This window comes from Syngnathus acus, chromosome 14 (assembly GCF_901709675.1).
Source record: "Syngnathus acus chromosome 14, fSynAcu1.2, whole genome shotgun sequence".
Lineage (NCBI taxonomy): Eukaryota > Metazoa > Chordata > Actinopteri > Syngnathiformes > Syngnathidae > Syngnathus > Syngnathus acus.
Window position 1 is genome coordinate 3,050,988 of NC_051099.1, and position 231,933 is coordinate 3,282,920.

At 48.0% G+C, this 231,933-nt stretch overlaps 32 protein-coding genes and 3 long non-coding RNA genes across 57 annotated transcripts; 18 read left to right on the forward strand and 17 right to left on the reverse strand.

Moving 5' to 3' along the window:
* Positions 1-2,041: 2,041 nt before the first annotated feature.
* On the reverse strand, positions 2,042-8,637 carry hunk (hormonally up-regulated Neu-associated kinase). Its single transcript, XM_037268882.1, has 9 exons — positions 8,110-8,637; positions 5,199-5,491; positions 5,074-5,129; positions 4,866-5,001; positions 4,662-4,789; positions 4,323-4,449; positions 4,068-4,236; positions 3,830-3,992; positions 2,042-3,720 (listed from the first exon to the last, which is right to left on the reverse strand). The coding sequence occupies exons 1-9, from the start codon at positions 8,329-8,331 to the stop codon at positions 2,960-2,962; spliced, it is 2,055 nt and encodes a 684-aa protein (XP_037124777.1). The 5' UTR covers positions 8,332-8,637; the 3' UTR covers positions 2,042-2,959.
* A 521-nt stretch (positions 8,638-9,158) lies between these two features.
* On the reverse strand, positions 9,159-14,127 carry uspl1 (ubiquitin specific peptidase like 1). Its single transcript, XM_037268872.1, has 10 exons — positions 13,973-14,127; positions 13,452-13,609; positions 12,854-12,976; positions 12,052-12,748; positions 11,867-11,965; positions 11,664-11,793; positions 11,417-11,542; positions 11,192-11,352; positions 10,742-11,046; positions 9,159-10,628 (listed from the first exon to the last, which is right to left on the reverse strand). Exons 2-10 carry the CDS (start codon positions 13,581-13,583, stop codon positions 9,582-9,584), a joined length of 2,820 nt encoding a protein of 939 aa, XP_037124767.1. The 5' UTR covers positions 13,584-13,609; positions 13,973-14,127; the 3' UTR covers positions 9,159-9,581.
* Positions 14,128-15,202: 1,075 nt separating this feature from the next.
* On the forward strand, positions 15,203-19,013 carry hmgb1a (high mobility group box 1a). 2 transcript variants are annotated; one of them, XM_037268905.1, is made up of 5 exons: positions 15,203-15,330; positions 16,919-17,104; positions 17,782-17,927; positions 18,011-18,185; positions 18,354-19,010. In XM_037268905.1, the coding sequence occupies exons 2-5, from the start codon at positions 16,958-16,960 to the stop codon at positions 18,498-18,500; spliced, it is 615 nt and encodes a 204-aa protein (XP_037124800.1). In that variant the 5' UTR covers positions 15,203-15,330; positions 16,919-16,957; the 3' UTR covers positions 18,501-19,010. The 2 variants fall into 2 exon arrangements, with proteins under 2 accessions (XP_037124800.1, XP_037124801.1); XM_037268906.1 differs by lacking the exons at positions 15,203-15,330; positions 16,919-17,104 and adding an exon at positions 17,656-17,711 and having other exon boundaries at positions 17,751-17,927; positions 18,354-19,013.
* Positions 19,014-19,530: 517 nt separating this feature from the next.
* Positions 19,531-24,391, forward strand: ubl3a (ubiquitin-like 3a). Its single transcript, XM_037268913.1, has 5 exons — positions 19,531-20,175; positions 22,423-22,531; positions 22,666-22,752; positions 23,479-23,556; positions 23,640-24,391. The coding sequence occupies exons 1-5, from the start codon at positions 20,149-20,151 to the stop codon at positions 23,690-23,692; spliced, it is 354 nt and encodes a 117-aa protein (XP_037124808.1). The 5' UTR covers positions 19,531-20,148; the 3' UTR covers positions 23,693-24,391.
* A 283-nt stretch (positions 24,392-24,674) lies between these two features.
* Positions 24,675-28,208, forward strand: LOC119133266 (olfactory receptor 146-like). The gene is made up of 3 exons (XM_037268900.1): positions 24,675-25,565; positions 25,629-26,500; positions 26,589-28,208. The coding sequence occupies exons 2-3, from the start codon at positions 26,081-26,083 to the stop codon at positions 27,165-27,167; spliced, it is 999 nt and encodes a 332-aa protein (XP_037124795.1). The 5' UTR covers positions 24,675-25,565; positions 25,629-26,080; the 3' UTR covers positions 27,168-28,208.
* Positions 27,214-27,637, reverse strand: LOC119133278 (cytochrome c oxidase assembly factor 4 homolog, mitochondrial). The gene has a single exon (XM_037268914.1). The coding sequence runs from the start codon at positions 27,635-27,637 to the stop codon at positions 27,365-27,367; it is 273 nt and encodes a 90-aa protein (XP_037124809.1). The 3' UTR covers positions 27,214-27,364.
* Positions 28,209-29,203: 995 nt separating the features above from the next.
* LOC119133282 lies at positions 29,204-37,557 on the forward strand. Of its 4 annotated transcripts, XR_005100103.1 has the most exons (6): positions 29,204-29,339; positions 29,520-29,643; positions 34,506-34,605; positions 34,770-34,910; positions 35,402-35,526; positions 35,666-37,557. It is a non-coding gene; the product is annotated as an uncharacterized LOC119133282 (long non-coding RNA). The 4 variants fall into 4 exon arrangements; XR_005100100.1 differs by having other exon boundaries at positions 35,402-37,557; XR_005100102.1 differs by having other exon boundaries at positions 29,220-29,339; positions 29,493-29,643; positions 35,402-37,557.
* Positions 30,675-32,207, reverse strand: waif2 (Wnt-activated inhibitory factor 2). Its single transcript, XM_037268899.1, has one exon. It carries the CDS (start codon positions 32,175-32,177, stop codon positions 31,062-31,064), a length of 1,116 nt encoding a protein of 371 aa, XP_037124794.1. The 5' UTR covers positions 32,178-32,207; the 3' UTR covers positions 30,675-31,061.
* Positions 34,494-37,923, reverse strand: smyd4 (SET and MYND domain containing 4). The gene is made up of 10 exons (XM_037268884.1): positions 37,575-37,923; positions 37,171-37,321; positions 36,995-37,084; positions 36,133-36,919; positions 35,850-36,035; positions 35,587-35,747; positions 35,383-35,515; positions 35,197-35,322; positions 34,966-35,089; positions 34,494-34,889 (listed from the first exon to the last, which is right to left on the reverse strand). Exons 1-10 carry the CDS (start codon positions 37,706-37,708, stop codon positions 34,766-34,768), a joined length of 2,016 nt encoding a protein of 671 aa, XP_037124779.1. The 5' UTR covers positions 37,709-37,923; the 3' UTR covers positions 34,494-34,765.
* A 181-nt stretch (positions 37,924-38,104) lies between these two features.
* On the forward strand, positions 38,105-39,630 carry LOC119133279 (dynein light chain 2, cytoplasmic-like). Of its 4 annotated transcripts, none has more exons than XM_037268919.1 (4): positions 38,123-38,248; positions 38,598-38,637; positions 38,733-38,877; positions 39,078-39,630. In XM_037268919.1, the coding sequence occupies exons 3-4, from the start codon at positions 38,746-38,748 to the stop codon at positions 39,213-39,215; spliced, it is 270 nt and encodes an 89-aa protein (XP_037124814.1). In that variant the 5' UTR covers positions 38,123-38,248; positions 38,598-38,637; positions 38,733-38,745; the 3' UTR covers positions 39,216-39,630. The 4 variants fall into 4 exon arrangements, with proteins under 4 accessions (XP_037124811.1, XP_037124813.1, XP_037124814.1 ...); XM_037268915.1 differs by having other exon boundaries at positions 38,127-38,248; positions 38,553-38,637; XM_037268916.1 differs by lacking the exon at positions 38,598-38,637 and having other exon boundaries at positions 38,105-38,248.
* Positions 39,631-39,845: 215 nt separating this feature from the next.
* heatr6 (HEAT repeat containing 6) lies at positions 39,846-45,542 on the forward strand. Its single transcript, XM_037268871.1, has 19 exons — positions 39,846-40,162; positions 40,261-40,368; positions 40,510-40,650; positions 40,727-40,842; positions 41,034-41,148; positions 41,285-41,386; positions 41,452-41,613; positions 41,684-41,886; positions 41,957-42,137; positions 42,228-42,434; positions 42,507-42,606; positions 42,842-43,305; positions 43,415-43,501; positions 43,610-43,744; positions 43,827-43,949; positions 44,020-44,144; positions 44,211-44,307; positions 44,400-44,604; positions 44,739-45,542. The coding sequence occupies exons 1-19, from the start codon at positions 39,857-39,859 to the stop codon at positions 45,293-45,295; spliced, it is 3,534 nt and encodes a 1,177-aa protein (XP_037124766.1). The 5' UTR covers positions 39,846-39,856; the 3' UTR covers positions 45,296-45,542.
* A 166-nt stretch (positions 45,543-45,708) lies between these two features.
* Positions 45,709-49,138, forward strand: ddx52 (DEAD (Asp-Glu-Ala-Asp) box polypeptide 52). Its single transcript, XM_037268885.1, has 15 exons — positions 45,709-45,842; positions 46,050-46,272; positions 46,462-46,601; positions 46,684-46,869; positions 46,946-47,089; positions 47,177-47,288; positions 47,366-47,438; positions 47,549-47,752; positions 47,835-47,925; positions 48,002-48,124; positions 48,188-48,338; positions 48,478-48,553; positions 48,636-48,707; positions 48,778-48,948; positions 49,029-49,138. Exons 1-15 carry the CDS (start codon positions 45,720-45,722, stop codon positions 49,057-49,059), a joined length of 1,920 nt encoding a protein of 639 aa, XP_037124780.1. The 5' UTR covers positions 45,709-45,719; the 3' UTR covers positions 49,060-49,138.
* A 1,575-nt stretch (positions 49,139-50,713) lies between these two features.
* On the forward strand, positions 50,714-53,302 carry bud13 (BUD13 homolog). 2 transcript variants are annotated; one of them, XM_037268894.1, is made up of 10 exons: positions 50,714-50,883; positions 51,046-51,133; positions 51,228-51,312; positions 51,390-51,453; positions 51,493-51,886; positions 52,122-52,230; positions 52,329-52,467; positions 52,549-52,727; positions 52,805-52,886; positions 53,065-53,302. In XM_037268894.1, exons 1-10 carry the CDS (start codon positions 50,744-50,746, stop codon positions 53,156-53,158), a joined length of 1,374 nt encoding a protein of 457 aa, XP_037124789.1. In that variant the 5' UTR covers positions 50,714-50,743; the 3' UTR covers positions 53,159-53,302. The 2 variants fall into 2 exon arrangements, with proteins under 2 accessions (XP_037124789.1, XP_037124788.1); XM_037268893.1 differs by having other exon boundaries at positions 51,390-51,886.
* A 47-nt stretch (positions 53,303-53,349) lies between these two features.
* On the forward strand, positions 53,350-54,311 carry snrnp35 (small nuclear ribonucleoprotein 35 (U11/U12)). Its single transcript, XM_037268904.1, has one exon. It carries the CDS (start codon positions 53,472-53,474, stop codon positions 54,177-54,179), a length of 708 nt encoding a protein of 235 aa, XP_037124799.1. The 5' UTR covers positions 53,350-53,471; the 3' UTR covers positions 54,180-54,311.
* Positions 54,312-54,400: 89 nt separating this feature from the next.
* On the reverse strand, positions 54,401-56,123 carry si:dkeyp-69c1.9. 2 transcript variants are annotated; one of them, XM_037268910.1, is made up of 3 exons: positions 56,019-56,123; positions 54,588-54,930; positions 54,401-54,508 (listed from the first exon to the last, which is right to left on the reverse strand). In XM_037268910.1, exons 1-3 carry the CDS (start codon positions 56,095-56,097, stop codon positions 54,454-54,456), a joined length of 477 nt encoding a protein of 158 aa, XP_037124805.1. In that variant the 5' UTR covers positions 56,098-56,123; the 3' UTR covers positions 54,401-54,453. The 2 variants fall into 2 exon arrangements, with proteins under 2 accessions (XP_037124805.1, XP_037124804.1); XM_037268909.1 differs by lacking the exon at positions 56,019-56,123 and adding an exon at positions 55,089-55,864.
* On the forward strand, positions 56,111-63,907 carry arhgap42a (Rho GTPase activating protein 42a). The gene is made up of 24 exons (XM_037268873.1): positions 56,111-56,264; positions 56,697-56,792; positions 56,970-57,031; positions 58,118-58,189; positions 59,271-59,372; positions 59,435-59,545; positions 59,989-60,093; positions 60,150-60,279; positions 60,353-60,453; positions 60,517-60,626; positions 60,695-60,773; positions 60,849-60,888; positions 60,974-61,036; positions 61,106-61,180; positions 61,281-61,365; positions 61,443-61,501; positions 61,560-61,665; positions 61,744-61,903; positions 61,973-62,123; positions 62,238-62,783; positions 62,851-63,004; positions 63,103-63,180; positions 63,266-63,345; positions 63,505-63,907. The coding sequence occupies exons 1-24, from the start codon at positions 56,111-56,113 to the stop codon at positions 63,591-63,593; spliced, it is 2,808 nt and encodes a 935-aa protein (XP_037124768.1). The 3' UTR covers positions 63,594-63,907.
* Positions 63,908-64,279: 372 nt separating this feature from the next.
* On the forward strand, positions 64,280-66,731 carry LOC119133258 (E3 SUMO-protein ligase ZBED1-like). Its single transcript, XM_037268888.1, has 2 exons — positions 64,280-65,219; positions 65,386-66,731. Exons 1-2 carry the CDS (start codon positions 64,340-64,342, stop codon positions 66,384-66,386), a joined length of 1,881 nt encoding a protein of 626 aa, XP_037124783.1. The 5' UTR covers positions 64,280-64,339; the 3' UTR covers positions 66,387-66,731.
* A 272-nt stretch (positions 66,732-67,003) lies between these two features.
* On the reverse strand, positions 67,004-71,383 carry trpc6a (transient receptor potential cation channel, subfamily C, member 6a). 3 transcript variants are annotated; one of them, XM_037268876.1, is made up of 14 exons: positions 71,037-71,383; positions 70,643-70,959; positions 70,438-70,570; positions 70,062-70,362; positions 69,675-69,860; positions 69,448-69,612; positions 69,142-69,370; positions 68,851-69,078; positions 68,510-68,774; positions 68,239-68,434; positions 67,823-68,023; positions 67,560-67,755; positions 67,330-67,498; positions 67,004-67,277 (listed from the first exon to the last, which is right to left on the reverse strand). In XM_037268876.1, the coding sequence occupies exons 1-13, from the start codon at positions 71,138-71,140 to the stop codon at positions 67,371-67,373; spliced, it is 2,649 nt and encodes an 882-aa protein (XP_037124771.1). In that variant the 5' UTR covers positions 71,141-71,383; the 3' UTR covers positions 67,004-67,277; positions 67,330-67,370. The 3 variants fall into 3 exon arrangements, with proteins under 3 accessions (XP_037124771.1, XP_037124772.1, XP_037124770.1); XM_037268877.1 differs by having other exon boundaries at positions 67,004-67,498; positions 67,560-67,635; positions 67,699-67,755; positions 71,037-71,372; XM_037268875.1 differs by having other exon boundaries at positions 67,004-67,498.
* Positions 71,384-73,480: 2,097 nt separating this feature from the next.
* LOC119133264 (transcriptional coactivator YAP1-like) lies at positions 73,481-78,026 on the forward strand. 2 transcript variants are annotated; one of them, XM_037268897.1, is made up of 9 exons: positions 73,481-73,694; positions 73,983-74,240; positions 74,397-74,602; positions 75,025-75,176; positions 75,691-75,792; positions 75,989-76,068; positions 76,479-76,597; positions 76,657-76,760; positions 76,824-78,026. In XM_037268897.1, the coding sequence occupies exons 2-9, from the start codon at positions 74,028-74,030 to the stop codon at positions 76,991-76,993; spliced, it is 1,146 nt and encodes a 381-aa protein (XP_037124792.1). In that variant the 5' UTR covers positions 73,481-73,694; positions 73,983-74,027; the 3' UTR covers positions 76,994-78,026. The 2 variants fall into 2 exon arrangements, with proteins under 2 accessions (XP_037124792.1, XP_037124793.1); XM_037268898.1 differs by lacking the exon at positions 75,691-75,792 and having other exon boundaries at positions 73,483-73,694.
* A 350-nt stretch (positions 78,027-78,376) lies between these two features.
* On the forward strand, positions 78,377-83,275 carry birc2 (baculoviral IAP repeat containing 2). Of its 2 annotated transcripts, none has more exons than XM_037268887.1 (12): positions 78,377-78,522; positions 79,295-79,672; positions 79,822-80,102; positions 80,248-80,547; positions 80,638-80,917; positions 81,011-81,110; positions 81,179-81,257; positions 81,344-81,389; positions 81,501-81,743; positions 81,812-81,910; positions 81,988-82,143; positions 82,301-83,275. In XM_037268887.1, the coding sequence occupies exons 2-12, from the start codon at positions 79,579-79,581 to the stop codon at positions 82,534-82,536; spliced, it is 1,914 nt and encodes a 637-aa protein (XP_037124782.1). In that variant the 5' UTR covers positions 78,377-78,522; positions 79,295-79,578; the 3' UTR covers positions 82,537-83,275. The 2 variants fall into 2 exon arrangements, with proteins under 2 accessions (XP_037124782.1, XP_037124781.1); XM_037268886.1 differs by lacking the exon at positions 78,377-78,522 and adding an exon at positions 78,539-78,681.
* A 32-nt stretch (positions 83,276-83,307) lies between these two features.
* Positions 83,308-84,844, reverse strand: rpl23a (ribosomal protein L23a). Its single transcript, XM_037268911.1, has 5 exons — positions 84,719-84,844; positions 84,071-84,251; positions 83,715-83,891; positions 83,570-83,639; positions 83,308-83,375 (listed from the first exon to the last, which is right to left on the reverse strand). The coding sequence occupies exons 1-5, from the start codon at positions 84,741-84,743 to the stop codon at positions 83,361-83,363; spliced, it is 468 nt and encodes a 155-aa protein (XP_037124806.1). The 5' UTR covers positions 84,744-84,844; the 3' UTR covers positions 83,308-83,360.
* Positions 84,845-85,187: 343 nt separating this feature from the next.
* On the forward strand, positions 85,188-89,236 carry LOC119133281. The gene is made up of 3 exons (XR_005100099.1): positions 85,188-85,272; positions 85,362-85,456; positions 89,123-89,236. It is a non-coding gene; the product is annotated as an uncharacterized LOC119133281 (long non-coding RNA).
* Positions 85,781-89,432, reverse strand: LOC119133259 (integrin-linked protein kinase-like). The gene is made up of 13 exons (XM_037268889.1): positions 89,330-89,432; positions 89,085-89,224; positions 88,079-88,244; positions 87,910-88,005; positions 87,626-87,722; positions 87,464-87,547; positions 87,295-87,380; positions 87,106-87,215; positions 86,850-86,977; positions 86,647-86,768; positions 86,404-86,503; positions 86,201-86,331; positions 85,781-86,132 (listed from the first exon to the last, which is right to left on the reverse strand). The coding sequence occupies exons 1-13, from the start codon at positions 89,381-89,383 to the stop codon at positions 85,983-85,985; spliced, it is 1,464 nt and encodes a 487-aa protein (XP_037124784.1). The 5' UTR covers positions 89,384-89,432; the 3' UTR covers positions 85,781-85,982.
* Positions 89,433-89,994: 562 nt separating this feature from the next.
* Positions 89,995-95,850, reverse strand: LOC119133882 (trichohyalin-like). The gene has a single exon (XM_037270077.1). The coding sequence runs from the start codon at positions 95,544-95,546 to the stop codon at positions 90,024-90,026; it is 5,523 nt and encodes a 1,840-aa protein (XP_037125972.1). The 5' UTR covers positions 95,547-95,850; the 3' UTR covers positions 89,995-90,023.
* An 8,328-nt stretch (positions 95,851-104,178) lies between these two features.
* LOC119133263 (melatonin receptor type 1B-B-like) lies at positions 104,179-126,222 on the reverse strand. Its single transcript, XM_037268896.1, has 4 exons — positions 125,525-126,222; positions 107,011-107,129; positions 106,577-106,921; positions 104,179-106,156 (listed from the first exon to the last, which is right to left on the reverse strand). The coding sequence occupies exons 1-4, from the start codon at positions 125,916-125,918 to the stop codon at positions 105,731-105,733; spliced, it is 1,284 nt and encodes a 427-aa protein (XP_037124791.1). The 5' UTR covers positions 125,919-126,222; the 3' UTR covers positions 104,179-105,730.
* Positions 112,585-134,521, forward strand: LOC119133280. Of its 2 annotated transcripts, none has more exons than XR_005100097.1 (7): positions 112,585-112,922; positions 124,904-125,039; positions 127,299-127,351; positions 130,319-130,475; positions 131,892-132,032; positions 132,723-132,995; positions 133,139-134,521. It is a non-coding gene; the product is annotated as an uncharacterized LOC119133280 (long non-coding RNA). The 2 variants fall into 2 exon arrangements; XR_005100098.1 differs by having other exon boundaries at positions 112,585-112,911.
* On the reverse strand, positions 128,918-173,771 carry LOC119133245 (protocadherin Fat 3). Of its 2 annotated transcripts, XM_037268853.1 has the most exons (51): positions 173,425-173,771; positions 169,157-172,093; positions 168,887-169,021; positions 168,618-168,819; positions 164,022-164,140; positions 162,966-163,164; positions 161,377-161,438; positions 159,532-159,846; positions 158,954-159,164; positions 158,118-158,189; positions 157,102-157,238; positions 156,754-157,029; positions 156,473-156,683; positions 156,157-156,371; positions 155,927-156,085; positions 155,661-155,782; positions 155,410-155,592; positions 155,219-155,333; positions 154,885-155,151; positions 154,445-154,795; positions 154,155-154,328; positions 153,522-154,052; positions 152,487-152,851; positions 152,154-152,307; positions 151,586-151,693; positions 151,335-151,518; positions 150,970-151,190; positions 150,307-150,759; positions 150,057-150,191; positions 149,637-149,982; positions 148,626-148,822; positions 147,904-148,057; positions 147,316-147,728; positions 141,783-141,996; positions 141,480-141,694; positions 141,269-141,406; positions 140,784-140,927; positions 140,488-140,685; positions 137,284-137,561; positions 136,653-137,215; positions 136,426-136,557; positions 136,081-136,238; positions 135,479-135,944; positions 135,116-135,275; positions 133,729-133,885; positions 133,101-133,481; positions 132,729-132,975; positions 131,343-131,444; positions 130,931-130,990; positions 130,822-130,860; positions 128,918-129,871 (listed from the first exon to the last, which is right to left on the reverse strand). In XM_037268853.1, the coding sequence occupies exons 2-51, from the start codon at positions 172,070-172,072 to the stop codon at positions 129,225-129,227; spliced, it is 14,001 nt and encodes a 4,666-aa protein (XP_037124748.1). In that variant the 5' UTR covers positions 172,073-172,093; positions 173,425-173,771; the 3' UTR covers positions 128,918-129,224. The 2 variants fall into 2 exon arrangements, 1 of the variants encoding a protein (XP_037124748.1); XR_005100096.1 differs by lacking the exons at positions 128,918-129,871; positions 130,822-130,860; positions 130,931-130,990; ... (6 more) ...; positions 136,081-136,238; positions 136,426-136,557 and having other exon boundaries at positions 137,105-137,215; positions 137,284-137,429; positions 137,495-137,561.
* A 476-nt stretch (positions 173,772-174,247) lies between these two features.
* On the forward strand, positions 174,248-178,192 carry chordc1b (cysteine and histidine-rich domain (CHORD) containing 1b). Its single transcript, XM_037269869.1, has 10 exons — positions 174,248-174,472; positions 175,873-175,922; positions 175,988-176,044; positions 176,113-176,264; positions 176,544-176,647; positions 176,809-176,867; positions 176,975-177,045; positions 177,118-177,223; positions 177,352-177,534; positions 177,614-178,192. The coding sequence occupies exons 1-10, from the start codon at positions 174,409-174,411 to the stop codon at positions 177,785-177,787; spliced, it is 1,020 nt and encodes a 339-aa protein (XP_037125764.1). The 5' UTR covers positions 174,248-174,408; the 3' UTR covers positions 177,788-178,192.
* Positions 178,193-178,318: 126 nt separating this feature from the next.
* Positions 178,319-181,234, reverse strand: LOC119133742 (tyrosinase-like). Of its 2 annotated transcripts, none has more exons than XM_037269868.1 (5): positions 180,219-181,234; positions 179,861-180,077; positions 179,638-179,785; positions 179,241-179,393; positions 178,319-179,062 (listed from the first exon to the last, which is right to left on the reverse strand). In XM_037269868.1, exons 1-5 carry the CDS (start codon positions 181,038-181,040, stop codon positions 178,855-178,857), a joined length of 1,548 nt encoding a protein of 515 aa, XP_037125763.1. In that variant the 5' UTR covers positions 181,041-181,234; the 3' UTR covers positions 178,319-178,854. The 2 variants fall into 2 exon arrangements, with proteins under 2 accessions (XP_037125763.1, XP_037125761.1); XM_037269866.1 differs by having other exon boundaries at positions 179,212-179,393; positions 180,219-181,231.
* Positions 181,235-181,983: 749 nt separating this feature from the next.
* grm5a (glutamate receptor, metabotropic 5a) lies at positions 181,984-189,105 on the forward strand. Its single transcript, XM_037269862.1, has 19 exons — positions 181,984-182,145; positions 182,890-183,151; positions 183,210-183,343; positions 183,431-183,695; positions 183,792-183,906; positions 184,005-184,254; positions 185,561-185,796; positions 185,871-185,992; positions 186,073-186,197; positions 186,255-186,423; positions 186,514-186,640; positions 186,708-186,825; positions 186,954-187,140; positions 187,275-187,433; positions 187,495-187,620; positions 187,690-187,872; positions 187,931-188,100; positions 188,365-189,025; positions 189,069-189,105. Exons 2-18 carry the CDS (start codon positions 182,924-182,926, stop codon positions 188,930-188,932), a joined length of 3,282 nt encoding a protein of 1,093 aa, XP_037125757.1. The 5' UTR covers positions 181,984-182,145; positions 182,890-182,923; the 3' UTR covers positions 188,933-189,025; positions 189,069-189,105.
* Positions 189,106-190,354: 1,249 nt separating this feature from the next.
* On the forward strand, positions 190,355-192,765 carry rab38b (RAB38b, member of RAS oncogene family). The gene is made up of 3 exons (XM_037269870.1): positions 190,355-190,772; positions 191,833-192,110; positions 192,193-192,765. The coding sequence occupies exons 1-3, from the start codon at positions 190,571-190,573 to the stop codon at positions 192,349-192,351; spliced, it is 639 nt and encodes a 212-aa protein (XP_037125765.1). The 5' UTR covers positions 190,355-190,570; the 3' UTR covers positions 192,352-192,765.
* Positions 192,766-193,717: 952 nt separating this feature from the next.
* LOC119133741 (transcription regulator protein BACH1-like) lies at positions 193,718-197,753 on the reverse strand. Its single transcript, XM_037269865.1, has 5 exons — positions 197,167-197,753; positions 196,872-197,090; positions 194,986-196,416; positions 194,388-194,594; positions 193,718-194,313 (listed from the first exon to the last, which is right to left on the reverse strand). The coding sequence occupies exons 2-5, from the start codon at positions 197,088-197,090 to the stop codon at positions 194,068-194,070; spliced, it is 2,103 nt and encodes a 700-aa protein (XP_037125760.1). The 5' UTR covers positions 197,167-197,753; the 3' UTR covers positions 193,718-194,067.
* A 145-nt stretch (positions 197,754-197,898) lies between these two features.
* map3k7cl (map3k7 C-terminal like) lies at positions 197,899-201,084 on the reverse strand. 3 transcript variants are annotated; one of them, XM_037269872.1, is made up of 6 exons: positions 200,892-201,082; positions 200,516-200,610; positions 199,819-199,877; positions 199,585-199,700; positions 198,592-198,779; positions 197,899-198,440 (listed from the first exon to the last, which is right to left on the reverse strand). In XM_037269872.1, exons 2-5 carry the CDS (start codon positions 200,589-200,591, stop codon positions 198,614-198,616), a joined length of 417 nt encoding a protein of 138 aa, XP_037125767.1. In that variant the 5' UTR covers positions 200,592-200,610; positions 200,892-201,082; the 3' UTR covers positions 197,899-198,440; positions 198,592-198,613. The 3 variants fall into 3 exon arrangements, with proteins under 3 accessions (XP_037125767.1, XP_037125768.1, XP_037125766.1); XM_037269873.1 differs by having other exon boundaries at positions 197,899-198,779; positions 200,516-200,597; positions 200,892-201,084; XM_037269871.1 differs by having other exon boundaries at positions 197,899-198,779; positions 200,892-201,081.
* Positions 201,085-201,514: 430 nt separating this feature from the next.
* Positions 201,515-207,995, reverse strand: grik1a (glutamate receptor, ionotropic, kainate 1a). Of its 2 annotated transcripts, XM_037269863.1 has the most exons (18): positions 207,277-207,863; positions 206,866-207,033; positions 206,428-206,685; positions 206,186-206,367; positions 206,048-206,101; positions 205,783-205,953; positions 205,571-205,714; positions 205,355-205,462; positions 205,228-205,272; positions 204,772-204,885; positions 204,513-204,716; positions 204,213-204,436; positions 204,021-204,139; positions 203,715-203,932; positions 203,244-203,469; positions 202,927-203,177; positions 202,717-202,857; positions 201,515-202,525 (listed from the first exon to the last, which is right to left on the reverse strand). In XM_037269863.1, exons 1-17 carry the CDS (start codon positions 207,359-207,361, stop codon positions 202,732-202,734), a joined length of 2,697 nt encoding a protein of 898 aa, XP_037125758.1. In that variant the 5' UTR covers positions 207,362-207,863; the 3' UTR covers positions 201,515-202,525; positions 202,717-202,731. The 2 variants fall into 2 exon arrangements, with proteins under 2 accessions (XP_037125758.1, XP_037125759.1); XM_037269864.1 differs by lacking the exons at positions 201,515-202,525; positions 202,717-202,857; positions 202,927-203,177; ... (1 more) ...; positions 203,715-203,932; positions 204,021-204,139 and adding an exon at positions 207,890-207,995 and having other exon boundaries at positions 204,209-204,436; positions 207,277-207,472.
* A 119-nt stretch (positions 207,996-208,114) lies between these two features.
* Positions 208,115-231,056, reverse strand: LOC119133737 (T-lymphoma invasion and metastasis-inducing protein 1-like). 4 transcript variants are annotated; one of them, XM_037269861.1, is made up of 29 exons: positions 230,950-231,056; positions 224,521-224,566; positions 224,279-224,402; positions 223,632-224,176; positions 223,203-223,480; positions 222,222-222,494; positions 221,924-222,158; positions 221,291-221,463; positions 220,748-220,972; positions 220,314-220,499; positions 219,543-219,671; positions 219,357-219,431; positions 217,896-218,063; positions 217,709-217,813; positions 217,117-217,198; positions 216,888-216,974; positions 216,004-216,228; positions 215,492-215,598; positions 212,501-212,716; positions 212,353-212,421; positions 212,152-212,277; positions 211,967-212,075; positions 211,717-211,896; positions 211,417-211,632; positions 211,286-211,344; positions 211,103-211,199; positions 210,883-210,970; positions 210,500-210,675; positions 208,115-210,425 (listed from the first exon to the last, which is right to left on the reverse strand). In XM_037269861.1, the coding sequence occupies exons 4-29, from the start codon at positions 224,167-224,169 to the stop codon at positions 209,980-209,982; spliced, it is 4,668 nt and encodes a 1,555-aa protein (XP_037125756.1). In that variant the 5' UTR covers positions 224,170-224,176; positions 224,279-224,402; positions 224,521-224,566; positions 230,950-231,056; the 3' UTR covers positions 208,115-209,979. The 4 variants fall into 4 exon arrangements, with proteins under 4 accessions (XP_037125756.1, XP_037125755.1, XP_037125754.1 ...); XM_037269860.1 differs by having other exon boundaries at positions 217,896-218,066; XM_037269859.1 differs by having other exon boundaries at positions 219,519-219,671.
* Between the last annotated feature and the right edge of the window lie 877 nt (positions 231,057-231,933).

Genomic DNA, 231,933 nt, shown 5'->3' on the forward strand with positions numbered 1-231,933 from the left:
CAGGGGAAAAAAAACATCTCAAGGGGTTTGGCACCTGTTTGACAAGTAGTCTAATAAAATCCCTTAAATTCTGACTGCACACGAAGAAAGGAAAAGGTGATGGTGGCACTTTTAGTCCCATTCAAGTCAACAACATGCTGTGTGCAGAAAAAACAACAACAGCAGCAGCCACACCCAAAAGCCGGCAGAAGCGCTACATTGCTTGACAGGGATGCTTTTGACGAAGCAAACAAAAACAGATGGTTTCATCAAAATTAATACAATGGTTTATTGCATTTCTATTTAACAATAACCGAGGGTTTGTTTTACAACAAAGTTCAATAGCTGAGGCATCAAATACAAATATTAGTTGTGATCAATATTGTCGTACAATCGAAGTCAAAGCTTTTTGAAAACATCTGTCGGCTTTGTTTTTGTTTTTGTTGAAAAGAAGAAAGTGTCCATCCCCTGATAAGCCCAAATACGGTTTACACTAATCACCATCTCATAGTGCGTATGTGCATGCGTGTGTGCACGCATTAATTGCAAATAAGCTTAACTTCTTTCCGACCGCTCCAAGGCGTCATTTGCAAACATCGGCTTGTTTGTCCAACCGAGCCCGCCTTGTGCATACCTGTGTGTGTCTGCGTTTGAATCTGTCTTTGTTTGTGCGCGTGTGTATAAAATATATGCGTGTATCTACATCTCTGTGTGTGAATAAAATCATTTGGGATCATATGTGGGTAGAGCTACATTATGTTTATCATTGATTGTATCTATGCGTCAGTGTTTTTACGTGTGTCAATCCGATCTTTGGTTCAGCAGTGATCTAAAGTATAAAACAAAAACAACCTATTAACCTAAACTATGAAATGTATAATATAAGACAATAGCTTTAAATGATAATAATGAACCAAATACTTAAAAATGTAGCATAAAATGTAAGGGTAAGAAGGAGGCTGGGCTGTCCACAAAAGACTGCACTTAATTGAAGTTGAAAAGAATAAATTTAGCCGCCTCTCAAAACGTTGCGATTTTCTCCTCCTCAAGTCAAAGTGCTGCGCTTTTCAAAGAACTACAAAAATGGCGGCGGAACTACGGGAAATCGAAAGGACAAAACGTCGCACTGAATCTGGCAGGTGAAACCGATGGAAAGTAATAATTAGCAGCAAACGGGAAGACGCCTCGTCGTCGTCAAGTTGAAAACTTCTCCTAAGAGCGGACAAACAGCCGGTAGGACACCCGACTTCTTTCACGGTCTCCCATTAATCGTTTGGGTTTTGCATAATGCTAGCTGCTAGCTTAGCAGCGGGCCGGTTGCCTAGCTACGCGTGCCTTGCTTGTTGTCTTCGCCGTTTGCGCGTCTTGTCACTCAACACTTGCAATGTGGATCTCGAAGAGTCAGCACATCGCTTTTTATCTTATCTTTTCACATTTAGTCTCATTTTTAACCGCTGAATCCAAACTTTTTTTCTCTCTCTTTGTTGGCACTTCCACACAAACAAAAGCCCCCAGCCGGAGCCTGTCGCGCTTTATCCGCTTAAAAACAAACCGACTGTTTGTGTCATCTGTGCCATGTGTTGACTGGTGGGTTACATCCCACGCCCCTTGCCCTTACCCCCCTCATGTGTCTGGTTTGGCCCGTGTTGACCCAAAGAGGTTTACGGGGAACACAGCTGAATGGATTAATGTCTACAGTTTGTGTTTATGACACCAAAGCCAAGAGGGGGACTTCGGGGGGCATTGTGAAGTAGGGGCGACCCCCCGGAGAGCCCCTTGTTTTGCAAAGGAAAAATGCCACAATTGCAATTGAATAGAAATATTTGAAACAACTTTATACAGCATAAAAATCTCTTGACAAACCAACAAAAGTTACAAAATCTTACAAAAGTCTTCGCCCAAGTCGGCATCGACTTGGACATAAACACAATTTGAAAATTAAAAAAAGTACAAAGACTGCCGACAGACTGACAAGATTGCATGCAATGTTTCCTTTGGGTGCTTAACAGTGCCGAGCCCCCAAAAAACAATCCGGCAAGTGAAGGAGGACAAAGTTAACTTATTTACAGGTTTTTCCCCATCTTGGCAAATACTGGTTTTTGGTCATCGCCGTAAACGCTTCAGACTATTGCACACAAAAAGGACTTTTGACAGTATTTTAGTTTGCCAATTTAAATTGCCAACACGACTTCCTTTGCACATCCGCTTGGCTACAAACTCTCTTCAAATTGCGTAACAGTTAGTAAATTCGTGTGGAAAACGACGGACGTAAACTAGTACAAAAAGCCGGGACGGAATCGCCGTCTCCATAAAAACGAATAAAACTTGGCACCTACGGAGCTCGTCTAGGGGAGCGTGAGGTCAGCGGCATTCGGTTGCGCTTCACCGTTTTGGTTTTCCCGTCAATGACGTCACGAAAACAAGTAGCGGACGTCAAATCAAGCAGGGACGGACGGACAGGGGAAGAGGCGGGTTAGCTGGTGCGAATGGGTCGGTGGCGGCTCACTTTGTAAGCGCGTCGTTTATTGGCTGGATACATGTGTGGAGGTAGAGTCGTCCCAAGTCCCCCCCCCCCCCACGAGTCGTGCGCTTCCTAAGAAATGCTGCTTTAGCTACTGGAAGACGAGCAGCGTAATGTTAATTCAAAGAAAATGAGACGCTGCTTTCGATACCCCCAAAAAAGTGACGGATAATGTTGAAGACTGATAAATCCAAATAGCAGATTTCCTTAAAAGTGCATAAAGTGAATGGCCATTTTGTGTTATTCGACTTCCTGATCATAAAAGAAGGCGCTATTAAAAACCTTGACAAATCGGTGCGGTTCTCGGCTTTGAGACTCGTGTTCCGTTTGTGTTGCTGCTCCGTGGATTCGGACCGATGAGCGCCAAACTCGGAAGTCATTGCTAAGGGAGCCATATGTCACATTTGAGTTCCATTTTTAAGTCCGTTATTTATAGTTCACAGTTGGTTGTCCAGGGTCTCAGCAAAGGGTCTTGAGCGCTCCCGACGCGCAGAGCAGAGTCTGCATGGGGTAGGGCGGTGGCGACACCACCTCCTCCACCACTTGCTCGGGCCGGAAGCTGAAGGGCTGCAGCTGCGTCTTCTTTTTGAAACCCAGGCCCGCGCCCACGCAGGGGATCTTGGCGCGCTGCGTGGGGCTGTCTGTCTCGCTGCCGCTTCCGCTGGGGTTGGACGGCGGGTTGAGCGGGCTGAAGGCCGACTTGGGCGGGCTGAAAGCCGAGCCCGGAGGGCTTCCCATCGCGCTGGGCGGGCTTCCGCTGGCGTCGGACAAGAAGCCGCCGCCGCCCCAGTCGGCGGAGACGCTCTTTTTGGGTTGGGGGTGGACGATGAGCACGGGCGGACTGGGGACGGTGGCCTTCTTCAGGTAGGACGAGTCGGGCTGGAAGGCCGAGACGTGGCGGGGCGGTGACAGGGTGCCGTTGGTCAGCTTGTACCAGGGCGAGGCGGGCGCGTCGTCCAGGGCCTCGGCCTTGGAGAGCGAGCCGAACGAGTGCATGCCGATGGGCGAGGGCGCGGGCGGGGCCGGCACGCCGTGCTCGGGGCTGGCGCCGCCGCCGGCGTTATTGACGGGCGGCATGGTGGCCAGGCGGCGGCGTTGTTGCGGCGTGTGCGACGAGAACAGGGGCTGGATCTCCAGGTACTCCATGGATGACGACGCCACCGTGCCCGGCGGCGCCAGCGGCGAGTTACGGTGCCCACCGGTCAGAGCGCGTAACAGACCTGCACGGCGACATTAACACTTAGCTCCGAGCGTGGGAAGGAAAGAAAAAGTACAGAGAACATGCGCCGAGATGAGACCCAAATAAAAATAGAGGGCGGAGCCTCTCACCGGTGCGGTGCTTCTTCTCCTTGCTGGGCCCTTTGCTCACGGCTAAGTAGACGGGCGCCTGCTTGGGCGGGATGGTCAGTTTGTCCACGTGCTTGCGCCACTGCGTCTGGAAGTACTCGTTCTTGGGCTTGTCGCCCTTCTTCTTCTCCTGGAACTGCATCTCCTGAGGACGGACGCAATATATTCCTTCAAATTGTCTCAAAGGCCACCGTTGAGAATGCTTCTCCAGCTGACCTACCCGGTACTCTTTGGAGAGCCTCTTCATCTTCTTGTTGAGCAGGAAGTAAACAGCCAGGGTGTGGCAGGCGCGGTTGGTGAGCACGGCGCTGAGCACCTCGCTGTGCTTGTAGGCCATCTTCTCCGTCATGTGCAGGAGCACCGTGTGGTTGATCTCCTCAATGTGGATCCTTTATCAAAGAGTTGACGCTCAGAAAGAAGCACTGGAGAAATACACAGGAGGGGGGCGGCTCCTCCTCCTCGGCGGCGGCTGTACCTGTTGAGGTAGGGCGCCCCCGTGTTTCTGTTAGCCAGCTGCAGCCACGAGTCGGCCATCACTTGGTGGATGTTGGGACGCTTGTTGGGGTCGGGCTCCAGAAGCTTCTTCAGCAGGCAGATGGCGGCTGGGAACACAACGGCAAATCAACCACTTTATTTGGACTCCTGCCATGAAACAGAAGACTTAAGGCCATTTTGATTAAAAGGATGGGCAGATAACCCGGCGACGCAAAACGTCTTACGGGTCAAGCCATCCTTACCCTTGTCGGTGTTGCGCAAGAGCGAGCGCACGCAGGCGTAAGCTTTTATTAATTACGGCTTAAGCCCCAAGGGTTACCTGTGGAGAGCGAGGGAGGCAGAGGGTTCATCTCCTTGTCCACCATCTTCTGGTGCAGGGCGCGCAGGCTGAAGGGCTCCACGGTGAACGGTAGCGTGCCCGTTAGCATGGCGTACATGTTGACGCCGCTGCGGGTGGCCGCAAAAACGTCAGTTTAAACGTCGCTCGCTCTCATTGAAATGGAGCCCGAGTCGTGAAACTCACATGGACCAGACGTCCACTTTGGGTCCGTACTTCTTCCTGGAGAGCAGTTCCGGCGCAGCGTAGGCGGGGCTTCCGCACTGGGTGCTGAAGGGATCCGAATAGCCCAAGATGCCGGCGCAGTTGCTTAGCCCGAAATCTGAAAAGGGTCGCTCGTTATTTCTCAGCTTTCTTGCCAAGTCCGAAAGGAAACGTGATTTCCTTTTTTTACCGATGAGCTTGATGTTGTCCTGCTCGTCCAATAGAAGGTTTTCAATCTTCAGGTCTCTGCGACACAAGAGCCATATGACGTAAATGGCAATTCCAAGCTGAGAGGCGAGAATTCCAAAGCCTCACCTGTGCACCACGCCGGCCCTGTGCAAGTGCTCGACGGCCAGCACCAGCTGGCGTATGTACTTCTGCGTGCGGCGCTCGTCCAGCCGCTTCTTGTCGTAGATGCGGTTCATGAGGTTGCCGCCGGGGCAGAGCTCCATCACCAAGTAGTAACTGTTCTCCGTCTCCAGGATGTCCAGCAGCTGCGTGATGTTGGGGTGGCGGATCATTTGCTGGATGTGGCCCTCGCGCCGCAGGTTCTTGGTCACGTACGAGTCCTTCTTGGCCTTGCGCTTGTCGATCACCTTCACCGCCACCTGTCGGACGCGCCAAGACGTTAACGTAACTCAAAACTGTCAGCAAGCTGAGAGAAAAAAATAACCTCAAATGCCTTCCATTGGATTCGTTGAAAAGAAAAAAAGATCAATAAAATCAACCTTAGTTTCAGTCCTAATTAGAATCGAGAATTAACTTGGGTCTTTTATTAGTCGCGCTTGTTTCGTTGGTATTTTTTCCACTGTTGGCATCTCGCCGTGGAATTCGCACTTGAACAGCTGATGAGGACGTTGCTTTGGGTTTCTTTGCAGCTGCCACTGAAAGCCATCGAGGACTCGGGGGGGTCAACAGGCACGTTTCAGTACAGAACGTCCCGGAGGACATCGTCGCAAACCGTCGTTAACATTCCGCCCGCCGTCGTTCCTCCTCGTCTAGACGCGGGTTCAAGAACACGACTCGGGTCCCGACCGCTCGCAAATCATCCTTCGTTAATGACGTCGGCGAGCGGACGCGCCGCCCTTCGGCTGTTTGTCCTTTCTGTCTTTGCGCGCCTCCAAACGGAATTTGAGTCGCGCAGTTCTTGGCGTTCTTCCACTTCCGTTTGATTGGCAAAAGACGTAGAAAAGCACCTCGCACGATTTGGGGGATTGTTCCTTAAATGTCTTTTTTGTTTCCGTTGTGCACGCAAGCGGTTAATTGCATCAATTGAATACTAGAGGCTGATTTGGTGGATTAGTTCTTGTTGTTGGGTCTTTGTGTTGTGCAAGATGGCCTTTATCAAGAACAACTGGCATTTTAAACACCAGATTTTTTTTAATCTGGACTATTTCCAGTTGTTAGATTTATTTTTGTCGAGCCAAGTGGTGGTTGTGATAAATCGGTGGTGACAGGTGATCCCACCAAATCATGAAGCGTCAATTTAGCCCACATGTCGTGGATTTTTCTTTTTTCATTTGATGGATTGTATTCCTAGTTGTGTTCATTTGTAAATTGCAAGGTGGTGCGTATTACAATAGCAATGCGTTGAATGGATAGCGGGGGGCTTATTTTTAGTCGTGTGGGTGGGTGGGGGTGAGCGAGCGGGGGGTTCCCAGCCTGCCGACCAGGGGGCTTTTGAGGGGTGGGGTTCACTTGTTTACTGGGCTCCCCTCAGACAGAAAAAAAAGGGGTGGGGGTGGGGGCAAAACACGAAAGTGGGTTACACGACAGACCTCCAAAACGTGAACGCCTCGCCTCACTTTTCTCCACACGTGGTGTTAAATGTGCACTTTCCAGGGATGCTACCAGCGACAATAAACCCTCTGCCCCGCCCTCCCCTCCCAGCTTGTCTCGCCTCGCCATTGCATCCGTTTGCATCATCCGAGACAAAGAGAGCAGCAAGCTCCACGAGGTGAGCAAGCGGCTCTTCGACAACGCGCTCCCCTGACGTTGATGGATTGCGTAGCCGCGCACAATAGAGAAAGAATAGAAATGCCGTAGGACCGTCATAATCGCGCTGAAATAGGAATTTCAAATCGTCTTGCAAGATGACTTGTCCTGAAAAAAGTATCATTTACATTTGGGGGAGAAAAATAAATGAATAACTAAACACATAAATAAAAATAATAATAAACTAAATAAATAAATAAAAATAATGACAAATAAATGATTCAAAACCCATTTTTATAAATTTGTTGGGGTGTTAAAAAAGAAATTTTAACATAGGGAACACAATTTCTAATAAATTTTTAATTATTTTTTAAAAATTTTAACTTAACTTTTTTTCTACCAAAATATTGGCATAATACCACTTTATGTCAAGACGACAAATCTAGAATGTTAAGATTTTGATCAGAGTTGGGTCATTCTTGTGCGATTCCAAGTTTCTTTTCCTCTCAAAAAGGACATTTTATCTCTTTGTGAAGAAAAAACAAACACCAACTTGTAGCATTCCTAAATTCCAATGATTTGAACAATAATACAATCAGGTAATTGCCAATAAATCAGTTTAAGTGTTGAGGTCACCGACAAAGGCAAGTGAAGGACTGTCCTTCACGCCTGTTGACGTGTCCACGCGTCCCAGACAAAGGAAAGTCAGCGAGTGGCCTTCAGCAGAATCTTGATCAGGTCCATTAATCACACATACACGCACATCTCACCGCCCCTCCCCTCCCGTTTGCCATGCGACGCACGCGCACACAAAGGAGCGAGAAGAAACACGCAATGTTGTCAAAACAACAAACGTCAGCGGCCGTGAGGTCATCAGCCGGTATAAGACTAACAAGAATAGAATAGTGTCATCTAGGAATAGCTATCGTAGCAAAACATGAGTTATGCTTACTCTAGTGAGCTCAATTACAATTCTGAGAATTGGCTGTTCTTTTTTAGGGTGGACAAAAAGTGATGTCATCAAGTCAGATTTCATTTAATTTCCCCACAATGAAATCCGTTTAAAAAATTCGGCTTGTTTCTTTTCTTCAAGAAAAAAGTTTCCCCAAAATCTCAAGCGCAATACCGTAAGATTGAAGTCAGAATCTTAGGAAGAAATCGAAACTTTTTGGCGAGAGAATTTGGTCATAATGACATTCGTCATCTTTTTTTCTTTTATTCTTACTATTCCGAATCAGTCTATCAAGTTCTATCGGGTGTCGGTGCGGTCGAAATGGGAGACGTGTGTTACCTTTTCCCCGGTGAGCGCGTGCAGCCCCTCTCTGACTTTGGCGAAGGAACCCTCGCCAAGCTTCCTGCCGATCAGGTAGTTGCCCACCCGCTTGGTGTGGTAGAACTTCTTGAGGATGTCGGCGGCGGGGCTGCTGCACAGCGTGGCCGCCGCCGCCGGCAGCAGGTCGCCCTCGTCAGGCTCGCCCTCCGGCGGCAGCACCTCACACTCGGCCACCGGCATGACTGTTTGCCGCTCACTCGTCCCCGGCTACTTCCTGGGCTCCTCGTTAGGCAATTAGACGGTTCCCGAATGTGGCGTGTAGTTACAAGTGAATGCCACCTGTTCCATCCATAGGCATCCTACCAGCACATGAAGGCGTCGATCCGCAAAAAAACAACAACCTGCCTCACTTAGTATAATCACAAAGGATTAATTCCTTAGCTAAAAAGTGGAGAGATCAAAACGGCCTTTGTCTTTGTTTGTGCTTGTGAGCGTGGTGGACGCTGGACAGCTCACGCTTGTTTGCGTTTGCCACTTTAAAGAACAAATGACTTTCCCGGTTCGGGTGAAGGAGGAAAGGGCGTTCCGACAGTGGGCGGGGCTTGCCTTTGCCAGCCAACCGGCGTCGATGTAGGAGAGTGTTGAGGAACAGAGCCAATCAGCGCTGACGTAGGCGTGGCATTTGGGAGAAATACAAAAACACACTCTGGTAAACAAAACAAAAAAAAAGCACAAACAACGAACACGTTGCAAGGCAATCGAAAATACACGCGCAACACAGTTACTAGACTGGACAGTTACTACACTAACATTTGGGAAATATTGAAATGTTTTCACAAAAAGAAAATTGGTTGAATTTGCAGTTTTATTTGGAGGTGGTGGTTGCATGTGTGTGTGTGTGTGTGTGTGGGGGGGGTCTTAATTTATAAAAAACAGAATTGTAGTTTTGTTTTTGAAAGTAACAATGATACCTCTTAACCAACAGGTGGAACAGCTGCCTCCAAAGAAAAGCGACGTGCTGCCAACACTGCTCTGATTGAGGTGAGTTGTTGACATATTACGGAGTATAAACGTTACTGTACTTTATTCAGCAAAATTACATCAGGATTGAGCTGCTTTTATAGACACGAATTAACCATTTCAAATTGCAATCATAATTTCCTCACCTATGAAAGAAATACTCGGAAGTGCTTCACAAAATAAATTAACATTTAATACACTAACCAGCCGCAAGCTATTTTGGCAGAATATGAATAAATTGTCAAATGCTGGAGCAAGACACATGGATGAATATTTGTTATCCTCTACAAATAATGACTAATACCCGTGGCTTACTAGTCGTTACGTCACCATAAATCTGCCTTATACTGCCCCCAAGTGGTCGTACAAAGCAGCACAATGTATAGCAAACGAGTAGCCTAAATAATTGTATTCCTTAGTTTCTATGAAGTAGAAAGGATCCAGAGCATTTTCGGGTCAGGTGTGTGTTCCTATGAGAGTAAAAGTTCCAGTTCTCTGAGGGTCTCATCCTCCATCGCTTGCTGAGCCTCCGTTGCCACCGGCGTCATCGACAGCAGCTCGTCCAGGAAATTTTCAGCTTGCACCGGCGGCTGTGGGGTATTGGGAGTCCCATCTTGGCAGCAGGCCAGCACGTCCAGAAAGCCCGAACTGTCAGGCGAGGGGTGCGGCAGGTCGGCCGGCAAGGCGGTGGTGCGCGTGCCGGACGAGCTGATGCTGAAAGGCGCCGCGCTGTCGGGCGCGCGCGCCAGCAGCTGATTGAGCTTGGCCAGTTTCTTCTTCTTGGCCTTCAGCTTCTTCAGCAGCTTGTACCGCAGCGCTTCCGTGTCGCTCAGGATGGCGAGCGGACGAGGGGTCGGAGACCCCGTCTGGCTTTGACTATGCCAACTTTTCTTTGGAGACGATGGCGGCGGGGATCGGACGGCGGCGCCGAAAGCGCCAAACGTCTCGGCGGCCTTCAGGGGATGCCCGTCGCTGTCCTCTGTACGTAGCGGCTGAGGTTTGGGAGCGGGCGGCCTCCTGGCGGGAGTGGGTGTGGAATGACTGGGAAGGGATTTCACACGAGGGACAGGTGCAGGAAGGGGCTTGCTGGTGCTTGGCTTCTGATTGGCAAGATGTTGGCTGATCAGGAAGGACCAGCGGGAGTTGTAGTTCAAAGGTGGTGACGGTGGCCCAGTGGAGGATTCGGGCGACGCCCTCTGGACAATTTGATGCGGCGGGTCGGAGGCTTCGGCGGGTGCGCGGCTGGCTTGGATCAGCGTGCCATCTTGAGCTGGGCAGCTATCTCGATCGTTGGCTTCCTGTGGTGGCGCCGTGTTGGTCTTAGCGTTCTTTTTGTCGCGTTTAGGTTTGATTTTGGAGATCCTGCTGCTTCTCCTCGGAGCTTCTTTCAAAGCGGGGTCATAATCGGGATCTTTGTCTGTGGGGTCGCTGGACTGGATCAATTGCGGAGGGTCTTCGGAGCTATCCGGCATGCAGTCCAGAAGTGCTTGGTGATCCGTCAGTGTGTCGGCTCCGACCTGCAAGCGGAAATGTTGTAAGCACTCGGTTCAGTCGATTGGAGGAAAGAGAGTTCCCATACTGTGGCTCAGAATAAGAACTGTATTCTGCAGTCACGAGTTTTCCAACACACCTCTGTCAGGGTGAGCGTGACGATGTCATCGTGGGACAGCCCGTTGAAGGCACTTAGCAGCGTGGCGGAGCCGATGGACACGTCGCTGCAATCTCCCACCATCGAGGCGTTCTCGTCTCGATCCAGGACTACGCTTTGGGAAGGCGGGGAATCCGGCCGCGTACTGGACGGCGAGCACGCTTCCGAGCCGGCAGAATCCTCCTCCGCTTCCCAAAAGAGAATGTGCATTTCTTGAGCGGGAACGGGCAGCTTGGCATGGAGCGCGCTCTGCGGGTGCTTCAAGTCATCAAACTCGAGCCAGGAGCCTGAAGGCCGGGTGGACAAGAAGAACAAGAGAAAGAAGGGGCCAAGTTCAAACGAGAGCAAGCTCAACTTTAGATACAAGGAGGGTGACTCCAAGAGGACACAAAAGAAGACCTGCGTCATACAGAAATGGGCTTGTCTGCTTACCGTCGGGTGTGCGCGTCCAGGCCACAAAATGCTTGGCCCGCTGATCATACTGGATGAGCGCCGTGACGGTGTGCGTGCGGCCCTCCAGGTTAAAGGTGAGCGCGTCCACGTCGCTGTGCGGCACGCCCTCCACAAAGTGCAGCGCCAACACTGCAGCCACCCTGCGGCAGCGCAACATGACTCCAGGTCAGCAAAAAAAAAACTTGCGCAGATTTAAGCACTTACCGTTCCAGCTTCATGCTCCTGCGCTGATGGCGGGCGCCGCAGGCGTTGCACGGCCCCAAGTGGGTGGCGCGCAACGGGTGCCAATCCGGCACCAACTCGGTGAATGTGGTGAGCGTTTTGGTGACTCTAAAACGAGTGACATGCTGTTGAATGTTCATTTTTTTCAATCTTCAACTGACAGATTAAGAAAATGGCATGAACATAACGATGACGCCGCTCGGGGGGTTGGGAGGGAACATGAACTGACCTTTCCCTAGTCACCGTCTTGCACTCTGCGCACTCAAACTCCCAGCGAAAGGTGGTCCGAAAGAGAGGCTCCGCCCACGAGTCGGCCGCCAGCAGGAGGGGCAGAGCGAACACGGGACTTTCCTCCTGGCCTGTGCAAAACAGCAGGTGAGGATGTAGTGACATTTCCTGACGGCAAAGCTCCAAAACGAAGGCGGCGCTTACCGAGTTGGCAGTGCAGCCGCGGCTGCAACGACTCAAAGACAGCCGCCCTGAGGCTCTGCAGACGCTCGTCGGCACGGCACCGCGCTCTCGCTTCACCATCTACGCGCAGAGAGAGATGTGAGTCGAGTCCCTTTGGGCAAAAAGTTCCATTCTCAGCTGACGCATCTTCTGGCGCCATCACTCACCGCTTTCTGCTGGGAGGGCGCGGCACACGCTGTCATAGCCGTTCATGAGGCGCCAGATGGCGGCACGCTGAGGCTCGTGCTGGGCTTTGCGCCTCCTCAGGCTCTGGCAGTTGACCAGTAGCACAAGCAGGACGTCCAGCCAGCACAGGTTGTGAGCATTCTTCCAGAAGAGATGCCCCGGCGTGCCGCTTTGGGCCTTCCCCGCCGCACCGACAAGTTCGTCGACGGATTCTTCGCCAGTTTCCGCCGTTATGTCGACACATCCTCCGGGAGAGCTGACGGCTTCCACGCGGGCGTCGACAGGTTCCCCCGGAGAGGCAATTGATTCTTTGGGAGCGTCACCCGGTCCCTCGGGAGCCCGGTCGGACGATTCCAAGTCGCCATTGTCCTCATCTGTCGGTGGCGTCAAGTTCAACGAAGAAGAAGGCTCTTCCTCTGGCGGCCGGCATTCACGTCCAGAGGCGGGTGCCTGATAAGGAAGGCAGCCTTGGGGCAGATGAGACAGCTCGCTACAGTGGCCATTTTGAAGCGAGCTTCGTGCATACGACTGGCGGGAGCGCAGACGCTTGGCTTTGACTTCCTCGCAGTCGTCTTTGTTTGACAAAGTCTTTCTCGTCCTGTTGCCGGCTGCCGTCTCCGACGGTATCAAACTCGACAAAACATCCTCCAGAGGACGGCCGACCAGAGGAAAGAGGCACTGTGGAGAGGAGCCCAAACAGGATTAGCAGCTAACATGTTGCCACCTTGGCAGACGCGGTGTAATTGTGCGAGCAAAGCGTCGACGGAGCGGCCGGCGGCTGACCTGAGGCTCAACGCACAGCGTGACCGATTCGTGCAGGTTGAGGCGGTACAGCCGCAGGGACGAGCGCCGACCTTTGGACGCGCACCACGGGCATTGGTCTAGAGACGCTGCCCTCTCCTGGACCTTGCAACACAGCATTTCGGGACTTAATGACACATGCAAAGGTATTCAAAGTCTTCTCTTTGTAAAAATGTAACAGCTCGAGTCTTTTGAAGAGGTCTCATTCAGAAAACATGAGTATCAAGACACAATATGGGGCAAAAATGTGCTGTTTTGGTTGCTAGCGTGTTATTCATAAGACCTTTGAGTGGTACCTTTTTGGAAATTCTAGAATAATCATAATCTTAGGAAAATAGTTATGCTTTACACACTTTTCATATTCCGCTAAAATTGAACCTTTCGCCTTTTACCAAAGATTTCCATATTGTCTTTTTCATTTGTCTTCTTTAAACGTGTTTGATAAACCACGCCAAAGTCCAAGATTTCTCAGACTATAATTGAGAATGGCACTGTTGATCACAGTGGTGGTCAACCACAATTCAGCTTTGCGCAGGTGACAAGCAAGTTGAGAGGAGAGCAACCAAGGGCTCACACTGACTTTTCCCAAATACCCCACCGGTGGGGAGGCAAGAGCCCCCGAACCGGTGTCTTCACCAGGCATTGCTACGGCGCCGCTCCTCCCAAGGTCCGCCGCTGCTGCTGCCCGCTGCCATTCCAGCAGTATCACCATGACAACCTGGCTCACCTCCCAGGTAACTAGAGGACAGTAAGTAATGGAAAAGGCAATGAAACATTCAATAGTTGGACATTCAAAAGTCACATTAACTTTACAGGTAAACATAGAACGAATGAGGTGTCCAGTGTGTTCCTTTAAGTAGGTTTATGATTGACAGCTACTCTACAACCAACTAAAAACTTTCCTTGTGTTCTTATCATCTACCATAGCACGCGACTAATAGAGACCCTAAAATGTTATTAACCAAAATATACCGCACTTTTGTCTAAATAAGACAGAGTGCGTGCGGCACCTGCCGGTTAGCATGCTAGCACGCTAGCACGCACGCGGCAGTACGAGTCGAAGCCTAGTAATAAACAAAAGCGACTTCAAATAATACATACCGTTCTCGCGTTTAAATTAAAAGTCGCCAAGCTCATCCTCAAAGTAATGAAAATAAGCCGGCGTGTGAAAACGTGCCGAAAGCAGTGTTGACCGATTAAGTCGTGCTGGAAACGTCGTGCTTCCTGTCGCGTGTGCTGCACTATTTATATTCCCTGTCAAACCACGATCAACGACGGTTGGTTCCGCAGTGATGACTTTGACGTCGCTCCAAAACGAGCATAGAAGATTGTCATGGCAGCAGGGATCTCAAACTTGCGTTCATTTGCGGGCTGCAGTATAAAACTAGATATCAAACTTGAATTAGTGCGACACGAGTTTTTTTTTTTTTTTTGCTATGTAGTTGCTCTGTGTGTGTGTGCATGGCTTTTAGGAAGTTTTCCCAAAGTGACACCAAGCGGAAGGAACATATTTTGCTGTGAAGAGAGAACTTAGTGACAACGACCAATTTCAAGAAAAACAGGAGACGGAATGTTTTTTGTTGAGCACAGGGGCGATGCATCACGGAATCAGACAACGCCCCCATCGCCTATCCCAGATGAGACCCTTTTTTTCCTCATCATGACGAATCAAAAAAATGGCATATATTACAATTCAGGCGAGCGCATTAGCATGCACAAACATCAGCCCGCATCTTTCTATCTATCTATCTATCTATCTATCTATCTATCTATCTATCTATCTATCTATCTATCTATCTATCTATCTATCTATCTATCTATCTATCTGACTCAGGGCAAATGGTGGGGTACACGATGGAGTCTGGACTGGTCGCCATTCAATCACAGGACACAGTAAACCTTCAAATCAATTCATTTTTTATTGCAGAGTCATACCTTCCTTTTATTCTTTTCTTTTTTTACACAAGTATCTGTCCTCCTGCTCAAGTACGGAATGACAATACTTTAGCCACCTCAGGTCTTTTGTGGAAGGAAGAGATGGTAGCAGGGGTCTCTGTGACTAGGGTGCGCCCCCACGGCGGGCTCAACTCTCGGCCCTATCGCTTCGCCTCTTCCACTCGGTCACAGTGGAGTGAAGAGCCGGGCAAACCCTCACATTGAGTACACAGTAGCAGCAGTGCGAGCAGCTCCGGCGTGCTCTGCTCCCACACAAATATTTTCATATCCACGCGCCCCCGGAAAGCTCCGTGACGTCGCAACACCACCTACCAATGACTGGTCGTCTTCTATTAGGACAATGAAAAGTCCGCGGCCAATCAGCGGAGCGTCAACCCGCGCGCCGACCAATGGCGTGGGACCTCCGTCGAGAGTAATGTTAGAGAACGGAGGAGTGAAGATACTGCGTATAGCCTCACACAACAGCCATTGCCGTGCATTGAGAGCCCAGTCACAGTCGTTCGGTAAGTACCGCACGCGGCAGCATTTTGAGGCTTTTAACACCGGGACGAACGGGGCGATCGAGAATAGCTGGCCTCCCACTCGGCTTTGATAGTTGCTCGACGTCTTGTCGTGTCAAAATCGCAGAAAAATAGACGACAAATACAGGCAGAAGGTTAAAGAGTGGCTGGGACCAGCCGCGGTGGTAAATGTGAACAAATCGAAATATTCGCGTCGGGCAAACTCGACGGTAAACTGCAGATTTGACCAAGGCGAAAAATTTTAACAATTTTTCCGATGTCGCGTGTACAAAATGGAGTTTGGATGTCTTGCGGTTGTCGTCTCCAAAAATCCGGGAAGAAGATCTCGTCATTGGCGACAATGGTAGTAGAATCGCCGTTAACGTTATCCAGCGCCGCAAGTCACGGAATAAAAACATGACGAAAATGTAGGAAAAGTGAAGAAAAGAAAGAAAGGCGTGAAAAAGACACCCGTTTGTGTGTTTTTCGACTCCCTTGGCCTTCAAAATGGTGTTTAGGGGAAAAAAAAGAAAAGAAAAAAGGACGAGGCTCCTCGCAAGCTGCGCTTTACTGTAATGGCTGACTGTATTCGCGTAGGAAACAAGGCGAGCGTCGCGCACAACGGCGACAAGCAACTTTTTCCAAGCGGCTTTTTCCGCCCGCGGAACACGCAAGCGATGCGCCCGACAGCGGCGAACACTAGACGGGACCCTCGCGGTGCCGACAGTGCCTCACAGAGCTCCGTACGGCGCGGCGGGACCGCGCTGCGGGCGTCCGAAGCGAGCCGAGTCTCGGGCTGCCCCCGCCGCCACTGACACAAAGAGAAGGGAGCCAGCCAGCCATATTCCCTCCATGAAGACGAGAGCGGCCATTAGGAGCCGTTCAAACGCAAGCCAATGCAAACCAATGGAAGAGGCTGCCGGTGAAGGAAGAGCACCGGGACAGCGGGCAGCGCAACGAAGCCATCGTCGGGACCCCAAGAGCTCGATGCGGGGCGGAAGGAGACATTTGAGGGGCACTTTCTTTCATCGCGAGGCCATTTTCACAAAATGGAAGAAGAAATAACGCTGTCGTCGTTGTTGTCTGACCTCTTTTTCCGACCTGCCCGAGCGTCACGACCACCAAACTCGCCGACCACTCCTCCTTTCACGCAACTTTCCGCCGCTTTTTACGGCGACATTTTAACGAATAATAATAATTAAAAATTAAATTGAAATAAAAACAAAAAGTCCTTTTTTTTTTTTTTTTTTCGAAAGACGAAGAATTGCTGGGACAAGGCTTTCATAAAGAGTTTTATAATAAATTCAGCCCTTTATGTGTGGTTTGTTTTCTTTTCAAGTGTGTGGTGTGAGCGGAGTCGGATTTGTTGATGCTTTTGATCGTAGCTTAGCACGTCAACGCAAAGGAATACCCGCATCACAAAGTGTTTATGTGTGCGCGCTTTGTTCCGCGCTTTAATGAATACGTCGCCTTCATTAATTAATGCATATTTCCATTATCAGACCAGTTGCGCACCACCTTTCCCCACCCCGCAATCCATTCATTTTCGTCCACATTAGACGCACTTCTAATTGCCATTTTCGGCTTGCAGATTTAGTGTTTGGCTTCAGGTGTTTTCCCGCGCACCAGGATGAGGAAAGACCGGACCAAGCCCAGGGGCAAGATGTCCTCGTACGCCTACTTCGTGCAGACGTGCCGGGAGGAGCACAAGAAGAAGCATCCCGACGCTTCTGTCAACTTCTCCGAGTTTTCCAAGAAGTGCTCAGAGAGATGGAAGGTACCAGAGCGACCGCGCCGCTGGGTCCATTTGACATACGCTCGCTGAATGACCCATTTTTTTTTTTTTTTTTCTCCTGCTTACTATTTAACAAATTGGCTTGGCTTTGGATGACAACATTTAGGATTTGGAATTTGGCAAAGACTGCTGCACTTAAAATATTCCGTGCACCTATTCTCTTGGCTAACTTTTTTAGGGTCAGTGTGATCTTCCCAGAACATATCAGGGATGGGTAACTGGTATGGATGGCTCTGATTCATAAATACATTTAAATTGGGAGCAGGCTTATTATAAATTCGGTGCGGCAGTGGGCCCCACATGTAACTTGCCACCTGTTAGTTTAAATGTTGGGGGAGTGTCGGTTCACCCAAAAAAATCTCAATTTTTTTAATGGGTTTAATAGAAATCACTTCATGGCAGGTTTAAAATTGTTTTTGTCGTCCATCTGGTAAGAGCATTAATGTTGACCATTCCTCATCAACAGTGACAAGTGACACAATTTTGTATGCATAATTTAAAAGTTTTGAATTGCTCCGATCATTTTGACTTAGGGCCGTATGCGAGAAATGTATTCTGCGGCTTGTTTGTTTCAAACTCTACTACAAAGGTTGTCGCCACAGTGTTTGCTAAAGCAGTGTGGCCAAAGCTTTTCTCTTTGCTCTACTCCCACGTGGCAGACCATGTCGGCCAAGGAGAAGGGCAAGTTTGAGGACCTGGCCAAGTTAGACAAGGCGCGTTACGAGCAGGAGATGATGAGCTACGTGCCGGCCCACGGAGGGAAGAAGAAGAAGTTCAAGGACCCCAATGCCCCCAAGAGGCCCCCGTAAGTGAGACCGCTCCGCCCAAGATAGAGGAGATAGACCCTCGGGGAAAAAATTGCAAGCTGACGGACCGCTTTTGTCACAGGTCCGCCTTCTTCATCTTCTGCTCCGAGTTTCGCCCCAAGGTGAAGGGCGAGACTCCCGGCTTGACCATCGGCGATGTAGCCAAGAAGCTGGGCGAGATGTGGAACAGAACCTCAGCTGAGAATAAGCAGCCCTTTGAGAAGAAGGCGGCCAAGCTGAAGGAGAAGTACGAGAAGGTGAGACCGCACCCGTGTCCCCAAAATGAATACTAAGAATTTTTGTTCTTTAAAAAAAAAAAAAAATCTGACAACCCACTTTTTTCCTATAAATGCAATTTATCAACGATGCCCCAAAAGTGGTCTAAAAGCATAATTGGTGACCAATTATTGTCACGTATGTTTTAGGACGTGGCGGCGTACCGCGCCAAGGGCAAGCCTGGCAGCACCGCCCCGGCGCCCAAACCAGCAGCCAAGGTGGTGGAGAAAGACGATGACGACGACGATGACGACGACGAGGAAGATGACGAGGATGAGGACGAGGATGACGAGTAGTTGCGGGCGGCGATGGTGATGATGTCGTTTGTAAAGCATTTAAGATGCCCCGTGTACACACATCACTTACAAAAAAGCAAATCCATTAGTTGCATCTGAGGGGCGAGCGAAGGGGTTGAGGGGAGGGGCAAGCTAAAAAATGCAGAAAGAGGCTGTGTATATCACTTGTTTTTATGCTGTACAGTTTGTTTCTCCTTTTTGTAAAGTTAACACTACACGTCTGGTGTCTGTGTCCTATTGCTTTTCTTTCTCCTCTGAATCCTCGTCCGGCCGGTCGGGGCTTACAGTATTTAGCTTAGCTAGATGTGCACAGCACATAAAAAAAAAAGACAAATGTTAGATCTGAGTGTTTCTGGGTTTTTTTTCTGTGTTTTGATTTTATCGCCGTTGACGTATCACTTACTGATCTTGCGTACGTACCACTGTCATAGCAACATGAGAAGATATGGGGGGAGCCTCGTTTATTGTTAGTTTAAATTGCTTCTGATGTCAATAAACATTTTTTTTAATGTGGTTTTTTTTTTTTTTTATTTCTGTAACCTGTGTTCAAAAACTATGTAGCAGATTGACAATGAAATGAAAGAGTTTTTGGACACTATATAAATGGTAGACAAATTTAAAAAGCTTAAGTTACAATGTATGTGAAATATGCAACTTGTATATTTAACATATACATTCTTTTAATAAAGTTTATTCTATCATTTAATAAACCACCCATTCTTGTCCTTCCATCAAGTTTAGTCAAGTATATGTAAAGTTGGTTATCTGAGTTATTTACACAAATGGAATTATTACTTCGTTGTCCGGCAGAAGACCCGAATCGTCATAATTATTCATGGACAGCAGAATCCATGTCAGTACACTCTTTATTTGTATTTGTGTCGATCCCTCGACCGACCACTAGATGCTGCAATTGTAAAGCAAGAACGTCTGGCAGGTTTTACGTGTAAGTCGGATGAGACCTTTATTCTGAAAAACCAACCCGGATATGGAGCGCGTTTTAGCGTCTGTATGACAGCTTGCAAGCTAGCAAGCTAACTCGTCAATCAAGTATTGCTGTGGGTCGGTCCGGGCAGGCGGTGACGTCGTCGCTCAGTCCGTGACGACGCCGACGAGCGAGCCCGTCAAACGCCGAACACCTTATTTGTTTGCTTTTCACGTTCTTTTTGTCATCTTTTTCTCCAATCCTCACACGTCGTTCGACTTTTTCATCGGCGAGCGAGCGATTGAAAGAATGCGCGTAAGCTGGTTCCTCTTCCGCATGGCGTAGCTTTCTCCTTTTTCTCCCTCCGTCGTTTTCTTGCTTCTTGCGGCGGAACCGTGTTTGAGTTTCGGGGTTCCACCACCAGGACGACGGCGGCGGAATCCGAAGAAGGTTGCCTCCAGAGCGGACCCGGTGGTAGACACAGACATGTCGAGGCTTGCCTTTCGAGCTAGTTAGCAGACATGTCGGCGCAGTAGAGGACTGATCTGGACGGACCGAGTGTGACTCGGGTGCTGGTCCTGCCTGAGAGTCGGACAACCGAAGATTTGCAGCCTCCCCCCCCTTCCGACCGTCATAACTGAAAATAAAAACATTCACTGGCGGACATTGTCTGACAGTGGCAGCTACCTGAAGTTGGATCACTGGGTTTGAACGAACCGCAAGATGACGTCCAGCACGCCAGAAGATATGGTGAGCTTTAACCCTCCCCACTTACAAAATAATTCCAATATCGAAAGGAGAAATTCTCAAAGTGTTGTGTGTGGTAGCGAAAGTACAACTTGACGTCAAATTGATTTCCCCCCCTAATAGCTCGAGAACAGTTTGTTCTGGAAAAAAAGAGGATTTAAACTTGTACAGTCATCCATTGCTTTGTCATAAAGAAGATGTCTTGAAATGTTTTCCCTCCCTTCTCTGAAGAGTCTTATGATCTCCTAAAACCAATTGGTAGGTATGTCTAGGTAAACTTGACACGGGTGGGTTAAGCATGGATCCATTCACACCTGTAATTTGCCAGTGTTGCCCTAATGGAAGTAGTTTCGACTGTGTTATTGAAACGTGACAGCAGCAAAAGTCATTAGAATTTTGAGAGAAAGCGTTCTGAGGTGGCTGTTGAAGCAGACCCCCATATTGTCCTCCGTCAAAGGCTCTTCATTTAGTTGATACGCATCTTCTGTGGGCATTTGCGTGTCTTTGAGCTCAAGTTAGAAGGGAATTCCGTGTTCGTTTTTTAATTTTTTTGTCTTACGAAGGACAACCCACCTTGTCACACGGGTTAAGTCAATTCCCTTTCCATTGAGTCCAACCACGCAAGTTCCATGGCCCGCACAGCGGCGCCAACCTTCTATGAACGCCTTTGAGGATCCATCTTGAACTGAAGAGGTCAGAAATAAGACTCGTGATTATCGCCATAATCCATGCCGGCGAGCTATTTTTAGACACTTGAGCCGTGAGTGGACAACGCTGTGTGTGAGCGCGACCGCGGCAGCCGCCCGGCCACTTAGCTTCCCCCGCACGTCATCCCGGCGACATAATGGACTCGCTGTCTTTCCCGAGGACCGGCTTCACCCTGCACGAGGGTGAGAGTCGCCGCTCAACGAGGTCGCCGGGAACGGTCGTACGAGGGCAGAAGGAGGAACCTGGCCGTTCGATCGTCAAAGACACAGCTCCCTTGTGACATGATTTTGTTGTAACTCTTGACTTGCGTGTCTTTGACTCAACGCTTGTCGGGAAAGTGCAAAGAAGTGTGACATCATTCAGCAGCTGGGTGGAGTGGCTCGACGACTCCCTGTCTCGACGGCCTCGCTCGACATGTGCTTGACATCACGTTGACCCCGCCCAAGGGATGGTGCGCTGTCACGTGTGCGACTGCACGTTGTCGGACACGATTGATTGATTGTCATGTGATGGCGATTGCGTGAGTTGAATAACAACTCGGTGTTGACTTCCTCCCGGCTCCCACTGCGCTTTTGAGCAACACAACCGGCGCTCGTTGCGTGTGTGTCTTTAAGTGGAAAATCCGCGAGTGAGCATTGGCAGGTGTGACCTCACTCGTGTGTGTGTGTTTTGTGCCCTTTAGTTTGTCTTGCTGTGTAAACATGTAGCTCTAGGGGCAGGTGAGGCTATTTGCATCACGGTTTACGCAACTAGGAGTGATTATTGCTTCAAGCTTCCGTTCATATTTCACAACAAAGTTTGCCTTTCACACGTAGTTTGGTGTTTTCAAAGTGCAGTCCACACCGAAAATGTGCCCGTACGTCTCCGGCCCCCCAAGAACAGGAAGTCATTAGCGTCTCGCTCCTCAGGAAGCGGTCACGGACGATCCCGCCAGCCCACCCATCTCACTGTTAATGGTTGTCAAGGTCCGGCCGAGTACAGGAAGTGCGCTCGAAATTGATCCGGGGGCTGGCGTCCGGATTTTCCAGAAGCAAATATCGATATTACCCTTAGCGCACTGAGCACCGGTCACATTGTCAAAGGACACACACACACACACACACACACACAGTAAAGCAGCAACGAGGGTCAAAGTTCTGTGTTTTATATTTGTGTTGCATCAGCTGCTTGATGATGTCACCATCGGCCCCCCGGGGTGCGCAGGCGGGCTTGCATGCGCCGCCGCACATTTGCCTTCACGCGTGAATGCGTGACACCCGCCAGTAGTTACCCATTGACTGCAATGCATGTGGAACATGATGATTAACTAGCTAACAAGCGTCAAGCCTTTTAGGCGCTAACAATTTGCTCATAGAAGCTAACCCACGCTAACGGTAGCTCATAGAAGCAAAGACAACCGAAAAGAACCCCCGCTCAGCACAGGTGTGCCTCAGGGCTCAATCCCGTGGCCCTTCTGATTCTTCATCATCCATTATTCGCAATGACGTCTTACACGACTGCAACATCAAAAATGATTGTTTGTTTGCGGTTGTGTCGTCTTAGATTAACCTGCGACTGATCCTGGTCAGCGGCAAGACCAAAGAATTCCTCTTCTCTCCTGACGACTCCGCCGCCGACATCGCCAAACATGTTTATGACAACTGGCCAATGGGTGAGCCGTCTTCCTTCCAGGTGTTGTCCTTCGGCTGTCCTCACCGCAAACGACCGCATCGTTTTAGCAGCCCCGTGTGCAAATGTGTCCGCACGGCATTGTAAAGAAAATCAAATGAAGCTTGATCTTTGCAGACTGGGAGCAAGAGCAAGTCAGCAGTCCCAACATCCTCAGGCTCATCTACCAGGGACGCTTCCTGCACGGCAACGTCACGCTAGGAGGTACGCGCGTGCGTGCACCTTCATACTCATGAATCACACGCACACTGTGTTTCTGGAAAGCTCTTGGCTATGTGGTGTGTGTGTGTGTGTGGGGGGGGGGGGGGGTTATGCCCCCCCCACCCCCCATGCAGCAGAACAGAGGAAGCTCAGTGCTCATAACAAGCGTCCTTTGAGCCAGACCGGAAGTTGAGAGGGAAAAGCAAGCGAGAGAACTCAGTCGGCTTGACTTTGAGTTTTGGGGCAGACGCTTCCTTTCTCACGTTTGGCCGGATCTGCACTGAGAAGTTGTTTTTGTGCAATGGCCTACAAAGAGCTTTAGGGCTTCTGGAACCTTCTTCATTCAGCCACATTTTGGCCAACCAAAATATACAGCAATTGTGTTTCAACGTGTTTTCTTTGCCATGGAAATTGGCTGGAATTTGCATTATAAGAAGATCAAAGTGGCCTAATCGGGCAGTTTTTCGTTCAATAGAGCCACAAACTGTTCTATTTTGTCTTCCAATGGAATATGTTGACACTAAAACACAATCATTTTTCATTTTTGATCACAGATTCCATAATTCATTCACAATTGCGACCCCAAGTGGACAAAAATAGTCCTGCATCTCATACGTGGTGTTGCTGTTGTGCAAAATCAATTGCACAATTGCAGAGCAACAGATTATAATACGGACCTGATGGCCGGGCTTGTTTTCCCACCAAAGCGTTTGACTTTTTGCCTGGCAGGACTGAAGCTTCCCGTGGGCAGGACCACCGTCATGCACTTGGTGGCCCGAGAGACGCTGCCCGAGCCCAACTCGCAAGGTGAGCAACTCTGCATCGTGTGCAAAGAGGAGATGTTTGCGCTTATGCTGACCAATGTTGTTGTTTTTTTTTTCTGTCCTCAGGTCAGAGGAACCGTGAGAAGAGCGGGGAGCGCAACTGCTGTGTCATCCTGTGAACGCGTCCCTCAAACATCTCCAACCTCCCATGACAACAATCGATCCACATTGGACCACTCGGCTGGATTGACATCTTGATTTTAATTTGTTCCCTCCTTTTCTCAACACTGTAAGCCTCCACACACACGCAAACACAGTTTATAACCGGCTGTGAGCTGGTTGCCATGGTAACCCTGCCTTGTTTTTCTCTTGGCATTCAAACAAGTGCGCTATTAGTACAATACACACACACACACATGCTTGCCGGTAGCCATCATGTTGCCAAAAGAAAAAGCGGACGAGCCGCTCCGCAGCAGTGTTGCCCGCACAGAAACAGTTTGTTCTTTTCTCGGCGTGTTCAAGTGATCAGCAATTATTGACGACGTCCATTTTGCACAACAGGAGCATGTGCTACTCGTGCGCATTCATTAACAAACGTGCGCGCGTCAGTACGAGTCTATGATTCTAAGTGTATGTATGCTATTTGTATGGAAGACTCGCTATGTCACTACGTGTACAGTGTGTACGAATTTGCTTCTGGCCTCAGCATGATTAACAGATTAGTTTTGATATGCGCTAATCGTTTTGTTTGGTTGTTGTTTTTTTGTCGCCGTTAATCGACGTTTATTGCAATCAAACGTGTACAGGAAATCAATATTTTCAGTTGTAAATAGCTACGCACACATCTGTAAACTCAATAAAGCTTATTGAAGTGTCAAGTGACTCCAATGTTGATGAATTGCTGATGTTGGGTCGAAATCTCGATTATGCTGTCACCTTCTGGTCAAAACACGTAACTGCAATTATCAGCGTTTTTCTTTTTGTCCGTCAAGTCATTCAATTATTTCAGTATCCTGAGCGCCGTGCAGCTAATCAGACGCTTGTTGTTAGCATTTTTATAGGCCACATCAGTGGAATTACTCGTTTTCATTTATTTTGATGTATAACGTTAAAGACGTACGCCACTGAATTTTTGTTTGAAAAACAATCAGCGTGACTGGATCTTTAAATAAAGAAACTTTCATACGAGTTGAAAGTTTGCCACTCAAGTATGACGAGCAAATGTTTCAAAACAAACAAAGTGTGACGACATGCGCCACCAGAGGATCAATTACTGAGTTGGCAAAAGCCGGAGGGAGCACAGGTGGAAAAACAATTCCGTCCCACAAGGATGGGTTGACATCTTTGTTTTTTATTTGTCTTTAATGACTCGCTTCATCTTTATTACTGTCATCAAGTGGAAAAAAATATAGTGAATTTATTTAAAATAATTCCCCGAAGTTCAAAAGCCTTGGAGTTACATTTAGAATTTATTTAAGTGCACGATAAATAAACTTTTTTATCACAGTCTTAATGTACAAATATATTATTAATTTGCCAATTTTGGGGGTAGTGTGAGTGCTAAGTAAAAGCAACAAATATGACTATATAATGCTCTTAATAAAGTCAGATGTACTATATGATGTAAGAGATATTCATATTTCAAAGGAAATAACATCAGAAGGAAGATGACCATACAAAAAAAAAAACAATTTTCAAAACCATTTGATGGCCACTTTATTAAATACACCATGTGATGCCTTAGATTTTTTGTTGTTGCGAATGTCACAATTTTACAAAGAGCTTTTGGTACATTCTAAATCTCTGCGGGAATGCTAATTATTCGCATTAGCTCCTAATAATAAATCCCATGGCGGCTCAGATCGAGCGGTGTCTCGGGTGACTCTTCAGTAAATTGAATTACAAGAAACATTCCTTTGTGAGAAAATGTGCGAGATATCACAATATTATGAATATTAACTTGATTTGATTGCTGTTTGGACAATTTCAAGAGTTTGTTTAAGCTAAGGTAAAAATTACGCTTTCTATCATACTGCTTCAAAAACGACATCCGTATATAACTACGGGCAAGAAGATACTTAGTTTATAAAAAAAACATTTGATACAAAATCAGAGCCGCGTTGACATCAGTTACGGTGTACCACAAGGATCAATTCTTGGGACTCAAACTATTTTGATGGTACATTAATCATCATTAAAGCTACTCTGTCCACCTATCTAATCTATCCATCCAACTAGTTCTACCATTTTCTGTCTGTCTATCTCACCTATCCATCCATCCATCCATCTATCTGCTGGTTGAAATTTGGTGGCTCAGTTTAGAGTTAGTGCTCGAGTAAAGTTTTGGAATATGCTTTGTCTTTCTTGGTCAAAACAACTGAACAGATTTGTTGTCAAATGTTTGCCAAGGTTACGGCAAACCAGCCTCCTTGTGGGATTAAGAACTTGTTGTTGTTTTCTTCGAAAGTTGCTTTTGTGCCAAGTGGGAGTGTCTGTAGGGGGGGGGGGCATCCTCTTATTGGCCACACTCCAGAGTCAAGAACCAGCGGGTCTCGGCGTTCCAGACCATGAACCTGTTCAATCCGGCCGAGGATGAGAACGTGTCCATGGTGCACCCCGAGTACTTCATCATTAGCGGCTTGTCGGGGGTCCCTCACATCAAGCTGTACTACGTCTTCTTGTTTGCGGTCTACGTGCTGTCTGTGCTAGCCAACAGCGCCGTGATGGCCGTCATCTGTCTGGACCGCCGGCTGCAGACCCCCAAGTACGTGGCGGTCTTCAACCTGGCCTTTGTGGACCTGTTCGGGAGCTCGGCCCTGGTCCCCAAACTCCTCGATGTGTTCCTGTTGGGCAATCGGCGCATTCCCTTCCGCAACTGCCTGGCTTATATGTTCTTCTGCTACACCTGCTTGTCCATGCAGTCCTTCAACTTGGTGGCTCTGGCCTATGACCGGCTCCTGGCCATCATTTTCCCACTGCACTACCAGGTGAGGACCAGATGTCATTGCTTTATCTTCTCCTATTTCTATTTTCATGGAGCTGAGTTCAAATGAAATGGCACCACTGTGCCCGCAGGTGAAGATGACGCAGCGCTTCATGTTGCGGCTGATCTGCGGCTTTTGGCTACTGGTGGTGGTTCTGGTGGCGGTGGCGGCGGGCCTGCTGAGCCGCCTGTCTTTCTGCCGCTCTGTGGTGATCAACAGCTACTTCTGCGACCACGGCCAAATCTACCGGCTCTCCTGCAACAGCCACTACCCCAACTATATGGTGAGCTGCATCTACCCGGTGGTGATCTTCTGGCTGCCACTGGCTTTCATCCTGCTCAGCTACGCCGCCATCGGCTGCACCCTGGCCAAGGTGGCCGCCGTCCAGGAGCGCCTCAAGGCCCTGCGCACCTGCGCTGCCCACCTCTCACTGGTGGCCATCTACTTCATCCCGCTGCTCATCACCTTCACACTGATGGAGAACATTCACCCCAACGGTCGTATCATTAACCTGTCGCTCACCTCCGTCTTCCCGCCCTTGCTCAACCCTGTTATCTACACGCTGCAGACGCAGGAGATCAAAGAGTCGTTCGGCAGGCTCATCAGAAGCGCACGCCGCCGCCACGGCAAACACAGCGCCCGCGCTAAAGTATGGACGGCGCTCCACTAGGAGCACACTGAGGACGCAAGTCCGAGATGATGGCGGCCAACACTCCTTCAGTCTTTTGTAAATAATTATTTATTCACAGTACAAGTTTCAACATTAATATCAAATAATTTTTGGGGGGGGGAGTCTGTTTGTCGGGTCAGAATCCAACGTGAGGTCCAGGCTCTGCTTTAGCAAATCAAGACACCTTGAGTGTAATCTCAGGTGGAGGTACTGTCGGCCATCCGCTGGCGCTGGCTCAAGTGTTCCTGCCGTGTCTTGTGGTGGTCGCTCATGCATTTTTTAAAGGCGCCCACGTAGCTCTGGCACACTCGCCAGTCCCGATGCTCGGCCATGCAGTCCTGCAGCGCCTCGTGCTGCTCGGTGCAGCCCGTGCGAGAGATCATTTGCTCCACGGGGTCTTCTTCTTCGCCGTCGCCGCTGGTTTTCCACGTCGTCTTTGCGCTTCGGTCGTGAGGAGAAGGGGATGTCATTCTGTGCACCAATGTTGTCATTAGTTTAAGAATTTGATTCAATGATGCTATTCATCTCAACTGAGTTATCAATTCAATTATGGACAGAACAACAAACGCTATTAACAATTTACCCTCATTGCAGTATAGTAAATGCGTCTAATTCTCATCCACAATTCCATATTTATGATAAATACGTGATGAGTAATGTTGGTGATATTTATCACAAAATGGCCCAAATGTGTTGAACTGTAATGGTAAGGTCAACGACACTTGAGGTGCTTGACATGACTTGGCCAAGTAAGTCATCTTGGGTGTTCTTTAAAAGCATATTTTCCATACCTGTTATCTTTTCCCCGATTGGCTGCGTGTATCTCGTAGTTAATGTCCTAAAGGCACAATAGCACAATTTTAAACATTTTTTTTTTTTTAAGTAACAACACTGGAGTCAAAATAGGTTGCTGGTGTACTGATCGAGGAGGAAGCATTTAAATGTAGGACCGAGTGCAACAGCCAAAACGTTCCCTTTTTTATATGACGTCATTAAAATGCTCTTAATGCCAGTGGTGTCTTTTATCTGTACACAATAATTCAAAATGTATTTTGCATGATGATAGAGGAGTAGAGACTTATTTTTGCTGTATTTTTTAAGCAATGAGATCAAGCCCTGGGGTAGCAGTCAAATAGGTCCCCTCCAAACACACTCATTGGTTCCAACGCAATTAAACATTTTACACGTGCTATCAAAAGACAATTATATGACGGTATAAATCTGTTTTTCATCCAACCTTTCAAAATATTAAAATGATCTGTACACGTTTGTACCGGCGAAATGACGCGTTATTTAAGTAAAGCAACAAGACTAAAACTAGGCTTGCAACAAGTTTTATTTGGGGAAAAAAGAGCAAAAAGAACGAGATTTTCACCAACAAAATATTCATGACGTTAATCAAAAAAATGCTCATTAAAATAAAGATGGTGTGCCTAATGCAATATCTCGTAGAATGTTGTATTGTACCCAAGTGTCCACCTGGGGGCAGCACGCAGTTATGGGAGAGACAGTGGAAAGAATGACAGTAAGAGGTGCATGCAAAACTTTCTCCTAAAACACAAACTTATCCGACTGTATCTGATTTAAAAATGTTTACAATGATCGTTTCTGAGTGTTCGGACCAGCACATGTGTGGCTTTGATTTAAACAGATGCGCTTAAAAAGTCAGAACAGGAAACGTTCCGTCTGTTTCGAGTCATATTTTGGAGATTTACTGCGGCTACTTTCTTCTCGCCATGTTCTTTAGCGAGCGGACGCGTGCGTCTCGACTCTCATAGGCGCGCACATAAGGAAAATGACGCTAAACACGAGACACGCAACCGTGGCGCACTTGACCACTTTGACGGCAAAGACATTATCTTCCAACTCCGATTTGGGTTGTCTTCTGCTCTCCTGCTGCAGCACCCGCTTGGACATTTCGAACTGGAAGTTGTAATTGCCGCTGTCGGTGGACCGCACGTTCTTCAACTTCAGGTTGCCGGTGTGGTAGTCCAATTCGATGCGGTCAATGTAGGCATCTTCCCGGGTTTCGGTGCCGCCGCTGTAGGTGACGATTGTGTTGCCATTGAAGGTCCACTCGATGTAGGGCAGCTTATTGGGACTGGCGGGGCGCTGGGTACTGAAGATGATGTTGTCACCCGGGTTGACCTCTGTCTTCCGTTCCTTGTTCGGGTAAGCACCTGCCAAAAAGCACAAGCAAATCCACATATTTGTTTGGAGACTTTGATTTATGTATTAATTTTCTATATGGCATTTCACTCAAGTTTCTGCCCTCAAAGCGGGTTTTTATTTGGCTTTGATATTTCATTTTAAATCCTTATTCAGGCCTAAAATACTGACATTACGTTACAGGAGAAGCAGCCGACGACATTTACCGGGTAGGAGGAACGCAAGAGCCGTCCACAGCAGAGGGTTCATGAGCTTCTTCATCGTCGTCGTCTTCTTGTGGAACCAAGCGCCAGCTGCTCAACCAAAGGTACGAGCCGGAGCTGACGGCGGTTCTTAACTTGAGCCGGACGTGACATCACAAACGCCGTGCCTTCAAAGCTTTACACCGATGTCACAAACACACTCTAAAGATGTCTTTGACATTCTCAGTTGCTTTGTTGAAATGTTTTTTTTTTCAGTGTGGCCCATGTGCCCCTTTGAGTTTGCTAGAACATGATGAAAGTTTAAGACAGACTTTGCAATTTTTCTTGGCGCGTACGTATCTTTAGCTGCTTTTGAATCCTACTATGAACCCCAAAGTACAGGAAACTCTTCGTAGCGACATCAGATGTCCCGCCGAGGAGCTTTGTCACAGTAGTCGCTCACATTGAAAGCCAATTTCAATCAGTCATCAGAGCTCGTTGTCATCTTTTGTCAAATAGACGAAATGTTCGTTTGGGCCCAACGAGCATGCCGGTGTCTGACCTTGCGTCTAAGACAAACAAACAAACTAAAGCTGCTTCTTGCCTAATCTCCTAATCTCCCCTTTTGTTTTGTAATTAGCAGCAGAAGTGCTGATGAAAACGTCGTCGCTGTCAAGAACAGCAATGGAGGTGACCCAACCGATTATTTTTTTGGTCATACGAGCCTCTCGGGAACTTCTTTTGTCTCTGTAATCCTTCCCGCGTTTTCCCCCGTCGACGGACATAATTAAGTCTTCAAAGTCGGGAGCGGTGTACCTAATGAAGCGTCCGTTGGCGCTCGTTAGCCGGCTGATTAGCTTCACGTCAACGTCCATTGATTTTGCGAGCCAACGCCTTTCCTTGTTAATCACAGTCTGTAAATCTCGGGATCGATCGGCGACGATGTCGAGCGGTGGGAACGGACGGCCGACCGAGTCTTTCACGTGGATTTGTTTTGGTCTGTGCACCGGTGTCAGCGTCAATGTCACCCTGGCCGACCCGCCACGCCGCCGCCGCCTTGTGAGCAGCAGCTGCGCTCCGGTTCAACCGGAAAATGACTTTTGCGTGCGTGTGTGTATGTGTGTGTTTGCCCTGAGAGAGAAAGGTCACGCCAGCATCATGAGAGTCGAGTCAGCTTTAATGAGGACAGATTGCATACAAACGCTACAAACATCTCAGGCCTTTCTGCGAGCGAGCGAGCGAGCGAGGAGTCCGACCGTCGAGGAATCTGTGAGAGCAATTTGGCGGTGGCTCTGTTTCTCTGGAGAGAATATAAGTTGATGATAGTCACAATGTCCATCGTATACAAATGTAGTAATCATTCCTTCTTTCGAGTGAAGGTGCACTCAAGCCACACGGCTCCTAAGAACTATTTTGTGGTCACAAACGAGTATTTGGTGGTCGCAAGCATTTCATGCGCACCCATTTGATGATGACAAGAGTTGTGAGGAGTAGATACGTTGTCACTCTTTGGCGCCCCCCCCAACCCCCCTTTTGTTGGCGCTCAGACGGCCACGTTGGCGAGCCGCGGGTCCGAGTCCTGCTCGTAGCGGTAGTGGTAGACCTCCATCTGGTCCCGGCAGGCCTCGCGGATGTTGTTAAGCCAACGCTTGATCCCGCCACGGTTCAAGTAGAGCACCATGAGGAACACCAGTCCGATCAGGGCCAGCACGATGCCCAGGAACACGTAGGAGACGGCCTCCAGGTTCTCGTTCAGGCAGTCTACGTCCTCGGGGCGCAGCTGCTCCACCTGCAGCCCACGCCGGGCCTCAGGTTCGGCGCAGCGCAGCAGCGCGGCGTCAGGACACTGTGAGGCGTTCTTCAGCCACCAGTATAGGGCCTCCAGTTCGCATGCGCAGCGGAAGGGGTTGCGTGCCAGGTAGACGCGGGTGCGCCTCTGCCGCTCCAAGCCGCCCACGTCCTCCCGGCCCAGACTCCGGATGGAGTTGTTGACCAGAACCAGCTGGTGCAGCAGTTGGAAGGCGTCCAGGCCGGCGGGGGTCAGGGGCGGGCTCCGGAGCCGGTTGCCAGCCAGCTCCAGCCGGTGGAGGTCGCGCAGGTCGCCGGCGCCCAGCGCGGCCGCCAACTGCGCGGCCGCCTCCGGGACGATGGACTCGTTGAGGCACAGCGTGCGCAGTTCCCGCAGGCCCTTGAAGGCGCCGTCGGACACACGCTCCAGCTGGTTGTGGCTCAGGTCGAGCACGTGTAGGTGCGGGAGCCCCGCAAAGGCGTCCGCCTCCACCGCTCGGATCAGATTGCCGGACAGCGACAGCGTGGCCGCCTCGTCCAAGGCGCTGCCGTTGGGCGCTGCAAACGCCCCCCGCTGCAGCGTCGTCACGTTCCTCCCGCGTAGGATCAGCGTGGAGGTCCACGCTGGGACGCGAGTCGGCACCCCCGACGCGCCACCGGCGTGGCAGCTCACCGTGCCGGAGTCCTGGGAGCACGCGCACGCCGGCGGGCACGCGTTGTTCGCGCGGGCGCACGCCAGCAGCGCAGCCCAGCTCGCGAGCACGCACAGCGGCTGCGAGCAGGCGCGTGTCCGCATCTCGGCTCTCGTGTGAGCGTTCGCGCGCCGAGCGCAGACACTTATCTTCTCACTCCCTCCCTCGTGCATGCGCATCCCGCCGCCGCATCTGCGCGTGCTTGCCGGGCGTTCGCGGCGCCTGCCAGGAGGAGAGAACTCATTTGCCGGTTCGGTTGGCAAGCCTGTTTTTGCTGAGAAGGCGGGACTCAAATTGGCCGTTACGCACACGTCGGTAATTACGTGCTACAATTGCTCTGCACGCCTTTGGCAAATAGTTGGATTCATTGGACGTACATGGCACGGTTGCAATATTTTCCGCAAAACTTTTCAGTGAATGAGTTGTTCACGGCTTTTTCATGCATTTCAGTCATGCAGGTCTTTTTTGTGTGCATTGTTCCTCCGATATGTGTGACGAGGCGCTTCTGGGTGCTTGCGATAAGCGTCCTTAAACACCATAAAGCTCCGCCAAGATCGTGGCGTGACAGCGGCCCGTTGTGCCGTGTCCAAACATGCCAGGCGCCTTTCGGGACCGCGCGTGATTTACAAGACGCCCCCACCCCCCAGCCACCGCCGTCACGGTGGCCTGCAACTTGACTCTCAGCCGCTGAATTGATTTCCACGGCAAAAGGCTGCATCGCGGCGAACAGCCATGACCTTGGCCTTGGCGTCTGGAAGCTTTGCTCCAGATTCTCCCTGTTGTTGTTTTTTACGCGCAATCACCTACCTGGACTTGTGATTTCTTGACATGGTTTCTTGAGCCTGCCTTAGCCTCAAATCATTATCATGCCTCATGTGATAATTTTACCTCCCATCATTATCCTTAATAGCTTCAGTCACTTGACCTTTAATCTCCAGCCTTGTATTTTACATCCTTTTACATTTGAAATATTCCATCTGTTATTTTATTTATTGGGGAGCACTGATGATCATGATGAAGTTAATTTTAGCTCCACATTAAAAAAAAAGGAAAAAAAAGTGTCAAGCTAATAAATTGCAGATCATCTGCGCGTCCTCCGACTCGTCCATCTCCGCAAACGTTTCCCCGCTAATGGCGGAGTATTTTCAGCAACGTGAACGATGCGCCGCCGTCGTACTTTATCACACTTTAGCGACATTGCCGGAGGCGGCGCGGGGCGTTCAAGGACGCCCTCCGCGCGGCCGATGGCGCTAAATTTGACCGTCGGTGGCATCATAACGTTTTGTCCGGCAGAGTTCAATTTTGCAGGTTTCCACTTTTTGTGGGTGAGTGCGCAATGGGGCGTTGGTGGGAAATCAGTCAACGCGTGTAAATAAAACAAAGCGTTTTGTGCCATGCGTTCGTCGTGGAAGGAAAAATCCTCACTTAATCTGCATTTAGGAACTCGATCCGGTTGCGGGCGGCGTCTAAAAGCTCTCGGCCGCCTTCTCCGATCTCGCGCTGACTCGGTCGCGTGTCACCGATACGTCGGCGCGCCGCCGCTGACCACGCAGCAACGTTTTGTCATACGATCCGCTGAGAGAAACGCAAAGTGTGTTGCGTTTGAAATCTTCAAGTCTTCTGAACTTTCTAGAATGCAGAACGCTTGGGGGTGATTTAAAAGAACCCCGCCTCGCCCAGAAATGACTTATGAAGCCTCAGTGTGACGCGCGATTCTTCATAAACATTCTTCATCTCGCCGTGTGAGATGGGATTTTAACTTTTTATGCCATTCGGAATATTTTCAGGCAAGAGAGAGAGATGGAAATGGAATATTAGATGACCCGTCATGACTAAATATTAGATGACACTAAAGGATAGGACAAGACAATCGAGACGTGCATGAAGCTTCTCGAGTTTTTGCCAGTGTTTCCGCTTGCCGATGCTAAGAAACGAGTCATGCTTTGCAGAGGATCAAGAATATGCGCATGTTGGTGTTTGTCCCGGCGTCCACCCCTCGCCCAAATGACTAATTGATGGCGGACGGACAGGCGACACCGTCCCTCGCGGATGCCTTTCCAGTCCCCGCCACCGACCGGCCTCCTTCCCCCGCCGGGCGCCGACAGGTCGTTGGTCCGCTCATGTCTTATTCATGCGCGTGTTAAGCAGGAGAAGAAAGCGCATTAGCCGCAATCATTGAAATAGCAAATGGGCAGCATTGTGGTAACAGCGGTTTACAAATTCCAAATCGGACGTCCAATCAATTGTCTATTAGGTTGTCGTGACGTGCACGCTATTGTTGTGATGACAAACGTGCAGTTGAGACATCAATTCAATTTTTGTTTGGCTGCCCATTGACAACATTTCTCATTTCCCCCAGCAGAGGACTGCCGATGCGGCAGATTTTGTAAACAAACTAACAAAAAAAACCCTGGGGGATTTTCTTCATATTTTTCTCAGATGATTTCTTTCTTTGTCAGTGTGTCATCTTTTGTGATTGTCTTTTTTTTTTTTTTTTGTCCCCGCAGGGAGTCAAAGAGGCAATTTCCTGCCTGGTGTGGAGCCAAGTGATATGCAGAAACGGCGGCAGCGGCAACTGCACATGTGTCAAAATGAAATAAAGCCAAGGTGAGCGTACATAGCATTAGCACACTTAGCGTCTGAGTGTTTCCTCCGATTTTTATCACGATGACAGACGAGCCTGTCAGTTTGTCCCCGGCGCATCCGTCACGCGCACGACATCCAAGACATTTTGACTTCATCTTTTTGGTGAGTCAAATCCATTTTATTAGTGGCGTAAGCAGTCTTCCATGGCCTGCAGTTCCTGCACTTCAGGGCAGAGGGCGCCGCAGTGCAAGCTGAGGATCCGGCGGGCCTCGGGGATGACGGTCAGGGCCAACGTTCTTGACCCGCTGCGGGCACGGCGCCGCCAGGTTAGCGCAGGAAGCAAAGTTGTTCGATATTTTTTGGGAGGGAGGCGCCACTCACGCGTTGAAGTGCAGCTGCGCCAGTTTGGCGACCTGTCGGCCCATCTCCAGGCTGTCCGCTCCGAAGCGAGCGGCCACGGCGGCGCCGCTGTGCTCCAAGTGCTGGGCCGCGCGCGACCAATCACCTGCGCCCCATAGAACAGTGCGAATGTGGCTGTCAATCCGACAAAGTTTGAATGCATCAAATTAGAAAAAAAAAAACTTCTTCATGGAAGCAGATGCCTTTAGTGACCTTTGTGGGCATGCGCCCTGGCCCAAGTGTCCTCGGTGCGGCCGCGCAGCTCGTGTGTGCTTGCCAGCGTCACGCCCGCCCGCCGCCACCGCGTCTGCAACCGCAACAGCAGGGCTTCCGCCTCGCCTGCGGCAGTGGAAATTAACAAACGGATCGGCAGAAGGGAGCCGGCGACCGCTCACCCACCGGGTTCATCTCTCTCCAGGAGACAGGCCGCCTCGTCCAAGTCGCACCCGACATCCCGCAGCATTTGGCTCAGCTCGCCGCCGGACCAAGCGCCGCCGCACGAAGCGCACAAATGGCCGTCTTCGCCAGAAAGCTGATTGACAGGTGATATGCAACGGGACGAAACAGCTAAAACTGGACGCTACAAATGAGGGAATCTCTTACCGAGAGGGAAAGGTCGCACCGGGCACACAAAAATCCAAATTGTCTGTCTGGCGACCGCTCCTGGTCACCATCCTCGCAGGCCTCACAGCGACATTGGAAGAAGTACTGCTCCTGTAGCAGGCGCTGCCGCTCCCCGGCGACCATTCGACTGCTGTGGGGACCTGAGTGAAAACCGGCGAGACAAAAACATCGGCCGCTCTCAGTCGAGTTAAGTAAATGCAAACATTTTTGGAAAATCCCAAATGATCAAAACCCGGTTTGACCATAGCAGTGGGCGACTTCCTGTCCGGGCCGGATGCTTCGGGCCGCTCGCAGCGTGACGGCGCCGCCTGCACCGAAGCTCAAGCTGGTGTTGGGCCGGCACGAATGGTTGAGGAGACTCAGCGTCGGGAAGACGGCCGTGGCGAGCCGTCGTTCCTCAATGGACTGCACGGGATCGTCTGACAAACCTGAAGCCAAACAATCTTGATTAGGAGAGGTCTGAAGTTCCTCATCGCAAAATACTCTGCAGACAGGTACGGGAAGCGACTGGTCGCCGGGCGTCACCTGGTTGCTGCAGCACGGTTACGGCCTGCGCGTTGCAGCGCAGCTGCAGCAGATGCCTCAGCGCCGCACCGGCCAGCAGCCGCCACGCTGCGTCCTTCTTGCCGCCCTCCGTTTGCCCCCTCGCCGGCGGCGCTCCCGTCCCGCCGAGCTCTGTGTGCAGCGTCGCCACGGTGACGGCGCACAGAAAGCACATGCTGGCGCCCTGCTGATCCGCATGGTGCAGCAGGCGGAAGACACCTGCGTAGGCCGTGTCGGCCGGGCCCCCAGTGACGGCGGCGCGGATGTTGACCGTGCCCGCCTTGAGCGCCACCCTCAGTGCCAAGTGTGACAGGACGCCGGTGGACGTCAAACAAGCGCCCAGCGGGCACTCCCAACGATGGTGCTCCTCCCAGGCGGCATCCCTGCAGCGGGCGTCGCAGTAGCGGGCATAGGAGCACCCGTCGCACGGGACCGGTCGCCACGTGGCCTTCAGGCACGCGTGGCAGCGACGGCGCTGTGACCCGAAGACGCCGCCGCTTGCCACCAGGACCAAGCCGTACGGCCTCTCGCTCAAGATCACCTCCCCGGCCGCGATGGCCTCTGACGCCACCGCGTGGCGTCCTTTCTCCGGGCTGAAGCCAACAGTCACTTTCGGAGACATGCCCGGGTGGCGCTCGTCTAGGTCCGCGCGGGCGGCCTCTGAGGATGGAAGGCGCGCCAGGCATTGCGCACGGCGTTTCTCCAGCTTGTGCGCTAGAGCCGGCGGGTAGCCGCTCTTCTCGGCTTCCGACACGTCGTCCAGAGCGTCCTGAGGGGCACAAACACTAATTGGCCACCAGTCTAGTCTTAGCCTCTCTATTAGCGGCAGTTGAACTGCTCTTACTTGGTAGCGCCGCAGGTGGTAAAGTGCCGCAGAGCGATTGGCGTAGCACAGCGACAGCTGCTCCGAACTTCGGGGGGCCAAGCAAATGCCCTGCGGTGGCGGGAGACAATTCACGGACAGTCATTAAGACGGAAAAGACAAATAATGAAGACATAGTGATGGTATAAATGAGCAACCTGTGAGTAGTGTAGGGCCGCATCAGTGTACTTCCCGCTCTTGAAGTCAGCATTTCCGTTCTCTCTGCACGAGGACGCCTCTTCGGGGTCCTTTCGTGTGTGACCATGTCCTTCCGCCGAGATGCGACGCAGACACTCCACATCGTCCTCCCTGAAAACAAAGTGGCGCATGGAGACGGTAAAACACAAGTCATGGGCTTTACACTGAAAGGTCTTGACAAATATGTACTATAAACGCAGAATGGTGTGTTATACTGCCCCCTGGTGTGCACAACGGAAAGAGCAGCACCATGAATTTGAACATGACGCGCAAGCAAAATTTGTCTGAATCTCCAATGGTTATATATTTTGTCTCAAAAATCAAAATAAAATAAATCCACTGGATCCGCCGACAAGCAACTCACGTTGTCACACTCAAAGCGCTCTCAAATATATCTTCAATTTCAAGCAGGGACTTAAAACGCTCCTTGAACTCGGGTTCGAGTCCGGCCCATTTGCGAGCAACGTGATCTTGCCACGGGACGCACGGGAGATCCATTTAGGAGATAGTCCGTGAAACTACAAGTGTGTTTACATGCTGCAAAGCATGCGAGCGGCCGCCATAACAGCAGTGTCACGTGACAAGTTCCAACTGGCGTGCCTACGGTAAACGAGAAAGCTCAATTCAAATAGAACCAAGCGCGTTCTTGCCAAGGGTCCTTGTTTTTACTTTTCACTGACGCAGCAGATATTGAGTTTCAAACTTTAATATTTTTCTCAATTTTGCCCACGTTTACAAATGCAATGGCCCGTTATTAGGTGTAGGTGTCGGTAATGCGCATTAAAGCTGGTGCCACCTCGCCGTAAAACCAAACGAAGAAGAAAAATGACGTCAAGAGGAGGCGCGGTGCATTGTGGGAGGAAACAAGATGCGGCCGTCATACCCGGAAAAAGCCCGTGGACAGCATCCAATCAGCTAGCAGGCAGGAAGGAAAGGGCGGCACTTCGGAAGAGAACGCACATTGTCGTTCAATAAGACAGCCCGACGTACTGCTCATCTGCGTGTGACATTTCTACACTACAATTTTGGAAAAAAAAGGTACGTTTGCTGGGGTAGATATTTTTGGTCAAGACCAGGAAGCCACACAGATTGCTCTTTTGGGGGAAAAAAAAAGTGTTCTCACGTGACACCTCTCACCTGTGATAGCGGAGCGATTTCAATTGTTTCGTGTAAATATCGTTGTGCACTCAAGCACAACACTATCGTCATTAAGCCCTCACATACATAGCGAATTAATGAGTGATATTTGTTGATTCATGAATAAACCCTAGCTACGTGCCTAAATAGATTGCACTTTTGAATTGAGTGTGGCACAATTATTTTATTCCAAATGTTTTGTCAGGCATAATGATTTAACCCATCTGTCTCGTGGGGTTCTTGATTCCAGTCTCGACTTCGGCCTTGTGTGGAGTTTGCATTTTCTCTGGGTGGGTTTTCTGCACCTACTCCTCACCAAAACGAGGACAAGTCCTATCAAAGATGGATTCATGTAGTCATTGTCTTGTCTTTTAAATTTTTGCAGTCTACCTGCCAGTATGTCTGACAAGAAGGCCGTGATCAAGAACGCGGACATGTCCGAAGAAATGCAGCAGGATGCCGTGGACTGTGCCATGCAAGCCATGGAAAAGTACAACATAGAAAAGGACATCGCTGCCTATGTCAAAAAGGTGCGAATAAATCTCTTTAAATGTGTGAGACTCCAGCAAAGTGTTTTTCTTGATATTTTATGTGGTGTATTTTGCCTGACTGAAACAGCACACCATCTATACAAGAAACCTCACTCGTAGGATAATCATTTGGGATATTGTAAATGCAGGCCAAGAAAATAAAAAACAATGCTTAAAGTGTCTGTTTTGGTCTCCTGCAGGAGTTTGATAAGAAGTACAACCCCACGTGGCACTGCATCGTGGGCCGGAACTTCGGCAGCTACGTGACGCATGAGACCAAGCACTTCATCTACTTCTACCTCGGCCAAGTGGCCATCCTGCTCTTCAAGTCGGGCTGAAACATTTCTTCCCCCCCATCCCCAACCATTTAAACAACTCCATGCTGTCCGTCAGCCACTCTGCAGACAGGACTCCCTCAGGAGGTCCTTGCTCTGACTTTTTGTTCCTAAATGAAGGAGAAGATGGTGCTGTGTTGACCATATTATGGGAGGTATTTGTTTAGCTGTTCTGCGACAGATGCTTGTATGTACATTTCATCTGGATGTTTCATTTTTCACGGAATTCAAAGAAGTGACAATTTTTGTTACATAAGCATTCATTTTGTGTGCCGGGCTGTTGCACCCATGCCAAATAAGGCAAGTTTAGTAAGTGTTTGAACTTAACTGTTTGTTTCATGTCTGTGCATGTTGTAATTTTGCTATCATTCTGCACAACACTATTAGAATTAAATATATTTAACATGTTTACTGGAAATTGTTTGGGGTTTTTCCTTACAATTAATTAACAAATCAGAATTTCGTATAAAGAACTCTAACTGATTGCTTATGCTTACTGAGTGGAAATGCAGTGATTTTATTTTTTTTCTCCATTGTCGTCGCTGCATTTACTCGCCAAGCCTTTAGATGGCAGTACAACAACGTGTTTCGCCAACTCAACACATTAAAACCAACGAACAAAAAATACCGGAAGATAAACCAAAATGGCAACTCCGAGCGCGTTACCGGCGTCGTCTGCGCCCTTCACCCGCCGCGATGTACCCGTTTTCCCTTCGGTTCCTCTGTCTGCTGATGCCGCTCCGTTCACGCCTCAGGGGGCTGACGTTTGGCAGCGTGGCACATGGCCACAGACGGAGGCAGAGCGCCTCTTTTGTCGCTGCGCCGGTAAACTCCGAGGGCTGCGGGCGGACTCGAGCCACCTACGGGAGGAGCTCAACCTCCTTTTCGACCAGCTCATCTCCGAGAACTTCAATCGCAACTTGGAGCCCAGCGTAAACATTCGGCCGGAGGTAAAGGGAGAACATTTGGTTTTATCCGTGATGAGCGATGAGGTACTAATGTAAGTTTCATAATTAAAATGGTGGGAGGGTGTCACTTTTAATTCCAGGATGTTTGCATCCTGCTCGTGAATGCCAGCCGTCTGGTACCGATGAGTCAAGAACATTTGATTGTCAAGCTGTGCAAGCTCGTGCATCACCTCCTCAACCAGCTCAAAGTAAATGACATTTCCTCAAATAATTAGAAATAATCGCCTCAACCCAAATTGATCCTCAGAAAAACCGTGAAGGCTTTTCTGAAGGCAGTCTAAATTAGTATTCCCATGGAGAAATACACTGACAGTGATTTTTTTTTTAAGGTAATCATGGATGAGCAGACACTGGACATCCTGCTGAAGTACATAACGGCGGGATTGGAAACGTGCAGCACGTGGACACATCTCGGAATCCTGCAGGCACTAGCCACCGTTGTCTATGGCAACGGACCACAGTGCCACCAGGTGCCACCTGACTCTCACATATGCTCCATGACCACCAGTCCCCCCCCCCACACCAACATTAATTTACCTTTTTTAGCACCTCGACAACCTACTGGGCATTGGTGGAATCCTCCTGCGCTACAGTTCCCCCTCTCAGCCAGATATGGATCTACGCCATGTGGCCCTCACTTGTATGGCCAACATTTGTGTCAGGTGGGCCTGACATCCACACGCACATGCAATAGTCAGAATCAAAGACAAAATGGCTGTCAATTGACATATATCCAGAATCCATGAGCAAAAATAATAGATATGTACAATTATTATTTTAATATTTACTTAATCTGTTGATTATTTTTTATTTATTTCCCTTTATTCAAAAACGGTTGTTTAACCCCTCCCAGAATTTCCGGTCAGCCGCCGCTGGATGACAGGCACAAAAGCGTGTGCTTCTCAGTCTTCCTGCAAACGCTGCAGGAGGACCGACCGGACGACTCTGACGAACTCTTTTACTGCATTGTAAGGATCATTTGTTTATTTATTTGTAACCTTTTATGGTGAGGTTGATTTGTTTTGAGTCTTGGAAGCCAGGACTTGCATAAATGATTCACCTTCAAGCTCTTCAACTAGCTGAGAATGCTTGTTGCATGTCCAGGTGATCCAGGCTGCCCTGAAAGGACTCCACTGTTGTCTATTGGGTGGCAAGTGGAAGTTTGGCGGCGACGAAGTGGTCGGATCGGTGCTGGCCGCTCTCAAGGTGATAAATGGAATTTAACAATGCGGTTTGCAGCTCTTCTATAAACGCAGCCCGTCTTCCCTCAGAGGCTCATGTTCCAGGGAGCGCCGGGCGTGAGCGTGGAGTGGCCCGCCGTGCTTTACCCAGCACCTCTCCCGCACTACGAGTCCCCCTCTGCGCCCAAACCCGACCACGAAGCCCCAAAACCGACAGAAGCGGCGAAGGACGGCGGCGGGAAAGCGTCCGGGGTGAGGACGCCGTGCTGGACCTCCAGTGCGGTACTTCGGACGTGATGACTGACCATGTTGATTCTCGTAGAACAAGAAGAGGCGGTCCAGAGGGAAGGTTAAGAAGGCCAGCGCGGAGGAGAGCAGACGTGACGACGAGGACGACAGCGAAACGGCGGCGTTAGCGCCTCACAAAAAAGGAAGCGCCACGGTTTCTCTCTACCCCTCCTGGAAGCGGAACACTTCTGATTCGGAGTTTTCTGACCCGGAAGGCAGCGCGCAGAGCAAGCTAAGGTAGTGAGAACTAGAAGCTTACTTTGAAAGTGTGCCCACTTGTGATCATGCCTTTGCTTCCCCCGGTCAGGCTTAGTCACGCTCGTGTACGCCAGGGGGCGCTGCACTGCCTGCTGGCCGTGGTCAAGTGGGTGGAAAAGCGGACCCTGTACGGTTACTGGTCCTCGTTCATTCCGGAAGCTCCTGTCGGAAACGGAGCGGCACCTCCGCTCACTCTGCTCACCATCATACTGAAAGACCCTTCGCCCAAGGTGGGGACATCACTTCTTTGACACCTTGTTTTTAGTGGCTGTGATTGCCTTCTTGTGAAACCGCTTTCACTCCCATGGTGTGTTTCTTAGGTCCGTACTTGCGCGCTCCAGGCGCTGTCTGCCATGCTGGACGGTTCCCGGCAGTTCCTGGCCGTGGCGGAGGACACGGCATCGCCGCGCACCTCCTTTACGCCCTTCTCTTTCACCCTGGCCGCCGCCGTTCGAGAACTGCACCGCTCCCTCAGCTTGGCGCTCATGGCCGAGACGTCGCCGCATACCCTCACGCAGGTCATAAAGGTAAGAGTCGACAAATTGCCAGATGTATTTTTCGCTTCTTACGGTCACAGCGGCATTTTGTTGCGTTGTCAGTGTTTGGCCCATCTGGTGTCCAACGCACCGTACCACCGTCTGAGGCCCGGCCTGCTCAGCTCACTATGGAAGCAGATACGACCGTATGTGCGCCACAGAGGTAAAGATTCCATTTCTGAAGTCTCCACGCTCCAAAGTGGCCAATTTAGCCTCCTTTTGGCCATTGTCCAGCCATTGCCCCCAAATCGAAACCATGTACACGAGACGGATAAATCGTGGAGAATTTTGATGACTAAAAATAAAAGATGAAAACTGATTCAATAAATTTGATATGCCGTTTTGGCACAAATGCACACTTTGAGCGAATGACACCATTTTCTTTCCCGCGGCCTCAGATGCCAACGTGCGCGTGTCGGCCCTGACGCTCTACGGCGCCCTGGTGACGACTCAGGCGCCGCTTCCCGAGGTGCAGCTGCTTCTCCAGCAGCCAGAGGGCAGCAGCGCAAGCGGCGGCTCCTTCACGCCGCAGGACTCCCGCTCCCTAAACTGGCGACAGCCGAGCGAAACCTCCTCGCCTCGGGCACCTCGCACACCTAAGGAGGCGGAGGGCGGCCCGCCGTGGCTGCTGAAGCTTTGCGCCGCGCTGGTGACGCAGCCCAGGGAGGAACAGTCGGACGGCGAGGGCGTCGGAGGCCTGGCCTTGGAGCCGTCGCCCGTGCGACTGGAGGCCCTGCAGGTGCTTTCCCACCTGGTGCGAGGTTACATCTCGCTGACCCAAGCTTGCCTGTGCGAAATCGGGCGGCTCACTGCTCGCTGCTTAGCCGAGAGCGACCCTTCCATACAGCTACACGGCGCTAAGGTACCACTCGCTCATTTCATTCAGTTTGGCAAAGATTTACATTCGCAATACACAGGACAGGTCATAAATAATAACAAAGTGTCTCAAGAGTGGTGTACCCTTTGCGCAGCTGCTAGAGGAGCTCGGAACCGGAATCATTCAACAGCACCAGGCGGACAGCAACGTTCCAGAGGCCACGCGGGTCCCCCTGAACCAAGTACGTTGGCGTTGAGGCACAAAAAGTTGGCATTTCAGAATGAACCTAAAATAAAAATGAGCTTTTTATGGGTGTTTTTAACGACTTTTAATTAACTCACATGGAAAGGTGGTGCAGTTCTGGACGGAGGTGCTGAGTGGGCCACTGAACGGTGCGCTGCAGAACCAGCAGCATCCCACGCTGCAGACCAGCGCGTGCGATACGCTCGCCTCGATCCTGCCGCAGGCCTTCGCTCAGCTGCCTGTGAGTTACATTGGTTTTGTTTTTCCATTTGATTGGAGTTCATTTGTCAACTTGACTCAAATGACTCAAACTTGTGTCCCAGGACAAGATGCAGCTGATGTGCATCACCGTCCTGCTGGGCCTCACCTACAGCGACAGCGACCTAGTCAAGATGGCGGCCGTCAGGGCTCTGGGCGTCTATGTGCTCTTCCCTTGCCTAAGAGAGGTACTGACAGCCTTTAACGATCCTGCGTGATTGACGGAACTCGAAACAATTATTTTTGTCTCAATCGGAGGACTTGATGTTTGTGGCGGACACGGCCAACGTCATCCTGGCCGCCCTGGACGACCGATCCTCCAACATCCGCGCCAAGGCCGCCTGGTCTCTTGGTAACCTGACGGACACGCTCCTCGTCAACATGTAAGACCTTCTCAGAGTTGGTGTGCGAGTGCGTGTAAGTGATGCCTTCTTTCCCGTCTGCCGCAGGGACTGCGTGGAAGTGGACTTTCACGCCGAGATGTCGGACATGTTGCTGCTGAAGATGCTCCAAGCAGCCACGCGAGCGGCGGCTGATAAAGACAAGGTGACACCAATTCATTTCCAGATTCAAGGCAGTTCAGATGTTCTAGCGGATGCGCTTGGTTTCAACAAAGAACCCAAAAACTTTTTGCCCAGGTGAAGTGCAATGCTGTGCGAGCCCTCGGGAACCTGCTGCATTTCCTGCATGAGGGTCAGCTAAGCCGTGCGGCCTTCCGGCAGCCTCTGGAGGACGCAGTCAGAGCCCTGGTCAAGACGGTGCAGTCTGTGGCCACCATGAAGGTGCGCTGGAATGCCTGCTATGCTCTGGGCAAAGCCTTCAAGAATCCAGACCTGCCACTTGGTAAGTGGACCATGAGTAACACTCCCTAAGGGTAAAAAAAAAAAACATACAATTAATATAAGCGATTGTAAGTCCATAATGTGTGAATAGAGACATATGTCAACGTTGCCTAAACCGCTGACCCTTCCACATAGAGTCCGCTTGCTGGTCCGGTGACGCCTTGGCCGCCCTCTGCAACGTGGTGGCCTCTTGCAAGAATTTCAAGGTCCGCATCAAGTCGGCCGCCGCCCTAGCCGTGCCCGCCCACCGTCGTTGTTACGGCGACGTTGAGCGCTTCAGCCGCGTATGGTGCTCGCTGGCTGCGGCGCTCCGGAGCAGTGAGGACACCAGCAACTTCCTGGAGTTTCGGTATAGCGCCAGCCTGCGCCACACGCTCTCGCGGGCCCTGCTGCACCTGCTGCGTCTCGGGCTGGCGCCGGACCTACCCGCGATCGCCGCCTCGCTGGCTGGCGAGGAGGGCAGCGGAGTCAGGGAGCACCTGCTCAAGTACCTGCGTGCCGAGGGGACGACGGGGGAGGAGAAGGACGCGGCGGTGGGGGATGCTTTGGATCCGCAGCAAAGAGTCGATAGCCTGCAGCAGACGGTTCAACGATTGAAGGCTATGGAGGCCGATACAGAGGAGCAGAAGAGTGGGAAAGAGGTGGTGATTTGCTTCTTGGAAGATTTGCTGAAAGACTGCGAGAAACCCTGAAGAACTCACAAAATGGACACCCACGTGCCTTAACAGCAGCATTTCATCATACGCTATGAACAGAATGCCTTCTATTTTTTTTTTTAAATGTAATTTCAATTGAAAACTCATGTCACCGAAACCATTTGACGTTTGAAGCACTTTCTCATTTTTCTTTATTATTCAGTTATTCACTGTATATGTTCCACAATGTAAGCAATAATGCAATCAGACTAATGAAATAAAGAATAACTGCATCAGACTTTAAGAAGAGAAAAGCTTGAGACCGCTTATTTTACTCAAAGAACATAGATTAACAAACACGATATATAGTGTGATATAACTTAGTGAGTATAACCTCCAATCCAGTTTTGGCAGTAATGAACCAGTAAACTGTGTGGCCGACCTTCAATACCACAGAAGAAGAGGAGGCGGAAGCACGCATATGAACCGCGCATGCGCACTCGGACTACAAACGAAGATGGACTCCTACGAGTTGTTTCGGAAACTCGGAGCTGGGGCTAAATTCGACCTGAAAAGGTTCGGTCAAGACGCTTCTCGCTTTAAGGTACGCCTACTGTGTATATGTGATGACTTGTTGGACGAAAAAAAAAAAAAATCGTGGACGAACAGAGCTACTAATCGTTCCATTTGTGGCTACTCGTGTCAACGCGGTGTGATCATCATCCACAGTTCTCGTTTGTAATAATGGTTTACGAATGGTATAATGTCACAATTGACTCAGTGTAACACCCAATTTTTATTTTTTATTAAGATTGCCAGGTCGCATGCGGGAGACGCGTCGCTCGAGCGGCTCTCTGCGATCAATTACTTTGGCGCAGACATGACGAGTGGAGTGAAGAGTACAGACAAGGATCGAGCAGAGGAGGATGAAGAGGATGAGAAGTCAGATGAGAGCGACGCGGGGGCCAAAAAAAGAAAGCGACAAGATGAAGAGACTACGGCGAAGAAGAAAAAGATGAACAAAAAGACAAAAGGTAACATTTGCTTTTAGTGTCTTCCAGAACCACTTACAGTAAGTACAATGTGTTTATAGGTTATGTTGACAAATAAAACTCCATAATATTGTACTAATAAATAGGTAAGTGGGGTCACTCAAAAGTCTTATCACTGTACTTTTTTAAAAAAAAAAAATGTTTTTAATGGTTATTGTCAATGTTTTCCAGGTAATGTCAATGGAGAGAACAACTCAAAGCAAGACGGGATCACCTGGACGTCCTCACTGGAAGGGAAGATCCGGAACCTTCCAGGCGATGGGAAGGAGAAGTCATTGCTGAAAAGGCAGAAGCAGCTTCATCGGGAGAAGGTCCGATTCTTTAATTGATGGATAAGCAAAACAGCCTTATAGTGTGTATGTATAATCTATTATCCAATGTTTTGTGGTTCAGGTGAACCGTCTGCGTTCTCGTCACCGCATCAACGTACACGGCAGTGACACGCCGGACCCCGTGTGCACTTTTGAAGAGCTCCAGTCCGAGTACCAGCTCAACCCGCAGTTCCTTCAGAACATGCGCGACGCCGGCCTCAGCGTGCCCACGCCAATTCAGATGCAGGCCATCCCGCTCATGATGCATGTGAGTAGCAACTCACACACGTGTGCACCATGTGTTTTGAGTGAGGTCTGTGACATCACGACGGTGCTTCCATCAGGGTCGCGAGCTCCTGGCCTGCGCTCCGACTGGATCGGGCAAGACTCTAGCCTTCTGCCTCCCGCTGCTCGCTCACCTCAAGCAGCCCGCCAAGCTCGGCTTCAGGGCCATCATCATCTCCCCCACACGGGAACTCGCCAGCCAGGTATCTTGGCAGAATCATCTTCATCACATCTATCAATAAATACCATAGTACCAAAATGTCTAAAAAGCAACAAAAAAAATGTGTCAGACCCACAGAGAGATGCTGCGCCTGTCTGATGGTGCCGGCTTCCGGATCCACATCTTAAACAAAGCGGCGGTGGCGACCAACAAATTCGGACCTCGGTCCAACAAAAAATTCGGTAATGTACTGAAAGGCAAAAAAAGCAGGAACGTGCAAAGTCGATTTTCTCACGCACTCGTGTTTCGCCCTGCACAGACGTCCTCATCAGTACCCCCAATCGACTCGTCTTCCTGCTCAAGCAGGAACCCCCTGGCATCGACCTCAGCAGGTAATGTGTAGCCTCTCACCGGGAGCCTTTTTTTTTTTGAGCTATTTTTTTTTTCCATCTTTTGATTCTTTTTCTTTTAAACGGCTTGTATTGTTTATGTGTGTGCTTAGCGTGGAGTGGTTGGTAGTGGACGAGTCGGACAAGCTGTTTGAGGACGGCAAGACGGGCTTTAGGGAGCAGCTGGCCGCCATTTTCCTGGCGTGCTCCAACGCTAAGGTGCGCCGGGCGTTCTTCAGCGCCACCTGCACGCAGGAGGTGGAACAATGGTGCCGTCTCAACCTGGATAATCTCGTCTCTGTCAACATCGGACACAGGTTAGGTTGCACAACTTTGAAAAAGAATAATCCTGTCTGACACAAAATGCGTTGTAATTGAAAATGGATGAATGTTACTTAGGAACACGGCGGTGAATTCCGTGGAACAGGAGTTGCTCTTTGTCGGCACAGAGAATGGCAAGCTGGTGGCCGTGCGTGACATCATCAAGAAGGTTTGAGCGCCACGTCCTGCCGTCAAAATAATTGTCAAAAACATCAAATCACTGAAGCTCCAACGTTGCGTTTCAGGGCTTCCTGCCTCCCGTACTGGTGTTCGTACAGTCCATCGAGCGAGCGCGGGAGCTTTTCCACGAGCTCGTCTACGAGGGCATCAACGTGGACGTCATCCATGCCGAGCGCACGCAACAGCAGGTATGGTAAAAGCAAACATGTCACCGACATGCCATCATGGCCCTAACCATCCTCACCTTGTAGCGGGACAACGTGGTGGAGAGTTTCCGCTGCGGAAAGATCTGGGTGCTGATCTGCACGGCGTTGATGGCGCGAGGAATCGACTTCAAAGGCGTCAACCTGGTGCTCAACTACGATTTCCCCTCCAGCGCCGTCGAATACATTCACAGGATAGGTCAGCCATGCAAGGATTTCAATTCGTCTTATACAAAAGATAAGATGCCTGTAGTGTCAACATATTGCAATGAGAGTTTGTCTATATTAAGACTTTAAAAAAATCATTTATCTAATCCCTCAAATCCTGTTGCCCTTAGGTCGCACGGGCCGAGCGGGACATCGAGGGAAAGCCATCACTTTCTTCACAGAGAACGATAAACCTCTCCTGCGAAAGTACGACTGCCGCAAGATAAATGATGGAAACAAAACTGTCACAGGTTGCTCATCCATAATAAATGTCATATTTCACCGCTAGCATCGCAATCGTTATCAAACAGGCCGGCTGTCCGGTACCGGACTACATGGTCGGCTTCAAGAAGATACACAGGTACAAACCATACGCTGATATTTTTTTCTTTGACATGTTCACAGTTTTTGTTGTTTTTGCTTTTGTTTAGCAAATTGAGGAGGAAGCTCGAGAAGAAACCTCCCAGTAGGACCACCATTTGCACCACGCCACGTTTCCTCATGAAGAAACCGCCCAAAAAAGTACAGAAAAAACAGCAAAGTCAAGGAAAGGCAGAAAAACGTGAGAAGAAAACGGCAAATTCCTTGAAAAAACAAGTCAGGTGAGACAAACATTTGACTCAGGTTTTTTTTTTTTTGTCCCTAATTTATTTGCATTATCAATGTTTTGTCATCTGTGCAGAAAAAAGAAGAACAAGCCACAGGAAGAGTAGAAGATGGAATTTGGAAACATTTTTATTTTATTTGTTCTTTGTACATCTGAATAAAAAAAAAAAATCATGACCAAGATAACTCATTTCAGTCCCGTTTTTGCTGATTTTGGTGTTATTTGAAAGCTGGCAAAATGAAGAATTTAACACGGGTGAGGACATCATTTTGTCTTTTCAGCAATAAGAGAACTTCAATTCTGTGTTTTTTGAAAGCTGTGGATAAGTTAGAAAAACAGCGTCGTCACTCATGCAAAATCGTGGAAAACATTGCCACCTATAGGCGAGGAAACGCAACTGCGTAACCATCCATCCTCATCCCTCTCTTGGTCTCCCTCCGCCCGCCTCCTTTCCAGCCCTCCCCATCCAATGTTTTGCTCTGCAGTGCTGAGACTTGCTTCATCATCCTGCATCGAAACGCAGGTAAGGCTCCCAAAAATGTTAGATTTGACTGTTGTAATAGGAAATTACAGAGGTCTGAGGAAATAAAGAATAACATTTTAAGAAAAATATGTATTAGCAGCGATGTGTCAGTTTTGAGATTATTTTGATGATTTGCCATCATAACTTTTTCCTGTTTATTTAGTTGGATGGCTGCTTTCCATCATGCTCCAGCATCTGTTTGTGATCAGCGTGCTAGGAGGTGAGGGAAATATTAAACAGGAGTGTCTGCAACTCTACAAGGTTAAAGTGCCTTTTTTCTTTTTTTGCACCAGTGTTGCTGACACCGGCACGCTGCGACCTTATCACTGTGTGTAAGGAAGATGACGGTGACCTGCGGGTGGACTGCCTGGTCCAGGCCAAGCCCAATAAGATCAACAGCTATGAGTTCTCCTGGTCATCAGGTTCCAAGCAATCACTCATCAACGCCAACGTGTCCGGCCTGGCGGCGGAGGCCGAGTTCAAGCAAGTGAGTCACGTGACGCAGGTGGATCCGCATGGCTACAGGCTGACATTGAGCGGCTACCAGGACAAGCTGCCACACAACACCACCTATATGTGCAAGATAACCGGGGAGGGAGCCAGCATTAACTTGGAGAGAGGTGAGTACAGGCAGGGAGGACATTTGGAGTCAAATTTCTTCATCTTTGTCTCCTTCGGTAGATCATCTCATCCCATGCGGTGCTGTCAACGTATTTCTGCAGAGCTCCTGGATTGTCACCGTCTTGTGGTGCGTGGGTTACTTGTAGGGGTACTAGAAGAAATCACTGACTTAAATGTTCAAACTGTGCATAACGTTGCAGAGCTTAAACTGTGTGTGTGTTTATTTTCCAAATCCAGTGCAGTACAAGTGTTAGTTTGAACCCTGTTACCACACACCTAAAGCATCCATGCAATAATACTGTACAGGCTGCTGCATGCGTTTATTGTCGTAGGCAAGAGAGAATCCATACGAATGTAGTTATTTATAGAACTGTTATTTGTGCTACATGGCTGCTTTAGGAGCATGACTTTAGAAGAATGACATTGTTTGAATTCAAATGAATAAAAACTTGAAAATATCAAAAAGGGACCTGTTTTCATATTTAATATATTTATCGAGTTTTGTGAAATATAAAAAGTCCATCCTTAAAATGTGAGATTTCAGTGTTAAATATGTTTTATGTATTTAATAATTATAATGACGTTCTCGTAATAGCGCCGTCGCTCGTATGACCCTCCGCAGTCTCCGTAGTTGTTGCTTTTCAAAATGGCTACCTCCGCTGCTAGCATCCAAGGAGCAGAATTATCCAAAGCGGAGTACCTAAAGCGCTATTTGTCCAACGATGATGACGCCAAGAAATCTAAGGGGAAACTTAAAAAGAAGCGGCATAAAGTTCCAGGGAAAGGGTGAGTTTTTACGTCGAGCTGTTACTCTCCCGATAGGTGTATGTAATTAGCAGCTAGTTGCTACCATACATTAGCTATGCATCACGTCACCCTTTTCTCTATGAATGAGGTATGGAGGTAAGTTTCTAAGTCCTTTTTTCTTCATTCTCTGTCTTATTCAAGACTTAAAATAGTCGACGATGACATAGATTGGAGACAGACGACGGAAGAGAAAAATGAGGTGGAAGAGGACGACGAGGAAGCGCCCATGGTAAGAAGGGATTCAATTGACACGCATTTAATTTCGAATCCAGTTATATGAACATTTGAATTGACCCACCCAACACCTATTATCCTTCAATCAGATTGCTGAAGTGATTGATGAGCGCCCCGACGATGTGAGGATGATGGAACTCTATCGAAGCAGCTCCAGGTGGAGAGTCATTGGAGGTCAGCCATTTTGATTTGCAGGAGGAAATACAAATATATTTGTAATTATACTGAATGTGAGTTGTGTTACTTTATAGAAGATGAAAAGGAAGAGGAGGCCAGCCAATCAGGAGACTTACCCAAGCAGTCATCGGACAGAAAAACCCGACATGACTTTTCGGATGCTTCCCCGCCTCGAAGAGGTCGCCACGATTCCCCCGACATCTCACCACCAAGAAAGAAACGCCACGATTCTCCCGACATGTCACCACCAAAGAAGAAACGCCACGATTCCCCTGACATGTCACCACCAAGGAAGAAACGCCACGATTCCCCTGACAGGTCTCCACCCAGGAGGAAACGCCACGATTCCCCCGACATGTCGCCACCAAGGCAGCGTTCAGGAAAGTCAGGCAAAGCACAAAGCGCACCTGCCACCAGACGAGGTTCAGATTCTGATCAGTCGCCACCAAGGAAGAAGCAGCAGAAGGGACGACGGGATTCTGACGCCGACCAGTCACCGCCCAGACGGGGGCGGCGTGGCGAGAAAGTGTCAGATGACGACCTGTCGCCTCCTCGCAGGACGGGACAGGAGGTGAAACCAACAACCCTATCTTGAAACCCAAATTCCTGTGACAAGTATTTTCTTTGCATTTGTATATCTCTCTTTTAATCATTTGTACAACACTGATCAATTTATTTTAATTGGGGCCCGACCGATGAATCGGCATTCCTACTTTGGAACATTCACTTTTACTTACCATGCTAAAGTCTTGTGTGGCTTGTTACGTGGTGGGCGCTTTGAATTGGGTTTTTTTGTTTTTTACCAGGGCAACAGTATGCTCTCTGGCGGAAAGGCGGGTCTGGTTTCCTCGGATGTTCTACGTAAGGAGAAAGAAGAGGCACGGCGCAGGGAGGGAAACAACAAAGAGCTTGAAAGTCAGCATTATGTTACTTCTATTTATGACTTATTAGTTTCCAGAAAAAAAAAAAAAAAGTATGATGATGACATGATGTTTACACGCACTCATTCCCAGATGCATCCCGCCACGCTCAGACTGTGTTTCGGGACAAGGGCGGCAAAAAGCGCGATCTGGAGTCAGAGCGTGAAGAACAGAAACGAAAAGCTGAAGAAAAAGCGGCAAAGGATGAGAAATACGCTCAATGGGGAAAAGGGTGAGTGAGCGGCCCTGGAAAGACTCATTTGAAGAAAAGTGTCAACGAAATGTGCTGAATTTGAGTGAAACCGACCGGTAGGCTGGCTCAGGGTCAGATGCAGCAGCAGCGTCTGGACGACGCCGTGCGCGAGGCCCAGAAGCCGCTGGCGCGCAACTATGACGACGAGGACCTAGATCGCATGCTGCGGGAGCAGGAGAGGGAGGGCGATCCCATGGCAGCCATGTTGCGGCGCAAGAAGGAGCGCAAGACGGTTAAAGGTAGCAATGGAGATTTATAATGGTGCTTTCCCATGCATGTTTTTTTTTTTTAAATTCAAATTTCAATTATTTTCCAGAGAAACCCAAGTATAGAGGCCCTCCACCACCTCTCAACAGGTTCAACCTTTTACCAGGATATCGCTGGGATGGGGTCAACAGGTACAATGTGTGAAACATAAACAGCAGTTGGAGATGGTGCATTTAGACAGGCTATATTACAATGCTCACGTCTGTATTATACTGCCCCCAGGTGGCCAAGGCGAGAAACCATCAAGTGCAGCCATTCATCTAATCAGTATGAGTTGTTGCTAATTGTTTTTGTCTCTGCGTTCGGCAGGTCCAATGGTTTCGAGCAGAAGCGCTACACGAGGATTGCGGACAAAAAAGCACTCCAGGAGGAAGCCTATAAATGGAGTGTGGAGGACATGTAGACAAAACAATACCGTAAAGTTGAACAAAAGACACGGCCTGTACATAGAAGTGAACTGAGAATCATTTAGTGATTGTGTAAATAATTATAACAAAATGTGGAGTTGTTATTTTTCAATGGTTTTATTAATAAATAAATCATTTCATTTGTAATGGGTCATTATAATAAGAGGAACCGTAGACGGAACATTGTTTCCCTATCGGAGTGTTTTTATGGATGCACGGTCAAGCGGAACCCCTGTAGAAAAAGCAATGCGGATGTTTTCCGTTCTGTTTTAGTTGTAACGAGCCACAAGTAAATATAGCAGCCGCGAAATGGGGGACTGGACCCCCATCGCTAAGGTGTACGATCCACTGAAAGCCGGGAGTATTGACGGCACCGATGTGGAGCCCCACGACCGGGCCGTGTGGAGGGCGATGTGCGCCCGCTACAAGCCCAACAAAGGCGTTGTGGGAGATCCGCTTCTCACTCTCTTTGTAGCTCGACTCAACCCGAGCACCACCGAGGATAAACTACACCAGGTCTTCTCTAAATTCGGCGACATAAAGCGGCTCCGGTTGGTTCGTGATGTGGTCACGGGCTTCTCCAAGCGCTACGCCTTTGTCGAGTACAAGGAGGAGCGGGCCGTGGTGCGAGCTCGTCGGGACGCCAACAAGCTGGTGGTGGACCAGCAAGAGTTGTTCGTGGATTTCGAGCTAGAGCGAACCCTTACAGGCTGGATCCCCAGGCGGCTCGGCGGCGGGCTAGGAGGAAAGAAAGAGTCCGGGCAGCTGCGCTTCGGCGGCAGGGATCGACCTTTCCGGAAGCCCATCAACCTGGGAGCTGGACAATCGCTGCAAGAGTGGCAGGGCGGCGGGCGCAAGGAGTGGGAAAGATCCGGACGGCGAGACCGGGACAACAGAGACAACCGGGACAATAGAGACAACCAAAATAACTGGGACCGAGACAGGGACGAGAAGGGGAGCAGAGGAAGGGAGGACAACCGCTACCGAGACAGGAGCAGGCACCGAGAAAGGAGATGAAACTTAAAAAGTGAACCTGGATAACTTTATTTTTCGTTGTTTTTTTTACGGCCACCTCATTTTTATTACAGCACAAAAATCTTTGCAAAATGTTGTGTTCTTTGTCATATTAAAACTTTATTATGAAAGGTGTTTAGTCACTCATCTTGGCGTTCCATTCTGGAAAATGCACCAGGTCATAGCTCGTATTTGATCCCAATACGCCCCCTAGTGGCTACGGGCAGCATATCTTACTGGAAGGTCATTCAGCAATGGTGGACAGGGCGGCTCCAGTTCAAGGGTCATGCCAGTTGGGGTAAGTCTCCCTGTTGATTGTCCCGAACTCGATCCTACATCACTCAAAATGTTTGGAGACACAAATTAGCAAGCATAGGCAAGTGTCTCCAAACTTATGACCATAGTCCTCACCTGAAAGCCGGGTTGATGCCAATGTTGTCCGGCTGCGGCAGGGCAGGGGTTCTCCTCCTGCACCAGGAAGACGGAGGCGGAAAGTCCTTCTGGTACTGAGACAGCATCTTTGGATCTTGGTTTGGCTCACAGATGTCTGCTTGCTCATCTATCTCCAGATGCTCGCTCTTTCCACTTTGTGTTTGTTTCAAGGGTACTGGACGGCAATGGCGAGTCTGCTGGGACGTCTGGGCAGCTGGAAGGGAACTTTTCACGCCGTCTCGTGGTGGCACGGTCCTGAAGCAGAAAGCCTCCCGAGACGTGGTCTCCATCTTGGCGGGGGTGTCCGGGTAGAGGAGAAACCCTGCCGGGTCAGAAGGGCTTTGACCGATGCAAGATAGCTCAACTGCTTCTGAATACAAATCCATCAATTGCATGAATCGATGCCTGACAAAAGAATTTTCCACTCCAGACGTTAGTTTTCCATAGTAGAAAAAGAATCTTTGGACCTGCCAATCTCACCTGCCATTGTGGGAAGTTCTCCCCTGTATGGTCGAGCCCGCAGGAAAAAGTGCCGGCGGTGTTTGGCATGTTGCAGGTTTTCAATGAACACTTTTTCCGATTGATCCATACCGTATCATCAGTGAGTTAATAAAACGATTGAGCTCCAAAGTGTCTTGGATTAGTTGCGCTCCTTAAATCCAGTTTACTGCTGTCGTCATGGCATTGCAGGTACAGTAAGACAACAAAGCATCTTTGACATGGCGAGCCAAGAAAACATTCAGTGGTTTCCTCGGTGCCTCTGGCCATCTGTCAGTAATGCGTCTTTCTTTGCCACTGAGCAGCTGGCATTGATCCCAACTCGCTCTATTTATTTACCAGTCCTGCAGTATTATAATAGTTTTTTTTGGTTCTGGTCAGAACCCAAGCTGCAATGTTCTGAATGAGCTGCTGCTGTTTGATATTCTTTTGAGGGAGTTCAGTCAGAGGAGCTTTGCAATAATAGGCAGTAAAAGTAGTTTTCGAGTAGTTCATGTTTCATGAGGCGCCAGCAGGAGTCTCCCGTCCCCATAGTAACGAGCCTTCCGCCAGACCCTATTTAGCTAGCAGCGTCGCATTCATTGCCAAGCGCTTCTTTGATTTATTTGAAACCAAACTTGCATCCTGCTTCTCTCGCACTCATCCTGCTCCCTCACACATTCAGCATCTACTGGTAGCACGGAAATCTCCGAGAACTCCCCCTCAACGCAGTTTATCGTTTATGTTCGTCTTCTTTTATACCCCCACTCCAAAAAAAAAAAAAAAAAAAAAAAAAAAAAAAAAAAAAGTAGCTTCCAGTCTGTCAACGCCGCTCCAGTGTCCGGAAGTGGCGAGTGGAACGAGCGAAGGGGGGGAGAGAAAAAACGCGGAGAAAGGCATGAAAAAAGAGGTCGAGCGGAGCAAACTTCTCACCCGGATATTCCCAGCGAGCCTCGGCGCCGTCCTGACCGGAATCTTGGCGTCTTTTTTCGGCGTAATTTGTCCTCGCCATCCGTTGAGCTAGGATGGGTCTCCCGACGCTGGAGTTCAGCGACTCGTTCGTAGACAGCCCCGAGTTCCGAGATAGGCTTCAATGCCACGAGATCGAGCTGGAAAGAACCAATAGATTTATCAAAGATCTCATCAAGGATGGAAGCATGCTCATATCGGCACTCAGCAGTAAGATCTTTTGACAATAAGATGCTATTTATTGCCAAGTGGTTTCTTTCCAGGCTTCATCACCAGCCATGCTGACTTTAACTGCTTCTCCCTCGGAGTGTTTTATAGACTGAAAGACATTTATAGTCTTATAAAACGTGATTATTACATTGTTGTTTTTATTGGAATAATTAACATCACACCATTTTTATTTGAAGCTGAAGTCATTTATCAACTTGTGGAAGGCGGGCCACTGGTGGTCCCCAGAGAAAGCACCAGAGAGGTCTGCAAAAGGATTTTTGCAACATAAATGCTAATGCTCAAATGATACTGCGTGTTTTTCGGACTAGTTTTGCGATAAATACTTTCATTTATAGTACTTTGTTATTCATGGCCGCCTAACTCTGGGAGCCGTTGCTGAAATTGTGGTCACGTTTGTTCTGCTGCTGTCAGGCCTTTCGCAGGCGGTGCAGCGTTTCTCTCAGTCGCTGCAGGAGTTCCAATTCGAGTGCATCGGAGACGCCGAGACAGACGATGAGATTAACATCGGTGGGTTTGATTCCAGCGCACACCTTTATTTTATTTTTTTTACATGTGGTAAAATGATCCTAACTTAGTCCTAAAATCCTACTCTGAGAGTTCTGTAAGCCAGCAGAACAGGCTTTTTAAGCAACGCTGTTTCCATAGCAACAGCCCGACTGACTTGTATTTGCACTCTGGTTGCAGCTCAGTCTCTGAAGGAGTTCTCTCAGCTGCTGAGCACCATGGAGGAGGAGCGAAAGCGTTTGGTGAGTAAGCAACTCCCTTCATGAGTATTTGGGTCCACCTGTTGTGTCTGAACCAAGACTTCCTGTACGGCGTGAACCTTTTTCTGCGGAACCGGGACTTTTGGCTCGAGTTCCCCTTCTGCACACAAGTCTGACTCAAACACACTTCATCAACCTTTGTGTCAGAATCAGTTTGTGCTTAAGTGTGTGACCTTCTCTACAGGGCCCCCTTTGTGTGCGTGTGTATGTGTGCCTTTTGTGAAAGTGTGCACGGTCTACTGGTTGAGGAACCATGTGGAACCTATTCGGACTATTCCCCAGTGAGAGCCGAGCCCCTCGCTGCCTGGGAAAGTCCATAAAAGACTCCTGTGTGTGTGTGTCTGTGCGTGCGCTTGTGCGTTGTTTTAATTTTGTGCGCCGAGCACAGCACCACTTTCCTATTCCACCGCTAATGTTAGCTCCAGGCATCCTGATGGGCTTGCGGTTAGCACAGTTCTGGGTTTGAATCCGGGCTTAGGCCTTTCTGTGTGGATTCTGCAGTGTCAGTAGTGGCCATAAGGCAGGCCAGTAATCAGAGTTTGTCTCGTGGTATCCAATTTCATGGTGACTGTCGCAGTTTAGCGGCGAAAGCAACACAAATAGAGTGCTCCCTTTCAATACGGGTGACCTCATGACACGAAAGTAAAGTCGCCGCATGTGACCGCAGAATCGTGTGTTCACTAAAGTGAGCTAGCTGCCTTATCACAGATCAAGATCTTCTCGGGCTTTTTTTATTGCTTTCACAACAACATCATTTGACAGATTGAATGCCATCCATGGAACAGAAAAAAACTTGTGACCTTTGTTCAGTTCGGCGTCTCTACCAAAGCAATTTGCTACGTTGAATAGCGTGACATCATCCAGTGGTGACAAGATGTTGACAACAAAGAAGCGTTTGTGTCTAATTCTGACTATGACGATCATTTTTTTATTTGTTTTAGCCTGGAAATCGCCAAAGAGTTGGCCGAATAACGGGATTGAGATGTGTATCAGCAATGATTGTGACATTCATTGCCATTGCAACACGCTCATCTGAAGGCTGCCGCCTTTTGTTTTTGACTCCCACAGATCCAAAACGCTGACGACGTACTAATCTCGCCCCTGGAGAGGTTTCGCAAGGAGCAGATCGGTGCGGTAAAGGTACAAAATGCCCCCCCTCCCCTTTTTTTTATTATTATTTTTTTTTTATGAATGAACAAAAGTCACTCAGTGCCCCTTGGAAACTTTAAAAAAAAAGAAAATGGACAGATAACCCAAAGTTGCGAAACATTTTTTGTCATTGTGCATGGGTGGAGCACGGTGGCCAAATTTGATGACTTGCCATAAAACACTAAAAAAGTGTGTGTGGGGAGGGGTTATCTTTCAAGGCTAGTTTGACGTAGCAGTAAGAATTCTGGTCGGCATGCCTCATAAATTGAACCACCCAAAAGTCTCAAGGACACAATTCTGCCATTTTGTTTGGGTTTTTTAAGATCTCTTTGTTTGAGTTACATGTGAAGACCTTATGAAATGGAACAGGAAGTCGGCCATTTTGGTTTTGATTCCATATGGGATTTTTTTTTTTCTGTCATTAATTAATCTAATTGAACATTCTTGGCCAAGTGATAATGTTTGACGAGTTATTTAGTGCAGTGGTCGATCCCGCGGTGGCCCCCGGCCGCTCTTGAGCATTATTCCGATAAACTGCAAGACGTGTCAGGACGGAGGTCGTGGGAACGGACGCTGGGAGACACGTCACAGACATGCAGTGAGGCGATGTGAAGGAGGCCGGTGTCTGGTTTCAGCAGCCCACCTCTCATTCACGTTATCTTACTCTAAACTAGCACACAAGCAAGACTGTATATGACTTATGAGACCTTTCTTAGATACCCTATCAGAATTGAAATAAACTCTCACCAGAAACAGCCACTAAAAAAAAAAGAAAATGAAACATTCCGTGCTTAGTCTCTGCCCCCACAATTCCCTCGGCCATCTCCTGTTACGCACCAATTAAAAATCAAGACGAACAACCCTGATGATGTTGTCCTGCGGGCACGTGTGGCCGAGTCCAGGGGAGAAAAAAAAAAAAAAGTCTTGGCAGCTGCTTGTCGAATGTCGCAGCAGCGTGCGAGTCGCAGCTAGACTCCAAAACAGTTTTTTGGGCGAATTCCGTTTCAGCAGGACGGTTAAACCCTGACAGGCAATTTTATCTTTATTTTAATCACGCGTCAATCTCACTCAGGAGGGCAAGAAGCAGTTTGACAAGGAGACGGAACGTTACTACTCCGTGTTGGAGAAACACCTCAGCCTGTCCTCCAAGAAGAAGGAGTCGCAGCTTCATGAGGTAACATACACACACGCACACACACACACACACACACTGATCTGTGATGGTTGTTGTCGCAGGCTGACTCGCAGATGAGCAAAGACCGGCAGGTGTTCAACGACGCCTCGCTGCAATACGTCTTCAAGATCCAGGAGGTGCAGGAGAGGAAGAAGTTTGAGTTTGTAGAGCCGGTGAGGACACGCTAAACGCACACACGATGTGAAGGTTTGAGAACGTGGAAGGAGAACACCTCCTGTCCAAAGGAGCCCCTTTTTGTTTGTTGACTGTGTGAAAGTCGCATGAAGATTGAATGTTCCCTCTGGGGGACAATTCTAAATGTTCTTGATCTTTCCAAACGAATCCTTTTTTTTTTTTTTTCACTGTGTCATTGCTTGTGAACTTGAGCGTCATTACCATCACCGCAGAAAAAAACCCAAACGCTCTGTTTTTGCTGCCGATAATCATATTTTAATGATACAGATCAGTGAAGGCTACTTCCTGTTTCGGCCGCACCACTTCCTGCGTGGAGATCTTTTCCACCGGGAGCAGAAAAAGTCTTTGTTGTGAACGTAAACAAGAAGAGTAACGCAATCTGCGTTTTTTTGACAATGACTCTGTTTTTGTTGCTTTTCAGCTGCTGGCCTTCCTGCAAGGCTTGCTGACGTTCTACCACGAAGGCTACGAGCTGGCCAGCGAGTTTGAGCCTTACAAACAGCAACTGCAGTTCAACTTGCAGAATGTAAGTGAAACATTTCATCGTAAAAGATGAACCCCTGTTCATTCGGCGCCTTTCAGGCCCGCAACAACTTTGAAAGCACTCGGGCCGAAGTGGAGCGGCTGATGAAGAGGATCCGCTCGGCCGAGGAGGACTTCAAAGCTCCCGGTTGCTTCACCATGGAGGGTTACCTGTACATACAGGAGAAACGTGAGCCCGACTGGACGGTCCGCTCCCCCCTTTGCAGACGGCATCCAAAATGTCCGCCGGTGTCTTCTCTCAGGTCCGCTGGGTAGCGTGTGGACCAGATACTACTGTACATATGAGAAGAGCTCCAAGATGTTCACCATGAGCAATACCGAGGCCCGGCCGGCCAGCCGACAGGTGAGCCCCTCCCCCTAGTTGTGATGATGAAACGATCGGATGACAAGACAGCTACGCTGACAGAACGGCGCGGTGAACGGGACGCCGGAGATGTTCAGGCTTCGTTCGTGCGTGCGGAGGAAGACGGACTCCATCGACAAGCGCTTCTGCTTCGACATCGAAGTGGCCGAGAGGTGACGGCAAAGCGGCCGTTTAGCGCCGCTGTGTTTTGGGTTCCATCCTCCTTTTTGCTTTTGTGCAGACACGGCGTCATCACTCTGCAAGCGCTCTCAGAGGCCAATCGGCGACTTTGGATGGAGGCCATGGATGGCAAGGAACCAGTACGAGTCATACTTTCACCTGCTTCTTCTCCTTCTATTGAGTGACTTTGCGCTGACCTGTTTGTGGCTCCTCAGATCTACACTCTGCCGTCTCTGCTCAGCAAGAAGGAAGAGAGTAAGAAGCCAGATTTCATTTCAATTCAAGAGCCGCCACTTTGCAGCATTTTTGTTTGCTTTATTCGATGGCTCTTGCTTTCCAGCGTTCCTCAACGAGACCGGCTTCAGCTTTGTAAGGAACTGCATCGCGCTAGTGGAAACCAGAGGTAGATATAATACACTTGGGGGGGGGAGGGGGACCTTCACAGTAACAGCAGCAATAAATGTGAACGTAGGCCTCAACAGTCTGGGCCTGTACCGGACCGGGGGCGTCAACTCCAAAGTCCAGCGGCTGATGACGAGCGTGTTTGGTAAGAAGGCAGGGCTCCAACTGACGTGATTTCCTGCTTTGCTGACGATGACGTCAACAGAGGATGACTCGTGCTGAAATCATGTCTGCTTTCCCCGCAGCCTCCACTTCTGCTTCGGGCGCTCAGCTAGACGCAGACGCTTGGGACAACAAGACCATCACCAGCGGATTGAAGAATTATTTCAGGTGGCTGGATTTCCCACCAAATTTGAAAATGAATGCCTTGAATCATGCATATTTTATACGACATCATACGTTTGCAGGTGCTTAGCAGAACCTGTGCTGACCTACAGACTGCACAAGGAATTCATCAAGGCTGCAAGTAAGAAGGCTGCCTCTGTATATCTGTGTAGAAAAATCTCTTAAAACGCTTTTCACAGAATACGATGATCAGAACCATCGCGTGAGGGCCATCCACGCGTTGGTCCACAAGCTACCTGAGAAGAACCGAACCATGCTAGACCTCCTGACCAATCACCTCCTCAAGTTAGTACACAGGAATAAAGTTGCATTTCAGTTTTATTCAGTTGTTATGAAAAGGAGTTTTTTTTTTTTTGTATGCAGGGTGTCGTCACACTGCGCCCAGAACATGATGACGGTGTCCAACCTGGGCATGATCTTTGGTCCGACACTGATGCGGTCGCAGGAGGAGACGGTGGCCGCCATGATGAACATCAAGTTCCAGAATATTGTGGTGGAGATTATCATTGAGAACCACGACAAGGTCCGCACACACAGTGAGCTAAACTCACACTCGTACATGTTAACACTTTGCGCTGTGTTTGCCTGGCAGATATTCAACGAGGCTCCCGACCTGTCGCTACCGTTGCCCCCAGCGCCATCCTCTCGGGCGACCCCTCGAAGGAGCAAGGCCATCTGTCTGTCGTCGGGGAAGAGAAAGGCCCGCCTCTACCCGCCCACTCTCTGCTTGGCGGACAACGACAGTGAGTGCTTGACAGCGTTGGGTCTCGCTTGAACGAGTTTATCAAAACAGAGGAGACACTTCTGAACATGACGTAAAATTGTCACACACATTTGTGTTCTTGCCTCCCCTCCAGGCGACACTTTCAGCAGCAGCAGCCCCGGCACTACCCCGATGGGCAGCCAGGAGTCGCTGTCCTCACACTCCTCAGAGAAGAACGGGGCGTCGCAGACGTCGCCTCCTGCCGAGCCCAACTCCTCCACTCAACTCCATCCGCCTCCTTCCTGTTCCTCCAATGGAGACGATAGAAAATGGCCGACAGAAAAGGAGACACCGCCCGTGGCGTTATCCGCGTCGTCGTCCGTGGCGTCTCTGCGCTCCGCGGCCGAGCGGACGGACTCCACCATCTCCCTGTCCTCCGCTAAGGAGTCCAAATCCTCCTCATCCACCGTGCAGCTTTCCTCCTCGGGGTCTCCGGCCCGGCAGGTTCGCTCTGTCCCCAGGGCATCGTCTGTCTCGTCGCTGAAAAGCACCCAAGAAAAGACGAAGGACTCTTCGCCACCTCAGCTTCACAGGACGGCAGCGTATAGGAGGGCATCTTCATCCTCGTCCTCCTCCTCGTCCTTGTTCCCTTACCCGCTTTCCACATCGTCCTCACTCACCTCCTTGCACATCTCGGAAGGTACGCAACATCCTCCACTTAGACTTTAATAAGTACCTTTGACTCGTGTCTTTGTTTCCTGTTTCAGACTACCGAAGCTGTCACGGCTCAGTGCAGAGTTTAGCGTCACTAGATCCGCGAGAGGCCGCACGAATGCGGAAAGCGCCTCACCTACGACGAGACTTAGACGTCTTGACGCCAAAGTCCATGTCCACCAATGGCTACCAGAGGCCAGGATCAGTGTAGGTGTCCAGTTATTATGAAGAACTGTCAAGTTATGCCTGAAGTGGTGTTACCATGGCAACTTGTCTCACGTTGCCAGTGTTTGTGTGTGTTCCAGGTTATCCACCCGGGCACAAAAACAACAACGGGAAAGCTCTGTGTTCTCCTCAGCTTTGGACATTTGTGCTCCCGGAAGGTTTGTGGATTCATGAATTGAATGTATCTCTTTGTTGATAAATTCAAAAAAATATATATTTTCAATCATTTTACTGGTCTCGCAGGGATGCAAAAGCTCTGTACTCCTGTGAGGCCGAACACAGCCACGAGCTCAGCTTCCCACAGGGGGCGCTCTTTTCAAACGGTAAGAAATGACAGCCCTCTGTTTTGGTTAGCAACTGCAGTCAGTGACATATTGCTTTACCTCTGCCAAGGAAGCTTTCATCACCATTCGTGAATTAGCAGGAGTATTCAACAACCTCTGATCAAATTTCTCATTTTTGTTTGGTTGTTGTCTCGGCAGTGCACCCATCGGTGGAACCGGGCTGGCTCCAGGCAACCTACCAGGGCAGGACGGGCCTCATCCCCGAGAACTACATCGTGTACACCTGAACGTCTGTGATGTCGTCACCCCACTGCCAGACTTGAAGACATCCATAAAGCATATACTGTTTATATTTAAACATGTAGCTGAAATCACTGAACAGTGCGTCTCGAATGATTCTCATCCATTTACTGTATTCGTCTCACAGCAGTGTTTTTATTTTTTGATGAATCGTAATAATTTATGTGTTGCTATTGGTCAGATCAACAACCGTCATTGTCCACACATTTGGGATATGTGGAACTCAACTGTTGTGTTGTCTTTCTACTGCTGCCTGATGTGCCTTTGTGTCCTAATAAAGGACTCGTGCATTCTCTAGTAAGACTTTGTGGATTATTTTTTATATTCTGTGACTGGCAGATGTCCAGCCCAGGGTGTACCCTGCCTCTGACCCAATTTCGGCAAAATGTGCCCTACCTCACCCCTCAGTCTGAACAAGATAGGACCATTCCACCGAATCGGTGCCATTTGCTTGTAAACTTCAATTTCTCTCTTTTTAATTTTGAATCGAATAATACACAATATGAACTACTCAAAGTGTGTATTGGCCCTTCTCATGCAACTTGTTTTTTTCAGGTTGTTTTAAAGTCATTTAGGGTTACCTGAGGAGCTAGTTTGTGGTATACAATTTTAAAATTGACGATCGCCATATCGTGCGGAATGTGCACCGCGCGTCGCTGTTTCACATCGGACCCTTTTGAATGTGAAGCACGGTGTGACTGCGAGGCGCGGTGTATGTAAACAATACTGCTGAATGGCTAAGATGGATAAGAAAAACAATGAACATTTTGAAATGGAAATTTCAGAAGTCGAACCAAATGAGGGGGAAGACGAACTTGTGACGAAAAGAGGAGCCGTGTCTGTGGTTTGGAGGTATTTTGGTTTCAAAAAATACGACTACGACCAAAAAAACATTTTATGCAAGATTTGCTTTATTAAAGTTGCTGCCACTGGGGGGAACACGAGCAATTTGCTCCACCATCTTTGCCGTAGACACGTTTCGGAATATGAAGAATGTATGAAGTTAAAAACGGCGCCCTTTACATCGGCTGGCAATCAAAGAACAATTCAAGAGACGACTACCAGAGGGGCTCCATACGATAGGAAAAGCAAACGCTGGACCGACATAACTAACGCAATCACCATCCACCTCGCAAAAGACCTGGTTGCTCTGAATACAGTCGAAAAAGAAGGCTTCAAGCACATGATCAAGACATTGGATCCCCGCTATGAAGTACCGAACAGAAAGTACTTTAGCCAAGTTGCAATCCCGAACTTGTACGAGAAGCGCCGAACGAAGCTGGAAACAGACATGGCGGCCGTGCGCCACTACGCCTTGACCACTGATATGTGGTTTAGTCGCACCATGGAGCCCTATTTCGGCGTGACAGTTCACTTTATCAGTGACGACTGGTCGTTGCAAAGTCACTGTCTGCAGACCAGCTACTTTCCTGAGGACCACACTGGAGAACTACTTGCAGCAGGCCTGCAGGAGGCGCTTGAGTCCTGGGGGCTTTCTGAGGAGAAACTCGTAGCCATCACTACCGACGATGGCGAGAAGGTCACGAAAGCTGTGGAACTGAACAGGTGGACTCGACTCCAGTGCTTTGGTCACAGACTTCACCATGCCATAGGTAAGCAACAGTTGATTATTTTAATAATCCATTTATCTGATGAATGTTTTAACCCGGTGAATATTTGATACCTCATATCTTTAATTTAGGCTGATACCAAGACTTGGTACTTTCCCAAATGAGTATAAGTTAAGTAAGACGATTAACGTATTTGTTGTTTTTATAGAGAAAGGTGTGAGAGACGACCGCATACAGCACGCCATTGGCGTGTGCAAAAAGGTTGTGTCCACCTTCTCGTACTCAAGTAAAAAAAGGAGGGATCTGGCCATTGTTCAGAACTATCTGGGTCTTCCAAACCACATGCTCACGACAGAGACGCCGACCAGGTGGGGCTCGCGTCAAACCATGATCCAAAGAGTGCTTGAGCAAGAGCGGGCCATTAATCACGTTCTAAAAGACGACAAGAAATGCAGACACTTAGTCCCGAGTTGGCAAGATTTGGACGTTCTAGAGGCCGTCAACAAGGCGCTGAGCCCACTCCAGGACTTCACAGACGCTTTGTCAGGAGAGCAATACATCAGCGTATCCTACCTCAAGCCGGTGCTCAAGCTCTTCAACACATCCATCCTGGCCGAGGACGGGAAGGACACCCAGCTGACAAAGGACGTGAAGAACAACATCTTAGCCGATTTGAACGAGAAATATTCGGACCCGGTCGCTGACGATCTGCTCGACATGGCGTCGCTTCTCGACCCGCGCTTTCGAACCAAGTACATTGATGAAGAAAAGGTGGAGAGGGTTCTGTCCAGAGCCGTCAAGGAGATTGTGTCACTAATGAAGACTGAGCGGGACAGGTTCCCCGGGGCTGCAGGTTCAGAAGCGGAACCCGATCCACCCACCAAGGTAAAACGAAGGAAGACTTTGGCCAGCTTTTTCAAAAGGCAGGGCGGCGCAATGACGGAAGAGGAAAGCATCAGAAATGAGCTGACAATCTACTTGCAGATTACAGAGGTGGACAGTGATGTGGACCCTTTCGAGTGGTGGAGATGCCACCAGACGAATTTCCCTCGCGTTGCTCAGCTAGCGCGGCAGTATTTATGCATCCCCGCCACCAGCGCGCCATCAGAGAGAGCGTTTAGCACCGACGGCAACGTGGTCCCGTGTCACAGGGACGCGCTCAAACCGGATGCTGTGGACCGTCTGGTTTTCCTGGCTCAAAATTTGTAAATATCGAAATGACGTTTTAACAGATCTGATAGGAAATCAGGGTCGATTGCGTTATTAAAAGATTTTATTTTTAATGTTTTTTATTGGGATAAAATGACCAGTTGAATGAGTGAATATATAGACATTAACATATTACAACAAAGATGATCACATTTAACGCCCCACCCCAAAAAAATATTCTAAATAGTCCATATTGCAAAACAGTCAAATGTTCTGCCTGTAATTCATATATTAATTGTTGTAAGCTAAAAAAAAAAAAAAGTATAGTGAGACAAACGCTATTTGTTAGTGGTGCATTTGGATGATTGCGTTTTGTGTCGTTTGTTATTAAGCATGAAGCTAATTGGGCGTAACAGACAAATTTAGGAGCTTCTTTTAAACGGATGTTGCCGTCAAGCCACACTTAGGCAAGTGACTCCTGCCTGAATCGATTAGATATGCCTGGGCAGTATTATATTTCACTCAGAAATATATAAAGGTACAAATCATGCTATTTTCCTTCCATATCATCCATGTTTCGCTGCTTACTTGTGAGTTGAGTTCAATAAATGAGGTCTGTGCTGTTTACATGCAATCCAAGAACAAGTATGTCGAGTTTTTGTGCGACGAGAGGAATTTTAGACGCATGTCCTCAGGTTTTCAGTGGGCTGCGGTGAGAAGTCGCTCTTTGCGGAGGATAAAGAAAATATACCAGTGAGTATTTCATTGTCAACTATGTGGATTAACATAATGTTTTTTTTTTCTCTTGACACTGAGCCATTTCAAACACTCTTTTTCCAGACTTTCTTTCCGGAGTCATTCTGACGATGCTCAAGAAAATTGGGTAAGTTTTTATATAATATTGGTGGATGATATAATACATATAAAATACACACTCGGAACCTTTTACATATGATTCTAACGTAGCCGCTGTACTGCAAAGTTGTTTGTAGTCTTTACAAGCTGCATAAATATATTAAAAAAAAAAAATCTTAGAAAATATCATCAGGAAGATGTAGTGATGTCCCCAAGTCTCCTCATCAGCTCATCCAGCGTCTCTGTGTTCTGCGACTTCTCTTCCAAAAGCTCATAACGGAGGCTGGAGATGTCTTGCTTGATTTCCTTCAACTCGCCTAAGCAAAAGAATATTTTTGTCAAACATTTTTGTCCACTCTTTGCTAGCTGCTAGCTCACCTTCCGTGATTTCATCACTCTCCCGGTCGGCTCGAGCTTTGATGATGTAACGCTTGATCAGACGCTTCATGATTTTCTGCATACAGGAATGTTGACTATGAGCCTTGTAAAATAACAGAAACTTTTGTGGTGCCGATACCTGGTATCTGGAGGGGCGTGCGGAATCACTGAATGCTGAATCTTTCCCTCCTCCCATCTAAAATATAAAGAAGACATATTGTGACATCTCCAGGAAGTAGGATTATTGAATAGGAAGCAATCACCTTGTCAAGTTGCGTCTCAAGTTTGTCCTCCTTTTGTCCTCTCACATACTGCAGCACCAGAGACTTAACGCCTTTAGACAGGCCCAGCAATGACTTGGGACTCGGAACCAGATTGAAAGGCACAGGTAAGGTCCGTCCCTCCTCAAAGTAAGAGAACCACAGTTTGGCCCGAGCAAACTTCCACTCCACGTCGGCGTCGTCCTGGTGGAGAGAGAAATGACACTTTACTCTACTGCCACCCTCCTTATTGGGTTTAGTTTGACATATTTGCACTTGTTTTAGCTTCAATGCCATAACAAGTTTGACGAACGGCACTATTATGCGTTTAGTCGTCGTTTTCCCCCTCCCTTTAAAATCTACAATTTCTCCCCAACATAAATATTAGTGAAAGTGACTTGGCGTGTGATCCGTCAAACCTCGATCTCCTGGAAGGAGCTGTTGATCATGGCGATGAGCATGTTGAGCAGCACGATGACCATAGTGACGTTGTAAATGCCGTACAGGACGTAGCCAATGTTCTCGATGAATTTGTGTCCGTTGTTGATGACTACCGAGCGGACCTCAGACAGTCCGAATATGGCCCAGAAAAGCGTCTTGAAGCTCTCCTCCAAGCTGTTGCGTAAAAAAACCCACCACATGAATAGTTTTTAAGCAGTTTCTCAGTGGCTTGTCGAATATTCGTCTCACGTGGTGAAGGCGTCGTTCTGCTTGATGCCCAGATAGTAGGAATATAGGTTGAACATGCCGATCATGAAAGCCAGAAATACCAGCAGGAAGATGACCATGAACTTCAAAATGTCCTTAACCGTCCTGCCCAGAGAGATCTGCAGAGGCCCGAAGCTCTCGTTGGCTGGGAGGATGTAGGCGATCCTGGAGAAGCTCAGAACCACAGCCACTGCGTACAGACCCTCAGAGACTAGTTGGGGGTCTGACGGCAACCAGTGGATCCGTGCTGCAAGAAAAATCAGGGCGGGATACTGGGTTGGAATACTGGAAGTCTACATACGGAGCTGGCGAGAAAAAGTCACCAAGGGTAAAGTAGAGAATCTCTGGAGGCAACGTGGCGTTTGTCAGGTTGGTGAAATGCGCGTCTACGTAAGTCTGAGCAAAGCTGGCGTGTCTCAGGGCAGAGAAGCGACAACCGAAGGAGGCCAGGAAGATTGCCAGCATCCCAAAGTCCAGAAAGTTCCACGGTTCCACCAGGTACTCCCCTGGCCCTAGACTCCAGAGCTCCTTTACCTCGGTCCAGATCATACCTGCAGCAGGACACAAGTCGAATGTCCGGCTCCATCCAGCCATCAATTTACTTTATTGCCTACCCATGACCCATGAGATGATAAGGATCTCCATCCAGGTGAAGGGTGTTGTGGTCATGCGGTAGAGCAGCATTGGGTCCGTGTTGGGCATATTTCGGTGGGTCATGTTGGGCAACAGCGCCGTTCCTGCAAAACGGTCTGCGGCATTCAAAATCAGCAGGCCCAGGAAGATAGTGAAAGATGAAGCATGGGCCACGAACTTCATGAAGGGGCTTCTCATCACCCGCCCAACCTGGTCCGCAAAGACGGTATGATCAGAGGGAGCAAATTTGGCTTGATGGGAGTTTTGAGATGATTGGCAGAACCTACTCTACTGCACGGTGCGATCCAGTAGGCCAAAGCCAACCCCGGTAGCCCCAATGCCACGGCCAGGACCACCAGTAGTTTAATAGCGGTGGTCTGTTGCCTGAGCCCGGGCATGTTCTCGTACCAGATACTTAGCAGCTGCTGCTGACAGTTGGGATGGGCCACAAACTGAAAAAAAGGATGAGTTAGTATTACTGCGACCGATCCCTCCTAGCAGGTTCCGACCCGACCTTTTTCAATTCGTATTTGATGGCTAACTTGAGGCGTGCGAGGGACGGGCGCCCGGGCGGGTCGTAGCTGTCTTCGTCGTCCGTTCCTCCGTTCAGTATGGCCTCCACCTCCTGGGTGCTGCGGCACAGGTCCAGGAGGCCCACCACAAAGTCCTTACACTGGCTGGATAAGCGGCAATAGTCGTTCTTTGCGAGAAACCATGTGGGTTGTATCAAAACATGAGCGAGTTAAACACTTGTAGAAACTCTTATACGCACGTTAAAACAAACGTCACTCCCGAGATAAGATCGAGGCCTTTGTTGACGTTTCGGCCTCGTCAAAAGTCGTGCGTTTACTCGCTCGACTGGTGATATAGCAGAGGTTGACCGGATTATCTATGAAGGTACCTTAAACTCCTTTTCGATGTTGGCCAGCATGGCCAGCTCGTTGCTGAGCTCCAGGGCAGCCAGCACCGGATCCTCATTGGACAGGGAGAGGTAAGCCGGACTGGCCAGTCCGCGGTAGGCGTTGATTCGAGAGCGTGAGTGGCTGAAGGAGTCAAACTGTTGCTGATAGTTGCACGAGTTGCAGCCGCAGAAGTAGTCGTGCGGCGGGTCGATGCGAGCCCCTTTATTCAGAAGGGTGTGGACGATCTCAAATTCTTGGCAGTGCGCCGCCAGGATCACAGGAGTCACGTCGTGAGAGAATCTGCAGATTATTTTCCAGGTCCAAGAGCAATGACAACACCCACCAGGATCCCCCCCCCCCTCCTGTATGTCTTACCTCGTCCCGTCCTCATCATAAGCGTAGAAGTCATCCAGCATGTCCACCTGAGCGGGGCTGGCCGTCAGACGATGGTCGTCTCGGAACGAAGGGTGCGCCAGCAATGCCTCGGTGATGCGGATGTAACCCTTACCTGCAATATCCACAATGTTATTTGTCTCCTTCATGTGGTTGGATCTTGTTATTGCATTTTTTGTTGTCTTACTGATGGCCAACAGGAGGGCGTCGCCCACCCGAGCCAAGTCCGGCCACCCCAACAGCAGCTCCGTCACCTCGAGGTGCTCGTTGGCCACGGCCAACTGCAGGGCGTTCTGGCCCATGTAGTTGACCGTGTTGACGTTCAGGTGCGGCACCTGCAGCAGCATCCGCCGCACCTCGGGGATGTTGCCGTACTCGGCCGCCTCCAAGAAGCGCTGCTCCACCTCGGACGGCCCCACGGACGGTGCGGTGAACATGTGGGACGGGCCCCTCAGGGCCTGCCGGCGCTTGACGGCGCTGAGCCGAGCCAGCAGTTGGCTGTGGCTGCTCCAAAGTCATGACAAAACTATTGGTCATGTTTTACACCTTCAAGCTGCAGTCCCGAAGTTTGTGAAACTCACCCAAACGATCGGTTATCCTCGGGGAAGTCATCGGATGTCAGCAGGTTGTCGCGACTCCTGGCCCGCGGGGTGTCGGTGGCTGACGCCGCCTGCCTGTGGTTCATCCCGGGAGGAGATCAGACAAAGTGAGCTGTGAGAGTGTAGTTGGACTTTTTCCCCCCCCTCCCTTCCTTCATCGCTCCCTCCCTCTGTCCTGTTGGACTCCTTGAGAAAGAATGCATCCTTCAGGGTCCTGCTTCACTTTTATGTAGATTGGATAGGACATTTTAGTCAACTTTATTTGTGTGATGTGGGGTAACTTTTTCTTATTCAGCATCACAAAAATAAATATAATTTTAACATTTGGAATCGTCACATTCAATATGTTAACAAAAGAACATTTCATATTTGAACCTACACTGTATATGTATTATTTTAGTGTTTATTTCATCGACAGTCTCATCATTTTGAATTGTTGAAAACGTGTCGATTAGCGAAAACAACCCCCGAAATGTTCTTTTTACGTTGAGACATTGTGCAGCTATTTAAAACTGCTCTGCTGTGTGTGTGCGTGCACCGACTGACTGATAGATGATGAACAGCAGATGAGATTCCTCGGGGTCCAAATTCCCAGCAGACTTTGCTTCCTGTGTCCTCCCACCCTGCACAGATCCTTGTCCACTGTGGGAAAACGGCTTCCCATTTTTGCACATCCACAAATGCGTAGATCTGCAACGTTTAAACTGCACTTCGTTTTCTTCTGGTTACGGAGTTAATTTATGTTACAAGAGCGCCTCGTTGAGGACATAGCACCTCATGACGTCAACATGAGCGTATCTGATAAGGCCTCTGATGTGCAGATTGTGGCCCCCAGTTTCCTTTTAAGGGCCCAATGGGTGAAGATTACTCACTTTAGACTTCTTATGGCATCAAGCTTTATTAGAGGAGAGGTGTGCATGAGAATGGTGCAGGGAGGGAAGGTGTGAGAAGAACGTATGCCCATTGTCAATGTAAACACTGTAAAAGACAAGTGTATACATTGTTAATGTGCAGGCAACCACCTGGTGAGTCGGGTGCAATTTATTCAATCTCATATAGCCTAACTTCATGGAACCTAATTTAATTTAACGGAAACTAACAAGGCATTGTAATAGTTACACCAGTTGTGTGAAAACAGTTTTTTTTTTGTTGTAATACATTTCAAACTGAAATATTTACACATTATGACCCAATGATACTCACTTAAAACCCTAACGTCAAACACAAGGACGGTAAACAGCACCACCTGCTGGAGAAGAGTTGCCATAAACCAAATTGTGTTTCAATCTACAAATGACCCCAAATGGAGCACTACACGAGTTTGGGTTTAGGGGTTTCGATTATTGTGAGTTCAGAAGTTTGGGTCGCATTTGTTTTGGGTTATGGCTTAGGGTTGCAACTGCAGTTAGAATTTTTGGGGTTACGGGTATTGTGTGTTAGGGGTGATGGCATTCTCTAGAAAGACTCCTCACTCTGGAGAATAAGCTGCGCAGACGATATGTGTTTATGTGCCGGGAGCGAGACGTGATTTCCGATCATGGAAACCAGATGTGAAAGGGGAAACATGGCCGCTTGGATTTTACCCCACGACATCCACGCGTCACGTTTCCTCATTATGACAGAAAAGACGCCTCCTGCAGGGTCAGAGCAATTTCTTCCCTAAACTGGGCTGTTAAAACGGGAAGCAGGGAGAACATTCCGGAGTCCAGATGGAGACGCTCACCTCCTTGGAAAAGAAAACAAGTGAATGAAAGATGGCGAATGCTGTGGAATGTGCACCAAGTGCAAGTCGACAGGGGCCACAGATTAGGGGGCCCCACAAACACGGGGCGGGGGACAGGGGTGCACAACTACATGTGTCCTTTGTTATACGGTGGATGAGCCCCAGCTGTTAGCTTAGCATTAGCCCATGGACTAATGGCAATGGCAAACACGGAGTCAAACTCTAGCTAATTATAAGATTACTGTAAAAAAAATCCTCCCATCCGTCGTAATTATAGGCAGTTGGAGCAAAATGTTTAACAAGAATAAAATGGTGCGCGAGGTTTTTTTCTTTTTCTTCCCCCCCCATAACCCACAGTGTGCAGTACGCGTGCGCTCCACGAGGAGGCGCACACCGTCTGTGTGGTTCACTCATACCGGGCAGATGTTTCCTTTTAGTGCAACTTAAATCAAAATAAAATATTGAATTAAAAACGTTCCGTTTTGACTTGAATGTTGCAAGTCTTTAGGATGACATCAGGGGGGTTTGTTTGTCGGGTTCCAAAGCTATTTCTTACTTGTGTTTCTGTTTTCGCCTAAAAATGGCACTATATTATATCATTTGTTGTGTGTATTAGGTGCAACTGTGGTGAAATTTGATATTTTTAGTGCGAATGGCCGCACAGGTTTGGTGCAGCGGCGACTTTAAAGGCTGCAACCCCGCCCATGCGCACTATCGCAGGAACGTGGATGTGCACGCGCGCGCACACGCACAAAAGTTTGGATTTGTCGTCGTGATTTGTTCCACGCACTTTGTTCCACTTCAAGCTGCGTGGATTTCTTTCTCGAGGAGTCGTGGGATTCTGTTGTAGTTTTATTCTCGCCACTGAGCGTGGATTTTGACGAAAGGAGTGGGGGAGACGGTCTGTCTGCGTGAAGGTATGTGGAAGGCATGTTGTGTGCACTTTTCCCTATTTTTTTTCCCCCCACGCACCCGCGCGCTTTCTCGCGTGTTGATTGCGTGTTTCTAAATAACTTTCAGAAGTTCTGGTGAAGTTAAGCTGGGGTGTGGGGGGACAAGAGGAAAGTGGGGGAGTAGTGTAAACAATCCGAGCACCACGTCACGCATTGTCTTGGAAGTTTTGCACCCCCCCACACACACAACCCACACACACACACACCACAACGGCGTCCACGCGTATTCTTAATGTCAGATGTGGTTTGCAGCTTTTTGTTATTGTCAATCGTGTGAACCACAAAAAAGGCCCCCACATGGACGGGCACCGCGTCGGCGGCAGCGCGCCCCCGGCCGGCCAGCAAGTGGTGCACGTCCGCGGCGACTCCCAGAGCGAGTTGGAGGCCCTGTTCAGCGCCGTCATGAACCCGGCCAAGGCCGCCCAGCAGCCTGCCTCGCTGCCCATGAGGATGCGGAAGCTCCCTGACTCCTTCTTCAAACCGCCCGACCCCCGGACGCACTCCAGACAGGTATGGAAGTGTTCCAAAACTTTCTTGAAACCCGGATGACGTCTTTCTTGTCATTCAAGTGTAAAAATAAGTTGTCTAAACTCTAGACAATTTTACATTGGCTGTTCTGCTTCTTTCAAAACAAGCATCTGATGTATTGCCCGTTTTTCCCGTCAGGCCAGCTCGGACGGTGGCGCGTGCGCGTCCCTCACGCCTCACCACGTGCGTGCCCATTCCTCACCCGCCTCACTACCCGTCAACATGCCCGACGCAGCGACCGTGGCCGCAGCCGTGGCGGCAGCGGCCGTCATCCCCGATGACATGCCGCTCCCGCACGGCTGGGAGATGGCCAAGACGCCGACCGGGCAACGATACTTTCTCAAGTAAGAGCAGCTTTACGCTCCCTGAAGCCCTGATCTAGTCTTCCTAGGCAACCTCATTGTTAACCCTAAACCCCAACACAGTTTCGAAACTGTACTCTGAAACCCAAATCCTGTCTTGAAACCCAATTTTAAACCCTAGGCCTGTTTTGGAACCATTACCTGGCCCCTTAATGCGGTCTTGAAACCCCACATTTGAAGCACGAAACATTTTTGAAACACTGTCCCGAAAAAGGACCATCATCCGCAACAAAGTAAAACAACTTAAAGGTGCAAAATGGAAAGTTGTTGTTGTGACTTGTGAGTTTCTTACACGTGTGCGCATGCACCTACACTTTTGTTGTCGTACTGGTCAATCCAGTCCCGCTCCTTCTAGTCATTGTTCTAACTTGCTGTGTACGTGCGTATTTGTGTTGTGTCTCCAGCCACCTGGACAAGACCACCACCTGGCATGACCCCCGCCTGACACAACTCCAGTCTGCCGCCCCGCCGCACCCCGGCCCGTCCCCGGTCCACGCCCACTCCCTTAGCAACCCGGCCACGGCCAACACGCCGCCGAGCTGCAATCCAGATGCAGGTATTATTTATAAATACTTGCATTAAGTGCTTAATTCGGTGCCAGCCATTTTCAGGTCTTCCTTCACCCCACCCCCGCCACTTGAAGAAAAACAACAAAACAAAATAACATCAATCAGTAGAGCCTACCAAAGAAAATAAATGTGTATGGAATGCTAGCGAGCTAGCTCCAGCCATAACGAATCGAATCGCAATCCCACTGCAATCATTGCATTTTAAAATGGTTGATACGAGAATTATATTGAATAGTCTTCAACACAAGTTGATATAATTCTCGATAATGCTCTTTTGGGGTGGGGGGGGGGGGTTGTTGGCTATTAGCCAAACGGTCTCTTTTTGTGAAGTGAGTTCACTGTCCCCATCTCCGCTCGTATGTCAAGGTTAGCCTGACTCCTATCTTGTCGTTTAGCTGGGTCTTTTTTATTTTTACCCACAATCCTTTGCTCAGAGGACATAAAAAAGGGGCTCCGATTGTGCGTCTTCTCCTGCTCATGTGTGCTCTCGCTGCTGTTCAGGTGGGCTGCCTGAAGGCTGGGAGCGGGCCGCCACTGCCGAAGGGGACGTGTACTACATCGATCACGTAAATAAGAGCACCACGTGGCTCCACCCGCGTCTAGGTAGCGCCGCCACAGTCCAGTATTATTTGGGGGAGGGTGTGGGCTTCTGCACAGGTGCTTGTTTGTCCACTAACATCACCGCAACCGGGAAGATCGCAAAAAAACAAATCAAAGAAAACTGTCGACTTGGACCTCAAGGACATCAATGAAAATGTTTTTAGTTATTTTGTTGCATGTTTTTTTGTGTGTGTTACAGGCCTCCTAAGCTTGGTCATGCAGCAGCGGAAGGAGAAAGAAAGACTGCGATGCAAGCAACAAATGCAGCTCAAGACGCAGGTGATTATAACTGACAGGCAAGACTCTGCAAACGTTTATTTATCCATGAGGAGCCATTCAGCATGGCGCAGTTATCGGCACATGTTTACAACATAAGTACATAATGGTGTCATGAAAAAGTGCAAAAGTGTGTGCATTCGTGGAATCTTTCCATTGATTTACAGGATGTATTGACATGAATGCACTGATATGCTCATTACATGTCATTTACCACTTGTGTTGCACGAGCTCCCTCTAGTGGTATGTAAAAGAAACACTGCCCAAGTACCGTTCAGTTGATGAATTTGACCTCTGTACAGTTTATTAGTATTGAATCGTTATGTGTGATCTCCCACAGGCTGTTTCAAAACCTAAGACACACCAAATATAAGGCTAGATTGTGTCAAATGTGACATGCATGTGTTGTGTAGGACATATCTGGAGGAGGAAGCAACCAGATGTCGGCAGCCGTTGATCTTGACAGGAACACGCTTGCCCCACCTGTGGATGTCAGGATTCGAGCGCCCACCTATGAACCCACGCTGAACGGGTGAGTGTCAACATCATCATTATCATGTGATGTTTTGTTTATTATTTGTTCCGTCGCAGCGGCGCTCACTCTCGCAATGAAAGCACCGACAGCGGCCTGAGCGTCAGCAGCCTGCCACGCTCATCCGACCTGGCACTCGCTTCTGTGGACCACATGGACACCGGTAATGCTCAGTGCTCAATAGAATCAAAACGGCTCAAATGCTAACATGCAAACCGTGTCGTAGGTGAGTGCGTCGAGTCGCCGACTTTACAGGACTCGATGCCCGTGATGAACGAGAACGAAGAGCTGATGCCCTGCATCCCAGAGGGTCTGAGTTCAGACCTCCTGATGGACATGGAGACGGTCCTGTCCGGCTCACACATGGACAGGGACAGCCTGCTCACCTGGCTATAGAGACACCATTTTGTGTCCTCTTCGAGAAGACTTTGTGTGGATTGTTGACACTAACACGACAGAGGACTTCATTTGCCAACACGTGACCAACGCCCAATGCTACCCTCCTTGGCACCCTTGAAGTAATCTCGCCTCAGGTGGTAAGATGCCGGAATTCTTCCTTTTTTGGGGGCTTTTGGAAGAATCCACATGGTCAACGGCCATATGTATTATGCTGAAGCCCATTTGAAAGTCAGTTTTTCACAATGAAAATCGACAAAATGACCAGAAGTAATCCACAAGGTCAGAAATGATACACAGTCACAATACTTGAGTCATATTCTTCATGCAATGGCTCTTCATACCTGTTATCCATAATAGTCACCACATTGCACAGTCGAAATAAAACAGCCAGAAATAATCCACAAAAGATTCATAACTGCCACCTTGCACAAAATAGCAGAATGCAGAAACACTAATAATACACAGTAAAAAAAAAAAAAAAAATCTTGAAATGAAGGGAAGGTGTTAAAGCATTTATCTAGTGAAGTAATAGTAAGCATTTAACGTAAAATATGTTGACTATTGTGGTTTCTCATACTGAGAGCCGTTCCTGATGTTTCCTTCACCCAATGAGCCACACCAGAGGGTTGAAAGATTAGGAACGGCTAAGGAAGCAAATGCACTGTTCTTAATATTATGGTTTAGCCTTCTTGTGTGGGATTTTAGGAGACGGCCATTTTAAAGTTACAATTAAAGGTACTACAGTACAACCTTTTATCTTGCCAATAAGCAGCAAATGAAGACTTTTTTTAAGGTTGCTTAATGGAGCATCAAAATTATAAATGTTGCGGTGTGTGTGATTTAAAAAAAAATATATGTATATTTACATGTATCGCTCATACCCTTTCTGTCCAACACAAGTTTATTTATCTTAGGATGATGCATGACACTCCCTGTTCTATGAATTTATGTGTAACATAAGCTTTATCTATTTACAGAGTTTTGTACCTTTTTATGCATGCGCTTTATGTATACATTTATTCTCACTAATTGTTTGAAATACATAATAAACATTTAATAAATAAAAACCATGGAGGTATTTCTTCAAAATAGTTTTATAATATTTTAAAAAAAAACACGAAGTAGATTGTGCACGAGTGTGTGTGTGTGTGTGGTTTTTTAACCTTTGCCTCAGCTGGCTATTGTAGAACTGAAAGGGGATTTTGTATTTTTCATGTACACCCGACTTGAAATGAATAATAACGCTGAATAATAAGTTTCGATGACTCGTAGCATTCACGTGTTTTTGAGTTACTTTTCGTCTTTTTTTTGTTAAATTAGCCTTTTACTCTTATTGTACAAAATAAAACGACTGTACAATCTGGGGGTGAATTTAATTGGCACTCGTTTTTTGGGATAGTGTATTTGAAAAACATGATCGTTGAGTTCACTTTCGCTCGAACCCGGAAGTGGCCTAGCTAGATTGTCAGTTAGCAGCTCGATGCTATCGGGACTTTCCGCAGCCTGACTCATAGACGTAACCCGCGGTGAGTGTCCCGACAGCCGTGGGACTTTTCATAGTTTGACGTATTTTTTTACCACCCCCATAACATATTACAACATTCGTTGTACTCTTATCGGTAAACCCACCCCTGAGCTCGCGGTAGCTAGTAGCGTTAGCAGGGTATTTTCTCGTTACAGCGAACGTGAGTGTTGTACTTTTATTTTTACGTGTTATTAAATTGTACAATCAGTCAATTTCTCCCATGAAATACTGAAAATGATTATTCAGCAAATATTTTTGAACGGTTGGATACAAATGGAAACGTTTCTACACGTCAAAGAGGAACCGATTTGAGCATTTTGTTAGGAAAATCTCACACAATTCCCCTTTAATTTGACATTTTTTCCACTCAAACGTATGTATTGACAGGGTATATGGTCTTTAAACGATGTTAATGTGGCACATTGATCAAACAATATCAGGCTGGTTTGATATTAACTTTAGTGTATGATAGACTCCCACAATTCAATTTGAAGTTCCTGTTTCATTTTGGACGAAACATTAACAACTCCACTATCTCGTGATACCATGTATTTTCACTCAAAGGCAGCAATTTATTTTTCACTGAACTTTGTGTAGATTTCCTGTTTTATTGCAATATAAGCTCTAACTTCTTTGTAGAGGCGTGGCATCTCCATTAACGGTCACTTGTCCTTTCGTAATGACAGGAGTCACAGGACATATTTAAAACTGATAATGTGAGTCTTGATCACATGAATTCACATGATTTGACACTTGATCTTGTATTTCCCCAGGTGCTGAAGGAGGGGGGAGAGGTTTGAAATATAATTTTTTTAATACATATATATCTATATATATAGATATATAGCTATATCTATATATGTAGATATATAGTTTTTTTTTTCTTTGATCATCGGAACCATTTTGTTTAATTGAGGATGGAAAGACGCACTGCACCGGCTTTTGGCTCATCAGTTAAATTTTTACTGTCTGCTCTTTCTGAGTGAGCCATTTCAAACATCTTCCTCTCACGAGGGGCACCTCCAACGGCCTACTTGTCTTGTTCATCCCAAAAACCATGGACACTCTGGTTCAACTGAAGAACAATCAATTTTTGATGAGCCTCTGTCGCAGCGGACCCCCGCCTGACCTGCAGTATGACAACTCCTCAGGTAGCTCACCTCAAAAAGCCTTTCGCTAAATCCTTGATATTGAACAAATGCTCTTCAGATGTTTCCTTATGGGTTTTTTTTCTGAAAGAAAATGGTGTATTCTCTTGAATGAAATGAATTGTTGACTTAAAAAAGGTCCCGTCCCGCAGAACTCTTCCGCATCTCCACCTTCGCCCGCTTCCCGGCGTCGGCCGTCAGTGAGCGCAGCCTTGCGCGCGCCGGCTGGTTCTACACGGGCGTGGGGGACCGCGTGCAGTGCTTCCGCTGCAACGTGACGGCCGAGGGCTGGCTGGCGGGCGATTGTCCCGCCGAGAAGCACCGGCAGCTGTCGCCGTCCTGCCCCTTTGTGCAGAGTCTGCCGTCCGCCGCCAACCTGCTCTCCTCCTCGCACTCGGCCTTCTCGCCTCTCCGTGTCGCCACCATCGTACCGGTAAGGTACCCGCTCACCTACAGTTTTGTTATGATATTTTATTCTAACATTTTACTTGCCAGATATTTTAAAACATTCGTTTTGATTTCAACATTATCTTAAATATAGTTTCTCTAGGATATTTATTTGTTTCTTTTGCTTTTAGCTTCCTGGTCCAGCTGCACCGAACCCAGCGGCAGGTCCAGGCGAGGAGCCGGCGGGATACCTGAACATGGGCTTCTCGGGGCCGCCGCCGCCTTCTAGCCCGCTGAGCTCCCGCGGCGTGGAGGACATGTCGCACCAGCGGCCCGCCTGCCACAACCCGGCCATGCGGCGTGAGCAGGATCGCCTGGACTCGTTCCACACATGGACGCTGTCCACCATCACGCCGGCTGAGCTGGCCAAGGCCGGCTTCTACTTCCTCGGGCTAGGCGACCACGTGGCCTGTTTCAGCTGTGGCGGGCAGGTGCGCTCACACAGAGACCAAACCGTGTGATTTATTTCTTTTTTGCTTCAATGAGTTGCAAGTTGTTGCCAACCGCGCGTCATCTTACAGCTGAGCAACTGGGAGCCGGGCGATCGCGCCTCGTCGGAGCACCAGCGCCACTACCCCAACTGCCGCTTTGTGCGAGGCGACCGCACTGACAACGTGTCACTGGCAGGGCCGGCGCCGCCCTTGTCGTCGTCATCCTCGCAGTTGTCGTCCGCCGCCCTCAACAACGTGTCCAACCCGTCCATGCGGCAGAGTGACGAGCGGCTGCTCACCTTTGTCAACTGGCCCACGCGCATCCCCGTCAGGCCCGAACAGCTGGCCAAAGCCGGATTCTACTATGTCGGTGAGTCAACAGCGATTAGTTTACTATTTTTTTTCCCCCAAGAAAATTTCCGAAATACTTTCCTCTGGAAAAAAAATAAAATTATGCGCTAAGGTCGCAACGATGACGTGAAGTGCTTCTGCTGTGATGGAGGTTTGCGCTGCTGGGAGTCAGGAGACGATCCCTGGGTGGAACACGCAAAATGGTTTCCACGGTAATGGAAATAACTCACGATAATTGTGAATGTTGAGCCAGCAAATAAATGTTGTGGTTGCTGTTCAGGTGTGAATATTTGCTGCAGGAGAAAGGTCAAGAATTTGTGCATCAGATTCAGGCGCGCTTCCCTCGACTTTTTGAGCAGGTTTTATTGCCAAAGCACCAATATCTCTTTTTTTTCAAATTTAAATCTACAAATCGCTCATGGTCCGTGTTTGTTTCCCCCAAAAGCTTCTGACAAACGGAGACAGCAGCAGAGAGTTTGTGGATCCACCAGGTGAGTTTGAACTGTCCTTCAACAAAGCGAAGAATCTTTTGTCATTTTTAAGTTTATTTTTGGAGACTTAAGCCAGCTTTTATCAATAATTGCTTTTATTTTCTGTGTCAGTTGTGCATCTGGGCCCGGGCGACGAGCGTTGCGAGGACGCGGTGATGATGAACACGCCGGTCATCAAGTCGGCCCTGGAAATGGGCTTCGAGCGTAGCCTGGTCAAGCAGACGGTGCAGAGCAAGATCCTCAGCAGCGGTGAGAACTACCGCACCGTCCAAGAACTGGTCTCGGACCTGCTCAGCGCCGAGGATCAGAAGAGGGAGGAGGAGCGAGAGATGATGGCCGAGGCTATGGCGTCGGGTACGTCGCCCGGAACACTGTTCTGAGTCCTCTCAGTTGAACGTACATCATTGTACGTTTTCCTCCAGACGGTTTCACGTTTGTCAAGCGACACCAGGCGGCTCTGGTGCAGCGGCTCAAGAGCGTGGAGCCTGTCTCGGAACATCTCAGAGAGCAAAATGTGCTAAGTACGTAAATGTGACGCTAAGACCAATGACCATCTGGGAAATTACGCCCATGATTATTATGTTCGTCGTATGCGCAGGCGCCGAGGAATACAGCGGGCTTCAGGCGCAGACGTCGCCGCAGCAGCAGACGGCTCGTCTCATCGAGCTGGTCCTCACGAAAGGCAACGCGGCCGCAGAGGTTTTTCGCAACTGGATCCAAAAGAACGACGTGCATCTGCTAAGAGAGCTCATGGGTACAAAAATACCATCGGTGGATAGAATAAGTTAACACACCCAAATGTCTGTCCAACTTTTTTTTTTTCTTTTAACAACACAAAAACAGGGGTGGCTAAAATGTCTCTATCCACTGTGCATGTTCTCTGCTACACTATAGTGATATTTGTTTTTTAGCTCAGTCCAACGAAGCAGCATCTCCTAGCCAAGACCTGTCGGGTCTTCCCATGGAGGAGCAACTGCGGCGTCTCCAGGAGGAGCGAACGTGCAAAGTGTGCATGGACAAGGAGGTCAACATCGTCTTCATCCCGTGCGGACACCTGGTGGTGTGCAAGGACTGCGCCCCGTCCCTACGCAAGTGTCCCATCTGTCGAGGCTTGGTCAAAGGCACGGTGCGCACCTTTCTCTCATAAAACCGCCGTGGTCTTGAGTTATGTCATTGATGAATGTAACACACAGCTTGCTAGTTGCTACAAAAGCTCCTCACACACCACATCTATAAATATGATAATCACTACTCATGCCTTGTGTTGAAAGTGACTGTCTTTAAGAATCACTCGGCTTAAGCAAATTAACGCATTCATGGTTTCAGTTTAGACCAGGCATGTCCAAAGTCTAGCCTGACAACTTTGCATTACTTATATATCCTGTTTAAAATGTTCATGAGGCAAAAATTATTTGATATTCATATAAATTAAAGGTATTTCATAGTTTGTTCAATGTTATCTGACTCTTCAGATATGAATGAAAGGCAGAATTTGCGTTTTTAGGGTTGTTCACGTCTGCCTGAGTGGCTTGTATTTGGTTATTTTGTCATAAAGACATTTGTGACAATGAAAATGGTTTTATAACAGTGTGTATTTGCACAACATTTTTGTAGTTAAAAAATGTCCGAAAAAACGATTGGCCCCCGGGTCCCTTCACTTTATCAATTCTGGCCCTTGTTGCAAAAGGTTTCGACACCCCTGGCTTAAGACAGTCACTTTCAGACACTTTGAGTAAGCCTCGACACCAGCGCAACTAACTGCTTTCAAGCAACAAAACTTAATCCAAAATCACCCAGGTGAAAGGTTAAATGAAATAGAAGGGTTGTCTGAGAATGAGAATAGATGGAAACTGATTTCTATCAACAAAATAAACAATGATTTTGAATAATGTGTTATGAATACAAAGAGCAGACCATATTCATGTTTGGTTTATACAAATATTTATTAGCCCACAAGTCTCTTCCACCATTTTAGATGATTCCAATCTGTAAAATATAAAGAAAAAAGGTCGCATTAGATGAGGAAACAAAATGGTTACTGGTTGCAATGGCAAAGATTTGTCCTGGCATCAGTGGTTCCTTTGAAATGCAATCACTAACATTCAGAATTGGTTTAGCATCATATGCATGGGACTGATTCTCATAATTGAACCTTTTTCAAAGAATTGACTCAAACTTGCCTTGTTTGCAACGTCCAACGCGTCATAGTCTGGCGCCAGGCGGACGTACGCCTTCTTCTCGCCGTCCGGCCTGCAAGGAAACCGCTATGATTTAAAAATCTGTCTTGCGGCACCCTTTCATAAAACGCAGTGTGAACGTACGCACCTGATGAGCGTGTTGACTTTGGAGACGTCGATGTCGTAGAGTTTTCTGACGGCGTGTTTGATCTGGTGCTTGTTGGCCTTGACGGCTACAATGAACACCAGCGTGTTGTTGTCCTCGATCTTCTTCATGGCTGACTCGGTGGTCAGTGGGTACTTGATGATGGCATAATGATCCAACCTGGACAATATTGGACATTTCTTAGTGCTGCAAATCTCTCGAGCAACATGTTGAGCATGACTTTGGTCATCTTATCATTGGTGCATCAGTCGTTATAAAAGCTGGACACATGGCATGTTCATACTTTGATCGCTATTCAGCATCACTTGCACCTTTGTCACCATAAGGGAGAGTCTTACTTGTTTCTGCGGGGGGCGCTCTTGCGGGGGTACTTGGGCTGCCGGCGCAGACGGAGGGTCTTGGGACGATGGAAGGTGGGAGAAGTCCTGATTTTCTTTTTCTTATGGCTGTGGACGCCTTTGAGAACGGCTTTCTTGGCCTTCAGAGCCTTCGATTTGACCTCCGTCTTGACGGGAACCGCTAGAATGTTAAAGGAACGGCATGCGATATTAAATAACCTGTTGAAAGTCACATGAACATTTTATTTACTGGTGCTCGTCAGCAAACGATTTTGTTCAGATAGCATGCTTAGTCTTGTGAAGCTAATATGATAATCTTAATGATAAACAACCATTACTACGCCTAAAATCGACAACTAGAATAAACGCGATGCAAATACTGACCATAAGATAATCGGGGAAATCTTTCGACATAATGACTAAATAGTCAGATCGGTACTATTAGCTTAGCCTTGGAGTAGCCGAGCATGTCCCGGCAGACGCAGAGCGGTAAACTCGCACGCGTTAACAAGGTTGCGGGCCTTTAGTTGGCATACGTGGGAAGTAATCATGAAGACTTTTGTTTTCTTGTTGTCTTTGGTATGTCGATGTGCCCTAAAAGCCACATGTTTGCCGAAATTTGACACATTAAAGTGTTCAGACACGAACCTGCCTTCTTCACCTTCGGTGCCATGTTGGGGAAAGGAAGTTAAAGTGGGGTTTCCAGCGCTATAATGCAAGGGCGAGATAAAGTGCCGCGATATTTGGGCTGTGGTGAGACTTACACGTCATCGCTATCGCGTGCAGGCGGTGGCTTTGACTTGCTGTGGAACTTTATATACTCGCACGTTGATTTTTATCTTTTCCGAACACTTCTAGTTTTAACGTTGTTTTATGTTGTTCTCTTAGCTGTCCATCGCGTTCGATAATGATGATGGATAACACCACCACTAACAAGACAATTAATAACAAGATATGAACGACGTAAGTAATTTATTTATTTATTTAGCAAAACACAAATCATTAAATCATCATTAAATACATTTAAATTCGCAAAAATAAATAATAATAAACGATGTGCGCCTCCCGCCGAAGTTTTAAAATGTCCGGTTGAACCCGGAAGTAGTTTACTCTCCAGAAGTAGTCAATCACTAAACGAACGTCGTACCAGAAGGGAACCAGCCCGATATTTGTTTGTACCAAATATTCAAACTATAGTGAAGGTCGTCAACATTTTGAAATACACCTTAAAACGTATACAATGTATCACTGAAAGTTAACAAATTTAATAATTTAGCGGCAAACTTTGTAGGTACTATTTCAGACAGAACAACGAACATGGAGGACAGACCGGGGCAAGTTGGAGCATTTCTCCACTGGCTGAACGACGACGGAACGTTGGTTAAGGTAACGACTTTATAATTTTAATTAGATTCTCTATAACTTGTTTGAGTTTATGAATGAAGTCATATTTAATTCAGGCTACATTTAAAAGTTTCCAAAGTTGTTGTGTGTTGCCGGAAGTATTTGGGTGAACTCGTCTTACACTTGTCAAATGCTTCCCTGTGTCAGCTGTGTGCGAGGCGTTATTATTTAACTAATGGCACTTTTTATGAGTGTTATGAATGATTCTATGACACATATCCGTTTTTACCGTTCTTTGGCTTATCTGTCGTTCTTTCGGAGGCGCATTTGTCATGGTTGCACCGTAAAAGAAGACAGAATGCAAAGTAAACATTTTGTCATAAATATAAAACTTTTATTGCAATGGTTTTCTTACGGCGTTGGCTTTACATACATTTCTTCTATGTTCGCTATGTAGGCCATTCAATTCTCCAACCATGAATTAAAAAAGCAAAAGCTAAGACTGTAACAGATATATTTTTACTGTCAAATGTGTGTTTGAAGTGACTGTACAGCAGCTGAGCACGGGTTATTTGTCTTGCATTTTTTCCAAGATGGGCACAATCATGTCAAACTTGGGCCTCTTGGCGGGGTCCTCGTTCATGCACAGCTTCATCAGCTTGCAAATGTGAGGCGAGATCCCTGGTGGGATGGTCGGGCGCAGGCCCTCCAAGGCCACCTGCAAATAGGTTGCGCGGTTACCGCAAGTATGGCAAACGAGGTGATTTTTGGACTAAACCTGCTTACCTTCATGCCAATCTCCATGGGCGAGAGGTGGGCAAATGGTACCTCCCTGGTAACCAGCTCCCACAGGAGTACGGAGAAACTCCACATGTCGGCCGATCTCCTGTTGATGTCTTCCGAGCGCTTCTGGAGAGCTGAAATGTCACAAGATGTGTGTCTTAGCTTATGGAAGGTTTGATTGTATTCGTAGAGAAGGGAAGCGATACCTTCTGGGGCCATCCAGGCCGGAGAGTACATGCGCCCGGCACACTGGAAGGAGAATTTGGCATCCGCCATGCTTATCCTAGCAGTCATGTCTTCATCAATCTGCAAGTTGATGAACATGTTTAATTTAGCCTACCAGAATCCTATCTAGATATTCTTTTTTGTACAGATCAATGCATCCTAATTGTCCGTGGGTGCCTTGAAATCCAAGTCATAGGAAAGTGAAGTATAATCGGCAGCCTCACCATGACGTGTCTGCTGTTGAGGTACAGCCTTGCCACCAATGGCTCTAGCGTGTGGAGAAAGGTCATGGCGCTGGCGATGTCCAACGCAAACTTGACCGCTTGGCTTTGGTCTACCACCAGAGCTGAAGACCACACGGGATAGAAAACAAAATACTCATTGCTGCGTTGTTTTGTTTGTAACATGTGAGAGGAGGAAGACTCACTGGTGCCCTGGTGGAGAAGGTTGTAGAGAGATCCGTACGGCATGTGAGGGCTGATGATGATGGGGTGAGGGGCCGGGGGGGACTGACACGCTCCCAGAACTGGCAGGATGTTGGGGTGGGAGAAGATCCTGCACAACAAAACAAAACATTTTGTCCCTTCTGGCCACCGTACAGTGACTTGTTGTCGGGCCATGCGGTTTGTTTTGATTTTTAATTTCAATATTGTACTTTCTTTGAGTTGAGTGCAATATTTTACCGTAATTTGGGATGCTCCTCGCTGAAGTCTCGGCTCTTCCTTGTGCTCCAATCCCTCACCTGCAGCACCTTCACCACCACCTCGTCACCCTGCCAGCGACCCTGCCAACTCTGTGACGTACACGTAAACCTTACAATGCAGCATAAATACAAACAACGCACACACGAATAGGCGGAGTGAGACGCAAACCTCTCCTGAGTGGTTTTCATTGATTTTGGCCAGCAGTGAAAGTTGTTTGTAATCAATGCCCGCCTGCTTGTTGAGGGTGCCGTTACCTGAAGGCAAAAAAATATGAAATAAAATATATTAATTTACTTGTCAAGAAAAAAGTGTTCATATCAATTGTGCGCTGACTGACGAGGCCTGGTCCTCATGGTGCCCTTCCAGAAGGTTTCCTTGTAAGGAACCTTGGTCAAACTCTGTCCCAGTTTTTCTGCCTTTTCTGAATCAATCAAACAGAGCGACACATTGTCAGTGCTTCCTTAAAATCTGAATAATTTATGAATGATTCCGATTTGACCTTGAAGCAGTTGCCTGAGGTGAGGCTTGGCCTTATCCAGTGGCGTCTGCCCGTATCGGTTGCACATACACACCTGAGCGCCGCTCACCACCAGATCCTATACACGTGATATAATATAATAAAAAAAGTAATACATAGCTACCATACAATAAAACTGAAAAGTTAATTCAAAACTCTTTTAAATTTTTTTAGATATGCTACAAAGGTAGTCATATAAATAGATTGTGATTATTGTTTCCATTTTTCTACAGTAGGGGGCGTACTCAGTGTGTAATGTAGTGTACCTGTGCTACTGCCTCTTGTCCCCAGAAGCATGCGTAGTGCAGCGGCGTGTTGCCGTGCTCGTTGACCGTGTTGGGGTCCGCCTTGCACTGAATTAACTGCGCGCCACATGAAGACAATGATGTCACGCCACACTGACATCATCGAATTGTACACGTGACGATGGCCTACCTTGGCCACAATGTCTGCGTGGCCGTGGCTGGATGCCAGATGCAAAGGGGTGTCATCGCCACGGTTCATGACGTTGATGCGGGCGCCCCTCATGATGAGCATGTCCACTAGGCCACTGCGCCCCTCCCGGCACGCCCAGTGCAGCGGGCTGAAGCCGTGGTCATCCCTGGCGAGAGCAAAGTTGTTGTTACGTGTCGGACATGTGTGGTCAAGATCCTTTTGCAGTCTTTTGAAGTCGGTGTGTGTTGCTCTTGCGTGAAAGGTAACGGCATAAAATGTGTGAAAGGGGCACAATAACTTGAGGTCAGATGTTCTTCACCCCTAATCTTTATTTAGACTCCAGTGCATGCTCTCTCACGCTGCGGGTGGTCTGAGGCTCACCACACGCCTGGCGCACTGATAAACATGCCTGTCAGTCTTTTTAAGCATGCTTGACAACTGCCAGGCAGGCGGCCTGTTGAAATCATCATCACACACACACACATCCTGGGTCTGCGTACTGTTTCGACTGTGGATTATTTCTAGTTGTTGTGTGTTGATTGGTCAGTTGACGGTGTTTATTTCCGTTGTCTTGAAGGACTAATAAGAGGAGTTATAGTACATTTTGCATGTGCATGCAGTTTGGGAATCACTGCCGTCAAGTGATGTCACACTCTGAGGATTCCTGAGCTATAAAAAGAATCCAGGAGCGGCTGAGGGGCCGAAATATTCCCAAGCTGCTCATCATGAGTGCATTCCAGATGCAGTGATGGAAAACATGAAGAGTGACCAGTCCTTCCGTACTGGCTTGGCCCCGCCCACACAGGAAACGAGGGCTGTCAAAATACATATATGGTCTGGACTGAAAATGAGCTTCCTTTTCAGGGAATGCTGCTAGTATAATGACCTCTCGATTGTGTGGCGATGACATCATTAAAACGACCAAACTGCACGCTCAATATGGAAACTATTTAATGGCACGCAGACACTTCAGTTTTTTTCTTCCAGTTTAATTTTGTCTACTCACCCTAAATTGAGGTCATTTTCTGTGTTGTCCAACCACAGGCGAACCGCCACCGAGTTGCCCTCTCGACATAGTGTGAAGATATCATCCATGTTTACACTGGGCTGTTCCTTGAAATCCCGTTTGGAGTCTGGGACGTGCAGCTTTAAATGCGGTGAGTAAAAATCAACTCAACAAGCACAGCCAAAGTTGTGGGGGAGACAAGCAAACAAACGAACGGAACAAGGCAATGAATTAAAGGAGCTTACCGTGAGTGCTCCTTTTCCGTTTTCCCAGCCAGTCTTTAAAAAGTTCTTCCCCATAAGCGAGGAAGCGCGGCGGGTGCGAGAGTTCGCCCCGCCCCGGGGGTCGTTATCCAGACGGCTGCGGTTGAATGGGCCGGTCCGTATCGTGGAGCTCGGGCGCCCCCTGGCGGACCATTTTTAGCAGCGCAGCTTTCTTGCCGCCATGACGTCACTATTATCTCGTCAAACATACCCGCGCCAGCATCATGCGACTCTCCTTATATGGAATTGTAATGAGAGACTTTTTGCTCTGAACGTTCATAATTTGGTGAAGTGGATTTATTGCTTATTTGATGACGTGACACGATAAATGATTCAAATGTGCAAACAAGGTGATATAAACATGGCAAGTCAAGTCATTTGTCATACTCTGGTAATATTTACACTCATGTTAGGCAATGTTGTTTGCCTCGTTGTAAGGCTGCCTACCCCCTTTTCGTCCTCCTTTTTTGTCCTCTGTCTTTTCTTCCACTTTGTTTTCCCACCTTCTTGTCGTTGTTCCTACTTCTGCTCTTCATCTTGTTGCTTTTCTAGCTTTCACCTCCTCTTTGCTCCTCTCATGTTCCTCTGCCACCTCTATTTGCTATTTCTCTTCCACATCCTGCTCACCCGTGAGTCTCTTTCTCCTCTCTCCTTATCCACGACCACCTCCTCATGCTCACTTCCCTGGTTCTCCTCCCTGCCACTCTGATCTCCCCGCCTGACTGATCTCTGGGGTCTCCATCACTCGATTAGCCCTCCTCCTCATCGCGACCAAACTCCGCTTGGCCTTCTTCCTCCTCCTGGTGGTCATCCAGCGCCTTCTCATTGCTCTGTACCTCCTCCCCCTCATGACCACCCATCGCCTCCCGTTCTCTCTCCTTGCCCTCAACCAGCGTTCCACCCAAAGCCTCCTCAGCGCATCGTTCCATTGGCCCACGGACGCCTCCTCAAAGTCGCTCTCCTTGTCGTGGTCGCCCATTGCCTTGGTGTTGCTTTCCCTCCCCATCTCCTCCTCAACGTAGTTCTCATCGACCTCCATGGCCTCCTCCTCTTGCACTGCCCCAGTGTTTGTCTCCCTTTCCTTGCGGTCGTCCTCCTGCTGCTCCTTCTCTTTCTCCTCCTTTTTCTCCTGGCCACCATCTTTCTCCTCCTCATGATTGCAGCCCTCCTCACTGCCACTGTCGCCCTCGCTGTCACTTTCCTCCTCAGTGTCACTCTCGTCATCGTCCTCCGCCTGGTCCGTCTCCTCCTCTTCCTCCTCGCTGTCCGTGTCATCCTCCTCCTCATCGTTATCGGTGTCCTCCTCCTCTTCGTCATCCCGGTCACTTTCCTGTCCGTTGTCGCTTTCTTTCTCCTCCTCGTCGCTGCCCCTGCCTTCCTGGTTTTCACTCCCTTCGGTTGCCTGCTCCGCCTCCCCCGCCTCCCCCGCCTGGTGGCGCTCTTCCCCGTCTGGGTCATTTTCTCTCTCGTTCTCCTTCTCCTCCTCTGGGCCACTGTCCTCCGAGTCACTCTTGTCTTCTTCCTCTTCCTGGTCCTTCTGCTCATTCATGTTCTCCTTCTGGTAGCTCATTTCCTCCTCCTCCTCCTCCTCCTCCTCTGGGCCACTGTCCTCCGAGTCACTCTTGTCTTCTTCCTCTTCCTGGTCCTTCTGCTCATTCATGTTCTCCTTCTGGTAGCTCATTTCCTCCTCCTCCTCCTCTCCATGCTCGTTCACATGCGGACTCCTGTTCACCTCCTCCTCCTTTTCTCGATCATTCTTTTCTGCCTCCTCATGGTACCAAATCGTCTCGTCATCCAGGTTATCGTTTTGCTCTTCCTCCTCCACCTGCTCACAGTCCTTCCCACAAGACATTTTCTCTTCCTCCAGGAGAACGATCTCGGTTTCCTCCCTCACCCAGTCAATGTCTTCCTCTTGCTCGTTGTCTTTCTTCTGCCTTGCCTCCTCCTCCTCCCCCTCATCTTTCTCCTTGCAACTCTTCTCCTCCCGGTCATTGTCTTTCTCCTCACCCTGGTCTCTCCCCTCGCTCTCCTCCTCTCCACTCTTTTTCTCCTCATCTCCGTGGTCACTCTCCTCCCGCTTTTCTTCTTGGCAAACCATTTTCTCCTCTTCGACATCTTCAGCCCCTTTCTCCTCTTCCTTCATCTCCTCTTGGATGGTCCTTCTTTCCTCCCCCTTTTCGTAACTCCTGTCCTCCTCCTGGGTCCTCTTCTCCTTCTCCTCGGTGGGATCATTGCTTTTGCTCTCCTCCTCCTCTTGGCTGCTCCTTTTCTCCTCCTCTTCCTTCTGGTCCTGATCACCCACTTTGTCTGTTTCAGTCTTTTTCTCCTCTTCTTCATTATCACTCCTCTCCTCCTCCTGCTGTTCATTCATCCCCTCCTGCTCCTCCTCTTCCTGACTACTCTGCTTATCCTCGTGCTCCTCGTCATCCTGAGCACTGGCCTTCTCAAGCCCCTCTTCTTGGTGGTTCCTCTCGTCCCCATCCTCCCGGTTGCTCTTGTTCTCGTCCTCTTCACAATTGCCTTCTCTTTGCGCTTGCTCCCACTCCTGATCAACGCAACATTTCTCGGTCCCTTTCTCCATCCAGTCGGGTTTCTCCTCTTGGTCGTCACGCCTTTTCTCCTCCACCTCAGGCGTGCTCTGTTTCTCCTCTCCAATGTAACAGATGACTTTTGTCTCCCACTCTTCTTCCTGCTCGTGGCTTTTCTCCGCATCTTTGTCATCGCCTCTGTTCTCCTTCAGCCAGTCAATCATCTCCTCTTGGTCCTCCCTTCTCTCCGTTTGCTCCTGCTCGCTTTTCTTCTCCCCCTCTGCATGAGCACTCCCTTTCTCCTCCTTCATCCAGTCCATCTCTTCCTGTTGTTGCTTCTCCTTCTCCTGGTCACCCTTTTTCTCCTCCTCACCGTGATCACGCCTTAACTCCTCTTCCTTTTTGTCTTCTTCCTGACTGCTCTCTTTCTGGTCTTCAAGAGCACCGTCTTTGTCTTGCTCTTCCTCCAGCTTTCCATCCTTCTCCTCCTCCTTCACCTCCTCACCTCTTTCTTCTGCACTCCCCACATCCTCTTCCTGCTTGTCATTCTTCGGCTCATCTCCATGACCACTCTCCCTTTCCTCCTGCTCCTTCTTCTTCTCAATATGATCACCTTCTTTGTCCCCAGTCACCCAGCCAATCTCCTCCTCGCTTTGGTTCTTGCTTTTCTCTTCTCTGTCAGTCCCGTTGTCCGCTTCCTTCTGTTCATCCTTGTCCTCCTCAGAAGGATCTTTCCCTTTCTTCTCCTCACTGTCTTTCCCTTTCTCCTCCTGCTGGACTCTTCTGTCTTCTACATGATCCTCCTGCTCCTCCTTCTTCTTCTCAATATGATCGCCTTCTTTGTCCCCAGTCACCCAGCCAATCTCCTCCTCGCTTTGGTTCTTGCTTTTCTCTTCTCTGTCAGTCCCGTTGTCCGCTTCCTTCTGTTCTTCCTTGTCCTCCTCAGAAGGATCTTTCCCTTTCTTCTCCTCACTGTCTTTCCTTTCCTCCTCCTGCTGGACTCTTCTGTCTTCTACATGATCCTGCTGCTCCTCCTTCTTCTTCTCAATATGATCACCTTCTTTGTCCCCAGTCACCCAGCCAATCTCCTCCTCGCTTTGGTTCTTGCTTTTCTCTTCTCTGTCAGTCCCGTTGTCCGCTTCCTTCTGTTCATCCTTGTCCTCCTCAGAAGGATCTTTCCCTTTCTTCTCCTCACTGTCTTTCCTTTCCTCCTCCTGCTGGACTCTTCTGTCTTCTACATGATCCTGCTGCTCCTCCTTCTTCTTCTCAATATGATCACCTTCTTTGTCCCCAGTCACCCAGCCAATCTCCTCCTCGCTTTGGCTCTTGCTTTTCTCTTCTCTGTCAGTCCCGTTGTCCGCTTCCTTCTGTTCTTCCTTGTCCTCCTCAGAAGGATCTTTCCCTTTCTTCTCCTCACTGTCTTTCCTTTCCTCCTCCTGCTGGACTCTTCTGTCTTCTACATGATCCTGCTGCTCCTCCTTCTTCTTCTCAATATGATCACCTTCTTTGTCCCCAGTCACCCAGCCAATCTCCTCCTCGCTTTGGTTCTTGCTTTTCTCTTCTCTGTCAGTCCCGTTGTCCGCTTCCTTCTGTTCATCCTTGTCCTCCTCAGAAGGATCTTTCCCTTTCTTCTCCTCACTGTCTTTCCTTTTCTCCTCCTGCTGGACTCTTCTGTCTTCTACATGATCCTCCTGCTCCTTCTTCTTCTCAATATGATCACCTTCTTTGTCCCCAGTCACCCAGCCAATCTCCTCCTCGCTTTGGTTCTTGCTTTTCTCTTCTCTGTCAGTCCCGTTGTCCGCTTCCTTCTGTTTATCCTTGTCCTCCTCAGAAGGATCTTTCCCTTTCTTCTCCTCACTGTCTTTCCTTTCCTCCTCCTGCTGGACTCTTCTGTCTTCTACATGATCCTGCTGCTCCTCCTTCTTCTTCTTCTCAATATGATCACCTTCTTTGTCCCCAGTCACCCAGCCAATCTCCTCCTCGCTTTGGCTCTTGCTTTTCTCTTCTCTGTCAGTCCCGTTGTCCGCTTCCTTCTGTTCATCCTTGTCCTCCTCAGAAGGATCTTTCCCTTTCTTCTCCTCACTGTCTTTCCTTTTCTCCTCCTGCTGGACTCTTCTGCCTTCGACATGATCCCCCTGCTCCTCTTCTTCTTCACCCTTGTCCTCCTCCTTCCCCTTATTTAGCTCCCTTCCTTTCTCTTCTTTCATCCAGTCCATGTCTTCTTCGTCTCGGTCATTTCTCTTCTCCTCCTGGGCACTCTTTTTCTCCTCTTTGTGATCTTTCTCTGGCGCCTCCTCCACTCGCTCCTGGTCATGTGTTTTCTCGTGTTGTTGCTCACTTCCTTTGTCCTTCTGGTCCCTCTTGTTCTCTGCTTGATGATCACTCTCTTTCTTCAGCTCCTGCTCACCTTTGTCCTCCTTCACCGGGTCAAGCTCCTCCTCCCGGTTGTTTATCTTCTGTTGATTGTCAAGATTTTCGGCCTCCTCCTCCGTCTCATGATCATGCTGTCTCTTCTCCTTCCAACAGTCTGTCACCTCCTCGTCATGCCTTTTCTCTTCTTTGTGATCTTTGTCTTTCTCCTCCACTTCCTCTCGGTCACTCTCTTTAACGTCTTGGCAATCACGCGCTTCCTTCTCATCCTCCTGGTTTCCCATTTTCTCCTCACGATCACTCTCTTTCCTCATCTGCTTTTCCTCTTGATCGCCTTTTAGCTTATCTCTGTGATCATCAACCTCCTCCTCTTGCTCGATGATCTTCTCATCTTCACGCTCGCTCTCTTTATCCTTCCCCAAGTCGGTGTACTCCTCCTGTTGGTCATTCCTTTTCCCTACCTTGTCCTCTTCATCAAGGCAATCTTTCTGCTCCTTGGTTTCCTCCTCTTCCTCCTGGTTGATCATGTTCTCCTCCTCCTCCTGCCGGTCAGCATTTTTCTTCCCCTCAACTTGCTCACTCTCATTTTCCTCCTTCATCCGGTCTCCCCGGACTTCCTCCTCATTGTAAGCCCTGATTTCCTCCTCTTCCTGCTCACCCGCTTTCTCCTCCTCGCTGCTTTTCTCCTCCACTTGGTCGTTCTTCTTGTCCTGGTGACTCTCCTGCTCCTGGTGCCCCTTCTGCTCCTTTTTCTCCTCCTTCTGCCAATCAATTTCCACCCCTAGGTGATTCTCCATTTCCTCACTGTCACTAATGTTTGCCTCCCCTGCCTCATGATCACAACCTTTGTTCTCCTCGCGGTCGTTGGCTTTCTCCTCCGCCTCGCCAGTTCCTCTCTCCTCCCAATGTCTCTCTTGTGTTTTTCTGTCGTTCACCTCCTCCTGGCCTCCGTCTAGCAAGACCTTTGCCTCGCTTCCAGACATTCCCGGTGCTTTTGAGCGTCTCACTGAAGTCTTGGAATTAGTGGCAAATATTTTACGTTGCACCTCCTCCACACATATCAGGTGGAACTCCAGCCAGCCGTCACGGATGCAAATCGCGTGATGGCGGCGTTCTCCCACTCGGTAATTCTCCCGGAAGCGTCGCACTTGCAGACTCGACAGGCAGGAGGGTATTGGCAGCTTAATTTTACTCTCCATTTGGCGTGACTCTGCGTCACGCTGTTGCTCGCCGTAACGAGACTTGGTCTTCTTTGACGCGATCGGGTCAGCGCATTGCTTACTGGCGGGTTCTGTGTGCATGTGTGTGTGTTTTTTTTCTTCTCTTGCTCTCTCTCTCTCTCTCTCTGATCTGGCCAAATTTCAGACTTTCCTGCCTCTGTCGATGGCAACTTTCCTGTCTCATAAAGGACGACAGGGCCATGATGTTTAGCGATGATCATTATGACACGTGGGAGTAAACAAGTATCGTGATTGTCAACAATTGTATGTTTGTTATTCCCGAGGCAATTTAACGTTCTGCTACTTAGACTTGGCAAATCAGCGTGTGACCCATTGAGGGTATTTTGAATGCTCCCGGTTTCAAGTAAGCGAGCCCTTGTACGTTTGTGATGATTATGCGGCTGCTCCATGTGTAGTATAAATTGTTGCACACTATATTCCCACTTGCAGCATTGCTAATAAGAGCTAGCTCAGCTTATTTCCCAGTTGTTTGTATTCTTAAAAGAAGTTCATTTATGTGTGTGTGGCTTCTGTGAATGTTGGCAGTGGAATCCAAACAGGCTCAAAGCCAGCAGAGGATCCATACAGAAGCCAATTTTAGCTATTGATTAGCTCTCGGTCTGCACTGGCTAGGTTTGTTACTTCGACGAAAAAGGTTCAAAACGTCTTAAACAACAAAGACGAAAAAAGTCAAAAAAGCGACAAAAAAATAAAAAGAGCAACAAAAAAAAGTGGGGCACAATTGTAACCTGATCTGAACCACGAGTTTACACGTGAGCCAAATCTGGACCAGATCTGGATTCAGATCATGTATGGGGAAAATATCATGGAAGAATATCGCTATATCTTAGACACAAAAAAATGTTGGTAAACGCTCAGTCTGGATCAGACGTAAATTAAGAGCAAGTGGAAAATACATCAGACGTGTCGGTGTATGTTTGTGCTTATTGTAATGATCCTGTTCAAAACGCATTGGCATCATCCTACCACCAGAGGGCAGACAACCCGCATATCCCCAATCCCTTCCCTGGACATCATCATGGTCTGGGGTGGAGAATCATTTTAACATTGTAGTACAATTCATTTGCATTTAAGTTTTAAGAAATGTTCAACTTAAATCGAGCCACACCTTTTAATATTTTTATTGAAATATTATTTAAGTACATTTTATTTAGAATTTTCTGATCATAATACTACAAGTGGATTACAATGCTTTTTAGAGAGGTGAAGTAAAGATCAAACTTGATTATAGATGCTAAATCGAAATTGTGCATTTTGAGCAGCTGACCACCTCCGGCTTCAACTCCCCAATCCTCAATTTCACCTTTTCTGCAGGCTGGCTCTTGCCTGACACTCATCACTGATGAATCTGGACCGCCGAGACGCGCAATTACTCAGGAAGCCCAATTTCTATATTTTCATTGTTTGGACTATGTTCCCTTGAGAGGATTTAAAAAAGTGGAATAAATTTATGAAGGTGGATTATTCCATCACGGGGACATTTGTACCAAAGGACCTCTTAAGCCTTGCTGTTTTTATTAATTAGCGCAGAAGGAAATGGAAAGCGGTTGTGAAAATATGAGCTGCTGTGCGTAATAATGCAATTATTATTCAACCAGCACTATCAACGCAAACTGATTAAAAATACTATACTGGATAAACGTCATTTTCAGTTTCATGCATACGCTGTAAGAACAAAAGGGTCTTTCCCACATATTCAACAACAAAAAAACGGTTTCCCAAACTAAATGTCCCTTGTCTCCCGACATAAAGATAGAAGTAAAAGCTGCTTAACAAATTGTGTTCAAGCAAACAACTTGCTTCCTTTGTTGTGCTAACATTGTCGTTCTAAATGTCAGTCATTTATATTTTCCAATCTAAATGACGATTTTAGAACCCAAAAAGTTATTTTTACAGTGTAGTCTTATGAAAAAAATCTAAGCAATTTTTAATTTAAAAAAAAAAAAAAAAAAATTGTCATCTTATCACATTCATATTGCAATTAGAGTAAAATATCTTTGGAAAAATTGAAACAATACGATACAATTTGAGCTATTGGCAATTTTCTCATGGGAACAAAGGGTGTAATATTTAAAGAAAAAGAAGAAAACAAGTGGTGAGGCAGCTAATATCGTTCCCAAGTGCCAAGTCATGTTTCCGGCCTCCCGCCAACGTCTGCCAATTAGCATGCGTGCTAAAGGTTAGCATTAGAAGCTTTGACCTACTTGTGTGCTTGTGTGCTGTTATTCAACGTATGTTTTTCAACCCCTCCAACCTAATGGAGGCGAGTATTGTTCCGCCACGTCAGTTCGCACTTGGTGTTAGCTTGGCGCTCATTAGCTGCTGATGTGTCCTACTTTGTCTTTGCCATGTAGCCACGTTAGCGCTAGCATGTGCAGTGTGATTCAAGGGATGTAACCGTGTGGGGACAATAACTTTTCACTTCAACAGATTTTCAAGCACCAAATATTGCTTCTATTACGTCAATGAAATGGGATATTTAAAATTGTTCTTAATCAAGAAAAACATTTGTTGGAATTCAATGATTAAAAGTTGCAACAGTGTATTTTTTTTTTGCAAAGAACACAATCTTATGAGACTTTTTCTTTAATAAAAAAATAATAATTGTGTTCTCAAATAATTTTGGCAAACTTTATGCGTTAACTCTTATTAGGTGGTCAACCCAGACAATGCGTCCAATTAAATCAAAGCTTTGTATCCCAAAATCCTTGACTCGACCGACCTCCACATTAGTATTACTTCCTTCCTATGTCGTTTATCGTGTTTGCGGTGGGCGACAAAAAGGAAGTCGTTAGCGTTGCGTACTTATATAACTGCACACACGTGCACGCGCGCGCGCGCACGCACACATACGCAGCATCCACACAGCAACGTCAAAGGCGATTACACATGTCGTTGATGATTCTTCTGCCCACATCGCGGCGAGCGTTGCGTAACCCAATCAAAGCAACATCGCTTGTGCCATTTATGTTTTCATATATGCACGTACAGTATGTTTGGATGTATTGTGTGCACATTTCTCCTGGATGCAGAATTTATAGCATCATCTCATACAAGTGGAGCCAAGATTTGAGGTTTTCTTACAACAGTAAAAGCATGTTTTTGGGGGAGAAAAAAAAATATTTTTTCTCTCAACAAAAATAAATGAAACTCTTGCATGTTCATAGTTTCAAGAAGAATTTCTTGGCTTTACAGTTTCATGGGTCGCCACATGCCAAGGTTAAGGAGCATTACAGCATCCTCAGTGTTATGTTTTTGTAAACAAATCAAGGCGTGAAAACACAAGCATGTGTCGGAACTTTACAATCATACTTGCCAAACACGTCGTCATCAGAACCCCCGGCGTGGAAAAGATTGTCTCTTCTTTCCCATTCCCCGTGTGGGAGCCAGCCTGAAAGAGAAAGAGGGGCGGAAAAAGGGGATAAAAGTCTCCCTGTGGTAGACGTGAGGTCAAAGCAAAGTTAGTTTGGAAGAGTCAATGTGGACTGACTGTTGGATTTTTTGACTTTGTCTTACAGGAAGCATCTCTTTCTTATTTGTTCAAAGACTCCGCATCGACTGTTCTCGCTATCGACCGCGCACGCGGCAGACGGAGTCGTCCTAATTGGATCCCGCGTTTGTGGAAGAGCTTTCACGCGTTTGGGAGGTGAGAGACACTTCTTTGAGGTTTTAATTGCAGAAATATAAAAAAAAATATTTTTTTACAACGTTAAATTACATTCATCCATTCTGATGTTTCCCCCCTTCCTGTTTCCATACATAAATTGTGCCAAAAAAGTGAATCTCCATAATGCAGCACAGGTAATTCATAAACAATAAAAGCCACAAGGAAAATATTAAGAGGACATCTACATATTTTTTTTATGTCCGATTTTTTTTTTTAAAAGTAATATCTTCATCCACTGGATGCAAATAACAGAAGCAAAACGTTGCCATTTTTCTTTCACATACTGCAATTTGTCCAAAGCGTAGTTATCTGTATTTATATGGAAAACACATTATTTTACGTGTACAGGCCCAGGATGCATCTGTTTCTAAACCCAGCCAGATAGGTTCTCTGTAGTCGTGTATGTTTCCAACAATAATAATACACATAACAATGATAGTAGTAATTGTAACAGCAAGCACATTTTGACACCCTCAATTGTGCCTTTCATATTGGTAGCACAAAACGAATGCTGATTCAATCATCGGAAGAAAATTGTGTTCTTTAAGAAAAAAAAATTAGTTTCGAAATGGCCATTTTATACTCATCCTTCAAGGACAAACTTATTCTGAAGATTTTGATCCAGTGCAACCGAGTGACCTTTCGGGGCTCCCTGGACAAAACTTGTTGTCATCTTGACACGCATACAAAACACATCAGTACTAATCTAATTTATAATACAAAATATGTGACGTGTGCAAAATCAATGGCGGACGACCTTTGCATGTGCGCCATTCTGTGAAGGTCTACAAATAATAACTCGCGCCAAGGACTGTTCAATCACACAATGTGCTGTTGTTATTCTACTGTATAATCATACGTACCTCGTTCAAGAAAATATACACTATGAACAGAACACACAGTGAGTACTCGATCGATTTTAATGGCCAAGAGGCTGTGATGTTCCGTAAACTACTTATATTATCTAAACTCGTAATATTTTTTCCCCCCCATTTTTTTTCAATATGATTAAATCGAAGCAATCTTCCTCATTGGAAATAATGGATACTAAACCTAATTAACCCCTACAGACAGTAAAAAATGTTTACAAAATAGAGAGTAGCTATATCTAGATAAAAAAATAAAATGAATACAAATAAGTAACTAATGAAGTGGGTGAGAACACATTGTCATTATACCCAATATTTTATTCATGATTAGAAAAACTACAGTTTGGGACTCTGTGGTCCTTCTACCAAACAACTTTTGCCCACACAATCTCACTTCTTTTCAAACGTTTTCACTTTCACATTGGGTAAAAGTCGCTTTTAAATAATCTAACGCAGGCAAAGAAAAAAAAAAAGTAACAATGACGCATTGGAAATGAAAAGTTTTGAGGGGCGCCGACATCAACCCTTGCCTTTTTTTTGATCGTCCCCATACACAATTTGTCATATTTGATATGCCGTGTGCACCCCGCTCCTGCAGTCACACAATCCTCCTTTGACGTAAATTGCCAGTTTCATTTTTAATTTTCTTTTCAATGCCCAGACGGCCCTCAGAGTTTTACCTGCAAGCAAACTGAAATTACATTCGACCATTTTACTTCATGCGACAATGTATTTTACTATTGTAGTTAGTTTCACGGTTGGCCTAGCAACAGGAGTTTTGATAGGCAGCACTATCATATCAAACATAAAAACATTTTGGGGAAATTCAGCCCCTGAAGCTAGTTAGACTTGGCAGTGTGACATTGGCTAGGCATGTCTATCATGAGAGCATACATTTGAAAACATTTGCACTATTGATCTGTCATCCTGTGCCACATCGTCCAAATTCAATCGGATTCTTCCCTCCACATGGGATTTGAACTCCTAAATATTTGACGATTAGCAATCATAGCTTTGCATATCATTCAACATGACTCCAAACTTTGCTCAGAAGCTCCCTCCTAATGAATTGGAAGCCACACAAAAAGAGGTGAGAGGACTCTTTATTTCCACACAATAAACCGTCAAAAGATTATGCAGTGAAAAGGTGGCCGTCATTGGGTCCGCGTCAGAGGAGCGTGGCGGTGCCAACGCTAAGGGCCTTTCAGGGGGCCGCTTTTCAAAAGTTCATCCATATTTCACGTGAAAAGCTCGCGCGGGACAAAAGGCCGGCGTATTAATTCAATGCACGCGGCGCTAATTAATTCTCTTAAGGGTTTTAAAGATGCCCACGTGTCGATTCACCCACTGTGAGAAAAACACAGTCAGCAGAGCTACGCCAAATTGAGCCCAAAGTAAAAAGCTAATGACTTAAAAACTTCTACAGCTGGATCAAATGTCAATACAGTGGCGCCTTTTACTTTCTTTGCATTCTAATCACGCCACGACTGTATGTTCTTCAAAAGATTTAAAAAAAAAAAAAAGTAGCGTGCTGATCACCATGAATAAATATGATCCTGTTGTGAATCACATCAAATTCCTGTCCTAACTTCGTGAAGTCCTCTCTCTCGCCATTACACTCCCTCAAACTCTGCTTGAACTTTGCGATGACTCATGAAATAGTCATAGCTCGTACTGCGTCATTCACTCAAGTTGCAGCCAGAGTGGACAATGTCGGAATGTTAAAAAAAACAAAAAACGTCACTGTAGTTGGAAGGGTGAGAACTTCAGGTGTACCTAATCAAGTGTCCAACAAGTCCAATCACTACAAGTAAATCCAACATTGGGTGAATGTTAATCCGCCTGGCATTTATCTCATCATATTTGCAGTTACATAAAGCAGACTCGGTCACCATCGTGAACGTGTGTCCTTTCCCTCAAATGAAACGCTGCCGTATTGTTTGGACCAAATGAACTCACGAATTCAAACCGGCTCTTCTAATTCGCCCTATAAATCGTTAATCTGCGCATTAGATGTAATTAAAGTAGAAGATAGGAATTTATTCATCCACCCACGTCCTCTGTCACGCTCTTGACCAAGCTCGAGATCATTTCTTGGCGCTCCCGACATAATCACTGTCGGGCGCTAGAAATGTGCTCTTACTCACAGAAAATTATCAAAGACATTAAATATTCCCATACGTAGTTAAGCGAGTAGGAATATCTATCACAATATCATAAAATCATTGGGGGGGGGGGGGCTGCCTGTTTTACTGTGATTCTATTTCAATGTCTCCAGATGAACCACAAAAGCAGATGAAATATTCCATATGAAGTCCAGGGCAGGCTTGGATGGGTTTTTATTTGATCGAATCTTTTTCCAGGCGGCGGCCCGTAACGAGACTCGCATTAACAGGCGAGCCTTTGAACCCGTCACATCACGTCCGAGCGCATCACGTTCCACACCCCTGGTCCGTGTTTTCACTCGGAGTGTCCTGCGGGCATCCGGGCGCCGCACCTGTCGGAGAATTCGTGTCAGTGAACATCAACCGAGAGCGGCGGCAGTCAAGCGTGATGTAAGTACTTCAACACCCCTCCCCCCAAAAAACATCCCTCACCCAGCCTTTCCAGTGGGAACGCAACAAACATTTACCTCCTCCTCAAAAATGAATAAAAAGCAGAGGCTGAGAATGCTGATAAGGTTGTCAGACGTGCAGCAGGTGGCGCTGTAAGTGCCCCAACCAGTTTATCCAATCAAAAGCTGGAAACTACTTTCGAGGGAAATTACATGGCGAAATTGAAGTTCGATGTTTAATAGCAGCATTGTTGTGTATGACCTCAATCAGCCAAGACAATCAGATAAAAATAAATTAATTCTAAACTTCAACAAAATTTTAATTTGATTAAATTACAAAGAAAGTAACAAACGACTAAAAATATAACAGAACAGATTAGATAGAAAAATGAAACACAAAGTAAAATAAAGCATAAAATAAAAATAAAGAAATAAAATAAATACAATTACAAAATTAAATAAAAGCAAAAAAAAAAAAACAACCAAAGAAAATGGATTGTCATTTACTTATCCGGATTCATTTCCCACTAACCCATTTCCGTTTTCCGTTTCTATATGACCTAAATATATCGACTTGAACTAAATATTCTTGCTCCATAGCTAGAGGGCAATCAATAATAACTCATTTTCTGTGACCACTTCATAAATTCCACTGTGTGGCTTTAATAATTCATCTCTAATTATAAAGTAGGCGTGTTGTGCCGCTCGTCATAAGCAACATTTGACTCGCGGCGTGCAAATTGAAGGCATCCGCCGCACCCTATTTGTCTTAGCTGCAAACAAGCCATCAATGAGCATTGTTACATCACTTTGGCCCTGGGCGAGCTGCATTAACAGCAGCAGAGAGAGCGAGCTCATGTCGGTTCATCCTCCTCCAGTGTAAATCGTCCACAACATGTCAACGAGGACACGTGCAGCCCGAGTGGATGCGTCAAAATGTGACAGCGTTGCGTTGAGTGTCAGCTATTGCCTCTCCGTAGGAGAAGAAAACAAAAGACCTCAGGTGTTTGCAAAGTTTGCTCCATGAAATGCTAATCCCCTTAGCCAAAAGTCTCTACTTTGGCTTCCAAAAATAAAATACACCTCAGAGGTATTGCACATGCTCGTAGGAACGCCCTTTTTTTTTTGAGTTGATCGTATTTAGCACGCTAGCATGTTTGCATTTACTGTTAATATTTTGATATCAAAAATTGTGTCTGCATTTGTATGCGTAAACTACTACTATGCTACTCATTAGCACTTTATCAATGAAAAATGTAAAATGGTACCCAGTCATAGGTTGGTGATCAGCTTTGTTTTTTTTTTTTTTGTCCTCAGGTTGCTATTTTGCTATACTAGCTGTTTTTCATTATTCAGTTTCATCATGTTAACTCCATTTCCCAGCATTTCTCCCTCCCCCACTGAAGCTATGCGACTCTTTTAAACACCCTGCTTTTAATGTGACCCTGTCCATTTCACGCATGAACGTCAGATGTTGTGACGTGACTTGTGATGACTTGTTAAATGCGCCAGGCGCTGCGATCAAAGTGCAGTGCGCTCAGGCGGTGGTGACACTTGGTCAGCGGCCGGGACGGCTCTCAGGCAGCACAGGTCAAGCAGAAGCCAATATCAAACTTTTAATGGCGTGACATGAACTCCCGTCAGCGTGGGAGAGCATTTTAAAAACATTTCCATAAAAACATCCATTGACATCAATTAAAAGTCCACAGTGACACTAATTTACAAAATATTCTCGTTACATTTTTGAAATAAAAAACAAAAAGGGCGCCCTGAGATGGCGAGAAGAAGCGGCAATGAATGTCATTGAATAACAACAAGAACAAGAGACGCTATAAATTCCACAGAATATTTCCTTCATATGAAAATAAACTACCCACAAAAAATATAGATATGAGTGAACTGCGTGTGATGAAGAAGAGAAAGCATTACCAATTTCAATATGGGATTGCATAGCGTTGATGTCCAATTAAAAGCCGATTCAGTGCTATGTATAGTATCTGATTTTAATCTAGTTATTAATGTACATAAAACATAAATTAATGGACTACAGTCAAAACTAAAGTACTGATTTATTTTAAAACAGAAAATTGTCATGTAATTTAATTTAGTTGGTTACTTTGTATCGTTTCTTCATTTAAAAAATTAACTAGATTACATGAAGGTATTATTTATGATTACAATACAGTCCAGTTAAAATGCAATCAAATAATCTACAATTCTCATCTTCAATTGACAGATTGTCCATTGGGAGGCGTCCTTAAGATGCTACATCACACGCAGCACGCGAGGAGCCAGCCATGTTTGCTAACACGAGGTGAGTGGAGAACAACTTTACTAAGTTTGTCTACATTTTGGCTTCGTATACGGCAGTATACATCAGAACAGGCCATGTCATTTTCCCACTTTTGCCAGAATTGGATTTTGAGGCTCATATCAGGTAGTACCAACTCAGAGTTGACTATTGTTGTTGTGTTTCCTGCTTAAATTCTGGTAAGAGTACATGACGACACCCTGATTATCATCTCTGGTTTGATTTTTAAATGATATACAGTTGCAGGTAGTTAGCATTCTATGTTAGCATACCCACTCCAGGTAAGCTTTCAATTTACAGTCCCATTAGGCAGGTAATCCAGAGGCACAGGATATTTCCTAAATGAAAATGAGGATTCCAGTGCAGATTGACAGCATGCTAACTATTAGCATGTTAGTTTTTTCATCAATTTCCCTTTGAAAAATTACCCGACCAAAGGGCACGATAGAAAATATCGATTCACATTAACACTTTTGGACTTGTTGCTGTTTTTTCAAAGAAAACCACAATGATGTTCGCATGCCGGCTGTTAGCCTCTTGTTAATTCTCACGTTTTTTGTATTGTGCTATCCTGCTATATGCTAGCAGAACAGCTGTTAACATTTTTAAATTTTCCATTAAAAAAATACTGTGAACAGGGCAAGCCTCTGTCACAAATGTTGGGCAAGGAAATAGCAAGAACTAAAAGTTCCTGGAATATTTTTTTTTCTACTAAATACCCTGATTATCAGTTCTGTTTTTACTAAGTTGGCTTTCAAGTGATGCAAGTCGGACGTATTTGAGGCTTTGGAAGTTTAGGCCGTTCATGACCGATGGGATTGTTCTGTTATGACGCTAACGCGTTCAGTCTTTGTTGTTGACTCGATCCCTTATCGACTCGTTGTTGTTGAGTGGCGGCGGCGGAGACTGCTTGCTGCGCAGGCTGCGGCCGTCAGTGGCGGCCCGCGACGTCTCGGTGACGAAGAGGCGCGTCACCCACACCGAGGTGACGATGCGCTTGTACTCGTTGCGGAAGTTGCGGTTGAGCAGTCCGTAGATGACGGCGTTGAGACAGCTGTTGAAGTAGGCCATGAAGTAGCTGACCACGAAGAGCCATTCGGGGATCAGCGGCACCACGCGCGACGGGTCCAGCGCCACCGCCAGCCCGATCAGGTTGAGCGGCGCCCAGCAGATGGCGAACAGCACAAACACCACGAACATGGTGATGAAGTTGCGCAGGTCGCTCGGGCGTAGGCGAGGGCTCTCTTCCGTCTTCACTTTGCGACGCACCTAAAAGCACCAACCGGGAAAACCTTCAACATTTTTTTTTTATTTGTGAGATTAACATTACAATTTATTGCATCCCACATGCCAGTCAATATTATCCAAGTGTAATCATGGATGATTTGTATATGTTATATATATCAATCAAATCAAAACCAATCATATTTCCACTTGACCAACGGTACAATTGTAGAAAATGTCTTTGTTTTTTTACCCCCTTACACACGTGCGCTGACATTTGCGCACGTGCTCAAAGACGCTCGTAAAGGAAGGCTTTACATTTTGGCTCGTTACGGATCATCATGGTCAAGTTAAAATGTTAATATGTCAGGCAGGATTGTTGTGGCATTTAAGGAATTATGCTGACTGCTGCGACAGAAGGGTCACAAATTAAAAGGTCGTCATGTCCACATTGCGACAACAGACCTGAATCACGAGTATCCAGATGCGCAGGTAGCAGAAGGTGACCACGGCAATGGGCACCAGGAAGTGCACCACCACCACGGCCACCGTGTAGGAGCTGCTGACGTTCTGGGCGAAGGTGCAGGAGTAGACACGCGGGTCATAGCGCAGCGAGCCCACGAAGAAGTTGGGCACGATGGCCGCCACGGTCAACACCCATATTAAGGCCACGAAGAGCAGCGTGTTGCGGTAGCTGTACAGGCGGCTGTAGGAGAAGGAGTGGCAGATGTAGCAGTAGCGGTTGACGGCGATGCCCGTGATGTTGAAGATGGAGCCGATCACACTCAGGCCCATCAGGAAGCCGCTCACCTGCACGCAAAACCACACCGACGAGTTGAGACCACGCTGAAGCGCACCGGTCAGATTTTGCTCCAGCAAACACTCGCTTGGGGCCTCACCATGCATTGCGTGTTGCCTAGCGCCCATCCGTCATGGAAGAGAGCGTAGAGGACCAGAGGGTACGGGTAGAACGCCACCACCAGGTCAGCGAAGGCCAAACTCACCACAAAAACGTTACCTGACAGAAAAGAGGTGTTTTTTATTTTAGTCTTTTGAAATGACTAACCCCGCTCCCCTCCCTCCTCCCCTGCTGTTGGTTTTGGCACATTCATCCGCAGCAGTGATATTTTTGAACCGAGGCACTGCTTACTTTGCATTATCGCACGCTCAGCCAGTCTCATTCTACGGAAGAGCGCCGCCGCTCTCCACGTGTGGCGGGCACATGTCCAGTGTGAGCCAGCGCGTCGGCGGATGAGGACAACAAAAAAAAAAAAAAACGGCCCCTGCGACGCAGGCAACACTTTTATCAGGAAATGGCAGATTTGCTGCGGGAGCGTGGGCACAGTGGGGTGTCGCCATCCTGGGCTTTTTTCAAATCACCTTTTAACCTTAGTCAGTATGGGCTCCTTGTAGGCCCCGGAAGCGGACCAATCGTATTGCCAGGATTAAGTTGTATGTATTTCATTCAAGAATGGGGTAGGAACAATCTGAGGGGGGGGGGGGGGGGGGAAACATAATTTAGCAGGATAAATGCTTAGCTTAAGAGAATGAAAGTATATATTTTTCAGCAAGCAAAAATTTTGATCCTTTATTTTTTTACCCACTGTTATGAGACTTTTGGTGCTTTGGCCAACACCCTGTCTAATATAAAAGTATTGCTTTGGCATCATCTTGCTATTCTTAATAGGATGGCCGAATCTTTGAACTCTTGCTTACACTGTCTGTTGTTATTGAGTAGACTGCTCCACGCAGCTGACATTATGAATTGTTCATCATATTTTCACAGGTCCGCGTGACAGCGCTTGCCCGCCTTTCTGGTTGCCTGCATGGAAAATGCTTTCATGGCACGTTTTCCAAAGTTTTACAGAGGTAGGTGTAAAGCCAGAAAAGATACAACCATAAAAATAAGTTGACGTGCTGCTGCAGCACTTGTAACCAATCGGGAAATTTGCTGAGAAAGGAAAAAAACAACAACACGCCGGTCAATACAGGAGAGGGGAAATGCATGGATGAGCATTTCTAATGTTGGAGCACTACATTTAAACGTTATTTCGGGACAAATCTGTCAAAGTGAGGACGGCCAACTTTCTCAGGAGCTAATGTGAGATGGATGATATTTTTAGTGGGGTTTGCAGCCGTCCGGTCCCCGGAGGCACCCCGACGATCGATAAGCAGCGATAGCTCGCATATATCAGCTCTGAAATCATCCGCACGGCTGAAGGGAGATAAGGAAAGAACGGGAGGTGCCTCGGGAGGGTACCGTGGTGGACACCGAGCTGCCCGACGTGATAATAGATGTTTTTCTAACACTAAACCTTGTTTGAAACCTTAAATCTCAGTCTTCCCGCCCTACCTGAAACCTTAATTTGAGCCCTAACCTTGATTTGAAACCTGAATCCCAAAGTCTAATCGGAAATCTGCAAAGTATTAACTGGCCTCTCAACTCTTGACAACTCCTTTGTCTAATTTTCTTGCAGCCTTCCGCCAACTTTGAATCCACGTCGAAAAGGAACTTTTTTTTTTTGTGTGTGCACAGCTCGACTGTAGCGCGGTCTTCTTTTCAAATCGGAACAGTAGCTGTCGGGTTCCTCGTTTGAACAGAGCCAGCGAGAGTGCGTAACGGTTAATAAGACTACAAGGACGACGATGAAAAGGGACATTTTATTCTGTATGGACAAAAAAAAAAAAAGGCAGTCTTTTTTTAATTATCGTGTTGGGCTAAAAGGCACAATTGCGCCGGCTTCCTGTTCATTAACTTTGCTTTGCGAGCAGAGAGAAAAACGTCACCTCGAGGCCAGATGAGATTAGCGGCAAACATCACTTGAAGTCAACCTGGCGGTTAAAGTTCACCCAAGTCATTCTGCTTTTATCTTCCTCTCACTCCAGAAGTCATTTTGGCGCTTATTGAGAAAATAATGATGATGCAATTATGTGCTGGCCAAACAACCGGTCAAATGACGTTTTATTTTTGTTCGATCGTTGTTGCAATTGTCCTTTGCATCACTGTATTTTTACTCCACTAACTCTAATGATTCAAGCTAAGTCATATCGTGAGGAGCTGGAGACTCCACTATGCACAAAAAAGCGAAATCACATTTTCCACCTGAGGCAAATCCAGTGCCTCAGTGTTAAAGTTTAAACTCTTAATCTGGCGTGTGTGGCAAGGACCAATATCGCCTACGGTGCGGAACACTTCTACTCGCGCACAGAAATATAATCACAAAAGCTGCATTTGCTTTGCACCCAAAGAAGGCCAAACTATGCAGAAGGCCGTCGGACAACAACAGCCACTCGCCCGCCGCTTAATTGCTGGCAACAAGTTGAGGTTTTAATTAGAAGAAGTGTTGATCCAGGAAGTGCTGACTTGAAAAAAAGATGAATCTCTAGGCGGTGGTGGAAAGTGGATTAGACGAGAGCATCCGAGTAAAGCTTGACATTTGCAATACTGGGGGGGAAAAAAAACTAATGAGATTTTGTCGTGCTCGTCTGCCGGTCTTGCTCATCACTTTTCCGACGATGAGTCCAACGCCTCGCAATACGATCGGTTCCACACTGGCTCGCCAAGCCAGGCATGAAACCTGAATTCAACTCCCCATCCTCAGCTTACAACACTACTTTGAAAGTTCCCTGTGTTGTATTTAACCGTCGCTAGTGTTGTTGGCCGCTGTGAGTTCCGGCGCTGACAAATGTGTTTTCATGTGCATACAGATTTTTTTTTTTTTTAAGCCATGTGTGGACATAAAGCTTTTCCTGTGTTTGCCAAAGCCCACCTGGGTGAAAGCCGTGACAAAATACAGTTGATTAGATCTTTTGAGCAAACGTGTGTTTTCCTACATCATTTACATATTCAACTCTAAAGTCAACACAGTTGCAAGGTCGCGTCGCATCAACTATTCACTGGCGCCGCTGTTTGTAAGCATCAGCATAATTCAGCGTGCGTGCTCAATGCCATACGTATGCTAACAATGCACCCAAGTAAGTCAAACTATTTGGATATGTTGAGTCACAACGAAGCGGCCCCAGAACACAATTGAGCCTGCTTGTTCACCGATTTCATTTAACTGAACTGATGTCATTCTACCCAGCACAGATTCGAGACAAGAGGTGTTGGATGGAACCGATGATGAACTGAGTCACCTCCTTATTCTTCAGCGAGCTCTACGACAATGAGTCATTTCATCTACTACTGAGGAATTTCAATTCCTCCCTGTCACACCTCAAGGTACATACACACCCTGTAAAACGTCCGCTCTCGATGTGAAATGAGCTCTCCCGTCATGAAGAACATCTCTCTCGCAAACGGCATCGGACTGCCAAATGATTCCTTGCGACGCGCCAAAGACAATGAGAAATTGGCTGGATAAGAAAGTGGCGGGTAAGAGAGCGGCATCTTGCGTAACGCGGCTGGAGCGAGACCAAGCCACCGACGTGCCAGCCATCGACATTAGCGCCGTTCCCTGCCAAGGATGTGGCGGAATTGGAGCGGCAACTTTAATGCGAAATAAATCCGTCCAGGTGTTACATAAATCTTTCTTACTATAAATGCTAAATATTTCAGACAGCGGATGCAAAGATGCCAGTGTGAGCATTCATAAGTAGTCACACTGTTAGTTTTTGTCAAAACAGTCAATTTGCTCTAATAGGCGCGGGGTTCCGTTCCACATAAGACTACACAGTTAATATGATGCCATTCGTTAGCATAAATCATTCCTAAAAACCCATCCATGAAGGCCGCAGAGGTTTGCAAAATCAGCCTTTCATTCAGGGACATCGTTAAAAAACAAAAAAGTTTCAAGGACGGACGGCTCTGCGAAGCACAGCCCTTCTTCTTTCCCGCTACGTCGGGCTGCGGGGCGGGTGGGCGGTGCAAAGATGTAATCAAAGAGTCCAAGATTAAAGCGGATCTTGGGGGCTCAGCAGGTCAGCCGATGATACAATAACGGCGTCATGTTTAAGAGCGGCGTACCCAGCGCCGCTCATCAAAAAGGCTTCTTAAGTAAGCTCCTTAGCGGCGTTACGCACACAAGCGGCGCAATGCCTGACTCTTTTCTGAGCATCAAAACACAAGTTTGACCAAAAGTTTGACGGTCATTTTGAAACATCCTTCATATTAAAAGAAAAAAAAAAAAAAAAGGTGTAGCTAGCTAACTGTTGTGCCTGATATTTCCTGACTTGACTTAGTCCTCATCGCTAAAACTCCAAAACTGCTTTTTTAAAATGAAAATGGCATCATTCAATGCCTCCATTATGCGTCTCGTTAAGAAGCAAAGACACGAAATTAGTCTCGTCTCCAAAATTGATGAAATGCTCAACTCACCTTGAATAGATTCATTTTTTAAGTGCTTTCATTTGAATAGACTACTTATGGCCAGGCTGACACCGTCTTCTTGTCACCGACTGAAGCACCTGTTTTTTGTTTTGTTTTTGTTTTTAAATCCGGCGTGATTTATTGACCCGACATGCACGGGTGGCGATGCAGGCGTCTCGTTGCCTCCTGACAGATAAGGACTACACGTGAGCGGCTGTCGGGTTAGGTTGAGGATATTTGGATGCACCGCGGGGGTCACGGGCAAACAAATGTGTGCGCTCACTCGCCCGTTTATTTGCTTGGCTTGAATGCAACTCGAGCAGAATAATCTTACTGCCCTGCAGTCCGAAATGTTCCTAATATTTTGTGGCCCAAATGGGAGTGCAAAGTCAATAATCATCTTTGTAGCTCCAATAAACAACTGCTAAAATCGTATTGGTAAACAAATCGAGGACTGCAGTCGCGTAATACGTCTTCTTGAGTTCTGTCCAACATGTGGACTCCTGTCACCTATCAATTTCAATCTGAATAATTGATTAGAATTTTACACTATTTTTTTTTCTTTTTTCAAATGGTCGCCGACTGCTACCCGCCGATGCGTAGTTTCGCTCGCGTAAACGCTGATGTCATCAATTTGCCATGCTTTCGCCTCAAGTTGTGATTTAGCGCAAGTGTAAATATTTTAAACACGGCATTTTTAAGCGAGCGACAGACGTGGCTGCCGGGAGGCCGTTAAGATGGCTTTTAGTTCCCTCTGGAGGCTTCACTTGGTCTCTGCCAGTCTGCTAAAGTAAGTGAAGCAAATTATTGGTGAGCCGGGGGGGGGGAGGGGGTGTACGAGCATATAGTGCCAACTGCATGGCCCCCTCGAGCCAGATGGCATTTTTCCGAATGTGTTGCGCCGCGTCGCTCCAACCGCTAATTGTGTGCTTTCCACAGTTAAATAAAAGCTCGTCTTTGGCTCAGAGGGCAAAGACGATGTCGGGCGGGTCAGGGCAGCGCTCGTGCCGCATGCACTTTGCCCCAGGCGGGTAGGCGGGACGCCGCTTTGGCCCCCATCTACCTACCTGCACAGCACTTAAGATGCACAAGAACAATCTCTTGAATTGTGCAAAATGCTGCCACATTTGAGCTGAGGCATTTTTTTAACGCTCTAGAATTTTTAATTTTATGGATTTTTTTTTTTTTTTAGTCCTAATAAGAGAATTTAATACCAAATAGCCTTTACTATCATTGTTTTGTGATGAAGCAATCACGCTGAGGACATTACCAGGCGTAGGTCCTTGAAACTTTTTCCGTGCTTTCTATCATGCTGAGCATTTTGGACGCACAAGAAGAACGTCAGAGACTGTCGCATTGTTCGAAACGCTGCCAAATCCAACTGGCGGCGAGTTTGAAGAGCAGAGATGCTCTCGGCGCGGCTGTTTGCTGAAGCTTTCAGATGCCAGCTGCTGCCACCGTCTCTGCTATGGTCTCAACACGGCATCCTCCGGTATGGAGAACGTACCTTCAGGTCTTTGTTGTACTTTTTATTGATTTTCTTTATTTATGGGCCTCCATCTGCACTGGACTGGCTTTAATGTCGACGCCAGCAGACCAGACGCCCTTTGAACTTTGAGAACTAAGCAGAGGATAGAGTTGGAAGGCTGTCGTGGCTCGTGGTGTGAGCGTCTGAGATGATAATCTGGATTAAAGGGGCACGCTGATGAGCGGGCCTTCGGGCTTGTTGTGATGACTTGTTCGCTAGAAGAAATCTCCCTTTCTTGCTGTACTTCAGATTTTTTTTTTTTTTTTTGAAAACCCTTTATTTCATTTTCCTTTATCTTCAAGGGAAGACATCCGGGGATTGATTTAAATACTTGCTTGGCTTTCTGCGCATCGCCACAGTGTGCTTGCAGTCTTTTACATTCCGCACGCATCTGAGGAAGCATCGGAAAGCAAACATTGCGTTCGCCTTGTTTACCGATTCAGACGGAACGCGGAAGAGGTGGCGCACCATCCTCGCCCTCCCCTGGTTTCTTTTTTTTTTTGGCTCTCCCTCCCTCCTTCGCCTTCCCACCTCCTCACCCACGTCTGCCTGGAGGTTGGCAGGAGCCGTTACGTAACTCACTTCAAATTACAGCCGCGCATCTATTATGGATACGTGTTCGCATGCAACAAACAACTTTGACGGATTTCATTGAGGAGGATGACGAGAACCCATACAGGGTCAGTCGTCCACGCTGGTGGAGATTCGGGGGCCGTGGGGCACCACTCTGCATCGGGATGGACTGACTCATCCACCCTCCGAGTCGGCGGCAGAGTGCACACGAGTGGCGCGTGATTGTGATGTTACATGACAGCGTCGGTAGGGAAGGCACTTACGTCATGCTGCGGACCTCAGCCGGTGTTTCCCAACCTTTATTGACCCGAGGCGTACATTTTACAGATCTTAAGAACGCTAAATGCTGACCGTGACCTCAAGTCAACTCATTTTACAACCTGCAGCAAATTATCCAACAATTCTTCCTCTTCTTCTTCCAAAAAAAGAAGTTGTTTATTGTTATTCTTCTGTTAGCTTCATGCTAACACACAATTAAAAATGTCATCGACCGGCTTAACATTGATAGCCACGGTGTTAAAACCCTTGAAGCAGCAGATATGTGGTGCATCAAAATATGCAGGTAGACAATTTAACAATACTTAGAGGCACATATTCTTGATCCTCTGTGATGAACTCGAGTAACATTACCGCCTCTAAAGCCTGGCGCGCTCTCTGAAGCATGCATAATAGATAAACGGCAGCCCACGACGGGATGTATAATGGCGGTGTCGCGTGCAATTTTCACATGCGTCTCCAAATCATTCAATATCAACTGCAATGAATTCATTCTCATCAGGCCCTGCGGCGACTCAGCCACTCTCCCCACCCTTCTTAAAAGCCCCCATTTCCATTGCGCCCCGCTCTTCCTCATCTCATTCAAGAAGAGCTTCCAATCGGGTCCCTGCTTTCAGCTGTCATGAGAAACCATTTTCACACTCGGCCAAATCTCCCCCGGATTAAACGGATCCCATTGATCTCACAACCTGCTCGCTCGGCTGATTTGCGTTTTTTAAGATCCCGACGGATTCAAATCACCCCCCTTCCCCCCGGTCTCCCCGAGGCGGCGAAAACGGCCCCTGGTGGGGAGAACGCATTAGCCGAGGAGGAGCCCGGTCCTTCTTCAACGGTGCCCGCCGAGTTGTAAAAAAAAAAAAAAAAAAAAAAAAAAAACTGGAATGCAATGAAGGGCATAAGTAGGTTTTTAAAAACTGATGAGGAGAATATTAAAAAGCACTAAAAGCAAAGAGCGGCGAAGCGAGGCTGGGAAACGGGGTCGTGGGATGCCTCTTTTATAGCCAGTGCACTTAGCGGTCCCACCTCCCACTGACATTTCAGCTCCCCTAGTGCATTTGGCCTTCCAGTGCATGCCCCGCCGCGGCCTTCACGTTGAAACAGTCGAGGATGCCGGTCGAACTTTTCAATCACAAACTTTCATTTGCAATACAGTTGAGATCAAGCCCAATGATTGGCACTGTATGATTCATTTATTATGTCTTAAACTTTGTGGAGCTTTTCAAGATTTTAAAGCAAGCAGGTATTTTTTTGCCCTCCTCTGAATTTAGTGTCCTGTGTTTAGAGAAAAATGCGATTTTTCTTGAACCTTTTGCTTTTCAAATCTCCAATGCCTTATTCCCTTTTGTATCGTAACCGTAAACAGCTCGAAGCAAACACACTTTACTTTTCTCGACCTCGTTAGATTGGCAATATGGCCGCTGAGGAATTCTGTTACGGTTGCTGCCGTGGAAACGGCACAGCTTCTCTGTCTTCTGAAAGTCTTTCATTTGACTTCATTAAAGCAGCTGATATGGTGTCATAAAAACGCGTAGGAATGTATTCTGTGCAGTGCAATGCTAAAGCAACCCCCTTTGAGATAAAACACACCTTCAAGAGAAAGGTGGCTTGCTTTCATGTTGAAATAAATTGATTTGAGCTTTTTTTTTTTTTTGTTAGACGCGCGCGACTTTTTTTTTTTCATTTCCTTTTTGATTATTTGAAACGCTACCTGCCTCTCATCTGTTGTTTGTGCCCCAAGGCCTGATAGCGACGGCGTGCTCTCCCCTGTCTCAGCGCTCTCGCTTACAAGCCGTCGAGCGCCGCATGACAAACGATGTACATAATTGGTATGGACGTGAGGAAGCGTGAGAGGATTCCTCACAAGCGTGTCTTTGAACAACATGCCCCCCCCCCCCAATTGGACCAGAGAGACACAGTGGATTAAGCGGCTCCGCTGTCAAATTAACCGAAATTGCGTTGCCTTAAGTCAACTTCCCTGCCTCGCTCTGGTTTTTGATGTGAATTTATGGAATACGTCGACGCGTTGAATCGGGCGAACGCTTCCCTGCCGCACGTCAGACATCAGCGCCGCACATAGCCATTCGTAAACACGCCGTCAAGCCGAGCCATTCGGCAGCACAAAAACTCTGGTGGGTGGGGGGGAACCTATTTGTGAAGAGACCATGTGGGATTTTGGGTTCTTGTCCTCCTTAAATGATTTTTGGGCACGGTAGGAACCATCTGAATTTAAGACAAAGATTAAAGGATTGCCAATCGATACCACTTTGTTTTGGTGAGCTTCCTTCTGGATTACAAAAGTTTGAGTAAATTGACAACTAAAGATCATTCTAGTTCTCAATTGGGCCAATTGACTTCCAAACATCTGGATCCATCATGACATCCTTCATAAACGGGTAGCCATTTTGTTTCAGTGAGCCAAATTCTGGTTGACGCATGTTTGGGCAGTGTGACAAAAACATACACAATACACGATAAACACTGTTGATGTAGCAAGTTTTGAAAAGCTTGGCCATTTTGATGACAAAACAGTTCCCAAATTACAAGGTGTTTATTTTTACACGCGTCATTTCAAGATCCGTGTGTGTTTTTTTTTTTTTGTTGAGACGCATGAGAGCTTTGGGGAAAAGTCGCGGTGGTGGGGCAGCAAGGAGTGGGGGTGTTGAAGATTTGAAATAAATAGTCTCTGTTAGGGTTTGCAGAATATCTTCATCGTATGATTATGTTGGAATGTAACCTGTAATAATTTACCTAGCTTGTCCTGTCTTACCAAAAGTAGTAGACCAAAGTGCTAAGATATTTTCACCTGATTGACTAGCTGCAGAGGAAGCAATCAAAGTTGCTTTGTTTCCACAAAGTCGTAAAAGGCCCCCTGCTATGCTTTGATCAGCAGGGGAGCGTCTTCACCCCATCCTGGGTCCTCACACCCCCACTCTCAACCCCACTGTGTTTCTTCTCAATAAATATGCACCCGATGAGGCCTGACTTCAGACTTCATTCGACCATCGCTGTAAGCACAGCGACGAGTGAACTCTCCGCCTGCAGGTGTTTGAAACGACTAACTTGTCTCCAGTGTGGTTCTTGCAAAATAAGTTAGAGTGAACACTACCCTAACATTTTGGTGCCGAAACCCGGGACCCTCATACCCGCCATCTGGCGGACGGAGGACGACGCGCTGTACACCGTCGACGGGCCAGCGTCCATTAGGAGGACCTGGTAAAGAAAGACCTGGGAAGGAAATCCTTCGCTGGGCCAGCGTCTTAGGTCTGCCTTCGTCTGACAGAGGTGGATTGACGGGACCCGGCAGTGCAACGAACCAGGGGACAAGTAAGTTAACGCCCTAAAGTTGTGTGATTGTGTTGTTGTGAAACGCGTAAAAGGTAGAGGTGCACGGAATATAGCTTGGGTTCGAGTCCCAGGGGAAGTAACAGACTAAGAAAAGCAGAGCTTCTTTTTCGTTCATCGAAGAAGTGCGTAGATTCTTCTTTGTCTGTTCTTCCAAGCTGAGGGATCTGGCTTGGGTTAGAGTCCCAGTGGAAGGAACGTGCTAAGAAACACGGAGCTTCTTTTTTGTTAATCAAAGAAGGGTGTAGATATTTCTTTGTACGTTTCTCCGGCCAAAGAACAGCTTGGGTTCAAGTCCCAGTGGAAGGAACGGGCTAAGAAAGAACAGAGTTTCTTTTTCCTAATTGAAGAAGGGCGTAGATTCTTTTTTCTGTCCGTTCCTCCAAGCTGTGTTGGAGGGTTTTACACCCATCCTGGATAGGCCTAAAAATAAAAAGCGCTGGTGTTTGTGTGGTTGAGAGTGCGACTGGTAGGATAAATTGACCGCAAAGAGAATTTGGTGGAAGGTCAATTTAAACCTGCATTGAGGATCCTCAAAGAAAATAAAAAAAAAAAAAAAAAAAATTGTATAAACCTAAAATACCTAATTAAGATGGGAAACAAAACCGGTAAATCCCTAGCTCTTGAAGGAGATGAGAAGTACATGGCATGTAAATTTCTTAATTGTATGCAATACATGCCAAAGTGGAAGAAAAAGTATGGAGTAGAAGGGACGTTGAAAGTTGAAGTGTGGAAGATGGCTTCTAGATGTTTTGGAGGAGAGTGTAGATAGAACGACAAAGGGACTGAAAAAGAAAAGAAAAGAGAGAGAGTTGAATTGTGCTAGAATGTGGTTGAAAGCTTCACAAGAGAAAAGAGAACAAATTCAGGAGACAAAACCTGGAAAGATAAAAAGTGATGAGACCGCCATTCAATTAAGATTTGAAAAAGAATTCTGGGTGCACAGTGGCACCCCATTCGATGATGCGGCTGAGAGTGCTTATCAGCAACGTCTTAAAAACGCGCTCATCACTGTTTCCCCCCCCCGACTTCGGCAACTGGGTGAGGAAACATTTGGTGGAAGTAGATATTGCAAGTGTGACAACAACTACGCAATGGGCCAAAAGTTCTGATGTATTTCATCTAGGCGATGATGATGATGATGTTGACCTAGATGAAGATACAACAGTCTTCTTTCATGGGTCCCAGCAGGCCAGAGGAAGAGGTAGAGGCCAACAAGGTCGCAGGCCGCAATATAATTCAAAACCCCCATCAGATTCTGACAACTGTTGGAACTGTGGGAGACGAGGACACTTGGCAAGAGCGTGTCGTTTTGCAAAACAATACCAATCAAAGGGTGGAGGAAGGGGCAGAGGAAAAGCCAAATTGTCAGCGTGACTAGATTCCTCCCCTGTGATCTCTTTTCTCATACAGAGGAAGAAATAACAGATGTCCATATGAAAGCAAGACATGTCATTGTCAGATTATTAGAACGTTTTTTTAGATTGTTAGAGCTCCTGTCCATGCAAGGAGTATGACAATGCTGTTGTATGCCCAATGACAAATGACCAGAGATCAAATTGTGTATGTACACTAAAGTTAAAATTTGCAAATCAAGTGGTAAATGAATGCAACTGGCTTCTAGAAGATAAATAAAACTTAGAATGTGCTGTCCTCGTGTGCGTGGGAGGGACCAGCTCATGATCGACCACAGGAAATGGCCAGCCTGTGACGAATCATTGGTGCTGGGATCTACCTTACGCGCGCGAGAGCTGTGCATGCGTGTTAAAATTATGAAAATTGGCTAAACTTTTAGTGCACAGAAATTTGCTAGACTGTGGTCTATCCAATTTGCACCGCAGAACAGAAACGCTTTTGAAAGATAAAAATGAGAGGAAAAGAGAGAAATCTGTTTGCGAGCAGAAACTGATCCACACTAGTGCATGTTAAGTAAGAAACGACAGAACATGCTTTCAGGAATTGGAAGAATCAAAATTGTGAAGGAAAACTTCTGATTGATTTGCCAGCAGTTTTTTTGCGTGTTGAGTTTTTTTTGGATTGGTGGATTGTTCTATCAAGAACCTTGAGATGGAAACGGTATGTGAATGTTGTGTGGTGAGCTTGGATGTATTGGGACCGATGAGATAGAAAGTCTCCTTCTTGGAGACTGCGTGTGAGATGCAAATGAGCATTGATGACTGATTGCCTGAATGAAGGGAAAATACAGGTTGAATGGTTGGCGTTGTTGGACACTTCTATCGAAAATTAGTAGAGCGACTTTGAAGAAAGAGTGATTTTGAGTACGTTAAATGCTAAGGAAGAAATAAATATATAAAGGGAACAATCAAAGTGGGTATGCAATTGTGAAATTGCCAAACCAGATCGTTGAAGCAGAGGAGCTTCCATACAACAGGTCGGCGCAGGCTGCTGAGCTAATTGCACTAACAAGAGCTTGTGAATTGGCGGAAGATAAGGAAGTCACTGTATACACAGACAGTCAGTATGCGTTTTCTACTCTGTTCTATTTTGCAAAACAATGGGAGCGCAGGGGGTTGACAACATCAACTGGTAAGCCAGTTACCCACGCCTCCTTGTTGAAAGACTTGTTGCAGGCCATTCATTTACCTGCTAAACTGGCTGTGTGTAAATGTGCTGCTCACACCACAGGCACAGACGAAGCCTCGAATGGAAACAGACTAGCGGACAGAATTGCTAAAGAAGCGGCAGCAGGGAAACATGGCCATGAATTTTTTTTAATGGATTCAGAGGACACGCAACTCATAGATAAGACTATACTGACAGATATGCAGGGCAATGCTCCAATGGTGGAAAAACGAATGTGGACGACAAAAGGAGCAATAGTGGACACAGATAATATCCTCCGCGTCGATGACAAACCTGTTTTGCCTAAGTCACTCTTTAAAGCAGCGGCAATTGCGACGCATGGGCCTTGCCATGTGTCGACAGGGGGGATGAGGTCCATCATACATCAACAATTCACTACCTTTGGTTTGGATGTTTACTTAAAAAATTTTTGTAAAGCATGTCCCGTTTGTGTGAAACATAATCCACAAGGAAACATGAGACCTAAGAGAGGCTCATTTCCAAAACCGTCTTACCCATTTCAAATCATGCACATGGATTTTATTGAGCTCACACAAAGTGGACCTCACAAATACTGCCTAGTGATGATTGATGCATTTTCCAAATGGGTGGAAATAGTTCCGTCTAAACGTGCGGATGCCTTAACAGTGGCAAAAGCCATTTGCAAAGCCATCATACCGACTCATGGCATCCCCCAAACCATTTACAGTGACAATGGTCCACAGATGAAGAACAGTCTTTGGCAGACTGCATGATTAGAACGCTCAGACTGACAGAGGTGTCAAATGCAAATTTACTGCCGCCTGATCTTTCATCCTCACAGGTCGACAACAGCGTCAAGCCGGGAGACTGGGTCTACATCAAAGTCATCAAAAGAAAGAGCTGGGCCAGCCCACGGTGGGAGGGACCATTCCAAGTCCTGCTGACTACCCCCACCGCAGTAAAGATAGCTGAACGGCCCAGCTGGATTCACCTCAGCCACTGCAAGTTGCAGAGAGTGCTGGACCCCTAATTCGGAGTGGTGGGGAAGGCTAACTTCAAAGGAGTCCTATCGTTTAGGGTGGGACGTCTCAATGTTGGTGAAGAAAACAACGATCCCCACTCCGCTAGGCGAGGGGATGTCCCGGTGTCTCTGCCATCCTAGCAGCAACGGGGCTCCATATGCCAGATGGATCCTCTGCTGCGTTGTGGTTGGAGCGTGCTATGGTCTATGGACTCAACTGAACAGACCAAGTGACAATGTTGACCGTGGAAAACGATGGTCACACGATGAGAACTTTGAGGACTGGTCATGGGACCCGAGAAACCCATACGAAACCAACACTTGGTACCGATACGTCAAATTCACTGTGAGATCGCACACACAGGAGGGCTGCTATGTGTGTTCCAAACTCCCGCCGTCCTCCACACAAGTTCACTTGGAGGCCAGAGCAATGAATGTCGCTGAAGCGAAATGCATGGCATCCATGGGAGGAGTTGGATATCAACACCGTGCTGTCACAGTCAGTGACGCCGACCCGTCCCGCCCCGGACTTGCGGAAGGTACCTGTGATCAGCTTTTCTGGACAAATCTCAATGTGACTGTTAAAGGACGAACACTGCCGCAGGTGGCCTTCACAGACCGGCCACCTGGAGTGAACTATACGTGTTACATCCAAGGAAGTGAGACCCACAAATGCATTGACAGAGACTGCTCTCCAGGAGGGAACTGGATGGGAGCTTTGGACATCGCCACTGAGTGTCAGGATAAGAGAGCCATTTCAGGTGGTGAGGGCTCTCCGACCAACATGGCTGCACCATCAAACGGAACATACTTCATACAGAATGGCTGGTGGCTTTGTGGTCACAAGGTTTATCCGATGCTGCCCGCCAACTGGACAGGAGTGTGTGCACCAGTGTGGGTGACAGACCACACCTACAGGACACAACATCGTCAGCTGACGACAGCACACAACTCTTCTGGACGTCGCCGCAGGGCGATTACAACCTTTGACCCCCATGACCCTGTCTGGGGTGCAAATGTTCCGGACGACCATAAAATATGGCCTGTCGGAAACAAAGTTGTTCATGCGCTTTTTCCTTGGATCGGAGTTGGAAAACAATCTCTCTTCATCGAGACACTGAACTATCGTTTTCAATCCTTTGTGAACCTCTCACTGCAAGTCGATGATGGACAAAATAGGGAGATCCAGGCTATTAGACTAATGGTCTTGCAAAACAGGATGGTTCTGGACTTGTTGACGGCAGCACAAGGTGGTGTGTGCCACATCATTGGGACTTCCTGTTGCACATACATTCCAGGAGATAACGACACGCACATCAAGGAAGCCATGAACTCACTGAGGAATTTACAGCAGGCCATGTCGGAGGATAACATCCCACATCAATGGGATTTCTTTTCATGGCTATTCTCTGGCGCGTGGTGGCAGTTGCTGTTGAAACTTGTGACGCCTGTGCTTGCTGTGCTGGTATTGTTGTGCTTGTTTACGACCTGTGTTATCCCGTGTTTGAAGTCTGCTGTGACAAGGTTTGTGTCTTCTACCGTGGCACAAGTGCATATACAACTTCTCAGAGATGACGGATGTGATGACTATGATGTGCTGCGAGACGTGGATTGCGTAGATGCTGTTTAGCTCAGCATTCTTTTACAGAAACTTGATGATTTGACCATCGAAAATGCCTTGCAAGTGATGGTTACAATGACGTACTGTTTCTGTGTTTTTCTTTTTCTTTTTTTATTGGTAACATTCTGGTCGCCTAAGGCAGAGGGGCCGTGTAACTCTTTTCCTGCATTTTAATCTGGCCGCAGGTTTTTCAGTTGCACACAAAATTTGGACTGGAGCATTGAGGGAAATGCCTCGTCTTCACTGGAAATTATTGCTGTCATTGTATTTTCTTTCTTATGTTTGATTGATCGGGTTTGACATACTCATATGATAAAACAGGGGGGATATGTTAGGGTTTGCAGAATATCTTCATCGTATGATTATGTTGGAATGTAACCTGTAATAATTTACCTAGCTTGTCCTGTCTTACCAAAAGTAGTAGACCAAAGTGCTAAGATATTTTCACCTGATTGACTAGCTGCAGAGGAAGCAATCAAAGTTGCTTTGTTTCCACAAAGTCGTAAAAGGCCCCCTGCTATGCTTTGATCAGCAGGGGAGCGTCTTCACCCCATCCTGGGTCCTCACACCCCCACTCTCAACCCCACTGTGTTTCTTCTCAATAAATATGCACCCGATGAGGCCTGACTTCAGACTTCATTCGACCATCGCTGTAAGCACAGCGACGAGTGAACTCTCCGCCTGCAGGTGTTTGAAACGACTAACTTGTCTCCAGTGTGGTTCTTGCAAAATAAGTTAGAGTGAACACTACCCTAACAGTCTCTTTGAAGCGACTAACGTGTGATCGCTCTGACGCTAATCCCCTTCAAAGGCGGCGCTCCAAAAAAAACTTCTGACCTACGCAGGGTACATGCACACAATTTGGTGCGCTCAAGCAGCTAGGCCCACAATAGCGGATTATGAAGTTGGACTGAAAAAACCTATCGGCTTTTTGTCATCGCGTCCAATTCAATTCTCCGTAACGCTGATTTTCCCTGTTTGATGTTAATGATGTTGCCATCTTTGCGTTCACTTTTTTTTTGTTGAAAATCAACAGGGATGTTGCTTTGTTTGATAGAATTAGTCAGCTGAAATCCTATAAAGTTGTCTCGCTATTGTGGAACACAAAAGTCCGGAAGTTGCTGACAGAAGACTTCTTTTTCTGGATAGCGTTCAAAATCAATAGGCTTCGCAAAAAAACAGCAATCCCCCGATATCCGATGAAAATCAATAGTTGTCTTGCTTTGACAATTGAGTTTTGAAGGTTTGTTCAGGAGAAGTTTAAAATCAATATATTGACAAGATCGTTGGATTTAAACACAAGAATTCTTCTCCCGCACGGACCGACAGTTCAAGCTAGCTAGCGTTCAGAATCAACCGACCTGTTAACAATAGACCTTCAGCCAAAGTGGGCTGCTGTGTATTACTTAACTTCCTTGCTGCAGCTATTCTTATGCTAACAATATGTAGGTGAGGGCAAAGCCCGCCGTTAGTCATCGTCAAATGAGCTTTGCCCACGTAAACCGACAGTGGCCTTCAATCGGGTCTTTTCCCACCTGAAGCGCGCCGAGGGCGTCACCCTCGCCGACGAGTGGGCCCCCACGTAGCTGAGCGCGTGTGGCTAAAAGCGCTACGCCGCCTACTGTTAATGCCTCTTCAAAAAAATAAATCCAAGGTGGGCTGTAGAATAGAGTGTAATGGTTAAGAGTTGGGAACAGCAGTTTACGGGTGACACAAGTTGGCGTGGAAAAATGCGTTAAAAGGAAAGATGTATTTCATTTGTTTTAGTGAGTGGACTAAATATGACTAAATATAAACTAAATATCACTTGGCAGAAGTCATGAAACTCTCAGGTGAAGCGGTTCAGGGGGCGCTTTGAATTCTGTTGAAAACCAAAACAGCAGCACCTAGCCAGCTGAAAGTCTCCATTCAGTTGAATGACGCAAGTGAAGGAAAACAATTTCTGCTGAACAAGCGGGGTGAAAATGCCTTTGAGGTGGTGTCAAGAAAGTTTAACAAGAATTGATTGAGTGCTGCGATCCATTCAGCAGGAAGGTGATTCATTCATATATTCATTCATTCATTCATTCATTCAGAGCAACCCATTGATGAATACAAAAAAACATTCATAAAGAAACTGTACACTGCATGGATTTAAACCAGATGTGAATTTTCAAAAGAAAAAGTCAGAAAATAATTCTTTTCGGTACAAATAATGGGAATGAAAGATGTTTTTTTTTTTTTTTTAACAAAAAGTCCCCCATGTGCCAGGTCAGCATTTACACAGTCCCAGAAGGACAACCCCAGAGGACGCATTACATGACGCCCAAGGGAAAACATCCCAAAATGAAGCAAGCGGGAATGTTTGCATGTCGTTGATCTTTTTGCAATTAGTGTGACACACACCGGAAGGAGCAGCACACTTTCCATGGAAATGGGCTTTCATTTTGCACCACTGTGTTCTTTTTTTTTTCAAGCTGCCATGATAACACTGTCAAATCTCAGACCAGACTGTTATTAAACATTTTGGCTTCCCCCCCTCTTTTTCTTCTGGCACTCTTTTTGTGCTCACTTCACAGAGTGCTGAAGTGGCTGCCGGCAGAAAAGGAGACATGGAGCGCTTGGCCAGGCGGGCATCAATCAATGCTGTCAATGCGTAATCATAAGAGATGCTCAAGGCTTCATTAGCCCTCCGACAGTTCTGCTTCATATCTGGTGAGTGAGAGTGCGTGCATTTGTGTGTGTCTGTGTACACCTGAGATTTAGCCGACGTTTTGCCCTGACTTGAGGCTGACAGGCTCGACTCACACACAAACCCCCACATGTGATGTTGCGTATTTACAAGCGCTTCTCTCTTACATAATGTCACGTACACAAAACAGACGTCAAGGAGGAGAGCAATGTGGAACAAATTTTGCTGCCACAAACATCATGTCCAAAGTCACACTAAAAAATGTTCAGTCAAAAATAACCCAATTTGGCTCGATCCACTTCTTGACCCACCTTGCTGGGTTGTCTTTGACCCAACAGTTATTAAAAATTCCCGTACCTTAAATTGGCTTTGACTTGAGTACACAACATCTGTCCAAAAAAGCCACCAGCTTCTGCCTGCCCAAATCCTTTTTTTTTTTTTTTTTTTTGTGGGTTAAAAGTTTGAGGAGCGCCAAAGGCGACAAAGTCAAAACAAAGGCGTCTCTTACCCGAGTTCCTCAGTTTCCGGTTGCGGAAAACGCTGATGATGACCAGCAGGTTGCCCAGCACGTCCACCACGGTGGTGAAGATGAGCACGCTGGCTAGGATGCCGATGACCCAGGCAGGCCGCCCACCCCCCTGAGGGCCGCTGCCGCCGCCGGTCAGGACTCGCGCCTCCTCCGAGCGGTTGCGGAGGAGCGCCAGCGTGTCGTCGGGCATCACGTCCCGCCGAGCATCGCCGCGCCTCTGCCAAGCCTCCTCTTGGTCGTCCTCCTCCTTCTGCTGCTGCTGCTGCTTCTTCTTCCTGGTTGTTGTTCTTGCTGAGACACTTGACAGGCAGAGGGAAGTGCTCACGTGTGACCTACATAAAGTTACACCAGTCTTTTGTTCACTCCAAGTCATTCATCCACAGTGCGCAAGCTTCTGCTCCTCAGCTGAACTGCTCACGTGTTTTGTTTCTCTGAGGTGGGGGTCTCTCTTCCACTGCTCTCTTACATCTAAAAAAAAAAGAAAGAAAGAGAGGCAAACACAGGGGATGTCCGCCCTAAGGCGTTGTGACGCCTCGGCATAGAGGTGGCGATGTGCTCAGCATCCTGGAGGAACGCCCCAACCCGTCGCAGCCTTCCTCACTCTCCGGCCCCCCCACCCACATGCGCACGCACACGCACGCTCCCCCTGGTGAGGCGCATGGAGTCACCCCGCGAGTAACACATCACCTTCTCCCACGCGCCTTTATAGCTTGATGCGCTCTCTCGCTCTCTCTCCCGCTCACTCGCTCCATCTCTTGGCATGCTGAACGATGCGTGGAAAACATCAGTAACGCGTGGCAGCACACTCTGTTTACTACCTTTTTACTACTAGACATATTAGAGTATATTAAGTTAGTTGTATTTTTCGTTTTTCCCACCTTCCAAAAATGGGCAAAAGCGGTTGGATTTTTCACAAATTTGGTCTTTTTTCAGTCATTTGTAATATTCATATATTTTGAACCTCCAAATTATTTTGAAGTAAAAAAAGAAAAAAAATCAGGCAAAAAAAATGCAACCCATTTTTTTAATTGAAATTTTTTTTAGTTGTTCCAAAAATAAAATTTCATAAAAAAAAAATTAAAACATGTTTTGATCTGGAAGTTTTTCTAAGAGGAAAAAATTGAGTTCATATTGTCTCTGTTCTGAGTGTAAAGCACAATGTGAACGTGTTACCCAAGCATTTGTGAGAAGATAAAAAAAAAAAAAAACATCCAGGCTGTCAAAAGCGTGCCGTCTCACATTCCGGCTTCATTACAGAACGCTCAACCGGGGCAGACAAATCGCATCATCGTGGCCGCCATTGATCCCCGGACCCTTGTGACGTGCGTGCAATTATTCAGCATTGCTTGCATGGATATTTTTTTTTTTTTGGGGTGGCGCCTCATGTCCTCATGTGCGCCTGACACCAAGTGGAATGCTTTTATCCGCCGAGGGCCGGCTGTCGGACGGCCAATATCGCCGGCCTCAATGTGTCATCGCTCCAAATGTGGATGGCGGGGGGGTGAGGACATCCAGAAAATGTGACGGATGCTGCAAGAGAGAGCCTATTAAAATAAAATTGCCGGATGTAATAATTGGAGACAATTGATTCAGTGAGAACTAGAATGAGCAAAGCCCGTTATTGTGAGTCATTGTCAAATTAGGTAATGGAATTTAAAAAAAATTTCATGAAAACTTGCTTAGTGCTTGGAGATAGACCACTTTGCACCTATTTTTTTTCCTAATCTCAGTTTATTTATTTTTTTGCTTTCAGGCAACCTAGGACTGAAGATGGTGACTGTCTTTCGGTCGTGGATGAAAGTGCAGGTAACGTGATCCAATATGAATATCCAATATGCTTGAATAAGTCCCAAATCATTATTTAGTGAAATGCCAAGCTCTGAGGAAAACCATGTGCAAACAAATATCCAGGAGTCATCACTGCCCTATAAATCACTAAATTGTAAATCTCGCAGATTTTATTGCAGTCTTAAAAGTTAACACCACTTTCCTGCAAAATAACATTGACGATATAGAGTTCCAGACGTCACGTGACTATTCCCACCTGTATTTGTTTACGCAGCCGCATTGGCAGTCGAGTAGCGCCAGCACGCCAAGCGCTGATAAAACGGGCGTTTATCCGGCAGAATTCCGTCCAATTGAATTCACATCTCGCTTTGATGAAATGAGATAAACCGGATTTGGAAAAAAAAAATGAAATTGAGCCGTTTAGATGACACAATAAAGAAAATCAGACACAGGTTGGGTGAAGAAATCCCATCTGGGTCAGTTTGTAAAGCAAGCCATGGTGGTCCGGCTGACCATTGAGATCCTGAGCTGCTCTTGCCCCTTTTGCCATTTTTATTTATGTACAGTTTTAGCTGCAGTTGTTTTTCTTCTTTTTTTTTTTTTTTCCCCCCCCCTGTAAAAGTTAAGTTTGCAGCACCATCGGAATGTAATTCATTGAAAACAATATGCTTCTTGTGCGCTCTGTTGATAATTTGGAGTGCTTTCTGTTTATGCCGCTAATGCGTTTGCTTTTGTTTGCTTCAACGAAGCGTTGGGCCACTTAGCGCTCCGCTGCCTGCTGATGTGCGCCGCAACCCTTTTTTAGCCTTGATGCTGTCGATTATTTGGCAGGGGCGTGCAGTGACCTCAGGAGGTGCAGGTGCTCAAAGTTAAAAAAAAAAAAAAGGGGGCTGTTAATGCCAAACCTCTTTAATCTGTCTGAATTGTAACAGCATTTTCAGGATGAATATTACATCGAAGTATAACATACCAAATTTAAAGCTTGTGCAACTTGAGCACCCCTGCATGTGTCTGGTTAGTTAGGGTTAGGGTTAGAGTGAAGGTTAACATTAGCTGCATAGGATTCCGGTGAAAAAAAAATATTCGCATTCCAATGCTAGTGCCCAATGCCGTTTGCTGACCGTACTTGTGATTGTGCATGCGGCAAACTAACAGGCAGGAGCAACAGCCATAGCGTTCTTGGCATATGTCAAAGGATTGTCCTCCTAATCATCTAGCAGACACGCGCGTGCACACGCACGCACGCACGCCTCACTGCAGCTGATTACGCCGTTGAAATGAATGCATTGGTGAATAATACATGAGCGTCACTTGCGTGAGATGCTGTTTGTGTCCATTCCAGCTGTGCATGTGTGCGCGCGCGTCTGCGCCAGGCAGATGTCGGCCACCCAGATTAGGTTGCGCCCCGTGCACGTCGTCCTGCTGTTTGTGAGAAGACCCCCGCCCGCCCTTTTGCTCAGTATGATTCCTCACTGTAAGCTTCATCCAACATCATCACCACTGAGCAACGGTGGGAAGCCCATTTTTTGCTTTGACGTGAACCCTCGAACGAGGTGAAGTGCAGCCAAAGATGACCAACGCCACTTGCGCACAGTGTACACGATTTATTCACAGTGATAAAACACAGCATTGAATTGGCGGCAGCGCGTTTGTGTGTGCCCCCACCATCTTAAAAGTGTCTTCCTTTAATTATCTTGCGCTTTGATGCCCGTGCTGCTCGGCCGCCAAACGACCTCCTTATGAAATAAATAATTGGTGAGTAATGTAATGATTAAACAAGGACGCCGTTAATCTTAATAACATCTTTGCAGCGGCGCGCCACATGCGGTGAAAATCAAGCGCCGCTAACGGGACGAGAGCGGCATCACTGGGCCGCCGTGTATCTTGTCTGTCATTTGAATCCGTCCCAACCTGCCGCAGGTTCCGACCCGGTGGAGGTTCTATTGGTCCTCGTGGCCCTCCGGGCGCGTAGCGACACCAAGTTCAAGAGTCTCTCCAGCTCGTCTCCAGAACCGGTCACAGGGCCGGAGCCGAGATTTCCGCCCTCGTCCTCTCGGGTCGAAGAAGCCCAGGCCCGTAAGGGGGGCAGCAGCTGGGCCGGGTGTAAACTGAGGCCGGGCGGGCCCGGTGGGTAGCCGTCGTAGGCTTCCCGGGCTGGGGGCAGGGTGTCGTAGAGAGACTCAGAGTCTTGGCTGCCATCAGAGTCTCGTCGGGGCTCCCGGTACTCCTCGTAGACGGGCGATTCCTCACTGCTCCGTTGTCGCCCCTCCCCACCCAGCCATCTTTTTCTCTGCCACTCGCCCGACTGGTTCTTCTCCCACTGGAAGGCCCTCTGCCGGGACTCTGGCGCCGGCTCCCGGCCTCTGTCGCTGTTCTGAACTTGGATCGGGTAGTCCAGCTGCAGGGAGCGGGTGCTGCCACCCCGCCGAATGTTGCGCTGGGCGTCACTCACGTCATCGTGGGACCCAAGCTCGGATGGGCGCAGGCGGGAGGGTGAAAACCAGCTGGGGGTCTGCCTGGGGGAGTCCCAGGGGAAGGCTGCAGAGACAAGAACACACTTTTAGTTTATGAAGAACTTTACCCAGGTAGTTTTGACCCCCGGTTGAGGGTAGGCATAAAAGAAGTGGGACATGGACCCCGGTTGAGGGTAGGCATAAAATAGGGGGACATTGCTTATGTGGCAAGTCTTGTTTTGAAAGCAATTGTCACTGTCAGTCCATGTTGAATAGTCTCTATGGGAAAACAAAAAATCTTCAGAATGTTCTCACATTTTGCCCTTTAGCTAAAGTCGCGCGCATAATGAACGAATATGATGATGATTAAGTTTGTTATTGCTGATTATGATGGCTCAGATGCACACTAATGATGATGATGATTAGAAAAGATGCCTTGTGACAAAAGAAGTCAAGACTTGTTTCTCTGTCATCTTTGAAATTGAACGCCCTCGGAATCTCTGTTTTCTGTCTTCTGTTTGCTTCTGCGCAGGGGGAAAAGAAGCTCGGCGATATGCACTGTGAGAAGAAGTGGCATCGGTTGCTAGGGAACAAGACATAAAAGTCGATAACCGCCGTCTGAGCTCGGGCCATCGCGCCTTCCTGAACCTGATGGGAAAATTCCAGCGGTTGTCTTCGTGTTGCTGCCGGTAAGACTTGTTGTCTCATTTGTTAACAGGTAGTTGGTACCAGCTGAAATGTAGTCCCCGCTTACACCATTTGTAAATTTGAAGGTGCTTTCCCTCATTCCCAGAGCCACTTGTGTGAAAGATTTTTGTCACGCAAGTTTAGCAAATCATTAGCATCAGCACGGCTTTGGAAGTAGTCGCAGATGTGTAATATCAGATTGCATTTGTAAAGTTCAACACTGCTCAAACTTCTAAAAGTTGACATTATCATTATTTGCTCATCGGATTCTAGCCTTAACATAGCGAGGACAGCCCAAAAAAATATGTAGAAACAGTCAAATGATTGACGTTATTCAAGTGTACTTACCAGGACTGTGCTGCCACCGCTCCTTGTCCATGTTGGAAACTACAAACAATAACTTTTAGATGATATTGATAGATTGACATAGAGTAGATTCAATGCAGTGTTTCCCTACCTTCACTCTCAATGTGGTCCACCGTGTCATTGACCAGACGGATGACAGTCACAATGGAGGCTGCGCACAATATCAAAACGACCACATTAACTCGACAAGGCCAACATGTCATGTATGTGTTAGGGGTTAGGGTTTCATACTAGGGTTAGGGTTTCAAAGTAGGGTTTTATACTAGAGTTAGGGTTTCAAAGTAGGGTTTAAAGCTAGGGTTAGGGTTTCGAAGTAGGGTTTCATACTAGGGTTAGGGTTTCAAACTGAGGTTAGGGTTTCAAAGTAGGGTTTCAAACTGACCCCGACCTCCACTAACCCGTGCTCTATGAAACCCCAACCTCAATCTGAAATGTTGGTGCCGGTGCGCTCTAGTGGTGCGACATCACGGGTTCATGCTCGGTTCATGCTCGTCGGCACGTACCGTTGTCATCAAAGGACTCTGACGTGTACGAGCTGAGCTCTTCTGACGTGGAGTCTGACGAAAGACCCATCGTGTGGCTCTGCACAGGTGGCGACTGCTCACCTGGGTGCACACGCATACAAACACATGTTGACACGAGCTGGAGTCTTTGCGTGCGTGTCTGTGTGTCTGTGTGCACTGTTTCAAACAAGGGTTAGGATTTCAAGTCTGTGTTTGGGTCTCGAGTCAGGGGTGAGGTTTCAAATGAGGGTTCCTGGTAGGGTTAGGGTTTTAAAGTAAGGCTTAGAGTCACGGTCAAAAATAATTTATGTAAGTGCTCATGTATTGCGTGTTGCTGCTCCTAAATTATTCATCATATGCTAATGAATTCATTATTCAGCAGGCGCCGTAAATTTCCCATCGGCTCACTTCGGCCCGTCAACCAGCGCGCGATTATACCTTGGCCGGCTGCCGCTTAGCTTAGCGTGGCACAAATAAACAAAGTGCAGTGGCTAACGAGGGCGTCCGGCCATCTCAATCACGCACTAATTAGATGTTTTTACTCCTCAGCAAGGGAGCGCAATGTCCCTATGAGGACATCCTGATCCCCGGAGGAAATCGATGATGCGAGCAGGGAGAGGACGATAAACAGAGATGCTTCCGACTGACTTGTCGCTCGAGCAAGAGCCCTCGCTCAAGTGAAGTTTTAAGGTAGGCTATCTCGGCTTAGGGTTTCAAACCCATGTCAGTGTTTGAAAGAGGCTGTTGGGGTTTGAAGAAAGTATTCGTTTTAAGGTTGCCATTCAAGTTATTGTTTAGGTTTCTTAAGGGTGTCAAGGCTTCAGATTAGGGTTTCAAGGTTCGGTTAAATTTTCAAAGTTGGGTTTCAAGCCAGGGTTTATGTTCAGGTTTTCAAAGGCTGGGATTATGTTTCAAATTGGGGCTGGCTACTTACTAGCCATTCTCATTGTGGAAGCGGTGACTATCGCTGACTATCAATCAATCATGGTGTCGCTGTCTGTCTGGCTCCGCCCCCTCCCTGCCGTATCGCCACTGCGGGCCGAAAAAAAGAGGACCAAAGGGTTATTGTCAGTTGTTGTCTTTTGGTCCTTCTTTCCAGCTGGAGCTCTTAAAGGCCAAAGTAGGACAAAGTCGTAGAAACTCCAACATTCATCATATTTATTATTCATATTTATTCATCGTATGGGTTCATTAGAATTGACAATGAAAAAGTTTGAAAAAGTGTATTGAGGTCAGCAAAAAGTACATCTGTCTCCATGGCAACCATGCCAACACACTAAAGTGGCCCCAGCATACATTTCTTTGAACCCATAGCCCTTGTTTGAGACTATATCCAGCATACATTTGAAACGCCGTGTCTGTCTGTGTGTCTGCTTGCAGTCTGACCGTCACTGGCATCCGTCCGCTGCATCTCAAAGGCTCTTTGACTCCACTCGTCCTCACGTTCGTCCCGCCGCCTCACTTCCGCCGCGTCGCTGTCCCCGCCCTCCCAGGACACCTTGTGAGCGGGGCTGTGCTGACTGAGGCGGTGGCAGGGGGATGGCGGCGGCAGGTTGGTGGGCGCCACGCTGCATACGGCCACACCCCGACGGTTGCTGTGCACGTTGGACGTGTCGGACAGGAAGCTGCTAAGCTGTCAACGAAAGACAAGAGGTTGTTGAGTGATGGATGCGTGTCCAAATTCGGATGATTGTCAAATAGATTATGGACGGACGGACGGATGGATGTTTTTTTTAGGATGAATGCAAGATGACTGACCCTATTTCCGTCCACGTCCCTGCTGTGTCTGTCCCCAGCCGAGTGAGCATTGGGTCTCACCAGCACCTGGGGAGGTCTCGTCAGGCCGCCGCCCACTTCACCGTCTCCTCCGACGCCCGCCTTCCCCGGCGAGTTGGACACACGCACCGCCTTGAACTCGATGCCTTCTGCGCCCATGCCGGTCTTGCGCAGCATGTAGCTGGTCTCCGTAATGGCCGACACGGCCAAGACGCCCGAGAGCCCCGCTGACGCCGCAGAGTCCTTCCGAAATGGGATCTTCTTTCGGAAGATGACAAAGAGGATGAGGAGCAGGACGATGACAAAGCCTAGGACGCCGATTCCAATGATCTCGCCGGGACCGACGTATGACAGCGGCTGCGCCTGAGACATGACAAAGATGTTGACAAAGATACTTGACACTGAGATTGGCAGCTAGCACAGATGAGTGACACCTGTTACAGATCTTCACATGCCAAGTAATTGTCGTTTACACTGACTCATACTGACGGTGGTTGCTAATACAATTATTATTATTGCCTGTTAATTTCCACGTTGGCCTCTTAATAAGATAGACATGTTTAAAGTAAAAAGTCAAATGCTTGGATGGTTGGCGTGTACGTGTTTGCACCTGCGTGTCATTGCCTATGTTGCCGTCACCCGGCTCACCGCAGGCCCCATCCTCGTATCCGGGCGTGCAGTTGCAGTAGAAGGATCCCGGCGTGTTGATGCACTCACCCCCATCCCCGCAGTCGGCCTGCTCACACTCGTCCACATCCTCATCGCATCTGGAAAATCAAATATCCTTTTTATCAAAAAATTACCATTGCCATGTGTGAGCAAGGACAGTAACATAACAGGTTCTACCCGGAGTTCAGTTAAAAAAAAAAAAAAAAAAGGGCCTACACCAATTCTTTTTCAGCTCTGGAATTGTGTGAACAAGGGTATGAACACACAGCGAGCTGAAATTCCAACGGCATCATGGGGGGTGTTTCATTTATCAATAATGGCCTGTGCTGCGGAGATGAATTCAAGGTTTAAGACACTTTTAGCAGGCGAGCGTTTGGCGATCCACCCCCCGCCAACGCGGGTGCAGGCTTCTCCTTTGAAATGCGGCTCCCCACCGTCAGCCCCCCAGCGAGACTGTCGTTTTCTCATTTGCAATGACTTGGAGCACGCGCACACGTCTTCAGTTTCCTTGGCATAGCATATTGTTTCTTTCTGATTTGGATGACATTTGTTTGATATTTACATACAACAGTTGTGCGGCAACACTTGGAAATGTCATCACGCTGAATAATATCTGCTGAGTGGGCATTTGCACCTGATTGTTATGCACTGATAAACCGCTGCCTAGAACAATTACAACTCTACTTGCTTAATACACATTTAAGCCGTCCACTCACTGAATATAATTTTAGCACTTATCTTTATTGTTGGATCTATACGTTTAGTTTTTTTAATTATAGAATGTTTTATATCAACAATTATTTGGATTATACTTGTGTGAACTTAAAAATATAACTTACAATATAATAATATTACATTTGTTTTTGGTGGATTGAGTGGTACAAATCCTGCAATTTTTCTGAAGGCAGTCTTTTTTTTTAATATACTGCGTTATTATTAAGTATTAATTACAGTTTTTTTGCTGATTTGTTTTGAAAAGTCATTTTTAGGACAAACCTCGGTCCTTAATTATTTAACGGCGTCAAACCAAGAGTGTAAAGGAGTGGTGCTGCCCTCCTGTGGCGATTCTTGGTAGTAGCATTCATACACCAAGTTGTGTGACATGATACCAATGATCATAAGTCTAGGGTTAGGGTTTCAAAGTAGGGTTTCATACTAGAGTTAGGGTTTCAAAGTAGGGTTTAAAGCTTGGGTTAGGGGTTCAAATACATTTATCTGGGTTGACAGTCATAATGGCCCTCCGAAAGAAGCTATGACTACAATGCGGCCCGCCAAATAAATTAGTTTGAGACCTCTGCATTAATGCAAAAAAAGCTTTTTGAACCTACCTAAGCCCTCTGAGTCCTGGTGGGCAGCCACAGACGAAGGCGCTGCCACCCTCAGTGACTTGGCACTCGCCACCAGCCTGACAGGGGTTTGGCGTGCAGGGCGTCACTGGGCTCTCGCAGCGTCCCCCGGTGAAGCCAGAGATGCAAGAGCACTCGAAGCCTGTTAAGAAGTCAACAAGATCCATGTAAAAAAAAAAAAAAAAGCTTTACTGAGTTCTGTGTTAAAGGCAACACAACAGGTGAAGCCCTGCTTTTCTATGACAACAGATGACCCAATTTTGCAGGCTTGATGATTTTGCTGGGTCTGGGTAAAATGTTATTTAGTACAAACAAAACAAATGTAAGAATGAATGAATGACCAACCTTGCAAGGGCATGCTGGTGCACATAGCTCCGTTGAGGCAGGGGGCGCTGACACAAGGGTCCGGGTAGAGGACGCAGCGCAGCTCCACCTCACTCAGCCCAGCAATTTCAGCGTAGCGACTGCGTTCATTCTGCAGCGGCAGCTCTCTACCGTTGAGTGTCAGCCGGCCCAGGCAGCCCTGGAAGCCATCCTGGGCCCTGGCCCCTTGGACTCCTGCTGCCGGGGGCCTCACCTGCGCCCCGAAGAAGAAGGTGGATTCCGGGGCGCCGGGCCAAAGGCGGACGGGTGCTCGGGCGGCTCGCCGTCGCTCCACGTAGCTGTCGTCCAATGACAGGAGGGTATAGTTGCTGGTCAGCTCCAAAGCTATGGCGTGCCACAGCCCGTCGTTGATCTGACGCCCGGAGATTCCCATGATGCCGAGGGTGTTATCGCAGTCCAGCTGGAACCACAGGCGGCCACCTTCAATCTGGAACAGACAGATTCAGTGAACGCAGAGACCAGAACCAAATCATAAGGTGAGAACCCATCGAAAAAGCAAATAACCAGTTAAGAAAATCAAGTCCAGAGCCATTCGCTAATTATTCAAAGACTTTGATGTTTACCTTGAGCATGGTGCAGGGATTCACTCGGGTGAACATGATGACCCCCCTGGTCTGCAGCGTACGGACGCTGAGGCCTAGCTTCATCTCGCCGCTCAGACCACTTTCAGTCACTTTGTACTTGATGTAGCTGTTGCCGGAAAAACTCAGAGACCTTTGACCTGTGCGGAGACACGGAGGATTCAACATGGAAATGTTTGTACATGGAAAAGAGCACAAAGTCAAGAATAAAAGGTATGAACCATGTCCGTCGACAACCAACCAAATCTTGCCCAGAACCAGTCAAGAAACCTCATGACATTTACAACTTGATTCTATTCCGTTCAGCAATCGTAGAAGCAATCCTACCGGAACACTCGTCCAGACGCTCAGGTAAACACTGGCAGACAGATGGCGCCGTCGGGCCGGAGCGAACGCACTGCATGTCTGCAGGACATGACCAACCTTCACACAGCTCCATGGAGATGGGGCACGCCCCACCTGCTTGGTACAGCAAATCACACAACAGAAACAACATTAGGAACCCCAAAAGAAGACAAAGAACGTCGGGGTGAGTGCAGCCCGTATAAACTGACGGGGGCAGGTGCAGGTCTCAATGCGTCTGAATGGCAGTGACACCAGGCTGAGCCTCTCTGTGCTGTACGTCAGTAGGGAGCCAGCTTCCATGGCCAGCGTCTGCTCGCAGATCTTGTCGCCACATGCCAGCTCCCCGGAGCAAGCGCCGCCCACCGCCTCCGCTCCAGCCAGGACACCTCGGAGCCGCCCCCTCGCCTCCTGTAGCTTGCCGGCCACTTCTTGGGGCGCGTAGAAGCCCCCCAACCGCCCAGCAGGACCTGCGGACACCTCCGGCCTCTCGATGGCCACCAGAAGGTCCACGTTGGACGTCCCCTTCACCGGCTGCACGCCGAGGATGTGGAGAGGGTCTTGTTGTCCAGCCGACCAGTTCCAGCCAGCGAGCGCTCGCAAGGTCAGCCGGATCTGGTTGAGGTAGCGGCCCAGCAGGTCCTCGGGAGACAGGGAGCGGAACCTCAGGGCGACGGCGCTACGCAGCAGGACGTCCGTCACCTGTTCCACTTGGACCGAAACGTCGGCGATCACGGCAAAGCGTCCGTCGCTCACGGTGGCGTTCATCTGGTACCTGAGAACATCAGAAAGATTCAAGAACACCAACGTCCCAAAGTCAGCGTTAAGTGAAGTGTTGTTTACCTCCCCGGCTCGAGGCCCGGTAGCGCGCTCACACTTCCGTCCTGCCTGTTGATGCTAAACATGCTCTTATCCTGCGGCCTGTGGGTGAAGAACAGCGCGTCGCTGGGGTCGCGGTCGGTGGCGTGGATGCGACCAATTGGGCCGCCCTGGAACGTGTCGGTCGCCGTCACCACCAAGATTTCCAGGGGCGAGACGGCCGGCTTGTACTGACTGTTCCCGATGACCCGCAGAAAGACCCACGAGGACGAGAGAAGAGGAGGCCGCCCGGAGTCGCTCACCTACCGGACAAAAAGTTCATTCCTGAGGCCGGTGGTTCTCAAACTATTTCTCATGATAGAAATGTTAATTTGTAGGGGTGTAACGATTCATCGATATACACATCGATTAATCGATATAATGCTCTACGATTTGTTGGCATCGATGCTAAACGTAAACCTCGATCTATATCGCCCGTTTTTGACCTCGGACATTAGACACGACTTTATTTTGAAATCCAGTTCATTGTTGCTTGCTTCCTCTTTCCTGGAGCAGTGCGCGGCGTGTTGTGTTGTGAGCAGAGGAGGCACGTGAAAGGGGAGCCGACAACTGCGCGGCTCCTGGGCTGGTGCTATGGCTAGTGTCTGTCCAAGAAGACGAGGAAATTCGCTCCCCTTTGGGCTTCAAGTCATTCGTTTGGAAGCACTTTGTAATTTCCTAAATAAAGAGTTTGCAGTACGTTGTTGATTTTGCGTATGAATTGTTATAAATCAGGATATTGTTCTATATCGATCGTAGAGCACTATATCGTGATGTATCGTGAATGAATCACAGCAGGCTTTAAGATATCGGCAAATATCGTATCGTTAGTCTTTGTATCGATATATCGTATCGTTACAAAACCCGCGATTTACACCCCTAGTTTGTAACCCCAACCTTGATTTAAAACCCTAGTCCACAGGTGTCAAACTCATTTTATGTGGCCCGCGAATATATTTGACCATTTTATACTAGTTTGATTTGAAAACGAGTTATTTGTCAGTTTGTTTTGTAGCATATACTGTATATAATATGAGGTGCTCATACATTTATTTGGGTTGACAGTCATAATGGCCCTCCGGAAGAAACTATGACTACAATGCGGCCCGCGAAAAAAATGAGTTTGACACCCCTGCTAGTCGGAAACCCTAACCCTAGCTTGAAACCCTAATTAGCAATGGCAAAACTCCTTGGAAACCCTGGTCGGAAACCCTAACCCTAGTTTTGAAAGCCTAGTTAGAAACCCTAATCTTAGAAACCCTAAAAGTAGTTTGAAACCCTCGTTGGAAACCCTAACCTTAGCTTTAAAACCTAGTTTGTAACCCTAAGCTTGGTTTAAAACCCTAGTCGGAAACCCTACCCCTTGTTTGAAACTTTAATTAGCGATGGCAAAACTCCTTGGAAACCCTGGTCGGAAACCCTAACCCTAGTTTTGAAAGCCTAGTTAGAAACCCTGATCTTAGAAACCATAAAAGTAGTTTGAAACCCTCGTTGGAAACCCTAACCCTAGCATTAAAACCAAGTTTGTAACCCTAACCTTTGTTTAAAACCCTAGTCGGAAACCCTAACCCTAGTTTGAAACCCTAAATAGCAATGGCAAAACTCCTTGGAAACCCTGGTCGGAAACCCTAACCCTCGTTTTGAAAGCCTAGTTAGAAACCCTATCTTAGAAACCCTAAAAGTAGTTTGAAACCCTCGTTGGAAACCCTAACCCTAGCTTTAAAACCTAGTTTGAAACCCTAACCTTGGTTTAAAACCCTAGTCGGAAACCCTGAGCCTAGTTTGAAACCCTAATTAGCGATGGCAAAACTCCTTGGAAACCCTAGTCGGAAACCCTAACCCTAGTTTTGAAAGCCTAGTTAGAAACCCTAACCCTAACTCTAGTGTTGAAAGCCTAGTTAGTAACCCTAACCCTAACTCTAACCCTAACTCTAACTCTAGCCCTAACCCTAGTTTTGAAAGCCTAGTTAGAAACCCTAACCCCAACCCTAATCCTAACCCTAACCCTAACTTTGGAAACCCTAGTCGAAAACCCTAACCCTAGTTTTGAAAGCCTAGTTAGAAACCCCAATCTTAGAAACCCTAAAAGTAGTTTGAAACCCTCGTTGGAAACCCTAACCCTAGCTTTAAAACCTAGTTTGAAACCCTAACCTTGGTTTAAAACCCTAGTCGGAAACCCTGAGCCTAGTTTGAAACCCTAATTAGCGATGGCAAAACTCCTTGGAAACCCTAGTCGGAAACCCTAACCCTAGTTTTGAAAGCCTAGTTAGAAACCCTAACCCTAGTTTTGAAAGCCTAGTTAGTAACCCTAACTCTAACTCTAACCCTAAGTCTAACTCTAACCCTAACCCTAAGTCTAACTCTAACCCTAACCCTAGTTTTGAAAGCCTAGTTAGAAACCCTAACCCCAACCCTAACCCTAACCCTAACCCTAACTTTGGAAACCCTAGTCGAAAACCCTAACCCTAGTTTTGAAAGCCTAGTTAGAAACCCTAATCTTAGAAACCCTAAAAGTAGTTTGAAAGCCTCGTTGGAAACCTTAAGCCTAGCTTTAAAACCTAGTTTGTAACCCTAACCTTGGTTTAAAACCCTAGTCGGAAACCCTAACCCTAGTTTGAAACCCTAATTAGTAGGGGTGTAACGATTCATCGATACACATTGATTAATCGATATAATGCTCTACAATTTGTTGGCATCGATGCTAAACGTAAACATCGATCTATATCGCCCGTTTTTGACCTCGGACATTAGACGCGACTTTATTTTGAAATCCAGTTCATTGTTGCTTGCTTCCTTTTTCCGGGAGCAGTGTTGTGTTGTGAGCAGAGCAGGCACGTGAAAGGGGAGCCGACAACTACGCGGCTCCTGGGCTGGTGCTATGGCTAGTGTCCAAGAAGACGAGGAGATTCGCTCCCCTTTGGGCTTCAAGTCATTCGTTTGGAAGCACTTTGTAATTTCCTAAATAAAGAGTTTGCAGTACCTTGTTGATTTTGCGTATGAATTGTTATAAATCAGGATATTGTTCTATATCGATCGTAGAGCACTATATCGTGATGTATCGTGAATGAATCACAGCAGGCTTTAAGATATCGGCAAATATCGTATCGTGTTTCTTTGTATCGATATGATATCGTATCGTTACAAAACCCGCGATTTACACCCCTATTAATTTGGCATTCGAATTCTGACCTGGACCTCGAGGGTGAACTCCCGGGGGGACTCCGGGCTGAACTGGCGGTTGGACCTCAGCGTTCCCGTCTGGTCCAACGTGAAGAAACCACCCTCGTTGCCAGAAACGAGGGCAAACTCAAAGGGTGGGCCGTTTCTGGGGGAGTCTCTGTCGCTGACAGACAAACGTAGGAGGACGCTGCCGGGAGCTTGGCTCAGCTTCAAATTGGAAAACAGAGTGTCACAAGGTACAAATACTTGTACTGTGTTTGGATTGCTTCAGCAGTCATATCAAATAGCAAAACCTATTGAGTCACCTGGACCACAGCAGTGGCGTTGGGCGGGGTGAAGACTGGCGGGTTGTCATTAACGTCGGCGACGTCCACGTTGACGGCGACGGCTGAGGACATGGCGGGCGAGCCGCTGTCGAAGGCCTGGACTGACAGAGCGTAGCGGGACACCTGCACGGGGGAGAGCGGACACATCTTTATGCATGAGGCTATGCGGCCGACACGCATCGTTACGGCCGCATAATGTGAGCGCTCGCTGACCTTGCGCCGACTCCGAAAACGACTATTGATTTCTTCCTGAGTTATTTTGCACTTAAAGGCACATCCTTAAGCTGGCTCCACACATACTGGCAATCCAGCCATATCGCATTTTCCTTTGAAGCCGGCAAAGACCCGATTATCGACGGTACTGAGCGTTTACGCTGAGGTGTGTTGGGTGTTAATAGCTATTCGCGATCAGTCAGCTAAGATCTAACTATCGGCTGTTTGTAGATGTGTGTAGTCTGCTTTACCAGCTCGCGGTCCAGACGCTTATTGACTTTGAGCAGGCCTGTCACCGGGTCGATCCAGAAGTGGTTACTCCGGTCGCCTTTCAGGATGGAGTAGGTGATGCGTCCGTTAACTTGGCTATCCAAGTCCTCCGCCAGCACCTTTAAAAAGCACACATCCCTTCAGTAATTACGATTCCAGCTAACGGCGCCATTAATGAACTAATCAGACTACCCTGGTTACGGACTGGCCAACCGGCGTGTCCTCGCTGATCAGGACGTTGTAGACGTCCCGGCTGAAGACCGGGGCGTTGTCGTTGACATCCATCAGCTGAACAGTGACCACGGTGGCGGCACTGAGGGGCGGGCTGCCGCCGTCCCAGGCCTCCACTGTCAGGTAGTAGTCCTTGCACACCTCAAAGTCCAGCTCACCGGCCACGGAAATGGAGCCTAGGAGCGAGTTATGTGTTAGGTTCTTTGGATCCAAGCACCTTCCGATTGCACATCGAGATCTCCACATTCAAACCAGAAAGCTCACCTAGAACCATGTCAATAGAGAACTTGGCCATCTCGTTGCCCGAGCGGATTCGGTAGGAGATCTCGGCATTGGGCCCGATGTCGGCGCTGGTGGCCAGCACCCGCAACACTTCAGCGCCCACCGCAACATCCTCGGGCACGGTGACAGTGTAGTCCCGCCTCTGGAACACCGGCGCGTTGTCGTTCACGTCCAGGACTAGCACGGTTAATTCGACCTGGTGGACGCAAGTTGGAATGAGTTAGGGTGGTTCACATTACTTGGTGAAGCTAACACGGCTAACAGACTTGTTTGTGTAAATGTCTCTTTGTGTGTCTTCATGTACTGTATTTTTTCCACCAGTAGGTGCCAGAGAGCCGCTGGCCCCTCAGCTGTCACCTCTCATCATCTTTGCATCTGGGTGCTCATGGGATAAGCATTGATCTTAATTAAAATCTACATGGCTTGTTATCGCGTCTCCTCGCGGCACATCTCAAGGTGGCCTCCTTAATCTCCCAGTGGGACCTAAAATATTTTATCATGGAAAAATTTGCAACACAGTTGCTCGTGTGCTGATCCATAAAAAAAGGTTGGGGACAACTGATCTATCCCACTTGTGAGCTGCTCCCTAAAACCATACCTTGGTAAACGTTCATATACTACAAACCAGGGCTCAATAGTGTAGTAGTTAGTACTCTGGACTCTCACCCCAGTAAACCGTGTTCAAATCCCAGTGGTCCATGAAATATTTTATCATTGAAAAATTTACAACACAGTTACTCGTGTGCTGATCCATAAAAAAGGTTGGGGACCACTGATCGATACAATTCACTTGTGAGCTGCTCCATAAAACCATACCTTGGTAAAATTTCATATAGTACAAGCCAGGGCTCAATAGTGTAGTGGTTAGTACTCTGGACTTTCACCCCAGTGCACCGAGTTCAAATCCCAGTGGAACCTAAAATCTTTTATCATGGAAACATTTGCAACACAGTTGCTTGTGTGCTGAGCCATAAAAAAGGTTGGGGACCACTGATCTGTACCACTTGTGAGCTGCTCCATAAAACCATACCTTGGTACAATTTCATGTAATACAAGCCAGGGCTCCACAGTGTAGTGGTTAGTGCTCTGGACTTTCACCCCAGTGCACCGAGTTCAAATCCCAGTGGGACCTAAAATCTTTTATCATGGAAACATTTGCAACACAGTTGCTTGTGTGCTGAGCCATAAAAAAGGTTGGGGACCACTGATCTCTACGAGTCACTTGAGCTGCTCCATAAAACCATACCTTGGTACAATTTCATGTAATACAAGCCAGGGCTCCACAGTGTAGTGGTTAGTGCTCTGGACTTTCACTCCAGTGCACCGAGTTCAAATCCCAGTGGGACCTAAAGTCTTTTATCATGGAAACATTTGCAACACAGTTGCTTGTGTGCTGAGCCATAAAAAAGGTTGGGGACCACTAATCTTTACCACTTGTGAGCTGCTCCATAAAACCATACCTTGGTACAATTTCATCTAGTACAAGCCAGGGCTCAATAGTGTAGTGGTTAGTACTCTGGACTCTCACCCCAGTAAACCGAGTTCACATCCCAGTGGGACCTAAAGTCTTTTATCATGGAAAAACTTGCTACACAGTTGCTCGTGTGCTCCCCCAAATAACCATTATAACTATTTGCTTGTGAGCTGCTCCATAAAACCATATATATTCCATGTAACGTAAGTGAGGGTTCCATTGGGTAGAGAGTCCATGTGATTCCCTCGTTTGACCATTTGACCATGATATTTCCCTAATAAAGTGGCCTGTTATTAGGTACACTTGTAAATGGCGGTGTACCTAATGGAGTGTCTGTGTGTTTCCCTCGTTAAGTGCACCTGCGTGAAAAGTTTTAGCTCCTGCAGAACGTGAAAGGAGCTAAAACTTTTCACGCAGGTGCACTTAACGAGGGTCACTTGGAAAACATGTTGGAACGCGGCCCCGAGGACTAGAGCTTGACACCTGTGACCTTTGACCATGATATTTCCCTAATAAAGTGGCCTGTTATTAGGTACACTTGAAAATGGCGGTGTACCTAATGGAGTGTCCGTGTGATTCCCTCGTTAAGTGCACCTGCGTGAAAAGTTTTAGCTCCTGCAGAACGTGAAAGGAGCTAAAACTTTTCACGCAGGTGCACTTAACGAGGGTCACTTGGAAAACATGTTGGAACGCGGCCCCGAGGACTAGAGCTTGACACCTGTGACCTTTGACCATGATATTTCCCTAATAAAGTGGCCTGTTATTAGGTACACTTGAAAATGGCGGTGTACCTAATGGAGTGTCCGTGTGATTCCCTCGTTAAGTGCACCTGCGTGAAAAGTTTTAGCTGCTGCAGAACGTGAAAGGAGCTAAAACTTTTCACGCAGGTGCACTTAACGAGGGTCACTTGGAAAACATGTTGGAACGCGGCCCCGAGGACTAGAGCTTGACACCTGTGACCTTTGACCATGATATTTCCCTAATAAAGTGGCCTGTTATTAGGTACACTTGGAAATGGCGGTGTACCTAATGGAGTGTCTGTGTGATTCCCTCGTTAAGTGCACCTGCGTGAAAAGTTTTAGCTCCTGTAGAACGTGAAAGTGACCAAAAACTTTTCACGCAGGTGCACTTAACGAGGGACTCTTGGAAAACATGTTGGAATGCGGCCGCGAGGACTAAAGCTTGACACCTGTGACCTTTGACCATGATATTTCCCTAATAAAGTGGCCTGTTATTAGGTACACTTGAAAATGGCGGTGTACCTAATGGAGTGGCCATGTGATTCCCTCGTTAAGTGCACCTGCGTGAAAAGTTTTAGCTCCTGTAGAACGTGAAAGTGACCAAAAACTTTTCACGCAGGTGCACTTAACGAGGGAATCTTGGAAAACATGTTGGAATCCGGCCCCGAGGACTAGAGCTTGACATCTGTGACCTTTGACCATGATATTTCACTAATAAAGTGGCCTGTTAATAGGTACACTTGAAAATGGCAGTGTACCTAATGGAGTGTCCAAGTGACGTCACAGATCAAACAGCCAATCAGGAGGTGGGGGTGAGGGCGGGTGTGGCACTTTTCACTTTCACTTAAGCTTTTTCCCTATTGAAGTGGCCTGTAATTAGGTACACCTCATGGACACTACAATAGGTACACTACACGAGGTAAAAGAAAAAAGAATAAATAAATAAAGTGTAGTGAACGATTCGGTGAACGATTCTTTTGAACAAATATTTTGAGTGAAGCGATTCTAAAGCTTCAGTTCACTTGAGAACTGGAATGCACATCACTAGTACAAAACAGTGCAGACGACCTTGGGCTGCCAGGTTGAAATAGCCGACTGGATAATGACACGGGCTCTTGCTCGGTAAGAACTTGGTTCGATCCCAGGTTTGAGAATGTACATAACTGTGCTTTTATTATGCAATTAACCCTTTATTTATTTATTTATTTTTATTTTTTTACCTCGTGTAGATTGAACTATTGAACTGTCCATGAGGTGTACCTCCACATATTGTCATATAAAGCAGTTAGTGTTAGAGCTAGGGTTAGCTAACACTAGCTCTAACCCTAGCGCTAACCCTAACCCTAACCCTAGCTCAAACCCTAACCCTAACCCTAGCTCTAACCCTAACCCTAACCCTAACCCTAGGCTCAACCCTATCCCTACCCCTAGATCCAACCCTAACCCTAACCCTAGATCCAACCCTAACCCTAGGCCCAACCCTAACCCTAGATCCAACCCTAACCCTAACCCTAACCCCAACCCTAACCCTAGATCCAACCCTAACCCTAGGACCAACCCTAGATCCAAACCTAACCCTAGAGCCAACCCTAAACCTAACTCCAGCCCTAACCCCACCTCTAGCCCTCACCCTAGGCCTAAGCTTTAGGGAGGTGTATGGTTTTATGGCTCAGCACACAAGCAACTGTGTTGCAAATGTTTCTATGATAAAAGATTTTAGGTCCCACTGGGATTTGAACTCGGTTTACTGGGGTGAGAGTCCAGAGCACTAACCACTACACTATGGAGACCTGGCTTGTAGTAAATGAACCATTACCAAGGTATGGTTTTAGGGAGCAGCTCACAAGTGAATAGTATAGTTCAGTGGTCCCCAACCTTTTTTATAGATCAGCACACGAGCAACTGTGTAGCAAATTTTTCCATGATAAAAGATTTTAGGTCCCATTGGGATTTGAACCCAGTTTACTGGGGTGAGAGTCCAGAGCACTAACCACTACACTATGGAGACCTGGCTTGTAGTAAATGAACCATTACCAAGGTATGGTTTTAGGGAGCAGCTCACAAGTGAATAGTATAGTTCAGTGGTCCCCAACCTTTTTTATAGATCAGCACACGAGCAACTGTGTAGCAAATATTTCCATGATAAAAGATTTTATGGACCACTGGGATTTGAACCCGGTTTACTGGGGTGAGAGTCCAGAGCACTAACCACTACACTGTGGAGCCCTGGCTTGTATTACATGAAATTGTACCAAGGTATGGTTTTATAGAGCAGCTCAAGTGACTAGTAGAGATCAGTGGTCCCCAACCTTTTTTATGGCTCAGCACACGAGCAACTGTGTTGTAAATTTTTCAGTGATAAAATATTTTAGATCCCACTGGGATTTGAACTCAGGTTGCTGGGGTGAGAGTCCAGAGGACTAACCACTACACTATGGAGACCTGGCTTGTAGTATATGAACGTTTACCAAGGTATGGTTTTAGGGAGCAGCTCACTAGTATAGTTCAGTGGTCCCCAACCTTTTTTATAGATCAGCACACGAGCAACTGTGTAGCAAATTTTTCCATGATAAAAGATTTTAGGTCCCATTGGGATTTGAACTCGGTTTACTGGGGTGAGAGTCCAGAGTACTACCCACTACACTATTGAGCCCTGGCATGTTTTAAATGAAATTGTACCAAGGTATGGTTTTATGGAGCAGCTCAAGTGGTATAGATCAGTGGTCCCCAACCTTTTTTATGGATCAGCACACGAGCAACTGTTTTGCAACTGTTTTGCAAATGTTTCCATGATAAAAGATTTTAGGTCCCACTGGGATTTGAACTCAGTTCACTGGGGGTGAGAGTCCAAAGTACTAACCACTACACTATTGAGCCCTGGCTTGTATGAAATTGTACCAAAGTATGGTTTTATGGAGCAGCTCAAGTGAATAGATCATTGGTCCCCAATCTTTTTTGCGCCACGGACCAGTTACGTGTCAGAAATATTTGCGCATTTTATAAATGTATCATTTATTTATCTAAATGTATTATTTATTTATATAAAGGCCGGTCCGCGGAACGATTTCTGACACGTAACCGGTCAAAAACCCCCTAAGGTCAACAAGTAAGAAGCTCATTAGTTCTTGTCTTTTGTTACCACGACGATCAAGACCGGTAGTGACAAAGTAGTAGTAGCTATTCTGTACGTTAAATAAAATTCAGTGCACACTTACTTAACTTTCGGCCTTCATAATTAGTCATTTCACATGATAGGTCTGCTTTTTTTTTGCAGTCAGGTTAGTTTTTTTAGATCACCAACCTGCGAGAAGAGCGCCCCCTGCAGCCCAGCTTGGTCTGTGGCCCGAACACGCAGCCGGTATGAGTCTTGGCTCTCCCGGTCCAGGGGTTTCTCTAGGACCACTACCCCGGACACCGGGTCAATGGAGAAGAAGCCGTCGGCAGAGTCCACCAGGGAGTAGACGATGGTCCGGTTGAGGCCTTGGTCCGGGTCGGTGGCCTGCAGCTGCGTGAGTAGCGTGTTGGGCGCGGCGTTCTCATACACGCTAGCCACGTAACGCGAGGTCGCGAAAGATGGCGCGTTGTCGTTGACATCCAGGAGCCTCAGCAACACGTCGCAGCGGCAGAAGAGACCGCCGCCGTCCGTGGCTTGGGCGATCAGCTTATAGGCGGGACGGCTCTCGCGGTCCAAGGGCGCCACTGTGCGAAGCTCGCCTTGAAACGCAAACACACAAGATGAACACTTTTAACTTTCAGTACACCTAACTTTGTTTGAAAAAATCACAGACAATTTTGAGTACACCTAACTTAACTTACTACTACTTAACCCACAAATGGTTTCAAACTTTTGATACAACCAAGAGAACATTTGTTATGGCGACAAAGCTACCAGTGTTGGCGTCCATGTAGAAGTCTTCCACGCCAATGCCAAAGAGCGAGTACTGGATCTCGGCGCTGGAGCCCGAGTCGATGTCGGACGCGCCCACCTTCAGCACGCCCGTGTTGGCCGCCACGTCCTCCAGAAACGAGGCGCTGTACACTGCCTGCCATTCACCCCCCCCCCACACACACATGCATACACACACATCCATTATCCCAGCTGACAGAAGCTAACCCAACAAGGTTAAATGTTCTCCATCGACCATATCCCAAAATGGCCTCCGCGATGCCCCACCCCACCACCACCACCACACACAATCAATCTCAGGCCTTTTATGCATTGTAAACATATCAAGTGGCTGAGTTGACAAAGTTTGTAACGAAAATTAAAGCACTCAAGATTGTAAGTAAGGAGTAGAGACAGCAAATGCCAGAGCAGCAAAACATCCCCTGTCTGTAATGAGGCACATTGTTTACATAAATAAATGTCTTTTGGAGCATAAATTGCCCCAGAGGAAGATTTGCATTATGGGGGAAATGCCTGGGGGTGAGAACTGATTAAATATCAAATGAATAGGAAACTAGAATGGCGCTCAGTGGAGCGTCAACCTCTGCCAAAGTCTTTCTATCCCAGTTTGGAGAAGCACAAACTCAATCATGCAGTGCGAGGAAAGAAAAGATTGAACATTGAACAGCGGTTATGGGCCGGCATTTTGGCGCCACCTCACCTACCTGATTGCAGACGGGGCTGTTGTCGTTGGCGTCCATGACGGTGACCTCCACGGCGGCGCGGGCCACGTAGAGGCCGTCGCTGGCCGTCACGTTGAGCAGGTAGCGGTCCTGACGCTCGCGGTCCAGCAGCCCGCTCACGTACACCTTCCACTCGCCTTGCACCAGCGCCAGACCGAACACGCCGCCCACGTTACCGCCTGATGCACACACCAACACAACAACTGACCATTTTTGTCAGGTCTTAAAGGGGAAATCAAGTAAAACCATTTCTTCACGATAATATATTGTATGTGCCCGACTAGTCTAAACACAGCATTTGGATTAATCACAGTCACGACCAATCACGGTTCACCGGGTTTGGCCATGTGCAAAGATAACGCAACGTCTTCAACGTAGCTAACGTACGATTTTTGAGTACGGGGTTCTGACCTTAAGTTTTGTTGTAGACATCAGAGACTAGGCGTCGGATATCAAAAAGGTCCAGACTGTGTCAACGTGGAGACAAGGCGTACACGGCATTTGGGCAAGTGACCTTTGATTATAGCGCCTCCATTAGGCCAGCGAGTGCGCTAAATGGCAGGAAATCAAGGTGGCGCGACGCCGCCCTTCATCCGGAATACAAAACACGTCCCGCCATGAATAACAACAAGTCTCACAAGACTGCCGCGGCCCCATCAGCTTGATCCCAGGAAGGGTTTTAAACTCACTTCTCCTAATCCGAATGAATCCGTCTCGCTACGGCATAATAATCAGGTATACAAGAAATGAACGCCAAATCTAATGAGCAAACTAGAAAATGCTAGACGGCTACAAATGAGGACAAATGAGAGGAATGGAAGTACTTGAAAGCTTTTTGTATGATTGATTTTCACCACAAAGCAAATAGAAATTGTATGAATTGGATATACGTGAAGACACTTAAGTAGTAAAGCACAACATCCTAATTTGGAAAATGCTGATGTTGTTTTTATGTCACGAATCTCACCAAAGTGTGAAAAGTTTGCGGCTCACCTGTAATGTAAAAGCTGACCATGCGGTTCTGGTCGGTCCCGTCATCGTCGCTGGTCTTGAGCACGGCCACCACCTCGCCGGGCGGGTCGCTTTCCTTGACGGCACCGCGGTACCGCTCCCGCTGGAAGCGCGGCGGGTTGTCGTTGACGTCCGACACGGCCACCGTGACGGTGGCGCCGGACCACAGCGAGCGCGACTCGCCCAGGTCGGACGCCAGCACACGGAAGCTGTAGCTGGAGCGCATCTCGTGGTCCATGTCGACGGCGGTAGTGAGCCAGCCCGTCTTGCTGTCGATGGAGAAGGCGGACTTGACGCCCGACGACACCTCTTCCAGGCTGTACGTCACCTGCGGGAACGTCGACATGCATAAAGTGCAACCTCGATTTGATCTATTACAGCCGTCACGCGTCGGTGACCCACCTGACCGTTGGAGCCCCAGTCGGGGTCCAGCGCTCGCACTTGGACCACCCTGGTGCCGACCGGCATGCCCTCCATCACCGTGGCCACGTACGTGTCTGTCTCGAAGGTCGGCTCGTTGTCGTTCACGTCCATTACCTGCCCCGGTGCACAGAAGTTTTTTCCCGGTTGTAATCCTTTTGGTTGTGACCTTGCTATACCTCCATTTTGTTACAACATGAAAAATCCGTTATCCAGCGTTCTCACCACCGACCTTGACTTCCACGTCCACGCTGACGATGGCCTCGATGAGGTCCCTGCGGGTGGCGGCGGCCACCTTGAAGCGGTAGACGGGCACCTGCTCGTAGTCCATGGGCTTGACCAGGCGAACCAGCCCCGTGTCGGCCTCCACCAGGAACGTGCCGCCTCGGTTGCTGTCGGCCGTCTCCCCGGCTACGGCGGAGAAGGTGGCGCTCTGGCCCGGGCCCATGTAGACGGAGCCCAGCGCCGTGCCGACTGGCGTGTCCTCGGGGACGGTGAAGGAGTACTGGGGCTGGCTGAAGGACGGGATGAAGGCGGCGGGGGGCACCACATGGATGAAGGCCGACACCAGCGAGTGTTTGGCCGGCGAGCCGCAGTCGGTGGCTTTGACGAAGAAAGACAGCACCGTCCCCTGGAGGTGGAACACGGAGCTCTTGGTCATCATCCAGCCGCTGTCCGACTCCACCTGGTAACAAAGGACTTTGATTGCTCCAGTGAACAAGGTATGTATGTCACTTCCTGTTTTCATTCCGTTGCCATTCGCTCGACAGGCCACTCAATCATTATTTGCTGACATAATGAACTAAAGTGTAGCGCTAACAGATGGAAATCAGGAGGGGCTTGTGACATCATCGATATGAATAACTGTGTACATTAGCTGCTAATTGGGGCTGACCTCCAGGACGTCAACCAGGGACAAGCGCGCTTCGCTGTAGAGCGAGTAGACGATCCTGCCGTTGGCGCCGGCATCGGGGTCGCTGGCCTGGATCTGCGTGACCAGGGAGCCTTTGCCCACGTCGGCCTTGATGCTCATGCGGTACTCCACCGCCCGGAAGCGTGGCGCGTTGTCGTTCTCATCCGCCAGCACCACTCGCACGGTGCTGAACGACGCCCGGCCTGCAACGCAACATACGGACTGATGACACGTGCGCTCATGCTGCAGTGATAACGTGATGACTCTAATTTATGGAGCTGACACTTGCTGGAACTAAAAGTGGATCATCAGAAAGATCTGGACACAATGATGGCGGTTGGTGGTACCTCCGCCATCCAGTGCCATGACAGTAAGGAGGATGTCTTTGTTGAGAGGGTCCTCTCGGTCTAGCCTCTGCGCGGTGGTGACGAGCCCGTCGGCGTCCACGGCGAAGCGAGTCTTCCCAAAGTCGTTGATGAAGGAGTAAGTGATCTGGCCGAACAGACCCGAGTCCTCGTCGGTGGCGCGCACCTGCAAGGCAACACGCAGAGATTGATCAGGTAACACGAAAGAAGATGAAGTCACAACATGAACGTACCTGGGTGACCTTTGACCCGGGCGGTGCATTCTCTGGGACTTCTGCCAGATAGAACCTCTGACTGAACACCGGACTGTACAGGTTGGCTCCCAGCACGTAGACCACCACCTGTACAACCCCAGCAGGTTTGGCAAAATGCTGAGCATGTATCGATGCGGATGCTAACTGCGATATCAATATGTCAGTTGGCTTTATCATGCTACAATGTCACTAGAATATGGTTCTATGACTATATAATATCACCTAATGATGTATATTGTCACATCACGAAACGCATCTGCGCTGGACATTTTACACTTTTTTGGGGGGGTGGGGCGATCGCTGCAGTGGAGCACCGTTGTGGCCCTTGTTGCGATTCGAGACGTGTTCACGCTTAATATAAGCAATTACAAAACAGCTGACGGAGTAAAAACTACGAGACGGAGCGTTCCACTCGGTAGCCGCTCTCATCAGTAAATCCGACGTGACGCGAACACACATTAACCTCGGAGGACTGGGGCCGAGCCGCTCGTCAGACGCCGGGCGTGGACTAATTGAGGGAACGAGCGGGTCGGGACGGCGGCGTCACCTGAGCCGTGTTGGTGAAGACGCCGTCAGACACGGAGACGTTGAGATGATACGACAGCTTCATGCCTTGTCGCCTCTTGTTAGATAGACGCAGAATGCCCCTCTCCGCCTCCATGGAGAATGTCATGCGCTCGTTCCCAGACAGGATGCTGTACCTGGGGAAAGGATGGCGAGTCAATAACTCTCACTTGATAATTGCACCACAAAGATCACTAAAACTCGGGCCACAGACAATCGATTTTCAAGGGAAGAAGTTTCTTTATTGAAGATTTTTTTTCCTCGGCCTCCAGTCATGAAAGGGGAATTTTTCGACCCACTTGATCTTCCAACTGACCTGAGCCTCTGAGTGTCGCCCATGTCGGCGTCCGAGGCCTGAACGCAGGTGACAAAGTGTCCCGGTGGCGCCAGCTGGCTGACGAAGGCCTCGTAGAGCGTCTGGCTAAAGTCGGGCGGGTTGTCGTTGGTGTCGGCCACGCCCACCGTGACGCTGACGTCGCTGCTGAGCGCCGGCTCGCCGCCGTCCGTCGCGCGCACCACAAAGTTGAAGCGCGGCCTGCGCTCGTAGTCCAGCAGCCGCGCCGTCAGCAGCAGGCCGCTGTCGCGCTCCACGTGGAAGTAGTCGCTGCTGTTGTGGATGTCCGACACCATCTCGTAGCTCACCCTGGAGTTCTTGTCCGAGTCTTGATCCTGAGCAGATACCTGAGACCATCCGCAGACGACGGTTTTGATCAGCAAAATGTAAAACGATGAAAAAACATTCAACTCCACAAGGTTAGAAATTGCCCAAACATCGTCAAATGTGATGCAGGTGCTGCCCCGACGAGATTTATCAGCACCGACTACAAGTGGACTGGCAGAAATGTATAGCTGCAATAACTCTGGCCCTGATCTCCCCAAAAAATCAATGTCGTTCTTGATGGATCAGGAAAGACAAAGCAGATTTTTAGTGGGTGGAAGAAATGCTCAATTGAGCAAATGCTCTCTGTGACAACAAGAGTAATAATGAGCTTTCTCGTTGATGATTTATGACGTGGTCCGTTATAATTACATCGTCTCTGTGAGTCCAGACAGTTTAATTACACCTCGCCGTGAGTAAATGTTTCCACAGTGGGCTCTGGTATTCGGCAAAGGTCAGATGCTTTCTCAGGGAAATTCGGGGAAATTTACACTGCTTTGGAATAACGCGGTGACTAAATCATCCAAGTTCAAAATCAATAGACCGATATTTTTGGGCCGGTATAAAGTCGTAAATATTTGAGATGAAATTTCTGTTGGGGAAATAATTTACAAGATGAAACTTTTTCCAAGATGAAAAAACTCACGACATCACAATATTTTTGCTTCCATGTTGAAAATTGACATTGTGCACCTGCAGGACACTGGTTCCGATCATGGCGTTCTCAGGCAGCACGGCCGAGTACGCCGGCTTCTGGAAGACGGGCGCGTTGTCGTTGACGTCCTGCACCACCACGTCCACGTCCACCTCGGACCTGGCGCCCGTCAGCGTGTCGGTGGCCCTGACCGTGAGGCGGTAGTACGGCGCCGTCTCGTAGTCCAGCGGGTACAGCACGCTGACGGCGCCCGTGTCGAAGCCGATGTCGAACTGCCGCGACGGGTCACCGCCGGCCAGGGTGAAAACGATGGGCTGCCCCGTTGGGCTGCTGGCGTTGATGCTCAGCAGCGAAGTGGACACGGCCACGTCCTCGGGCACGGTGACACCGTAAAAGGGCTTGTCGAAGAGCGGCATGGCTCGGTTCAGCACGCTAACAGGAAGCTCCACCTCACTGGACAAAGGGGGGGCGCCGCCGTCCGACGCCACCACCGCCACCTTGAACTCGGCGTTAGACAGGTCGGCCTCGAAGGCTCGCGTCAACGTCAGCTCACCCGTCACTGGGTTCACCTGCAGGTTATGTTACGCTATTCACATGCATGGCAACTGAAGTCCTTCTGCAAAAAAATCTAGTTTTTTTTCTATTTGTATTGTGCTGCATTGCATTGCTACCTGAAAGTTCCTGTGTGGCTCCTTCAGGCGGTAGGTCACCTGAGCATTCACGCCCAAGTCTCGGTCGGTGGCAGTCACCGTGAAAACGGACGAGCCGGGTTCCGCTTCCACCCGCACAGTGGCGTAGTATGGGAGGTTGACAAACTCGGGGGCGTTATCGTTGTCGTCCTCAACCTGGAAGCAGTGGAAGGCTTGTGGAAATGACCCCAAAATGGCCGCTTCAAATTAAAATGACTGACTTTCTCTTATTGAGACTTGATTTTGCGGGTTTGCTGAGATGTTATTCTTACCTGCACTCTGACTGTGACTCTGGCCACCTTCAGCACTTCCTCCTCTCTGCGGACCTCCACCACCAGCTCGTAGCTGTCCCGCTCCTCCCGGTCAAAGGGGACGCCGACAGTAAGCAAGGCCCCGCAGGTGGGCCTCACGGCGAAGAGCCCGCCGGGGTTGAGCAGCGTGAATCTCAGAGGCTCGTTGAGGCGCTGGCCGACGGCGTTGACCACGGCCAGGACGCCGGCGTTGCGGGTGTTCTCTCGTACCGTGGCGGTGTAAAAGGGGACGGCGAAGGAGAGGCCGCTGTTGACGGTTTGGCGGATGAGCACTGTGACCAACGCCGCGCTGGAGAAACGACCGTCCCAAACCTGCAGCGCGGAAACACGGACAAGCGGAGCGTGTTCGCGGCCATTTTGTAGCTATTAGCTTGCGCCTAATGAAGCGTCGATTGGCCGACCTTCACGTTGAATCGATAACGGTCGTTGCTGAGGTTCTGATTGATGACCGTTACCACGCCGCTGGCACGCTCCACTGAGAAGTGCTCCATGTTGCGGTCCACCAGCGAGTAGACAAGTTGGGGAGTCTTGCGCTCAGGGTCCGAGCTTACGTCCGGATCGAAGGCTTCCACGCGGAGGACCTCCACTCCGGGGTAGGTGGGCAGCAGGAGGATACTCTCGTACATGTCCTGAGAGAATCTGGGCGGCGAGTCATTGATGTTGATCACCTGAAATTCACACAACAGTGAGTGAAGATGAAGAGAAGGCAAAGACGTACGCAGAAGGGCCACTCACCTTGATAAGCACCTCAGCAGGACGCTCGGCACTTTGCGGCGGCTGTCCACTGTCTCTGACGTGAACCCTGAAGACAAACTCGGGGAAGGTCTCATAATCCACACTGGCAATGGTCCTTAAAAAAAAAAAGATTCTTGAGACCTTTTTTAAACTGGCTTTGGGGACTCCATGTCCAAAAACTCGGCACCTACCGGATGGATCCGGTCCCAGGGTCCACGCTGAAGAACATGCGAGCAGTCTCGTCTATGATCTGGAACACCAGCAGGGCGTTGTGATTGCGGTCGGCATCTGTCGCCCGGATGACTAGCGGGTTGCCGTCGTCCCCCAGGACCACGCTGTTGACCGGCGCCGCCTCGCTGATGGCCCCCGCGTACCTGCCGCAGGAGGTCCGGCAGCCGGGTTAGGCTTTCCACTCTACAATGTGCCTGACGGGTTTTGAGACCTTAATTGCTGGAAGACAGGCGCATTGTCGTTGACGTCGCCCACTTGAACCACAACTGCGGCAGTGGCCTCTGTGCCCGCCATGCTGGAGGCGCGAACCATCAGGAAGTAGGAGGCCATTTTCTGACCAAAACAAAGACACAAGATTACATACCAACAAAAAAAATCCATATTTTTTCCTCTGAATTTCCAATATAATTTTGAGAAGGCTAACCCACAAAATGGCATATGCACTTCATCAAACGAGTCCACAAAGTATGAACTGACCTCAAAGTCGAAGCGTTTGCGCGTGCTGATGACACCCGTGTGGTGATTAATGAAGAAGGACCTTTCCTCGTTGCCCCTGGTGATGTCATAAACAAGTGCAGAGCGGCTCAAGGCACTAACGGTGGTCACGTAAGCTCCGGCCGTGCCGTTTTCCATGATCTGCAACGACGACAAATCTCATTATCTCTCGTTATCATTTTGCGGGTCTCCCACATCCCACCGTGCGTTACCTCGGCCTGGTACTCATTTTGGGAGAATTTGGGTCTGGATAAGTCGGACAGCGTCACAGATACACGGGCGGAAGCGGTGGCCATTAGACGTGGAAAGCCGCCGTCGGTGACTCGTATGGTGAGTGTGTAAAAGCCCACAGAAGTGATGTCCCCGTCCTTGGCGATGAAGATGAGGCCTGTGTTGTTATTGATGCCGAATACGCCGCCCGTATTGCCTAAGGAATCAAACACGTATACAATAGTGTATACTATACGATACTTTGTATACTACACAGCGAGATGAAAACCAATAAGGCAAACTAAAACTAATCCCAACCTGCTTGTATAGTAAAGGTGAGTTGCCCATTAACGCCATTGTCCTTGTCCAGCGCTGTGACTTGCAAGACCGATGTACCGACGGGGGACGATTCAAAAGCGACAGCATCGTAAACCGTGCTGGTGAAGTAGGGGACGTTGTCGTTGGCATCCTCGACCGCCACCAGGATTCGAGCCAGGTCCCGGTTGAATGGAAACTCCTGGTCTTTGACCTGAAGCAGACCGCAAGGTATGATGAACAAGATCAAATCAGGGAGACTAACACCGATGCCAGGAGCCCACCATGACCGTGAGGATGTGCTGCGTCCGGGCCTCGTAATCCAGCTGGTCGGCCGTGTAGAGCGCCCCCGTGCTCGGGCTGAGCCGGAATAAGCGCATGCTAGCCGGGTCCACGCTGCCATAGATGGAGAAGGTGAGACGGCTGCGCTCGTCCATGTCGGACGCACGAAGGCGCAGCAGCTCCGTGTCCACCGCCACGTCCTCGGAAACGCTGACGTCGTAGGCCGGTTGCGAGAACGCCGGAGGGTTGTCGTTGCTGTCCTGGACCCGGATGAATACCTGAAGCGGCACAGCGACATGTTCTAAAATAAATAAATTCCACCCCCCATGCAGGTTCCCTTCAGTGTGTACCTGTGTGGTGGCAACATTGGTGCCGTCTGTCACCTGCACCGTCATGTTGTAGAAGGCCTGCATTTCGGCGTCCAGCGGCTTGGCCACCACCAGGGTGGCCACGCCCACTTGGAGGTCAAACTGCATATCGAAACTACCTGCGCGCGCACACGCAAAGACACACAAACACATGTAAGCATGTTAGCATTCGCGTCTCGACCTCACCGTGCAATTATTGTGGCCATCTGGGCCCGGCAGTCGAGCGCAGTAAAGTGAAGTGAAACGCGACAACGTGCCGCCCGGCAGCCGTTAGCGACCTCGCCAACATCTGCCTTATCGCTCGCCGAACACCGGCCACCTCGCGGCCTAGGCCAGCGTACAGTTTATAGGCTTCATGTTTGATTAAAGTCACACAGAGAGAGCGAGAGACAGAACTGATGTAGCTTAGCTATTCAAGGCCATCCTCACTCTCATCCCCGCACATATCTGAGGGCTCGGGCTTCACGCGCAAGCACATGAATACTGATGCCTACTGCAGTGATTGGCTTACTTTTTTATTTTTTTCGGTGGTGGGGTGGGGGGGTCTTTGTTGTTGCTTCCTCCCTCAGGAGAAGATGGTCAATATTACACTCGGGGGTTGGCTGTCTGGGAGTATTACCGAAAAGAGATATCTTCAAAGAAGCGTTTTGACGCACACCACAATCGTGAGGTGACTGTCAGAATGAGTCGAGCTGACTTCATGCAACACCGATGTGAAGCGGTTACAATATTTTGTCATTCAGTGATTTAAAAAATTCAGTTTGATTCTATCCATCTTGGAGTTTGAGTGATTCTTTGCAGTTCTTCAACAGCCTGGGACTCATTTCCATTCATGGATTGAAAAGGAAAACACATTTTGAGATATTTTTCTTCATGATTTGATTCCGAATAGAACATCTCGGAATTGTATCATATCTTCTGCTATTCGCTGCCCCAAATGAAATCAACTCATACTGCCAACGTTTGGGCTGAATGTACCAATTTCTTTTTCGCCTTACCCGTGTCAAGCGAGCAGTTCCTTCCACACGCGTTCTGAGGAATGTAGAACATTTCTCTGGCCACGCGTCCTCCTGCACGTAGAGAACGTGAATTATAAAGAAATGAAAAGACAAAATTATTTGGACGCCTATAGGAAGTGAAATGAGTAGGGTGCGAGGCAAAGTATGGCACGTGGGTCACTTGCGGCCCGCCGCAATGTTTAATTCGGCCCACCAAAGATTTGCATTACCAAGAGTCCCGAAATATTTGTTGCCCTGATTGAGCTGTTTTCTTCTCCCCTAAATGTGTTTGTTGAGATGCATTTATTAATTTCTCTACCAAGACGTAACATTCAAATCCTGATTTGTACCCCAGCAAGAAAATTATTTAGTCCCAAAACAGTTCCCACAAATTTAGCCGCATCTAATTGTACAAAATGCCCAAATCATTTTGTCTCGCTATACAATGTCATTCGACACCAATTGGGTCTGATAAGTTCTACTCAAATTGCGGCCGCTGAAGCGTGAAAGATGCAAACGACAATTACGATGATGTTTTCTCTGCGCCAGTGTCGTATTAATCAAGTCCTTTTTAATTAACGCGTCGGCATGGTGTTGATTATTTTGAACAACAGCGGCAGTGGTAGAGAACAAACCAGTGCAGTGAAAGGTCATTGAAATCAATTACATGCTGTCACTGCACAGATAGAACAAATAAATAAATAAAATTGAACTCAGTGTGCGCGCCCGCCCATGTAAAAATAGAAGGCACTATCGATGCTGACAGACTGCAACCCGATGACGCTTTCGCAAAAATGGTCAGGGTATTTTCCGTCAATGTTTCCAAGTGGCCTCACCCACGATGTTGAACCAAACGGGGGTGTTGGATTGGCCCACGGCGACCACTCCCACGGGTTGAGCCACGGCGGCCGTCTCGGGCACGGAGAAGTTGTAGCAGCGCTGGGTGAACAGCAGGGGCAGCGGCGAGGGCGCAGGCCGGCTAATCCACTCCACGTGAAGCTTGACCGTGGACCACAGCGGGGGGTCGCCGCCGTCTTCGGCTTTGATCTGACAGACGAAATGATGTCATCGAAGCGAATTCTACAGCAATGAACTTCTTCTTCTACGCCTTCAGATACAGACTCAGCACGGCATTGACCAATCAGAAAAGACAAAGCGTATATATGCAGCAAAGTGGTGTAAAAAGAATAAAAGTGACTCCATTAGTACGATATTTGTTTTTAAATGAAGGCCCCTGAACAAGCTTTGTGTCGACGTGATTGAGTGCAAGCAAACTGAAATAAAAAAGCAATTCCATCGGCGGGTTATCAAATTCATCTTTGCCGACCGACTCATAAAAATGCATTGGGATGATAAAACGTGGATTGAAGCCTGAGGAAAATTTGCCCAAAAAAGCGACCAGAGTTTGACCTACCGTGAGGACGTGATAGGTGCCGGCCGCCACCGCCTTCTTGGACACCACCATGGCAGTGCGTGGGTCCACGTTGAAAGTCTCGTCACGGTTACCGTCCACGATGCTGTAGTTGACGTTGGCGTTGGCGCCCAGGTCACGGTCGTGCGCGAAGACCCGGTAGACGGGCTCGCCGCGCCGATTGCGGTCGCGCTCGGGCAAGCGGATGCGGTAGGTGACCTCCGGGAAGACAGGCGGGTTGTCGTTCTCGTCCTCCACGTGGACCATGACCCACACGGTGGACTGGCGGGTGGTCACCGGCCCGTCGATGACCGTCACCTAGGAAACCGACACGGTTTTGCGTGTGGAATGTTTTTGTGTGCTTTAAGCGGATGCACGTCGGCGGCGGTGAGGAGTGAAGCTCATGGGAAATCTCTTTGTATTAGCGAGGCCTGTGGTGGAGGCAAAGGTCTCATCACAACATCGATTGGATCACATCACGAGTGCGAGCTGCCTGACTGCTGACTGGACTCTTGATTACACTCTCTTGCGGGCACACACCAACCACGGCAGCTCTTAGATGGAGAGCCCATTTCCGACTGTCTATTTACATCCACTTTTAAGTGAGCATGCAGAGTTTGAAGGAAGACGGCGCTCAAAGGAAGAAAATGTCTCTTGAAGGACCTCTGCAAATGGCCAAAATACTAAGCTCAATATGGCTGCTTCAAACCAAAATGAGGTTGGTCCATTAGGACAATATGTAGTTTGTTGATACTTTTGGTGAGTCTACTCATGATATTCAAGGCAACCAAAATTCATGTTCTCAAATTAAACTGCTTCAAGGATGGAATTTTCAATTTTTAAAAAAGGAATTTGATGGCGAGACTTCAAACTTTACCATCATGCTCTACACTGCATTCTTCCCCAGACTTCACAAATCGTTTTGGGCTTCTTGAGACTTTTTTTTTTTGGTTCGACACACGCTAGGTATGCCTACCAGATTTTGTGTTCCTCTGGGAGATTAGCTGCTGGGGCGGAATTTTTTTTGACTGTTGGTATTTGATGAGGAGTCATTGAACTTTACCGCCACGTTCCACAGACTCCCCGAGTTACTTGAGTATAGATTTTTTTTTTTTTTTTTTTTTAAATGTCGAAACTTCTGATGGCTCTGACTACCAGATTTTATGTGGCAAAAGTGAAACGGGCTCCATGGGCTAGATTTGGAAAACATTCCTTGGTGTCCTAATGACCTAAAGTTGCATTTGCAAAAGTAGATTGATTGCTCCAGCTCTTCTATTGGCTCTCATTAAATTGGCTACCTAATGAAGTGAGCATCTATGATGTTATTGTCTTCCCCGGTGTCCTCTCACCGTGCGCGCTGAGGCTGAGATATCATTCGGCGACAGATAAACATCTCGGCGGGGGTCACTCGGGGGTTTTATTTCATTTCATAGTGGCGGTTAATACGTTGCGTGAAAAGTCTTAGCAAGGATAAACTTTTTTTCCTAGTGAAGCGGCGACACCGCGATTATCCGCTTCATCTGCATGCAGCGCGGGCAGCGCGAATGCTAATCGCGACGCTATCTGGACGCCCAGTGTCTGCGCTTATCTAACACTCACACACACACACACACACAAAGTCCTCGCCGGCCCGAGCCAAGGAGATAACCAATGATGAACGATTACATTGAAGAAATCCCCACGCCCGGGTCCCAACCTGCAGACATTCATCAGCGTCTGAGGGGGCCTGGAGGGGCTTGGCGTCTGGCTCGTCCTCCAGCCGGTGTGCTGCGTTAGCGGCGTGACAGGTGGCGACTAAAGATAAACAAATCGGAGGGCCCCCGAGTCCCCGCGCCGGTCGTACGTTACCTCCAGGAAGTGTTCCGACTGCTGCTCTCGGTCCAGCTTCCTCGACGTCGTGGTGATCAAGCCTGGAAGCCATAGGACACAAGAGAGTCATTATAATACTTTGTCATCTTTCAGAAATTTTCCAAGAAATCTTTTTTATGGTGTTTTACAGGAATCCAAATTCAGAAGTTTCCATGTTGTGCAGCATTGAGGCGACTCGCCAATACTAATTTCTGTCAGTCCATCCATGATGTTTTCACACCTAGTCACACACAACAGTATATCTTCACAGAACTTAAAGAAATTAGTGTATGGCGGACAGGCAGCAGAGACCAGAAGTCAAACGTGCAAAAAAAATTTTTTATGCATGTTCACTTCACATTTAAACCAGTACTCTCTATTAAATATGAAATACATTCTAGTAAGAAAAGGCAGCCTTTATTGGGGCTGCTGGTTCCTTAATACAGATTGGCTATTAAGTGCATAATTAGATTTATATTTATTACACTCAAGAGCAGTAAAATCGCAGCAGTGCGAGGACCTGCATTAACATTCTAGAGGTGCGGCGTACGGATGTATAAGATTTACTTCCTAATCCTACTCAAAAATCTCATCAAGTCTTTCTCTGCCCCACGTTGAACCCTGCTTCACTTTTAGACACTTTTAGTAGTGTCTGTGTTCATGAATATGGATAAAAACATGTCAATAATTAATACATGCAAGCAAAAAAGCACATAATCCTGAAAGCCAATTCATTTACTTGATGGCAGCGGAATTAACGCACAAGTGTGTGTGCGTTATGAGGTGGAACATGCACGTTTTAGTCACACACATGTGCCCTGATATGGAAGCGTCACCTTGAGAGGATCCTCGCACTCAAGCATTTGCACAGCAACACAATCAGAATTTTTTTGTACCCCGATCGACACTCGGAATTGTAATATATAAACAAGTGTACAAGTCATTGTGATACATCCCACACAGTGTCCACTAAAAAATAAATAAATCTTGCACAGCCAGGGGGGACAAACATGGTAGTTTTTTTTCCCCTAGTCTTGGACCTTGTGTCAACACTCATCTCTTGTGTTTACTTCCCTGCCGAGGAAGAAAACGGAGAGGAGGATGAGTGGGAGTGTGTGTGTGTGTGGGGGCTTAAGTGGTTTTTGGGGTTGTGGTCTGGGGGAGTTGTCAATGCACCTAAAGCAGAGAGCAGTGCTTCAATCTTGTGTTGCGCATGGCTACGCGCACGCACGCGCACGCACACCAAACAAATCAAAGCGTCGGGGTCGAACGGGACACATCAATCAGTTCCGCGCAGGACTACGGAAAGTTGCAGGAGTCCCGACACACACAAAAGTCCCGTCGCGGCGTGATAACACGCCTATCATATCATTCCGCCGCTTTAATAGGATCCTGGTCGGGAGGCGGCGCCGGATGCGGTAAAAGTCCATTTATCAGGAGACGGGGACGTCAATGAGCAAGAGATAACAACAGCAGCACAGGAGGGCTCAGACGATGGGAAAAGAGCAACCTCCTTTGGCCCACCGGACTAATGTTAGCTTCCTTTTACGCTTAAAACCCGATGTCAACATGTGAATGACTTGGCTGACCTGTTTTGGGGTTGATGTAGAAGAAATTCTGCGGGTTGCCGGCGGTGATGCGGTAGCTGAGGCGGCTGGGCGTGGAGCTGAGGTCGGGGTCCTGCGCCTGGATGCGGATGACCGACACGTCCCTGGGCGAGTTCTCCATCACCGACGGGTGGTAGATGGGGTCCGAGGTGAGCGGCGCGTTGTCGTTCACGTCCTCCACCTGATCAGAGGACAAATGCTTTTTGTGACCATTCTATTAGGTACGCCTGCACACTTTCTTTCTATCTAGTTTCTGAATCTCTCAACTGAGCATGTGCATGCTTTAAGTCGCACCCACAATGCATTGCGAATGTCAGCTTCGGCGTGTACGTGTGCGGAATATTTACGAGCGAGGGCCGCGAGCGACACACCACCGGAACGCTTGAGCGGGTAATTGAGGAGCACCTGTGTCTGATTAAACTTGCTGTTCCGGGGTGTGTGTGTGCGCGCAACCAATCACGGCCCAAAGGCACAACAACAACAGTTCCATTCTGCAAAATCTCTCAAATGTGTCATGTTTGCGCTCGATACTGAGGCAGAACGATCAAGTGTATTTACACTCTGCACATTATGATATCGACAGAGTTCTGGATAAAGCTACGGCATACAGGTCCATCAAAAAATCAACATGGCCGTTCCAGCATAAAACTGGATTATCCATAATCTATGTTGTTGTTAGCGTGCGAGTCAAAACGTTAAATTTATGCTTGTGCTATGCTTGTAAGCCAATGGTAGTTGGTGTAAAAAAATTGAAAACAAAGTTGATGCTATTATTGTTATTATTTTTAGCTTGTATACTGCATTCTGCATTATTAAGCTAACTAGAGTCGAATTCAATGTTTTAGTTCGACAGTAAATTTCCACTGCAAGTCTTTCTTACATTTCTTACAAACATTGCAGCTTTGTAGTTGACTTTCTCAAGGTGTTTTTGATGAACGCCCTGCTGTTGTAGTGTGGGGAGTGAGTATATAACCATACGTAGAGTCCATCCCTGCACTGCAAAAGCTCCAATTGTCATGCAGAGCGTGAGCGTCCTACCTGGATGAAGACCTCGACGGAAGCCGACAGCGGCGTGACCCCTCGGTCTGTGGCGTACACCGTCAGCCAATAGGAGTCTTCGCTCTCGCAATCCAGGATGCCTGCTGTGTAAATCACCCCTGCAGGAAGGAAGAAGACGTATTAATATCAGCAGGAACATATAACATTCAGGTGTGTGTGTGGTTGTCACGCAGAAGATTCATTCCCAAAGCGGGAAACAATTTAAGTGTAATTTCCCAGAGGACGTACAGTCATAGCCCCCATCCTCACAGATCAGCGACATCAAATTTCTATAGCTGCTGTGACCTTCGCAGCCATTTGGGGCACCGCTATGGTCACACGCAGCGATTGGGCCAATCGGAGCTCACTGGAGAATAGTAATGTTATTGGAGAAAATGTGTTAATTATATCAAATAAATATCAAATTAAAAAAAAAAAAAATCTTTCCTATATGTAATTTAACTGGTGTTATATTTATTTTCCCGCAAAAAAATCTTCCAACAGTGGCGGCTGCAGTGACATTCACGGCCATTTGCAGCGCCGCCGCGGTCACCTTCAGCACTTGGGCCAATCACGGCTCGCCCCTCGCTTGCTGCTACTTTTGTGCCAACACCAATAAAGTCGCAAACACACACACACACGCGATGTGTCAGTGGCCTCAAGTCAGACGAGGAGCTGACAGCTCTGCTGCGACCTCTTAATGGACTGCTCTGCTCTGCTCTCCATATCGGACTTTTTGCATTGAACGCTGGCGCTTTGACTGACAGCTTTTGAATAGGCTAGTATGGACAAAAGAATTGAGACACGCTTCCTCGGTGGCCTCCACGAGAGAAGTTAACTTTACAATTCCAAAGTGTGTGTGGTCGAAAGCTTCAATTTAGATGATTCTTGAAAAAGTTTTTAAGCAGGGCTGAAGGGGAAGCGCAGGAAATTTCTGTAAGACCCATTAACATCAAATTTTCCTTTTAATTTCCCTGTGAATAATTCATGACTCTTGCATTCACATGCAAGCGGGTGTGTGCCAACGAAGGTGCAAATGAGGATTGTTGAGGTCCAAGTCCAGTTAAATAATCAATAAATCATAAAATGCATACAGCCCTTAATTCCGCCTGAATCTAGACTATTTATCGAGAAAATGTACAAAACCTTTACAAGGGCCCTTTTTTTTACAAACTGCATTCAGGGAGGATTTTACTTTGATAGAAATCGATTTCTAACACTCACAAGCAATTAATTCAGCACAAAATGCAATTATTAAAATTGACTTCCAGAGTTACGGGGGGGTTTTTTCTTCACAAATATTCAGCATTTAAAATGGAAAGAGATTCACGTCGACGATATGGTGGGCCAACATTCACTCTTCAACAATCAAACAGTCGAAAGAAGCTATTATTGCACATAACTTCTGACCCCAACTCCTCCGAAAAAAATGAATTTACGGATGAATATGCGGAGCTCGTGTCCTGTGCGTTCTTGGCGAGAAGATGTGTGTTCGGGGGCACGGACGCCTTGTTCAAAGAGTGCTTTTGTCTGCGGTAGCGACGCGCTCTTGTGAGCTCGTCCTTGACTTTGTCCCTTTCAGAGTGCATCTCGTTTCTGTCGAGAGAGCGCGAGAAGAGGTGGCGGAGAAGGAGGTGGGTTGAGGAGGGGGGGGGGGGGTTAAGAAATCCGCGCAAACCAGACTTTCTTCAAAAAGCTCTTTGAACTAGTGGAGGAGCACCCTGCCGATTTCACACAAATGTGACTTGACAGCCTTCATTTTCAGCGCAAACAACACGCTTCACAACAAACCGAGCTGTTGCCACACGTATTTTTTTTTTTTTTTATCCCCTCGCAACACGTCTTATCCGTCACGCGTCACATTTCCCGAGTAGATGCACCGCGACCAATCTCGGAGCACATTAAAACGGCTCACTAATGCGAAGGGCGCAACAGATGATGTGAATACCAATGTTCTCGCCACACAGCGGCGAGGATGTGTCTCATTGCCGATAGACGGGAGAAAGATCTTTGTTGCATACGCATGACTCATTTCGAAGGGAACGATAAGGCCGGCCGTTCATGCGAGGGAGGGGCGGGGGTGCAAATACTCGGAGAAATTGCCTTGACGTGAGCAGACGTTGAGGAGGAAGAGAGGGAAGCGATGTTTGATTTAAGTCCACACGGAAGAAAATCGAAACGGAATGAAACAGCAAGGAAAACAACCACTAGAGGGCTCATACGGCTTCGTAAACAAACACAACGCAGCTCAGTCTCTGGCTATTTCCGAATTGCTTTGTTTATTTATTTATTTTGGGGGGGGTTATGTTAGTTTAGCGTCTTAATTTATTTGAAATGATTTCCTTGTGTCACTGCTGAACGTAAACTTCCACGACACTTTTGGCTCAAAGTTGGCCTCAAATAATAAATAAATAAAGATAGGTAATATTTCTCCAAGGTGTGTTGTCGGACGGTGCCCTGTGTGCTTTGGAGATAAAGTTGGACGACGGCTATGAAACATGGCAAACTGAGTCATAAAAAAAAAAAAAAGTCTTCTAAGGTATCTTTTTTTTTTTTCCCTTGCAGTCCCCTGCAATTTTCTTTCACTATCTGCTTCGAAGGGTTCGGACCTCCCCCGAAATCATCTTGGCCTCACCCCCAGCTAGCTTTGCGCCTGGCTGACTTTGCAATGTTAAGGTACATAACGAAGCCGCGGGTTGTTAGGCATTACTGCGGACGATCAGATAGGTGGAAAGCATCTTTAAGTTTAAAAAGCAACTTTAAGTCTTCCGCCCACTGTACCATGTAATGAGCTTTACAAATGTTTGCGCATTTAAGATATGATCAACGCAGGCTCAGGATATAAAGCTATGCGGCCATCCTCAGTCATTTGAATCCCTCAACATGTTTACTTGCTCCAAGGTAGGAAATTAGTAAAAAAAAATGCTAATGTTGCATTTTTCAAGTGAAAACTGTATGTTAGCGTAACAAGAGGGCAGGGGCCTAGCGAACATGCCGATTGGAGCCAACAGGCCTCGTATGCGTCCTTCAATTGATTGCTCTCCTCTGAGCGGCAAGTCAATACTAATTAGCCTAGTTAAAGGTCAATACGGGCCTTCTGTGAACACCGAAGAGCACCCAAGACGAGAGGAGCCGCTCGCCGCCCCGCCCACGCTCAATTTTATGAAGCGTCCCGGCGACGACTCTTATCGCTTCACCGACAAGAAGCTCGCTAACGGCCGCAGGTTTTACATGAGGAGACAAAATAATAAATTACGGCGAGCTGGCTATGTATTACTTGAATTTATTTGTTGTTGCGCTGCGGCTTTGTTTGATGGCTGCGCGCTGAGCTGCCGCCGCTGCAACAAAGTTCCCCTGCGGGGATAATAAAGTTCTCCTTGACCTTGCACAAGTGTCAAAATGACAAAGGCGGCAAGTGTATGTTATATAAGTGGTGGGGAGGGGGGGATAAATATAAGTGTATATTACTTTGATTAGCGCTGATACAGCTGATTGATTACATCATATCGTGCAGACACTGTGTTGTATCTCATCACGGTTCATTTTCAATCATTAATTGTGCAGTGTGTGATTTTTTTGGGTCATTTATTGTGTTTCGTATTTCACGGGAGATTATACTGTAACGTATCGCGGCTTGTAATGTATCGAATAGAATTATATTACACCGAGCCGCATTTTATGACGTTGTTTTTAATCTTAAAGTATTGTATAGCACTGTACTAAAGTGTCATTGTAAAGGCATGTCCGAATCTGTCCCTCGTGGATTGTATCTTATTTTTTGTACATCGTTCCGTGTATCGCATTGTCGCGTTCCATATAGCGTTGCGGATCATAACGCATCCTATCAAATCGAACCTAGGACAATTCCAGCACAGCAGAATCCTGATATTGCAGGTGTCCCAATATTTGCACATAACAAATACAGAAAATGAAATGTGATTTGTTTGCAGCGGGAGCTGACAGAAAAGAAAATGAGCTCTGATAGCAGAGTGAAAGGTTTCTGCACGCTCCACTTTCATGCAAATATGGAATGTGCAGACATGGGTGGCATTTTCAGCAGGCGCTCAATGAGAAGTCCCAGGATTTCATCTAATCCGCATGTGTCGACAGAGGTCATGTACAGCAAATGCCAACGTCGTACGCCGAGCGTGACAGAATGGCACTGCGTGAATACCTTTTGACTTTTTTTTAAATTTTAGATGGGACAGAGTCACACGGATACAGGAAAGCCTTGATCCGCATTGTGCTTCGGTTGCGGGGAACGGCCTCAGGCTCTGCCAGTGCGGCTGCCATGTTGGCCTCATTAAAATAATGATCTCCCGACACACCACCACCCAGCGACTCAACGTCACAGCCTCCACCCTAACAATAAAAAAAGTATTGAGACACAGTATGCGTATTATATCCAATTTTCATTTTTTTGTTCATTCAAAAGTTGAAAGTGTTATTATGAAAAAGAAAATTATTGCTTATATTAATGTGATTAACCAATATTCACAAAGAGTGACTGACTAGTTATTTTAGTTTGCGTTCAACGTGAAGCAGGTGATCGGCTTCTAGCGAGGCTCATGACTCGAGGGTTCGGGGGCATCAAACCTGTGTCTTCGTCGATGGTGAAGGCGCCCAGGCCGCTGCCGCCTCGGATGGAGTACTTCAGTACGCCGTCCCTCTCATTGTCGTCGTCCGTGGCGACCACTGACAGCACGCTGGTGCCCGCCCGTGAGTTTTCCTTCACCGAGCCTCTCACGGCAAAGTCGGCAAAGTAGGGCGCGTACAAATTCTCGTTGACGTCCGCCACCTGGAAAACGCTTGACCAGTTAGTAGTGGAAGTAAGGAACTATAAAAACTGTACTTGGTCACTGTACCTCAATCTCCATATAGGTCAGGCTGCTGAGCGTGGGCGACCCCTGGTCCTCGGCGACCAAGGTCAGGTTATAAAACGCCTGCTTCTCAAAGTCCAGCTCCTTCCTGATCCTCAGCATGCCGCTCACGGCGTCCATCTGCGACAGTCACACACAGGGGTCAGTAAATCCAGACTTGATCAAATGGGAGGAGCTAAGTTGTCAGTGGCGGTTTTGCAGAGTCTCGGCCGCATGTGCATGTGATAATCAAGGAATAACAAATAGATGACAGACCTCAAAAGTGCCGTTGAAGTCATTGAAGAGGGAGTACCGCACTTGCCCGCCGGACCCGATATCCGGGTCCTTGGCCTGGACCCACATAATGACAGCCCCCGGTGGGAGGTCCTCCAGCACTCGAGTGCTGTAGGTACTCGGGATGAAGGACGGGGCGCAGTCGTTGACATCTTCCACGATTATATTCAGCGTGGTCACTGCCGATCGCCGGTTGCCTCTTTCGGCTTTGTCTCTGGCCTCGATCCTCAGAGTAAACGTCGGGAAGCTTTCCCGGTCCAGGTGGCCGGCCACAAAGACACCACCGGTTTCGCTGTCGATGCCAAACTGAGGGACGCCGGTCAGCAAAAGATAGGACAGCTGCCCGTTCTGACCGGCGTCTTTGTCCAAAGCGGAGACGGTGACCACCTGCCTGCCCAAGGGGGTGTTTTCAGCAACCAGTGCAGTGAACGCAGCCTGGGCAAACTCCGGGTCGTTGTCATTGGAATCTTCCACGATGACTGTCAGGAGCCTCCAGTTAGACATCTGGGGGACACCTTGGTCGTAGACGGTGATGTTGAGAAAGTAGCGGTCAGTCCGTTCACGGTCCAGCGGCCGCAGAACGGTCAGCAAGCCGCTCTCCATGCCCACGGTCAAACAGTTCTCTTGGCTGCCATCGGATATGGAAAACAGAAGACGCCCGTTGAAGCCAGTGTCGCCATCTCGTGCCCTCACCTGGAACACGCTGGCTCCGGGGGGAAGGTCCTCCCGGACCAAAATACTCGTAGGCAAGGCCTCGAACTGCGGCGCTTCTTTGTTTACGGAGAAAACATCTGGACTCCTGTCATCTTGTCTCACTCGAGCCATCGCTGAGGCCTTTGAGAGCATTTTCTCCGCCATCAACTGAGCCACCTGGGTTTCCTTGCAGCTGAGCCCTCGGGGAGATATCGATCCCCTCACGACGGATATGTTCACAAACATGGGCGTGGAGAACATCTCGCCATCTGTGGCAACGACTTTCAAGGTGAACGTTCCACTTTTTAAATTCGCCCCCGCTAATGACCTCTTCAGCGACAAGGCGCCAGATTCTGGATTCAACCTGAAGTAGTTCATCTCGTTTCCAGAGACGACCTCATACTTGACCATTCCGAGTTCGTCCATGTCCACTGCCGACAGGGTGACAATGGTTTGGCTGAGGGGGAAATCCCGGCCGATCATACCTCTGCAGGAGACCCTCTCAAAAACAGGTGGGTTGTCATTTATGTTTATCAAACGGATCGTTACGTTGACTTCGCTCTCCCGTCGGTAGGGCGAACCCCAGTCCGAGGCTCGCACAGCAAACGTATAGATTTCTTCCGAAGACTCAAAGTCCAGGTCTCGCGTGATCCTCAGCTCTCCCGTGTCTTGGTTCACGGAGAAAGACTGCTCACCGGTAATTGTGTGAGTGATGTAGCCGTTCTCTCCTCTGTCTTCATCCGAGGCTGACACGATGAGAACAACGGTGCCGACAGCCAAGCTTTCATTGATGGAAATGTCATAAAATGGCCGGCTGAACACTGGGGCGTTGTCATTAGCATCCTCCACTGTGATCTGGACCTTTGCTCTCAGCCGACTGACAGCCTCTAACACTTCCATCTCCATGAAAATCTGTGATATCCTTGTGAGCCGCCTTGAGGTCATAATAACGCCGGTCGACGGATTGATATCAAAGTACATTAGTTCTGAGAGGCTGCAGAAGCTGTAATTGACACTCGTGGGAGCCGGGGAGATTCTGAGCACCTCGACAACAGTGCCCGGGGGAGCAATTTCACTCAACACCACTTCATAAACGTCTTTCTCAAAACTCCCCAGCGTCGGTTCGGGCTTTGTGACCAACAACTGAAGCAACTGAGTGTTAGAGAATTTAGGAGGGACGCCCCGGTCTTTGGCCTGGAAGGTCAAGTTGCAGCCATAAGGATATTTGTCCCAGTCGACCTGCCGTGCGGCTCTGACCCAGTATTCGTTTGCAACGAGTGGTGATCGATCAATGGCAAACTGTTCAAGCGGGTCACCGTCAATGATGGACACCCACTCTATGTACCCGCTCACCCCCTCGTCGTTATCCTCCACCGCCACTTTGGCAAAGACCGGGTTTTGTTCAGTCCAGGACGGGTCCACGGTGACCGCCCTCAGGATGGGGGCAAATTCATTTATCTGTGTCACGCTCACTACCAGCCGGGCCGTGCTGCTGATGTCATTGCTACCGTAGAGCTTCATCCCTCGGTCCACTACTTGTACCTCCAACTCAAAGCGCTCTTGGTTGTCCATCCTGGGCCGCCCAGTCAGCGTGATCACGCCACTCGTGGGGTGCACGGCGAAGAGGTCCACTTTGCTCTTGAATAAGTAGTAGAACTCGCCGTTAGCGCCAATGTCCGCGTCGGTGGCGGTCACACGGCCGACGCTGGTGCCCAAAGGGGTGCTCTCGGACACCACAAACGAATAGGAGGTTGGGGAGAAGAGAGGACGCAGGTCGTTAGTGTCCAAGACATTTACGTAGATGGTGGTCAGTGCCTCCAGGCCTCCTTGGGCGGAAGCCTTTACCGTCAGAGTGTAATTGTCTTGAACTTCTCGATTCAGCATGGCACCGGTGTTTGTTTGGATGCGTAGGAAGCAGAAATCCCCCATCGTAAAGTCCTCCGCCTGAAAGATTCCCTCGCTGTCGCCGGACTCAATGGAGAACTTGATGTCTAATGGTCGGACCACGACGATGCCCATTTTGACTTGGCTTCCGGCGTAGGTCCTGGCGGCAGAGTTCTCAAAGATGGAGGCATTATAGGCGGGCTGGCTGAAGAGTAGCAGCCCTTGGCCGGCCCTCACCGCCGGCCAGAATGTGAGCAGAAAGCAAATCCGACGGAAAAGAAACGGGAAGCGCATCGTGATTCCCCTCAGATTGGGCTTCATGGCTGTTACATCACCCTCATCCTGCAATAGGAAAGCATCGCAAAAGAATAAACATCTTTCACTGGCTGGGATTTTCACCGCTTGTTAAAATGTTGAAAGTGTGACGGCATATTCGAGTCTGTGCGACGGCGCGTCTCCATTCAAATGCAGCTCGAAGACAAAGAAAAAGGCTTCTTTGAGCAAACCATACATAACATGGAGCAGCCACTCTTCCTCTAACCGGTATTTCTCAGACAGAGACTAATAACATTGAGAGGGCCATATCACAGAGAGTGACTTTTTAATTGCTTGTATACAAATCGTTGGGTCTCTGGAGGGCCTGCACTCCCATCTAGTGTGAAATTAAACAACCAAGTAAATCTTTTGTTTGCTGCCCATTTACCACAATATGCATGTGAGGAAAACCCTTGTGAATTTTAATGCGACTGCACCCACACTGGCTTTGCCACTAATAACTTGGCAGGCAGGTTGAGTGAAGATCTTCTAATTTCTAGTGATGGACACGGAAGCACTATCAAGTCAAAGTCAAAAGGTAAGCAGCACTGCAGTGTCAGAACAGATTAGTGTTAACTTCTGTAAGGGGCAAACACTCGAACGTTTGGCTAACTCAACATAGGGACGGTCTTTTTGCTTTTGTTGACATGTCCATTGCATGCACCACATGCGTGTGTATCCATGATCCTAATTTAGCTTAATCCATCATATAAATTGTCTGGCTCTGTTACTTGTCATAGTAACAAAAGCCATGCTGAGTCTGCATTGGCCCAGCAGTACATGGGGCAGGGTCAGCATCAAGTGGATCCCAAAATAAAACTGATTTCATCCACTGTTTTAAAAGTGGGTGTTAAGTGTGCTGCAATTCACACACGCTTGCCTAGTCACAACACGAGTGCCTTCTACTTGTGGAAACAGAGCAGTGTGTGCCATTTATCAGAAGTCAAATCTGTGCATTTATCAACACTCAAAGGAGCTCCACGTGATATTTCAGACGAGTCGCGGACAGAAAAACTGCTTGTGGGGATAGTCGTTGTATAAATTAGCCAAATTATGACAAGAAAATACATAGGGGCACATTCTTAGAAATGTGCAACATAAAATTTACTCGGTTGTTTTAAGTAACACTTGAGAGATAGGCTACAGAGAACTAACTCATTACGTACCTACTAAAAAATTAACTTTCCATAATATGCATCTTGTCAAGTCAGAATAGAGTGCAAAAAAGTTAAAATACAAGATATTGGTCAGACATTTAATGGCGGCCGGGCGTACAATGTTTTTAAATACCCATACAAAGATTGTGTCTATACCTGAGGGAGCCTGTCACTCACAAAGCTGGATGGGGTTGTCCTTACCTTTCTTTCATGGATGCACTTAAATGTACATCCATTCTTATCTTCTCTGGGGAGCAAAAAAAAAAAAAAAGTCTTCAAAAGCACTCAGACGAGCACGCTACATCCCGCCAGAAGGCACTCGTCACGAGAGCCGCAGCCATCCGCGGTCAAAGTAAACGCCAATTGTTCCAGTTTTCACGCACCTGCGTCCTGACGAGCTTCACATAAAATGGATGTTAAAACATCCCGGGTGCTCTTTTATTTAGTGGGGTTCCAACCAGTGATAAAAAACACAACTAGAAGGAAGGCTTTGCGCAAGTTTTTTCGAGGGGGACAGACCAGCAGCAATCAGTTCACGCCGCTTGGGGACCGCGGATGACTGGAGAGAGGAAGGGAGGGAGGGAGGCAAGGAGGGAAGGGTGCGCGAGCGAGCGAGAGAGAGAGGAAGCGCCGACTTGAACCGAAAAAAGACGAAGAAACCCGGAAGTGAGCATAGTGTTTTATGAGCTAAAAAATAAGACTATTTTTGCATTACAATATAACCTTTTACCTCCAAAGAATATTAAGACTATCTAAAAAAAAAAATACAATATCCTAGTAAACGTTTTATATGACATTACTATAATAATGTAATATTAGAGCTGACTCGTTCCCAAAAAAAAAAGGGGGAAGCGAATGTTCCTAAGATAACTTTTATTAAAACAAAACCTGACGAGCTAAAAAAAAAAATCAGACGTAATTAAAAAGAAAATGTTCTTGACCGACTTTCGCCGGGAAAAGCCGAGAAAAGCCGGAAGTGGGCGAGCGAGTGAGGCTTTGGCTGAACCTGTGCCGCTATTTGCCGAAACAAGCCGAACAAACCCGGAAGTGAACAAGGGCAGCTTCGTGTGTGTGTGTGTGTGTAGCGGTGTGCAGCATTCGTTGCGTCTTCCTGTGTCGCGCTTTACATGTGCTTGCTGCTTTATTAGTGTCCGGTTCCATATTAAAATACATTTACTCGTCCCTATGTCTACTTTGTGCTACAACAAGGGCTGCGGGCAGCGGTTCGACCCTGACAACAACCCGGATGGTGAGTAGCTAACGTAGCTAGCGAGGATGACAATTCATCTGGAAAATTCTACGAGCCGACAGGCCAAAAGTGGAGATCGCTAATCGACACAACTCAATACAAACTCACATCAAAATTATTTTTCTTTAAATTACTTTTAAGAGTTATTGCAGCTGTTAGTCATACTTAAGCTCGATTAAAAAATAAATAAACGCTGTTAGCAACTTTGCCCGACCGTTGCACACAACTTGGGCGCACAGAAAAGACCATTTAATGACACTTTAAATGTCATATATTGATTGCACCATTTACCTATGATCAGCCGGTGCCGTGAAAATAAATAAATTGCCCTCTTCTCAAATTCTTCTTTGCATAGTTTCCCTACTACAAATTAAGATCACCAAACAAATGTAAATAACGAACAAAAGTTAACCTAAGTAAACACAAATTGCATATTTTGGATTGTGATTTTAATTGGGGCGGTACAATTCAGAGCTTCCTGAATCTCTAGGGGGGGATGAAGAATGAAGATTATTTTGTGTTGATTTATTTGAGTTCATACAATAGGTAGCCTTAAGTTTTGGGGTCCTCCTTGGTTGCTTTTTGTTTGTTTTCACTATTCCTCCAACCACTATTGCTGCTAAAACAATGCAAATTGTGGCTCTAATAAAGGTGATACAAACTAATCTAATTCCCCTGGGCAACATTTAACTTTTTGTTTCAAGAAATAATTTAACAAACAAAAACCCCATGCAAGAATTACTTCTTTATATGCAGCACTTTAACTCATTTGAACAAACACTTTGAAGATAAGGGCAGTCAGTTTAGTCCCAAGACTTGGCATCCGTCTGAGTTTGTGATTTGTTTTGCATATTTGTGAATTGGTTGGCGGCCTATTGTTGTCACGATGCCTTTGTTTTAGTTAAAATTCAATCAAGTGTCTGTCTAGTTTTGTGTGATTAAACACGCACACGTCTTCCTGTGTCTTCATCTGCAGAAATTCTGTGCAGGACTCGTGTCTAATTTCCATTTTAATTGCTTGCCACTTTTCATCACAGCGCGCTACATTGCAGTGCCATTACCTTAAGGCTTGATGGAGGACTGTGTGGACTGCCGAAAGGAAATTGTTGCTTTATTAGGTCACCCAAGCAATTTGGTGGTACTTGTGACTTTTAAAGAAGTTATTGTTTTTTGGTCTCTGCAGGTGGTTGTACGTAGAACCTTGAATTACCACAATAAAGTTGCTATTTTACACGGTAGAAAAGGCGTGGTAGTGTTCCTTTTAAGATAAAATGTGATATTTTAGAGGCCATAATTTGGGAATAAAGTTGTAAGGGGAAAGCTTTGGAATGATAATTCTTTTTTTTTTTTTTTTTTAACTTATTGACAGCCAACTGGCTTTTTTTTTTTCTTGCCTATAGGCAGCTGCACGTACCACCCCGGCGTCCCAGTGTTCCACGACGCACTGAAGGTACAAGCCCTTGAAAAACGTTACCTTGCGACTCCGCCGTTAACGTTGGTCTCTCCATTCCCCAGGGCTGGTCCTGCTGCAAGAGACGGACCACCGACTTCTCCGACTTCCTCAGCATCGCCGTAAGCTTGTGTTGCCGCTCGCGCCATCGGTGCGTGTGCTTAACGCCACTCTTGTCTGGCGCCGGCAGGGCTGCACGAAAGGTCCCCACAACAAAGAGAAGCCCCCCGAGCCGGTGAAGCCAGACGTGATCTCGTTGGGAGACAAAGATGATCAGAAGGCCAAATTTAGCGAGTACATCATCTCGGCGCCCAAACCCCAGGAGGCCATTTGCAGACCCAGGTTGTCCGACACCTTAACTTGGAATCGATCTGTTCGCGTCTAGGATTGAAGAGGAACATAAAAAGAATAGAAAAGGAACGTGGTATTGATTGACTTAGCTACAATATTTTATGTATTACTGCGCTTGTATATATCTTGAATATTAGTCTCATGAGGGAGTTTCAAGCTGAAATTACAAGCAGTCATACTACTGTAGTAGTTCTCTCGAATACAAAGTATTATCAAAAATTTTAGTTTTCCTTTTCCAAAGCTGACAAGATGTCACCGTGTGCGCGCCAGTGCCGACGAGCCTATGCTGAGGTTGCAGCACAAAGTGTCGACTTCTCTCAAGCAAGCTCTGGAGAAGCTCAAGTTGACTGACAACTCGCAGGTGCTCAAAGAAGGTGAGAGCGCCACTCGCGTCACCAAAGTACAGAAAGTCAACCGCGGATGGAAAGAACTCTGCTGGGAATTTGAACTCCATTTGTGTCGGGGAAGCTCAAAGTTGACGTTGATGCATGTCAAGTGTCAGTTGACAGAATTATTTCTCGACGTGTCCCCACAGAGGACAACAGTGACGAGGTCAAGATCGGAACAGCCTGCAAAAACGGAGGCTGTACTAAAGTAGGTGGAACGATTTGAATCGTCATATGTATCGAGTGCCAAGTGGGGTGGGGGGGTTAAGAAAAACTGAAGTGAAACTCACTTTTTGTCCCACCCTTCCAAAAAAGAGCTACGACGGCCCGGCCAGTGACTCGGACACGTGCTTCTTTCACCCCGGATTCCCCATCTTCCACGAAGGGTTGGTGGCACTCCCCACGGAACATCTATTCCTGTAAAAAGAAGCAAGTACATGTTTCATTTCCGCGTTCAGGATGAAGTACTGGAGCTGCTGCAAGAAGAAAACCTCCGACTTCAACACCTTCCTATCCCAGGTGGGCTGCAACAAGGGCCAGCACCTGTGGAGGAAAAAGGATGAGGTAGGTACAACACTGGCATCATCTAGTGGTAGGCTGTGAAATCATCCCACGTGCCAGCCTTTTTTTTTTTTAGTCTGGGAATTAGTTAAGCTTCAACTTAAAAGGTACCACCGTCTATCTAATTGAAGGGCAAGAAGGTGGTGCCGTGTCGATTCGACTGGCACCAGACTGGCTCGCAGGTCATCATCTCCATCTACGCCAAGAACGCCGTGCCTGAGCTGACCTACGTGGATGCCAACAGCACCACATTGCACATTCGCGTGATCTTCGAGGGCGAGAAGGAGTTTGAGCAGGAGATAAGCCTGTGGGGGGTGAGTATACAGTTGGGGGGGGGGGGGGGGGGGGAGTCAATAAGCGCCACCAACATCACTGTTGACGGTGTCTTTTCAGGTGATCAACGTGAGCCAGAGCACCGTCAACATGATGGCGGCTAAGATCGAGGTGGCCATGAGGAAGTCAGAGGCCATGTCCTGGGCTCGCCTGGACTTGCCGCCGCCCGCCGCGCCACCTACCCCGGACCACGAGAAAAAAGGCGAGGACGACAGCGATAGCAATGATGAATGATAAGACGCGGCAAAACTTTGGAACATCCGCAGAACTATTCCACTATTTGTGAACTTTTGAAAAGGCACACAATGCAAGGTATGATGTCAATGCTGGATGAACACATTTCCGTTGGACTTTCAGCCCTTTTTCCCCCCTCTTAATTTAGCCAAGATGTCAGTACTGGAAAAAAAAAATGGCTGATCGTGTTTAAAGCCAAATAAAGTGTTAAAAGTGAAAATTATTTTCTAGACCTTGAAGAATAAGACTGATTTGAACAAGTATTTCAGTGTCCTTCAGGTGGCAGTAAAGACAAAGAAATGTAGTTATTAGCAATGGCGTACTGAAGATGCCTTAAAAGATACCACAGCAAATTTAGGGGGGAAAAAATACAACTTTACCCTAAAGATTACAACTGGCTATTTTGTATAAACATGATTTATGTTCATGACATTACACCTTTTTTCACTCATCATGCAACTTTTAAACAAAAATAGCATTATTTTATCAGTTATTTTTCCTCTGGAAAAAAGTAATCACTAAGTACTTTTTTGCCAAATCTTTGAATGACCATAACAGCCCTTGTAAAATGTATCTTAAAATTAAGACTTCCACCAAAACCTCTCCTTTTTATCACAGCTGGAATATTTTAGTACTGTATTTCTGAAAGTAAAAAAAGTGTAATGTCATAATGCTGGCTGACCACGTTTCCACTCATCAGCACTGATTCAAGAATATTTAAAGTGACAGAAAGTGTTAAAGGAACAGAAGTTATTTGCACCTGGAGGCTTGGGCTGAAATTCAATTGCTTTTACTCATGTAATTGTCTCTCTGTCCTCCTGGTGGCGATAAAGACAAGAAAAAGCAGTTTTCAATGACAAAGTGCTATAATACTTGTGGATTCTCAAGTACTGTATCATTAACACTGACAGAGTGTTAAGACCAAGTTGTGCTACAATATTGTTTGCAGATACATTTAAATAAACATTTGAAGAAAAGAACGTTTTTTATTGATTGAGGAACGAGTGCATGTCTACCTAATGACTTGTCATCACATGGCCTCTGTGTAGCCACGAGTTTTGTTCTCTTCATCTCTCTTGATAAGAGGCTGTCGTTCCGGAAAGGCTGAGACCGGAAATACACTTTTGCGGAACCAAGGTCGCACCGGGACATGGCGCTTGATGTGGATGACAGCGACGGTCAGGACCGCGCCGCAGAGGCTGGCGAGCAGCAGCCACGGCCACATGGCATGTAAATCCTCCACGTAGGGACGCAAGGACTCTGATAGAAGTGCGTCTGCAGAAGCGTTTTCATTAAAAAAAAAAAAAAAATGGGTTCGAAGAAACTACGCATCTATCAAACACATTTTTAGCAACTGGGTAACAATCGCAACATAATCATGCCAACACATCGATTTGCAGTCACAAGGTGAGGCAAAAACTTACTGCCACTCAGCAGGCGCGAGTACTCGTACCCCAGCTCTTTGCTGGTTATGAAGTATTCTCTGTTGGTGTGCAGGGGCAGGAAGGGAACCATGTGGTATTCGCCGTTGTGTCCAATGGGGGCGTTAGAAGTTGGGTACTGGGTGGGGTCGGGCCCGTGCCTCCTGAGCCACTCTTCATAAAGACTTAACACAGGGGAAACACAGGGGAAACAGTTGAGTGCAAATCAAAGTTATAGTCATGGAAAAAAATATTTGGTTTTCCTTGGAATATAAAGCAGAATTTTTCCAGCACGTTTAGGTTCCACAAAAGAAAATGTGAATTTGTGCATGGTGAACTGGAAACATTACAATACGTTCTAACTAGCGATGGCAAAGTTTTTGTCATCATAGGGGCGGGCGCTGGTGTGTGTGTGTGTGTGTGTGTCACCTGTCCACAAAGCAATGGTGCAGGAGGAAAACGGGGTCATTGGCTGAGCCCTGCACAGAGGACATGGATCCATTCATGAAGATATGCAGAGCTGCGTGCATGCCCATTTGAATGCTGCTCCCCAAGCCCGTCTGGGGGTCCCCAAATCCTAGAAGGTGGCAAACAGTCACACAGTAATATTTAAACAGAACTTTTCTTTTTTTTTTTTTTTCATTGCGCCAACCTTCCATGGTGTTCCGAAAGCTCATGTTGGCGGTGCGGTCCATGGTGCCCGTGTCGTAATTGGCCAAACTGAGGGTGAAGGCGACCTCGGCGGAGGTGGGCAGACGCGGTACCCGCTTGCGATCGTGGTTGCCGGGGTTACGGCGCAGAGGGCCTTCCGCTCGGGCGTCGCACAAAACGCCACGGGCATTGTAGTCTTGCGCTTGGGAGCACAGTGACTGGAGATGGAAATAGACAATGTCAACACATTTAAACTAACCCAATTAAATACTTCTAAAAGGCAAAAAGACATCGAATATTTTTTAACAATACAAACTAAAAGAAAAGCAAGCGCCTTCATGGAGGTAATAACAAATTACCCTCCAGGAAGAAAAAACTGAGCCAGGACTAAGCAGAGTTGGGTCCCGAGTGTCCTGCCCCCCCATAAACTGGTCCGTGCAGACGTCGCATCCCTCTGCGTCCCTCCAGTCCCAGTAAGGGATGGTGAAGCTGTTGTCCCCGGTTATCTTCCTAATCTCACGCTCCCAGTGCAGCAGGTAGACACGGTGCCACGGCAAGAAGCCGGGCGCCCAGTGGGCAAAGTCCACGTCAGCCCACACGTTTCCCGGCCCGCCGAGCAGCACGTCGCGGGACACGTAGTAGTGCATCCACACAAAGATGTCGTAGATTGACACGTTGGCGAAGGTGGGGTTGGAGCCGTTCTCCATCTCCCGGTAGGTTGCCGTGGCGACCACGTAGTCTCTGCTGGGCGTCTGCTTGGCCAGGTTCAGGTAGGACACCAGCTGGGTTCTCTCGGCTCGGGTCAAGTGGAACACGTTCCTCCTGAGGGACTCCCTTCTTTCGAGGCAGTTCTCCCCGAAGTAGCCGAACTTGCAGTCGGCACAGCTGAACCCCATGAAGTTGCCCAAGCACTGGCAGGTTCGGTTGTAGAACACCAGGGGCCACCTCTCCCGGTCGTCCACCCCTCTGAAAGGGTACTGAGTCCCGTCCGGGGTGTCCGCTACCACCACATCCTGGCAGAAACCCCGACCGGACTGGGCCCCGCACGCCGAGCCGTCCCCGTCCCAAGGTGGGCAGCACTCCTTGGCCAGCAGGGCCTGGCGGGTGGCGCACGGGCGCGGGAACTGCTGGAGCCCGGGCGCCCAAAAGAGCGTGAACACTACGGCAGCCACACGCCACATTGCAAAAGGCCTGAAATGCAATCCGTCACGCTTTCGGGCCTTAAATGTCCTTCCTAGAGAGACCCCTCCTTCCTCGCTGAGCCCAGTCACATGCCGCTTGACCTCAGGATGAGGCTTTCACTGATGCCTTTAGGGCGCTCATAATCACTCGGACAGAAATTATTCAGGATGAAGTTGCACGGAAAATCATCAATGCTGCAAAAAAAAAAAAAAAAACGTGGGCCAGTTTGGAACACAAAATTTGGAACACATTCAATCGCTAGTCAAGTAAATTCTTTACGAACCCATTCAAACACAAAATGAAAAATTCATTGTGACTCAAGTTGAGCAGAAGACCCTAACCCATGACCACTAAAGCAAACAAAGTCACAGTACAAGCAACAAAACCACATCCCGAAGGCCTTTTTTGATGGCCACGAGACTCGGTCAAAAATCGATCAAAAAACAAAAGCTTGATATACATTTCTCGGAATTACAGAATTTTCCTGAGAGGCGGTTCAATGCTTCAAGTCACATGAGCACCAAAGGCAACTGCCACCTTCAACAAAAATGCGCCATACACCAGCATTCCCGCCTGAAGCTGAAAAACATGGCAATGCTACACAAGCAAAGTATTCTTAGGAAGAACAAATGCTTTGTGGAAGACTCTGCGCAGAGGTAATTCAAGTCCAAAAGGTAGCCTAAGTCCATTCTGTTCAGTTGACGATGCCAACTACTGGCACAGAAAAGTACTACAGTACATCTCAACTTTACTCGTAAAGCCACATTGTAATGAAATACGAGGTATCAACTCATTTACTTTGAAAGGATGTGCGCCTATTGACTCACGCGAGCTAACCATTTTATCCTCGGTGATGTTGTGAGCTGATGAAGAGAAGACATCCGTGGGTGGGAGGGGACGGGGGCGATGAAGACAGAGACACTTGGAGGGAGGGGGGGGGGGCGCATGCAGGCGGGCATTCGCTGGTGCTGCCGGTGGTTGTGATGTTCCTACTAAACCTGCTCCCAGCAGGAGAGGCGATGCTTTGTCGTTAAGATTTGCTATTTCCGAGCGATGGAGACGCTCACATGCGCGTGGACTTCTCGGATGCTGGAAGGACAGCAGGTAGGTTCGTCGAAAGTTTGAGGGTGGCTGGCTAATTTCGGATTCGAGAGCAGTCCTGATCAATGCAATGTTTTTCTTGATACATTTCGAGAACGTATAGTCAGATATTCCAGAATGAGGCTCAAAAATACGCTTTTTATGCTTCATTTGCGATTTGCATTTTGATGTAATCAGCACCTGATGTAAGCGGCACCTGCACTATTAAAATAACAAAGACCAAAACGTTGAATATTCGACTCCTATCCATAAAATCATGAGGAACCCCACTGAGACTTGTTGGACTTGTGCCAGTGGGCTCCTCTTCAAACGTTCAGTATTGTTCCTTTCAAGTGATTAATTTACAGGACTACAGAAGTTGCTGAGTGACAAAAATAAACAAATAAATTGACTTAAAAGCTGGTAACGCAAGTAGCATACAAAGTTGATTGGAGTTCTATTTTTTTAAGAGAATGGTCGTATTACAAGTATGACATATGTCGTGATTAAAGTACAGTTTTACAATGCACCTATAAATTCGAGTTGCATGGAAATCACAACAAGCAAACAAAGGAGATTCAAACCTACACTCCTCCGTCTTGGTCATGAAAAGCGAGCATTGTGTGTATGTGCCACGCGCAAGCCCCCCCCCCTTCCCTTTTTTTTGTTTCAGCACAATGGACAGCGGTATGTTGTTTGCGTTTGTTTACATTCAACTGGAAATTAAAATTCTGCTTTCTTTATCCTCAATTTCTAAATAATAACTAGTGAGGTGTAGTATGAGGACCTCACCTCTGACAAGATGGCGGCAGGCATGAGGACGAACGCCAGGATGGTGTGGAGACTGGGGGTGTACGTCCGGCTGCTGGCGGCAAGCGTACTGCTGGGTGCCGAGCTGAGCCGACTGGGTTTGAGAGATCGGGTCGGGGTCGCCGCACAGAGCAACGAAAGACGGGTTCTGGCTCGCATCCCGGGCGACATCATCATCGGAGCCCTGTTCTCCGTCCATCACCAGCCGCCTGCAGACAAGGTGGGTATGGATGTCAGCGTTAAGTGCGATATGACCTTTGAATGGTGACCGGTCTCAGGTGCACGAGAGGAAGTGCGGGGCGGTGCGCGAGCAGTATGGGATCCAGAGGGTGGAGGCCATGATGCACACACTGGATCGGATCAACGCCGATCCCAACATTCTGCCCAATATCACTCTAGGTTGTGAAATCAGGTAAAGCCTTAACATTTACAAGCTATAGCGTGAACAAGAACGGCGCTAGGATAGACCCCAGAGGCACACCTCGGTATGTCCCCGCAGGGACTCGTGCTGGCACTCGGCCGTGGCCCTGGAGCAGAGCATCGAGTTCATCCGGGACACGCTGGTGTCCAGCGAGGAGGAGGAGAGCCAGGCCAGGTGCGCCACACCTGGTGGCATTGCACCGGTGCCGCAGAGCAAGAAGCCCATTGTGGGCCTCATCGGGCCGGGGTCCAGCTCGGTGGCCATCCAGGTGCAGAATCTCCTGCAGCTCTTCAACATCCCGCAGATCGCCTACTCGGCTACTAGCATGACTCTCAGCGATAAGGTTAGGGAAACGTTTTGTACTAAAAAAATCATCAAGTCATGACATCACTTTTTCGAGGAGAAGGAGCCTCCATCTTGATGAGTGTCCTTCCACCAGAGCCTGTTTAAGTACTTCATGAGGGTGGTGCCCTCAGACATGCAGCAGGCCAGAGCCATGGTGGACATTGTCAAGAGGTACAATTGGAGCTATGTGTCTGCCATACACACTGAGGGTAAGATTACAAAAAAAAAATCTGGATTGTGACAAAGTTCTCAGTTTCCACTAGTAGCAATGGCCAATAGCCCCGCCCTCCCACTTTGCTCCACGCAGGTAACTACGGCGAGAGCGGCATGGAGGCGTTCAAGGACATGGCGGCCAAGGAGGGCATCTGCATCGCGCACTCGGACAAGATCTACAGCAACGCCGGCGAGCGCGCCTTCGACCGGCTGCTGCACAAGCTGCGGGCGCACCTGCCCAAAGCCCGCGTGGTGGCCTGCTTCTGCGAGGGCATGACAGTGCGAGGCATCCTGGCCGCCATGCGCCGCCAGCGCCTGGTGGGCGACTTCTTGCTGGTGGGGAGGTGAGACAAGACGGCAAAGGGAGCTCATTCTCATCTTACACATCCCATCATCCATCCTTCACCATCGCCATGGAAACCAAAAGGTACCACTCTCTGTTCTTTATGCTTGCTCTATTGTGCTTTGCTAAATGTGTTCAAGAGTTGGAGGGAAGAAGAGCGTGCGGAGGAGTGGAAGGGAGGGCTGATGATAGGGGGGGGGGGGGGGGATAGCTGCTGGTGGGCGGAGGAATAAACGGCAAGTGAGGGGGTTGATGGAGCCGCAGGATTGGCCGCGTCTCCCAAGAAGGGGTTTTATTTTAAGGTTGCCGGGCGTTCTATAAATGCTTCTGCTCATTAGGAGACGCACATGTGGGCTGCGGCGGGAGGGGACGAAACATGTAAAGTAACCTTGAACTACATAGCCCCCCCCCCCCAAAAAAAAGCCGTTCATGGATGTGCTGTACAGCTGTAAATCATACAGCGATGTCTATGCTGTTGCTAGCGTGTTTCTAAGACAGAACGACTTCATCATCATCATCATCATTGCGGACGCCATCAACTAGCCAAGCGATGTTTTAAGACGTACTTAAGTCGGTAAATGAATACTTTTTCCAAGTCTTGGCATCTGGTTTGACAGCTCTCGTGTCTAGCCGCGATATCGGAGGTGTACCTAACGAAGCGCCCGGTGAGCGCCGACTGAAAAGCACATGACCTGACACATTAAGTGAAGACCGGCGCCAAATAAGCTCACGTCTATTCTCATCGCTCCCACCGGACGCCGCTTGATTGCACCTCCGCACGCGCTCGCCCGTTTCAAGAAATAAAAAAGCAGCAAAAGTTTACGACGGCGTCGCGGAGTTACGTAAGCTTGGCGTGGGCGTCCATTTGGTAACACTTCCTCAGAGAGGCTACGCGCTCTTGGTGAAAAGCACACGGGGCTCTGACTCTGATAGATTGAATCACTCCTGAAGCAAAACCCACGCACCCCAGCGCTCAGGGCAGCAACCACACCACCGCCTGTTCCTACACCACCCACGCGGGCGCGCGCACACACACATACACACACACTTATCGTCAACACGGGTCAACTTGAAAGCAGATCTTTTTTCCCCGAGTAGCTACTTTTACCGCAGCGGAGCAAACATCATCCAGTGTTCAAATGGACCAAAATAGGAAACCACTCGTTCCAACTGACGAGCGCACTCGATGGAAATTGCCGATGTCATAGATTCAAACGTTCATTTGAAACCCAAACCATGGCTTGATTCTGGAAGCCCGATTAACTTTGAAAGCAACCCAATGTGTCCTTTGTCTTCTCCCTGCTTAGCGACGGCTGGGCGGACCGCTACGACGTGACGGACGGCTTGGAGCGCGAGGCGGCGGGCGGCATCACCATCAAGCTCAAGTCGGCCTACGTGACGTGGTTCGACGACTACTACCTGAAGCTCAAGCCCGACACCAACCTGAGGAACCCCTGGTTCCCCGAATTCTGGCAGCACCGCTTCCAGTGCAAGCTGAGGGGAGTCCCGCAAGAGAGCACCGCCTACAACCGCACGTGCAGCTGTGAGAGAAGTTCCTGCCAGTGCCAGAAGGTGGCAGTGGAATGGTCCTTTTATTAGAACGTCCCTTCCGTGCAGGGAGAGAGTCCTTGCGCCACCAATATGCCCAAGACACCAAGATGGGCTTCGTCATTAACGCCATCTACTCGTTGGCGTACGGTCTGCATGCCATGCAGCAGGACCTCTGCCCGGGATATAAGGTACGAACGAGTCGAAACGGACCGGTCCGTTTGCGTGGCATCACACCAAGTGGCGCGGCGGTCAATTTGGCTGCGTACAGGGTCTGTGCGAGGCCATGCGGCCCATCGACGGGCGCCAGCTTCTAAACTTCCTGATGCAAACCAACTTCACGGGCGTGTCGGGAGAAGTCATCCACTTTGACCAGAACGGAGACTCACCTGGCAGGTAGGACGAGGAAGTCGCTCGGCGCCGGACGGTCCAATGACAGCGCATCTGCTCCAGGTACGAGATCATGAACTTCAAGCAAATGGCCCGGGAGGAGTACGCCTATGTGCACGTGGGCAGCTGGGACCAGGGCGGCCTGCGCATGAACGACGAGGAGATCTGGAGCAACGACAGCGACGTCATACTCTCCGTTTGCTCCGAACCCTGCCAGAAAGCACAGATCAAGGTGTTAGGAAACTAAATTAAATGACATGATTGAAGTCAACGGATTTTGATGATTCAAATAAATAGGTTTGATTTGGAACGATGTGGACAGGTGATCCGCAAAGGCGAGGTGAGCTGCTGCTGGACGTGCACGCCCTGCAAGGACAACGAGTTTGTGTTTGACGAGTACACGTGTCGCGCCTGTCTGCTGGGCTCGTGGCCCACCGACGACCTGCGCGGTAAAGAAACAAAAATACAAGAAACCCGACAAGGGAAATTTGAATGTTTTTTTTTTCCCTCGCGTAGGTTGCGAGCCCATCCCGGTGCAGTACATTCGCTGGGGCGACCCGGAGCCCATCGCCGCCGTCGTGTTCGCCTGCCTGGGCCTACTGGCTACGCTCTTTGTCACAGCTGTCTTCGTCAAGTATGTCCAATGGGGAGATTGCAATGTTGTAGATTGCATGAAATTGCAACATTGAGGGGATTTTATTTTTGGAGCCAACTCTTGTCAGGCAGTCACGCGAGCCTCGCTGTCATCCGATTGGCCGACAGGTTCGGGGACACGCCCGTGGTGAAGTCGTCCAGTCGGGAGCTGTGCTACATCATCCTGGTGGGCATTTGTCTGGGCTACGCGTGCACCTTCAGCCTGATCGCCAAGCCGCACCTCGTTTACTGCTACCTGCAGAGGCTCGGCATCGGCCTGTCGCCCGCCATGAGCTACTCCGCCCTGGTCACGAAGGTGCCAAGCGTCACTTCCTGCTTCCGAAGCTTAACAAAAACCGATGCTGGTGGAAGGGCGACTGATAATCAATTTGTATTTCTACACTTGCGCTCACCAACTCAATAAGCGACTTGATCTATTCTGGAACGCAGACCAACCGCATCGCTCGAATCCTAGCAGGCAGCAAGAAGAAGATCTGCACCAAGAAGCCTCGCTTCATGTCCGCCTGCGCTCAGCTGCTCATCGCCTTCCTGCTCATCCTGCTGCAGCTGGCCATCATCGTGGCGCTGCTCGTCATCGAGCCGCCAGAGGTGGGCACCTCGAACGGCGCCCATCGCTCAAACCGGCTGACACGTGCCGTGTGCTCATTAGGTGGTCCACGACTACCCGAGCATACGTGAGGTGCACTTAATCTGCAACCTGACCACTCTGGGGGTGGTGGCGCCGTTGGGCTACAATGGCCTGCTCATCCTCAGCTGCACCTTCTACGCCTTCAAGGTACTGACGCACACGCGGTACGTGTCGTCCAGAACAATCCGCCGAGCTTTGCTTCTTTTCTCGGCGCAGACTCGCAACGTTCCGGCTAACTTCAACGAGGCCAAGTACATCGCCTTTACCATGTACACCACCTGCATCATCTGGCTGGCCTTTGTGCCCATCTACTTTGGCTCCAACTACAAGATCATCACCATGTGCTTCAGCGTTAGCCTCAGCGCCACCGTGGCGCTCTGCTGCATGTTTGTGCCTAAGGTAAACGCCGCCGCGCCGCCCGCCTCACTTTTTAGCGCTGACTATGCCGTACCATCAGGTGTACATCATGCTGGCCAAACCGGAGAAGAACGTGCGCAGCGCATTCACCACGTCTACGGTGGTGCGCATGCACGTGGGCAACGCCAAGAAAGCCACCAAGGAGGGCAAGTCGTCCAGCAGCATGGCCAACCTATTCAGGCGCCGCTCGTCCTCGCATGACAACGCCAGGTGAGGGCTAAATCTTGTCAAAGCAGTATTTCCAGGAACTAGCCACGTCCTGCTACACCAGGCAGAATGCACAGAAGCGGGGGGGGGTGGGGGACACACTGAACAAAGGTGACCTCATTTTGGTCGATCCTTTGGGAAATTGTTTTTTTTTTTCGAGGAAAGATGAGCAATAATGAAGGGGACTGTACAATTACATGGACGGAGAAAAAAGTAGGGGGGGGGCAGTAAGTAGAACATTGAAGGTTGCTATCGTTTTGTTCCCAGTTCCAACGGGAAGTCGGATGCCTGGAAGCAGAACGAGCGCGGCTACAGGCCCAACCTTTGGAAGCGGATGACCTTTCACGTCAAGAAGAAGGACACCCCGGACACCAACCAGACGGCTATCATCAAGCCTTTCTCCACGAGCGGCGGCGGAGAGGCGGCGGCTACTTTCGAGTCGCAGTGGTTCCAAGACGGAAACGACACCAGACCGACGCAAGCCGAACTCCCTGCCGGCGACATCAGCGCGGTCGGCGTGGGCGAGCTTGGCATGATGTGCGGCCCGCTAGGGGGCGCTACCGTCATGGAGCAAATCAACTGCGTGGTCAACAGTTTCAACCAGCTGGACGTCGCCGCCCTGTCGGCCGACGGCCCCGCCGTGAAGACGGCGCGCCACATCAGAGACTCGGAGGAGCCGGCCGCACTCACGCCGCCGTCGCCGTTCCGGGATGCCTCGCTCAGCTCCGAGGCCAGCGACGACGCTTGCTCCTCGCGCTCGCCGTCTGGCGCCTCCGAGGCGGAATACGGGCAGCTGCTGCTGCGACACTACAGCCAGAGTGCTTCCTCTCTGTAAACGACCAAACTTGTGTTGCCTTGAAAAGAGTCATTTAGAAGATGGTGGTGCTTTCAGGAATTGCCTACATCGTTTTTCAAATCCATCAACAAAGAAAAACATCAAGCGAAGCGGACATGCTAATGCTAAAGGAGCGGACATGGGTTTCCTTGGTCCTAGTATCTTAAAATTTTAGATAACACGCTAATCTTAGTGCTAAAACTTTGCGCTTCATAACTAAATCGGGGCGATTACCATTGTAATACATAGAGACGACTGAAGGGAAAATGAGCAAAGATGGAGGTAAAGATTTTTTTTTTTTTACCTACTTTGAACCGTCACATTCCAAAGAGAAATTTGAAAATAGGTCGCAAGAACTATTACCTTTAATGTGTACATTATTCATGTTCATATTTGCTTACCGTTCATTTAGTGTGACTTTTTCCAGGGACCAGAAAGTGTTTACAGCTGAATTTCTTAAGGTTGTTCAGATAGTTTTGACGGAGCGAAGCACTGTAAAACATGAAAACAAAAACAGTCTTGGTTAAGTGATGTCCACGTTAAGCTCATTTTTTTTAATGCTACATGACTGCTATTTGCATTTTTGTGTGCACGTTTTTTTTTTTCTTTTATGGATGAGAAGTTTTTATTTTTACGAGCTCAGAAGCAAACATTTGCTCAGCTCGAGGGAAATTTGAATGTCATTCTGGTTTAAAATGGACCAAAAAGCACCTCAGGACTGATCGTGTAGCAGAGTGCTGGAATCTTGTTAATAATGACAAGTTGGTTTTGTAAGATGATTAGCTAACATTTTGAACTTTCACATTTTTGGGGGTCAAATAATTCTCTCGTTTTAGTTGTTATCTTTTTTTTTAAACTATAGAATAGTTACTTAATTGTAGTTATTTCTAAAAGTGACACAAGAGTGCGTATGGGCTTCTTCGACTCACCAAAATTGGACTAAAACACTTTAAATAATATTTTTCTTTGACCCCAGGACGGGAGATTGGTTGGATTGAATTTTATTACTAATATTTAGTGATTTTGTTTTCTTTTCTTAATCTTTAGGTGACTGTCATTTTTCTTATGAAATGAGTTTTAGGATTTACAGTATGTGTGTGTGTTGCTGCATGTTTACTGTACAAACGCGCACACACACAAGCGTTGGTGCAATTTTTTGAGTACAGTGTTGCCATGTGAGCATGTCGCTTTATATTCGTTTTATGCACCGATGCGTTAGTTCTACTCAAAAGCAATTTGCTTTGAATGTTTATTAAATTCAGTTTAGTTTACACGAGTGATTGTGTAAATAAAGTTTTAGTCAATTTGAATTAGTCTATTTAATTATGATTAATTACCGCATTTTGGTTTCCACAGTCAAACGTGTTAGCGAGGAAAAAACAAATGTTTCTCAGCCATGGATTCAAACAAGGTTTTAGGGTCTCTAATTTTGGTTTCGAGCTGGAGCTGTGTGCTTCCGAGCATATTTATTATGCAGATTGTCTGCTGTAATAACCGCAATTAGCATGTCAACAGGAAGCAGAGGAGCATACGCTCAGCTTGACGGGGGCCGTCCCTGCGGGGCCACAACAGGAATCGGCGCGTCTCTGCCTGCGTGTGTGTGCGCGGCCGAGGGAGAGAGAGCACGCGCGAGTGTGCATGGCGAGCCCCGGCAAGGAGCATCTGTACAAGGTGCTGGTGATCGGTGACCTGGGCGTGGGCAAGACCTCCATCATCCGCCGCTATGTGCATCACACCTACTCGCACAACTACCGCGCCACCATCGGCGTGGACTTTGCGCTTAAGGTGTTGCGCTGGGGCGCCGACGAGACGGTGCGCCTGCAGCTGTGGGACATCGCTGGTGAGTAGAACCCACGCAAAGTCACTAGACAGGTTAGATGAATTTCACTCGGATGGGTGAGACTTCCTCAAATTTGGACTTTTTTTGTCACGAGAAAGAAATGTAAGAGCGCCGCACGATCATGTGAGGGACATGAAGAGTTATTGTGAAAACTAATTAAAATGAACTAATAAACATTTTCAAACCTATACATTTTGAATATTGTCATGTCAACAGTAAAAACTTCTACTTTTCCAAACGAACAAATGTCAGCCCGCTTCGCTCATGTGAGACTTGCCATTGTTGGAATAAAAAGTATTTAGCGCGACCAATTACGGGACACAATTGATGTAACGCACACGCACGGGTCACCAATGTGCTCTTTGTCTGGCTTGCGTGGAGTGTGACAACCACTTCGGACGCATGGCGCGCATGTGACCCTGTGCCATGAGGCACAAGTAAAATAGACTCGTTTTGTACGTTCCAATACGAAAGTAATAGTTTCTCGGAGAAAAATAAACAAATATGAACGGACATGTACATGCCATGGGGGATGTACAGCAGTTGTGGGGGTTTTTTTGGGTCCGCAAAGGAGGAAGTGCAGGGTGCACATCCTGTCACATGCCAGCCAGTGATTCAGCTGCTCGCGGAATGTCACAGCGCAGACAGCGAAAACCTGCTCTTACACACACAGACACACACACACACAGAGACACACACAAGCGGTTCTTGTGCAAATAGTCATTGTTAGTGTCAACAAGCACGGCCTGTGTGCACTGCAGGAATGTGCTTAAACATCAACAATGACGACTATATTGCGGATTGTGTGGAATTATGCGTGTCCGCATATCACAGCTGGTCAGGAGCATTTTCATAACATGACCAACGACGGCTGCCAGACAAAACGCAACTTTTTCCCAGTTTAAAAAAAATAAAAATCATAACATTACAAGCCTGAAGTGGGGCTTCGGAATGGTCGTATTTTTAGCAGGTTCTAAAAAAATTTATTCCAAGAAAAAAAAAGTCGGAATGGGTCAATTTCAGGAAGATATATTTGCATTTGTTTGTATTTTGCGCGCAGGCCAGGAGCGCTTTGGCAACATGACGCGGGTTTACTACCGCGAGGCGACGGGCGCCTTCATTGTGTTCGACGTAACGCGGCCCAGCACCTTCGAAGCGGTGCTCAAGTGGAAGGCGGACCTGGACTCAAAGCTGACGCTGGCCGACGGCCGCGGTGTCGCCACAGTGCTACTGGCCAACAAATGCGAGCAGGGACGCGTGCTTTCCGCCAACGGCCTCAAAATGGAACAGTTCTGCAGGGAGCACGGATTCGCTGGGTGCTTCGAAACTTCCGCTAAGGTTGTTACACCTTACAACAACAGGATATTTTAAAATGATTTTGAAAAAAGGCTAATCAGGGATCTTACTATTCTTGTCGCAGGACAACATGAACATCGACGAGGCAGCCAACTTTCTCGTGAAGCAAATTATGGCGAGGGAGCACGTCTTCTTGAGGAAAGCCGCGGCACCCGACATGGTCACGCCGCGGCTCGACCAACGACGTCGCCAGTCGGACACATGCACAGGATGCTTCAAGTGAACTGGAGTAGCCCCTCAAAAAGTCCACTTTGCACATGCTCTTTTTGTTAGGTTAACTTATTTGGCATGTTTTGACAAGTGACGTAACAGCAGTACAAGTATATTTTCACTCACATCGAAATTCTTATTTCACACATAAGAACTACACAAAACAAAGTCAATAAAAATTGTACCAAAATAAATGGAAATCAAACCAATGCAAAACTTCAATCCAGGTGCCCTGAACAGCTATGTGCTAGATTTTAAACAAGTAACTACTGATGTAACATTGTGTCATATTATTTATATTAATTTGTATTAATCATTTTATTTGGTGAGCTGCCATACTACTAGCGTGGTGCTAGTAGTAGAAAAATAAAATTCATCTGTAAATTATAGCCTTTATTTTAAGGACTAAACACTTTCAACTATTTTAGAAGGATGGTCAGTTTAGTTATTTTTACTGTATTATCAATGGCGAAGACTTGCATTTTATTTTACAATTCTCAAATTAATTCAAATCTGCCTCATTATTCGTTTCGTATTTAAAATGCGTTGTGAGAAAACTCTTTAAATTCTCGTTTTTTAACCCATATTAATCCTAATACAGCATTTCATCTATATTTTAGTTGTACGGTTTCCTCCGCCTGTATTACGTCAAGCTAACATTTGCTATGCTAACATTACCCCGAGTAGGGAAAGTACTTTTATTTTTACACCATACCCTGTAGTCGGCTGCTATTTTAAACGAGAACTACTACCTAAACACGTCGCTAAATAGTACTGGGTAGAGAAAAAGCTTAGAGAAACTCAATTGTACTTTTACACGAATACCAGAAGTCGCGTAAGAAAAGCTAAAGTTGTTAGCACGGCGAAGTGTCGCCCTGTAGTTTCATTACTATTTCTACTATTTCAAGTTATTTCTAACATGCTAAGAGCTGGAATGCTCACATCAAGCAAGATGGTCATCTAACCCGGATACAAAAAGCGCTTAGACAGGGCGACAAGGTAATACCAACAGTCATTAATCGGATTACTGACCTTCTTCACGCTGAATTGTTCCGCCATTTTGACAAGGATTGGGCTCCTCTCACGCACAAGCACGTTTGACGTAAAGACCCCACTTGAGTGACATTTCAATTAAGTGGATTACGTCACTTTATTCTCGGGACTTTAGCGCTCTCTTGTGGCATATTCCTCGCATTGCATCCCTTTAAAAGCGATGCGTTTAATGTTCACACGGAATTGTGGCACTTTGCGTTTTTTAGCCACAAAAACAAAAACAAATTAACATTTAAAGTGTATACTCAACGTGAATATATAAGTCATTACATCTCAAGTGTTTCGTGTGTTTTGAGAGGAAAAGGAACACAAACAACATTGGCACCAAATACAAGAATTTGTCATTGAATCATCTTGAGATGCTATTTTTACACATATGAACAGCGTATTTGAGTGAAAATCTGTACATAATAAAACTTGCCAATGATTAAAGGTTGACAATAAAACGCGTATAGCCAATAGAGAGAAAACAATCGGTGTAAATATACTATAAAGTGTCAATTTCAGACTGTTGGCAGGACATTTTGGGTGGCAGCACCTGGCTGGGCAAATGATCATACAATACTATATAATGCTGGTGTTCACGTCCAAACGTGTTTAAGGAAATCATTAGTGTATAAAAATAGAAAATTAGGACGAGAAAAAAAAATATGTACTTGCAGAAGTCTCCATGCCTCTAAATGTCCTCTAAATGTCCTTCAGTCTCAGCTTGAGTTGAGAAAGATGAGGAAGGAGTCAAGAGTAAGGCGTCTAAGTGTGACGTGAGGAAGCATTGGGAGTCGAGGAGTTGCAGCTGGTCTGGTCTGAGGTTTCGGGCTTCTCCGCGGATGCGCTGACTGAGCGCTGAGACGCTGAGGCAGGTGGTGGTCTTCTGATGATAAAGATGGTTTTGCTCCACCAGGAGCTTTTCCCGCTCGCACTTCTGAGGCAAGACAACATCAAAACATACTTGTCGTGTTACAGTTATCACTGAAGGAAAATAAATAATTAACTAACCAGTTTGTTGATTTCCTCCTGCAGGTTCGCGATGCACTCCAACTTCCTCTTGCGGCAGCGCTGCGCGGCCAGCCTGTTCTTGCTACGCCGTCGGATATCGTTGATAAAGTCCAGCTGTTGGCGTGTCAACGTGTGCTGAGTCAGCAGATTCTGTAGGTCCGCACGGCTCAGACGCACAGCGTAGTCCAAAGAGACCGGAAGATCAACCTGATGCACACACACCTCAACGTGTTTACTGGAGATGAGCACACAACATCAACATGTACTTCAAGAAAACATATATAGTACTTAAAAAAAGTGTAATGAACACAAACACAGTAGCTTAGCACAAACAATCTGAGTGGTGGATTGACTTGACAATGACATCATGCCTGCCAATGAATGCACGCTGGACTCTGAGCGCACACGCGTCCACATTTACTGGTGAATAATTAACTTGTTGCCAAAGCAACCCACTGCAAACATTTGTACATGAGTTCCCGAGATATCTACGACTCAACGAATCATTTTAAATCTTTTCCGTGTTCCTCCAGAAGGTCATTTTGGCGCACAGAAGTTGGGCCTGAATCAGTAGCGCCCTGTTGTCCTCAATGCTCACCTGTCTGGCCCGTTCTCTGGGGCACCATTCTCCCTCGCCATCAGTCTCCGAGTCGCCATCCTCACCCGAGTTGAGCGATGACAGGCCTGACTGGGAAGCTCCTTCGCTCTCCGATAGTGCGCCTCCCTTCCACGGCGGTCCGCCCCGCTCCGGGTCAGAATTCTGTGCCAGGAAGGTGCACTTGAGGTCAACCCGGAGGCAGTTCTGTTGAGAGGGGCCTGGGTCAGCCACTCTGTCCAAACCTCCTGGAGCTTCATTATACAGTGTGTCACCTAGGACCAAATTGGGACCACAAGAGAATTGCTTTCCTGGTCCTTTTTCTTCGTGTTTTGTAATGTTGGTTCCAATCCCTTGAACTCCATCTTTTTGTGAAGATGTCCCGAGAAGCGGGGACCTGGGACTAGCACTATTTGCTGCAAACTCTGCTCCATCTTCATGTCCAAGAGCTTCGCCTGCTGCCAAATCAGGACCAACAGAAAATTTTGCTCCCGGTCTTTGTTGTTGGTCTTTTGTGATGTGTGTTTTCTGATGTGAGGGGACTGAGTCAGAGCTGTGATTCTTGTTGGTGTTAGTTCCTGTTCCCAGTTCCGCTCCATTCTTGTGTCTGCCAGGACCTTCGTGTTTCCGGGTGGTAACTGCAACCAGCTTGGGACCACCATTTGTTCCTTGAAGTTGTTCTCCGTCTTCCGTGGTAGTGTCCTGATAAGAGGGGACCGAGTCAGATCTGGGACTCACATCGGTACCATTTCCTGGAAGCCACTCTATGTCCTTGTGTAGTGTACTAGGACTTTGTACAGACTTGGTCACACGTGAAAACCTTGTTCCTGGTCCTTGTTCTCCATCTTCTAAGGCAGTGTCCTGATCAAAGGAGCCAGATTTAGATCTGGGACACTTTTCCACATTGTCACCCTCACTTGCGCAAGTTCCTGGAAGCGCAGTTGCATCCTGGCTTCCGCGTATTTCTGTTGCTTGATCTGCATCACCACAGAACTTGCTTCCTCGTCCTTGTTGTTCTTCTACAAAAGCCTCGTTCCATCCGCACGGTTTCTGGGGTGTCTCTTTCCCACAAGCCAACTGAAACTTGCGATACTTGGGCCCTCCAACAGGCTTAACTGAAAATGTAGTCCTCCTGTCATTCCCCTGTGGGCCACTGGGTGAAGCCGATTCCCTGGGCACCGGTTTGACGGCTTTGGGTTGAGCTTCCTCATCCTCACGCTCTTGCTTCTTTATACAGCACCTCCTCCTCTGTGATGGCGGCAGCGGTGGGTCCGACTTGAATTTGGGTAGAAGGAAGTCGAAACAGTCGAGGTCAAGGTCTCGAAAGCCCAACGTAGATGCCGCCTGGCGGATTTCCAGGATGTCGTGCTTACTGAAGACCAACTCGGACGTGTAGGCGAAGGTCAGCAGGGGCTCAAACCCACCCACGGTCACCTAAGGAACAGGAGAATATACGTCAAACAAATATCCAAACACAGTATTTTTTATATATATGTTCAGTTCTAAGTTCCCGATGAGCTCCAAAGTGAACGGATCAATCCATAATCATTGTAGGTGTGCCTAATGAAGTGTCCAGTAAGCACCCTCCCTCGGGGTAAACAACGTGACGTCATCTTCAGGAATACTCTGGCAATTACATTGGGTACACCCCCTAAATGATTTCTAAGACCACTTCCAAAGCAGTATTTTCATAGTGTTCAGCTAGCAGGAAAATGTCGACAAAGTGACGTCATTCTTAGAAAAAAGCATTTTTATCAATTGGTCAATTAATTTGGTACACCCTCCAATGCCATTCAATACAAATCGTACCTACTGAAGTGGGTCAATGAGCGCACGTGTCCACCCACTGTGGTAAACAAAGTGACGTCACCTTTTCTCGCAGCTCTCACCTCGGGTGGCAGGGTGACGTCATCGTCGTCGTCCTGCTCACGTTGGAGCCTTCCGGCGAAGTAGTCGCTGCAGGAGGCCATCACGGCACGGTGGGCGTGGAAACGACGGCCGTCTACCTGCACGGTGACGTCACAGAGCGTGCCGCGCAGCCGCAGCTCATCCAGACGCCGCAGCACGCGCGCCGGGTGAGCCGCGCACGCGTACCTGTACGAAGGCATCTACGATAGACGTCACAACAACTTTAATCATGCACAAAAAATGGTGAAATGTACACTAAAAATAAGATACGCTTACCTGTTCGTAGCGTCGTCCAGGTTCTTTGGAGGTTTGGACGACTTTGGGACAAGCTAAGCGAGCTTCACACACTCATCTGTCAAAGTGTGTGTGTGTGTGAGGGAGGGAGCTAGGATTGGCGTGTGTGCGCGGGCGCGCGTGTGTTGCAACTACGCTGACTCATGCTGATAAAAGATGAGCATGCATGTTTTCCCGTCCCACACATTCCCGCTCGCCCCACCTCCCCCTCTCTCTCTCTGCTATTGCACTTCCTGGAAAGACAAACTCATTTTGACAAAAAAAAATACTGTATTATAATTTTTAATCCTAAATTAATATCGTTTTTCAATTATTTCTACAAATTATTTCTACTAGTATACAAGCTTCACACTATAATCCTCAAAATGATTAGGAGTAAAATATTTCACTGTCAATTTTTTTTCTAAACTACTCAAGTGAATCAGGTTTTGCTCATTTGTAAAGAACAATAGCAGATTTTTCTTCAGTAGTTGAAAAGAAACAGGAAGCATTGAGTTCCATTGTGCGAGTGTATCTAACTAGGTGACCTAAGTGTGTGCATGGAACATTCCAGATTGTGTGTATGTGTATGTGTTATGGATACTAACTAAAAAAAAAAAAAACTAAAAGCAGAAGTGCAGTCTGATTGCGACAGAAGCGTCCCAACAACCAATCAAGTGATGGTTTCAAATCAACTTCCTGTTTCCATGGAAGAACGCCAGTCGGCGTGCGCGATGGAGTCCAGTTTGGCTTTATTGAAAGATTGTTGTATTTCAGCTCCTACACATCGGTGCTTACATTCCCTTCATCTGACAAATAATCGCAACCTCGCCTCATTTCCTTCTCGCCGTGACAAGGGCTTGCAAATAAGGGCTTGGTACATTTACTTAAGTAACTTTTGGGATTGATGTACTCCACCGCGAGCACCGTCACATGACTCTGTTCCACCAACCCAATGAAGTCACCCAAAAAACAGAAACCAGCTGAGTCTGCATAAAAAGTGGCATATTTCAGCCTCGAATTTGCACATCCCCATTTTATAGTTTGTGTTTTGGACACTAAATTACAAGATTCTAAACCCAACACGAAGCCCATAAATTTAAGCATAAACCTAATAAACACAGAAGATGAAGTCAGACTTCGAGCGGCGTAGACGTTCAGAAATCCCAGTTTTCTCACACACACCATACTCATACTGTATATAGTCGAGGTCGGGTACAGAAGTTTGACTCCGCCTTGGACCACATCACAGCATTTAGGCTGTCTCCATGCAGCACCTATGAAAACACCAACGTAGCGGCTAACACTCTTAAATGCTAATCTTTGATTCTACAAAGATGGTTGCCGACGTCGGAGCACCAACCCAACAACGACATTGCATTTGTGTGTATGGCTCGTATAAAAATTAAATAAAACAAAGAAGAAGACCAGTTTTTAGGCGAGCGTGCGGTCAGGACGAGTCGGGCCTGCGTAGCCGTTGCAGTTGCCGCGACCGCTCTCCGTGTGCCGTCACTAGCGTGCGGTTTTCCTCTGACAGACGCCGGAACTCGTCCTCTAGGCGGGAAATCTCCGCCGCCACCTTCTGGTCTTCCACCAGCTCGGCCAGCAGCTGACACCTGAAGATGACGACAGGGAGGACAAATAAATTTGGTGATGTCCTACTAGGATGAAGGCATCTAGCGTGCTAGAACGTTAGCTTGGACATGCTAACACCATCTTGAGTCACATGCCATTAAAAGTCACAAGTTTTTTTGCATTATAAAAACCAAAAGTTTGAAAGAAATAATCATGGCAATTGGGTTAGTTAGGCAGACAAAGAACTTGGTGACGGGAAAAAACACAACATTTGTAAAGTGAAAGCAAACGGTATCGACAAGCAGGATGGGCGAGGCTTGGCCATTTACAGTGAACAGGTCTGATTGCTTTGTTCTATGCCAACGTCAGTCTTTGCAATCCACTTTGGAATTCTGACGTGCGCACGGAGACGCTCGACAAGTCGGACAGCAACATTCCCGTCAAAAGCCATGATTCACGCTTACAGGTGGCGAGTGGGCCGAACCGCCTCGACAGGCATGACTCACCCATTGGTATATATAGACAAATAGATTGTTTCTCATAGAGGCTAGCCATTGCTCTGACTCAGTCTGTGACTTTGAATCGTGTCTGAGGGAGTCGGGGGCGCGCGCGCTGTGTCGGGTTGCGGCGGACTGTAAATAACGTTTCTATTAAAAGACGAGAGCAGATTGTTTGGCTAATCGGTTGTTTACGTCTGGATGATTGATGCCTGTTACTTTCAACGGAGTCTATTTTGTGCATAGCTTTTTTTTATTTACGTAGCAATAGCGCGCTACGTGCCAACATATAGCTGTATAAAAGTGATGATGTAAATAAAAAATTCAGTTTGGCTGCGGTGCAACTCACTTGCGTTCCTCCAGGGCGGCGATGTCATGCTTGACTTGGTGGAACTCCCTCGCCATCCTGCAGTGTTCCTTGTACACATGCACGCTCTCCTTCAGAGATACACACGGCGACACTGGCTAAACCAGGAATAAAATGGAAGTTAAAAAAGGAAATACAATAAGTGACTGCATATTAATCTGTGCTCAGTGTCCCAGTTTCCTCAAATGCGTTTATTTTGTCTTCATGACAACACACCTGAAGTCGTTTTTCAAGATCCGGGAAGGTCTGAACGTGGTCCTCGGCATCTCGTGTGTCTGTCGATTGAAAACAAATACACATTGGTGTCGCCACATGTTGCTAATTTTATTCCATGGCACACATAAATTAGTTGAAAGTGCAAATTACAAAAAATCAAATAAACTAGCATGCGTCCGTGGGCTTTAATAGATCTTGGGTGCCCCTAGTGGACACGAGACACTAAGCAGGTGCTTAGTTGTTTTGGCTTTGTTTATATCTTAAGCTAGTGTACCTAATGAAGTGTCTGGCAGGTGCAGGAGCAGAGAGAGAATCAAACATGCAGCCAGTGCGTGAAGTCATGCTGAACGCGCGGCGACAATTCCTGGCGGGTGTGACGCAACCTTCTAAAAGTGTCCACGCCGCCGCGCGGAACAACAAGAAGAACATTTGTGCTGCTATGCGGGACGTGACAACATGACAGGCCTGCAGGATGAACCCGGGTCAGGGGTTTGGTTTGGAGTGGTGGGGCGGGGCAGGGGATGTGCTAACACCTGTCACGGCTGCAGCGCGCAATAGTGAATGAGGTGGCGGTGGGCAGGGCCCGCGAGCTCCATTTTTGTGGTCGGAATCCGCCGCGTGTTTTCCACACGTGCTGGAAACACAGTCGGGCTTTGGAGCGTCTTAAATGATCAAACGGCACTTGTGTCCGACGTACCTGAGGCGTGGTCGAGGCTGAAGGAGATCCGAACTTCGGGTGCATCAGGAGACACTCTTCTGGTTGACGTGATCATTTAATCCTGCGTCACAGTTCTTGATGTACAACATCATCATTGTTAGGCATGATGAAGCTCTTTGGGAAGGAATCAACTTGAAATATAACTTGGAAGTTTTTAGCTGCTCACTGACTAACTAACTGGCTGGTTAAGTGTCTTACTGACTGATATAGTCATTAATAACTAGCGAGCGTTTGCATTGCATCAGTAAATAAATCATGCAAAATGGTGCATTGGAAGGTTTGCTGTGTCCATTTGACAGCTGTCAATCAAAGATGACATCACTCCCATGCATTCAAAGCAAAACAAAGAGCGTACCTGAAGCAGCCCCCTCCAAAACAATCACACAAAAAGTCTTAAGGTCAGGCAGGTCCGGTCCACAGAGCTTCCTGAGCTTTCGGGCTGGTTCTGGCCCCCTTCGCCTTCCCCCCCGCTGCCGCCACCTCCTCCTCCTCCTCACGCCGCTCTCTTCGGGGGTCTCGTCTAGACACGCTCCTGTCCGCACACAAACTAGACAAAAGCATCAGCAATGTGCCCCCCCCTGTCCCCTGCCCTCTATCCTCCACCCAACCCTTCACAATAAAACGTCTCGGATGACATGACTTGACCCTTGGCCCCTCCCGCCCCGATGATCATACGGGCCTCTCATAACTAAAATAGCAAAGATGGCAGAAGGAAACATCAAGACGTGTGTAATATCACACGCCAGGCCACTACATTAGGTACACTCTCCAGTAATATCCAATACAATGTTGCATCATTGCGCATAGTTGATTACTCCAGGCCTGTAGGTGGCAGTAAGTGCAATTCAAAGGAGGCTTTTTTTTTGTTGGCGGCACAGCACCATCTGCTGGAGTTGATGGATCACTGCCCCAGTAGGGCCCAAATGGACTGTAACAGAAAACTAACAGTTAACAAAATTTGGGGGAATTCAAGTCAAGTCAAATTTACTTAAATTCTGTATTGCATCATTTGTTATATACAGGGGAAAAAAGTACAGTATTTCGATGATGTAATTTAGCTCATTGATGTCTGCCTAGCAACAAGTAAGCAGACAATAACACGGCCATTGTGAAAACAGAAAAGAATCAGAGCAAACTTGATTTTTATTTCAGTTGTGAAATGCAAATGATGAAACACTAACAGCAATTTTGAACCTATTTGTGCTGCTTGTGTTTTTCATAACACAGTATACTGTAGCTTCGTCCTATTTTGTAGTTTCTCATAAACAAAAACTTCTCGGCGGATGTAATGAACATCTTATTTTGGGCAATGATCTTAAAAACCTTTTTCACAACAGCAGCGCTTCATCTGAAAGGCGCCGAGCGTTAAGTGCCGCAAAAAGCTTTTTAACGCGCCGCGTCGGTGGGCCCAAGATAGCCGGCGTGTCGTTCAGGTGAGGTCATCGTGCCGCGCTCAGACGTGCTGAATGCCAAGGTCAGCGGTGTAATCCCTGCCCTCATTCATGACGGATTAGACCCTGACGGGAGGGGGCGAGGCAAGTAAAAAATAAATACAGTCGCTCGGGGTTTTAACGGAGAACCACCGTCCGCCGTGGCGGTGCTGCTTGGGGAGATTACAGGCCGGCTATTACGCTCAATCCCGGAATTAATCTGCACGCCATACATAGAAAAAAAAAAAAAAGTCATTACATGAAGAGATTAAGAATGGTTCCCAAAGATAAATACTAACCTGTGTCAGGGGCATACAGGATATACTTGCACAATTATTTTTTTTTAACTTTCTTGGTCAATGATGTCATAGATCAGGTGACTTAAATTGTCCAAATACAGCTAGGCTACATTTACGAGAAAATTAAATATAATCACCATTGAATGGTGGAATCGCAAAAATGGGTATAGATACAAAAATGGACAAAAATATGTATTTTAAGAGTTCGAGCGCTCCGTGTCAGGTTGCAAGCAGGTGGCCATTTTGTCCATCGAGACCCGCTGAAAGAAACAAGGACATTTTGGAGTCAACAAAACTAGGTGTCATCCAATTGTGACCACGTTTGAATTTCATAGAGATGAGCAAAGCTAATTTGTTAAATTTCTGTCGTTGGATGGGGGTAGAGTATGGAGGCGGCCCAAAAAAGGATTTGGAGTGTGGTAGACTACGAAGGTTACAAAAAGAAACAAACCTCGTATTTCCACGTTCACTCTGTGTCGTCGCCGAGCAGCCTGCCGCTCTCCAGGTCGGTGGACAAGGACGTGCCCGAAGATGAGGTGGAGCCGCGCCGCTGAAATTGCCGGGACTGCACGCCGTAAAAGAAACAGAAGGCCTGAAGAGACAAGACGGAGCTGTGACTTGGAAGGCTTCCTGCGTTGGCGTGAAGTCCCGCCCCGCTCACCTCCTCGATGTCGGCGTTACGGCGGGCTTTGTAGATGAACTCGCCGATGGCCACGAAGACGGACAGGACCAGGCCGGCGGCGAGCACGATGAAGATGCCGCCGATGTTCTCCACACCCAAAGCGTTGGCCTCCTTGTTGTCCTCCTCGGGGCAGCCGTTCCCTCGCCACCACTTCTCCTTCATCATGTGCAGCTTGCCCTCCTCCTGCAGCTGAAGGATGGCGATGGTCACCTTGTCTCGGTACGGAGAGCCTGCAAGTTTTATGTAGCCGGGTTGTAACTGGCTTCACACGCTAAATTTTCCCGGCGTTTCCTCACCTATGGGCGTTCCCACGCCGTATCCCTTGGAGTCGATGAGTCCTCCGATTTGGGTCAGGTTGCAGTTCCTCTGGCTGATGTACTCGATGCTGGTGGACTCCATCAACATGGCGTAGTCGGTGGTGAGGACGCGCGTGATGCCCTCCCGGTTGTTCTTGACCAGCGCCGTGTTCTTCCTGCTGCTCATGAAGGCCCACATCTTCTCATAGGTGGAGATCTTGGATTTCTGCCGCACATAAACACATGAGCGCATGCACTACTGTGTTTACGTGCGGGTGTTTTATGAGAAAATGAAGCAGCTGCGCTCTAAATCTCATCCGGCTGATTCAATTTGTTCAAGCCGTCAACACGGGCAGCGGTGTCTTATCCGGCCGCTCGTAATCACCCGTCGCAATCCGCCGGGTTAAAGTCAAGCTCGACTCACTCGTGCTGGGCCAAAATGCTTCTGGATCGAACCAACAATCAACAAACCTTGAAGAAGGTCATAGTGGAGCCATCCCTCACGGCCCCGTACTCGATCCTGGTCTGCTTGGCCAGGTCGTCGGCCGAGTCAATGGGCGCGTCCATGCGCTCCACAGTGAGGAAGGCGGCCAGGTTGGCCGTGTAGGACGAGATGATGATTAGAGTGAAGAACCACCAGATGCCCCCGACGATCCGTGTGGACAAAGCCTTAGGCATCAGTTCGGAACCTGAAACAACAAGATGACTCACACTATCGTAAATGCTACTAGTTGACTAGCTAGCTACTTTTAACTAGCGCCATTTATTTTTTTTGACCTTGTCGCATGAGTGCACCGACACCGAACCAGAAGCTGTTGAGCAAGGTGAAATTGTTCTGGATCAGCGTGGATGACGGGTTGCAGGGATGCGGGTTGTACCACTCGTAAGGGGTGAACCTGTTGATGGAAGGACAACACCAATCAAGGAGAGCGGAGAAGAACAAAATGCAATGCCAAGCCATGTGATTACCTGGCGATGACAAAGAGCACGCAGCTGACGCCGGTGCAGGCCAGCAGGACGTACATCCAGATGTCGGGCGACAGCGGGTTGAGGAAGGAGAAGACGCCCGGGTTGGTGCCGTTGGGTTTGCGGTACAGGATGCTGATGCCCAGCGTCATGAAAGGTTTGGAGAAGTCAATCACCTTCTCGCGCACGTACGTGATGGTCAGCGGTGCCACCGCCAGGTCGGCCACCTGAGATCAAATATGGCTTCTCTAGCGGTCCTTGGTGGCGTCAATAAGAAAAGTGCGGGTTCGGCCGCGCCCTCACGTGGTCGATGAGCTCCCGCACCATGCCGTTCCACTCGCCCTTGTCGTTCTGGGCTCCGTACTTGCCGTCGGCCACCAGGCGGACCTCGTAGGTGAAGCCCAGAATGTTGGAGAGCTCCTTGAGGAGGTCCAGGCAGTAACCCTCGAAGCGGTCGTTCCCGACCAGGTCCTTGTCGGATTTCTTGTGCATCACGTACGGGTTCTCCTGAGAAGACAAACTCGTCACGTTCTGTCCTGTCCTTCTTGCACTTCCTCCTCACCAGGATGGTGGTGACAATCAGCGTCCTGTTGGCCAGCGAGTCGGTCACGTTGTTGTTATTGGCCGTTGACTTCTCGACCAGGTTCATTCCTTTTACCGAGCTCCACGTGGCGATCTGGAAGGGGAATTCTTTTCAGCTCTGGATTATGTGTTTATTTCTGTCGTGCAAGGTGGCAGTGACAAATAATAAGGTTGGAGAAGAGCATTCATGCAATGTACGATGGGTGTGAGACTCTGAATGAGCGTATGCCAGCAATAATCCACACACACTTGCACACACACAATACACACACACACACACACAGAGGGGATCAGGCATGTGACAGCTGGACCCTAAAATCCCGCCTCAGCTGCTAAAGAGCAAAATCACTGATGCGATAAACGCTAAGCACGTTAAACAAGTCAGAAAGTAACACTTGACTGTACAGGAAGAGCACGACCATATTAGGAAACAAACCTTGATCCATCTTTTGGTGAGGCGATTCACGCCCTCCACGACACCCTGAGTGGACAAGATGTGAGTTAGCACGACAGCGCTAACAAGTTGCAATGGATCACGAGAGCAGGCGGACCCATTCACTCACCCTTGTGGTGCCGTCTTCTTTCAAGCTGATGATATCCAAGTCAAATTCCCGTCTCAGGCCGTCGCTCTTGTCGAGGACGATGTGGCCTGTCAGGCCGTCCCACTGCGCCTACGGGATGAGGCAGCAAAGTGCTTGACTTCTTTTACACGTGCAGAAATGTCAACAGTCTGTCCAGTCGTCTAAGTGCATGAAAATGTCATCTCTGGAGCGCCGTACCTCCTTGAAGAGGTTCATGTACCGAGGTCCAAAGCGCCAAGGCTTATGTCTGTGACACTGCAGAGAGCTGACGGTCATCTGAGTGGCTCGCTGGGACGCCACAGACACCAGGAACACGGCGTCGTACATCAACGCCGCGTCAGTCTGTGATGAACGCATTCAAAATGTGAGATGATATACCGCAACAATCTTAATTCGGTGTATTTTCTTACAGTCATGACGCCGTCCATGAGTCCACCATCTTGCTTGGGCCCCTGCAGCCTCTCCATGGCCCACTTGTCCAAGGTGGAGGCCACCCAGGGGTCGTCGATGTTGAGCAGCCTGAAGCCCGTCATGTTGACCCCGCTGTAACGGTACGGCTCCAAGTCCAACGCAAACAAGTCCTACACCCAGTAGGATGTAGCATAGTGGTAGTTAGCAAGCTAACCCGCATGGATCTGGGATCCTTTCGTGCTTGCATACATAGAATTCACTCACCAAAGTAGTGAAGAAGAAATGGTAGTACTCTGTCATCATTCCCATGGACGAAAGCTGCAAAACATGGTGAGAGGCCTGCTTGAAGAGCTCTGACAACAAATTGATTATAAATCCATCCATGTGGTGTTATTTTGAGACCTGCTTGAGTAGTTCCGAGGCCATGCTGTAGGAGCAATCAAAGAGGATGAAGAACTCTTTGTCCTTCTTGAGCTCCTTGAGCAGAGGCCTGGCGTCCTGGTTGCTGGGCGTCAGCTGGCGGATTTTCATCTTCAGGTTCAGCTTGGCGGGAGCTTTGATCAACTCCTGCATGCGCATCAGACCTACACAACAAACACTTTTTTGAACTCCACTAGTGTATAGTGTAAAACGCCATTACGTACCGGTGCTGTCCTGGTAGACAACGGTGAGCTTCTTCCATTTGAAGAAGGTGACAACGTCCAGCACGGCCCTGGCGACTGCTCTGTACTCTGGGTACAGGTTGATGAAGAAGGTGTCCCGGTTGTCCACCGACGGATGCTTCCACCGTGTTTGGATGTGCGGAACTTCCAGAGCGTTGCAGATGGACTGAACCGCGCTCACGGATGAACTGTGAGATGGACCGAATACGGCCACCACGCCAAGGGAGAGCTGGTCGCACACTTGACAAAGCAAAAGGACAAGTTAGCTCTAGTCCTTGTTAGTTTGCTTATTGCCACTAGAGGGCATGATTTCACAGTAGTACTGCACTTACACTGATTTAACCATTTTTGGGGCGACTGAAATGTATGAATAAAATTTAAATAATGTGATAATTAAGTATTACAAAATGCTGGTGTTACCTCTGCGGGAGGCCTCGAAGCCATCTTTGGGGTTGATGCGTTGGATGTCGTAGGTGAGCGTGACGTTGGGCATCAGTGTCTTATTCCTGTTGATGTTGTTCACAGCGAACTTGAATGCCAACTCGTCCAAACTCACCAGCTCACGCTCGCGTGTCTCCAGGATGCCGCCTGGTGTCATGGAAAATAGCAGCAGAACCAAAAAACAAACTAGCATGAGGTTTTATTAAAAATACACATTATAAATAAATATGTAACAGAAGGTAAAACAATAAAACCGTTTTGATCAAATATTTGGAACCACTGTAAATATTTATGTAAAATAAAACAGTACTTATCCTTTGCAATTACAACAAAAATACAGACTTAGAAATGATGTATTCATTCTGAACGACAAGTGCGTGATGAACTCACCAATGCGCAAAACCTGAGCCTCAACAAGCCACGTGTGGAACAGCAGAACCGGAACCACAAGAACCAACAGGTCCATCGCGTCCATGGTGACAGCACCGCAGTCAGCATCTGGAACTCTCCCCAAGCTCTTCCTATCCTCCTCCTCCGATGATAACGCAGGTCACCTCTACTACCTCCGCCACCGACATCATGTCAACTTGAAAAGAACCAAAGAAGCAGCGGCACGAATATAGCCCAGTCCCAAATGACTGTCAGCCAAATTCCCGGTCAAACATAATCCTTGTAAAGTCTTGAAAAGTCCACAAATTGGCGAACAGTCAACACAGATACACTACTGCACAAGCGACAGCAACTAATGCGACTCAAAGTGAAAGCAAGCCACATCCGCAAAGCTCTTTCAAAATAAGACAACACCGGAAGTCTTCAAACAAACATTATTTCCACTTTACATAATTAAGACTTAAGACAATGATATAAATATGGACAAAATGACCAAAGGAAAACCTGAGTGGCACCTAATAAGATACCAATTTTGGTTCTTGGTGATCAACTACATTATTATAAAATAATGGCATTTCAAATATAGTATGTAAGGCAACATTTGTCTACCTACAGTGACATCCTGTGATCACAATTTGTGTGGTTTGTCTCCTGTTGGTGTTTGGGATTAAGCAGCAGATGTGCTGGAGTAATCTTCAGGTTGCATGCCAGATGTCAGATTTATCGCTTTACTACACACGCGCGCCTACAGCAAGAGAAAGGAAATCATATATGAAGTCACAAGTCAAATAAATGAATAATAAATGTGAGTATTAAGTGGCCTTGGACACAAAAAGTGTAAATGTATAAAGTTTATTGTTGTTGCTGTCATACAAAGGATAATACTCCACGTGTCGTGTAGCAAAAAGTACAAAGACGATCAAAAGGGGATTGTGTCTCACAGTCCCAAAACTTAACTGCTAAGTTAAATGCATCACAATTATTTGTACAAAAAAGCGGCTCACTGTCAGCGACTGTCATTTTGTTCTCAAGCGCAAAACAAACGGTGAAACAGCGGCGCCCAGTGGACAAGAAGAGACACTGCAGGGATGACTTTCAAGTAAACAAGGACCATTGCTGAGGTTACAAAGGGGGCGTGGCCTACAAGATGGAGTTGATTGGCTTTAGCAATGGAGACATTCATGTAAATTGGGCCTAAAACACAACGAGAGGGTACTGTCAAGTGTTGCTAAGCTAAGTTGCTAAGATTTTGGTTGGCTTGCTACTTCCTGTTTTGCTTCATGGGCTCACATTTTATGCACAAAGCACTTTAGTTTGGCTATGGTCCGACTGCTTTTGCCCGTTCTGCTTTTACTTTGGCATGTCAACTTGTTTTTGCTCCATTGCCACTGGCTATCGGTTTCCCTTTTATTTTGGTGAGTGTCAACTGTCCATTTCCTGTTTTTATTCTTTTGCCCTTGGTTCTGTCGCTTTTATTAATAACATTCCATGACTTGAGTGGTTTACCTGTTTACTTTTGTGACGTTTTCTTCTTCTTGTTTTAGTCGATGACACCAAGCTGCCAAACTAATTTCAACTTTTGAGGCGTGTGAGGGTGCATTAACACTGCAGACTGTGTAGTAAACAATGAGAGCAGAAAGGCAATAAAGTCAACTGTATCGTTTTACAAATATTTCATATCAAAAGTGAGCATTTGGGTCTTATAAATATAAACATCCCGACCAATCAATAGCGGCCGAGAACCACCTGCAGGCAAAAGTGAATGGCACGCAGCCCTTGAGTGCTAACAAAAAAATCATAAAAATAGACAGGTTCAAAGGTTTTGTGTGGAAAAATAGACTTTAGGGCCCTAAAAATAAGTCATCTGGTAGTGCTAAAAAGCAACGAGAGTTTTGCTGCTGGTAAACTGTGGATGTGGGTCTATCCTTCAAAATCAGCGGGGATCTCCAACAAGCCTACAGCCTATTCTGGAAGCTCTGAATCGAGGTTGCCTTGGATCTCGACTACCTGGGACATCTTGCATCAAAATGGAAAAGAGATTTGGGTCTATCCTTCAAAAGAAATGGGCTTCTAGCTCTAACCGTATATTCTGGAAGTTGGAGGTGACAAACAACTTTGATCTCGGAAACTTTGGTCGTCTTGTATTATTGCTGGTAGACTGTGGATTTGGGTTTATCCTTCAAAAGAAATCGACTTCTCGGCAGAGTGTTGTGAATTACAATTGGTCGAGGGCTGAAAAACATCACAATATTTGATGGCTGCTGCTTTTAAAGGAGAAGTCAAGTCGAAACACAACATTCTGATTAAAATATCTATTGTTAATATTTATTAATATTTGTGAAACACTATAAATTAAACACCTTTTTTTCTGCATCTCAGAAAAAACAGGTGGATTTTTGCTTTATTCATATTCCACAACATATTATTGGAAACAAACTTGACTTCCCTTTAAAAGAACCTTCAAAAATAAATACTAGACTTGAAATTATTAGGGCTGTTGCTCTAACAGCATATTCTGGAAATTTGAAGTGAAACTCAAAACTGGATAGGATTCTTGCACTAAAGTGAAAATAGGGCTCATCAGTAATCCTCACGGAGGGGAAAGGCAGAAATCGCACACTCACATCATGGGAGGGTGTACCTAAAGAAGTGGCCAGCGCGTCCCGTCAGACATGATCGGCAGGTGATTGGCGTGCGCTGGCATCAGAAGACGTCGCTGTTGCAGCCAAAGTCGTCCCTGCGCACCCACACGGTGTCGCGCTCGGGCCCCCGCTGCGCCGCGCACGCCTTCAGCACGCCACGGATCTCCATGGCGTCCATCTTGGCGTCCAGTTCGCTGGTCTGTGAGGGCGCCGCTGTGCCGCGCCGTGACTTACAGTACTCGTCGTCGTCGCTCAAAATGTCCGTTTCCTTCACCTTGGTGCCGTTCTCGTACGGTTGCAAGTCGAACCGCTGCTCTGGCCACAGCTCCGAGGGCGCGGGCTGAGACGGCGCCGAGGGAGCGGCGGGGGGCACCGCAGGCGAGTCCGGGTCCCGCTGGTGGTTGTTGTTGTTGAAGACCGGGTCCGTGTCCAAGGCCAGGTCTGTGTCAATGGTGAAACGGTTTCGCAACAACTTCCTGCGAGCCAGAGAACGGGACGGCGCTGAAGCTGTACACAGAAAACAGGAAGTTTAGTGACATCTTTTATTTTGGCAAGCATGCAACTTGAAGGGTTGGGCTCACCTGCTCGGTTGACAGCGGGCCTCTGCGCCCCCTTGAGGGCGGAGAGCCGCTTGCCCCCAAAGGGGACGTACTGCTGACTAAGGGGGAGCGACTCGGTCTTGAGCAGCTGCCTCCGCTGCTTCTCCCTGAGGATGGAGTGCACCGCCTTCAGCAGATCCTTCTTGCTCTCCGCGGAACTGGACACAAAAAGGTCAGTTTGAGACAGCTGGGAAAACCGACCTCAATTTACATTCATCTCTTGCAATTAATAAATACGTTTTATAATGTCATCAATATCAGATCATTTTATGAGAGGAAACAAAGAATAATTACTTTTCAAGTTCATTTAAATTCTATGAATGACAAAGTTAAATACGCGACCACATAGTAAATTAAATGCAAACCTGCAGCACAACTGGAATGTTCTCTCGGGTCGCCCCTCGGATTCCGACCTGGTGTGAACTATTTCGCACACGGCCGTGCCTTCAGAGTCTAGAAGACAAAGAACACGTGTAACATACAATCCTAAAAAAATTATCAGTTAATTGCGATTGCTGATCTATTTTTCTATTAGTCGCTGAGCCAGCAAAACACTCATAATGTTGCAGAATAGCGTTAACGTACTTGCGAGAGCGCGGACTAGCAGCGAGTGGGTGGCAATCATGTGTCGGAAGCGGAACGGATCGCGCTCATCGTTCATGGACGCTCGGTGCGCGGAGCTCTGAGGAGGAATTGCAGTGTAGTGCGTTCATTAGGCAACAGGGGGCACTGGAGTTTCTTGATTTGAAAATGAACAAAGCTGCTCACCATTTTCTTCCTGTGCTTTGATGAGTCTTTGTACACAAACACCACAGCGGTTTTGAAGACTAAGATACAGAAATAATTGATGTTTAAAAAATGTCGCGTCGGTATGACGTGATGCTTTTGTCGACACTTACCAAAGGCGGCCAATTCTGGGTCTTTCTTGCTCTTTCCCAAAGACGGCGGAGGGTTGATCCAGACCACGCTGGAGTGCATCAGCAGATCCCCCATGGATAGGTCGCTAACCTCCTTCTGCTCGCTGATGAGCTGATCGAACACGGCGCCAAACTCCTCGTGCAGCTTCTGCATCTCGTTGATGTGACTCGCTACCTTGTTCATCGCCTTCATGGCCACTGGAAAAAAAACACAGCACGTCATGTCGTGAGGTCCAAACCTCAAGCGAAGTCTTGAGCAAGCAAGTGTGTGACAAATCTCACTGTCCAGGTGGTAGTGCTCATCGCTGTCGGGGTCAGTGAGGGAAAAGAGCTCGCGGAGGAGCAGGGGGTACTTGAGGACCCTCTGAATGGGCTTGATGAGATACGACTCCAGCGTGGACGAGTGCTGTTGCTTGGGGTTCCGCTCCGACAGGAACGCCTTAAAGTCCGGGTCTGTTTTGGCTGGACGACACGCCACGATGCCTTTTTCATGTTGACGTTCAAAAGCGAAGGCTGGAGAAGGCGCGCTTACCTTTGGCCAGCACCTTGGGCACCTTGGTGTGGCTGGCGCAGAAGGCGCTGTAGATCTTGAAGCGGTCGGCGTAGTACAAGAACGAGCCGCCCAGGGAGAAGAGCACTTTCTGCGGAAACAAGCAGTGTAGAAGTGAGGTCGAAATAAATGCATGACTCCTATAAAGCATCCTTTTTAATCACCACCTTGAACTGTTCCACTCTCTCCAGTTGGTCCAGATTGGGGACCAGTCGGATTCCGTCCTCCAGCGTCCTCAGAAACTCCACCTGGAAGTCCACCATCTCGCCCAGGTTGCCAAACAGAATGTCCAGCTAGGACAAAAATATAGATTATAAAAAATGAATAGTCTGTTGGTGTGGCGGTGGTTCCGGCGGAGACGATCTTACCTCGTCCTGCGTGAGGAAGCTCTCCTTCTGCAGCGGCGTCAAGTAGCACTCGATGAGGTAACGCAGGTCCTGCACGGACGAGGAGGAACAAGCTCAGACGTTGCAACGAGGAGCGAGGACACGCGGGAGATGAGTCAGCGGGACACACTTTAACGTAAGTCTTCTCCGTGTCCACCAACTCGCTGATGACTTTGCGCAGCTTGTCGGCGTGCGAGAGCTGACGCTGAGCGCAGGACGGCGGCAGGGCCGACACCGGGCTGGGGGAGAGGGACGAGGAGGACGAAGAGGACGAGGAAGACGACATCGGGCGCTCGGGAGCGTCGTGGTGGCTGCGGTGGTTGAAGGACGACGTCTGCTCCGCGTTCTAAGGGAAGAAGCGCATGTGTATGATGTACAACATCTATGAAACCATTAACTGAGCTTTGACTCTGTTAATCAAACAAGGTCGAAAACCAGAGCGTCAACTTTGGCCTTTTCTCTAAATTGCACAGCGCTTCAAATGTAGGCTACAACCGCGAGTGACAGGAAGGCTGCAGAGGCGAGAACAGAGCCGTCTAAGCGCATTTGCACGCCTCGTTGCTCGCTCGTGCCACGCTAATGACAAAGCCCATTTTCCGTGTTGGTGTTCAAACCCGTTTGGCAGCACTGCTGCATCTGGATGCACGCGCGCGCACGCAGATAAAACATCTTCCATGAATCCAGTGCTGTTCCTCCACTAAAACGCAACAAACAGTCAAGCTAATGGACAAGGACACAAAACTGGAGTCAAGTCACTAACTGCTGCTCCCCTTTAGCGACATGCTAACACACGCCCGGCTAACATGAACACATCCTCGTCAAAATCAGCACAATTTGTCAGTGCAGCTCACCAGGTGTAAAACATCACAGAGCAACTTGGACGCCCACTTGGAGCTGACCCTGGTCCTCCTTTTGGACCTCCTGAAGACGGACATGCCGGCGCTCGGAGCACGGCTCAACCACCCGTCCAGGTGGGAGCCGACAAAACCCCCTCCGACGTCCCAAAAGCCAAGAAAAGCTGCCCGTCCCGCTGCGAGGCGCAGCAAGCAAGTTGAGAACAAGCAGAGGCGTCTCCGTGAGTTGAGAAACAAGAGGAGGAGACAGAAGGGAGGAGGGAGAGGAAGGAAGCACGTTCGCTTACTTGCTTATGTAAGCACCACTGACAGCAACAACAAACCAGATCAAAGAGTGATTGGATCAGCACTAAAGCGTCCCGTTAAAATCAACGCATAAACAGAATCTTTTGTGCCGTAACCCGTCACGCTACTGCTCCAGAAACCTTTGCGCAAGTCCGCCGAGTCTTTTTTGCACAACCCTTCTTGAAAACTACCAAACTGCTTCCTTGTTGGACGTTTGACTCTGTCTTTCATTCCAAAGTCTACACAACCTGCACAGACCACACCCGGTAGTGCACTTCAAACACACACACAGTTACGTAATCAGAAAGCCTTAATTCCAATTGAGTGATGCACACGAGTGTGTGAGGGTATCTGTGACAGCTCGTTAGCATAACGGGTAGGAGGACCGCTTGTTTGGAAAACCGCTGCAAATTAAGTCATGTGTGGTGTCAAACAGGTAAATACACCGAGTCTCGACGAACGCGTTACCTTATTCCCGGAGCAGGTTCCACGCATCTTTGAAACAGCCTGCGGCTATGGAGCGAGGGCGTGTGTGTGTGTGTATGTGTGTGTGGCAGCAGTGCAGCGTGGTGGGAGGAGCTGGGAAGCAAGTGCCAACCTGTCGCCATCGCCACGCCCGCCAGCAAAAAGTGGGATCAACATGGATTAGTTAGGCATCACATATGCCAGTTCTTGGCTTGACGTGTACTAAATGAAAATAAACGTTGATTCAGATCAAGTGCTCACTTGACAAAGATTTTTTTTTAATCAGCTGTTTTGATCACAATGTAATAGAATTGCTGATTTCTTTATCGATTCAAATCAATTACAAAATGCTAAAAATCTGCATTTTGAAATTTCTTTAAAAATATCTGGCTTTGTTGATTTTGAGTGTGGTATGGTAAAATGAATGTAAAGAAAGAAAGGCATTTTTAGTAGTTCATTTGGGAATGAGGGCACTTCAAATGGGAGTCATTGTGCTGCAAAATTAATTCATGAGGGCTCCCTCTAGCGGACAGACTATGACAGTACAAGCAACTGGCATGCTTGCACATTCGGGAGAAAAAATAGCAAGATTTTTGAGAACACACTAAAGATGATAAATTAGCCAGCAATGCCAGTCATTTTGAACAAATCACATTTTTAATTTCAAAAGCCTCCAGGTTAGAAGAAAAAAAAAAAAATAGAAATGACAGGCGGACTGACTTTCTCCTCTGAGAACGACGACAATCAGCACTATCATCATCTCTATGATTGCTGTTATCCCAAGTGATTACCCCCCCCCCCCCCGACCACCAGCCCCGCCTTCCTTTCTCCCTCTAGTTATCACATTTGTCGGCGGCAGTGGCGCTTTTGTGTAAAATAATGAAGCTCGTCTCCGCACCAGACACTCGTTTGTCTGTGCTAAATGACACAATGAAGCGACGACAGAGTCGGGGGGATAATTAAAAACGGTCTCGCCTTTGCCGCCGGGTGAGATGAGGTGAGACAAAAGCAAGGAAAGGAGAGGAAAAATGTGGCATGGAAAAAAGAAGACCTGCCAGGATTTTGTGTTTGTTGACAGACAGCATCCAAATTCCTAAATCCTTTATGCTAATGAGCAGCTGAGGGGAAGAATTTTCAAATCTAGAAATCTCATTTAAACACACCGTTTACATACAATTCACGCAACCATAGCACAACATTTGTTTCACGTCCCCTAAAGTAACAGCTGTCACCATGGTGACAAAGGGACCTGAGGTGGCAAGCGTATCTGGGCAAAAGAGGCCCGCCGCTATTCTGCTAGCATAAATCATCACAATGCTGAAGCGCTGATGAGAGGCGACGGGCTCTTGATTAATAAATCATACGCTTGTCTCACACCTGGCTTGGGGGGGGCTTGAAAAGCCTCACTTGACAGCCAATGTCTGGGTTTGGGAGGCCACTTTCGAGTGCCTCGTTGTTGCCGCTGCATTGCAAGCTAACATAATCTGCTTGAAAGGAGCTATAAACATCATTCCTACCTTGTGCGCATAGATCTTCTCTGCAGGAGGATCTCCCGGACTCTGCGGGACCCCCTCGTCCAAAGTGTCATCCACGGTCAGACCCGACACGTCGTCCAGGATGTCCTCTGTGGATGCACGCATAAAAATGTTCACATCAGTGTGCTTGTGGTATTAATAAATATATTTTCAAGGCAATTTCCTCCTTTTGGTCTAACTGGATACATCTTTGCCATTATGAGTAAATAACCTTCCAGCTGGCGTGTTTACTTCCGTCTGTCCTGACATGTGACAGCATCTCATGAATATGTATTAGCTTGCTGTATGTTAATTATTAAAAAAAAAAAAAAAGAGAGACTAAAAATTGTTGCCCTTGCACATGGATGAAGAGGACAGGTATTAACTTAGCAGTAGCTGCCACGTCACTTTCACGAGACCATCTGGAAGGCACATTCACGAGGTCAGAAAAGTTAAACTTGTCAACTCCCCCCGCCCAAGATGCATTTTCAAAGCCTTTTGAGGGACTTCCTGACCTTGGCTCTGTGAGAAGATGTCAGTGGTGGTGCCAGCGGCGGCTGGGTCGGCGTCGCAGCGTCTGGGAGGCGGCGGCGGGCACAGGGTGGCGGGGTCCAGGTGGGGAAGGGCGCCCACGCTCAGCGTCAGGGTCTGGCATGCAAACGCCGCTCGCATGTCGTCCATCTGAAGGGCGGCGGCCGGCTTGCCGTTCAACAGCAGGATCTCGTCACCGGCTCGTACACCTTCAGGGAAGACACGACATTAATTCCTTTGCAAAATGAAACTTTTGTTTCTTAATGGACTTCAAATGTCATTGAAATCATAAATCGGTACCATACCTTGAAACCCGAAACGAGACTCGAAACCCTACTTCTAAATCTACCCTAGATTGAAATCCTAAACTTGGCTCAAATCCCTACTTTAAGTCAGCCCAGACGAAACACAAACATATCCTCTCGCCGCCCGCGCACCGCAGCCAATTAGCAGCCAATTAAGACAGACAGCTCACCTTTGTGCATGGAACACACACATCCACTTTTCTAGATGTACACAAATGACACATTTAGCCTCAAGTCGTGACCTACTTGTCCGCAATGGGAAATGTCAGCTGTATAGTGGAGTCTTTATCGGACTGAAAGAAATAAAGCCCCCGGGCCCCACTGTGCGGCCGCTTTGTGTGTGTGTGCGCGTGTGCGAGTCTGTGACGACATTAAGAGAGACGGGGTTGGCGTAAAGCCTGCAGAGTTGGCCTGGTTTTCTTGCGTGATCTCTTTCAGTCTCCACACATTCTCCTCAGTGGATCAATGGAACATGCTGGCTGACCCACTAACATTGTGTGCGCGTGTGTGTGACTCAGCAGGCTGTGAAGCCTAGCATCATGCTAGGCTAGCTGTCACTGTACCTTTAGCAGAGGCCAGTCCGCCAGCTTTGACGTCAGCGATGTGAAGCCGCTGGGTGCCTTCCTCGTCCAGAACAGACACTGAGAAACCTGAAGACAGGGAAAAAAAATTAACTTGAGATTCTAATTTGGAACCCTAATGTCAAAACCAAATTCCGCTTGAAAACTTTCCGGAATCCCCAAATCAATCCAATTTGAAACGAGTCCGTTGCTTGAGGCGAAGCCGACCTACCGTAGCCCAGCGTGCACGACTCGGCTCGGTCGAACTGGATCAGCCGGGTGATTTTGGTGCAGATCTCGATCTCCTGGTACAGCTGGTAAAAAAAACACAAGAAATCATCACGCTTGGAAACAAGCTCATGTTTTATTCAACATTCTTGACGAAGCATTTGTGAATCAAGGTCATGGGGTCAGGGTGCGTGTGTCAAGATGTGAAATGAGAAAGTGATAAGCGTGAATGTTGATCAAAGAGGATGAAGAACACATCAGGCGAAGGTGAAAATAGGCCTTCAACAACACCACTGAATAATGCTGAGGCCCGTAATGTTCATTGGAGATAACAAGCGCAACAAGCTCATTTGCATAATTTACCACATACGGTACACATGAATTTTAATGAGAGAGAGAGACATCGTTGATCCAGTTAACAAAGATCTAAGCGTCTAAATGTGTTAAATGGGACTTTAACGTGCTACGTTTACACTGACGACAAATGCTGAATCGAGGAAATGAAATTTGAGGCTTCTAGTCAATAAAACGACGTGATGACATCCGACCAACTCAAATGAAATCAAATTCCCCAAAAAGTCATTTGAACGTCTCACCACATCGTAGACGTCCTCGTCGTGTTTGGGCACGTAGAGGAGCGTGCGGTCATCCACGGCCACCTTCAAGCGCAGGTAATGACCAGAAGGGTCCAATGTGTGTTTCTGCAGGATGACAACAGTCCTAAAACACTTCTGAAGTAACACCCGGGCATCTCCAAAATGGAGTTAGAATTCCCATGGTCACCTTGCAGACGGCGCTGAGGACCTCCAACGTCGTGTCACCGGGCTGCACCACGGCCAAGATGGGCTGGTCGCCGGGTAGGCACACCCAGGAGGGGGCCAGGTTCTCAGGGAGCCACACCTCATTGTCCAAGGACAGCTGGGGAAGACTTTTCACCGAGCTCTCCCTCTCCTTCTGAAAACATAAGACAAGTCATGTTTCCTGGAGACACTTGACAGTGTATACAATTATTTCCAGAGCTAATACATAACTATTCAAATTAAAGAGCCCAATGGAAGATGCTGGTGGCCTCAAGCATCTGGAGGTCTAATTACAAAAGCTCATTTGTCATCCCCTTGAGCTCCCATGTGGCTCTGAGCCCGTGTGTGTGCGCGTGCGTGCCAATCTGGCAACCCGAGCCGCATCAACAGGACCTCACACATGGTGATCTTTCCGATCATATCAGGTGACAGCTTCCACAGATGTGAATGTGACTGTTTGGCTCTACAATCTGTTTTACAGTCCTACGGCCTAATAGGTCTGAAAAGGCTGCCATTTTGTGTTGAGGAGGCCATTTTGGTGCATTTGCAGGGGTCCTTCAAATAGGAATTTTGCTCGCCATTTTGCCCTATTGCATAATTATTTTGAAGCTTAGCTCAAATAGGGTCCTTTCAAATATTACAGTTACTACATTTGAGCCACCGTTGGGTGAGGAAATAACTTCACATTTAGTTTTTGGCAGGCCAAGTTGGCAAATTGGGCAGAATTGTTGTAAAACAAATGTTAAACAAGCTGGTTTGACAATTTATCCCCTAAAGTCAATTTAATCTGCAACATGAAATTTCATTTTCTATCACGAATCGCCCCATAAAAAAAAGTTTCAACAAACCACGCCCTAAAATAGACAGGACGTCATCCATTTAGGTTTGAAGCAAGCATTTAGATAAGGTAAAGATCAAAATGTCCCTCAGGCAGACAGCCGGTTGATCGCCTTCGGGACCCGTTAACTTTAGCTCGCCCCGAGCGAAGGAAAAGAGGAGACGAGAAGGTGCCAATGAGGGATGAGGATGTGCTGTTTGACAGGCTGAAAAGATGGCTGGGAATAGGAATAATTGCATTACGTGCGGATCAGACGCCGAGCGGTTAGCGAGAGACTTAATCTGGCAGATAGCGTCAAGTGAAAGACGGAACCTCGGAGGAATGCTCTCGGATGTGGAAAGGTTCAGCCGTAGTTCCCCATAATAAGCCAGAATAAAAAGAAAAGAAAAAAAAAAAACACAAAAGGGATCTGACTGAAAGGAATTGGGGAAATGGCAGCATGCTGCTGCTTTTGGCCTCTGGGCAGTGGGGAAGCTTGTAAGCCGTTAAACATGCGCAGACTCATCAAACGCTCCAGTAGGTACAGGAAGTGGCAAACATACCAAATTAAAAGCTGAAGTGATGTTAAACCACGTGTAAATACGACAAAATCAACTCGAGTCTTACAGATTTGTCGCTGGCCGAGTCTTCATACGTTGGTTCAGTGGGGGCTTTGGCCGGCTCGACGCCGTCAACAAACACCTGTGAAGATTTAGAAAGTACGATGAGCGTATTGACGAGTACGAGGCGCTCTACAGGGTAGTTTGGCGCGGGTTTGTAAAAGTCCACCTGGGTGACGGTGGGGTGCGGCACCTTGGACTTCCTGCGGGAGGCGGTGTCGATCCCCCAGAGCGACGAGAAGCGACTTCGGCGTTTGCTGAAGGTGCGAGAAGGTGTGGCTTGCCCGCGCCGCTTCACGCTCAACTCCGTGCGCGCGGATACCTGAAAGAACGCAAAAGTACATTTCATAAATTAAAATGAGACTTTTTTACACTACTTCATTTATTTTTCCACGTAAAACAAACTAGAAAGATTTTAATGTCAACAAAAATATCAAATATATAAAACAAATGAAATCGCCTATATTCAAATATAATGCATTGTCGTTGTTATATACAGAAATGCTAGAATAAAAGATGAGCAGCAACATTAATACAGCACCGAGCGTTGGCAAAGATTTGAAAGCTTCACAATTATGTCTGCAAATAAAACGGACGTGAAGCGGGGGGGGGAAATCAATTGCGTGTTGATGTCTGACAGTGTGAGACAGCGGTGGGGGCAAGTTAGGGGGGATATGGAGACAAAGGAAAGGCAGGGAAGGATGGAGGGAGGGAGGAAGATGGAAGTTAGAGACAGAGACTTAAGCCTGTTTGGTGGGAAAGCGCCTCGGGGACGCTTCATATTGATCTGCCAATCAACACCATCAAACTGTCATGTGTGTGTGTGCGTTCTTTGTTTCCTGGATAAGATTCTCCCCTTTCCCGTAAAATCATACCGTTGACTTAGTGAGCCGCATGCTGCTTCACTGAGCCATTATGGGATTGCGTCACAACCTAGCGTCGTTAACACGTGTGCGAGTGGTACCAGCGCGTGGAAGGAGGACACGGAGAAGATCCCAAGGCGTCCCATGGCCAGCTTGGTGGGGCGCGAGGCGAATCCCAGCAGGCGCTTGGGGTTGGGGGGCTCGCCTCCCTGCAGGCTGGCCAGGTAGCAGCGGCAGCGGAACAGGTCCATGTGGAAACGCTCCAGATTCTGCTCCCACAGGAAGATCTGAAGCACAAAAGGCCACGGTCGCTTGAACGGCAAGAACAGAACATGGCGCCTGGCTCCACGAGTGAGATGTGGGAGTGATGATGATGATGACGACGTCCAAGGCAAGGTGGGCCGTGGGAGGTGAAACACACAAAACGATGATAACACAGCAAATGATATCACGCTTCTCCAGACACACTGCTACACTATTGAAGACATTCTGCCAACTTTTTCCAAAAGTGACCAAATATGCCATTTGGGCCTACCTGCTCCAGGATGGTCTTCCTCTTCTTGGCGTCGGTGACGGTGGACAGCTGCATGTCTCCCATCTTCTTCATCTTCTCGTCCATATCGATCTTCTGCTCCAGCTTGCGGATTTCGGCGCGCAGCAGGCGCACCGTGTCGTCGCGGTGGTGCTGCCGGGCCAGGGCGGCGGCGCACGCCGAGTGGATCGCCGTGATCCAGTTCTCCAGCTCCGTCTGACCTGACGTCTGAAGGGAGACAAAACGTACGGCGTGATGTTGCAATAGAAACCGGTGGAAATAATGGATGAGATATTGATATTGTTGTTAAAGTCAGGTGGTATGCAGATGAGGTTCGGGTGAGACCGTGTGATAGCGGCGGCGGTCGGCCAGCTTAATAAGATTCCTTCAGGGTGTCTTTGTCCTCCATTTAGTGAGTGTGACAGGTGCCGGCATACAAATGGCAAATTGTCACAGCTCACAATGCTCAGCGACAGCGCGCCCTTTAAGCACGTCAGCGCGCCGTATGGACGTGCTGCACATATTTAAGGCGTGACGTCCTCGTACCTGGAAGAGGAAGGCGTCTCCGGCCGAGTTGCTGAGGCAGAAGACAAAATCCTTCTTGGGGTGTTCCGGAACCGCCTGCACGATGGCGTTCTCGGCCCAGAGCGCGTGTTTGGGAACGCTGGTGTGGTCGATGCCCGAGCGACCGTCCGACTCGTACAGGAACAGCGTGCAGCCTGCAGAGCATGCAAAAAAAAAAAAAAAAAACACCCGTCAGTCACTGTAAATTGATGCTATTTTTTTCCCCAATCTAACAAATTTGTCACCTCAAAATATACATCAATCAAAGATGACATCAAAAATTGTTTTCATTCAACTTTAGTCTCAAGATAAATAGTCTTTCTAGCGGTTGCAAGTGGAATTACACCCAATATAAATTCAGAGCTCCACCAAATTAGAGTAGCCCAAAAAATGTTGCAAGGGCAAATACAGTGTCAGTGCGTCCTGCGCACGCCACAAGAAGTGATTTATTCATCTGCGTGGAGATGAGGCAAGGCAGTTGTTGTGCATTTCACGAGGATGAAACGGATTAGACAAGGACGCCGGCGTGAAATTAAACGAGGCGGAGGACAGAAAATGGAAAACAGAGAAGAGGCGCAGCAGACAACCCCGCTCAAGGTCACGCGGGCTGAGTACCTTTGAGCGAAACCCAGTAGTGTTTCCATTTGCGTCTGGTGGCCGGCTCAACCTTCTTGCTCTTCTTGTGGACCAGGAAGTTCTTGACAGCCAACGCGCCCGCCTTTCGTACCGTGCTGTGGGCGCAGGCCGACGCCACCGCCGACTCCGACGGGTAAGCGCTGCTGAGCGTGCCGCTGCTCTGCTCGTCGCTGACTGCTGAGCACACCTCTAAGCGGTCCTGGCCTCGGTGTGCCTGATGAGTAAATATTTAATCGTGAATCAATTGATAGTTCATCAAAGCACAATTCAAACTGACCCAGACTTGATTGTCCAGCTCCTTGCGGAAGTTCTCGTAGACGCCTCCGCTGCTGCCCCGCGCCTCCGCCACGCCGGCGCTGCTGCTTCCGCTGTCGCTGCCGTTGTGGAAGAGGGCGCTCTCGACGGCCGAGTACACGGAGAAGGACGCCGACATGGCTTTGCAGCGCCGGGACAACAGCTCGCCGTCCGCCGCCGCCTCCGTCTCGGCCGTCACTCCGTCAATGCCGCTGTCGCCGTACTCGCTGCCTTCGCCCAGCGCGGATGAGATGTCCTGTCAAGAGGAGGATGCAAGTCATAATTAGCTAAGCTAAACCGATAAAGACTTTTTTCCAGGGTACGAGCGGGGAATGAGCGGTATGCCAATTTCACAATAAAGCAATGGTAGTACATCACTCAGCATACAGGAGCAGCTTGTTGGTACAAACACAATGTGGCCATTTATGTTACATATATAGAATGTGTGTGTGTGTTAACACTTAAGAGTGTGCGCCTGTGTTTCCGCTGGAAAGTTTTCCACGAGAGGTTCAGTGTCCTCTCCTCAGAGGTCGTCTTAAGAAACTGAGACTCTGTTCTGTTTCCTCCATGTTTTGCCGCCTTGTCGTCTATTTATAGCTGCTGTACTCTTCCCCCCCGACCCGACACACACACACACACACACACACTCACACACGGACATGTCTGAGTGAATTTGTGATGAGCACTTAGGGTGCAGCTTGGGCTTTTTGGGAAGGAAGCTTCTCTTGTTGTGGACTTTGCTATTAATGTGACGATGACACAAAGTGACTGTTGTTGCTTTAACAAATCTCCTGGGGACTTTATTGAGTCAATCAGCAAAGACGAATTCAATGAAAAATTAAACAAGTGTGCGTCTTCGGTTTGGAATGTGTACAACCCTGGAGGGACAAGATACACATAATTAAAGCAAAACTAGTAAGCATTATATAAGTAAAACATGAAATGAATAAAAAGATTGTTTTACCTGCGTGGTTTGCGCACGGCGTCCCTGAAAAACAGGCCGCTGAGGCGGCACCGGCGCCGAGCCATGCCCCGACGGCCCCTCCGAGAGGCAGTGCGAGCGTCGGCAGGGGAGCGTGAAAGCCACGTATGCGCCGCCGCCGTCCTCCTCGCTCGGAGACGTCGGCCCCGTCTCGGCGTCGTCGTCCTGTTCGACTTCTCTGCGCCGTGCCCTCTGGCCCCTGAGCTTGGCGCCGTGGTGGCCGCACAGGTGGTCCAGCGATGAGGCGCGCTCGGCTACACCTGTCACACGCATCGGTGCATCCATTCAAAATATGGCATTTCATTTTATTTCTCCATTCATTGTATGACGCTGCAGTGCATCCTGGAATTCAGCATGAAATAAATTCAAGAGGTGTTGGGCTGAGAACTATGATGTAACTCAATTCCGCACCGTTGGGTCCTCTGGGCTCTCGGCTGAACTGCTCCTCTTCCTCTTCTTCCTCGCCTCCATCCACCATCTCCTCCGTGCTGGTCATGTGTTCCTGGCTGAGGTCCGACAGCGAGAACTCCAGACTGTCCTCCCTCCACATGTCGGCCGACTTGGAGCGCTTCTTCTTAAAGCTGGACGCGTCGTCACCCGGCGCGGGCGAGGCCGAGGCGTCGTGCTCCTCGGGCCTCAAGGTCATGGCCACGCGCTGAGTCCAGTGCGGGTTGGCGCCGAAGCGGGCCAGGCCGCCGGCGTCGTCGTCCGGGGCAGCGTCCAACGAGCGTGGGATGCTGGGCGTGCTGGAGGAGCGTGTGGACGCCTCCGAATTGCGGTGGCGCTCGGGCTGCTTGGCCGACAGCGATTGGCGAGGGCGGCGGGCCGCCGGCCGCTTGGAGGCCGACGACAGGCAGAAAGAGCGCGACGACGTGTGCTTGCGGGAGAGATGTCCGGCGGAGACGCCGTGGAAGGCGCTCTCGCCGTTTTGGCTCTCCACATTCCCCATCGTGCAACTGCAGATCACATGGCACTTTTATCACCATTTTGAGAAATATTTGACTTATTTTCAAAAATATACGATAACAAAATAATTTTACACTTGCAAGACTTCCAACCTGATGTCAAGGTCTGGGCCTTAGCAGCATCTCAGCCTCGCCATCTTGCAAGCGCATCATTCTCCGCGTCACGCTCGCAAGGCGGCGAGCGCGACGATTAAGACGACAGGGAAAACCTCACGTCCTGTATGCCAAAACAAAAAAACATCAACAAAATATTACAAAATTGAGAATGGAGCACGTATTTGTAAAAAGACGGACCTCAATAGTGTCTTAAAATGTGACATTTGTCAGGTGCTCACCTCTACAACGTTGTCTCCAAAGCCTCTTTCGAGTAGTCGGCTTGACCTAAAACACGAGGAAGACCAAAAAAAAAAAAACAAAAAAAAAAAGGGATAAAAGTGAGACGCATGCACGCAGTACAGCAAGTCCTAATGTCACACCACACCTCTTTGAACTACACCCTGGAAACTCGCAGCCCCGCCACAAAACGTTCGGGCATGTGCGCACACGCCAGCCGCTTTGCAACCTCGCCAGGAAACATACATCCACTCGTATGCGCGACTGAGCGCAGCGAGCAGAATGAAAGGATGAAAGCGACTGTGATGTCACGTGATGCAAACGATACGTAATCATTGAAAGGCAGCGCCGAGAAGCGCGACATCACTTCTGCCGTGCATTACGTGACACAGCCTTGCGGTGTCACATTAAAGAGGGAACGCTTGAAGGAAGTTAAATCATGCAGCTCTCAAAGCAAACGTCTTCGAATGTTTGTTTAGCTTCATGCTAACAAACAATGGAAAGGAGCTGTCAGATAGCTTAAACACAGACGGTGGCGCAACACTTGTAGACAGACAATATCCTAATACCTCAAGACACACTGTCTTGATCCTCTGCCAAGAGTTCATTTTTACTTACTGAGGCGTTTTGGCCAGCTTTGTGTATGCGTGTACGTCTACGTTATACTGCCACCAGGTGGCCAAGCCACGTACACCAAATAAGTGGCACATTTATCACTAAATTAAAGCAAATTTCAACGAATGAAAACTATCACTTTTAAATGAAAGAGAAAAACACACAAAAAAAAACTCCTTGGCGGAGGTCATGTGGTGAAGAAACTAACACGACCCCTTGAGGCCTTTCTATTTCCATTCCTGTTCATACCTGTTGTATGTATGAAAGCCGTCTGAGTACACAAGAGTAACAGTCTTGCTTTCCGTCTCAGTGTTGACTCTCTTTTTGTTGACTTTCCTTTGCCCTACAGCGAGGTGTGTGTGTGTGTGTGTTTGGGGGTACGCAGCTATGAATAGAATGGTGTGTGAAATGGAAGCAGAAGCGGATGCTGTGTGAGGGGGTGAGGGAGGTTATTGGTGCTGAGCTTGAAGTGAAGACAAGTGGTTTTGCCTCAGCCTGGCAGCGGACTCGCTCGATCGTCTCTTTGTCGTGATTGTTTTTGCCGGATGGTTCGACGTTGGAATTTTTAGCAGCGACACTGTGCAGGTTGCAGCGTTTATGCACGCAAGCTAATTACAATAACTTCAATTCAAAATAACATTTCGGCAGGTAGCAAAATGCAAACTAGCCAAGTCTCCCTCATCTATAAAACAAAAGGAAACGCTGAGTTTAATTTGTATTATTCTTGAATATCTTGGGCTTGCTTCTTGACTGCCTTTTTTTCAAAAGATGCATTCCCAAAGTGAATCACTCTTGAATACCGACACTTTGCACTCCACCCACAGCGCATAAATCATCATCACGAAGAGGTGTGCATGACTCAGTGCCGTCGCCTCCTGGAACAACAACAACAACTTGTACCATCTGTGAAAAATTTGAAATTACTTTGACAGGGTGGATGTTCTGCTAAGTGGTTGTTTCAAGGAAGAGCTAAATGCTAATTAGCTGGTAAGTCATAGTTTTAACTTTGGAGATGGTGCTAGTTTGTTTGCTAGCTGCACCTAGCCCTGCCTGGAAGTTGAACTAACAGCACTAACAAGCTGTCGTGAAATGAAATGGTTTGAAATACGAGACTGGCAGGTAGACTGATTTTTCCCTGACCTCCGCGTGCACCTTTGGGCCACTTTGCCCCTCACAAAGTCATAAAAGCCACTGACGTAGTCCCTGGGCTTCACCTGCCCTCGGGGCTTTTCCTGCACCTTTGACATTCCTCACATAGTTAACGCCTCAACCTATCCCTGCCCATTGAAGCAAGTAGCTGAGGTTGACGCTCTTTCTCTGGAATGGAGCCGGAATTCCTGAGTAGAAGAAAAGTGGGATCTGGGGAAATTTCAAATTCAAGATCAGACATGCTTGTAGGCTAGCTAGTTCTCAATTAGCATAGCATCATGACATGTGCGTCAAAGAGGCTCCACGCCCACACTCGCTCTGTCTGAGACATCAACGGTTGGGTTTCCCGGACGGGAGATTAGTTTCTTATTCCTGCCTTCGGGATCTGACGAGCCGTCACAAGCGGCAATCGTCAGGCTACCCACCCCTCGCAGCCTCCATTCCTGACACACAAACGGCGTCCCCGCTGCTTTCATCAGACAGCGTTTAAAGCTTCATCGGCGCTCGGCGTTGAGTGGCACAACAAAGCTTCTGGTTTCCACATAAAAGTACAAAAACGCTAGGCGGGAAACGGGATTAGCGTCACAGAGTTCGAGATGCGCAATTGCTGCCAATTGCTGTCGACGAGCCAAGCCAATCTCACGGGAAATGTGAGTGACAGCCCGTCCTAAATCCCGATGGCATCGTTTTCCGCACGCCATTTCGGTGCATGGCGTGTCATGTGGTGTTAAAGGCGTGCAAAATCCTCAGCGGGAAAATTGTGGCCAAACGCGACAGCATGGGCCGACCGTATGTGGGAGCATCGGGCACTCAAGTTTTCTTTGACTAAAGTGGGAAGGGGATACAAAACCACAACATTTGAGGGTATCTGAGGATCGAGTGCTAACGATAAGCGCTAACGACCGATTCCCTCCACTCTGCTCCTCAAGTGGCGCTAACCTCATTAAAGACGCTCCTCCAGGAGATTACGTCGCACGCTTCTCAGCACAACCGACTGCCGTCTGCGCTACGGTACAGTTGGGGATTACCATAATTTAAAGTAAAATCCCCTCAGGCACTAGTGCGAGGGTGGTGGTGAGGGGGGGGGTTCCGACGCTTCGCTAACTCAGCGCAGATCCGACAAGACAAACACCAAAGATTTAAACCTCCGCCGATGATAGTCACCAATTTCCCGGCTCGGGAGGTAGTAACGGTGGCAGCGTGAACGATCAATTACTTGGCTGTTGAGGTCGGACCAGACCAGAGGCGGCAAAGCGCAGAAGGAGCAAAGTCCCGCTCTGTTGGATTTAGTGTGAAACAATCTCTCCGGCGAAACTCGGCGAGAAAGGATACCATATTTTAATCCGTGGTATTTTCACACGTGAGAGCTTATCTCGGCAAATCCGCGCGACTTTTAACCCCGCCGCCAGCCAGACAGGTGCGCTTGTCAGCAAATTGCGGGCCTCGGTTTCATCTGAAGAGTCGGCGAAATAACAGCGAGGTTGAGTGGCCCACAGCGTCGGATAGCAGGCAAAAGGTAGACATGACGGATGGTGCTGATGGACTGATGAGAGGCTCTTAGAGGGGGGAGGGGATGGAGTTGGGGGTGCGCAGGTAGACTAATGAATGTTGGGTGGGGGAAGGGGATCCGTGGATAATGGGGTCCCTGTCTGTGCTAGTGACTGCTTCCATGTAAATTTACAGAATAGTCACAAAGAAGCAAGAACAAGCAATCACAAATGAGAAAATAAATGTAGCTGTTCCTTTGTCGCCAGCTCCCTTCGCTAAAGCGGGGGGGGGGGTTATCTTCGCACGTCCCCGCACCTGAGTCAACACGGCTCCCGCAAACAAATCCAAGCCGAGACAGAGGACAATGCGACGGCGAAGAACTCTCGGTGAGAATGTTGCAGACAAACGCCATCCGACCGGAAAGACCTGAACACGAATCAGCGGCGCGTTGGCAAACTTAATGAGGTATTCTCTAATGCAAGCGCCGGCCGCCAAGTTTGCAACAAAAAAAAAAAGGGAACGTGAGAACAGTCGCACGTCCGCCACCCTTCTTTCTCTTCGGCACACATCTGCCGCTTTCGTTGTGTTCATTCACCGGGCGAGCGCCTACGCCCAAGATCATTATGATACCGGTTCGACTAAATACTCAGTGTTGGGTTTCTGCCTTCTGGATGTCATTTGAACATGATCCCACTTTCACTCACGCGATTGTATTTGTTAGCGACGGGGCTTTGACACGATACACAATTCTCCGATTTGTACCCCGTGGCTAAGCAAACAGGACGTATTGATTCCTAATTTGTCCATCAGGATTTCCGGACCGCCTCGGTTTCTAGACCTGACGGGAAACTCAAATCAGCAACTTGAAGTCTTGGTTCGACGCTTCACAAAAGCGTTCGCATGCGGGATGTTGTCTTTTTAAAGACGTCTTGGGACCAAAACAAAAGTGGATGATGTTGGATCCAGGTCAGTGGTTCCATTTCCTGATGGAGAGCGCTCACACACGCTCTGGCTTATTGTCGGGGATGGTTGGCCGCGCTGAATGGAGCGTGGCCTCTCGGCGCATTAGCGACCTGCGTGAGCTCAATGTGACACCGACACCCAATGCGAGGCCTTAGGGTGAGGGGGACAAAGCCAACGTGACCCTACAAACACACGCATGAAAATAAGTGTGGCATGATCAAACAATAATGAATGGTGAGGCTGCCTTGCAGTGCTTCGCATCACTTCCAGGTCAACGGGCAAGAGGGAGGGAGCGCCGAGAGGAGACCAAAGTCCCTTTCACATGAGCACTTTCGAAAAAACGGGTGCATCGGGGACAGACACATACGTGCGTGCTGTAAGGCGACGCCGATTAAAGCTAATGAGTGGACGCGGCCGGGCTGTCACGCTGATGGACGGAAACGGAGGCGGGAAGGAAGGATGGCAGGAAGGAGGTCAACGAGGAGGGTCAAGTCCATCGTCGTCACAAGCAGGCAAAAAGGGGGAAATGAACGAGGACCCCTACGCCCCCTCCCCACTCCATCGCTCATGTCAAGCCACGTGCGCGCTGCTAGCAAGGATGACAACCGGGACAACCGCATCGCAAACCGACACGTGTGCTCCTTACCGTCTATGCAGTGTGTGTTACAAGTATTGATCTGCCTCTGTCTATCTACCTGTGTCCATCCATCCCTCCATCCATAACACAGCTGGCTGTATCATCCATCCAGCAATGCTATCAAGCCCATCCGTCTGTCTGCAAGCAGTCCGACGCTCGATATAATGAACATACAGAACAAACATTCCGGCGCATCACCGCCATCGACTGTCAGTTCCGTCAAGCATGCTTTGTGTAGGAACGCGCGCACACACACAAACTCTGCTTGATTGCGTGTGTGCACATGGTGGGCGGGTGGGGGGTCTTCCTATGTAAGCCTTTGCTGAGCAGAGGGGGAAAAAAAAGAGGGAAGAACATGAAAGGCCGGAAAGACGAGCTCATCTTCCGCCGCCAATATGACTTCATTTACAAGAAATATGTTTCGTAATACTTTGCATTTGTCATTAGCGTTGTTTTCATTTGCCGGCATCACTCCGCTCCGCTCACGATGCGTTCAAGGACTGCTGACTCGGTGATTTGTATCCATGGCAAACGTGGAGTTAGCGAATGTCTCGGCTGTACCTATTGTAACATCAAAATAGACGGATCAGTGATGGATTATCGATCGATTGTGTAAAGAGGCAAAAGTACCCGAAGGCAACAAGCTCGCCTCGTCTATTCACACGCGCTATAGGTGACTTCGCAGCGGGGGCAGAGTATCAAAGTGGGTCACTCGCTACACGCGCACACACACTTTTACAATACACACACGCGCCACGGGGCTCGCCTCCTCGAGTCCCATCCCCCCCTCCCTTTACGCACACACGATATTAGCTCGACTGTACGCGCACAGAGCACATGCTTGTGTCAGTTCGCACACACCCACCCACACACACGTACTCATTGACGGGGGATAATCAGAGTGTGCGAGATAATGGCTTCTTTGCCTCCCTCCGTTCTGCAGCCCCGGGCTTCGGTTAAGTCTAAAAACAAAGTGCGCACGTTCACGCGCACTTTTGGACAGACATACGCAAATACACTTAGGTTTATCCGCCACAATAAATCCTTTCACGGGTCACCTATTTTGAAACACAGCGCTGCAAAGTGACCAGGAAGTGACACATTTTCAATATAACAGTAAAGTTGGGGGGGTGAATAAAGAGAGCATATCCGCTCTATTGATTGGTACATATTAATGCATGTTAAACATCAGGATATGTTGACGCATAACATTTGTTCAAATGTGAGTTTGAGCGACCTGATGAGATGGATGGTGTTGATAATATTGTATTTAATAAAAACACAAGAAGTACGGAATCAAATGGAATGCCCAGGAGGTGTATCAGGAGAGATGTCAGTCAATCGTGCTGGCGGTTAGTTGTTATCGTATGTGTGTGTGTGTGAGTCACTTTTAAACATGAATGATTGATAAACGCTCGGCCCACTGAGCATGCACGTAAATAAATGAATAGCGGCGCTCGTGCCTTCACGTCGGGATTATCCAACGCACATGGGCTCGAGTCAAACGAACACATATGGGTGAAAAGCCCTAAAAAAAAAAAAGTGGTTGAAAATAGAAATAAAAAGCATGCGGCCGTACCTCAGTGCAGCGGTTGCCCAAGACGGGAGAATCCAAGCGGTAGTCCTGCACACATTAAAGCGCACACATGCTGCCTCCTTGCACGCCCAGACTCGACTGAGAGCTGTGTGGAGAGAGAGAGGGAGCGAGAGAGAGAGGGGGGGTGAGTGTGTGTGCGAGAACCCGCCTACCCACACACACTTACACACTCCTCCCTCAACTCGCAGTGGACTGCCAGCATGTGTGTGTGTCTGTCCTCCCTTTAATTGCTGCTCATTGGCCTCAAGACTCACACACACGTTTTTTTTTTTGCAATAGAAAGTTGTGTAGGGCAGTTTATCCCCAAACTCAATTGATTCAAGGGAAATGGAAATTGTTGAAATGCCTCAAAAAGTACAGTAGTGACCGGAGATGCAAGAAACATTTGCTCCGTGATCACACAATTTTTTCTTTTTTTAAATTATCGTATGCATTTGTGAGGAGCTTGACCTTGGTCATCGGGGGGGAAGGGAGGAATGAAGCGAAGCTACATTCCGATTTTGCTAGCAGCTCGGGAAGTGCACACTCTCACTGAAAAAGACTAGTCATAAAACATGGAAAACAAAAATATGGTTCAATTTAGCAGGCGGCGTGTCTATCATGAGTGTGACTGTAGCGACCATTTTAGGATCAGTTCTTTGACCGATCTGTCGCATATACTAGACGGATTTAATTGTTGTTAGTTGATTTCCGGTGGTAATCTAAACCCTGCTTGATGATGAGCATTCATGCAGAAAAAGTGAGATGTTGGCTGCGGGACAAACAAAGATTGCATAACAAGCTGCTGATCTTCATTCTCTGTCAGAGATCAAGCTTCTGCATCCAACGTTTAGATGTGAAACTATGACGGCGGCTTTCAACGCTAGCGCTTTTCCCTAACACGACCCTCCGCGGGGGTCCGGCTGCAACAGGAAGCGGGCGATTGAGCGGGATGAAGCGAGGTCATAGAAGACCGCTTCCCACAGA

What these genes read in the sequence shown, in the direction of transcription:
- LOC119133259 (XM_037268889.1), bottom strand. Translation starts at nt 89,383, where the DNA reads ATGGGGAAGAACTTTTTAAAGACTGGCTGGGAAAACGGAAAAGGAGCA. An exon ending in ACGCAGACATTGTGGCCAAG is followed by an intron (nt 88,006 to 88,078) that starts GTAGGCCATCGT and finishes TGTGGCGCGCAG; the next exon opens with TTAATTCAGTGCAAGGCGGA. An exon ending in GAGGAGCATCCCAAATTACG is followed by an intron (nt 86,978 to 87,105) that starts GTAAAATATTGC and finishes TTTGTTGTGCAG; the next exon opens with GATCTTCTCCCACCCCAACA.
- rpl23a (XM_037268911.1), bottom strand. Translation starts at nt 84,743, where the DNA reads ATGGCACCGAAGGTGAAGAAGGCAG. An exon ending in ACCGAAGGTGAAGAAGGCAG is followed by an intron (nt 84,252 to 84,718) that starts GTTCGTGTCTGA and finishes TTAACATTCTAG; the next exon opens with CGGTTCCCGTCAAGACGGAG. An exon ending in AAAGTCAACACGCTCATCAG is followed by an intron (nt 83,640 to 83,714) that starts GTGCGTACGTTC and finishes GTTTCCTTGCAG; the next exon opens with GCCGGACGGCGAGAAGAAGG.
- LOC119133737 (XM_037269858.1), bottom strand. Translation starts at nt 224,169, where the DNA reads ATGGGGAATGTGGAGAGCCAAAACGGCGAGAGCGCCTTCCACGGCGTC. An exon ending in CGGAGAAGACTTACGTTAAA is followed by an intron (nt 212,422 to 212,500) that starts GTGTGTCCCGCT and finishes TCGTCCGTGCAG; the next exon opens with GACCTGCGTTACCTCATCGA. An exon ending in GCCCGCTGTCAACCGAGCAG is followed by an intron (nt 210,426 to 210,499) that starts GTGAGCCCAACC and finishes TTCTGTGTACAG; the next exon opens with CTTCAGCGCCGTCCCGTTCT.
- trpc6a (XM_037268876.1), bottom strand. Translation starts at nt 71,140, where the DNA reads ATGAACCACAGGCAGGCGGCGTCAGCCACCGACACCCCGCGGGCCAGG. An exon ending in ACATCGAAAAGGAGTTTAAG is followed by an intron (nt 69,861 to 70,061) that starts GTACCTTCATAG and finishes TTTCTCGCAAAG; the next exon opens with AACGACTATTGCCGCTTATC. An exon ending in TATCATCTCATGGGTCATGG is followed by an intron (nt 69,079 to 69,141) that starts GTAGGCAATAAA and finishes GTCCTGCTGCAG; the next exon opens with GTATGATCTGGACCGAGGTA.
- birc2 (XM_037268887.1), top strand. Translation starts at nt 79,579, where the DNA reads ATGGACACTCTGGTTCAACTGAAGAACAATCAATTTTTGATGAGCCTC. An exon ending in AGAGTTTGTGGATCCACCAG is followed by an intron (nt 81,390 to 81,500) that starts GTGAGTTTGAAC and finishes TTTCTGTGTCAG; the next exon opens with TTGTGCATCTGGGCCCGGGC. An exon ending in GGCCGAGGCTATGGCGTCGG is followed by an intron (nt 81,744 to 81,811) that starts GTACGTCGCCCG and finishes GTTTTCCTCCAG; the next exon opens with ACGGTTTCACGTTTGTCAAG.
- grm5a (XM_037269862.1), top strand. Translation starts at nt 182,924, where the DNA reads ATGGCGGCAGGCATGAGGACGAACGCCAGGATGGTGTGGAGACTGGGG. An exon ending in TCGTCATCGAGCCGCCAGAG is followed by an intron (nt 187,434 to 187,494) that starts GTGGGCACCTCG and finishes TGTGCTCATTAG; the next exon opens with GTGGTCCACGACTACCCGAG. An exon ending in GCTGCATGTTTGTGCCTAAG is followed by an intron (nt 187,873 to 187,930) that starts GTAAACGCCGCC and finishes CCGTACCATCAG; the next exon opens with GTGTACATCATGCTGGCCAA.
- ddx52 (XM_037268885.1), top strand. Translation starts at nt 45,720, where the DNA reads ATGAACCGCGCATGCGCACTCGGACTACAAACGAAGATGGACTCCTAC. An exon ending in CCATCCCGCTCATGATGCAT is followed by an intron (nt 46,870 to 46,945) that starts GTGAGTAGCAAC and finishes TGCTTCCATCAG; the next exon opens with GGTCGCGAGCTCCTGGCCTG. An exon ending in CCGAGCGCACGCAACAGCAG is followed by an intron (nt 48,125 to 48,187) that starts GTATGGTAAAAG and finishes CTCACCTTGTAG; the next exon opens with CGGGACAACGTGGTGGAGAG.
- LOC119133266 (XM_037268900.1), top strand. Translation starts at nt 26,081, where the DNA reads ATGAACCTGTTCAATCCGGCCGAGGATGAGAACGTGTCCATGGTGCAC. An exon ending in TTTTCCCACTGCACTACCAG is followed by an intron (nt 26,501 to 26,588) that starts GTGAGGACCAGA and finishes CTGTGCCCGCAG; the next exon opens with GTGAAGATGACGCAGCGCTT.
- map3k7cl (XM_037269873.1), bottom strand. Translation starts at nt 200,591, where the DNA reads ATGATCACGTCAACCAGAAGAGTGTCTCCTGATGCACCCGAAGTTCGG. An exon ending in CAGCCTCGACCACGCCTCAG is followed by an intron (nt 199,878 to 200,515) that starts GTACGTCGGACA and finishes TTCAATCGACAG; the next exon opens with ACACACGAGATGCCGAGGAC. An exon ending in GCCGCCCTGGAGGAACGCAA is followed by an intron (nt 198,780 to 199,584) that starts GTGAGTTGCACC and finishes CGTCATCTTCAG; the next exon opens with GTGTCAGCTGCTGGCCGAGC.
- LOC119133258 (XM_037268888.1), top strand. Translation starts at nt 64,340, where the DNA reads ATGGCTAAGATGGATAAGAAAAACAATGAACATTTTGAAATGGAAATT. An exon ending in CAGACTTCACCATGCCATAG is followed by an intron (nt 65,220 to 65,385) that starts GTAAGCAACAGT and finishes TTGTTTTTATAG; the next exon opens with AGAAAGGTGTGAGAGACGAC.
- LOC119133742 (XM_037269866.1), bottom strand. Translation starts at nt 181,040, where the DNA reads ATGTGGCGTGTGGCTGCCGTAGTGTTCACGCTCTTTTGGGCGCCCGGG. An exon ending in CTTTCGGAACACCATGGAAG is followed by an intron (nt 179,786 to 179,860) that starts GTTGGCGCAATG and finishes GCCACCTTCTAG; the next exon opens with GATTTGGGGACCCCCAGACG. An exon ending in CTCGCGCCTGCTGAGTGGCA is followed by an intron (nt 179,063 to 179,211) that starts GTAAGTTTTTGC and finishes ACGCTTCTGCAG; the next exon opens with ACGCACTTCTATCAGAGTCC.
- LOC119133741 (XM_037269865.1), bottom strand. Translation starts at nt 197,090, where the DNA reads ATGCCTTCGTACAGGTACGCGTGCGCGGCTCACCCGGCGCGCGTGCTG. An exon ending in ACGTCACCCTGCCACCCGAG is followed by an intron (nt 196,417 to 196,871) that starts GTGAGAGCTGCG and finishes CCTGTTCCTTAG; the next exon opens with GTGACCGTGGGTGGGTTTGA. An exon ending in AGGAGGAAATCAACAAACTG is followed by an intron (nt 194,314 to 194,387) that starts GTTAGTTAATTA and finishes GTCTTGCCTCAG; the next exon opens with AAGTGCGAGCGGGAAAAGCT.
- arhgap42a (XM_037268873.1), top strand. Translation starts at nt 56,111, where the DNA reads ATGGGTCTCCCGACGCTGGAGTTCAGCGACTCGTTCGTAGACAGCCCC. An exon ending in AGGAGGAGCGAAAGCGTTTG is followed by an intron (nt 57,032 to 58,117) that starts GTGAGTAAGCAA and finishes TGACTCCCACAG; the next exon opens with ATCCAAAACGCTGACGACGT. An exon ending in CTGACCAATCACCTCCTCAA is followed by an intron (nt 61,666 to 61,743) that starts GTTAGTACACAG and finishes TTTTGTATGCAG; the next exon opens with GGTGTCGTCACACTGCGCCC.
- LOC119133278 (XM_037268914.1), bottom strand. Translation starts at nt 27,637, where the DNA reads ATGACATCCCCTTCTCCTCACGACCGAAGCGCAAAGACGACGTGGAAA.
- LOC119133279 (XM_037268916.1), top strand. Translation starts at nt 38,746, where the DNA reads ATGTCTGACAAGAAGGCCGTGATCAAGAACGCGGACATGTCCGAAGAA. An exon ending in TCGCTGCCTATGTCAAAAAG is followed by an intron (nt 38,878 to 39,077) that starts GTGCGAATAAAT and finishes GGTCTCCTGCAG; the next exon opens with GAGTTTGATAAGAAGTACAA.
- LOC119133882 (XM_037270077.1), bottom strand. Translation starts at nt 95,546, where the DNA reads ATGCACACAGAACCCGCCAGTAAGCAATGCGCTGACCCGATCGCGTCA.
- grik1a (XM_037269863.1), bottom strand. Translation starts at nt 207,361, where the DNA reads ATGGACGCGATGGACCTGTTGGTTCTTGTGGTTCCGGTTCTGCTGTTC. An exon ending in CTTCGAGGCCTCCCGCAGAG is followed by an intron (nt 206,686 to 206,865) that starts GTAACACCAGCA and finishes TGCTTTGTCAAG; the next exon opens with TGTGCGACCAGCTCTCCCTT. An exon ending in TGCGGGAGCTCATCGACCAC is followed by an intron (nt 204,437 to 204,512) that starts GTGAGGGCGCGG and finishes ATTTGATCTCAG; the next exon opens with GTGGCCGACCTGGCGGTGGC.
- uspl1 (XM_037268872.1), bottom strand. Translation starts at nt 13,583, where the DNA reads ATGGTGATACTGCTGGAATGGCAGCGGGCAGCAGCAGCGGCGGACCTT. An exon ending in GCGGCTGCACTGCCAACTCG is followed by an intron (nt 11,794 to 11,866) that starts GTAAGCGCCGCC and finishes TGTTTTGCACAG; the next exon opens with GCCAGGAGGAAAGTCCCGTG. An exon ending in AAGACGGTGACTAGGGAAAG is followed by an intron (nt 11,543 to 11,663) that starts GTCAGTTCATGT and finishes CACTCGTTTTAG; the next exon opens with AGTCACCAAAACGCTCACCA.
- heatr6 (XM_037268871.1), top strand. Translation starts at nt 39,857, where the DNA reads ATGGCAACTCCGAGCGCGTTACCGGCGTCGTCTGCGCCCTTCACCCGC. An exon ending in AGCGCGCAGAGCAAGCTAAG is followed by an intron (nt 41,887 to 41,956) that starts GTAGTGAGAACT and finishes TCCCCCGGTCAG; the next exon opens with GCTTAGTCACGCTCGTGTAC. An exon ending in CGGCGGCTGATAAAGACAAG is followed by an intron (nt 44,308 to 44,399) that starts GTGACACCAATT and finishes CTTTTTGCCCAG; the next exon opens with GTGAAGTGCAATGCTGTGCG.
- smyd4 (XM_037268884.1), bottom strand. Translation starts at nt 37,708, where the DNA reads ATGGATCTCCCGTGCGTCCCGTGGCAAGATCACGTTGCTCGCAAATGG. An exon ending in CAGGGCGCATGCCCACAAAG is followed by an intron (nt 35,090 to 35,196) that starts GTCACTAAAGGC and finishes TATGGGGCGCAG; the next exon opens with GTGATTGGTCGCGCGCGGCC. An exon ending in GCGCAGCTGCACTTCAACGC is followed by an intron (nt 34,890 to 34,965) that starts GTGAGTGGCGCC and finishes CCGTGCCCGCAG; the next exon opens with CGGGTCAAGAACGTTGGCCC.
- si:dkeyp-69c1.9 (XM_037268909.1), bottom strand. Translation starts at nt 55,197, where the DNA reads ATGGATCAATCGGAAAAAGTGTTCATTGAAAACCTGCAACATGCCAAA. An exon ending in AGAACTTCCCACAATGGCAG is followed by an intron (nt 54,931 to 55,088) that starts GTGAGATTGGCA and finishes CTGACCCGGCAG; the next exon opens with GGTTTCTCCTCTACCCGGAC. An exon ending in GGCATCAACCCGGCTTTCAG is followed by an intron (nt 54,509 to 54,587) that starts GTGAGGACTATG and finishes TGAGTGATGTAG; the next exon opens with GATCGAGTTCGGGACAATCA.
- rab38b (XM_037269870.1), top strand. Translation starts at nt 190,571, where the DNA reads ATGGCGAGCCCCGGCAAGGAGCATCTGTACAAGGTGCTGGTGATCGGT. An exon ending in GCAGCTGTGGGACATCGCTG is followed by an intron (nt 190,773 to 191,832) that starts GTGAGTAGAACC and finishes TTTTGCGCGCAG; the next exon opens with GCCAGGAGCGCTTTGGCAAC. An exon ending in GCTTCGAAACTTCCGCTAAG is followed by an intron (nt 192,111 to 192,192) that starts GTTGTTACACCT and finishes TTCTTGTCGCAG; the next exon opens with GACAACATGAACATCGACGA.
- hmgb1a (XM_037268905.1), top strand. Translation starts at nt 16,958, where the DNA reads ATGAGGAAAGACCGGACCAAGCCCAGGGGCAAGATGTCCTCGTACGCC. An exon ending in AATGCCCCCAAGAGGCCCCC is followed by an intron (nt 17,928 to 18,010) that starts GTAAGTGAGACC and finishes CTTTTGTCACAG; the next exon opens with GTCCGCCTTCTTCATCTTCT. An exon ending in TGAAGGAGAAGTACGAGAAG is followed by an intron (nt 18,186 to 18,353) that starts GTGAGACCGCAC and finishes CGTATGTTTTAG; the next exon opens with GACGTGGCGGCGTACCGCGC.
- chordc1b (XM_037269869.1), top strand. Translation starts at nt 174,409, where the DNA reads ATGTCTACTTTGTGCTACAACAAGGGCTGCGGGCAGCGGTTCGACCCT. An exon ending in CTCGCAGGTGCTCAAAGAAG is followed by an intron (nt 176,648 to 176,808) that starts GTGAGAGCGCCA and finishes GTGTCCCCACAG; the next exon opens with AGGACAACAGTGACGAGGTC. An exon ending in TTCCCCATCTTCCACGAAGG is followed by an intron (nt 177,046 to 177,117) that starts GTTGGTGGCACT and finishes TTCCGCGTTCAG; the next exon opens with GATGAAGTACTGGAGCTGCT.
- bud13 (XM_037268893.1), top strand. Translation starts at nt 50,744, where the DNA reads ATGGCTACCTCCGCTGCTAGCATCCAAGGAGCAGAATTATCCAAAGCG. An exon ending in CATAAAGTTCCAGGGAAAGG is followed by an intron (nt 50,884 to 51,045) that starts GTGAGTTTTTAC and finishes GTCTTATTCAAG; the next exon opens with ACTTAAAATAGTCGACGATG. An exon ending in AAACAACAAAGAGCTTGAAA is followed by an intron (nt 52,231 to 52,328) that starts GTCAGCATTATG and finishes ACTCATTCCCAG; the next exon opens with ATGCATCCCGCCACGCTCAG.
- waif2 (XM_037268899.1), bottom strand. Translation starts at nt 32,177, where the DNA reads ATGCGCATGCACGAGGGAGGGAGTGAGAAGATAAGTGTCTGCGCTCGG.
- ubl3a (XM_037268913.1), top strand. Translation starts at nt 20,149, where the DNA reads ATGACGTCCAGCACGCCAGAAGATATG. An exon ending in CCAGCACGCCAGAAGATATG is followed by an intron (nt 20,176 to 22,422) that starts GTGAGCTTTAAC and finishes GTGTCGTCTTAG; the next exon opens with ATTAACCTGCGACTGATCCT. An exon ending in GCCCGAGCCCAACTCGCAAG is followed by an intron (nt 23,557 to 23,639) that starts GTGAGCAACTCT and finishes TTCTGTCCTCAG; the next exon opens with GTCAGAGGAACCGTGAGAAG.
- snrnp35 (XM_037268904.1), top strand. Translation starts at nt 53,472, where the DNA reads ATGGGGGACTGGACCCCCATCGCTAAGGTGTACGATCCACTGAAAGCC.
- LOC119133263 (XM_037268896.1), bottom strand. Translation starts at nt 125,918, where the DNA reads ATGACTTGGAGTGAACAAAAGACTGGTGTAACTTTATGTAGGTCACAC. An exon ending in CCGGAAACTGAGGAACTCGG is followed by an intron (nt 107,130 to 125,524) that starts GTAAGAGACGCC and finishes CTTTTCTGTCAG; the next exon opens with GTAACGTTTTTGTGGTGAGT. An exon ending in TAGGCAACACGCAATGCATG is followed by an intron (nt 106,922 to 107,010) that starts GTGAGGCCCCAA and finishes TTTTGCGTGCAG; the next exon opens with GTGAGCGGCTTCCTGATGGG.
- hunk (XM_037268882.1), bottom strand. Translation starts at nt 8,331, where the DNA reads ATGCCGGTGGCCGAGTGTGAGGTGCTGCCGCCGGAGGGCGAGCCTGAC. An exon ending in AAAGTGGACGTCTGGTCCAT is followed by an intron (nt 4,790 to 4,865) that starts GTGAGTTTCACG and finishes GGCCACCCGCAG; the next exon opens with CGGCGTCAACATGTACGCCA. An exon ending in GGGGCGCCCTACCTCAACAG is followed by an intron (nt 4,237 to 4,322) that starts GTACAGCCGCCG and finishes TCTTTGATAAAG; the next exon opens with GATCCACATTGAGGAGATCA.
- LOC119133245 (XM_037268853.1), bottom strand. Translation starts at nt 172,072, where the DNA reads ATGAAGCCCAATCTGAGGGGAATCACGATGCGCTTCCCGTTTCTTTTC. An exon ending in GTTATCGATTCAACGTGAAG is followed by an intron (nt 154,796 to 154,884) that starts GTCGGCCAATCG and finishes TCCGCGCTGCAG; the next exon opens with GTTTGGGACGGTCGTTTCTC. An exon ending in TCTTCACCAACACGGCTCAG is followed by an intron (nt 151,694 to 152,153) that starts GTGACGCCGCCG and finishes GGGGTTGTACAG; the next exon opens with GTGGTGGTCTACGTGCTGGG.
- LOC119133264 (XM_037268897.1), top strand. Translation starts at nt 74,028, where the DNA reads ATGGACGGGCACCGCGTCGGCGGCAGCGCGCCCCCGGCCGGCCAGCAA. An exon ending in GAGCTGCAATCCAGATGCAG is followed by an intron (nt 75,177 to 75,690) that starts GTATTATTTATA and finishes GCTGCTGTTCAG; the next exon opens with GTGGGCTGCCTGAAGGCTGG. An exon ending in TGTGGACCACATGGACACCG is followed by an intron (nt 76,761 to 76,823) that starts GTAATGCTCAGT and finishes ACCGTGTCGTAG; the next exon opens with GTGAGTGCGTCGAGTCGCCG.